The sequence below is a fragment of the Homalodisca vitripennis genome, chromosome 2 (assembly GCF_021130785.1).
Source record: "Homalodisca vitripennis isolate AUS2020 chromosome 2, UT_GWSS_2.1, whole genome shotgun sequence".
Taxonomy (NCBI): domain Eukaryota; kingdom Metazoa; phylum Arthropoda; class Insecta; order Hemiptera; family Cicadellidae; genus Homalodisca; species Homalodisca vitripennis.
The window spans coordinates 109841305-110103465 of NC_060208.1; the positions used below are offsets into that span (position 1 = coordinate 109841305).

At 33.1% G+C, this 262161-nt stretch overlaps 8 protein-coding genes and 1 long non-coding RNA gene across 17 annotated transcripts; 6 read left to right on the plus strand and 3 right to left on the minus strand.

Annotated features, from left to right (window-relative positions):
• The first annotated feature begins 1172 nt into the window (after positions 1 to 1172).
• Positions 1173 to 36770, plus strand: LOC124354575. Of its 3 annotated transcripts, none has more exons than XM_046805136.1 (6): positions 1173 to 1399; positions 20919 to 21148; positions 26567 to 26653; positions 28170 to 28218; positions 30312 to 30441; positions 34474 to 36770. In XM_046805136.1, exons 2-6 carry the CDS (start codon positions 20921 to 20923, stop codon positions 34865 to 34867), a joined length of 888 nt encoding a protein of 295 aa, XP_046661092.1. In that variant the 5' UTR covers positions 1173 to 1399; positions 20919 to 20920; the 3' UTR covers positions 34868 to 36770. The 3 variants fall into 3 exon arrangements, with proteins under 3 accessions (XP_046661092.1, XP_046661093.1, XP_046661091.1); XM_046805137.1 differs by lacking the exon at positions 1173 to 1399 and adding an exon at positions 8753 to 8904; XM_046805135.1 differs by lacking the exon at positions 1173 to 1399 and having other exon boundaries at positions 20897 to 21148.
• On the plus strand, positions 4246 to 5322 carry LOC124355764 (histone-lysine N-methyltransferase SETMAR-like). The gene has a single exon (XM_046806919.1). It carries the CDS (start codon positions 4246 to 4248, stop codon positions 5320 to 5322), a length of 1077 nt encoding a protein of 358 aa, XP_046662875.1.
• Positions 36771 to 40972: 4202 nt separating the features above from the next.
• On the plus strand, positions 40973 to 79667 carry LOC124354576 (spindle pole body component 110-like). 5 transcript variants are annotated; one of them, XM_046805139.1, is made up of 9 exons: positions 40973 to 41147; positions 45407 to 45521; positions 48258 to 48330; positions 51473 to 51658; positions 67200 to 67322; positions 69449 to 69713; positions 71879 to 72124; positions 76868 to 77010; positions 79425 to 79667. In XM_046805139.1, exons 2-9 carry the CDS (start codon positions 45442 to 45444, stop codon positions 79650 to 79652), a joined length of 1344 nt encoding a protein of 447 aa, XP_046661095.1. In that variant the 5' UTR covers positions 40973 to 41147; positions 45407 to 45441; the 3' UTR covers positions 79653 to 79667. The 5 variants fall into 5 exon arrangements, with proteins under 5 accessions (XP_046661095.1, XP_046661094.1, XP_046661097.1 ...); XM_046805138.1 differs by having other exon boundaries at positions 40973 to 41123; XM_046805141.1 differs by having other exon boundaries at positions 40973 to 41123; positions 48258 to 48325.
• Positions 79668 to 83990: 4323 nt separating this feature from the next.
• LOC124355765 (RNA polymerase II subunit A C-terminal domain phosphatase-like) lies at positions 83991 to 126342 on the plus strand. The gene is given in 9 exon segments (XM_046806920.1): positions 83991 to 84095; positions 87936 to 88063; positions 97057 to 97299; positions 100433 to 100629; positions 105646 to 105786; positions 105922 to 106406; positions 111866 to 112231; positions 112233 to 112269; positions 118151 to 126342. Coding segments are annotated over 9 exon segments (1929 nt in total). The 3' UTR covers positions 118378 to 126342.
• Positions 126343 to 136943: 10601 nt separating this feature from the next.
• On the plus strand, positions 136944 to 155265 carry LOC124354577 (zinc finger protein 454-like). 3 transcript variants are annotated; one of them, XM_046805143.1, is made up of 4 exons: positions 136944 to 137124; positions 149276 to 149370; positions 150090 to 150275; positions 151869 to 155265. In XM_046805143.1, the coding sequence occupies exons 2-4, from the start codon at positions 149290 to 149292 to the stop codon at positions 153399 to 153401; spliced, it is 1800 nt and encodes a 599-aa protein (XP_046661099.1). In that variant the 5' UTR covers positions 136944 to 137124; positions 149276 to 149289; the 3' UTR covers positions 153402 to 155265. The 3 variants fall into 3 exon arrangements, with proteins under 3 accessions (XP_046661099.1, XP_046661100.1, XP_046661101.1); XM_046805144.1 differs by having other exon boundaries at positions 136944 to 137120; XM_046805145.1 differs by lacking the exon at positions 136944 to 137124 and adding an exon at positions 137149 to 137256.
• LOC124355766 (tigger transposable element-derived protein 1-like) lies at positions 144467 to 145375 on the plus strand. Its single transcript, XM_046806921.1, has 2 exons — positions 144467 to 144713; positions 145146 to 145375. Exons 1-2 carry the CDS (start codon positions 144467 to 144469, stop codon positions 145373 to 145375), a joined length of 477 nt encoding a protein of 158 aa, XP_046662877.1.
• A 6104-nt stretch (positions 155266 to 161369) lies between the features above and the next one.
• LOC124354578 lies at positions 161370 to 166755 on the minus strand. Its single transcript, XR_006921694.1, has 3 exons — positions 166610 to 166755; positions 165434 to 165590; positions 161370 to 161538 (listed from the first exon to the last, which is right to left on the minus strand). It is a non-coding gene; the product is annotated as an uncharacterized LOC124354578 (long non-coding RNA).
• Positions 166756 to 174034: 7279 nt separating this feature from the next.
• On the minus strand, positions 174035 to 216757 carry LOC124354579 (RNA polymerase II subunit A C-terminal domain phosphatase). The gene is made up of 8 exons (XM_046805146.1): positions 216495 to 216757; positions 209283 to 209442; positions 205651 to 205776; positions 196553 to 196797; positions 192874 to 193070; positions 187043 to 187800; positions 181188 to 181590; positions 174035 to 175316 (listed from the first exon to the last, which is right to left on the minus strand). Exons 1-8 carry the CDS (start codon positions 216740 to 216742, stop codon positions 175090 to 175092), a joined length of 2364 nt encoding a protein of 787 aa, XP_046661102.1. The 5' UTR covers positions 216743 to 216757; the 3' UTR covers positions 174035 to 175089.
• A 13991-nt stretch (positions 216758 to 230748) lies between these two features.
• On the minus strand, positions 230749 to 260397 carry LOC124354580 (ras-related protein Rab-2). Its single transcript, XM_046805147.1, has 5 exons — positions 260179 to 260397; positions 253638 to 253709; positions 240182 to 240425; positions 234684 to 234864; positions 230749 to 232728 (listed from the first exon to the last, which is right to left on the minus strand). Exons 1-5 carry the CDS (start codon positions 260222 to 260224, stop codon positions 232633 to 232635), a joined length of 639 nt encoding a protein of 212 aa, XP_046661103.1. The 5' UTR covers positions 260225 to 260397; the 3' UTR covers positions 230749 to 232632.
• Between the last annotated feature and the right edge of the window lie 1764 nt (positions 260398 to 262161).

The following is a 262161-nucleotide window of genomic DNA, read 5'->3' on the forward strand; positions in this document are numbered from 1 at the left end:
TTCCATAGACATGCACTATGTATACCTTAATGCTTCAGAATGGCAGCACATATGGCCTCCAAACGGAGGTCATCCAGTAATATTTCTTAAAATTTTAAATTTGTTTTCATGCTCCCTTGGTAAGTAACAGGCAATGAAAGAAAACACCATGTGTGCACTCTGAACTATCTTGTTGCTCCAGGACAAACTAGTTGACAATAAAACACTTGTTTTTCTTACATTTTATATAGTACTGTGTAGGGCACACACTCAATTTCATAAAAACAAGCATATAATTTGTTTTTAGGATACAGATTATGAGGATCTGGTGTTAAGACAATGTAATGTTTATTCTGTTAAGTAAAATTGTCTGTGACATCCATACATACACACGCACACAACATTCCTCTACCTGGTGATTGCATTCCTTTATCCTGTTCCCTCATCAGTTATCACAAAATAGTTAATTTACATTCTAATATTGTTCAAACTATAAACATTACAAAAATGTTATGTTTAATATTATCTTATGAACTCAAATTAACCACTCTAAGTTAACATAATAACATAAAATATTTAAAAGGATTTGGAGGAAACATTAAATAGTCCAAAGCTAAACCAAATAAAACATCAAATCATATAACAATTAGATATTTTAATTGCTTAGCAGGAAATATTTGCAGTATTACTAATATATTGTAGAATAAAGTAGACAATAGACAATATTCTTTATTCATAAACGTTGAGTTTAGAATTTTTGTCAATACAATATTTCTAAGTAAACTTAGATAACTAAGTAAACATCTAAGTAAATTTAGGATGAGCAACAAACCTCTGCACAAATATAATTAGGTATTTAAAATATAAATTACAATAATGTTGGTTAGAAATAGTGTTAAATTAGGCAATAGTATATAAACTTTTTTACACCTATTGTATTTGGTTTAACACCATTCTGTATTTTATTGAATAAAGGATATTTTTAAGTAATATGACTAACTACACAGGAATTTTTTATGACTGTTAATATAAAACTTGTATGATCACACGACACCAGTAGTGAGGAGGACTCACTTTCTTGGAATGCCCTACTGAAAAACCACACTGAAACTGGTTTCTCTTGATGTGCTATATTTATAAATGGCACCAACTCATCAATAACTTGTCAACTGATGGAGAGGACGATGGGAGGGGGCAGTTTCATCACACAACTGAACCAGTTCTTATGACAAGTAGCAAGCAGATGCTTAGCTCTAGCCTTGACTTTATTTGCCCTCACTTTGTTTGTACTATTTTAATTGTTTCGTGTCACACTTATCTTCATCTCTAGTAATCCAGTGAGTCAGGTACTCTGCACTGTTCTGAGAAGTGCTAAACAGTTGTCAGATGTTTATGTGATTACAAATTATTTGTTGATAAGGTAAGTGTACTAATTTACTAAAATAATTTTTGTTTAAAAATGTGATGCAATTTTTAACATATTCTTGTCAGTTATCTAACTTATTTTAAAATAGCTTTTTTTGTATTTTGCGTTTCAATAGAATCTAAAATTAATCTCGTTGATATTTAAAATTCAAGAACAATAATGGTCAATTTGGATTCTGCACTAGTTTACTGTTAAGAGCTTCAAAACTGATACTTATCTCAATTTCTTAAAATATTAAGGACAAAAAGAAAATCTATAATGTTTTGTACATTTTTCACAAATGCAATTTAGTATGTTACTGAATTGTTTTATTACAGGTTATTATTACATTTTTAACCAGTATTCAAAATAATATCCTGTAATGTAAATGTAACATTATACTATCAGTTAATGGATATTTCTAACATATTTTGAAAATGTATTTTCTTAAGAAACTTAAAAGTCTGATTTAATTATACACATGTCATTTATTTGCCAACAGTTGTAAAATCTTATATTAAATAAAATACTCTTCACCCAAGTTCTATATCTTAAGTAGTTTTCTAATTCACTACTTAATAAATGACAAATTGATTACTGCCTTACTGATTACGTAACATGTTGACTGGCTGATGAAGAGACTCTTCTAGTCAGTGTGTGCATGGGCATATATAAACAGTGCTCAAGCCCCCTCTCCTCTGAAATTTGAAAAAACAACTATTAAAATTGCTCCTGGTAAATTTTCTGTCAATTAGCAAGCGTAGTGCTCTTGCTCTCACTTTGCAGAGTTTCTACTAAGGATTATGTCATTCCCTTTAAAGTATTTAAATAACATATAAATACTTAACATATGTATTTAATAACATATTTAAACTTAATTATTTATAATTTATTCTTGTAAAACCAAAAATCATAAAGCTCATTAAATCATAAAATTGTGCCACCCAAACACAAAGGCAATGATAAGGTCATCTTCTTCCTTAACTCCCACCCTTTTCGTTTATTGCCCAAAAAATAAACCAGGACGATTTATTAAAATAGATCCTTGATTGAATCGTCCAATTTTTATTATTGGATCACTAATTTGTATATTTAAATTACATTTTTCAAGAACACCATGTAGGATTTGAAGCTTCTTCTTGATACTATATATATATATCGTATGGGGGACAAAGGCAGCTATCCATAAATAAATAAATTAAAAATTACAATTATTAAAAAGTACGTAAGAACAAAGTTCTTGAGTCATAAATTAAAAATAATATTAAAATCTCCCGTCACAAAGCTAAATCCAAATTACTGAGCCAGTTTAGAGACCCATCCTCTAAACCACTCAGACCAGCCAGACCACCAGAAAACAATCGCAAAGGGCAGTCGTTTACAATGTGCTCAATTGTCTGAGAGTTTGCGCCACAATCACACGTCTGGTCGTCAGTAATACCCCACTTGAATTTCCAGTGATTGCTTCTCCCAACCCCAGTTCGAAAACGATTCAATAAAACCCATTCCTTTCGAGGAATTTCCAAGCCACCCGCTTCTTGATACTGATATTTTGTTGATGCAATCTTGCAAAAGGTGGAGTAATTGTGAATACACAGCTCACAAGTTACAGCCTCAATCTCTTGTCCATCACTTTAACCACCATTAAAATCTGCTCACAAGACATCATCACACTTTCTTGATACCCAACTCTTAAACACACCAAAACCTTAGAAAACATAGCACATTGTCAAATTCCAACCTGTATTTAATTAGATGTAAGTATATTACTGAAACTTGAATTACTTTACATGAAAAAAATGTAGAATAGTATTCAATATACTATACAACACATATATTAGATTTACTCTTAGATTTTATTATACTTGTAGAAATTTTAATAATTTTAAAGAATGAATTGTAAAACTTATTCTAAAAAAGTAAGTTTTATGCCTTTAACGTAAAAAGTATGAATTTTTAAAACTTTTACAGATTTTTTTAAATAACTCTATTTAACATAATAACAGTTTTCTGTTATGCACTCAAATTGTGAGAGATTTATGTTTTTTAAGGAATTTGTACTCAAAACTTTTTTCTCAAAACGTACAGTTTTAGCACTATAGCAAATATTTTAAAATTTCTTAATTTTATTGTATTTTGCCGAATACATATTTACACAAATTTTAAGCATATGTCAAAAGCACATTGCCTTTGAATTGTAGGATTTTTACTCCTCTTTATGAATGAAAAGTGGAACTTAGATACCTATAAACTCAAAGGACCAATTACAAAATACAAATTATTCACATTATTATATATATAGAGATGTAAAGGAACCAAAAAAAAAGTTGGAACTGTCCCAAAATTTGAATTGAAAATGCTAGTTCTGCCCAAGTTTTTCTCTATTTCAATAAGACGTAGCATGTGGAGAATGATCCCATTATACAGCAGAACTTGTACTACTACTTTTAAGCACATTATACAAATTTACAATTGACATTTTGTTTGTGAGGAGGAATTCATTTTTCAGACTGGCTCACGTCAGCTGTATAGTCTACCTCAAAAGTAGTGATTGAAAACTGCATTTAACTGTTAAATATTTATTTGGAAAAACATGCTATATTTAACTCATGTTTTTTTAAGCTGAATAGTACCATTACATAATTATTATATTGTTAAAATAAATTAATATATTTAATTCTTATTCTTACCCAAAACCAACGATATACGAGGGCAAATCAAATATAAACGGTAATTTTACTGTTGACTGTACCAAACACGTTCGGACGTGATGCGGCTGGGGGCGATTGTCGTTTTGCTTAATAGGAGTGGGGGGAACTGCTTGCTTCAAACTAGCGTTGTGTTCTGCCTTCAGTACAGCCATGACCGAGCAAGAGGTACATCCATCTGTTGCGCAACGCATCGTCATAAAATTTTTAACAAATGAAGGTGTTAAGCAGGCACCTTTTACTCGTTTTACTCGTTTGCAGGCACAGTTTGGGGACACTACTCTGTCTCAAAATCGAGTGTATACGTGGGCCAGAGAATTTAGGGATGGCCGAGAACGTGTTGAAAACGAAAGTCATGGTCGACGCCCAAGGTCAAGTCTTACAGATGACAACATTAGTGCGATTCGACAGCTTATTGAAGGTGATCGCCGGTTAACTGTTCAAGAAATCTCGTCGGAAATTGGTATCAGCTACGGGAGTGTTCAGTCTGCAATCACAGACCACCTTGGCTTCAGAAAAATTAGTGCTCGCTGGGTTCCGAGGTTGTTGACCGGAAATCAAAAACAGGTCAGGTCGGAGATTGCTGGGAGACTTCTGCAACGATTTCAAGAAGAAGGTGAAGATTTTTTGAGGCGCATCGTCACATGTGATGAGACGTGGGTCCACCAAAACACTCCCGAATCGAAAATGGCAAGTAAGGAGTGGCGAAGGAAGGATGAAGGCTGCCCAGTGAAAGCCAAAACTCGTCTCTCAGCCGGAAAAGTTCTTGCAACAATTTTTGTTGATTCAAGGGGAGTTCTACTCATTGATTTTCTTCACGATCAACGAACAGTGAATGCGGCTTACTACTGCCAGGTGCTACAGTCAGCAAAAACCAGTTACCGGAACAAAAGACGAGGTGTGCCCATTAGAGATGTCATCCTTCTCCATGACAACGCAAGGCCTCACACCGCATTGTTGACAAGGGATAAATTGGAAGAAATGGGCTGGGAAACTCTCGAACACCCTCCTTACAGTCCAGACCTGTCCCCTTGTGACTATTTTTTGTTTGCGCCCCTGAAAGAATCACTTGGAGGAAAACGATTTGAAAACAATGAAGACATCGAAAAGCACGTGCGCGATTGGTTAACAACTCGCCCTCAATCTTTTTATGAACAGGGAATATTCAAGCTTCCAAATCGGTGGCAGAAGTGCGTAGATAATGCAGGAGACTACATTGAAAAATGTTGAAAGTATAGTTTCTGTATAGTATTATTCAATAAATATAATTTTGAAAATTACCGTTTATATTTGATTTGCCCTCGTATAACAAGTTAGTACTTGGTAACCACTTCAATATGAAGAATTTAGTTCAATACATTCTTTATAAAATATAAAAAGTTAATATTACATATTTTCAAGCAGTTTAAGTCTGTATGTCCAGGTGTGTTGAATTAGGTTTGTAATGTACTGGGTTTATAATTACTAAGCACATCTGAAGCTACTGATACCATAATGGTGCTCTAGAATTTATGAACACTTAAACACAACTCTAGAACTTATTACGAGTCTTAATAGTCAACAATTTCCTAGGGGAGGATAATCAGACCTGGGTCTTTGAGGTATTCTACACTCCCCAAAATAATTTTCTATATACTTAACGTAATAAGCAATTGTTTATTTCGAAATTTATGACTTTTAATTAAAATTCTGCATAAAATTTAATTAAAATTCTTTATTCTTTGTTCTTTGTTTTATAGTACTTATTGCAACTTCTTGTTTTATAGCAACAAAGCATGTGTTGTAACTTTAAATCAATCTGATTTCTAAACATAGTACTATAAAGAATCATCAAGGATAATTCAAATTGTAATAAAATATACAGTTATGAAACTTGCTCGATAATACAATATTCACCAAAGGCTACATGGACAACATAACCTATGTTTGTGTCTGGAGGATATCCTGTTAGAGCTTATGTGCGAGACACGGATAACTGTTTAGCTTAGTTAAGATACATTTCAGTTAGGCTCAGGCATGACTCAAGCCTTATGAATATTCTTCGCCACATTTTCCTATTGTTCAAAAACATCTTTGTTCTCTCTAACAAGTGTTAATTACAGGAGACTGTCCTACATCAGTGCCAGTCTGTAGTATGGCACTACCTCAATAGTTTTAATAGTAGTAACAAAAAAAAATAGTCCCAACATATGACACTAACTTATCTGTTTATATACTAAAGTTTTTATTTGTAAAGAGGGTTCTGGAAGGTAAACGTATTAACCTTGTTGGAGCCCCTACAAACAACAATACAGTACATTTGAATATCCCAGATAGAACAACTACATACAACTAATTTCTTAGTCTTGTAAATCGATTTGTTTATTTGTTGCATTGGAATTGTAAAACATGTTATGAAGAAGCTAAACTCTGTGATTTATGCGTTCTGGCAAATGGAATTTCTCTGTAATCATTGAATGCTTAAGTCTGTGTATCATGTCCATATTCAATCACATATTTGTTTTGGTATAGGCTTATACACTTCTGTAACAAAAACAAACACAGATAAATTACTGAAGTTAAAAAAGCGGAATTAAAATAATATTTAATCTAAAACATGATGATTTTGTAAAAGAACACTTTATAAATTTGAAAATTTTAACTGTGTGCGGTATGCATACAGTATATCCTTGAAACTATTTAATTGCAAACCAAAATTTTCTTGAACCTAATAATGTAGGCTTTAATGTACATAGTTACAATATAAGGAAAATATGTTTATTTCAGAACACCACCCTTTACAGATTTACAAAAAACCCAAGTTACACTGGGAAAACATTGTTGTTAACTTTAGCCATTAATTTATAGATTAGATATTTTTCATTGTTGTGGATACAAATTTTGTAATGAAAAGAAAATTTAAAGTGTAAAATAATAATCACAAGTTGTGTTTTTTTTTTATATATTTAGAAGTATTTATACGTGTTGAGTTAGGTCATTATAGTTATGGCAGTATCCGTTTGCACTTGGTAGTACATATTGTTAATAAATAAAGAATATCTGAGTTGAACGGCATTTTAAATGTATGTTAGTACAATGTCAAGTATTTAATGTTTTATAAATCTATACAGATTTTGCTTATCAGACTTTTTTACTGTTTAATGTGTAGCTATACCTATTACCTATAAATGTTAGAAAAATAATCAAAAAATAATCAAAATATAAACATAAATATACAAATTGGAAATGTTTTTGTACTTTCTTACTTACTTTTTTTATATTACACTTCAAGTGATCTCATTTTAACAATATCTTTTTGAATCTCTTGTTAAAGAACTTTCATTGTTGACAGGATTTCATTCAATTGTTGACAATAATATTAGTAATAATCCCAAATATTTTGAAAGCTCTTTTAAACAAACCATGGTATCAACTCACTAAAACCCTTTCTTTGGTGTAACATAAAATAGTAACATATAGTCTAGTAGTAATAATAACTATTGTATATGTAAATTAAGTTGGGTAATTAATGTTCTATAACAAAACAGTTTTATTTATGAAGTTTTCTATAATTTGATAATCTCTTAATTATAAAAAATAACATGTAATGTCTTGGTGATATACAAATTGTTTTGATATTTTAAAATGTATCTTAAATTTAACTGTTTATATTATTTTATGTCACAAAAGGCTACAATTAGTACCATTTTATGACCATTGGTAAAATAGTACGTAAAAAATTGACTTTATTTAGGAAAAAATGTATATTTTTATTTAGATTACAATAATAATTAAACACAAACTGACCCAAATAATTCTTATGCTGGCGCCTGAAAGTGGTCTACTGTTTTATCATTTGATTCCTAAACCTGGATTTTGAGTAAAAAGTATCTATATTGTAGTAATTAATTTTTAAGCATAAAATTATCTTCATCATTTTATAATATAGTTAAAAGTAAAAAAGCAAAAAGAATTAAATGTGTATTTCAATGTATGCTGTAGTTGTTGTTTACATATTAAAATTGAATACACAATTTGATATCAACAACTGACATTTAAAAATAGTTTTAAAAAGTAAATTTTGGAATGGTTTATAAAACTTAGATTTATCACATATCTCTGATTTATTTACATACATTCCTAAAATCCAAAGTTAATATTAAGTACAATACTGTACAAAAACAATGAATTATGCTCTGTGTAAACAGATGCTATTTTGTTACTAATTGGCTGAATAGTATAATACGTTACTTTTAAAGTGGTGATTTTTTTGAGACTCTGGAGGCCCTCTGAGAGGGTGTATTTTTATAAAACGTGTAGAAATCTAGAAATATTTTATAAGTAGTGGTAGGGGTGCAGATACAATCTATTGCAGTTACATTGTTTCCAATGTAAACCACATCAATTTTCTTACAAATAGGGTATGAGTTTTCCTCAACATGAATATTGTAATTTTTGTATCTCTTCTAATCTTCAATTTGTGGACCCCTAATAACCAATAATGGAAAGTGTATTTAGACTCATTATGTGATTCAGTATATTTTATATTGACAATGAAAATCAGCTGAGAATAGTCACATACCAGTACGACGAATGGGTGGTGTTCATGATTTTAAGATCTAAGAAATAGTCAAGGTAACGTGGCAGTGCCAGTCTAATGCAGTTAAAATATTTACGACAGAGATATGTTGCTAAGTGAGATGACACACACACACACACAGACAGACACACAGTCAGGGTAACACCTGACTCAACACAGAGAGGTGGAGTTACCAGATTAGTGCTGTTCCCTTTGTATAGTCCACAGCTACCGCCACCGCCACGCTACAGCAGGTTTATTTCATTCTTCCTTTCAATTAGTTTATATTGCTTCAATCTTTTATTTATATCTTAGTAATTTCTGACCTTCATGTATATGTTATTGTATATTTCAGAATTGTGTTAATGCCTACCAGTAATAAACAGAATATTTATTTATTCTTTATGAGATATAATATATTTTTATTATCTATTGTAATATATATATATATATATATATATATATACCATATATATTGTGCATGTGCGTAGAGGCTTATATAGCAAGATAATTATAGCAATTTTAGAATGATATAATATGTACAATTATTATTATGTGATTGAAAATCTAAATTGTGACTTACTTCATTTTACACAGACAAAAAATAATGCACTAGTATAAAATGTTTTAAAAAGCATTATGAATATTAAAAACGAGATAAAATACTAAATCTCTATCTTTTAGTGTTTGAATTGATCTAAAACATGTTTTATCGCCATTACATCCTAAATAAGTCTAGTTGCAATGAAATAGGAATTTTGACAAACGAAAATTTATTCATTTTTTATAACTTCTCTGAATACTAGTTCTCCAGTTAGAAGTAACTGAACTTTATTAAGTTTACTGAACAGTTAATGCTTAAACTTAATTTCTTCCCACAGTTATAGAACTATGATCCCTAACATTCTTACAATATCTTTGCTGTGATAATAATACATCATTGTTTTCCAGTACTTCAAATTCCATTTGATTAACCATAAATAAACAATTGGATGGGTTTCATAACATCATAGTAATCAAATATTCAAATTTTATTTTTTAGAAAGACAAATCAGAATTTAAAGTTATAAGCAAGGTTATTAGTAAATCTGTGCTGGTTTTTCCAGTATGGCTTTTAGACATATTACTGTTAAGACTATACAGTCAATTTGAACAACCATGCCATATTAAATTATGTATGTTTTATCTGTATTCTGAATGTTTAAACAGCAATCACTCTACTTTAAAGTCTATTTATAATATATCTCTCTATTCATGTACTAAGGTGAGACTTTTTTAAGGAATCCTATTAATTTTGAAAAGTTTAAATTTAAGTAATATTTTGAAATTTTAATTTGAACCCATCATTCAAGCTTTTTTGAACCTCGATAAACTTTAACTGTACTTTATATTGCTATATACTTTTGTCACCACAGCAGAGTTCACTTTAATCCAGGAAACCCTGATGAATGTCCAGGAGTGGCATAACACTAACCAATGTTGAGATATTGGAGTGAAAAGGACTTGTCAATATGTCTAGTTTATTGTGGAGAATGAGTATTGGAGTAGGTTACAGGTGACCATCCCTTAATATTAAAGGCTCTTTTCAAGCTTAAACATGGGGGAATACTGCCATTCCCGTCTCCCCTGACTGTATGGACTGGAAGAGGTTCGAACAGAGCTAGCCTTCCCTTCTTCCAGAGTGACATGCTGAGATCCAACCTCATCATGATTATCCTGTCATTTGAAAGCAGCACAAAAGTCCTTTTAAAAAAGATCTTTATATACATTAATATATTCTAGCCCCATACTAATTACAAAAATTTGGTTAGGGCGTTGCAGACTAAAGTCACCAGGAAATAAAAATCTTAATCACATGTCATACAGCTGGGCCGAGATGTATGTACAGGACGATTTTAAAGTAGAGTACCAAACTTCAGGAAGTAGTTAAACCTATCCCATCAGAATAGAAGAAAGCCCACCCAAGAAAAATGTTATGTCCTAAACTGTTTAATTGTCTGTCTATCTGTGTGTTTACATTTTGTGCTTTTAGCTGGTTTTATACTTTTCTGTCATAACTATAAGGAAAGTTTTTGAACATATGATTTACTAATTTACTTATAAAAACATATCACTGGAAAAATCAATGCAAATTTTTCTCACCAAAATTCAAAATGAATTAAATTTAACAAAACCTCACTCGTTACAATAATGATAACAGTTTTTAAGTTTTATGACATAACCAACAGTAGTTGATTTATTAAAATTTCAAACAAATATTAATTGAAATTTGAAATTAAAAATTACCTTCTAATGATTGTAAAAACTGCCAATTGTTAAAAATAATTAGCTCTGATATGTTTGTGTATGCAATGCACGTGGTACAGCGGACAGGTAGTATTGCAGATATCGGATAGAAGGTGCTTGTAATAAATCTCGACACCTGTAGAGTTCTTCGATATTCTTTTGTATTGGTTTATTTTAATATGTTTAACTATTTACCGAAGTTTGAATTATATTCTAGAAACATCCTGTATATGAAAAGTGATGAGCCTTGTAGTACTAGAAATATACAGTTTCTCCATGAAAAAATGAATCTGCTTTATCAATCAATTGTATCCTATGAAGAAGCTAATCGTCTAGGAGTATAGAGCACAACCAGGGTTATCATGAAATAGACAAAGGGATTTCCCCTAGGAAACAAAAATTGATCTATGCAGTAAAAAAAAACCAGTTTTGATGGTGGTTAAAATGGGAGGGATATAAAAAATGCTATTTAAAAAAATGAAATTATAATTTGTTTTCAAATCATAACTTGATGCACTTAAAAATGTTAAATCAGCATTAGTTGACATTATACAGACCCTTTCAGTCTCTTTATTTGGTCGTCTGACAATGATATAATTATTATTTATGTGCCTTACAGTTGGTTTGAAGTGTATTAATATAATACCTGAGAAAATTATTATTGTTTCATATTTTAACCCTTTTGATGCTCATTTTGACCTTTAACAAAACAAGCTTGGATGAAATTCAATTTCTTAAAAGTTCTCTCTATCAATTTCAAGAAAAACCAGATGGGTGCTATTAAAATGTATTTTGCTTCAGTCTCCTAAACTAAGACAGTATATATAAAATGGAGGCTTTAGACGTATTGATTTCAAACTATCCACTATTTAGTATATATATAAACTATCCATTTTTATGCAGGGTGCAAACTACATTTCTACTGTTACGGTTCTGTCAAAAGCAAAATTTAACTGATGTAAACAAATTATTACTCTCAATATACTGATATATTTAGTCAATTTTTATTAAGCTCTCAAGTATTTTTGAGAAACGTTTGAAATTAATGTTTACTGTGTTTTTTTTCATCTGTTCCCCGAGGGAATTCATTTCTGTTGGAAAACATAATCACCTACTGGATGTAGAGAACACAACTGTCAAGATCCAAAGATCCTTGCCTTCACGACAGCTGTCCTTGAATCTCTTTTTTCTGGACCAGGAGAAGTGTTTTTAGGTTTTTTTTTCCTTCCTGAGGGAAAAGGACAGTTTATCCCCACGCTTAGTCCTAAAAGGACCTTTGCGCCTCCCTTACTTTAATTTTGTGCCCTCAAAGACCGAGGCTTTTGCAAAAACCAATCAGATTTAAGGGCTCCTGTTCTCTAATGTCGTTGGGGCTGAGGAGATATGCTCCCAGGTATCTTTTCCGAGTCTCTATGATGGCAGGACAATCTAACCAAATGTGCTCCGCTGACTCTTCCTCCTCTCCACAGAGTCTACATTCGTTACTCTGACTAAGTGCTCTTTCACACGATCCGGCGGACGCCGCGCCGTGCGGCGCCCGCCGCGCGGCGCTCGCCTGGGAAGCTGAATGTTTTCACACGAGGTCGGTTTCGTCCGGCGCGTGCCGTGCGGCGCTCCCATGTTTTGACTGTTCAGTACATGCTCAACTATTGAAATGTTAACACCGCGGAAGAATAAAGTGCTAGCATGTACTTACTGTGGAGACGGCGAAGAAGAAGAAAATAGGCGGTATTGGATTCACCCATTGCTTCAAAATCGACATACTTCTGGGTCCTTCAAAGTTTTATTCAATTCATTGCGGAACAGTGAGGAAAGATTCTTTTCTTACTTTCGTATGTCAATCAAATCATATGAATGAACTTTATGGCAAACTGAAAGACAAGCTGCAAAAACAAGATACAAACATGAGGAACTCCATCCAACCTATGGAAATGCTTGCCGTTACAATAAAGGTAAGTTTATAAATGTGTTAGTAATTTTGTATTTGTAAATATAGTCGATATGTCATTTAAGGTTAGTTATACAAAAACATTACAAATATGTACATGGATAACATTTATTGTATAAGAAATATACAAAAGAGTAATACTGCTACATAAGAAATTTTATATTTTTACTTTTATCAAATATTAAATTCATTTGAATCTCCTTCGAAATCCAAGGACAAGACACTTGATGATGGAGTAACTGTAGCACGATGCGGGGGGTGTCCGTGATGGTGTCGTTTGGCTGCTGGTTGCTTGCTTCTTGACTGGTTTGTTGGTTCATTGGATAGTACTGTTCACTGCTGGTTGAGGTATGTGGGTGAATCGGACGAATGTATGGGTTGATGTAGGTCTGGTTTGAAAATTGCGGAGCAAAACTGCGGTTGTTTGTTGAGGACAATACATGTTTTGAGGCTGACTCCCGGGATATGGGTAGTGGACTTGCTGGTTATTGCGAAGTAGGGACCTGGCTGGTTCCTTGACCCTGTCCTTGGGCCTTGACGTTTTTTTAAACCCCCTAGAACGCCTAGCTGAAATTCACAAACTGGTCAGTAGTAAAGGTCTTTAAAGTTGGAACCATACTTCTGAAGAAGCCAAAGTAAGTTTCTTCTTTGTCATACGGCTGTTCTAAAGATTTTCATCACCTTCATTTCGAACTCGTCTTCGTTTCTCTTCCTTTTTCTTGTTACTTTTGGTTTGTTTGGCTGCGCTGGAATACGAGTTCCTGTATTTGTCTATTATATCTTCCGTTGGTGATACAGGATTATTGCCTTCGGGTACGTTGATGGATGACTCTGTGTCATGTTGGTGAGCTATTTTCTTCAAAAATTGAAGTTGGTCGTGATATATGTATTTTTTTTTATTTTACTAGCTCCAGCTCCTGATCTTTTTGAATCCTTATCTTGTCGAATGTGCTTCATCCAGCTATCCCTTATATTTCGGCATTTCTTCAGTAAGTTGTCCCCTGAAATAAAAACCCACATTAATTATTTGATTATCTATTGAGCATGGCAGTTGGAAATAAATTGACAGTTTAAGGGGAGACGGTATCTTTTAGGGATAAACAATTAATATAAAAATCTTTTTACGTAATACCATGTTACTTGAAATATAGTTTGTTTTACTTCAGGTTTGTTGGCTGCCCTACTGTTCAGTGTCTATTTTCAGCAACTGGTGACAGTTGTAATATGTTTATATTGTATTCGTCCAAAAGAAAAATCAAACGCTGCCTTCATGGAAAATCCAAACCCAGAACGAAAGTTCAGTATGGTTTGGTTTCAATGAAGGAGTAGTAGGAAAGCTAAATGTTTTGGATAGGCTAGGCATTTGACCTGGAAAGTTTTAGATTTTAGGACTAAAGAGAATCGACTCCAAGAGAGATAAAAAAGCAAAAGAAGACAAAAAAAAGGTTATTGAAAAGGAAAGCAAAAGACATTAAAAGATGAAAGTACCTAGTTGGTTTTAAGAGTAAAAAACCTTGTGAAAACTTTAATTGTACAAGTTAGTTTTTTCATATTTAGGTACACATATTTAACAAACTATGATAAACTAACTATGAAAACTCGAACAAAGACAGTTATAACATCTGTTGTTCTTTGTTCTAGGTACTTGGCTTCTAGCAACACGTTTACTGACCTACACTTCTACTACAAACTTGGAATCTCTACAATAAGTAAAATTGTAGAAAACGTATGCAGCAGTTTATGGGACACGTCTTTGCGTTCGGAGTGTTTTCCAGAGCTGACGGCAGAGAATCTGAAGGAAATATCAGAAGGATTTTGTAATAAAACACAATTTCCCCATTGCGTTGGGGCTGTGGACGGAAAACACCTCAGAGTTGTCAAGCCTGAGCATAGCGGTTCTTTGTATTTCAATTACAAAGGTTATTTTTCTATTGTGCTAATGGCGGTGTGCGATGCAAATTATCGTTTTACCTTCGTTGACATTGGGCTTACGGATCAGAAGTAGATCCATCAGTTTTTCATAAATCAAGTCTATGGAAAAAAATTCAGGATCAAGCAATAGAATTTCCTAAATCTGAGCCTCTCCCAGGGAGTGAATTACCTAATATGCCTTATTTATTCCTAGGAGACGAAGCATTCCCCTTAAGTACTAAGCTTATGCGTCCTTTTGGAGGCCACAACTTAACTGTTGAGAAAAGAGTTTTCAACTATAGGTTAAGTAGAGGTAGAAGATTGATTGAATGCACATTTGGCATCATGAGCAATAAGTGGCGGATCTTCCATCGACCTATGAATGTGAACATTGATTTAGCTGTCAAGATAACGAAAGCCTGTGTAATTCTACACAACTTTTGTTAGAGTGAGGGATGGAAATAGGTTAGAAGATGCATCTACTGTTGTTGGATGGGAAGATTTGCCAGTACGTACCCATCAAGGGAACTAACCAGTCATTGCGAGATGGGAATCAAGTCCATCCAGGTTAGAAATGTTTTGGCTAAGTACTTCATGACAAACGTTTGGATCAGTGACATGGCAGTTAAAAAAAATCTAATCGCCACCCGTGGACAAAAATGTGAACTGTTTATGATATTAAGGCTAATAGTTTTATATATAGTTAAGTAAAAAAATAGTAATTACAAATTCATAACAACAATATCAGTGTCCTAAAACTTTGCATTAAAATTAGTTTTAGAAATATATTAGTGTTTCATATTTATGCAACTACTTTTTTCCCTCAAATTTGAAATAGCTTTTTAATTTAATTTTTCTCAGGTACTTTTTTGCTAGTTTCCCACAGACCTTCTTTTGACATTTTAACAGTTCTAGTCTTTTTTATTTCCCAGTACTTTTCAAATGTAAAATAATCCGGTTATTTCTGATGAACACGTTTATCACATGCTATGTGTTTAACTATCTAAACGGTACTTACCCAACTGTTTCTTTTCTGAAGCGGATTTGTCTTCAAATCCAGGAAATAGCGCATGACCAGATTTCTCTCCAGCTTCCCTGTTCTTGTTTCTGTCTTTATACTCCTATATCGACTTGTCCCCACAGCAGTGGTCTTTCTTCCACAAAACATAATTAATTTTTCCATGTCAATATCTTCATCAGTCTCGACTGCCACTACCTCTTGTGTTTCACTCATTTTTACTTAAAAAAAAAAAAAAAACACTTGAACAAAAACAATACCGAAGTATATACGTACGTCTTCACTTTCCAGTGGCAAACCCAAGACTAGAGGTTGGGCCGTGCGGCGCGCGCCGGACCGTGTGAAACCCCCAATATGATACAATAGCCCTTCGCAGAGTAGTCCGGCGTGGACGCCGCGTGTCAGGCGTAGGGGAGTCCGGCGGGAATTTGTGCGCCGCGCGGCGTCTGCGCCGTGCGGCGAGCGCCCTGAAGTCGTGTGGAAAGACTCATCTACTCCCATAGCCCAACGCCACATCAGGCTCGCGCCGCACGGCGCGCGCCGGATCGTGTGAAAGAGCACTAAGGCCTACCTTCATAAGGTGCTTCCTCAGAGGGCCATGTCCTGTAAACATTCCTAATATCAGTCTTATATCCTCCTTATTCTGGTCTAGGAGAGCTGTCCACCCTTTAACGTAAGGAGGGATAAACAATTTGGATAGTCTTAATCCTGTGACTCTACTCCAATAATTGTTGTGTCTTGTCCTCTTTTCCCAATCTTTGACCAGAGCTTTAATGTTGGAGAAGGCTATCCCACAACCTGGCTCAGGCCCCACCAATGTGGATTCCGCTCCATTTTTGACGAGGATGTCCGCTTTTTCATTCCCATGAATACCTTCATAACCCGGTACCCAACCAAGTGTTACTCTGTTATTCATTGCCAGCTCTGCTAAAGCATTCCTGCATTCCCAGACCGCTTTCGAATCAAATGAACAGGTATCAAGTGCCTTCAGTGCAGCCTGACTATCAGAAAGTATTAGGTATGATAATCCTTTTGTCCTCATTTGTATGAGTCTTCTGGAACATGAGTCTATTGCCATGACCTCCGCCAGAAAAACCGTGGCATGTCTTCCTAGGGGCACAGCCATGTCAACTCCAGGTCCATGTAAACCATCAATGAAAAAATTCAGGACTCCTTTTGGAGGGTAGACCTCCTTTTAAATCCATTTCTCCCTACTTCCGATAGATACCATATATGGTTTGTCAAATGAGTATTTCTTAACCATTGCATCTGACACTTTGGTTAGCATTTCAGCCTCAGGAAATTGTTGCAATATTTTCATGTGGCCTTCTAAGGAGGTAGCATTTATTACCTTTGTTCCTAGAAGCTTCATTGCGCTTATAGCGGCTGTTCTCATCACCTCCTGCTCAAGAGGAGTGTAACCCAGGACCATTTCAATTGCTAGTGTTGGGCAGGAGCTCATCGCTCCCGTGATGCTTAAGCAAGCTAATCTTTGAAGACTCTGTAGCCTTTTTGCAGCTGTTGTTTGTTCTACTTTCGGCCACAATACTAAGGCAGCATATGTGAACATTGGTTTTATTATGGTTTCGTAAATCCAATATATCATTTTGGGTTTAAGTCCCCACTTAAATCCTAAAAGTCTCCTACAGGCCCCAAGGGCCATTATTGCTTTGGATATCCTGTTTCCAATATAGGAGTTCCAAGTGAGCTTTTCATCCAGGATTAAACCCAGGTACTTCACTTCCATTGTTTGGTTGATGCTGATTCCCTCCAGAACAGGTTGTGTTAGCTGGAATTTTCTTTTCCTGGTAAAGGTAATCATATTGGTTTTTGATGGGTTGATACGTAGACCTTCCCCATGACACCAGTTGCTTATGAAGTTAAGTTCTGTTTGTATTAGGTGTTCCAGCATGCCTTTGTTTTTTCCTTTGATCATAAGCACTAGGTCGTCCGCATAACATAGTAGCCTAGTTCCCCTCTTCTCTGCTTTGCTTAGGAGATCATCCACTTTAGGTTAGTGACTGTAGTGCCTCCCCATATAGCAATACTGCACCTAAGATGAAATTGAAAAGGGGCATAATAAGTTGCCTTGACAGTGTTTAAATCATTGATATGGTGAATCTTTTGATGCCAAAGAGGCTGGTGTTTAATATTTTGCAAAGATCGTCAACATCCTGAGTCCATAAGAGTTTTGTCAATTGTCAAGGCAATAAATTTTGCCTTCAGTTGCGTGCCAACTTCTGGATGAGTTGCAATTTCATCTCGTCTTCTACTGAATGCCAGTTGTTTGTTCTTGGTCATATTAACTACTAGGTCATTTGAGTGGCAGTACTGGTACACACCATATTTAGTGCTGTATATGAGTCAGTTTCTAGTTCTTCTGTAGAGTTCCCAGTTAGCGGAAGAGTAATATTGTTGCCATACTTTAAAGTAGAGCAGTAGGTATTTTGAAGATAATACACGTCATTAGTAAATAAAATAAACAGAACAGAGCCTAAGATCATCGTGGCACTTTTCTACTTACAGGTACGGTTTGGATCTGACATTTTGTTTTGTTCCTTTGTTATGATACCTTATCTCCACCACTTGGGTATTTTCTTCTAAATAGCTTTTAAACCACATGTAAGCAGAGCCACTGATACCCAGGCTATAAAGCTTTTGTAGGATAGTCTTGAACTTTTGTAGCTTTTGAAGCTTTTGTAGATTGCGTCCCAGACAGCCAAAGGCCTTGCTGAAATCAAGCATTATACCAGTTACAAACTTTCTCGCTTCCAATTGATCGCAAATGAATTCAGTCAGTTCAGCAAATTGCAATTGTTGAGGATCTGCTTTTCACAAACCCATATTGACTATTAGTTAGCAAGTCTTGTTGTTCGAAGTAGTCCATCAGTCTCTTTTGTAAAACTTTTTATATTATTTTGGGAAAAGTGGAGATTAATCAAATTGTTGCTAGGTGTCTTTTAGCAGTTACTTTTATACTTAGGATATTGTTACAGTTTTGTTTTGAAAAGTTAATAGTTCATATTATTTTATGTTTGTGTATAAAAGATTAATAAATAACTTAGGAGTTTATAACACATAAGTACACACACACACAGGAATCCATACAAGAAGAATAACATACACCCATACAATTTTGATAACTTACAATAAACATATATAAATCAATAGATTTTAAAATTAAGAAAAACTAGCAACCTATTTTAGAGTTAAAATTAACATCAAACAAATTATCATACATATAACATAGAAATACATACATTATTGTAAAATTGAATCATCAGATAAGAAAAATAATTTATTTAGATCAAATACCACAGAATACAGTAAATCTTAATATCAAGGAGATTTTTATGCAAAGTAAGTTTACAACACCTGGAGTTATAAAGTGAATTTAGATCAGCTGGGGACTTTACAATAATGGAATTTTATTCTTTTGAATGATGGCTTAATAGGATACTGAGAAGAAGCATTTCTTATCAAAGTTAATAAACAATTGAGTTATTAAATACAGTAATACTTTTATTATTTGTATTAAATTGGTGAATCTCGATTTTTGAATCCAAGAACAGAAAAGGCATTTACTAGATGATGAACACTAGAATATTGGATGAAAACCAGAACTCTCAGATCTGCAAAGATTACTACTACCAATATTAAATCTACACTAAGCTGACAAGGATGATTGGAAGATGAATAAGTCATGAATAAGTCAATGGAACATACAAAGTAAAACTGGATTTGAACTCAAGCAAGATCTACCCAATTTATGATTCCAAATTTTTCAAAATTTAAACCTATTTTTGTATAAATTCAAATTTAACATGTACCACAATTTTTCCTATGTTGGATATAATTTTTTTTATGTGCCCATGGCAGTATAATCCACGAAACCCTGTATGTGACAAATAAACTCAATAGCAATTATTGTAAATCAAACGTTTATTTATTTATATCAATAGCTAGTTAAGCAAGGGCAAAGTACGGGTTAAATACATAAATAAAGCAAAAAGAAAAATTTAATAATATGCTTTTGCAACTTTCAAGACTGACGGAAAGACTCCTGATGATAGTGACTTCTTTACGATACTGACAAAAGGGGGTGTGAGAGCTTCACTGCAATGTAGTAACTTAAACTGTGTACTTCATCAAGCCCTGCTGAGGTTTGGATGTAATGCTTTTAATAATAACTTGTACTTCTTCAGTAGTGGTGTTGTGAAGCTGACTGAGCCTACAATTTGCTATATAGGTTATGATTTGTTTACCTTATTGGTGCTGATTATTGACGGCCAAAGTTTGCTGTGCAACTTTAGTGAAGAATTCATTGATATTTTCAACTATTTCATGTGGATTTGTTGTTTCCTTTCCGTTTATCTTCAGCTGCTCGTTGGCTTGTTCTGTATTCTTCCTTTCACTGTTTACTATTTGCCAGATTGCTTTTAATTTATTCTCAGTTCTGTTTATACGTTAAGCCTATCATTTTAACACTTTTAGTCTAAGGTCATAGTTTTCGTAGCAAAGGCTGTGTCCGTTTTATGCAGGTTACTTCCTGTAAAAGATAAAAGCCTACAATACAAGAGCAGTTGCAGTAGCCAATTATAATAGCTCATTATAATTCCTAAAATTTTGTATTATAATATTTAAATAAGAATTGTACAATATAGGTAATAATACATTTTAATATTAAAATTTTTACAAATAGACACAATCGTATTTAAAAAATGGATAACTAATTTGATTTTAAAAAAGCTTACAGAGTATACATTGAAATGATTTCCAATGGAATGTAGTTGTTCATTGGTAACCTCTATTTAGAGATAATTTGTAAGTCAACAATTTTATTTATATAAGTAGTACAACAAATTTATTTATATAAGTAGGTAGGCTATTAAATACTTTTCTTCTCATGTAATGTGATGATTTGTACGATGAAATATTATGAAACAGATCAAATATGTTATTTCTATATTTTCTTGTATCATGCCAATACACCACAGAAAATTGACAAATTGCCACAGTCCTTTGTTTGGGTCAAGTAAGTAAAAGGCGTACAATTTATTATCCACATTACAATTGTTGACAGTTGGATGCAAATATGCTCACAGGAATGCTGGTGCTGACCATAGGACTGGTTTTCTGCGCAGTTGGCGCACTTGGTCTCATACCGCCTAATAACGTCTGCTATAAACACGTGGACATCCACGATGCCTGTGTCTACGGGAATCTCTCTGTAGCTGTCATTGGCAAAACGTTGAGGCCTCGAGATTGCAACAGCCACATCAATGTAAAGGAAATAAATAACCCTCCCTATCTCTACATCAACTCCACAAATGCTGTGAGTTTCTATGTTGCTTAAGTTTTATTGTATATTTTCGTTTTTGTATAAACACTCGAAATTCTGGGAATCTTGTCTACATGAACAAATCATTGGTAAGATATTGGACAATAATGTGGAACTTGATTTTATAATTTATCCAGAAATTGTCCTTCTCTATAAGTACTGAACACGAAGATTTTTAAATTTTGATTTCTCTGTGAAATAATGAATTGACATTGTGAAAATTCATGAATACACCATTCTCAACTAATTATTGGCTATGAGGTTATATGTTGTATATGAGGCAATAGGAAATACATCAAAATTTAATCAATTTTGAGCAGGGAGGTATGAAGTGATTTCTGGTCAATTACCTTACTTACTCCTATAGTTCTTCTTAGTGTATCTTATTATTATATTTGTTTGTACATGATTCTATGTAGATAATATTTCCTTTGTTTGATACTATCTCTGCAAAAGAATGGTTTTTTTAACCAAACTAAATTTCCTACAATATAATTTTAGATGGCTTTAAATATTTAAACTTTGCAACTATTTAAAATAAATGTAGAGCCACAAATATATAATAATATTATTTAAGGGTTTCTGCACAACTCACAGAACTAGAGTTATACTAATTGTTTTAACTTCTTGAAATGAACGTTTTAAGAAAGCCCTCTCACCACGTATTTGATGACAAAATCCGAGTTTTTGTCTGTCCTGTACGACGATCACTGAATGAATGAAGTTTGACCATGAGAGTTGAACTTTTGAGTTCGAGCGATACAGTACTCTACCTCTACCACTTTGAAATTAACATCAGTTATTTCAAATGGTAAACCAGGTATTCATTGGGAGACCCGATTTATGTCTGTTTAAGGAAGTACCCCTGGTTACACTGGTCTTTATGTTGACATTGATAAAAACAAGAATAAACTAATTAAGTTATTGAACAAGTATAATTGTGATGACCAGTCCTTAACGACATTTGCAGTAATTTCCAACAAAATGTGATGAAGTTTACTCGTAATTTTGTTGCATTGGTTGATTTTATACAAAGATTGTGGCATTTTTAACACAACCGCGTACCGATGGTGTCTGTGCCGTCCAACATTAGACACTGCGCACTCGTAGTTAAAGTGGTTAACCCTGCAATACCATCAGCATAGCAGGCTTACAAAGGTAAGGAAGGTGTTTTTACCAGTATGAGTTAATTATGTGGTTAGAATATATAGTTTACAATAATTTACCCCCAAAGCGTACAGATAAAACGCTATAACGAAAAAGCATACACAACACATTCATAGTCTTTTTTTACAGATTTCGAAAGAATAAAGTTTTTAAAAACCATAATATTAACAATTTTGCCCTTTTTGGCACTTAAAATTATGAGCTAAGGAGTTTCACATGTAAATGTAGCGTAATTGTAAAAACGAATTTTTATACAAATATGTAAAATAATTAACCCAAAATTGTATAACGATATTTTTGAACTTAAAACTTTTTCTCCTTTCCCAGACTAATACACATAGTTAAAAATGCACATGTTCTAGCATGTTTAATTAAAATCAATAATGGGCTGGTAATTTTAAGCTGTGATAATGTAGTTCTCAGTTAATTACAAATTACCAAATAGTACAACGAATAATAACTGGATTGTAGATGTATTACTAAGATTGGAATAAACTGTTTTCTTAAGCCCAAGGGAGCCGAGAGACAATTGAATTGCATAAGAACCACAACCTGTTTATCTTGAAATCCGACAAACAGTAGGTCAAAGAAATTTCTCCTAATAATGAAGTAGAAATCATAGCCACACCTAGAGATGGTCGGTAGATATGTATTTAGTGTTCCAGTTAACATCGATATTTCAGTGGTAAACTATTACCGGGATAACGTGTTAGCCTACTAGTAACAACAGGGTCCGAAAATTGATTTGGTGTTATCATAACCTCTTTCTGGTTTAGGTTTACTCGGTAACCTGATTAACTGCGAGTAATAGCCGAGGGAGTATTAACTTGCAAACAATGGAGGCTACAAAACGGAACAGTTCTGGTTACATAAATAATAAATTAAATAAATAAAATATAATATTCTTCAAAGTAAAAAACATTAAGCTTGTTTCTCTGAAAAATTGAAAAGACAACCCAACTAATTCGTCATTTAATTATTTCGTTTCTCATTTATCATTCAATTATAAGTTAGTCTAATTTAAAATTAGTCTAACTTAATGAGATATTAAATTGTAGTGAATTAATTGAGTTCCTGCAAACTAAACAATACTTGCCTTTTATTACACTGAATAATGTTTTAATATCCAGCTTAATTATTAATAAAAATTTAAAAGTAAGTCGACCAGTATAAAATTATCATTGTATTGATATAACTAACTGGCATATGTCTAATTAGCCTCCAACACGTAGATTTTAGCCTTGACTCAGTTTAGTTGCAACTTTATATAAGGGTCTGTTCAGTAACAGCATCATGCCTAATATGTCCGAGCGAGCGGGGTTGGCTGTGTAACATGTTACCAAAAGAGTCACGTTATTTTTGGTTATAAGGTTTAATGTGACAAATAAACGGTATTTTACCATCGTCAAAGCCACACTAAGTTTGAGTCACAGATCAGATATGGGGAGGGCATCAAAAAGGTTAAAAGATATGAAAAAATTATTTTTTTCTCAAATCATATTTTTCTTATCTTGATACATCCTTACCAACCAACCACCAGGCAACGTAATAATATGACTCAATTTAAGCGGTCAGCTTGGACCAGGAACCACATACAGACCCTTATAAAGGCCGCGAACTTACAGTCTCGTTTCTTTAGTTGTCTATGGAAGAAAATCTAGACTATTATTATGCATCGTGAGGTAGAATTGATTATAAAGTTTAGAAGAATTAGAGCTGAGAACAAACGTAAATAGTAATCATATTTGTATCCCTTTTGATACCCCCAAATTTCTAGAATACAGTACAAAAAGATAGCAAGTTTAACAGTAAGATTTATTTTTTTAAGGGAAAATTCCTCTAATCGGTTTCAAAGAAATCTTAGGTTTTGTGTTTGTATTACAGAGCAAATTGGTTCTCGGCTCCTAGCCTATACCGCTTGATTATAGATCCTTCTAGATGTATTTATAATCAAGTCAAGGCCTTACACTGTAATAGTTTGCTTCTCATGCATCAGAATATTTGGTTGAGCATTGTGAACCAATAGGTTTAGGAATCATAAGAAATCAAAACGTCCAATACAACAGAGGAAATTGGTTCTCGGCTCCTAGCCTATACCCCATTCGATTATAGATCCTTCTGAGAAAGTATCAATATAAATCAAGGCCTACACTGTATTAGTTTCTTCTCACATGCATCAGGAATATTGTGAGCCGATTGGTGAAACAATAGGTTAGGATCAGAAGAAATCAGAACCTTCCAAAACACAGAGAAATTGGAGATTGGTTCTCGGTCTCCTAGCCTATTACCCTTGATTATATGATCCCTTTCTGAGAAGTATCTATAAATCAAGGCCTACACTGGTATTAAGTTTCATCTCATGCATCAGAATATTGTGGATAAAAAAACCATTGTGTAACAATTAGGTTAAGTATCCAGAAGAAATCAAACTTCCAATACACAGAGGACAATTGGGTTCTCGGCTCCTAGCCTATAACCCTTGATTATAGATCCTTCTGAGAAGATAATCTATAATCAATGCCTACAAACTAGTATTAGTTTCTTCATTCTCATGCATCAAAATATTGTGGAGCATATGGTGAACAATAGGTTAGGAATCAGAAGAGAATCAAACTTCCAATACACAGCAGTGAAATTTGGGTTCTCGGCTCCAAGCCTATACACCATGATTATAAATCCTTCTGAGAAGTATCTCTATAATCAAGGCCTACACTGTATTATTTACTTTCCTCATGCATCAGAATATTGTGGAGCATTGTGAAACAATAGTTTAGGATCAGAAAAATCAAACTTCCGAATATACCCAGGAGGAAATTTGTGTATCTCGGCATTCCATCCCTATACGCTTGATTATAAGATCCATCTGAGAAGTATTCTATAATCAAGGCCTACACTGTATTAGTTTCTTCTCATGCATCAGAATATAATGTGGAGCATGTGGTGAACAATAGGTTATGGAATCAGAAGGAAATCAAACTTTCCAATACACAGAAGGAAATTATATAATATCGTATTCAATGTAAAAGTCATACACGCGCGCGCGCTGCGTGTTTGTATTTGTGTGAGTAAAATTACGATTTGTGATAATTTTAATAGTTGAAGGAGAAGGAATCAATCTCAATATAACAATACATTAAATTTTATTATGTCTTGATATTTTAGTTTTTAAGAATCTCGACCGTCTGTTGCAATAAGAAAATTACATAGGTAGTTTAGTACAAACAAAAATTAATAGAATATCGTTCCACATGTAATATTTTTCTTTCCTTCGTTCGAGAAATCATATGATAATTTAGATTTTAAAACAAGATGTTTTAGGGTTTAATTATAAAGCTAATTCCTTCTTTTCACCTCTATATATGAAGTTGAGAAGGTTTTTACCATCTTTGCGTGATATATGTACGTTTAAATCCACGCTTTATCCTTCTCATTACATTTTAAAAAATTATTACTAAATCAAATAAGACCGATCATTTCTGGCCACTATTTTTAAATTTAAAAATACTCCCTTTGCGAAATCTTTACATGTATAAGGTACTGAAACTATTTTTCATAAGAAGCTTAAACTCGGCCCTCACACGTAATACTTGTATAATTTCAGAAGTTTGCTTGTTCCGGTTCCAAAGCCTAATCTGTTTTCCAACATGTTCGTTCTTTTAAAAAAAATGTTTTTATTTTCGTTGAATGATTGTGAGTGATTTCTGAGAATTGTTGAATGAAATAATGAATAACGTGTATATTTTCGTCCGTTTTTTATTACTTGTTATAAAATTTCAATTCATCTTTTTATTTTTACGTCCATGACTTTTTTTATAGATTTTTTATGGATTTCTTATTAATATATTGTTTATGTAGCGGATCAATCCTTCTTCGAGTTTTCTTTTACTAAGTTAGTTTTATCTTATGTGTATCCTTTATCGGACTTATGCCTATTGGATGTTCCAGTTTATTTCACAATTATTGAGTTTTGTTTGTGTAGTAGGATCCTTTTTATCGTTACGTTTACATTTAGTTTGTTTAAAGATTATATTATTATTAAATAATCTTTAAGTTTGTAAATATGTCATGATTGATGGTTTTATATTGTTTGATGTTTTTTGTATCAATCTCTTGTAAATGTTGTTAATGCTGTGAAATAAAATATTTTAGAAATATATATATATATATATATATATATATATATATACCTATTATATACCTGTAATATAATTACGTAGATTCCCATAACCATAATCATGTTTGCAGACTGACAGGTTCACTGTAATAATGGTGGATGCTGGTCCCCAAGGAAGAGGTCCTGACTATCTTCACTGGATGGTCACCAATGTATCGGTGAGTCACTACTTTCACCAATTACTGTGTTATTTTGTTAAATGTAATGTAATTTTTGCGTGTAAGTAAATTTATAGTAAAATTAACTTATAAGCATATTTCAGTCGATGTGTATCCGTTGTTTGCGGAAATCCACAGATTATTATTTAAATTTTTTGTGTTTTGGAGTGTTGAAATCTTATCCTTGGACTTTTAAGGATATTAAATAGATTTTCAACATTTATAACCTACTATACGATATGATTAACAGAATGTTACTAATAGTATATTTCTGAACATTCTTAATAAGAAGTTATAACACATTTGTTGTCGAGGTTAATATCAATAATAAGTTGCTAGGTTAAATTAACGGAATGGAAATTTTCTGTACACGTGATATGAATGACGATGTAGGATTAACTTGCGTTAGAATAATGCATTTGTTATATAACTTTGAGCCACAACTTTAGATAACAATGTTTCCAATTTAATGAACGAGAATGAATTACCCTATGCCTATCTAGACTGCCTACTTTATATTATATTATATTATCAAAGGCAGGGCCGTACTTACATTTGGCGGGCCCCGGAAAAGATGTTTGGCCGGGCCCCGTCATATCCCGCCACCGCGCTCCCGTCACTCCGTAGACGTGTGGCGGGGCTCCGTTAAAATTTTCCGAAAAAACGGGTCTGAGTACGGCCTGATCAAGGGGTGTTAATTAGGTGGATCAAATAAAAGAGTATTAAAAGAATAAGCTTCGTATTAAAAATAATCGTAGAAAATTGAAATATTTGTCAGCTGCCTGAAAATATACATAAGTTAATGTGTTATTCAAAATATAAATTTTTGGGCATAATATAACTAATTGGAATAACTTTACTAAATTGATATGTGATTAACTTAATAGAAATATAATTCTATGTCGATAAAAGTAATTTTGTTGGGAAGTGTTTCTCGAATGCTGAGTCTGTTAGACAGATTTAAAACGTTTTAAAATACATTTGGAATATAATACTAAAATATAGCAACCAATGAAAATATTAGAGGCAAGTGTAAGCGTAAGTGAAAATGCAAATAAGAGTTGTATAGGGGACAATCGCCACACATATGAACATGTCGCTCTAACGATGCATACTCCAAAAAGATTTCTCATATAATCATTCCGATAGAGGCATTTTAAATATAGTATTTAAGTTTCAAAAAGCTTTAACTGGAAGCCATATACACCATGGTTTCTTTATTCATTAAATTGTTAACTATCCAGACTAGCATTCTGTAAATGTGCTCTTGACAAATAACTTTGTACACAAATACAATGTTCAGTGATTTATTGTTTTGATATAATTAAGTAACATTTATCATCCTTGAATCGATTAATAGGCACAATTATATACTGGGCAAAAAACATGTATTAGGTTACAGATAATTTCAGCATGTCTCTAGTAATGGAAAACTACTACCAGACCAAAGTGTTTACAAGGCCAAAGTTTATGCCATAATTTGGAACTTTGTTTCATTGGTATTAAAATGTTTCAGATAAACACACCAAACTACCAACATCTATCACCAATTAATATTATTGTTGGTAAGTATGAATAAGTTTTAAAATTACTTCTTTTATCAATAATCAATAATCGTTTGTACATTATACTTATTATCTAAAATTATATTTATTGTTCGTCATAATCTTATGTGATATTAGTTGATTATTACAATTGTGAGTTTGCATGATAATTTGCAAAAGTTTTTTTATATTAAATTTTAATACGCAGGTTGTGTAAGAATATTGCTTCTCATTAACAGAAGTAATATTACTAATGAAAATGACTAAAGTAAACCTTACATGGGAGGACCCAAATATTTCCAGTATTATAGTAGACTATGCAGGGTAGAGTTTGCGAACTAAAATTCTTAAGGTCTCTTTTTTTAATATATTTAAATAGGCAGTTTGTGTAAGAATACTGCATTTCGTTATCAGAAGAAATATGAGACGAGAAAATGACTAATGTAATCATTACAAGAGAGAGGCCAAACATTTTCACTATATTGCTGTGCACACTAGAGTTTGCGTAATAAGTTTCAAAACTCACTGTTTATAATACATTTCTGCACGCAGTTTGTGTATTAACATTTATTCATATTAAATAAATTATGGTATACTGTATATTCCTGTTCAAACCTGTCGTTTGACTGACTCGACCACTGAGCCATGTATGCTCTTGTCCGTATACCTGTCCATTGGTCTGTGTGTCACCCTATATGTGCGCCTGTCTGTACCTTCTTCAATAGTGAGTGTTTATAACCTGTGTTGTCTACAAGAATGAGTATGTGTGATCTGAAAAAATGAGTGTGTGTGATCTGAAAGAATGAATGTGTGTGACCTGTTTGGTCTCGTGTACGCACTAACTTGCTGAGGTAGAGTAGACATCGAATAGTTCATATTATTACTATCAAACTGTATTTGATTCATAATTCATTAATGAAAATCCTTATTGAAATTAATAAAAATCAAACTCATTGGAAAATATTAATATAGTTTCACAGCCAAACAGTCAGGGCGTTGGTAAATAATGTATTAATATTTTTCTAAATGTGGAATAGACGATTTGATAGTCTAGCCCCACATTTGTAATAATATTTAACTAATGTTAATACACTAGTTAGTTATCGCTTTCATTTTATAAAATATTAAATGCATGCCTATCAAAGTTTATTTTATTGAAATATAAAAATGTTAAATTTATGATAAATTATTTTTTACCTTATTACGAGAAGTACACACGCTGGGACAATAACAATACTCGAATAGGTTACAAACAAAACTTTATTAGCATATGTTACTTAACTCAACACAAGAGAGATATCGTCTTATTCTACAAACTCGATTCATTTGCTGAACCCCCGATACAGTAAGGACATATCCGTTGTTGAACTCTTCGATGGTTGCGTCAGTGAGAATTTCTGGGATACGCCGCCGTGGTAAACATAATGTTCAACAGGTGTCGTCGCTGATCACGCCCTCAACTCGAAGGTGCCGACATCACCGTAACGGGATTGTGTTCTTTTACCAAATGTTACCTCAGGTGTATGAAATATTCTTTTTTTCTGTGTTAATGTAAATTTGTTTTATTAGTAATATATACAAACTGCAAATTATTTTCAGTTTCAACAACCCACTTAAATATTAAATAGGCTCTGCAATATATGATTTCATTCAATTAATGATTAATGGTTAATTTTTGAACTTATGTTACCACCAGTAGAAGATTTAATTTAAGTTCCGATAACAATTTCTTTTAATTTAGAACAGTAAGACCTGTAAAAGGATAAATATTGCATATATTACGAGCAGACAAATTTAGATGTGCATTCGAGAATCCGTTTATTCTCATACACTTGCATTCGCCATAAAACGAGGAACGAATGAAACTTATTTTGTAAAACAACTTTTTGCGACCGACATAATATACCCAGGTAATCCTCACACTGACTGAATTGTGGTTTCTTAACAATTCAAACTGGTTTGAAAAAGTTACATACAAGAAATGTGTACTAATTTCTTTAGAAACTCTCTAGAATCAAAAGTATTACATAAGTATTGCCCAGCGTAGTACCTACTATTACAATAGCTTTTGGGTTCACCTTGTACTTTTCACCTTGCACTTTTCATTGTTATAGATTATGAGAAACCGTTGTTGATGATGAGATCGCCAACACTGATACGTTTTCTTGTGTTCCGTCACGACAACGTGTTGAGAGTCCCATTCGGGGAACTCTGGGTCACCCGCAAGAGAGACTTCTCCCTCAGGTATTAATTTTGTTGCAATTGATAATAGATTATTAACATATATATATATATATATATATATATATATATATATATATATATATATATATAACACAATTGTAAGGTGTTTAGGTCCTATATATTGAGAAATAACAACTGGTTGAGGAAATGACACCATTTCAAGTTTTGTTAGTTTGCACAAAAGCGTGGTTTTAATTTAGACAGAATTTCAAAATAAAAACCAACCTTGAAGAAAAACATGGACAATGTATTCCGGTGTACCACCTTTTCTCTACACTTTAGTATAGCTTACATCTAAGATTTGCTTGCAAAACCTGTCATTTGGTAGTACAATTAAAAGTGTATGTTACAAACATATGGATACAGTAACGTAATGATTAAGGGGAGCCAGTCGCGAAGGCTCCTCCCATGCTATTTACATATATGGAGAAACATAACGACACATAGGTACCGTTTAATTGAAAAGTATTAAAGATACAGACTTGAAATTTTTGGTGGGTGATTGTTATTACTTAAGGCATAATTTCATGCAATTTGAGTGTTATTGCATAAATTGTTCAAATTATAAAACAAAACTAAACATTGCTTAAAAAATGAATGACCGGTGAAAAAGTTAATTTTTTTTATTATAGCCTATATTGGTTAAAATCTAACAAAAATGCATGGCATTACTCACCATATAATGGAGAAGGTATGTACAAAATTTTAAGATGATACGTTGAATCGTTTTTGAAATAATGGTACCTAAGTTTAAGAAAACATAGGTTTCGGGAAATTGAGTTTAAAGTAAAAAAATCTAAACACTACTTCTAAAATCCACCAGGATAGTAATCAGCACTTTCACTCTTTTCTCGTTTCTTCTTAAAATGCCTCCTTCTTACTCTCTTCTTCTTGTTTTCCTCTCTTACTTCTATATTGGCTCTTTTTATCCTTTCGCTAGCAGTGTTCCGTAGGCCTTCGACCATAAACTTTCCGGGTTGACACCATATTTCGCTATCATTAGGACACAGCTGGTGCTGAGGCTTCTCATCAGAACACAATTTATGGTAAAACGTGGCCCATATCACTTTTTGCATAGCCTCAACGCTTTCTGTATTTTTCCTAATGGCAAGGCCATAGTAACTTTGCAACTGGTCTATCTCTTCATCTGTTAGTCTTCCTTTTCCTGCCAATAACTTACCATCGCTCAATTTCACGCATTATTTTCATTCAACTTCCGCAATCTGGTGCCTACACGTTTCTGTACGTGTCCAACACATTATAACTTACATATACTAACATTATCACCATATGGCTTACTCTCCAGAACCGTTTCAAAACCCTTTGAGTCACCATCACCCAGGTATTGGGTGTAGCGTAGGCCTAGCTTCACTCCTAACGCAGGCCAGTCTTAGAGCGAGCTTCAAAATTGAGTGTAAGGGTTTACTAACAATTTTTTAAATCAATAACGAAATATAATAACTATAAAGTGTTATATATATTCTTAATCTGGAAGAAACATAGAATTAAAAAATATGATTTTTAAAATATCCATTTTTTGATATATTTTCGCGACTGGCTCCCCTTAACACTTATACACAAAGCATTAGTTTCCAAGTTTCTGTGTGTTTTGATGTATCTAACTTATTTCTAGAGGCAATGAAAGCTGTCGGTCAACATATTTGTAGCAGCTAGTATAAATTTACCCATAGGCTCTGATGATAGCTAGCTTTAAGTTAAGCATAAAAATTAATTCCCCATATTGTTCTGAAGCATAAAGTGCAGTGTCCTTCACGTCATTACACTCAATCTGGTAAAAACATTGGTGAACAGTGTGGCTAAATTCAACATTCTCATTGAATCATCCCTTTCCACCATAGCTTATATGTTAAGTGTAGAATCGAATTGGCTAACAGTTCGTAATCGCCACCCCTCCCCCACCAGGAAATTAAGGAAAAAAAGGATGCTGACCCAACTACTTGACCGATTTTAAAAGTAAACATTTCTAAATTCATACGAATTTATCGTTCACAAAATGGAATTTCTTTGCAATAATTTTGTTATAAATACAAAATTCTCTGAGTCCATTCGTAAGATTTTATGGTTGTCTATTTTACAAATAAGTTTTCAAAATTAATTATTTTAAAATGGTTAGTAACGAACCCTAATAGCGGTTGCGATTGTTCTTCTTGTTAAGTAATTTATCTCACTCAGTGTATTAAACACTTAAACTGTTACTCTAGCTACTAAGTAAATTTATGTTTGTTTGTCGTGGTTATAAAAGGCCATTTCCTTATTACGAGAGACGAATAAATTATTAGAGATTTCGTCGGAAAATAGTGGTATGGAGAGTAAGTGACTGAAAATGACTATTCTGGCAATCAGGATGATTCCAATGTTTTAATTGTTGACATGCGGGCCAACGGTTAGCTAAATGACTGCCAACTCATTTTGCCGCTTACTCCGATATGACGGAACACAGAATTTGTCGTAGGCTAGAACTACTAATGTTTTTACTTTTTATTGTAGCATGTAGGTAGGGAAGTTTTTCTGTTTACTTTTTAGCTGTACTGGAAATGTCGCTATACCAAAACTCTATTAGGTGCCGCTAGATAGATATATTTTATGTGTAAGAATTTGGTTCGCTTTAAGGTAACCGTGTAACCAAAAAATCGAAAAATTGTCAATTTTCAGGTTATAATTTAAAATAATTCTACTCTTTTATATTTTTCCTGTTTTTTAAATAATTCCTGTTTAAAATTATGTATAAATTATAAAAATATGATAAGTATTAATGCTTGAAATTTTTTTTTGAAGTTTGCTATACACGATAAACCAAGTCATGGGCTGTGTCCTAAAGGAGAATTATCATGGTGTAAATATCAGCAAAATAAAGAAAAATATGACCATACTTCACATTTTCATCTGCCTGAAGCTATCATGGAGGTTGTAAAGCCTATATACAAGGATCTAGCTGCACCTGATTTACTAAAAAATTGCTTGCATGGAAAAAGCCAGAACCCCAATGAATCCTTCAACAATGTAGTATGGAACCGAATTCCGAAGAATACATTTGTTCAACTAAAAACACTTCAACTGGGAGCTTATGATGCAGTTAGTGCCTTCAACAAAGGAAACATCAGCAAGTGCTTGGTTCTGAATAATTTGGGCCTTCAAGTTGGAAAACACTCTGCAAAAGTATTCAAAACCTTTGATGACCAGCGCATATGGAGAGCGGATCGACTAAATGCAGAAATTAAAAAAAAGCCAGACAGTCAAAACAACTATCTAAAAAGAAACTGGAGGAGTTGTATGCTGAGGAAGAGGGGCAAGACCAACCACCATCTGCATCTGGATCGTATTAAATAAATAGGCAATGTCAAAAATTCTCTTTGTTTTCTTTATTTTGCGTTTTCCGAAAGTTTACTTTGTTATTATGTATGTACCTTTTTCTCAGCAACCATACAAGATATCAAGATACAGTTTTTTTGTTGTGTTTTTCTTATAGCCTTCTACATTTTTATAACTTTTGGTTGTTGTAAATTATACCTAAGCATTTTTTACAAAATTAAAACATATTTTTTTTTAAATAATTTTGTTTACACTTACAAAAAAAATTAACAAAAACTCCTACTATGAACCAATTATTACAAAAAGTTATAAATGTGTACAAAAAGGTGTATAGTACATAGGGTAAAAATTTCAAGCACACATTTTTTTATAGTTTTTGAGAAAAAGGTACATAAAGTTGGCAACATTAACATGGGAAGGATAGAGGTTACGTGGTCCCCTTAACTAACAAATGGGAGTAAGAATATCCCAACCCGGCGTAATATATGGCATTAGACGCACGCTGTTCTTATACGCCCAAATATTACACACAGTTTAGTTCAGTATGGGGTTTTTAACATTAAAGTATTTGAATTTCTTTCTGTAAAACTACTACTAGAGCAATAAATATTAGAGGGAATATGATTGAAAAGGAATTGTTTTACATAAATGTACAACATGAATCAAATCAATTTGTTTCATGTAATATTATTCATGTTCCAGCTTGTTGTACAGCAACACATCGCCTACACTGCGACTTTGCGGTCCTGTGGCGGGAATTCAGTTCTGGGTCCACGACGACTCGGGCCAGACCGTATTCCCTCCCGGGGCCCCGCCAGGTCCTGTATACGTCCCTGTAGTACCTGTCCAGCCTGGCTACGTGCCAGTGGGAGTTGCTCCTGTCCCTGCCCAGTCCGGCTACGCCCCTGCTCTTGCCCAACCCGGTTACGCTCCCGCCCAACCCGGTTACGCTCCCGCACCACAACCTGGTGTTATACCCAGCAACCCTCAACACACATACACGAATTTTCCCAAGAAAAGTGCGGCGGTGATTTCGCATCCCCTTCAATGCCTTCTAGTACCTGTTCTTATGATTGCAGTATTTTGGATTATTTAATTGTTTTAGTTGATTTATATAATGCTGTTGTGTAATGTAATTTTTCATAATCCATTGTGGCTAGTATATGAGGTCAATTTAATTTGTGATTTGTATGTGATAATGTAGTATATTATGTATTTAATTTAACATATGTAACATCAAATATTGTTATAATTTATTTTAAAATTAATTACATTAGTTACATATACTATTCTATGAATGTGCATTATACCGACAGTTTTAAGGGTTAATTTTATGAAAGTTTGATTAAGCTGATAGCAGCTTTAGATTATTCAACAAAAAACTATCGTTGGTCTGAAAATTGTATGTTCAGCTATATGAGATTTTAGGTAAGTACGTGGTATGTTTTCTTATACCAAATAAAAATCGTCCTTAATTTTCTGTGTAGCACACATACTAGCACGTCAGGTGTTTACATTGCAATGTATCTAAGGTTTAAATTTTGGAGGACTCAAAATCCATATCATATTCCATGGGGTTGAGGCCAAATGGAAACTTCTTATTTTCATCATAATTCATTAAACATAAAGGGCGTTTGAAAATGTAAATGGAAACTCTGAGAAATGGGTAAATGGGTGGGACAAAAATGTGTTCTCTTTTATTGCCCAATCTCACTTTTGTTAACACCTACGTTAATATTTGAACATTTGTAACTCAAAAACAGTTGAAGTATTTATATTATTATTTCTTAACTCAGACTACAAAGTTATAACATATTGTTACTGCTTAAAAAGAAGGGTAATATTTAAATGTTGATATTAATTTCCATAAATTGCGACAATACAGCAAAAATATAATAAAACTACAAAATTATACAACATTTCAAATGTTTTCTTTGTTCTGATCTAATAAAAACTTAGCGTCAGATTAAAACTATAGGACACTATATATTTTATTCATCTTATGAAATTGAATTTAACAAAATTTAAATAGGCTTTACGTACATTATACTTAAAAAATAAAAATGTAGCCTATTTTGCAATTAAAAATTAATTTCTTGATAAATTATTATTTTTTGAATGTTTCTAAACATAATAAATATCTGTACTAAGGTATACAAATTTTCCCATTCGTTTTGTATTAGGCCTACTTCGGTTTAATTTTTTTTAAATTGATACTTTTTTGAAATCGGACTCACTTTGATCTAATATTGATCTAAAATGTTATAATTAAATGGGCTTTTCTACATAAAAGCTGTCTGCAATATGGTGGTAAAATAAAATTCGTAACTATTTCAGATAGTTGGTAATTCTGGATTTCGTTTCAATACTAGAACATATAAATAAAAGGAGTAGTTAAATTTGAATTTTCGTTTTGTAATTGTAGTGCCACTGAAAATCAATAGTTATTTTGAAATGTAGAAAGTTTTTTTCCAGAATATTAAGGAAAATTTTGTACCTATTACAAGTTACCTCTGTCTTCATTTCCTAGGCACCAGTAATCTAACTAAACTAACTAGCGAATTTAAACCTTCCTATTACACCCTTCAACACTTTTCCTCTTTCGTTTTCTCTTAGTAACTGTTTATTTAATCTCAATCATAAATACTAAATGAAAATATGTTTTTAGGGTACAAAGCATTTTGACACAAAAAATAGTTTTGTTTTTACCTCTTTAGGAATACAAAATATATCTGACCTAGTAAAATAATCATGTGCTTTTGTTTATTACAGACTTGTGAATTATTGGACAATGAGTCTTTCAATAAAGAATATTTTAAAGTGTGTTTTATATGGGTTTTTGTTTTGAATCGTTTTAAACGTTGCCTACTATTTTCGTAGTTTGTTCATACAAAAACTTTATGCTATCATATTTATAATACTGAAAGTTGACATAATTAATTATGGGAAATGAAAACATGTTGTTGTTATGTAACGCAATAAAATGTTGTTTAAACGAATTATTTTGTTTTGCTTTGTATCTGCCAATTTTTGACGCTAATTATTGTTTCAAATATGTACTAGCTGGCATAGGCTCAATAATGCGAAAATATTAAAATAATTTTGGAATTTGATAAGAAAGTGTTAATATAGTGTTTAAGTAAAATTAATACTGTGTCGAAGGTATTTACGCCTTATGCAACACTTTTCTGATGGTGAATTTCTTTCCATAGGATTGGGTTGAGTGTTAGTAAACACTTTTAGTTTCGTCTTGTGGGTAACCATGGTGGAAACAAGTAAATTTCAGAATAAATAAATGTATAAATAAACTACAAACAGTTGTACGGTTCATATAAATGTGCACAAAGAGATAACAGTACGTGTAGAGATTCCTGCAGTGCATCCCAGGCCTGACAAGAGGAAGTAGCTAGAGGGGGCAAAATCCTGGGACTCTTTAGAAACTCATCGCTACTTTAGAATGATATACACCATAATATAGAATAAAGAATTTAAAAATCAGATTTTTATGAATGCATTGATAGAGTTTTTATTGTTCGTTTAACGTCCACGGTGACATAAAAGTTATCATTGTGAAACAGAGGAAGTTATTCTCATCGGATGAGTCAATACCAATTGAGTCCAACCTTACTAGAGGTGTTAGTGTTGAGCTTCTAGTTCAAACATTACCCGAAAAAATGCAAAAAAAATCGTTGATTTAACTTAAAGTCTGATTGTGTTTTAATGATTTTTCCTTTAGTTAACATAGTAGCTACGAAATTGGGTTTTTTGTTTTTTCGCTTAGTATATTGCTAGACTAGCCATGACATACGTACCGGTAATAAAAAATACTATTCCTTGGACATATTTTGATCAGTTTACATCCACCAAACACAGCTACAAATTACAAAAACCTCTTGCATAACCGTCCTATTTCTTATTTCATAGGTGTAATGAAATAAAATTATGTCGATGAATTAAGAATTATGCTAACAAATGGCAATTTCATAAACGCAAAAGTTTGAAAAATGTTTACGGAAAATTCCTTAAATAAGATAAACGTTTACTCAAAGACTCAGATGAACTTAGATATTTTTAATGGGCCAGTTACATGGAGATGTTATAATAGTCCCGACTTCATGAGTTCTTCATTTTATTTACTACTGCCCAAATTGAAAGAAGAGTTGATTAAATATATTTGATTTAATAAATTGTCAAAGATGACCGATCATTGATGCTATCTTTGAATGCAGTTACAGGATGTAGGCTATAACGAAAACTAATAAAAATCGAGTAAAGTAGTGCTAAGCTAAAGGATGACCCATTTATTGGTAACTCTGGCAATTAAACAGATATAAATAATTATTGTGTTCTTTTAATACTCCTACATCAAACTTCAGTTTAGGACAACATATTATTTACGAACAATATCTTATAAACACTGCTCAACGCATCACAATTGTTCGATTATTCTCCAGAAATAAAAATCCTTTACTAATTGAGTATCGAAATTTAAGGGAAGATCATGACCGATTTACCAGTCCTAATTAGTGAATACTTCGCAACATAGTGAATACATTTGAGGAAACGTGAAGCATTGAATATAGACTAAGGGTTGTGTGCCTTCTTTAAGTACAATCAGCCAAGAGTGTTGTTACTGTAAATGATAGTGAGGCCAAAGACCTGCAGATATCAATTCTTCGTCGTTTGTAGACTTTAGGCATTTTTATGACTTCCTTAGGTGCCTTTTGCATAAATATTTGGCCTTAAACCTCTATAAAGTTCAGTTAATACAAGTAGCCTACTGTAACCAAGAGAGAAAGTGAATACTTATGCAGATTGGGTGTTAGAGCAGGAAGTTGATGTTGATTTTTTAAAACAACATATTCCTTGAAGAGGCACATTTCAATCTCTTTGGGTGTCAGTAACATAATTACCACATATGGGGCGTTGCAAATCCTCACGTCATGCACGCGATACCATTACATGCCCAAAAAGTAAATTTGTGTTGTGGATTATAGTCACGTGGCGTAACTGGACCCTACTTTTTCAACAATAAAGGCTAGGAAGTAACAGCAAATGGTGAGCGTACATTCCCCAGGTACTTGACAACCAAGTACTTTTGGAATGAAATTGAAGACATGAGCATACAAGATGACGGCACAAATTGACACACATCACGTGCAATTTTGGATGTTTTGGTAAAGTCAATTGGCCGTCAAGATTATGTAATTTAACACCTCTGAGTCTTTTTCTGAGAGGGTTTCTAAAAATACATAACTACTCTAACGAACCTGCAACGTTGGAGCATCTTAAATCAAACATTCGCCAAATTATAGCCCAGAAAATCCCCAAAACTTGTCGAAAACTCACAGAAAACTACCTTGAAAGAATCAACTGCTAGATGAGGTTAAAAGGTGGCCATTTCTTTAGTATAATTTTCCATTGTTAATAAAAAGTACCTAGTATTTAGTTAATAAGCAAAATTTTAAGAAGTGTAAAATTCTGTGAAATTTTTTCTTAAATAAAAAGTAGGAAACCGAAATTGGATTACTCTTTCTCTGAACAATTCCTTGTTTTAGTTCGTTTTTGACGATGAAAGAATTGAAGGTAATATAATTTTCAAAACATTTGTCATCGTTTGGTGATCTTCTGATTTATTGTATAAATGAACGATGAAAATTCTGGAAAAAATCCTATTTGAACAATATAGATTACCTATTTTTATTAATCAACCAAGCAAATTTACAAAATACAGTAAAAAATACGACATAAAATATGTTCTGCGATCTGAATGTATGTATAAGGGACTCCCGAAGATACAGAAAATATTTAAGGCATTCCACAACAGTTGTTGAGGAAACATTGTCAAGCATATACGAATGGAAACGAGATAATTAATTAATTATGGTCAGCAAATACAAATTTCTCAGTTTTGTCGTATGTAAGTAATACACATCCAAAATCTGCACAACCAAGTGAATCCAAATCTAACCAAGATGTCTTTGATAAGAATTAGTAATTTAAACAGCCTCTTTATAATTATTATGATGTACAGGTTGAGATTTGGACACTTTTGCAACGCACAACGATTACATTAAATGAAGATATTACCTATATATTCCTATTTGTAAAAAGTATATGAGTGATGTTAAGAAATCAATTGATCATATATACAATAAATGTATTGGATATAGTTAAGTAGAAACATAGACTTCAGACGCTGCACTAGGGGGAGGGTGGACTGGAGTTGAATTTAACATTCTTATTAAATCAACCCTTCCCACCATTGTTCTACGCTATGAGTGTAGAAAACTCGGTTGCTCCACCGTGGTTTGAGACCGTCTCAGAAACATCATAGTGCACTCAATTGTGCACCTGATGAGACAATGAAAACACCACTTGAACATCATTTGTTTGTAGTCCAGATGTCTCTGATGTCGAAACGATGTAGATTTCGTTTTGAGCTTCTTCGTCGCCGACTGTTTTGGATCTCTTCGGAATTCCAGTTTCCAGGAGTCAAATCTGTCACAGCGTTAAACTTCAGACGTTGCATTAGGCGGAGGATAAACTGAAGCTAAACTTAACATTCTTAACAAAAAATTGTTTTAAATTTTAAATAAAGCAAATTTTGACACACCTCTACATTTACCAACCCTTCTTCAAACTGATAATTACCATCTATCGGAATATATCTTGGCATTTCTAGCAGATAAAAAAATATAGGTAGGTTTAAATTTAATATATTCAATTTATAAATTGAAATGGTCTGAAAATAACACTTTTCTTTACCAATTCAATAACATTCAAATTGTAAAAATGTAGATACTAACTGGTATCAACAATTTAGAAGATAAAATTTGGGTAGCTTCATGGTGTAGATACCAAGTCCAAAAAATACTTACCGTACTCGTACTGTTGGGTGATAATGATAGTTCGTCCAAAATTTAGGCGACGAAAATAGTAAATACATTTGGATCAGAAAACACATAAGAATCTTAAAACTACTGATAGAATCCAAAAAAATAATTTTTAATCAGTCTATTGGTCTATAAATGAAATATTTACCATTAATGTTCACAGTAAAACAAATTATCAGCGCAGCATAAATACAGTAAATTACAGTACTACGTGTCATTGTATACCCCGAAACCTGTAAGGTCAATAACAGACCACTACACACAACAGTTGGTAGGCTAGCAGAATCAGATGGTGTGAGCTGTTACAACTCTCTGACATTTGGTTTGGAAAATAAACAAAATACAAAATTAGTTTTATTATTTAACTATTATTTTAATTTCTTAATATGATATGTTTTAGTGGGTTGTCTTGTCATGTTGTACATATTATAGCATTATTTTTCAACGTTATACACGGTAAATATCACTTAATAATATAAGGTAACTGCAGTAAATTATTTGTAAAATTAAATTATTTATCTCTTTTAACCTAACCCAAATTTAGTGGGGCTGAACATATTTTACACTTGATATCGTGGTAGGCCTAAGTCTATCTCATGTTAAACTTTTATTTATAACGGCAATAATTATTGTAAGATAGTAGGCTATACATATTAGTATATAACTTGGTAGCCTAGGTTATGCATATTTGAGAGGCTTTTTCATAGGGGTCAACTAAATAGTATTCTATGTGTTTAAAAATGGACATAACAAATTGGGTAGGGTACGATAAGCGGACCCGGTTTTTTATATCGAAATTGGCAAACGATATTACCATCATAACCATCGATATAATCAATCTATACTGATTAATTATTTTGAACAATTAACTTAAATAATCTATATCAACTATTCAAATAATACACGCAAGATAATATTTTAATTTTACATAAGTAACATTTGATTATTAAAAATGGCAGTTAAGTTAATTTTAGAAAACTACACGACATTGCTTTGAAAGATGATAAGAATGTTTTTCGTGTCTTCAATATGTTGGACTCGTACCGTAAATCCAATTATGTGAAATCTGTGGGGAAAAAATAACTGTAACTGTGAGAGGAAAAAATTTGGTCGTCTTTAGTTTTCCTAATTTTGGTTATAATATTTTTTTTTCGTCATTGTAAATATAAAATTCATATTTTAATTTGAAACATATGATTATTATTGAGGACTATAGATACTTTTATATCGGTTCATAATCTAGGATTTGAGATGCGAATATTAGGTATCGATGATTACATTCTTCGATATAAAAAACCGGGTCCGCTTATCGTACCCTACCCCTTAAATTAATCAGAGTCGCAATTTAATCTTATCAATGAAGTTAAGAGGTGGAGTTGCCAATCATAATTTTAATGATATTAACTCTCCAACTGGCCTTACACTAACTTCTGTTCTGGCAAGTGTAAAATTCGGTACCAGTAAGATTAAACGCCGGGGCGGCAAATCACGAATTTGACGTTACCAACGTATTCTGCTCACCCTCCTGAACAAAAAATATATATAGTACTAGGGGGTGCAAATGACAAATAACATGATTTTAGGGGGTATATTGATAAGTGGTAAAGTTTCTAATGTTTTAATGTTCAGTTTGTGTGCTGTGTCTGGATAATCTGTTTACTTGAATATTATCTGCGGCCAAGACTGATAGCAGCCTGATAGCATACCTGTTATCTGAGTTGTCCGGGGCATAGGTCAGTTCTACACAAGATATCGTGTTCAGTAGGTCGGATTGAGTGAGTGAGTTTACAATGATGAATCAACCATCCACTAGTTCAACCAACCCTAGTGAATTGTGTGTGTCGGAGTGTTTCGTAGGGCACGTAAAGAGCTTACGTTTTAACCGAAACGAAATTATCTCTTTTTTAATAGAACAGGGCATTTTTAAAAATGAGTGTATTTGTTCGTCGTGCGGTCGAGTGGTGGTGTTTTTAAACCGGGAGACTGTGTCGTTTCGTTGTGATAGACCACTTTTTTGTTGCTGCTGTTTAGCTATATCCGCCAACACACTAATGGTAAGTGTTCTCTGTTAATATCCATCTATATATTTGAGTTTTTTCATGATTTATTTAGTTTTTAAACTTTACATAATTGCCTTTGCATTACATTTCAATTTATATTATTGATCAGCCCCTCTAGAATTTTATATTTTACTGATAGGTACTATCTCGAGGGATGTTTTTCTTTTATTGACATCAGCGCGGGGCAGCACCAAAGGTGCTGCCGAAGCCCGCGCTGATGGCCGGAGGCACTCGTAATTAATTTTTTTCTCGAAATTAAGAAAAAACATTATTAATTTTGATCAAAATTCTGCTCATTTCTGTAATTTCTCATTTACGTTTGCAAAGATGGCGGCGCAACCGATGACGTCATCACGAGGTTCAATCATTGGCCACAAAAGGTCACGTGACGCTAGACGTGGATGTAGAACATGGAGATATTACTGGAAAGTTATTTAATTTTTTATTTTCTAGAACTTCGTTATTTCTCATTTCCACCCCATCAAACCTTATACTTTTTTTTATATAGGACGATTCCAATAGGTTAAGAACGCAAAACTCGTATTTTTCCGCCCCGGCGGTTAATATGATAATTACCTAAAATTCAAGCTCAGACCACATGAGTGCTTGTAAAGGTTATCTTTAACCATGGTACTACTAGTAACATATGATAACCTAATCTGAAGCTACTTATATCGCATAAAAACAAGTAGAGACGACAGTGGCCTCCTTCTCCACGATATCACTTCCTATCATCATACATGTCATTTTCACATAAGTTAAATAAAGTGTGATCTTTCTAAAAATGTAGATTGGCCTGTAGATTTATTAAGTCCCCGGTCAGTAAGAAAAACCCTTGCTAAAATAGTGGTCTCCGGATAATACTAAGTACCAAATTCAATTTCTAAATAATAGCAAACGTAGAAAAAAATTCCAAGTTAAATAACGTATGCTAAATATAAAACATTTCATAAAAACTTTGTTATGTTCATGTTTTCAAAATTTCTTTTGCAAATTCAATAATTTAGCTGCAATTCCATAAGAGGCCAGCAAAATAATCTATTGTAAATATCAGTGATATGAAATGAAAATATCAATATTATCGAATTATACCTAATATCGCTATGTCCATATGTTTTCATATACTTTGTCTACGAATTAAGTAATTTTTAAGATGGCGGAAAATTCAAATGCTATGAATTACTGTTTCCTTTGTTAAAAAATAAGTACAGAAGAAAAAAAACTGTTGAATTTTTACAACAAGGATTAATACTGAAAACAGCAAATTATTAAGTGTGCAATGATGAGATGAAGCTAGAAATTAAAGAATAAACTTTGTGGTTTATAGCTGCTGTCTTGATTAATTGTTCAGTTTGTTGATTTTGTTATATTTTTGTTTCTTGTCAAATTGTAAGTATAATTTTGTATAAATTATTTTTCATTTAAATTTTATAAACTATTATATTATAGATATTATATAATCAACAATGATTTTGTTTTTAGTCATGAATCCACTAGCGTTGGAAGGTGAATTGATTCGTAGTAGCCTTGAAGCCCGGCACTGCTTTTTCCATGTTCTTGAAAGCATCTTTTTTCAAAAGAACCCACTTTCATTGGCATTGAACACTTGTTCAGCACAGAACCCTCCCTCTTCTAAGACTGCTTTGAGCTTTGCTGGAAATTCTGTGGCTTCATGGTCTGCAGAGGCTGCCTTACATACGAGCTTCCATTTTGAAGGCTGAACCGAAGCTTAAACCTTTCACACCATCCCTTACTAGCCAGGAATATTGGCGGGAGAACTGATGTGGAATCTTGCTGCATTCTCCTAACACCTGTGAAAAATGGTTGTGCAATTGTTTAGCTTTTACTCTGATGGTATGAGAGCTTAGGGGAACTCCTAAGCTTCTCCTGGTTTAACCTTCTATCCATATGCTCAATGCCTTTTCAGTTTTTTGAACGCTCGACTCATTCAATCCAAATTTCCTAGCAACTGAAGCAACCATATTAATTTATACTGCATCAAGAATTTTTGATTTTTCAACTAAAGACAGCACAACACGTTTCATCTTCTCGATCTGAGACATAGTTGATTAATGGTGAGAAAACTTTTGTGCCAATTGACTTGCACTTATAATAAAACACAATCAAGTCAAGCAAAGTACTGTGTGCGTGCTACATGTGGAGTGACAATGGCGCATAGCAGTGGAGAGTAGGGGTGAGTGGAAGGGGAAGTGAGTCATTTGGCAGTGGCACTTTCAAGCAGTTCGTGAAAACAGCTATAATAATATAGCTGTCTTCTGTGCAGTGGCAAAGAAATGTCAACTTGTTGAGTCATGAGTAGTTGAGTTAATGCAATACAGTTATTATTTTCTTTTTATTTATTTATTTTAAGCAGTTAGGTTCTCAGGAAAAGTTTGCAGATAACCAAAACTCATGGATATGGAGGAATTACTGTATACTAAACTGTACATTACATTATTAGAGCCTGTAATGATGCAAGCTATTATGCAATTTGGTTGCAATATAAGCTGAAACCCCTCATGTCACCAATGGTTTAAAATTAAATAATAGACGTACAAGAAATAAATTCCTTTAATTTAATGTAAACCATTTCTGTAGATCATTTTTGACCTATACTTTAGAACTATAATGATTAAAAATTTTAGTTTATACAGATTTTTTATTTATTGCATGTTTTAGATACTCCGTGAAATGAGTTATGAATCAAAACCCTGATGGCACATCACATTAATAAGGTCCATGGCTTGATTCTTCATAAAATGGATAAAGGAGATCTAAATTTTGAATCTAAGGAGTAAGTGGTCTATAAAGATTATAGTGGTTAAAAAAATGTTGACATTTGGTAGGTATATTGTAATCATTATTGTTTTAAAATCATACCTTGGAGGCATTTAATAATTGGCACAAACAAGTCTAGGAAAACCACTGTCTAGTTTTACAATATTACAAAACTTTTACAATCTTGTCTTCATTAGTTTCTAATAATTCCCACTGATATTGATGAACTTATCCCAATTCTTAACTATGTCTTTGTACCACCTACAAAAAAGTGCTTAAGAACTTATTATGTAACAGCTCATTCAGTGGGGGAAACAAGTAAAATTTAAAAGGTGTCAAATCAGGGAATGAGGCAAAAAACCTCAGCCAATGTTTTTACATTATTTATATAGTATATTTTAAATTATAAAGAACTAGTTATCATGATGATTTAGTTAATTAAGTTATGATTGTCTATCATATTAGACTGTATTTATGATAACACAATCATAAGGAACGCTCCCAATATTATTTTTTCACATGGCTGAGCTAATCACCCACCCCGATAAAAATGAGGTATTATTTTAAGTAATAATAAATTCCTAAAGTTACCTGGTTTTATATATTTTATATATATATATATATATATATATATATTTAATAAAATATATATGTATATTTTAATAAATTACAAGAATAATTAATGTTCTCATATGCTTAACCCTTCTGGTGAGGCAGTTTTTATTTGATGTAATATTAATAAAATAATGTCTTTGCTACATTTCGTGGCAGTACCATATGTGGTGGTTCTTTTTGTAATAGCACAACTGTTACAATCTCATTCTTTGTGGCAACATTATTTCTCGTATCTTCAGATTCTTTGCTTCTGGATTTTGTGGTGGTACTTTTCAAGATAGAGTTTATCAATTACTCAGCAATTTTTAAATTGCCCTATCCACTGATAGAAATTTCTTTGGCTCATACAATGTTCACCATACATTTTTCTAATTCTAGAGAATTTGCTGACTTTTCGCCTTTGTGAAGTAGAAAATGAATTTTGTGGAATCAATTGAGTATTTAATTGAAATTTTAATTAGTATACTTAATTTTTATGTTATAACATAACAGGATTGATTCATCTGGTAATTGAAGCTCATCTCAGTGATGCTAACTAAAAATACAAAACATATGTTATCAACCATTTTTTTCTCTGTACCAGTTTGTCTTCAATTATTGAATAGGTTCTATATAAAGTTTGTTTGACCAATATTAAACCACTTTGTATTAAGCATTTCAGTAAACAAGGAAGTTTTTTATTTTTGACTAGGAACATTTTACTTATTGCAAAGTTTTAGACAAAGTTACAAGCTTTTTTTGTTTCTAACATATTTTTCTTCGTTTACTTACTCACCCCGGAAATGGATGCAAACCTAAATTATTATTGAAAGCACACACATGCTAAACAGCAAAGAATCTAATAGAATGTAATAGTTTACTTTCTACTATTTTTATGATCATTCTACTATAGTGGTATTGTAATCACAGTGAAGATAAAAAAATATTTTAAGTTTAATAAAATTAACTGTGCTTAAAGCAATAAGTTATTTTTGTCTTCCTTTGAAAAAATATTTTATATATAAAAAGAAAAGACTTACTGTAATAGTAATAAAAAGCGATACTGTTAAGTGTATATTTATTTTAAACAAGCGACATTCTTAGAACCTAATACATACATTGAAATTATTTGTTAGTCCATAGGTGATTTTATCATTTGGTGTTTCCAAGTCACTCGCTTTTTAATCATTGTCAATGTCACTGTCACTGTTTTCACTGTGTGATGAGTCATCTCTATGGTTTGTAACAAAAGGTTCCATTATGTCATCTCTAACAATTTCTTTTGCCCAATCGTGCGACTGCAGATTATCACTGTGCCTCACACAGTTTTCCTAGTCATAGCGGTGGGTGACATTATCTATGACTTCTGAACTGTTCCAAACTGACTCTATCAAGAGATCACACAGATGCACAGACAGATAGATGACATGATTTTAAGAAGAACCTATCAGGTCCTTAATAACATGGCTTCAAAACAAATATAAAAATATATTTCATTAAATATAATGTATTTGTCAAAAATGAAAGCAGAACATATTACAAATCGTAAATTGTACAAATATATTTAAAAAAATATATAGGAAGAAAGTAAAATTGATACATTTCATTTCTTGGCAAGTACACAAAATGTGTATATATAATTTATTACATCATAATAATAGTAAACAATGAAATTCATTTTAATAGTTAAATTTAAATAAACCCCTTCATGAAGAAAATGAAACTTTTGTAAATATTGTCATTTTTATGTGCAGTAATGAATTTGATATTTTAACTCGTTGTGTGTTATATAGTATATATATATATATATATATAGTATTTATGGCAAATTTTACCTATTGTAATAACTGAAGCAATCAGTGGAATGCAATAAACACAGATTTAAATAAAACAGTTACAAAAATATGATTGGGAAACCAACTAAAACCATAGAAAAAATTAAATATGCTAGACTAAAACATTTGGATTCTAACAATATCAGCTAGAGTGCTGGAAAATAAAAAGGAAAGACATACTATAACAAATTTGTAGAGTCGATGTCAGCAACTGTGGCTCTTTTTACATACAGAAATTCATAGTATTTATTATTCTAATGTAGTGTACATTTTTAAATATATTTGAAAAATGAAATTAAAATCATAATTGTTGTATTTTTCAGGGCGTTGAAAAGAGTTCTTGATGAGTATGAAATTCACATAAAGACAATAGAACAGCAGTTGGATTTGTGTAAGGTAACAATTAAAATATTAAGATTGAATTATTACACTTATTAATATAAATATAAATGTTACATTTAGCACTTAGGCCTATATGAAAAACATAGTTTACAATAATGGAAAGAACAAACAAGATTATTCACAGAAAAAATCAATTATATTTAATTTGAAAAATTAATTTTTAAAAACCCCACAGCATACTCTTTACCTTACTCAAGCAATATCAAGTAGTATTGATATATTTATGAGATCTTGTGATCATATAGATTTTTTTGTTTTGTTTTTACCTCATAAAGTATGAATATACACGTGTAGAAATTTTACTTCATTAAGTGTAGTATAAATAAAGGTTCCTATTCAAAATAAGTATTAGCTGACATACAACTGTAAAAGCATTTTTCTCAGTATTTTTTTCAAAGTAAATCTATTGTTATATCAGTAAGTTTTTCTTATAAAAATATAGTGAAATGTATAAAATAAATAAATACTTTAAAAACATATGCAAAATTCTTCATACCTATAACATAAATTGTATTATAATTTGTGATTTACATACCAGACCTTATTTGTAGTAATTTTTTAATTCTTGAGATGTCCTGTGGGCAGATAGACAGATGACCGTACAGAAAAAAATTGACACAAAAATTACGTTCCGCCAAATTTAATAGTTGGGCATGCACAGTCATAAAACATATTCTTGTCTATAGAAATGAAGTTTCATGCAAAATTTAAAGTCTACGGAAGTTCTAAACTTGCAACATGATACATTCAAATTTTTGTTCATAAGTTAGGTTTCATAGCAATGTTCAAATCATTGCTTACAAACAATAACTTAGAACCTATTAGATTCTTAACATAAAATGTTTCTACTGCAGAGGCGAATTAAGGGTGCCATTTAATTCTTTCATTTAACCTTCTTTTAAATTAGTAGCATTTCCTTTTTCTAATTTTAAGATTATAATTTACAATATGTTTGATCTAATTGTAAATTTTTGGCCAACTGGACAGTTTAACTTCCAATAATTGTGTGGCAATACAAGGTTTTCCTTCAACATTTATTTTGTTAGCATGATCAACCCGATAATGAGAGAGAACATTTTTAACTGCTGAAAAGGTGTGGACATGCATTATAATGGAAATTACAATTTTTTACGTTTATAGTAGAAGTCCAATTAACCGAGATAAATAGGACAAGGATTTCTTCAGATAATAAAAAAACTCAGATAATAAATATTATAATAAAATATCTTAAATAGAAGACAACTTATTTAAACAAAATATTATGTATTAAAAAAAATCTTTGGTCAATTGTTTCTAAAGCCCTTGTCTCTTTTCTTTGTCGATGTTGCTTTTATACTGAAGAAACATTTCATTGGGCTGTGCTCTCTTCTTTCTCTTTGATGTAACCTATAGCTGTTTATAAAATGAACCCATCAGAATTAGAAATTGTATCGCCTTTCTAAATTTGTTGATGATTAACTATCCTCAGCAATAACCTCTTCTGTCATCTGGTAATCTTGGTTGTCATTAAGTCACTCTTTGATGTCTTCATTAGATAGTAAGTAAATGTGACTTACTACCCAACTGCAAGCAATATGCACTTTATAACCCTGTATCTTTATGGCTGAAACTAACAATGGCTAATAGAACCATGCAAATGGTATAGTGCAGCATTGTTTTACACTCCAACACATCAATATAAACCTGGTATAGTGTAATTTTCTTTCCCCAAAATTAATTTTAACATTTTTTTAATTAACATCTCTGTTATCCTGGTGGCTCAGTTAATATGGCTTCTACTGTAATTCCATAAATTCAAAGGCCCTTAACCATTTGAAAATCCCAACTGTAATTAAATCCTTTATAAATAATCATTGTATTTTAAGTAATACTCCAAAAGTATTGTTTATTTCATTTACACTTATTATATAACATATACACGATATGTTATATAATATATATGTGTCTGTCCGCACGACATCTTAAAAATGAACTGATCTACTGTATAGATCTAAAAAAACTGTGTACAATCTTGTTAAATTTTAACAAGTTACATATAAACACACGTGTACCTTATTCACACAGTAAAAGAAGAAAATAATAAAGTGAAAAGTCAATGTTAAAAGTTGGTGACAAGGTATGATTTCAGCGTACTCTTGCATTGTATCCTACCTCACTGTAACTTTTATTATTTTAACACTGCTATGAAACTAACCAAATAAATAAAAAAGGATGTATGTGTGATGTACTCTTACATTGGCTATTTGTAGTGAAATACTATTTACAAACAATGCTGTACTGTAATAATATATCACAAGTTGAACATTTTGATCAGTCCCTCTTTGATGACTGAGATCTCATTATTTACGTAGTCTGAAGTATGATCTCCTAACATGCCAAATGTTTTTAAAATATATTAATTATTGGCTGAGCTTTAGCAATATCTATCACTCAAGAGGGTGGACAAATTTCATTTCTGTCTGTCTGCACAATATCTTAAAAATACTGATCTACAGACTTGAAATTTTGCATAAAGCTTCCTATTTATATGAGCAAAACTGAATTTGATAATGGTGGATTTTTCTTCATGGGATTTGGCTGAGCGTTAGTGAATTGGTATTATGGGTACCCATGATCGTAATGTAAAAATTGCAGAATAAATAAATTTGTAAAAAAAACTGCATACAATCATATGTAATTTGAGCAAGTGACATTTTAATAAAATGAAAATATATGAGTGGAAAGATATTGTTTGTAAGCAATGATTTGAACATTGATATGAAACCTAACTTAATGAACAAAAATTGTCATGTATCATGTGACTTTAAATTTTGCATGAATCTTCATTTTTACAGACAAGAATGTGTTTTATGATGGTGTATGCCCAACCATTGAATTTGGTGGAACGTAATTTTAGTGTCAATTTTTTTCAGTATGATTGTCTATCTACCTACAGGACATCTCAAGAATTAAATGAGTTATAGATTAGAAATTTCGCATGCAACCTCAGCAAAGCCTGTTATACAACACATGGTGTAACCTACTCCCACCTTGTATTAGTTAAGTTACTAATTTCAAAGGACTATATTCCCACAAAAGAATTTAGTTTTTATGTTTAACTTTTGCTACACTAAAATTTATTGTTTTTAATGAACAGAAGGATCATGAAGAACTAAGAATTGAAATCAGCCATTTAGTTGAAGAGAATAGAGACTTGTACGAAAAGCTGATGACTTGCCATAGACAGCAACAAAGTCCAACAAATAAATCAGATAAAAATATCCTATTCCATCACTCGGAAATGGTTGATAACCTTCAACAGCAGTTGGCTTTGGCAATGGAAGTAAGTAATTTTTTATTTCCATGTAATTAAGGAATAAAATGCAGTAACTTAAGTTAACCTATTTTGGCTTTGTATAAAAAATAATTCCACCAATAATCAAATCACTTTATTCCACATAATTAGAATATACAAGAAAAACAAAGCTTATTATTACTATGGAAATTCCCAGCAAGACTACAGGTCAGAGTGCTGAGAAGAGTTCTTTCTTATATTTACATATCATTACATAAAAGCTATATCAATAACAGAATAAAAATAAAATTTCTTTAAAAGTATAACCTAAAATACTAACAACTTTGAAAAGAAAGGATTACAACTAATACAAACAACTTGTCTAACAAACAAAAGCAGGTCCACCTATAAAAATTAATTACTACATTAATGAAATTGAAATTGACAGGTGCCAAGTTTTATGAAAAAAATTAAATTAATAACAAATAGTTATACAACAATTAATTAACAGAGCTTTGGTCCAGTAATTTAGGTATAAGGTGACAACAACAGCGCCTCTGCAGCCCGCCATCCAACACGGAGCAACCATGCTGTCACCTTCCGCTTATATACAATGACGCTGTCACTCTCTGCTTCCCTAATTTCGTTAGGTAAATTTCGATACAGTATTTAGGCCAGATAAAATGAATTACTAATTTCAGAACAATGAATTAATCTAGGAATGCAATAACCGTAATTATCTTTGAGCCTTGTTGCATAACGATGATGAGTTTCAGTAAAAATCGTTTCTTTATTACTTCTTATGAATAATAACAATGTTTTGATAAAAAGCTGTCTTATATTAAGCACAGGAAATTCCACAAAAAGTAATAAAGTAGGAAATCTATAGCTCTTTTTTAAAATAGTTTTTACTATTGCTCTCTGTGTGATCGCCAGTGGTTCCAAGATAGCAGCGGAAGCACCACCCCATGCCAGTATACCGTATTGTAACACCGACTGCACGTAGGCAAAGTACATAGTCCTGCACTGATCCACCGTCAAAACCTGACCAAGCTGTGAAAATGCATATATAAATTTCCTTAAGGTTTTATTCAAATACTGGGCATGTGGGCCTCAGGAGAGTTTATGATCAATGATAACACCCAAATATTTGTACTGGTCCACACGCGCAATTGCTTCACACCCACACACATTCGACAGCGGATCACCGCAGGAACGCATCCTCAAAGTTCGAAGGCCAGGGTCGGCTTGATTTCTAGTAACGATGGGCAAATATTTAGTTTTACTAACATTAAACTGTAAGAGAGTTATGGTCAAACCACATTTTAATTTTTGATAAATCTTCTGAAGCCTGTTCTAAAACTTCGTCCCACGTGCAGCCAGCAGAGACAACAGCCGTGTCATCAGCAAACAAAAATAATTTTCCTTTGTTTGACATTTAATTTCGAGACATTATTGATATAAATTAAGAAAAGTAGAGGCCCCAAAGTGTTTCCTTGGACAACTCCAAAATCAACACCAGCATTGTCACTCTTGATTCCATTTATAGAAACTACCTGAAGCCGATTCTGGAAGTAACTCCTGAACCACTCTAATTCTTTACTCCTTACACCAACTGCATCTAACTTTGCAATAATCTTTGACCTGTCAACAGAATCAAAGGCCTTTGCCAAATCTAAAAATGTAATCAGCACTCGTTTTTTCAACGCATTCTGACTTGAAATAAACTTTGTAATGTCAAACAGAGCATGTGATGTATTTATGTTATCTCTAAATCCATACTGAACATCAGCAATTATATTATGTTGTGAGAGATAATTTGACAGTTGCTGCTTAACACTTTTCTCTATAAGCTTGGAGAGGGTCGAAAGTAATGAGATGGGCCTGTAATTAGAAAAGGAGGCTTTTAAAACCAGACTTATATAAAGGAACAACTTTGGCAATTTTAAGTGCATTCGGAAACTGTCCAGTACGAATACTATGATTAATAATATGTAAGAGAGGAGGCGATAAGGAGTTAATATTGTCTTTAATTATTTTTGAAGAAATTGCGTCAAAACCAGGCGCCGATCTTCCCCTAATACCTTGAACTAAGTTACAAAGTTCTTCCTGAGTGACAAGACTGCATTTGAAAAACTGACTCCACTCTATAGTCAGCATCATTCACCTCCGCCTGTCCCCAAGGATGTATAGCATTTTTTAACTGTAACCCCACAGAGGCAAAATAGTTGTTAAATGAATTGCCAATTTCTTTTACTTTAGCAGGAGTAACAGCGTCACTGAAGTCAATGAACGCTTCTACCGGGAAAGGCTGCCCACATACCGGCCTGCAGGCTACCTCATTGACAACTGACCAAAATTGTTTAGCGTTACTAGCGTTAGATAATTTATTTTGATAATAACTGAATTTTGCTCGTTTGATTGTAGAACGAAGTATGTTCCTGTAGCACTGAAACTCGTTTCGCAGATTTACATTGAATGGTTGTTTTTTAAGTTTTCTGTACAATTTATCGCGATGCCGAATTGATTTAATAAGACCCGCGGAGATCCATGGTTTAAGTTTCGTATTTTTTGCGGAGAGTTTAATTTTTTTTAAATTTTTATTAACAATGTCTTGTAAAAGAGCAATGAACCTGTCTGTTGATAGGTCCACGTCGTTACAGTTAATAGCCATAGACCAATCTTGAGATTTAACTGAGTTATTGATTTCAACCCAATCGGTTTTAACAAAGAAATTTTGGGTTTCAATTGTTTTATTTTTACTACAAGATGATTCTATATTTAGAAAAATTGCACTGTGATCCGTTATAGCTGCATCATACACCGCGGCAGAAACATTAAGTGTTTTTGGTAGTTTAATAAAATAATGTTCTAAGCAGGTGTTACTCTCAGATCTTGTTACCTTGTCGATACAAGATACAAAACCAGCCTCACTCAAAACTTCTAAGTAACGTTGCTCTACAGAATTTAAAGCCACGTCTAGGATGTCGCAATTAATATCCCCTGCCACAATACGTAACCCATTACCGCTCATAGACTCGTTGCAGAATACGTTCATTGTGTCAATAAATATTGGCAAATTAGAACTGGGGCTACGATAAACAGCGAGTAAATGACAATCAAAACCAGCCCAGTTAAAAGTCAATGACAAAGCATTGGCCACACTGCCCAACAACAGCTGACTACAGGACACTGATAAGGAGATATCAATGTAGACAACCAGGCCATCGCACTGATTAAGACTATTGTACGATCGAAACGAGTTAAAGCCCTCAATATGCATGAGATCGCAATCATTTGTTAGCCAAGCCTCAGTTAAAATAATACAATTAAACTTAACTGGAAAATTGTCTAAAACTACTAAAAGTTCATCAAAATTTTTATTATAACTTCGAATGTTTTGATGAACTATGTAAAATTTATTATTCTTGTTTGTCAGACAACTATTTACACCAAAAAAATTACCATACTCATTGTCATTATTGCAATTAAAACATGAAATAATGGGAGTATCTTAAAACTCAATCTCATCCCTTTCAAACATTAAAAAAATAATAACTTAATAGCTAGCCGCCTGGCTTATACAATGAGCTAAAATACAAAACAAATGTTACAAATTTTTACTTTACTAAAGTTAATTTATTACCATGAAAAATGACTCATTAATGGGTTAGTGAGATTTTAATATATATGTATACATTTAGGTACGTAGGTTACATAGACTTAAGGACCAACAGCAATATGTAATTTTACAATTTATAAGCTCGATTGAAAGCCTATATACAAATAATTTCATATACATAAAGAGACTAAACTAGCTTAAAAATAATGCGAATTTAAATTTTGATTAAGAATAATCTATTTATCATAAATTGTAGGCTTTATTACGATACTCCATACTCGAATAAACTGCTAACAATAACTATGTTTACAAACAACGCCTAACATTTACTGGGTTGTAATCTGTACTAGCTATTATGTAGCTTGAGCATCATTCTGCACAGTAAACTGCTAACAATAACTATGTTTACAAACAACGCCTAACATTACTGGGTTGTAATCTGTACTAGCTATTATGTAGCTTGAGCATCATTCTGCACAGTAAACTGCTAACAATAACTATGTTTACAAACAACGCCTAACATTACTGGGTTGTAATCTGTACTAGCTATTATGTAGCTTGAGCATCATTCTGCACAGTAAACTGCTAACAATAACTATGTTTACAAACAACGCCTAACATTACTGGGTTATAATCTGTACTAGCTATTATGTAGCTTGAGCATCATTCTGCACAGTAAACTGCTAACAATAACTATGTTTACAAACAACGCCTAACATTACTGGGTTGTAATCTGTACTAGCTATTATGTAGCTTGAGCATCATTCTGCACAGTAAACTGCTAACAATAACTATGTTTACAAACAACGCCTAACATTACTGGGTTATAATCTGTACTAGCTATTATGTAGCTTGAGCATCATTCTGCACAGTAAACTGCTAACAATAACTATGTTTACAAACAACGCCTAACATTACTGGGTTGTAATCTGTACTAGCTATTATGTAGCTTGAGCATCATTCTGCACAGTAAACTGCTAACAATAACTATGTTTACAAACAACGCCTAACATTACTGGGTTGTAATCTGTACTAGCTATTATGTAGCTTGAGCATCATTCTGCACAGTAAACTGCTAACAATAACTATGTTTACAAACAACGCCTAACATTACTGGGTTGTAATCTGTACTAGCTATTATGTAGCTTGAGCATCATTCTGCACAGTAAACTGCTAACAATAACTATGTTTACAAACAACACCTAACATTACTGGGTTGTAATCTGTACTAGCTATTATGTAGCTTGAGCATCATTCTGCACAGTAAACTGCTAACAATAACTATGTTTACAAACAACACCTAACATTACTGGGTTGTAATCTGTACTAGCTATTATGTAGCTTGAGCATCATTCTGCACAGTAAACTGCTAACAATAACTATGTTTACAAACAACACCTAACATTACTGGGTTGTAAATCTGTACTAGCTATTATTTAGCTTGAGCATCATTCTGCACAGTAAACTGCTAACAATAACTATGTTTACAAACAACACCTAACATTACTGGGTTGTAATCTGTACTAGCTATTATTTAGCTTGAGCATCATTCTGCACAGTAAACTGCTAACAATAACTATGTTTACAAACAACACCTAACATTACTGGGTTGTAATCTGTACTAGCTATTATTTAGCTTGAGCATCATTCTGCACAGTAAACTGCTAACAATAACTATGTTTACAAACAACACCTAACATTACTGGGTTTTAATCTGTACTAGCTATTATGTAGCTTGAGCATCATTCTGCACAGTAAAATGCTAACAATAACTATGTTTACAAACAACGCCTAACATTACTGGGTTGTAATCTGTGTAGCTATTGTAGCTTGAGCATCATTCTGCACAGTAAACTGCTAACAATAACTATGTTTACAAACAACACCTAACATTACTGGGTTGTAATCTGTACTAGCTATTATGTAGCTTGAGCATCATTCTGCACAGTAAACTGCTAACAATAACTATGTTTACAAACAACGCCTAACATTACTGGGTTGTAATCTGTACTAGCTATTATGTAGCTTGAGCATCATTCTGCACAGTAAACTGCTAACAATAACTATGTTTACAAACAACGCCTAACATTACTGGGTTGTAATCTGTACTAGCTATTATGTAGCTTGAGCATCATTCTGCACAGTAAACTGCTAACAATAACTATGTTTACAAACAACGCCTAACATTACTGGGTTGTAATCTGTACTAGCTATTATGTAGCTTGAGCATCATTCTGCACAGTAAACTGCTAACAATAACTATGTTTACAAACAACGCCTAACATTACTGGGTTGTAATCTGTACTAGCTATTATGTAGCTTGAGCATCATTCTGCACAGTAAACTGCTAACAATAACTATGTTTACAAACAACACCTAACATTACTGGGTTGTAATCTGTACTAGCTATTATGTAGCTTGAGCATCATTCTGCACAGTAAACTGCTAACAATAACTATGTTTACAAACAACGCCTAACATTACTGGGTTGTAATCTGTACTAGCTATTATGTAGCTTGAGCATCATTCTGCACAGTAAACTGCTAACAATAACTATGTTTACAAACAACGCCTAACATTACTGGGTTGTAATCTGTACTAGCTATTATTTAGCTTGAGCATCATTCTGCACAGTAAACTGCTAACAATAACTATGTTTACAAACAACGCCTAACATTACTGGGTTATAATCTGTACTAGCTATTATGTAGCTTGAGCATCATTCTGCACAGTAAACTGCTAACAATAACTATGTTTACAAACAACGCCTAACATTACTGGGTTGTAATCTGTACTAGCTATTATGTAGCTTGAGCATCATTCTGCACAGTAAACTGCTAACAATAACTATGTTTACAAACAACGCCTAACATTACTGGGTTGTAATCTGTACTAGCTATTATGTAGCTTGAGCATCATTCTGCACAGTAAACTGCTAACAATAACAAACTATGTTTACAAACAACACCTAACATTACTGGGTTGTAATCTGTACTAGCTATTATGTAGCTTGAGCATCATTCTGCACAGTAAACTGCTAACAATAACTATGTTTACAAACAACACCTAACATTACTGGGTTGTAATCTGTACTAGCTATTATGTAGCTTGAGCATCATTCTGCACAGTAAACTGCTAACAATAACTATGTTTACAAACAACACCTAACATTACTGGGTTGTAATCTGTACTAGCTATTATGTAGCTTGAGCATCATTCTGCACAGTAAACTGCTAACAATAACTATGTTTACAAACAACGCCTAACATTACTGGGTTGTAATCTGTACTAGCTATTATGTAGCTTGAGCATCATTCTGCACAGTAAACTGCTAACAATAACTATGTTTACAAACAACGCCTAACATTACTGGGTTGTAATCTGTACTAGCTATTATGTAGCTTGAGCATCATTCTGCACAGTAAACTGCTAACAATAACTATGTTTACAAACAACGCCTAACATTACTGGGTTGTAATCTGTACTAGCTATTATGTAGCTTGAGCATCATTCTGCACAGTAAACTGCTAACAATAACTATGTTTACAAACAACACCTAACATTACTGGGTTGTAATCTGTACTAGCTATTATGTAGCTTGAGCATCATTCTGCACAGTAAACTGCTAACAATAACTATGTTTACAAACAACGCCTAACATTACTGGGTTGTAATCTGTACTAGCTATTATGTAGCTTGAGCATCATTCTGCACAGTAAACAAGATATCATTAATGAAAAAAAACACATGTTAATATTCATTTTATATAAACCGATTAACTATCCTTTAAAATAATATCTAAATCTAAATTTAATGATGACAAATTTTAATTAAAAGCTGACATTAGAGCCATTTATACATCCTATAAAAATAGTCATAATAGAATATTTATTTAGAATATCTTACGTTGAAACAAACTATCATTTTTAATTCCAAAGTTATGCCTTAATGTAAGTAAACATTTTAGCTTGTTTTCATAATGTCCAGTCTATTGCTGGTCAAATTTTTACTTATAGTAACTATGTAAGTAGTACTATGTACCTACATTTTCAACTACATAATTAAAATTCTAAACCACGAAATTTTTAGTGTAGATCTTTTTAACACGCACTCATACTTATGTAGATTTAAATAACGGTGTAGTTTAATAAGGGTTTTTTTAAAAACACTTAGTGGTTATTTACAATATTAACAAACGCAAGGCTCATGTACAATTCCTAGCATATTGTTTATGCAACTGTATATAATATATATATATATACAGATTATATTATAATAATTAATTTTCCTACAGTAACTAACCATATTAACTAAAAAAAAAAAACTGTATAACACAGACCTAAATAACCAAAATACATACAAAATACTTTTAAATGGTTTGTACAATTATATGAAGAAAAGAAGAGTAACTATAAAAATTTAACTATTTACCGCATCAAGTCCATGAAGAAGATCTAGGCCAGAGGCAAGAGCGGGAGGTGGTGAGACATTCGGTACTAGATGTTGGGCTGCTGTTGACTGTTCTAGCTGGGCGACATGCTGGAGGTCCCTGACACGGAAGGGGCGATGATCAGGTGTCAGCTTTGCCATCACCTTGCTGTCGGAAGTCCAGACAGTAGACAGTTTCCCTTGCTTGATGAGAGCTCTGGCTCCATTGAAGATGGCTCTTGACTGAGGCGTCAGATGTTCATTGAGGTAGATTGGGGTGTTGGGGAAGGAACTTACTAGCTCTTGTGCCGTCATAGAACCCTTCTTTCTCCTCGCCGATAGCCAGGACGTTTTCACATCTCGTGAGATAAAGCACACTACAATGGACGGTGGTCCTCGGTCCCCTTTCCTGCCCTGGAGTCGATGTACAGTAGAGATGTCCACGTCCCTGCAGCTCACATTAAGTAGTTGTGCGATACTACCTAGAATGTCGTACAAGTTTTCCCTAGGTGTCACTGGTACACCGGAGATCAAAAGATTGTTCTTCCTAGTATGCTGCTCTAAGTCAAGCACTTGTTGCTTCACGGTAGCGAGCTCTTCACAGTCAGTTTCTTCTTCTCACTTCTTAGAGTGTCAATATTTTCACCAGCTTCCCTACACTGAGCCTTGACTTCTAAAAATTCAGCTTTTAAAGAGCTAATGTCTGACTTAACACTTTTAACCTCTGCTTGCACTTCGTCTAACTTAATATTGTTACTGTCCCACTTGTCGTTATTTTCCTTCCTGAAAGCCGCTATAGCGTCCAGTATAGTTGAACTGGCAGTCCCGGTCTCGCTTGTCTTGCTGCTGTTAGATGCACACTCAACCGCACAACTTTCACACTTCCATTTCTTGTTGCGCGTCACAACTCCTACACACTTGAGATGACATACAGTAGTACAGTCTGAACACTTTATACCATCCTTAGCAGTTGCGCTGATATCCTCACAACACTTACTGCACTTTTCAACCATGTTCTCGTCAAAATAAGTTAGCAGGAGTAACACAGTTATAAATCTACTGACGAATAAAATAAGTGAAATATTTTCGTACACAGCTATAACTGATTTCAATCAGCACAACAACTCAAATCAAATCAAATCAAAGCATTTATTGTCAGGATACAAAGAATGTATATAACAACGTCAATAATGATACATTAAACTAGCTTGTGAGATTTTGCACTACAAGAAAAAACTCATCGACACTGTAAATAGCAGATTTTAACAACCAACATTTTATGGTATTTTTGAAATTAGTCCTGCTCATGATCTTTACTTGCATGGGTAGAGCATTGAAAAGCTTGATACCCTGGTATTGAAAGCTGCATTGAGTACTAGTATAGTTACATCTAGGAGTTATTAAGTTATTTCTATTGCGTGTAAAATGATTATGTACATCTCTTTGGTTGCTAAGTATAAATAAATTATCTTTAACATACAACAATACATTTAAAACATAGATGGACGGCAGGGTCAAAATATTAAAATTTACAAAAAGAGGTTTACAATGTTCTCTACTATGTACATTGCCAATTATCCTAATTGCCTTCTTCTGAAGTACAAACAGCTTATTTGCTAAATGAGAATGGCCCCACAAAGCAACTCCATAGGTCAAAAAACTATTTATATAAGCATAATATACACACAGCATGTGATCAATAGAAATTACTCCATTTAGAGCCCTAATCAAAAAGATGCCCCTTGCAGTCTGAGCAGCCACATAATCAATGTGAGTTTGCCACTTTAGGTTTGACTGCAAATAGACACCTAAAAATTTAAGACTCAAGTCATCATTATCACTTGACCTACAAGACAAGGTGAGTTGTAAATCCTGGATTTTATTTTCATTTAGACACAATTTGTTGGCTGCACACCAGTCGTTTACAATTGAAGTTTTAATACTAAGCATCTCCCTACAATCATCAACTGATTCTGTACAGACTTTGAGGCCCAGATCATCAGCAAACATGTAGGTGCTTACACGGTTGTCATTAAGATTAGAGGGCAGGTCATTTACATAAATAATAAATAAAGTAGGCCCCAAAATTGAACCTTGGGGAACACCTAACTGAACAAGACGTGTATCAGACAAAGAGCCATTGAAATAAACATATTGGAACCTATTTGTAAGGTAAGAAACAAAGAAATTTACAACAGTATTACTAAAACCATAAAACTTAAGCTTATTTACTAAAATGGCATGATTTACTGTGTCAAAGGCCTTGGAAAGGTCATAAGACCTAAAATTTACTAAATTTTTCGATTCCAGGCCCTCATAACAATCATTAATAAGAGATTGGACTGCACCAACAGTGCTGCGCTTGGCCCGAAAACCAAACTGACAGCTGCTAAGCAAATTATAGGTTTCAAGATAATGAACTAATAATTTCATTTCACTAGCCGTTCCAAGACCTTTGACACAATTGAAACAATCGATATAGGCCTATAATTACACACTTGATCCTTGGGACCCTTCTTATGCACAGGAATTACTTTGTTGGTATTTAAAACATCAGGGAAAATACCTAACATTATACATTCATTAAACAAAAAAGTTAAAACCTCACAAACAAAACTAGCAGCTAATTTTAAAATAGGGGCATTAACACCAAAACAGTCAAGACAAGAACTATTACTTAAACTAATGATAGCAGCATAGACTTCTTCCACTTTAAAAACTTTAAAACTAAAATTGTCAGCTGGGAGCCATGAAACAGAGTAGTTATTTAAATAGAAGGAGTAGTCATTATTGCTAGGTGGTATCCCGTCACAAGTCTCGGAAACTGAGTTTACAAAAAATTCATTAAAACTATTTGGATTTATTTTGATAGATGAACCTATAGGCCTAGACTGGCTATTTAATCTAGCTGATTGGTTTATTATCTTCCAAGCAGCCTTGCTTTTATTTTTTGCTTTGTCAATTAGGCCATTATTAAAATTAAGTTTAGCCTTCTTTATCTCATTCCTATAGACTATTTTTAGTTTTTTGTAATTACTTCTTATTTCTAAGTTTAGCTCAGATCTTGTGTTCTTTATTATGAAATAAAGTCTGTCTAACTCTAACTTGATTTGAGTTAGGCCATCATGGTACCAGGAAACATCTTTACGCCTAGTTTTAATTGGTTTTCTTTTAAGAGGCATAGAACTATTTAGAGCCCACAGAAAATTATCTAAAAATAACTTAAACTTACAATTTACATCTGAATCCATACTGTAAATTTCATTCCAATTAACCAGAGCAAGATAAGATAGAAACTGTGATGTACCACGATCAGACATAGGCCTAGAGATGGATATCTTAGTGACAGCCTCTGATGTTTCATGTTCCAATTTAGCCTCAAAAAAGAGAGCACAATGATCTGAGACAGCAGTATGAATAACAGAGGATTGTCCCCTATCTTGATGCACAGTCGTAAGCAGATTGTCGATGCAGCTACCCGTGTTATCATTTATGCCAGGTCTTGTTACCTCATAAACAGTAGTGTTAAGTCCAAAACTATCAAACAAGTTTAGCAGCTCTTTGGTATCACCACTTTGCTTGAGAAAGTCCACATTGAAGTCACCAACAATAATTAGATTAAATTTATTGCCACACAAGATAGAAAACATTTCACTCAATTTCTCATGGAATAGATTTAAATTTCCGGCTGGAGACCTGTAGAAAGCTACCACTATAGTCTTCCAGGCAGGCAGCAAAATCGCCGCTAACTCAAAAGTAATCTCTTCTGAGAGACAAGCAATTTTATCTAGAAGAACAAATTCAGATCCCTCCTTGACGCAAATTAGTACACCCCCATGGGAATGTTTTTCTCTGGCAAAACAATCCGCCATAACATATCCTGGCACTCCTAAGTTCTTAATATCGGATTTGGACAACCAATGTTCAGCAATACACAATACATCACAATTGTATTGGCAATTTAGTAATTCAATGTTTAAAAGTTTATTAGTTATGCTTTGCACGTTCCAAAACAGCAACTTAAAGTTAGGCCTAAGATCGGACGACCCAGATTTATCAGAATGCCACTTGATGGGATTGGGCGAACTAGGCCCAGCCTCACTACACTGAGACACATTTGTATTAAGACCCAAGTTTAGCTCCTTGGATCTGTTTGATCGCCTTGTTCCAAAAAAGAATGCGAGAAGTCACTTCCAGAAGAAAAGTTTTTACGGTTGTATCGAAATCGATTCACAAAGGCTCCCGAAGGCCAGAAGTCAGGAGAGAAGATCTTCTCCCACAGAGATATAGGCACACCTACCTTATAAGAGCTGTAGCCAGGCCGCTTACTTCTCAACTTTGTTATTTCGAAATTACCCTCCACTTGCTTGTTAATATATTGTTTCAATGAGTCACTGTCCACTTGTTCCGCTATTCTTGAAACAAACAGATATCTAAGCTTATCAACCACCTTCAGTTTATCGTCACTGTTTGCTCTCCCAATGATGAAACCAGATAGTCTAGGTTGTTTTCGCTTTTTGTACCTAACCTCAACAAATCCAGCACTGTCCATTTCATTTTGCCGTGGTTTGCCTTTAACATCAGTCGAACCAGTCTCTGAGCTGAACCGAGATTTTTTTCCTTCCAAAACCAGTGCGGAGGAGGCAGGTTTCTGCTGAGGGGTTGACTTCTTTTTTGTAGTAGATTTTTTGTTCACCGATCTCTTGGTAAATTTACTATCTGACATCAAATGTACTGCAGTTGTCTTGGGAATTTGACAGTCACCTTCACTTCCATTGTTACCATCAGAAGGAAGATTGGAAACTGCAGAAGTCAAAACTAGGCTGTTGTCAGGCCTAAGTCTACCATTTGATAGGTTAGACCCAATTGAGTCATTAAGACTCATAGACTGGGAATGTATATTTTGTTTTAATTTGTCAGCGCATGAGACCTGGTTTCTTTCAAAGGTTACAAGTGCTTCCTCTAATATACCTGCCTCATTGAGCTTTTCAATTAGGATCGCATTCTCATTTTGAAGTTGCGTTAATTGATTTCTCATATCACACTGATTTTTAGAAATTTCATAAATTTGATCTGTTAAGATTTTAATATGGAGACTACACTGACTACAATCGTCATTGTCACTATTTCCTATATGGCAAGCCTTACTCTCAGTTACTGCTATAACCTCTTCAGGGTCCTTGTCACACTTACTACAAGTAAAGTTTGATTTTTCACCAGTATTAAAGCGATATTCACTTTTAGATTTACCGGCACACTCAAAATGAAACCAAAAACCACAATTTCCTTGGCACTGAATGCCACCAGTTTTATTTGTAACGTATTTAGAACACTCATTACATTTACTACTGTTCCTACTAGGCGCCATGTTAGATTTTTTCTAATAAAGCTACCTCTATGCAAATAATACTTTATAAGAGGCTTATATATGATCTAGTAGTGGGAAAGAAGAAACAGTGATAGCAATGTTTATAAACATTGAATTGTTATTATATCCTTCAGAGCAGCTTGCTGTTATCTGCTGGTACAAAGGTCAGAAACTTGCACCCTGATCTAGTCCCTTCTTATCTGATCTCAACTGGACCTAATCACTTCATTCCTGAATTCTCAAAAAGTTTTATATCTTTAGTTTTAGTTTACTTCTTTGATAACAGTTTTTCACACCCAACGATTTACTCATTCATATAGATAACATTTATCTCTTCACTTACCTATCAAAAAATTTCTTAAACAACTATATATTACCACTGATATTTGTAACATACAGGGAAGCACAAAAAGCACATGCTCTCTACAAACATGATCTATAAGAGCCTAGTTACTCAACAGAGTAACTCGCAAACAGGTAAGGACAGCCAGGCGGCAGGCTAAAACAAACTACTTAGCCTAAGAAGAGAGAGCTGATAAGCGATGTGAACGCATCGGCTGACTGATAAGAACTGATAATTCATTAATTCATTCATAATTCATTATTAGCTGAAAATTTGTAATAATTCAAATATTTGTGTTGGCTAGCTCTACAAGTAGCCTAATAATTGTGTGTGTAATTTGGAAATAATTTTGTGTGCAAAGTATCGATCAACTCTTATAAAAAAACTTACTTTTCCTAATTAAGGAACCATAATATGCCCTTGCAACCCTTTATGGTAATCATATTCCTCTATGCACAATTCTTGAAACTTCAGTTCAACTATCGTCTAATATGAATAAACCATCTAAAACAAACTTAAGCAGTGCAAAAAATCTCTGAACGTGTTGAAAATGTTAGGTGACTAGTTATGTGGAATTTTGGGGGGATTTTTGCTTCACTATTCCATTCTACTTGCAGGAAACGAATAACACTTCTCAGTTTACATGTGGCAGGAGAATCAATAGAGGTGGCCATTGACTTGTTTATGTAACTGCAGCTCTGAGCAAACTAGCTACTTGAACTCGGCACTGACAAATGTTGTAGCGGGGAAGATGCACAATTGACTACCATGCACATTGCTAACCTGCCACGTGTCTTGTGTAATGACCCTCGTACTTGTACTGTACTTGCTGGTTGTTTAAATTTATATTATATGAATAATTCAGAAATTTTCAAATAATTTAGTACTATGTTGTTTTGGTGTAGCAATAACATTCTCTCTGATATTACAGATATCTTTATTATTTAAAATGATTTCTTCATTGTGGAAGTAAAAGCTTTCAATCCTGAGTATGTTTAAAAAAAGCCATAGACTTTCAGTATCTTTGAAAATATAAATAGAGATCTGCAGGTTTCAATGTAATGTAATCCATAATGATTCTAATAATTTTTTTTTTTTTAATTTTGAATATGTAGCTAAAACATAACACCTCATTGAAAACTGCAATCAGTTTGTCTTGTACACATTATCACAAGATGAAATTTCTTTTTATAAACAATTTTTAGCAAAAATTTTTAATTGAAATTAAGAATAAGAAACCTTTTTACAGTTAACATACGTATATATCTATGCAAGAAACAAAGACACATACCAGCAAAAATTATAGAAGCAGACTTTAATATTCATTAGTAGCCTACTATCTATATTGTATAAAGTTTATGTATCATGTCTATAAAACTGCCATTATTCAATGACCACTTGACACATAATCTACTAAATTAGTTCTTTTGGACAACACAATGTTTGAGTATGGAGGTATGATAGTGTATATTATGTGTAAATGATTAAGCGGTTTTATCAGTTTTGCTATGGTATTACAGTTTTATAAAGTATCAACATCCATACATTTAACCTTTTGAGTTATTCAGTTAATTAAACAAATTATTCATGAAATGTTGCAGTATCACTTTAGAAAGTGGCCACACTACTCTAATAGTTAAAGAAATACAAAAAGCAGAACAAGCTGAAAATTCAATTAAATACAACAATGATTGCTGAATAAAACATAATAAGAAAATGCACCAATAGCATCCAAGTTTTTAAAAAAGTAAGAAGTATTTTAATACTTATTCAGTTCATAGAGACTATGTCTAGAAATCAAACTCTGTAACTTGACTGTATTGTGCAGGAGAAAAGAACAGTAGAGGCGATGTGGAAGGCCAGCTTGAGAGAGGTAGACACTTTGCAAGAACAATTGCAGCAGTATCAGTCTGGACACCAGTTGACAGTGGCTCACAACAGACTTAATGATGTGAGTTATTCTTGCCCACTTCATATTATTTTGCTGTTTTGATCCATTACATGCCATTTGTGGAGTTTTGTTTCCAGTTTTTACGTAAAAATAGTATAGTGTTTATAAATGATTTTTTAATATGATTTTTGTGCCTTAAAATCATGCTGTAAATGCAAGGGGTGTAAAAATGGACATTATTGTCCAACTCTGTGCCATACAACAATTTGCCATTAATTATTTTTTAAATCACATCCCATATTGTTTTAATAATGTTACTTTGTGAACATTGTAATTAATTATGATTAAACAAAATTAACAGGACAAGAGTTGGAACATTAGCTGGTGACATTACGCTAGCACATGATGAATTGGTTCACAACCAAACACATTGCACATAGTTTGTTCTGTTTGGCCACATTCTTTGTAAAGTTTTGTTACAAAAATGAGGTAACGAAAAGTTCCACTGTGTGAAGAAGGTTGCCATGATTTGTGGTTCCTAAAAACTAATGAAACTTAATTGTGTGTGGGGTTATACACCTGTTTATAAATATTGTATTTAAACCTTAGGGAAGTAAAGGTATAAAGAGTTTAAGAAATGTACAGACTACATTTTGGACTGCAAAAGTAAGAGAAATACAACATTTTATTTGGTTTAGTGTTTTTTACGACAGGTGCATAAATGTTTATGTGGATAATGTACTAATCCTAAAAACTATTTTATAACTAATAGGCTATACTTTTCCCAAAAAAATTATTACAGTTAATATTTTTATAGTACATGAGAGGTGTTTGTCTCATTACTCTTGTAGATCAGGCGAGTGCTGCAGTGAGTATATTCACCATCTTCCAGCATCCCTTGGAAGAAGCACACATCATTTGAAGTTCTGTAGCAAACCTTTATGCTTCACTGTGCATCTTTAAAATTTTCAAGATTGTTTCTTCTCTTGCTGCTTGTACGATATTCGCTAAATCAGTAATAAAGTTTATGAACATGTCGGCTTCAAACGTTCATCAGCTTTGTAAAGTTAATGGTAAGAATGTAATAGGCAAAGGAATATAGTGTGAAAATCAGTCAGAGAGTTAAATAGTAATGGTTATGAAAATGTTGATGAGGAAGAATGTTAAGTTGAACCATATCTATGACCACTAAAGATTTGGTGAGTGCAATTGATATGAACATTCATGAGGACAAAAGAATATTCATAAAACAACTCTCACCAAGGCCTCAGTCCATTTACAGTATGTTTTTTTTTATATATTTCATAAGGTTTCAAGATAGTGGCCATAAAATGTTTTAAGAATTACAAAAATATTAATTTATTACTAGTAAATATGTTTAAATTATATATTTATTACTTTTCATTGATTGCAACCAAACTAAAACCACATTAAAAAAAAACACATAACATGAGCTTAACCTTGTTTCAAAGATTTAAGATGGTGATTTTCCTACATTAAAAAAAATTTTATTTATTTGTTATCATACCAGTCGTTACAGTCAACTTACCACCAGTGTTTTAAAGTGTGCTTCAAAAATAAAAATGTATATTAAATTTAGCATATTAAATTTTGAGATGGCAGTCACTCGTGAAATATACCTTTATTTCATCTTTGCAGGAAGGGATATTATTATTTTTTATGTTTTCAACACTTGGTTTATATGCTAAATAGTCTAAAATGTGGTGGGTTTGAATAAAATCTGTAACGGTTTATATGCTAAATAGTCTAAAATGTGGTGGGTTTGAATAAAATCTGTAACATGATAAAAAAAAACAATGTAAGTTGTGATGACGCTAACTCTTTGCCATTTTATCCCTAACTTTATTTAGTTGTGTTGCGATTTACAATTAAGTGTTTAATTTATTTTTTCTTGAAAGTGACTTTTATTTTTAATTTTTCAAGAATTATGAAATTGCTTTGTATTTATGAGTAATGTGTAAAATGAATATAGCATCCCTAAAAAGTCTATAATTAAAGTGGTAACTGTAACTCATTTTAAGTGTATTCTTTGCCATTGTGGTAAATGAATGGCCTTTTGTGTATTTAGAGGTTATGGGTGTGTCTAATTTTATTATTGTTTTAAATATTGTATGTCAATTATTTTCTTTTTGCTGTTCACATTGTTTAATCGTGTTATGTTTCAGGTACAAAAAGACTACACTGAAGCAATAAAACTGTTGGAATCAAAATTGGTGAGTTTAAAGGCAGAAAATAATCAGCTGACAGTAAAAACACAGTTGCTAGAGGACCAGTTGATGCAGGTCACTTCACAGATGGCTCTTATGACCGAGAAAAACCTCTCTTTGAGCAACGCATTGAAAGAATCAAGAAATCATGAACAGGAGTTAAAGTCTGGTTATTTGACTCTAGAAGCTAAATACATAGAGCTGGACAAGTCATATGAGATTGGTAACTTTTTGTAACAAGTCCTTACTATAAGTACAAAATTAATATTGTTTTTAAATGTTTAAATCTTTAAGTTTATTTATTGCCGTGTTGTATAACAACTCTAGTTTTTAAGATATGATTTTTGGGTGAATGTAAAAGTTAATACCTTAATTTATATAAATTTTGAGTGTTGTTGAGACTGTATTCATAGTATGTAAGACATATTGTTTTATTCTTTCTTTCTACTAAATGTTTATCATATTGTTTCTTTTTAGACAACACGTGAACAAGCTACATTCATGGGTACTACTGAAAATGAATTGTATAAATATCATGGCTTAGTTTTTTTTTTTTTTTTTTGAAGTGAATTCCTTTCAAGTGCCAGGAAATATTTCCTAGTGATTAGAAGCCTGTAGAGTAGCAGGAAGCATTCATTTGATGTGTTAACCACTTTTCATGTCTACAAAGTCAAACCTTTTACTTACATCTTTGTAATCTATATTCATTTGCTAATCATTTTTAACCATTAACTAACTCTTTCGATCCTGGCCACTTTTTTACTGTGGTGTGAAAAAATTGTGAAGTAAACGTAGTTTTACTACTCTCATATTTAAAAATAAATTCAAGCATGTTGCAATTTTTTTTTAATATGCAAGCTTTTTATTGTAATAAAAATACTTGTTTTATGACCAAATATAATTAATTTACAGAATATATTTATGCAAACATTTTATGCCAAACCATTAATACAATCTATGCTTGAACATTCTTAAAATTTAAAGCAAAAATATTGATTACTCGAGAATAAAAGTCCCTTGTACAGGTAAATACAATTGACTTATACTGCAATTTAAACTGTCTACTTGTTGAACGGTACAGTTACAAACTGCTAAATAAAAAAATTAGATTAGCAAAGAGTATTTATTTTTGATCTCCTCACTTTCTAATGTCTTTGTGCTGAAATAAAGTCTTTTGTTCGATTATGAAGGCAATGACTAACAGAAATTCGTGTCCACACATGAAATTGACATCAGTAATATAGTATATATCCTCTCTGATAGCCAGGCTGCACTAAATGCACTTGACGCCTGCTCGTTTCTCGAAAGCAGTTTGGGGATGCAAGAATGTTCTAGATGAACTGGCAAAGAAGAACAGAGTTACATTGTTAGGTGCTGGGCCATGAGGGCATTCATAGAAACAAAAAGCAGATACCCTTGCCAAAATAGTGCCATAGTTGAGTTTGTCTTATTGCCCCAATTAAGTAAATATGTACATACTTAGGTCTTAGAAGCCTTTTTCAGTCAAAAAGTATATACTTATGGCCATTACAATCTACTCCTTTCTAAGATTATCTGGTCAGTATAAGAAATTCATAATTGTTCATTCAGTCACAAATTTAATTCAAATAATTGTTAACATTTAAATAATTCAAAGTAAAAATATCTCCTGTTAATAAATTTTTAAATGTATTATGTTCTTTAAAATAACAATCTAATTCAGTAACTCACGACCCTGTATGTCCTGACTACATCACCACATGGTCAGTTCACTCCATCACTGAACAGCGAACAGCGGCACAAAGAACTGCATTCTCTCCTCACTCTCTCACGTCTCTGTTAACCAGTCAGATACTACCTTGGTCACCATGACCTTATATGGTGGCTCTCCTTTTGGCCTGTCTTTTCAATCACTTTACTGTATTTTTAACTACCTTTTATTTTTATGTTTCAAAACATAGCATTTATTTAATGCATACCAATTTAAAAATGTGTTATTCCCTAATTTGTTAATAGAAAACCAATATTAAATTACGATCTGTTGCAATATTTGCATAGGCTTGAGAAACCTAATTAGGTCAAAAAAATCTACATATTATATATGAAATGAATTTCTCCTCGGATGACCCATAGCTCAGCTCTGTAGCAGTGTGACAGAGACGATCTATACTTATAGTCATTATATTTAAAAATCAAAACAACCAATATTTCAAACTTTTTTCATGGGGTTGTTCTACAAGTAACAAATTGTTATGATTTTCAAATATAAAGTTTACAATAGAATATCAATTTAAGTTTAAACTTCAACATTATAGTTATACTTTATACTTATCTATTTTTCTGTATTTCAACATATACTACAAAGGTTTAACAAAATTTATTACGAATCAAGACTGTTTTATGATGCAGATAAAAGAAAATTTGCACGTGCCTATGAGCATGACAAGGTGGAGGCTCAGTTACATGATAAGGTGGAGGCAGCAGTGAGGCAGCGAGACGAGTTGCAGGCAGCATTGGAGCGGTGTCATGAACGGATGGCAGAGTTGCTGCGTAATGCAGCTAGTGACCGCAACCGTGTAGAGGAGGCTGTGGCATTAGCTGAGAGTGTTATTGTTCTCCGAGATGACACCATTGCTCAGCAGAATGCTTTGGCAGGTTAGTTAACTTACATTCCACCATGGTGTTATATTTCCAATTTTATATGCCTATATCACATTTCTGTTACATTTTAAATATAAATAATACTAGTAAGAAATTATCATTAACAATAAATTTAGTAGAGAGGTCTTATACCAAAAGGGCAAAAATCTGGTTTTTTTTTTAAGGAGAAGCCGATCTCCTTTTATGCCTTATCCTGCCCGTCCTCATGGGCCACTGGCCTGTGCGAGGATCTTATCAAACAGAATAAGGGGGAGAGTCGATACAGTACAAGGTCGATGGTACTGATAAAAAGTCCAACGGTCACAGACAGGATTCGAACCTGCGTTATCGCTAACTCAGACTCAAAGTCCAACGTCTTAGACCACTCGGCCATCGGCACTCCCACGGAGTTAAGTGTATTGAAGGAGTTAAGTGTAGTACGTTTTATAATAATTAATTTCATACCTAATTTTGTTGTTATTTAATTATAATCTCAACAATCAACACAGTTTTGATAGTTTACAGTACGATATAAGATTGTTTCTGTTAAAGGTGGGGTTTGAAAAGGTAAAATAGATGCTGGTTGCGAAAATTTTGAAATTTGACATCTTACAGGCATTTGTGTAGGGTAAATTGCAATAGACAATAGACAGTGAGCTTTATTAATGAACATCAAGTTTAGTGTGTAGTGTTCCATTGTTCATAGATGTAATGTCTACCAGCTGCTTTCTGTCACTCGAGTAGCATTAGAAACACTCAACCTCTTTACCATTGGTCTTAACCAGTCGTCTTAATTTTTGTATTATTAAGAAATGCCGGGTGGGTCCAATAGGATCGAATCCACCAAGTCCGATAGCACCGAAAATAATCCACCAGGGTCGAAAAAAAGGACTTTCTGTCAACTTTGAAAGCAAAAACATTCCTGTAACCCAAATTCTAATGCATACAGTCTGCCAGCTTCAAAATAAGATATGGTCTGTGAGGTCCGAATATGTGATATTCTGTTAGCACAGAATCCTGCTGGCTCGAAAGCAATTACAGTCCAGTAAGGTCGATAAAATTAAATCGTCTAATAGGACAGAAACTGAATCGTTCCGCCAGCTCCGAATTATTAAGGAGCAGTCCGGTAACTCTGAATAAATATTCATCAATCCGCCAACTCTGAATTGAGATTTGTCCGCCAAGTCTGAATCTGAGTCTGTCTGTGAACCTCGAATATTGGTGGACTCGCCCCCAAGTGGAGGGGTATATGTGCAGCCAATGAAATGGGAGGAACTTAGCGGAGAGTCCGCCCAGGCCGGTGGAAATCACAGGTTCACGTCAGACAGCGGCGAGTGCTGCAACAGGAAGGTTCACAGCTACTTCGCTCACTCTTAGAGATGCATGTTTTGATACATATAAATAACTCGGAGTACAATTTGAGCAGTATCTTTTCTCTGTCATAATTATTATGAGAAAGTGAATGACATTGTAAGAAATAATTTAAAATCTCACTTGGAGCTAGAATATTGTATATAAATTTATTAACATATCAAGTGTAGTCATATTTTCCTTCATCAATAAGTATAATCCATATTATCATAATGTTTCCATTACAATTATTCTACGTAAATTTCATTAAATTTAATTTTAGAAATTCGTCTTGAGTCTACATTGCCGATCCTAGGTGATATATGCATTATCTTTTCATTAGTAATGTCATCTTTATAGGCCTATTAATAGTGAATTGTTTACATCTGGCCTATAGTTATTAGTTAATTAATATCACTGTATAAATTCAAGTCAGGGCTTAGTATTTAATAAATATTGATGTTTATTGTAAAATTATATAAACTAGATAAATTCATTTCTTAAATTGATATGTAATTAGTCCCAAATAACAATTCCATTGAATTTATATAAGTATTAAGTACACAATACATGTTATATTTCACCAAATGGCGAAAGGTGTTATTTTAATGGTTTAAAAAAGTACACATTCTGCACTTAGGTAGTAACAAAAAAGAGTAAAATTTAAAGAAATAATGGTGTGATTTTCTTTAATATTAACAAAATAGCGAACACAAGATAAGTAATAAAACACCATTATAGATATAAAAAATTTACCAGATACATTCTATTTAGTAAGTAACTATAGCAGTTCTAATAGCACTTTCTTATACGGAATCCATTAACACATAAGTGTACACGATAACTTTAAAGGGATATGCTTGCATAAGCCAGGAGCAACAAATAATTTGTCAGTTGGAAGGTATCAGCTGTTTTGTATCAGTTATAAAACATTTACAAGATGCTATCTCTATTTTATAAATTTTATAGCAATTCCAATGTTACTTTTTCAATGAAATCCATCTACGTACAAAAAGTAGTACGCGAGCAATACTACTTTAAAGATACCCTTGCACAAAGCGGGATTAACAAACAGCTTTGTTGCTGATATTATTGATTATTATTATATATTGATATGACTAGCTGATACTTCTCAAGTGTAACAGTATCTTAATAATAATAATAAAAAATTTGTTGTCGTAAAACATGTTACATGCATTGACAAAGTCTAATCCAGCTATAGACTAAATAGCATTGTCTCTAAATAATATTTAATAAGTATAATACAAAAATATTAAATATATAATAATATAATACATTAATTGTCTAGTTGAGAATAACACTGATTATATCATGAGTTTATCTTAAAACAATCATTAAGTCTATTTTGTTAATTAAAAAAAACTCATCAATATTATGGAAAGGGTTTTTTAACAGCCATTCATAAAGTTTATTTTTATAAATTTTAACAGGGTATTTTTCAATCAGATGTTTCAATTTGTTATGCACTTTTAAGCCAATTACAACATGACTATTTAAATATTTGCTCAGTCGACAATATTAATTTAAAATGTTATTTCTGTTTCTTGTGTTGTAACTATGTGTTTGTTTATGGTTTATTGTCCTTATTATTTAAAATGTAAACAGATTGTCAAACAAATATAAATTAACTATTGTAAGTATTCCTTGGTTAATGAAAACAGGTTTACAATGATCAAGATATTCAGCTTTACCAACAATTCTAACAGCTTTCTTTTGAACCACCAGTATTTCCTGAACTCTAGCACTATTTCCGCACAGTATTAATCCGTATCTCAAAATTGACTGAAAGTATCCAAAATATGCAGTCCGAACATAATTTTCACTTATGCAGCAAGATAGACGTCTCAATAAAAAAAATAATTCTAGATAATTTAGTAGACAGAAAATCAATGTGAGGTCCCCATGAAAGATTATTATCATTATGAATTCCTAAAATTTTGATTACACTACTTGATTCAAGATTAAAATTATTTTCAGGAATTGATTTTAAAGTAAACAAAATGTTTTGAGTTTTAGTTTCATTTATTAAAAAACCGTTTTCTTTAAACCATATTGATGCTTTGTTTATTGTGGTGTTGGTTAATTTCTTTAGTTCATTCAGGTTATTACTACTATTGAAAAAGTTGTGCCATCAGCGTAGAGAAGTGTATTAGCATCAACAGCCAATGTTATGTCGTTGATATATATGATAAAATGTAAGGGTCCAAGTACTGATCCCTGACGGACACCATACTCCATTTTGACTTCCTGTGACCAATTTCCTTTGATATATAATTTTTGTGTTGTATTGATGAGGTATGATTTTATAAAATCAAGGGCACATCCATGAATTCCATAATGCTTCAATTTGGCTAAAAGAGTACTGTGTTCTACACAATCAAAGGCCTTACTCAGGTCATAGTGCCCAGAGCAAAGGACTTATTTTCAAAAGTTGACAGTATATTTTGTATTAACTTGTCAATGGCATCAATAATGGATTTACCTCTTCTGAAACCAAATTGTGATGATGTACAAATTCGGAACACTTTCAGTTGCTCTGGAAAAATACTCTGACTCATACACATATTGAAGCAAAGTGTCAGTGGGTCAACAAAAGTATAAATCAATCTCTTTAACAGATTATTAGATATATTGTAGATGTCATTACTATCTGAATTGTTTAGTCTTTTAGCTGCATCAATTGTGTCAGATGGCTTGATTGATTTGTACGATAAAAATAATGAATTAATACAATTAGCTTTTAATGAATTTAAACTACTATTAATAACTGTACAAGTGTTCACTTTAATATTTTTTATTGAGTCAATAAAAAAATTACTAAAGTCTTCTGAAGTAATATCAGTTTGAAGCCTGTAAGTAATGGGGTGTTAACCATGGATACTGAAATTATATGTACCTGATATGTCTATTCCTGTTTGAAAAATGTTGTAAGGCTCCATGATATTACATCATAAATACTTCCACTATCAAGGCTATGCCTGTAGATTTTGATAATGGTGTGTTAAACTGCGGGTTAAGGAAGAGAAAAATTGTATAATTTTCCCAGAACTGTTTAGAATTTGGACAAATAATTATAATTTATATGTTTTACAATACAACCCAATGATAATATTATAAAACTTTTGAAACCTTTAAACCTTCTTTGATGTTTCAGCTGATGTTCATCAAAGAGGCTAAAAGATTTTTTATCCTTTAAATTTTATAAAATATTTACTTTATTTAAAATCAGGGAATTGGGAAAATATAAATAAAAATAAATCTGGCCTTAACAGTTTTATTTCTTAGGTTGTGAGCAAGGCCTATAATTCATAATGTGTTAATTATGTATATGATTTGTTTGTTTACCATGTGGACTAATCTTTACAGTCTGAATGTTTAACGGTACAGAAGAGATAAAGAGGCTGAAGGCTGAGCTGGAGCGAGTGAATGGGGAGGCAGATAAACGTGCAGGGCAAGAGACTTCAACAATGCGCAGACAGTACGACTTGGAGTTGATCACTTTGAGAGACCAGCTAAGAGTCTCTCAACAGGTAGAGCTTAGGGTAGTTAGAAATTATAAAAAATATTGGTTAAGGAATGGGCTGTGAAGATTTCAAGCTGTGGAATATAGAATATGTACATTTTCTGAAGCCTTACATATTGGCTTATTATAACGAGGGGTATCCAATTACAAAGTAAGTTTCCCTGTTCTGTAAAAAGACGCGTACGTAACACAGCGTGCAGCTGTGGGCGGGGATATGTAGCACGGTTCGGTTGGCAATAGGTGCGCCGGTCACTGGCCCATTGTCACGCTTCTCAGTCAGTTGCTGCCCAAACATCATGGAGACTCCACTGCGTTCTGCCGCCAGTTGCGAAGTCCGTAGTGTTATTCGTTTCTTGACCGCCAAAAACGAAACTGCCGTTGAAATTCATCGTCAGTTGTGTCAAGTGTATGGTGAACATGTTATGTCCGTTCAGATGGTCCGTCGTTGGCGTGCAATGTTTTTGGAAGGAAGAGAAAATGTTCATGACGATGAGCGTAGTGGCCGACCGGCCAATTCTCGGCAACCTGACGTCATTAATGCTGTACGAGCAGTTATTGACAATGATAAGCGAGTGACTCTCGATGAAATTATGGATAAACTGCCGTCAAGTGTTGAAGTTAGCCGGTCATCTGTGCACAATATCATGACAGAAGATCTTTAGCTTGCAAAAGTGTGTGCAAGATGGGTGCCTCGCTTATTGAGCAATGCCCATAAACAACAACGAATGGCTGCTGCCCAGTCTTTCTTGCGATTGTTTGACGATGAAGATGAAAACCTTTTCAGTAGAATAGTCACTGGTGATGAAACATGGATTCACCACTCAACTCCAGAGACCAAACGCCAGAGTATGGTGTGGCAAAAAAAAAGGAGAGGCAGCTCCTCAAAAAGCCAAAGTTTTTGAGTCGGCAGGAAAGGTAATGGCTACAGTTTTTTGGGACTGCCGTGGAGTGTTATTGATTGACTATCTTCCTCGTGGCGAAACCATAAATGCAGAAAGGTATTGTGAAGTTCTCACCAGACTTCGGCGGGCAATACAGAATAAACGGCGCGGACTTTTGTCGCGCACGGTTCTGCTTATTCAAGATAACGCCCGACCACACGCTGCTCGTGCAACAATGGAACTTTTGAGGAAATTTAAGTGGGATGTTTTTGGTCATCCTCCATACTCACCAGATCTTGCGTCTAGCGATTTTCATCTGTTTCCGGAGCTGAAAAGACACCTTGGCGGTCGGTGATTTGCCAACAGCGATGACCTTCAAAATGAGGTGGATACTTGGCTTAAAAATTTGGTGGGTGAATTTTGTGGTGCTGGAATAAAAAAACTACTTCCTAGATACCAAGAGTGCTTAGAAAGGGATGGTAACTATGTAGAAAAATAAGGTATGATGTAAAAAGTTGAATAAATGTGTTTCAGTTATTTTTTGAGTCTTTTTAACTTTTTCATAATTAATGGAAACTTACTTTTTGGATACCCCTCGTAACACTACCATTACCCAATTACAAATTCATTTTTTTCTACTAGCAGTTGAAGACAAAATTCTGTTCTGTGCTGCTTAAGACACATAAATAAAAGTAATAAAATTTAATATTTCATGACGACCATATTAATGAATTATGCTTTGTAAAGAAAGTTTAAATAAAATAAATGCGAGGGCCATTTTTTCAACCTCCGATCTCATTCTCTGATGGCCAGACATGTGGCAGGTCTGCAGTGTGAACAGTAGTCAATAATGCATCTACCCCACTTCAACATTTCACTGCCGAGTTCAAGTAGTTAGTTTACTCAGAGTTGCAGTCACGTAAACATGGCTACCCTTAATGATTCTACTGCCAAATGTAAATTGAGGGATGTTATTCATTTCCTGCAAGCAGATGGGATGTATTTATAGAGAAAACACTGTAAGTAATGGTGTTGCACATGAATGGTGTAGAAAGTTTAAAGATGACCGAACTGACATATGCTCGATGAAGGAGGTCAAGAGCACAACAGTCTGTTGTGTTATGGAAAAAATTGACAAAGTGCTTAGAGACAAGATTTGGTTAAAAAAGATTTGTGCTCCCTGGATACAAAAAATGTTGACTGACACCCACTAAATTAGAGGCAATAGAAACACCCAATACAGGCACAATAGAGGCACCCATGTTTATGCAAAAGCAGCTCAGCACATTGAAAAAACCGACTACTTGAACTTGGCAGTGACAAATGTTGTAGCAGGGAAGATTGTGTGATCAACTTCTAATTCACAACGTGCAACCTGCCATGTGTCTGGCCGTCATGGCATGAGATTGGAGATTGAAAAAAACGCCTTTGTAGAACAGTTTTTCTTTTGTAAGTTTGGTATTAAATTAGTGTCTAGACTTTTATAGACAATTTTAAACATATTAAATCTGTATGATGATAAGATTTATAATGACTGTAGGAGCGCGACAGGAAGTATGCAGAGGTTAGCCAACTACAGAGGGAATGTGAGCGACTGCAAGCTCTGGTAGACCAGGGCAGACTGCCGGCAGGTACAGACAATTACCGGCGTGACCAACGGTTTGAGCAGGCTTACCAGGAGTTACAGCGGATGGATACAGACTGCCAGCAGCTGCAGAAGGAGAATCATTCATTGCGTGACAGCCTCATCAGACTGGAGGAGAGGTAGTGTCTCTGTACTTTGTGAGGGGATAGGGTCAGTAATTATTGACTCTTTTTAATTAGAAACTTTGATGTTTTAACTGCTTTGTAGTAATTTCAGTATCTCGTTTAAAAATTTTAAAGTTTTTGTTAGAATATGTTAAAATGTGTGATATATAAAAAATAAAGTGACATCAAAAATAATCTCAGAATCAATAAAAGAGTAATTTAATAAATACAGTAAAATCTTGATCAACCATGAGCAAATAGGGAGTTTAATAGAAACATTATTATACCTCCAAAACATAACCTCAATCAATGAATTATAGACAGATATCAATCTAACAGTAATGTATTTTGCAGCAAAAATAAATTAAACACAATTGTAATATCAAATAAAACTATTTATAATATGATAAAAACATCAATACAATAGTTACAAATGTTGCAAAATAGTGTACAGTAACATAAACTTACAGGTGAAATAGTTCATGTAGCTTGGTCAGTCATTTTCCTCTGGCTCTTTGATGCTCAAGCTTACACCGCGGAAATATTTAGCATTTTTCGGAGTAGTAGTGTCTGCGTTGCATTGGCCTCTTCTTGACTTATAAACCATTCTATACACTTGGATTCGGACAGCACCTTTTTCAGCCTCTGAGTGGCTAATAGTTTGTTTTTTACAATAGTTTGAACATTTGTCTTCATCAGTTCCTTCTTCTCTTGGTGGCACTTGCGCTGGCAACAGTTTCATCATCACTCAAAATTTGAAATCTCTGTCCTCTCTGTCACACTCTTAACAACTCTGATACTGCTTCTGATGTCAAATTTGTACTGATTTGTAAATTATTGTATAAACTGACCATCTCGTCAACTGTAACACTCTCAGGTTCCTCATATTCTTCACCGTCAGATTTAGGCCAAAGTTTATTCCAGCCGTTCTTTAGATTTTACATTGACAAATCACTCCATGCTTGGTTTAATATTCATGAGTGATAGGCCTATCAAATGCTGTTTCTCGTACTATTTATTTATTCGTTGTGTTTGTAATGTGTTCGTGAATTTTAAACTATGACGACTCCAGATGGATAATCCTCGCTTTAAATATTTATTGACACCGACACCAGAAGATGACTTATTAAAAGTTGAAACTATATTAGTGTATGATAACAGTTTTGACAAAGGTACGTAGTTATTTTTATTAGTTAATCCGCAGTTCAGGGCTATTATATAATATGGAACTTAATAAAAATATTGTAAGACCTTTAAACTGTTTTACAGACGTTGATTCATCACATGAAAACAAACTTTCGATAAACATTTTTCTATAACGACATTTTTTGTTTTCGATGATACTTAATCCATGGACTGTAAAAGTGAATTTGTGCTACTGGGAGGAAGAGGCATATTATGTTGCCATCATCACTTTTTATTTCACAAGTAGTGTGCATTGGGGTGTTGTCTAATAGCAATAGCACTTTCTGGGTCAACTTTTTTGGCCAAATCAGCTCTACCCCACCCCCCCCCCCCCCCACCCCCCCCCCCCCCCACCCCCCCCCCCCCCCACCCCCCCCCCCCCCCACCCCCCCCCCCCCCCACCCCCCCCCCCCCCCATTCACTTACATTTTTAATTTTGTGTCTAAAAGAATAAGTTAATTTATACGCTGGGAAAAATCTAAGAACCATTAAGAATGCTTGGCTCCTGTTGTTCAATATAAAGCTCAAGAATATAAGCCAGAGAAATAAGCCCAAAGCCTATCTTCCAATATTCCCAGGTTTTAGAGGTATAGGTTCCTAGTGACAAAATTTGTGCTTACCTGAAAAGCATACAATCTTCTATTAAATGGACGCTGAAAGAACATAAATTAATTGGGTTTCGGATTGGTTTATGTGTAGTAGAGAAATAAATCTACTATATTCTATTCTACCTTGGACATACTGGTTAGGGATCATTGTTTCAAGTTTTGGAAGAATTATGGTTTATGCCCATGCCACATTTTGTGTGGCACATGACTGCAATGTATTAAGTCTAAGAGGTGTAAGAAAGTCAAGGGAATAGTGGAGAGCGACCGTGAAACGGATGTTCTGTCATTAGGGAAAATCTAATAAGTTAGCAAACGACAACCGGATGTCGTAATTAGTTAAGTCAAAGTAAAGGACCCTGAAACTCACGGGACAGCCACCTTACGCCTAAGAAAAAATGTAAATAGGTATTAAAATTAGTAATTAGAGATCCTCTATAACAATAAATAAGGAGTAGTCCCAATGTTGTAAATTTAATTAATAATTAATATGGTAATAATACCGTCCTAACCTTGAAAAATAAGTTGCCCTGGTTATTGGGGAATCTACGTTACTAAGATTTTCCAAGTAAATCAATGTGTATATATTGGGGATCTACTGTTGATGTAAATCCTGGTGCAAGAAAATTTTTAAATCATAAAAGGAGAAAACTTAAAGATTATGTTCTAAGTCTCAGCCACCGGTTATTTATATTCATGTCGGCACAAATGATGTGTGTCTATGGTTTATAAATGGTGGGGCTGGGATCATGATGGTGGTTGTGGTCAAGAAAGAGGGTTTTGCCACAGGGCATGGCTGAGCTGCTGTATACTTGTAAAGACTGAATTTCCTATATGCTAAGATAAATTTTAAAAATAGCATCTTAGAGGCGTCGGGATATCAATGACCATAGCTCTAGATTAATCTTAACGAGCAGTTTAGTTTTTGATGATGTAACAACTTTTAGATGTTGAATTTTTATTGATTCTGTACAATTGTATTCGTAGGCACTCCACCTTGCTATAATAGACGGAACGGCACCGCTAAGATAGTAGTCGGGTCATAACTTTGAATTGGGTCCACATTTAATGCTCTTCTCACGTTACTAAAATATCTACTTCTAAACAAACGCTCACTTTCCGATTCGGTGGCTCCCATCCTCTCTAGCAATGCCCTGCAGCCCTTCCCTGTCGCTCCTAATCCTTTTGTGCCTTCCTGTGGGCCCACTACTGGGTTTCCTTCCCCGTGATCCTTCACCAAGATTTCCCGTGAGCCCTCTCCTGTGCGTTCAATAGCTTCTTCGGGAAACGGGTCGTACGGGGATGAAGGCGATCACCTAGACACTCTTAGGCTGGTACATCAAAATGTCCAGGGTATTATGCCTAAACTGGCCCAGATTGAGGTTTATTGGTGGATCTGCTCTCGCCTCAAATCCTATGTTTTCTCAGAACACTTTCTGAGAGAATCAGAGATGAATATTTTTTTTTGTCTGGGTTTAGGGTCGTGTCCAGTTATTGTCGGTCCGTTAAGGGGCGAGGTGGCGTGTGCATCTTGGTTCACGAGGGTCTGAGGCATTGTCATGCTGTTGACGTTTTCGAGATTTTGCAAGGAGGGTTCTTGTGAGCTGGCCAGTGTTTCAGTGGATTTAAGCGGTTCTCAATATTTAGTTATCTCTGTTTACAGACCTCCACATTCAGATTTCAGTAACATTGAATTGTTCTTTAATTCTTTAACTGATTGTCTTAGTTCTATTTTGAAATCTGGCGTAAGGGTTCTTATTGCTGGTGATTTTAATATTGACATGTGTTCTGATAATGAAACTGCCAGACAACTGTCTCATCTCATTACTTCTTTTGGGCTTAGAGATACAGTAAAATCGTATACCAGGGAGTTTAATGGGTCTACGTCACTAATTGACAACATCTTTACGAACATCAATCCAAGTGAGCTGGTCACTCCAAGTTGTCATAACGGCAGTATCGGACCACCATGCTCAGGTTGGTGAATCTCAAGGTTAATGTGTCTCCTATGATAAATACTCCTAAGTTCAAACTCAAACGTCAAATTTCAGATAACAGCATCCATGTTTTAAGACACTTGTTGGCAAATGAAATGTGGGCTAATGTTCTTAGTGCACAAGATGTGAACTCCAAGTTCTCACTTTTCCTATCTACTTTTTCATATTATTTTAATTTAATTGCTCCTATAAAGAAGGTAAAATAACCAGAAAACCAAATCTTTTACGAAGTGTGGTTTTCAATAAAGATTTGCTTCAGCTCCAAGAGAAGGTGATCACTATGTATTCTCTGACGAAACACCTTGGTTCTGGACATCCCTTGCGAAAATCTTACCGTGATCTTAAGAAACAGTTTCGGACTAGAGTTTCGCTCTGCTAAGGCTGGGTTGGTTTATAAACACATCACGAAGGCCAAGAACAAAAACAGGGCCGTTTGGAACATCATTAAGGACATTCAGCCCAACAAAAAGTCTAAGGATTTTACCTGTTTACTCCATTAAGAATGAAAGTGGTTCCTTAGTGGTCGATCCGACTGTTATCTCATGTCAGTTTAATTCTTTCTTCACCCAGATGGGCCGAACGTCCTTGGAGGCGGTTCTTGGAATGTTGACCGACCCACAACGAGTGTGTCATGCGATGCGGACAGTTGTACCTTCACTTTTCCTGTGGCCAACAGTATGTTCGGGAAGTAATCGCAGTAGTAAAATCCTTAAAAGCCCGGCCACACCTCAGGGGCTGATGGGATGTCTTCTAGCCTTCTGAAGGATGTTGCTGAGCAGCTGGCTTGGCCTTTGGCCCACATTGCGAATGCTACCTTCGAAAGTGGTGTATTTCCCATGTATTCTAAAGCAAGCAATAGTTAAACCACTACTGAAAAAAGGGAAGCCCATATGACATCGAAAACTATAGGGCCCATATCTAATCCTATCAACGTTTTCAAAAGTCTTGGAAAAGCTGTATCTTGTTCGTTTAACTGTCGTTTTTATCGCATAATAATGTCATTTTTGAAAAGCAATTTGGCTTCAGACGTGGCTTCCTCGACACTTGATGCCGTTTTTGGACTTCATCAATCATGTTTCTATTGCCTTGGATGAACGTCAGCATTCGTTTGGTGTTTTCTTGGATCTCCGAAAAAGCGTTCGATGTTTGTCAATCATGGGCTCTTGTTATGCAAACTACAAAACCTTGGAATTAGGGGTACGCATTTGACTGGTGTCTTCATATTTGATGGGGCGTAGCCAGGTAGTTGAAATTCCCTTTGTTGACCACTCTGGTTGCTTGAGTCATCGAGTATCCTCTGTGAAAACAGTGAAGTCAGGGGTACCCCAAGGCTCTGTCCTTGGCCCAGTCTTATTCCTATTATTTGTTAATGACATCTCATCTAGTGTGGGCGGAGGAAATCTGTGCTTATTTGCTGACGGACATGTCTTTCAATATGTCACATAAAAATAGGGAAAACCTGGAATATTGATATTTTTGTACAAGGCAGCTGTCTTCTTCAATGGATGGAAGAAAGATGACCTTACTGTGAACACTGCAAAGACGACATTCCTGGATTTTAATATTAGAGCACCCATGAATGGTGATAGTGGAAGTTCATCCATTATTTTAGGCGATTCCGTTTATTAACTCGTCACAATTTACAAACTTCTTGGGTGTGATTTTGGACTCAAGCCTGAACTTTCACCTTCACATGGACAAGGTGTGTGGGAAATTATGCAGCGGCATATTTTTATTACGTAGACTCTCCCAGTTTTTCTAGTACTGAAATTCTTCTGGCTGGCTATTATGGGTGCATTTACCCACATCTTGCTTATGGACTTCCAATATGGGGCTCTGAAAACACAAAGACCCTATACATCTTTCGTTTGCAGGAAGAAATCTCTAAGGATTGTATTAGGGCTGGGCAAGAAGTCAATCATGCAGGGGTTTTTTCCGATCAAACAAAATTCTTACATTCCCAAGCCTATACATACTCGAAAACCTTAACCTTCTTTAAGAAAAATATGCACATTTTTACCTCTGATTCTCCTACTCATTACAACTTAAGAAACTCCATCTGTATACCTGTACCAAAACACCGTACCTCATTTTTTGAAAACCAGTTATATTTTTCAGCAATCAAAATTATTTAATAGTCTCCCACTGGAAATAAAAGCAGAAACTGTTGTTAGCAAATTTAGAAAAAGACTTAAGTGTTTTTTGATTGATGGAGAGTTTTTACTCTGTAAGAGATTATCTAATGTACAAATAAGATGTTTAGTTATTTTATCTTTTGTTTTTATTATTATTGTAAATTATTGACCATTGTCATGCAATGTTAATTGTTAATTGACAAATAAACACTTTGACTTTGACTTTGACTTTGTGAACTAAAGAGGGATTTTGGTTGTGGAATGTTCTGGAGGGAGACGTGGATGTTCCTCACTATGAAAATTGTCTATTTTTCGTTTCGGCAATAGATCAATTTTATTTCTCAAATCTTACTTTAAATAGTTGAAACAAAATGTATGTAAGTAATGGTATAACATATATAGTATAACAAAGCAGTGAAATATGGAATACTACAGGACTCCATACTTGATCCACTGCTGAGTATTTCATATGTGTTAATGACCGGTCTCAGTTATGCCAGTCATAAATGCTGATGACCACAACTTTTTTATGTATTGAAAAATATTTTTAGTGGACTTAATTTTATACTTTCCTACTGAGTGGCGCAGTGTCTATTAATATTAGCACATATACCACACAATTCTCTTGTGACTATTGGTTTTGGTGGTGAGCATGTTAAATGTGGACATTACTCTAGCTATAATATAGAATGTTAACACTTTTCTAGTACATTGTCTACTAATGTTAGCACATACAAGAAACTGTTAAAAAAAATATGGTGATTTTTTTTAGTTTCCAGAGGTAGTGTATATTTGTTGTATAATTTTTGTTGGTGTTATAATGTGCATGTCTCTGACGTATGCCAATAAATTCGGCGATTTTAAATGTTCAGTTAATTTGTTGACTGTCAAAGTATACTTGAATCATGAAATATTAAAAGTCATCCGCATTTTAGTCATTCTCTTGCTCTTCATTGCTCACAGAACCGATCAAAATCGAGTCATACAACTTTCTTTTTCTGCTTTATTGGCAACTTTACCTTCTAGGTAGGCTTTTTTTTATCAGGTGGCATCATTTGACCAGGCTGAACGGCCAAGCAGAAAAATGTCTGGCAATTCAGTCCACAGTTTATTGTGGACCTTATATGTAACCTTTACACTCCGAGCTGAACACAAAATTGAAAAAAAGTGCTTATGGCAAATGAAAGTCTTTCATTGCATGACTTTCTTTTACTTTCTTCAGATACTGTTTGTCCTTATATAAAAAAGTGGCCACCACTTTTTAAAGTCCAACATATCAGCTTGTGCTTGAGTCACAATACATTTTCCAACTTTAAGCACTTTCCAAAGTTCAGTTATCTCATGAATGCTAAAAATTCTGTCAATTTGTTTGGATCATCCTCTTCATCAGACTGAAATCTCAGTCACAGGGCAAGTAACTGTGTCCCCTGACTAGAAAAAAAGTACTGAATCTTCTGACATTTTTTCAAATCAAGTTAAAAATAAAAGAAATCTTGTTAGAGCCTATTTTTTTTATTTTGCCCACACGGCAATTGTCCGAAAAAGTACCTAGATCTGTGATGTTGTTTTGGACATGTATTTAAAAATCTTATAAAAAGGAGCACATTTCATCGGGACATTTTCACCCTTCAACCTTCATAGTTACACATAAATACTGCTGGTTTTTAGTTTTAATATTTTTGATACAAAACTCATTGACTGTTAGTTGTCGAAGGTCTTGTTCTTCAAAAGAGACATATTCTGCATGACATCAAAAGCTATGAAAAGGACATTCGTTTCAGCCTAACCTTCATCAGAGGCTTAATGTTGTAATGCTTCATAAAATGTACGACTATGTCGTCTCTGTTCACTATGACCTCTGCCCCCGCTACTCTTTTACCAGTTTCAGTTATGCGGGGGATTTAATTTTTAAAATTAACCTTCAATTCAAGAAGCATCCTCAAGCTTTGGCAAGATAAAACCTCTCTGATATACAGAGGAGCACAAACCTCTCTGATATACAGAGGAGCACAATGGTTCACTCTAGTTGGGCTTATACAACTGTTAGTTGCTTTGGAATATTAATCTTCCATGGGAACTACTGACTTCTACATCAACACATTATCAATGAAAGAAAAGCAGTAAAAATTAATTAATAGCCAAGCATGGTAAAATTTTATGATGGCTGCCAGGATGTTAGTCCAGTCCTTTTTCTTCTCAATAAAGGAAAACAAAATAAGCTCTTGGATACTTAGTTTTCACTTACCTAACAAAATGTAAACGTTATAAATTATTGTATAATTATATACAAGTAGTCTAAGTAGTTTTTTTGTGTGATACAAGTTATCTAATTTAATAACATTGAAAAAGTTTCATTTCTTTAACTTTTTTTTATTTCTAGCAAGCTCAAATATTGGGAAAAGCAGATGAAGAAAGACTTCTCAAGGACAGAAAACTTGTTCTGTTGGTTGACTTGGATCAAACATTAATACACACGACAAATGATAACATTCCAAACAAACTTAAGGGTGAGTTTAGAGATTTAAATTTATTTTGTTAGAAGTTAATGAATAGCAGACTAATATTATTTTGTTGACTAACTAATGCCATTCAAATAAGTGAATCATGAAATGTTAAAACCGGCATCAGTCATTTCCTAGGCTAAAATCACTTTTGGCAATTTTAAAAACTACATTACAAGACACACATTTTGGTGTTATAAAGACATCAGTCAAGAGTTCTGAAAGTGTGCTTTAATTTGATTGGAAAATTGCATATTCTTTTTTGAAAGGCTATAAGTTGTTGAACCCATGCTCCTTTAACCGAACTACTCTATTAATAAAAACAGCTGACTGCTTCCTTGATCTCACACTGTCATTCACTTCACTAACTGTCAGTGGAGTTTATGTTTTCAGCCATTTGTGTAAAGACTTAAGTTTCTCTTAGTTTTTGTTTAATTAAAACTATTTTAGCTAAGAGTGAAAGCGAAGAACATGAACACTGTGCACCAAAACAATCCTTCTAAAAGAGTATAAAGATGCAAGTGAATAAAAAAAAAAATAAAATAAAAGAAGTGATTTTAAAAAGAAAGGCCTATGAAAAAAACCATAAGGAAACTAAGTGCTTGAAAAAAAAGGATTGTAAGTAAGTGTGTATTTTACTTTTGTAAATTTTTGTTGCTGTGTTGTTATTTTTTATTATACCTTTTTGAAAACGCAAAGCCGAAATATTAAAGGAACTTATATCAAGAAGTCTAATAATTGATGTGTGTGGTGTGTGTGTGTGTGTGGTGTGTGTGTGTGTGTTGTGTGTGTGTGTGTGTGTGTGTGTGTTGTGTGTGTTTAGTCATAACATGGAAAAACACAAAATCTAAGTAAACTAAATCCTATACTAAAGAATCTTTTTGAAAACATAATCATTTTAATTTTGGGAAACATGCAATTGAATTTTTGATGAAGATTATTCCAATGTTTTATTGTTATGAAATTGTGATAAATGTTAATTTTAATTTAATACTTCCAATGTGTTATATTTCAAGATTTAACAAACTAAAATTTATCAGTGGTTTAAAAATCAACAACAATTTACTTGGAACTCCCATTGTTTTTTGGGTCCAGTATTTTGCACTCTGTAACAACTGGACAGACTAGAACTGGAGACCATCACTGCTACAACACACAAGAAATAGACATCACTTTGCTCTTGAAAACACACCACCTAAGTTTTATATGAGAGGAAACCATCATACAAAGGAGCAATCTAATTTCAACCATTCTACCAGACTCACTGAAGAAAACACCAGTCAAACAACCTGAAGAACTCACTCAAAAGTTGGTTTCTCCAGCAACCCTTCTACACTATTCAAGAGTTCATAAACTGGAAATCAATTGCATCATGAACTGATATTTTAAATTTTTATGTTCTGTATGTCCTTTATTGTATTGACAAAAATTCTAAACTCAACGTTTATGAATAAAGAATAATTGTCTATTGTCTATTGTAAAGAATAAATAAAAACTGTTGTTTTAACATGTTGACTACAGCAGAATCCTTATGGGGCACAGTGCAAGTAGTTGGCCTTAGTCATGATACCGCAGCAATGAAGGTGTTTAAATTTTGAAAAAGATACACTTAATTAAATAATTTTTAATTGTAATTTATTATGTATTTGTTTTGATACTTTTTAAAGTATGGTGTTGAACTATAAGAAATGTCCGTTAAAATTAAACCAATCTCTTATCACCAGATTGCCGCACAATTTTAGAAAATACACTATTTTATCAATTGGCAAAATAAATGCATATTAAGCTACGTATAAATGTATAAAATAATGAATGAAGAAAATTTTCAAAAACTATTGAATGAAAAAATGTTTTTTTAACAAAAGTGTAGGAAATTTTATGAGCATTCCAGACCACTATTACTTTCTTATCTAGCTTCATATATAAATTAGCTGTGAGACATATACTTTTGTTAATCTATTTTATCCATAATTTATTTTATAATGATAAAGGAGGATATTTGGTAATCTTTTGAGATAGAGAACTCCCACGTTACAAATTGAATATAAAAATTAAAATTTCTTCCAAAACCAAAGAGAAACTGGAACAAAACTACAATTAAATAAAATGAATAACTGCTAGTTGTTATCACTTCTCATGAAGTCAGCTTAAGAAGTCACATAGATGACTTAGTGCTACTACTTATCATAATCTATCAAAAATTTTATCTAGAATGTTCTGTATTACTACACTGATTTGACATCTTGCACCAGGATCATACAAAATATATAATATTCCACTTTTTTGTAAATCTAATTTAAAATTTTAAATCTGACACCATTCACTTAAAGGTATGTACAGTGTATGAGTAAAGGACTTTTTAACCTGTTGACGAGTGCGCACGGCATTTTGCCGTGCAAAAAAAAAACGTGCGCCACGTAGAACACAAAAAACAAAAAACTGTTAAATGTTAATAAACTTGTTTATTATAGTTTAAATGTATAAAAAAAATACATTGTAGATTGTTAAAACCAATAACCCACGTTTTAAAACTTTGCTAGTGTGTGATACTGCTCAAAACAAGGATATATACAAGGGCAACCTCACATGTTGAACATTCATAGTTGGTTTCTTTTCTTCTTCTTTCCAGTTCGAGTGGTGTGTTTACATGCACACATACACTGCCTAGATTTTGTGTAGTTTTACGCTTCTTTGTGTCATTCTGGGGAAAGTGGCCTTATAAAATGGCGACCTTGGAGGCGTAGCGTGGGTCTTGTGTCCTGCCTCTGTAAAATAGTTTTTAAAATTATCACCAGGTGCCACCACGATACAGGACTAGCAACACTGTTACAGCGACACTATTAGGAACAACTGAAAAGTTCCAAAAATCTCCGCTAGATGCCACAATAAGTCAGTGAGAAACGAACTTACAGTCATTAGTCTGCAACGGAAAATGCCGTGCTCCCCTCATAATAACTCTATATGAAGAGGGAGGTTCACACTGGAGCTTCCTACTCTTCAGTAGAGGAGGACAATAATTTCTTTTACTATGACTCTTTTAAGGGGAAAAATTATCCCTCTACTGAACTTATTGCAAATAAGCTATGTGCACATCTGAGCGGTAACCATTAAACCTGTGATCAAGATGACCAAACGACCCAACAAACAAACTGTTATGATTGTGGTTTTTTTACCTGCTATGTGATAGACTGGATTGTATACAATATTATTAACGATGGAACCCAAGTCTTAAACAAATCAAAGAAAACAAGTTTAAGCGAGGCTGATCTTATACAAAAACGCTCTATATGGCTTATATAATAAAAAACAATGTCATTAATTGAAAAACAAGAACTTTGGTCAATTATTTTTAAAGTATATGAACATGTGAAACCATCAGTTTCCTCCCACTGCCAATCCCAGTTCACACAAAGCATTACCACATTTAAACACAGGAGAAACTGAATCAACAGGACTGATGGTAGTGTTCTAAATAACAACGAGTGGACTCAAGTTAAACATAGTAAAACCACGCCTAGAAGTAAACATATCAATGATAAATACACTATTCAAGAGAGGTTGGGCATGTCAAACAAAATATATTCTGGGTCAAAGTAATAACGTTCCAAAAATATTTTTAAAATGAAAATAAAACTCCAAGCAAGATTAATAATGGAAAAAAGATAACAAATAAATAACAAAACATCAAGAAATAGGAATATTTATACTAAAGTGAATAAACTCAAGAACAGAATAAATGCAGAATTCTACTCAGATAGTCAAGGAAGAGGTATAATCGAAATAATTAATAATTTTAGTAAAGGAAAAATAAACTTGGATGGATTAGTTACTCCAGGAGCTACTATCAAAACTGTTCTGAATAATGCTGCCAAAATCTCATTGTAAGCCACTTATAATAATAGCAGGAACTAATGACATGTTGCAGAAATCTACTACAACATTCTACAACAAACTAGAAAATGAACTACGCATTCTTAGTAAGATAGAGCCGTGTGCATCACAACGATCCCTCAGCGACTACGATGCACACAAGAATAACCCTATTACATGATGACATTGCCTTGGTAAACAATTATATAAGAGAAATAACAATACGAATGAAGAATGTACACCTTATTGATCTGGACGTATTGAGGGACAATGTCATTTTACAACGCATGGACTGCATTTAAATTATCAGGGAAGAAAAAGCTGTCCTATATGATTATTGATGCACTCGAGAATATTAATGAAACACTTGTCACTTGGAACCCGCTGATACAACTACTCAACCTATTTCAAAAACCTGCTGATCACCTTCCCCAACTACACTTCAGTTAAATCACAGACAGGTAACTCTTACAGGGGAAAATATACTAATTAATTGAAGGACAATTTTAAAAATGTGATATCACAGTTCTTGTATAATGAGCAGGTTGCTTTTGCTCACTGCATTTCTGCGGATCTTGACAGTAAGAGTAATATGAGTGCAGGTGTGGCAACGATTTTTAAGGAACAGTTTTGGAAAGCCTTTGTGCTGCCTTTCCCATCCTACTTATCACGTCAAAAGTTTACAAAATGGTGCTACAATATATGGACTGATCACTAAACCTAAGTATTACAATAAACCTACTATAGAAGACTATAGTTTAGCATTTCAAACATCTGACAGAAGACTTCATCAGAAGAGGATTGAAATACCTTTATATGCCCACCTGTGGGTTGTACTAGAGACAAAATTTTCGCCAAGTGTTTTTGCTGCAAACATAATAAAATTTCAACAACTTTCTGGAGCTTCATATTCGAATAATCACATATAATGAACATTCTAAACAAGAACTAAAGAAACGGACTTCCATACCTTGACTTTGTGAAGACTCTGAACAATTTCATTCCTCACAACTTACAGTTAAGATACCTGCTGGCATTGTTGACCAGCCAGCCAAACTTCTCATCCATGATGGAGTTTCCCACCCTTACTTCCCTCGAAGGAAATGTCTACCAGCTACAACCAGAGTTGTGAAATCAAGTTTCAGTGATGAGAGTGTCAATGTGAGTGAGGTGGTTAATCAGAGCCAGAGTGAAGTTTGTGCCTCATTTTTTATTCCAAATCCTCCGCCAAAGGGAATCATGTATAGACTTAACAAACAACCCAAGAATCGTTTCCAGAGAGGCATTTTGCACAATGCTACATGTTGTAATAAGCTAAACAATGTTACTGGTACTGAGATCAGTGTTAAGAATACTCCTATTGCCTTAAAATTATTCCACCAACAACATAAATTTTTTATCCGCAAAAATTGACCCATTGGAAGTTACTCTAGATGATATAAAACAGGGCATACTAATCGTTACAGAACATAAAATGAAAAAAGATGAAATTACCAGGCTTAATATTCTAAATTATAGCACTCACTCCTACTATGCTAGGTGCAGTATGAATGGTGGAGGTGTAATTATTTTGGCAAAAAACACCATTAAAATTAAAGAAATAATGTTTCCTGCAATAAAAAATTTATTATGTGATCAAATTTTTGAGCTATGTTTTGGTTTGAGGTTTATTGGGGTAAATTTAAAAATATTATTAGGTGGTATCTACAGGTCTCCAATCAATGTAAATGTGAATATATTCCTGGAAAATCTGAATTCGGTTTTTTAGCATTCTAAACCAATAGGTACAAGTATATAGTGATATGTGGAGATATTAACATCAACACCTTGACAAATTAATTCTTATGTGAAAAATCTAAAACACATATTAATAAAACAATACAATATGAAATACTTAATAGACTTCCCCACTAGATCAAACCGGCACTACTCAGTCAGCAATAGGACAATATTATAACCAATCTCAAACAATCACAGATTCAAGTTGAGTGTGTGAATGCAATGTTGTCAGATCATGATGGCCAGTTAGTTACAATATTCGATATATGTATCTAACTCAGTGCAACAACAAAATTATTCATTCAAGTATTCCAGGGTATTTTCTGATGAAAATATGAGAGATTTTAATCTAGCATTAAGTTTAGAAACATGGAGACAGCTTTATAAAGCTCCAGATCATTTAAAATATGACACCTTTATCCCAAATCTTTTTTAATATTACTTTAATACTTATTTTCCAATTGTAAAGGTCAGAAATTACTTAGGTAAAAAACCTTGGGTTAGCAAAGATCTAAAACTAGAAAAAAAGAAACTAATTACTGAAAGTAATGCTGCCCGAAGAACAAAATCGCAAAGAGACATTGACAACGTAAAACTTAAATATAATTACTTTTTAAAAATAAAATTATTCAAGAAAAACAAAATTACTATGCTAACAAAATTAAAAGATCTAAAAAATTGTCAAAGAGTCACTTGGAAAATCATTAACTATGAAACAGGTATTACTAAACCAAATACAAAAAAATATATACATCAGGCACAATAATAAAATAGTATCAGATCCTGGTAAAGTTAGTGACATTTTTAATAATTACTATGTAACTTCAAATTGAGGATAAAGCAAAATTTAACAACATCTCAAAAATCTTAGTTTTAATGCTTTTTAATAATTTTTGCAGATATTAATTTTTCAATGCAAACTAATTGATAGAGATGATATTTATTAGAATCACCAGAAGTCTAAAAAGTAGTTATAGCACTGGATATGATGACATACCAGTGCTCCAATATTAAAATATGCAATGGAATTTAATAACTGACCCACTGCTTCATATAGTTAATTCATCTTTCCTCTCTGGGCAATTCCCTGAAAAACTAAAAATTACAAAAATAAAACCTCTATTTAAAAAAGGCGATCAGTTTGATGCAGCACAATTATCGGCCACTTGCATTGCTCCCCAGTTATATCCAAAATATATGAACGTGCAATGTTTAACCAGCTGGTTGGACTATTTAGAAAGAAACAAATTACTTGATTAGCATACAACATGGGTTTAGAAAAAGTAAATCTGTAGTTTACAGCTGCCACTGATTTCATTGAGTCAGTGATTGATTCTGTGGATAGAGTGGAAAAGGGTTATAGGAGTATTTATGGATCTCCATAAAGCATTTGACAGTGTTAGTCATGCTAAGTTACTAACTAAGTTATCGCAGTTTGGTATCCATGGGAAGGAGTACAACTGGCTTAAAATCATATATACAAAACAGACAGCAGTTTGTGGAAATACATAATCTGAATAACAAGAACAAATTTAACTAGGTAAATATAATTCTAATTTAAAACAAACTTCTTATGGTGTTCCTCAAGGATCCATTTTGGGGCCACTTCTATTCCTCTGCTACCTAAAAGGAATTCCAGAGCTAAATAAATTATGCTTATACGCTGAATGATGCCACTCTAAAGAATTACTGCTTCATCTAAAGAGGAAATAGAGGAGTTTGCTTTTCTCAGCGTCTCAAAAGTAAATCAGTTTTTCAAAGAAAACAACTTAATTTTAAATCCGACAAAAACAAGCTATATGGAATTTGGTACCAACCAATGCAGAAATAAAAATTAATCCTCATATAGAAATAGATGAAGTGGCTATAGTTAAAGAAGAAGAAGTAAAGTTTTTGGGTTTAACGTTAGACAGTTCGCTGACATGGAATAAACATTCAGAAAAAATAGTTTCAAAAATTAACTCTTATATTTGGTATCTCATTATATGGATCCACATCAATAAAAAATTTAAATTCAATTTTAGTGATACAAAAAAAAAGCAATTCGTGTCATTTTAAAACTTAAATGGAATTGAAAAGTGTGAAGGATCACTTTCCTCAAACTGGGTATCATGACGGTTTACAGTGCAGATAATTATATATATTTATATATATATATATATGAAACTATAATGTCAGTGATGAACCGTTACTCATAGCTTAGGCAAGAGTGTGGTGAGGACCCATAATTATAATACAAGAAATAGAAATAATATGGCAGTAGCTCAACATAACTTACACTTTTTCTGTAAAAAAATAACCATATACATAGGAGCTAAATTTTTTAAATTTGCTGCCAAGCAATATATAAATTAATAGAAAATAATAAATTATTTAAAAGTAAACTTAAAAGCTATCTGACTGAAATGCCGTTGTACTCCTTTTTCTGAATTTTATACAATTCACAATAGTTTTTTACAATCATTAAAATTACATTGTATTATATTTAGTTAGATACTAATGTAAATCATATTTAGTAAACTTAACCATTTTACTTTCTTAATCATGTGACGCCATTCATGTACACCATGTGTAACGATCGAATAAAGATTTTTCTGATTCTGATTCATACGGGACCAAACGGCAAATGCTGTGCGCACTCATTTGGGTATGTTTTGCTGTACTCGTCAACAGGTTAATTTGAATAAATCCGTGATACCAATGCATGCAGTGTACTGTGTTCTCATGGATGTGTCACTAAATACAGAAATAGGTAGTCCACATTATCATTTCCTCTACTATTTTATTGAATGTTTGCTAAATATAAATACCACCAAACCCAACCCTCCTTTCTAAGAGAGTGTTTTTGAACTGATCATAATTAGCCTGTCTTCCCTATGCCTAAATGTATGTGATTTCAATGTGTGATTATTCTCAGTATTTTTGAAAGGTAAGCTAGCAAGTAGTAACAGTTCACTATCAACTTTTACTCTGACTGAGTAGGCCTAATGTGTTGTATAACAGTTAACCTATAATTCTCATCCTAGCTGTCACTTTTTCCCTGTGAATGTAGGTCATGTTTGTACCAGTCAATGCCAGCAAGTATTATTAGTTCACTCTAATCTGTGACTTGTAACTTTTAAGAGTAGATCCGTTTCTATACCACTTGGATATGCCTGTCAGTTTATGGTATGATGGGTATTATTGCATATTTGAAGATATTATCTAACATATCACTCTTATGAAGAGATAGTGATCTGAATCATATAAAAACTGTTTAAAAACGTTTCCTACCCTGTGTATTATTAATCTTGTATTTGGATCTCTTTTGCAAGGAGCTCAATAATGATTCTTTTCCTTGATTTGGCAGGACGTGTACCATTTTCAGCTGTACGGTCCAAGGTCACCCTGGTACCACACAAGGCTTCGGCCTGGTACTCAACAGTTCCTGTCCAAAGTGAGTCGCCAGTACGAGCTGCATATATGTACGTTCGGCGCACGCAACTATGCTCACATGATCGCTCACTTCTTAGATCCTGATGGCAAGTTCTTTTCACACAGGATACTCTCACGTGATGAATGCTTCAACCCTAACTCAAAGATGGCCAATTTAAAGTAAGTTATCTTGAGTTAAAAAATAAACACTAGGCTAGGTACTATTTCTTACTAAGATTATACTTCATCTACATTTTTTTATCTTTTTAGAATTATTTGGTGTAAATATTTTAAAACATAAAAAATACTGTACACTTACAAAGCAGGTGCCGCCTTCATCAGGTGTCTAATGGAACTATCTTTACTTCTTTTACTGTTCTTCCTCAAAAGCTTTCCAATCATTAGACACCACACTCAGTTAAATAAAACTGCAGTAGGGTTCATCAGAAAGTGCAGTTGAGGGAGGAGTCTATTTGTCATGTGACCTTGGAGCAGTAAAAATGTAAAATTTACATTTGAAGTTAGTAAAAAAAATTACTACTCAGTGGCTTATTTACGTGTTGAGATAAATGGGATGAAAGGAAATATTGTTTTGTATTAGCCTTTAACATGTAACTTAAAACTTTTTGTAGTAACTTAGTTTTAATATAAATTAAAAAATTCATATAAATAACACATAAACATTAATTTCCCATATTTTTAATAGTTAGAAAATACAAGTATCTTTGATACATATATATAATATATATATATATATATATATATATAATATACATATATATAAATAAAGGAATTAATATAATTTGCATAGTAGAATCATGTTATGTTCAATAAACATTAAATTTGGTAAGAACTTTATCAAATACATCTGAGAACTACATTCCTTTTCAAAGATATACTTCAGTACATAAAGGTGGGGATTTGTTACCTCAACGGTTTGGTTACACACTTTGGTTGTACTCAGTGTGTTTTTGAAATTTATTTATTCTAAAACAAATGGTTAACCCTTTTATTGCTACAGCTTCACTGAAAGCGACTCAGCTGTTTAGTCTCAAAGTGCTGGATCGTTGTCAGCAATTCTACATATTTTATGTAATAGATGCCTTAGTTATGTAATGTTTCTGGTCGCTAGAAGCAATTTCCTGTTCCAAAGGGTTCAGCCTTTTAATTTTTTCACTGTAAGTTGTCATGAGCTGTTTTATGTCTAAGATATATGAGCAAAAAAAGCAAGTCATTTGATTTTCTTGGTTCAGCTGGTTTGTTTTCTTGCCAATTTGCTGCCAAGCAATCTGTTTTGTTGTAATATTTCAGTGTTTATTTAGTGTAATACATTTTGTATTGTGAATTAGTATTTTTGTAATATGACTCACACCTATTATGATCGTGTTTATGTAATGGGATTGTGGTGTGAATCATGGAGCATGGAAACTTAATTGATGATGACTTGCTTCTGAAGGATATAATTTATTGAAGATGCTATGATATTTGTAGGAGTTATTGAAGGCGTTTATTTTGTAAGTAACCTTTTTCGTTTTATGAAGGTAATCTTTTTTAATCTTTGTCTCTGTATCACTAGTTCACTCACTGTGTTATAGTACAAGGTAGGAGTACAATATGTGTCATGTAATAGCCTTCGCTGAGGTTTTGTGAAATTTTCTCAATTCTATAGCTCATTTTATTATCAAGATCATGCAGAAAAGGAATGTTTACATCCCTTGGGAAGGCAAAAGAAACATTTTGTCTGTCTAATGATTAATAAGTTTGTACAGATTTTTTGTCATGTTTCATGTTTCAGATGAAATCTTTCTTGAAATATCTTGCCACATGGTATAATTTTTTTCATTAAGTTGGGTTTCATAAACAATGTTAAAATAATAAAAGTGTACTTACCAAAAGATGATGCTGTATGTGGTGGAATACTTAGGCTACATGTGTTAATGTCATATTTTAAAATCACATATGATTGTAGTCAGTTTGCTTACAAATTTATTGATTCTGCTATCTTCTTATTCCTATCATTGTTAGACATAAATTTAGTTTTTAAAATGTTCGCTAATGCTCAGCCCAAATCCTATGAAGTGACTTCATCGAATTCAGTGATATCTATACAGGGTGATTGATATTAATGGGTCAGCCATTTTGCTTGAAAAACTACTAGATATAATAAAAAGTTAAATAAACACTTCCCTAGATATTTTATTATAAACAATTTTTAGTGGTTTAAAACTTTTATTTCAGTAATTTTGTTCAAAAATGTTGTTGTTGACAGTTCCCATTTAAAAATTGTCCAATTCAATAAAATTTAAAAACCACTGAATACAAGAACAAGAACACAAGAATAAAAATGTCTTAAAATTGCATTTTATACTTGAAATCAACACTAAAAGTGATGTTTGTATTGAAAATGTTTGAGTTAACCGTCATTTTGGGAAAATGACTGACATAACAAAAATTTTAAAACCATAAATATTGCTTGTAATAAAATTCCCAGGGAAGTGTCTATTTAACTTACAATATCTCCTTGTAGTTTTCAAGTGAAATGGCTGGAACACTTAAATCAATCACCCTGTATAGAAATGTAGCTTCATGTAAAATTTCAAGGCTATAGGTTAGACAAACAGACAAATAGACGGACATAAATGAAATTCAGCTCCTCGAGTGATAGGCTTTGCTAATGCTCAGCCATTCATCTGTTTTGTTAAAGAACCAGCTGAATAAAACAAACAAATCGTATTAATAAAGACAGAATGATTTGTTCTCTATTTAGTGAATCAAATAACTGCTTGAAATAGCTCTGACTGCTGCTGACGGATTATAGAGAAATACTGTGTACACTAAAATGTGGTACTCATGTAAAACTACTGCATTACAATATACACAAGTGAAGACATGTGCAGCTCTCTTTGAAGTCACTGGAAGTCACCTTCCTCTCCCAATTTATCAAACACAGATAAAAAATATACAAAACCCAATTAATATGTAGATTGGTTTTACTTCTTTGCTTGTTCCCAAATAATGTTTAAAGTGATAAAAAAATGTTATTTACTCTATCACGAATCATATATACATGTACATACAAATCAGATATTCAGCAATGCAATTCCTTTATAGGACTATAAATATATTATTCTTAAAGGTACACAACTTTTGTTAATTCTTGCAAAAGTATAGTGGGTCACATGATGCAACTTTATAACAATCAAGCGCATTTATATTGAGTTAATTTGTGTGAGCTTTTGACATTCAAAAGGGTTAAGAGAAGTTTATTCTTAAAATAAAATAATCTGTAGGTCTGTTTTTTTTATGTTGGTAGGGCCTTATTTCCTTGTGGAGATGAGATGGTTTGTATAATAGATGACAGAGAAGATGTCTGGAACTTTGCTCCGAACCTGATACACGTTAAGCCCTACCACTTCTTCCAGCACACAGGAGACATTAACGCCCCACCCGGCCTTGCCAAGGATGAAAACGATGAGAAAGAAGGTTTTGATTTCTCACAGTTTGCTCAAGGTGGGTTTTCATAATTCCATTAAGAATGTAATGAAATCTGTTGAAATAACATTAAATGTATTATTCTTGATTTTACTCAAGATATACTGCACATATTTTAACCAAATATGTGCAGCAAAAAAACCTTAGTAAGTAACAACCTGTGTCAGCCTGAGTTATTTATAGTGGCAGACAGTGCGGCACAGCTGAGCTGTGCGGCAACTTTTAGATTGATTAGGATCAAGTCCTGGTGTAGCAGTTAAAGAATGTCATTGTAGTATTATGTATCAGTTTTAAATGGATTCATTTTTAGTTTTAGATTCATATTTTATGAGGTTTGCAAATGTTTTTGGCTTTACACATTTTATATTTTTACTAAAATTATTTTTATTTCCTTTTTTTACCTTGTTATAAGTTACAAAATGCAAATCTAAGTTAAAATCGAAAAATAAATTATTATCAGAAGAGACCAATTAAGTATCAGAGCTGGTACAATCCAAATGCAGGTTTTTGATAGTGTTTTTGTTCTACAATATCATTAAGAAAATCAAATTAGGTTATTGTCAGTAGTAATACTGGATTAATTTTACGAACCTAGATGAGGTTCTTCATTGTCAGAAAGGTAAAACTGGTTGTAAATAGTAATAAGAACAAATACACTTATCACCTTAGTATTAGTATTTCTATTTCAGTGACCAGATCCGCATTTAAGCACGTGCTGTTCTGTGCTCACGCACAGGGGAGGGAGAGGTGGCAAAATTTAATAATAATTAATTCATATTCATTATAAAATATTTTCAAAGCATAAACATAACTAATATGTAATGTTATATTACTCATGAATCATGCTATAAGTTAGTCTGGATGATGGCAGCGCACTATAATGTACATACATTTTTTAATTTATCAACACATACTGTTCTAGAGGGAAATCTGCTACCACGCTGCCTACCGTTCTACTATTCCCAGATAAAAAAAGTAATCACATTACCCAAATTTGAATATAACCACGATCTAATTAGTATTAGAGTAACATTTAAGAATAGCTTGTTTATTTTTTTCTATTATGCGTAACGAAACATACTATCTGGTTGAGACCAGTTTTTTATAAAAGATAGATTTATAATTTGTTTTAGTATTTAATTTTAGAATGTTATATGAATAAAAGTTGTTATCAAATTACCATCTTAACTTTTATTCTTGGCTGGGTGGTTAAAAAAAAACTCGGGATTGGTGATTGCTACTGAGCTTTTAAAGTTATTATCTTTGGTGTGTAATTTTGTAAACTACTATTCAAAACTTTAGTTTTAATACTGGTTTTATTGAATAAATTTTGTTAATTTATTGGTGCCTATGCATGCTAACCGCCAGACTGCCGAGGGCGATGTTGCCATAATTGTGTGCGACCCACTTGTGCCCTGGACTGCATTACTCGTGGAAACTTTGGACCTACAGCAGTATTTAATTGCTTGTTATGAAGCATTTTTCAAATATTTATCAGAATGTGCTTCATGAACTCACTAACTGAGTAAAAACCACAAGACATCAAGTAGTGTTTTAATGGGGTTTTAAATTTTTTTGAATTGGTTTCTAAATTTAGAGTTTCAGAGAGATTGTTAATGAGTTTTTGATCCCAGCTTGAGAAGGGAGGCGTTCAAACGCTGCTGTTCTATGCTGTCTGGTTCGAAAGCGCTTGTCTCATATCTTTGTATATCACTGCCCTGTGTCTATATACACATCGTTAGTAAAATAGTCTTTAAAATATACAAGCTGGGTATATTTTCCCATATGAGGCTGACACGTGGATATTATTCACATAAATCAATAAAAGGACAGGACCCAAGATAGATCCCTGTGGGACTCCTTGGGATACTATAATACTACTTGATACTGCATTCTGGACCTGAATATATTGACTTCTGCTGCTGAAGTATGAGTGGAGCCATTGATGTGCTATCACCTGTACACCACAGCCTTCCAGCTTGTGTAGCAGTAACCATGATTAACAGTATCAAATGCTTTTAAGAGATCAAGAAAGAGACTGTGTCCTTTGATTAGTCTGAAAGCATTCTACAATCTACAAGTTGTGTGATTGCTTTAACAGTTGATTTTTTCTTGATCTGAAACAAAATTGTTGATCAGACAAAACTTTTTGTTTTTGAAAAAATTAAGAAGTTGGTCCAGGAACAGTTTTTCAAAAATTTTACCAGAAGCAGCTAAAATTGAAAATTGGTTGATAGTTACCAGCTATCTTTGGATCACCTCTTTTTGAAATGGGCACCACTTTTTCCAATTGGAATGTGGATGGAAAGGTGCCAGTTTCGAAAGAAACTTGTATGATTTTTGTCAATAGACTTAAAATGTGTTGATAACATTGTTTTATAAGTCAAATTGATATACCATTTATGTCATTGGAAGTTATAGCTGAAATAATTCGTACAATACGTTCCATTTTGTTCTTACATACAGAGCCATATTTTGGCCTTTTTTATACTCATTTGAATTATGGAATAAGACTATGGGGTAATTCAAGTTCTGAAAAATAAGTCTTTCTATGGCAGAAAAATGCAGTAAGAATTATAGCTGGACTTGGTTATAATGATTCCTGTCGGGCCTGTTTCACAAACTTGAATATTATGACCCTTGCTCCTCTATATATTTATAACAATTTAATTCATATTAGAGAAAATATAAATACATTTGACAGTCAGAGTTCAATAAATGAATATGACACTAGGTATAAGTCTAACTTGGTCTTGCCTAGAATAAGACTTAAAAAAAAGCCATAAGAGCTTTAGCTACCAACAGTTTAAAATGTTTAACAAGTTACCAATGTTAGTTAGGAATCAGTCTATTAATAAGTTCAAAATTACTATTTCTAAGTGGCTTATTTCTAAAGCCTTTTACACTACTGATGAATTTTTAAATTCTGATTGTTTAGATATTTTAACCTAGTTTTAGTACTTTTATGTACCAATGACGAAATCTATTGTAATAGAGATATTATTTAATGGTGAATAAAATCTGATTCTGATTTTAGCCCAGAATCATAGATGAAGCAGGGGTATGTGTGGCGATTGCTTCCAGTTGCAATTTATAGTCAGCATTAAAAAAACTAGGTACTGAGGAGAAAAATTGCAAAGCTATTACTTTTGGATCAATTAATTTTTTCCATCAGAATCAAACTGAATGGATTTAAAAAATGCTTTATTTGTTGAATTTTTTGTAATCTTCCAGGCTTTTTTAGAAAAGTGTGATTACTATTTTTATCTATTGTTTATTTCATATGATTTTGCATCAGTTACTACTTTTTCATAATTTTGTTGTAATTTCTATAGAAAGCTTTGAATTTATAATCATTAGTGTTCCTGAATGTTTCGTTATAGAATTTTAGTTTACTTCTTGAACTCAGAATTTCAGGTATTATCCAAGAATTCTTCTTAATTTTATTTTTTGTTTTTATTTTTTAAGGGAACAGTAAACATTTAAGAGGAACATGAAACAACTGTTGATGGAGTTGAATATTGTGTTCACAGAAGTAAAGAGTTTAAGAAAAACCAATTTTCATTTTCCAGACATTTATTTAAAATATTTATACTATGGAGGTGGACAGTTTTGTTTAAAACAATGTTGTGAGATTATTGGCTCACTGAACATCCATGGATCACATCCTCCTGTGCGTATTGGTTGGATATAGCAGTGTTCAGCACTGACACAGAACTATTGAGTACGTTTTGAGTACAACATTATCAATGGCAGGCAGTACTCGATGTTGCTGTTACACGAGTCGGTAAGCTCACAAACTAGCTGAAACTAAAAGATTTGAGCAAATCTCTAAGTTGTTGAGTTTGCTTATCATTCATGTTTAAAAACATTAATATTGATGTCCCCCATTAGAACAAAATATTTAAAATTGTGAAGGAGATAGTTTTAAGCTGCTCAAGCCTCTCAAAAAACACCAAATTGGCTATTTGGTGATTTTTACAAACCAACTACGACAATTCTCCCGAGAGAACTCACACAGACTTCAACTCAAGCCATCTCAAAATCTAATTCCTCAGTGTCTCAAACTTAATTCGGTTTTGAATCAAAACTGTTCATTCATCCCCCTTGTAAAATAGATGCTGAAAAGATTGTTCCAGATCAGAGTTTATTTTGAAAAATGTAATGGTTTTGTTTGTAAAACTATGAAGATGTCTGGTTTTAGCTATTCACATAGAAGAGCAAGTTCATCTAACTTATTTGTTGCAGTTTTTTTGAGTATTTTGGTAGACGCTTAATGTAGAATTTGTTGCTGAAGTTTTGTGTCTGTGTTTTATTTTTTGGAAGAGGTTTAAGTTTTGTGTTGTAATTATTAAGAACCTTTGTCCCTTAAACATCATCTATACAAGTATTTTTGTCAAGTCTTGTTATAATTGATAGACAGGCACTGGTTCTCTGCTGTGACTGTCTCTTTCTTGATGTAACTGCAGCAGATTCTTTTTTCCACCCCCAAATCATGCTGCCCTGTGTGTAGGCACAGAACAGCACATGCTTAAATACGGATCTGGTCACTGAAATAGAAATACTAATACTAAGGTGATAAGTGCATTTGTAAGCACAGAACAGCACATGCTTAAAATTCAGATCTGGTCACTGAAATAGAAATACTAATACTAAGGTGATAAGTGCATTTGTAAGCACAGAACAGCACATGCTAAAATTCAGATCTGGTCACTGAAATACAAATACTATACTAAGGTGATAAGTGCATTTGTAAGCACAGAACAACACATGCTTAAATACAGATTTGGTCACTGAAATAGAAATACTAATACTAAGGTGATAAGTGCATTTGTTCTTATTACTATTTACAACCAGTTTTACTTTCTAACGGTGAAGAACTTTATATAGATCTGTAAAATTATTCCAGTATGCCTACTGATAATAATTAGTACTGTATTAAAATTAATATTGAACATTTTTTTTCGATATCTTAAAGTTTCTTACAATTGAACAACTTAAGAGTAAATTTACTTAGTATAATTTGTTTTACAGGTACGTCGATTAGGCCTAAGGAGCCAGACCCTGATAAAGAGAAAATAAAGAAAAAGAAAAAAGAAGACTCCAGTGAAAGTGAATTGGAAGAAGGAGAATTGGCTTCGAAAAGTGGAAGTCAAAATCAAGCTGCTGAAAAAAACCAATAAAGTACAGGAAGTGGAAATAAAATCACCTGAATTGAAATCTGGAGTTGATGTATCAGTAAATGGGAATACAGTAAGTACTTGTAGTGTTGCTGAGGAAGATTCTGCAATGGCTATGGATGACAACAAGGGAAAATGCTGGTGAAGAAAAACAGTGTAAAAAATGAAAAGGATAAAGATGCGGATAAAGAAGAAAGTGAAAATAAACCGACAATATCAAGCAGTGAAGAAAAAGAAAATCAGGCGAAGGGAGGTAAAAATGGTGAAATAAAATTGGTAGAACAAGCGAAACTAGTGAATGACGTGATTGAAATTGAAGAGTCCGATGACTATCTCATGTACTTGGAGGAGATTCTTAGCAAAATTCACAGTTTCTTTTATGACATCCATGACGGCAAACGTGATGGAGATAGAGACATGAAGAAAGTGATTCCAGCAGTGAGGGGTGAAGTATTGGCTGGTACCAAACTGGTATTTAGTGGTTTAGTGCCCACAAACCAGAGCTTGGAGCAAAGTAGAGCATACAACATAGCCCGTAGTCTGGGAGCTGAGGTTTCTAAGGACTTAACAAAGGACTGCACTCACCTTGTAGCGGTTCGTACTGGGACTGCTAAGGTATGTAAGATATATTATTATGTTATGTATATTTTATGTAAAGTGGTCTAATGCCGACAAACCAGAGCCTAGAGCAGAGTAGATTGTACAACATAGCATGTAGTCTGGGAGCTGAGATGTCTAAGGATCTGACAAACTAAAGCCCTCACCTTTTAGCTATTTGTACTGGAACTACTAAAGTATCAGTCACTCAATCTTTATTTACATTTTATTAAGGAAATGTAGTGATATCCATTACATAATATGTTATAATACAATGTTATTGTATCAAAACAATTATTCAGATTATTCTCTGTCAAGTGTGTAGAATGCTTTAACATGTTAGCTGCCACGCCGACCCGATCGGGTCGGCACAGTTTGTCGCGGCAGAAACATCGGGCCGACCCGATCGGGTCGGTGGCGGGATTTTACAGGACTTTAGTAAATCGATCTGTGACGTTTATCAGTGGTCGTTAGCGACTATTTTAAGAGTCATACTATAAGAAAACAATAGTATAAATGTTATAGAATATTAGTTTTGTAAATAAAAAATTTGTATTCTACATAAATACTGTCGGATAATAGACGATATTTTGCCAACCGATCGGGTCAGCACATTTAATCTTTTAGGTTGTACACTGTTATTTTGCTGAAATATCAATAAAATTTGAACCCAATTGTAATATTTTTTTGCGGAACATAATAAATATAAAACTGTATATGTGTCAGAATATTTTTTTAATGTTACATGTTATACGTTAAAAGCTACTTTCACAAAGATCCTTCCTATTTATGTAAGTTCTTAAAACACTCTTTACAAAGAAATGGTTTTGCAGGACATTTTTCACAAAATGTAGTAATCTTCTTGAGATTCTTGGTTGCTTTTCGGTCTCCAGTTCGTGAAGCTCTGGCATAACAAACTTTGCAGTTTTTCCGGGCTCTCCTCTTGTTCTTCCCCTCGCCTACAAATATTACTGTTTCGGATAAGTGGTGATGTCCAACTTGTTTGACTGGCTCGAGTTGTCCCATTTTGCAACCCTAGAAGTGCATACACAATTTTCTCCCTGAAGGTCGTAATGGAGTAGAGATGTTTGTTTTTACTTTGAGAGTTGACCCCCACAGCATCCTTGTAGGCGAGCCAGGCATTGACGACCGCTGTACCCAGCAGGAACTCTTCTGCGACTTTATGATACCATCGCATAGATTTTCTGATGGCTGTGCTATACGATGACATCTGGTCAGAAACATCAATTCCCATCTTCGCCTTGTTGTATTCGACGACCACAAGAGGTTTGAGAATGGGTTCGCCCTGTCTGGTTTTTTTCCCAGTGTCAACATAATCAACAGGATGTTTGGTCGACGTCATTTTCACCTCTCTTTTATCAAACCATTTGGTGTAAACAATACCACTTGGGTGTTCAAGACAGCTCATTTGACCCTTCTTCAGATTCAACTGGTCATCAGAATTACCAGGAATGGTTTTTTTTGTGAGGGAACCAGGACCTGTTGCTGATTACACTTCCGACGAGGTGAGTGTTCCTTGCTAAAAGCATGTGGGCAAGATCGACAGAGGTGTAAAAAATTATCGACATACAGGGTATGCCCTTTATCTAGATAATCTCTCATGAGATCCATGACCACTGATGCCGCTAATGTCAGGTTATCTTCAGTTCCTGTCCCGGCGCCCATATAAACTTTCATCTTGTATGTGTAGCCTTGTACAACTTTCATCTTGTAAGTAGTGTCACATATTTTGAATACCTTAATCCCGTACTTGTGGGTTAATTTATTGGGTAGGTACTGGCGAAAAAGAAGTCTTCCTCTGAACGGGATCATGCTTTCGTCAATCACTACATCTTCACCGGGAGTTTTCTTCATCTTGAAAGAGTCGTTTAGACGATCAATAAGTGGAGATATTTTACCTATACAAGGAACCACCAGAGAGTGCAGTTGGCGGCGACCAATAGAATGGACTGGCCTGCGCGACGTTGCCACACAACTGCCGCTGCCGCCCGGCACGGCTGGCGCATTGTGGCTGATAAACTGCTGCGCTATCACAACTAACACTGATACTGAACATTTAAAACTTATCAGTATAATTGAAAAACAATATTTAAAATGCGTTGACAGTTTGCTATATTATATTTAAATTACTTGTATAGTTTATTAATGTTATTACAAACTAACTATCGATTAAAACAAACAAATCGTCCCGTCAGTTAGTCAGAGTAAAGTACTTGCTTATTTCCATACGATACAACAATCTTTTCAGTGATTTTAAACGATTACTAAACACACACAAACTTAGTATACATGTTGCTTATATTGGACACTGCATGACGTGTTGCTTGATTAAAAATAATTTAAAAAATTTAACAATACAATCAATTTTAAAATGATCGAACAATTATATTTTTAAATTATGAAATAACCAAATTTTTCACTAAATAACTTTTAGGGCCTACTATTTTAAAACTTACTTTAGAATTTTATAAGAAAGTGCATTCATATTATAAAAATACTTGTGCTGAATGATTTTTTCCACTATGGCCAATTTAAATATTTAAATCACCCACGTGTGAAAACAATTTTACATAACACAGATTCAAGACTATTAATAGCCAGGTTGGAAAAATGCTTTCAAATGGTTATAAATTTATGAGAACCGAAGTGCGTAACAAAACCGTTGCGGCAACAATTCCCACCGTTATGTACTGAATAAGTATATTTATGGAAAAGAACATAATATGTTCTTTATGAATATATTATACATTTTTAAATAAATATGAAATATATTATATTTCAGTTGTATTTGATAACTTTCTTACCAAATTGAAAATCCATTTAACATAACATGATTATACTATGCAAACATGTAATGCCTTATTATATATCAGTGATAATGGCATTATCTAACTGTTAAATACGGGAAATTAACGTTTTTTGCGGTATTTTTATGTTTTTCTTTTTAATTTATATTTCGGCTAAAGATTTTAAATCCTACGATCTTCGTATATGAGTAATATAATACAATAATTTATTTCAATCCATTTAACTCAACATGGAAATAAGCTACAGAAATGTACTTTTTTTTAAAATGACCTTAAAATTACATTTTGTAATACGTAGTTAATTAATTCAAGACAGCTCTAACATTTCTTTCGAGCGTAACGGTTAAGTATTTTAAGAACGCTGGACTCGCGCGGCTTGTGGTTACAGCGGGGAACAAGTTTGGCAACGTCGCTCAGTTCTCGTTGGCCGCTCCAAGGTCACGGGCAAAATAGGCTCCTCCCTCAACTGCACTCTCTTGTGGTTTTTTGTATAGACGGTCATCTTGTCTTATGTTCAAGTTATCATTAGAATGCCAGAATCTTAAAAGCAATTGAAAGCGGTTTCTGCTCATTACTTTACCAGCAACAGAATTATTATACAGCAAGTTTTTCGACCAGTAGTCAGTCAGCCGTGGCATTGGCACTAGCCCCATCCATAATAAAAGGCCAAGAAATTTTTTCATTTCATTCGGATTAGTAGGCCGCCACTTGCGGAGTCTGCTACTACGATTCAATCTCAGTGTACTTAACACCTGAGCAGCATTCCGATTAGTTTCGTCTACCATCATTTGTATCAGATCATCAGATAAGTATTCATAAAAATATTATTCTGGTTTCGCATTTTGGGGCAGGCCAAAAGCAAAGTTTGATGTTTCGTCAAAAACAATGTGGTTTCTGTTTACCTTCAAACAGCTGCCATTTTTCAAGTTCATCTTTTGTCATTTGCAACCTTTCCTTCTTTGTTTTCAAACTTTTAAATTTTTTCTCCTAAATTAACAGTGAAATCTTCTCTATCTATACCTTCAATATTTACAACTTCTCTTTCGACATTTTCAATATTTACATTTTCACTTTCACTCGATACAATTACATCTTCAATAACAGAATCAATAATTTCATCTGAACAATCCATACTCTCTATAATACCAACTTCATTGTCATCGGATTCACTGCCTGGCACTGAGTCATCACTAGGGAGGAAGTCGGGGTCTTTGTCCGTATCATCCATCTCACTATTTACATTACTGCCCCAACCATCATCACTTACACCATCCATATTTGGGTCAAATTCACTTAATATGTATTCACAAATTCGATTGCTCGTAATATGTCATCACTGTCTAGATCGTCACTCATGATTAACTAATCAAACTTCAGCAGAAAGAATAACAGCTCGAAGTAGACTGCGAAAAAAGCGCCAAACTGACAATAGAAACAAGAAAACAAACTCACGTTTGGCTAAAAGGCGCGAAACAGCTGGCGGGATACTCGAGAGTCGTTGCGTAAGAATAGTTGACGTGCTACCAACCTCTCAAACGAAATATACGCCAGTATACACGGGCGACCGATTGGGTCGGCAAGTTTGTTTTTCAATCAATATTCGTTAAAAAATATTGATGCCGACCCGATCGGTCCAGAATTTTAAACGATTTATTTTAACAGTTTTAAAGTATATTTTATTGTCATAGTGTATAATGAACACAACTAAAGTAAAAATATCTAAAAATAACTAACAGTTAAATTTGGCATTACGCCGAAAATTTGAAAATATGCCGCCGGCAGCTAACGTGTTAACAGATTACATGGGGTGATCTATTAGCCTGGTCTTCTGGAGTTAAGATAATTCCTGTTAGTGCTCTGGTGTCATCCAGCAGAAGTTTATGAAGTTTTCACCTGATGTAGGTTGTTTTCTTTTCAAATACTGTAATGCTGTTCCATATATTGGAAGAGGGATTCTTGATATTTCTTTTATAACATGTTATTTTTTTATGGAGGTCAAATAAGGGAGAGATTTTTTAATTTAAAGTGAAACTTTTTTAGTTTAAATAACATGTTAAGGATTTCATTTGTGTTACATACAACCTCCCTCCCTATCTGAAACTCTATGGTTATTTACAATCTAAGTCTTTATAATATGACATTGCTATAATAGTCACCCATTTGTCTAACTAATCAGCACTCTACTCTTGCCCTATACCATGTTTAAGTGTATCCAAACAATCACTTATATTATTCATTTGGATTTACTATTTAAAGTATTAAGTTGATTTAGTAAATCTGAAGTGATAGTAAATCTCAATATGTAAAATTACTTACTTCATTTTTTGTTCATAGTTGAAATTATGACAAAATTTTATTCATGCCAGATTACAATGCTCAAGTTAAAAATATGTTTTATAAAAACTAAAATAAAATGCACTACTATAGGTTAGTGATTAAATAGGTAAAAAGCTAAAAGGTATTCCAATCAGGCCGTAAGAGAGAGAGCTTCAAATCTATAAGAAATGTTTCAAGAAAGGATAGGATAACATATTACCTTCTGTTGTTAATAAAGCTTCATGATATGCCATTAAAACATTTTCTATTAGAATAATAGGTTAACCTTACATTGTATTTTGTAAGGTTAATTGAAATATTGTACTTTGATAGGTGAATGCGGCACGGCGTATGAAAGATGTCAGGTTAGTGACGCCTGACTGGCTATGGACATGCGCAGAACGCTGGGAACGTGTAGAGGAGATGTTATTTCCTGTTGGTTGTGAGAAGACGGGGTCCCGTCATCCCCCACCACACTGTACCAGTCCACCTCATGGTACACCTGCACCCCGCCTGCGCTCCCCTTCTGGCAGATTTATGGACACCATCAACCCATTGATGACCTTCAGTTCAGAGGACATTGCCGACATGGATGCAGAAGTGGAGGATATGTGCAATGATGAATCAGACGACAGTGATGTGGAGGAGAAGCTGACAACATTAAAGAAGAAACGACGGAAATCTCCTGAAGGTTTTTTGGTGGGAGTCAAGTTCTAGCTCAGCTGATTCTTTAGCAGGTGATGTATGCAAAACCCTAGTATTTTTTTCTTAATTCTTTGAAATTCTGGGTTCACTATTAATTTTTGAGTTATTTAATAATTTGACTTCGTCAGTATTTCTAAGATACTCAACTGAAACAAGTAAATTTCTTTAATTACTTTTAGTAAGAACCATTTGATTTGACATACTATTTTAATGATAGTTATGTAAAAGTTAAAATATCAATATATTTCATGTTTTGTACAACGGTAACTACATGCATCAGTTGTTTTGAACTGTCCGTAGTTAATCTCATGAGACAACTGACATTAGTTCAGTTTAGTTGGTCATGCTAGTTTTAGGGGAAACAGTGATAACTGTTATTACAGTTAAGTGAGTTGAATAATAAAGTTATTATAAAACTGAACCAAGTAAATGTAGTTGGGCAATTCCACTAAAAGTAAAATAATCTGTTTAGTATGAATAAGGTGTTTAATGAAATTAGAATGTATACAGATATTTTCCTAGTGTACAATATCATAACAAATATAAATTTAAAAATAAATGAATACATAAAATTACAATGGTTAACAATATTTAAAAATCTGAATTAAAATACTTTAAAATCAAAGTTTAAAACGAAAGCGTGAGTAAGATACAGTTCTGTTTTACATTCTAACCTGAATGTAACAAGGAAGGATTTGTGACTGTGTAACAAGTGTCCACTTTTATTTTGTGTAGAAAAGGGCAACTGATAGACAAGAATTTACGCTTTGTCTAATACGTGAGTTGATAGCTTAGTGACGGCTGCGTCTTCGGTCTAGTGGGCCACAATTCGAAACCTGGCGGGTGGAGTAATATTTTTTTGCGTCTTGTCAACTACAAGAACATTTTATTGTACTATCAAATAATTATTATTAATTATTGATTTATCACTCTTGTAGTTGAAGTTTTTGTTGGAATAAATTATTCTTCAGAGTTTTAGACTTATAATTTATTTATTTATTACGTATTTATTTATTTGTGTTTGTGTATAAATATTTTTATTTATTGGAACTTATTTACTTATCCAATACATTACTTTTTGTTCCTCTCACCTAGTCTTGATCGCTTGAATTTATTTTTTTTATTTTTTCTGTTCCTTTTTTAATGAATGTTTGACTGTTATTTTAATTGTAAGCTAACTTTACAATTAGATTATGTTAGTTGGTAGTTTCAGGATTTGTTAAAAATTGACAAAAGAATGCCTCTTACTAGATCTAGTGAACTTTTAAATGTCCTGGAAAGTTTGTATTTTATAGACCAAAATGTAATAGATCTGGCAGCCAAACTCTATAATTCTCCTGTGATGAGTACACTGAATGTACTCTGTAAAGATAACAGGGATCTTAAGAAAGAGGTTGAATCACTTAATGATAATCTCATGTCAGCTCACTTTGACAACAACTACAAGGGATAGACTCTGGAGTCTTGTGAACTGGAGGATCAGTACGAGAGTGAGATTCGAAGGCTCAATACCCAGCTGACACAGTGCCGGGAGGAGAGTGCACGTCTACTTCAGGCTCCCTGCAGCGATGTTGACACTGGCAGACTCATTGCTGTGAGCCAAGACAAGATTGCTGTACTGACTGTGGAGCGTCTTGGCCTTTTGATAACAATCAAGGTACTAGAGGCTGATGTAAAGTATTTACATGCTGAGGTGAGACGGATTGAGACCAGAATAAGGCAGAGGTGAAACTCAGCACCTGATGACCTGCTTGCTGAGCTAATTGCTGCTGAAATGACTGCTGCTAGCACCACTACTCCATCACGACAATATCCCCTCACCCCACCAACACGTGACACGAACACCACAACCCTGTCACCCCTCTGACAGTCGGCATGGGGTGTTTAAAGACATCTTATTGACCAACGATTCTCACCTTAGATATGCCCCAAAGAGTGTGTGAACCGTGGTACGTACCTCGGTCCAGGAAGGAGAATAAGTGACATTAAAAATAGAGTTTTGAGCTATATAGATGTAAGACTCTCTATTATTTGTATACATGTAGGCTGTATCAATTTAATATGTATATATATATATATATGTATGTATATATACTTGGGTTGTATATATATATATATATATTTGTTTAAATATAACAGCTTTCACAGTCAATACATTTAATTTTTTATACTTCAGATTATTTGTATTATTTCTTGTTTGGTAACTGATGTTTTAAAATTTTAAACAACTATTTATTATATATATATATAAATAAAATTGGGACGGATGATGAGACGTATGATGATCCCACGTACTGCCGGATGCCCGTCACGTGCTCCACGTAAATGTCCCGGCTCCATTTGATGGCCTCGGAGACGCAGCGCCTGGCCAGGGCAGCACCCCTGCGGCGGTCAACTCCCAGGCGGCTGAGGGTGGTCCAGTTGGCGGAATCCCAGGTGCCTAGGGACCCCACCACGAAGGCGTCTACGGTTGTCCGGTATCCCCCAGCCGAGAGCAGTCGCGCCACAGGAGCGTACTTCTCCATCTTCTTCTCCCTGGCCGTCGTCACCGACTGCCAACCGTCTTCATAGGGCACCGTGACGTCGACTACACGTACAATCTTGTTTCTCTCCGGTCGATCGTCACGATGTCCGGTCGGCAGCTGGCCACCTCCTCCGGGACCTCCACGTCTGGTACCAGCTCCTGGAACGGCACCCTCTTGTCCAGACGAGTCTCCTCCTGAGGGTGCCCACGGATCTCCGATGTCAGAAGTTCCAGGATGGCGTCGTGTCGTCTTGTTATGACAGGCATCATAGGCAGGCAGTGACATAGCACGTGGGCAGTCGTCTCATCAAATCTTCCACATATATACTTGGGTTGTATAATTGCATAAATGCTCGCATATAAACATAATGTAGACTTTAAAGAAGAAATTCCTTTAATATTTTGGCATTTCCATTCTCAAAAAGGACTTGGTACATTTAAAAAAATTTGGTCGAGCACTGGGTTTGTTTAACAGAGTTTAATATTATGAACTCCAATTATTATCCATTCAATTATTTAACACATGTTTATATTATCAGGTGACTTCTCTCAATATATATTAGTATAATAAATAGTCGATTAAAACCATAAAGAAACCATTAACTTTAACATTAACCTTTTTTAAAACATTTAACCCTTTAAGCGTCATGAAAAGTTAGACCTGATCTTTGATAAAGTTACAATTTTTTAAAAATTTCCAATGTGTAAAGTTAAATTTATTTTCGTTTCTGTATGTCAAAATAGAGTTATTTAACGGTAAATAAAATTTGTTTAGCCCTTTTTGGATTTCCTAGGCTAATTGTTAACTTTTGAGAATATCGTAGAATAGCAGTGTAGTTGTCACTAATATTTTTATCATTTATTCATTAAGTATGGGAATGAAACACAGTTTTATAGATAAACATATACTATATTACAAACCAATAAAATTAGAAAAATACAAAAGTAGACAAAGAGTGTTTATTTGGTGGCGGGCTGTCACAACTGACATTCCGCGCGTCTCCCGCAAACCACTGTTATCGCTTGGACTTTGAACCTTCTTATCGCTCGGCAAACTGTAGGACAGCCTTGCGGGGCTTGAATTATGTTTCTTGCTTTCTGATAACATCCTTATGACCGTAAAAAAAATATGAAAAAGTTTGGGGTTGGCCAAGTAATTGCTCAGAATTACCAAATCTTCAAATTCCGTATCGTCTGGATTCGCCATTCACACGAATAATGGTAAAAAACACTAAATAAATACTGGAAACTGCTGTATATAATATGAATAATTGACTTTAAAAAGAATAGGACACAACAGAAAATAAGCGATAACCGAAATACATATGCGTGTACCGGACGCTTCTCACTAACTAACTGGCTAGATGCCTTGACGGGAGCTCCCGTCAATGACTTTGTGAAAGGCGCGGGGCCACGCCCGCTAGACAGTGTTTGGCCAATTACAAGCAACTGCCACTCCCATTGTAACAGAATTCGAGGCAGGGCAACCCGTCTGTATGTCGCATGACTACTAGAACCATCTAGCAGCAAAATATTCAACTAACTTAGCAGTAAGAAAATAAAGAATGCAAAAAACGCGGATCCACGGCAATAACGTTTTGAGCTTGTAGTGGCCCTCCGCGGATCCGCGTCAATAACGCTGGAAAGGTTAATTGTTACACGTGCAACAATTCCATCTCAGTATACATTCCGCCATCTTCAGTATACATTAACCTGTAAATAAATATTAAATATACTCTTATGCACTGTCTAAACAGATGGTAAATTTTTATTACAAAGTTGTAATTTTGATTAGTATTCTTTATTTAATATTTTTTCTAAAATTGGGTTTGACTTATTTTTCATATTGCTATTTAGAATATTATGAGGATCTTTATTATAATTTAGTTAGATATGTAATTCTTCTTTTGTGTTTAATTTTTCTACTTTCCTTTCGATAAATAAAATGTCCATGTTCTTTCCAATATTTGTATAATTATAAATTATAGTCCGTTTCTAATAGATGTTCAGCAAAATTTGATTTGATTGTATACATGTTATTTATTTTCAAAGCTTTTATATGTTCTTTAAACCTTTTATTAAAATTTCTGACATTTGTTTAAATATAACAGCTTTCACAGTCAATACATTTAATTTTTTATACTTCAGATTATTTGTATTATGTCTTGTTTGGTAACTGATGTTTTAAAATTCAAACAACTATTTATTATACTAATATAAAGATATCTCTGTAATGTGGAGATAATAACATTTTATACATATTTTCACACACTACACTATGGCAATTTAGTATGAATTAAGGAAATCACTACGATATCCCAATAATTTCATACAATCTTACATTTTAATTAAGAACTGAAAATTTAATTATTTACAACTTGATAAAATATTTTTTGTAAACAATAACTTTCTACACCTAAACTTTCAAATTATAGCAATTACGGTCATTTACTGTTGTACATTTAACTAGACACATGGGCCCATGTGGTGCAACCGACACTATAATATAATTATAACAGACATTCCAGATTCTCAGCTCAACTGAAAGTGTGTCGGACCCAGTGGAAGCCTACTTAACCAATCAACGCACTGTCTAACAACAAGCCCATATTTGGTACTCATTGAGATCAAATGCACCGCCAGCAGATAATCCGTCACCTCACACTCAGGTTCTCCCTCAACTTTCAAATATTATTCATTGAAATAATTCCAATTAAATTGTTTAAATTTAATCTGTTTATAAATATTACAGATCGCAGAGACCTCTTTAAAATAATTATGTTTAATTAAGAAATTGAAAAATTTTGTAACCTGACAACTACATTTATTACGGTGTAATATGTTAATATGTAAAGTCATATTTCTCAGTTTTCAGTTGGCATTTTAAAATGAAAAAAGATAATTAAATTTCATATGTACCAAGGGTTTGGCATGCCAAGACCTTTGAAATGACGTTCTGTAACGTTACATATGTTAACATTGAAACTCTGGAATAAATATCCAGATTCACAGGTTTTGTTTCACCCTGTTCTTAAAAGTTCATGAAAACATTTTTAAGGAGTTCCCTAGAGGTGATTTGTTAGTAAAACCCTTCACATTACTATTCTATTACAATCCATTATCTCACAATGAATGTGAGACACCTTTTATGAAACACTGTATAATCTTGCCTGAAAAATAAATCTGACTGTGAAATGATCCCTACATAGTGTTTTTGAACTCAGGAAAATATTCTGATATAAGGAATATCACTGATTGTATTTGTCCTCTTCTTTCATTGATATTTACAATATAGAACATATTACATATATAGAATAAAATCGCAATGTTGACATTCAGTACTTTACAAAATTGAACAAAATATGAGATGGTCATTTCTGTTGTTTTAGGGGACCACATCAAGGGATGGGGGAGAAAGCGGCCACGTGAGGATGGTGGAGGGGAGTCAGATAATGAATCACTGGGTGACAAGTTCCGTCGAGGTGGAGAGTTGCCAAGCGATGTGGAGATTAACGACGACAGTGTTGGCAGTGAAGAACCTCCTGACGAAATCAGTGATGGCGACTGGAATATGATGGGTGCAGCTCTGGAGCGGGAGTTCCTGGAGGGTGACTAGATTCCTGTCCTGGAATCTCTCCGTCTGTGATAGTCCCTCTGCCTCTTCCCTCTCATGTTTCACTTGCTCTGTAGCCTCTCTAAGTGTACCCCTCTATAGTGACACTTGAGATGAAAATTTAAGGTCAACTGTTGAACATAGTTCATTTGGATTTTTTTTTATATGAAATTCATAGATAATATTAGGTATCTCCCATTTGATTCCAGAGTATAACAATTCCTTCTCTTTACAATGAATGTATAATTGAGGCATTCTACCCTTGGTTTGCCATTACCCATACTGAGGTTAACTACATACTTTGATGTTTTTATTTATTTCGCTATCTGCAATAAGATGCAGTTTCCTAGTTGTTATTTTTTTTAAATCTAAATATAAATTATATGGCAAGTTAGAATATAAATTTATCCTAGCCCTTTTTATTTAGTTAACTTCTAGAAAATGTTCTGAAAAATGTTCAGGTTAATTTTTAACAGGATGATTAGTTATAGGTGATTTAGTTTTTATTATAGTCAACTCAAACAAAACTGGTGGGTTGAGGTCAAGCTTTGAAACATGTCATTTGAATGTAAAATTGACTTCATTAACCTGAAACTTAATTTTTGATATTTCTGTTTTCAATTCATATTTAGTTGTATTTTATGTTGATTATTTTCTGTATTTACCAATTATTTAAATCAATTACATATGTTACTTATAACAAACATACACAAAATTAAAATGTATAACACAAAGTAAGGATAGTAAACATTTACATATAGTACTGTTATTACTGAATAAAATACAAGAATGCAGTACAATTAATTTTATATTTCATTTTGAATCTGTGCTGAATTTACTGTCTTCCAGCAATTCTATGGTCATGTTGGATAGCAACATCAAATTCCTTCGGTCACAAAGTCCTGTTCCTGTTCATCATTTATATACTTTATCCAATCATCAGCAGTTTAATTCTGCAATGCTTCCTTCATTAATATTTAAATCGCTTATCTTGAATATTTTGTTTGTGTTCGCTAATTCTCATTTACTTTAGTCCATATCAATTCAAGGGGATTGTACTGACAAAGATAAGATGACAATTGGTAACTTCATATCCCATCCGTGATGCTACAATATATATCTTTTTTATCTACCTTAATGAAATCCAACAGCTCAGTTAACAAGAGATCTGGTTTGTGAGGAATGTGTTTACCTTAACATGTCCGTTATGGAGATATTGCTGGTGTGTCTTAGGACCTCCGAGCACAATATGCATGTTGCTCTAGTCCTGTAGATATTTTGCACATGTATCGGTTAGATGTTCCCACAGTGTGGAGTAAACCTTCTGAAACAATATGCATGAACTGTCAGTGTGTCCCATTGTCTAGCAATATAACACTCCTCAGTGTGGCTCAGTCTCTGGTGGTAAATGATTTGGTTTTGTTACATGTTGCTTTGGGTCTGTAGGTATTTCAAACGCGTGTCGGTTTGCTGTTCCCATAGTGCAGAGTGGACCTCCTGTGATTCGTGTGAAATGTTCTAATTATCTGCATCTGGTTTTATGCATTATTTCGTATGTTACACATACTGGGTTTACAGGGGATTTAATCCACTTCTACGTTTGCACAGCCAGTTTTAGGCAATGATGAAGAAGAAGTTGATGTTTACACTGCAATCCGGTCCCGTGCAGCAAATGGTTGGTGACGCTGACACAGATGATTCCAAACAGTAAGGAAGTGAAGGTGACTCGGATGTGGACAACCACATCGTGTATTTACACTGCATGTATGAGACCCATACAGATTGAGTGGATTGACACTCTTCTAGTGCCCATAGAAGGAGATGGGCCAAACAAGTAGGTGCGCGGGGACAGTGGTCCAATGTTGTACCATACGGCTGATTACCATCTGTCCTCAAAATGATACGTCACAATTTTATGGAAATACACCTTCAAATTCAGATTTGGATATCAATCCCCAGGCTCATAGACATAAAATCTTAAGTTTTATCACATTAAAATTTCTTTAGTATTCTGTGATCCCTATAAGCAAAAATTTTGCAGTGAATGTGTTAAACCAAATGATTACGCCAGCTTTCATAGTTTGATTGTGGGCAGTATATGTAGAATGATAACTTACTTATCCATTACTATTACTTTGATCATAATTCTTCCAGTTCTTTCAGCATGCCAATAAATTGCTGTTCATTTCCTAATAGTTGTCAGTTAAGGTTTTGCCTTTCTTACCATAAAACACCAGCTTTGCTGTAGATAGAGCTTATATTGGTCACTGTTAAATTACATTAAAATACAAAACCAATTCCAAAATTCCATATTTTTCCAATCCAGCATGACATAATATTAGTCCTGGTCCCTCACCTAAAGACACCTTGAATTTGAATCCTACCAGATTTTATTTTGAATTTGAGTTGTTCATGTTTTATCAAGGTATAACTGATCTTCCCAATTTGTCTTTTCTTTCATTGTGTATCTACCATAGATTTAGTTCTTAAAACCAGTTTTCTCCCCTAAAACGTCTTTTAACTGTGCAATAGTTAAATATTTTCCTTTTTATAAAGAACTTGTTCTTGAACTGTTCTTCAAAATGATTAATGTTGATTACACTTTTTTCAGTTCTGAAAATTTATTTCTCCAACACTTTTCCCATGAAAGGCTTTGAAACAAAATCTTTGGGCACTTTGTAATGATACTTATACACTGCAGCAATACATTCTTGAGTTTTCTTCAAAATATCACCAACACAGTAATTAGGTCTATTTGTAACAATATCTTTTAAAAACAGTAAACACTATGATATATGATATAATTCAAAAGACCAGACAAGTCATGTCGACTAATCTGATTTATAATGATATTTTAAATATTCCCACAAAACAAAACCAGTAATAAGTAAAATAGAAATAAATAATAAAGAAAAAAGAATCTAATCTTAGATCTCAACAAATAAATCCTAACTTAGTCATACAGGGTTGGTTCTACTAATTCACTTGCATTGTGCACTATTTACAATTGTCACCCCATCCCTTTTTTCCTTTTCCCCATAGTTTAGATATTTCTTTTGTACAATCTGAGTTGATCTGAAAAAATTTTCAACTTTCCCAAACTTTGTTACATGAACACAGGATTAGATAACACTCAAGTGCAAACTTTTCTGTGCTACTCGGCTATTTTCACACTGATTTCCACAAGTGTCAATCACCTCACAGTGAGATTACATACATGTAGTACAGGATTAGGAGTCACTCAACTGCTAGCCTTTCTATGATGTAGTAATAATTCTACATTTATCACTCCAATGATTACAAACAGCAGTTAAATTAAGTTGAGTGATTTAATATCTTTCATTTGTGATAAAATCTCTTAATACTCTAGTGCAACTTTAACCTCCTTACTGGCCATTACCTATAATTTAGTTGGAGTGTCACATTTGTTTTTATTATGTATTAAACCACCAGTTAAAACATTAACACCCATAATTAGTTGCTTGCATGTTCATAAGGAAACTAATTAACAAAAACTTATAATTCAAAGAAAGTTTCCTGGTTTAATGTAATAAAATAGTAGTTGGTGCCAACGACTATAATGGCACTATATTTCAGTATTTTAAATATTGATACAAATAAAAATGAATGTGTTCAACAGTATTGCATATCAATCAAAAGCTTAAATTATCAGCTATTAGATAGTGTTAATTCAGTAAAAAGGGATTATTTTTCAAAAAATAGTTACATGTTTTTTTTTTTTAAAGTTTTTATGAATGAATTTATAGATTTATAGATAGACCTCAGTAGTACCTTAAGAGAGAGTCAGTAGTCTCATGATCTTATGTGTTGGACTTAGGATCTGAGTTGAAAATAGCATAGGTTCAAATCCTGTCTGTGACTGTTGCACTTTTTGTCAGTACTATCGAACTTGTAATGTACTGACTCTCCTTATTCTGTTTGATAAGATTCTCTCCCAGGCTAGTGGCCCTTAAGGACAGGTAGAATAAGGCTGAAAAGGATCAGCTCTTACCTTAAATTACTAAAAAATATATATACCCATCCAGTAAAACATAGATTTGTAAGACTTTTATCATAACAAATGTTGAAGTAACATGTAAAATATTATTTTATTGCTCATGTATTTTTGTCAGTTTACAGTTTTTATAAGTTGTAGCATATTTTTTATTTTCTTATAAATACGTTATTTTACAATTCCTAACTTATTTATATATGCAGTTTTTTGGATTTATTGATTGTTTAAAATATTTTTGTAGGTGCCAGTTTTACAGAAATGAAGGTACAACAATAGCTAATTTTTTTTCTTTCTTTAATAATAACCAAATTCTTCATCCCATGTGAAAACCACTTTAACAACTATACTTTTTAGTAAACATGCTTCAAAACAGTTAAAACATCTTTGTAGGCAAAATAGGGCTGCCATCACAGGAAAAATATATGGCAAGTTTGGGACATGGATGAACCGATACATTTTATTCTCAATTTGATTAGTTCTGTGTAAACATATTTATACAAAAATATTACATTAAAATAGTATTGAATTTTCAATATTTATGGAACTAAGATATCACATACTCCAGTGCAAAATAATACAAGACTAGACTGAATTTATTTGGCAATCGAAACAAGGTTACTTCCCTGGATCTCTTCAAGGTTGTAAACACCTGGAAAGTTCTCAAAGTCTCATATTGTGGTGCTTGCAGACCCTGTCCATCTTCATTAGAAACTCTATGGTACAGTAGCAGCTTTTGATGTGTGGAGACTAACTTTTATTAGTTAATGACAAAATTCATCCCAATTTACAAACCAAGTAATTGTTAATGATTTTATTGATTTCTAATAAGAAAAAGAAAATAATAATATCTGTCCCTTTATTTCAACATTCAAAAATCTGCTAACTTCTAAATTTATTTACATGCAGTTATAATATTTGAATCCCCTCTGCTTTCACTTCTTTGGAGCCACCCTGAACTTAGGAAATTCAAAATCTACAACATTTTCTGTATTACAGTATTTGAAAATGTAGATTGTTGAGCATACTTAAGATCTTAAGTTTTGGGTTCATCTTAAATAAACTAGTTGTAACTTAAAATACATATAAGTGAACTTGATATGGGAAATTGTCAGTGTTAAATAATAACTTAGTTAATTTATTTTTGAATATTTTCCACTACTATTTTGAGGTAACTTATGTTATTTTTGTTCATAGGTTATTGTTTATATTTTAAACTTAAGACAAGGATACCAGTAGACCTATATTAGTACTTAAAGAGTAGACTTAACTTTGATTTCTACATTATTGTTTACTCTCTTGACTTAAGAACCTTGTATTATATAAAATGTATTGTAAATTATGTATATTTGAAGAAAGTCATAATGGATGATTTCACAGTTTGTAGCTGTCAGTCAGGTATGGTGGATTGTTCTCTACTTTATGTTGCTGTATTGATATTTGGGCCCTTTGCACTCCATTTGGAAACAACATAGCAGTCATATTTTCATTAGATCAAAAGCTACAGATAAGGTTCACCACAGTTAACACTTTTTAAGTACATTACAAATCTATGACTTCTCCAGAGCCACATTTTATGGAAAAAAAACTATACCATAGCTTTAAACCTTTTTTTATTTTGAATTCTGTGAGGAATTAATTGAATTTTTTATCTGTTTATTAAGTTTCATCAACAAATCAAAATGCATATTTGTAAATAAAAAATCATTTCCAAATAAAAAATCCTACGAAAAGTATTTTTTTTTAATGTAATCCAAATATAATTCTAATATATGCAAACAAAAATACAAAATAGGGTAAATTACTTAAAAGCAAAATAGGAACATCTTAAATACTTAGTTAATAAAGAAGAGAATAGTTTGGCTCTCTGAAAACTTCTATCTCAGACAAATATGTGAGAAATATTCAAACAAACAAAAATGTGGCTGCTGATTATAAAACATCATGGAAACATTAGTTACAGCCAGTGGATTCCATAGGCTCTGGCTAGCATGACTAAAGTCTTCTTGTCACCGGTTTATTACTGTATCTACATAGTTTTTCAAAGAAATAAAAAAGTATTGTAGTTTTGTGTCCCTTGGTTTTACGAGATCTTAAGACTATTTGGTTTGTGTTTCAGTTAGATGTAATATTGCAGACATGTAAAAGTCTAGAGAACATATACTTAGTGTATGTTGTCTATGGTATAGTCTTGATCCCAACAGAGTGTTAGTGACTGTCAGTAGGTTAGCCTAGGAACTATTGGCAGTTGAATAACACCAATTAAATACCAGAATTTGGTAGTAAGTTGATGTCATGCCCGTACACAAGAGTATTCTGTAAGATAGAGTAACAAAATCTTACACTTAAACTAACTTAAAGCATGGTATAACTATTTTTTCAAAGCTAATTATTTGTTTCTCATAAGTAAAAAAATGTTAATTACATTTAAAGTTGTTTTGAAGAGTATTCTTCATTAGTTTTGGAAATATAATGCCTATAATATAAAATATAAAGACACAGAAAACAAAAATTGATGGAGAATTGTTTAACAGTTTTAAACATTTGTTGTTAACATAGGTATATGTAACTCAAAATAAAAATGTATACATTATAAAACGTAATATCATATCAATCTTTTTTAATGGCTGAACTAGCTGCAATTACCTATAGCATTTATTCCACCATTATAATACAATCCTGTGATAAAATATGTGAATTATAGCACAAGTTAGGACAAAACAAGGTAGTTTTATAATTTGTCTGATTACTAATGTGTTTTATCAATGTACCAAGTACGATTTAAGGTGTTACGTACATGAAGAATTAATAAGACATAGCTTTGTTATACCAGGAACACACAGTTATGCAAAGCACATTATAAGAATTAGACTTAGTTCTCTGTGTACTATTGTGCTATTAGCCTGTTTTCCATTAAGAATGTATTACATTCTAAGGCTATATGTAAAGAACGCCAACCTCACTGTAGATGAATATTATGTGTGTATAGAATGCCACTGCTCAGTTTTTGTATATCAATACCAACAGAAAGCAAATTTTAAATAGCAATTCGACTTTTCTAAATTTTGACTACCCGAAATAGCCTTCATCCCACCAACTTCAAATAATCGCATCCATAGTGTATTAGCAAAAAATCAGCTGTTTCTCACCAACTGTTAGTAATTCATTGCCCAAAAATAAATTCCAAATACGTTTTATGGGGACCGAATTGTATGAATTTTCATCTAAGTTAAACCTAAGCATTAAGATACATGGGTTTTGGTTTCTCACTGTAATGGTTGAATACAGCTGAATCTCAGTTTCTAATGACAAATTCCATCCCTTTAGTATCCAATGGTGACTGATCTGCACAAATCAGGAGGCTCCATATCTTAGTAAGTCAACAAAGTCATCCCAATGTTAAGTAATATATTTATTTGTAGAACAAAACTCTATGTACACAACAACATTTAAAAAAAATTATAGTTGGGAGTTGTGTAGTGAAAAATCTTAAAAGTTATTCTCATTAGAATTTTGAAATGCAAAGGGTTACAAGATTAATGACCAATTGTATGCAATTGTAGAGCAACATATTATCTTCTAACAACCCTGCACACTAATAAATGCTTAGATATTCTGAAGGAATTGGTATGAACTAGTCAGTTATAAAGAATGTTTAGTTTGTACAGTAGTTTGCAGATAAAAATGTTTAATTGTTGCCGTCATGAACTTTCTTCTTGTAAAAATGTTGTTGACCCATATACAAACTAATGTAAATATATTTGTAACCAATAGTTGTAAAAAGTTGTGTTTGTGTTATTGAAACATACAAATTGTATACAAATAATGATGTTCTGCTCCAAATGTTATTTGAATTTTCTGTTAGAGATATCTATCTTTTAAGTCCCATCCATTGAATGTATTTTAAATGTTTTTAAGATAATAATTTCTCAATAAACTGTTTATTTTCTACATTACTTGAATTGTTCTTTGAAATACATAGCCACCATATTTAAGGCAATTTTGATTAGTCTATACAGAGTATGATTGAGGAGAGGACTGTTGCGTATCCCAAGCGAATTTTCAACTAGTGCTATATCTTGGAAGAACTGTGAATAATATTGAACTATAACGCAGTGTTTAGCACTGTTTGAATTATCTGATTGAAAAATGTTGTGGCCAGTCTTTTCTTATTAGAGGAAGAAAAGTAATCAAAGAAGGCAAAATCTGTGTGTTGGGTTGAGTAGAATCACTTCTCTTAAAATTTGGTAGTCATTTTTCCAGAGAGATGAGCTGGTATTTTAGTGTGATGGAAAACAATTCTTTTTTATGGACTGACTCTTACAACCTAAAATCATGTATAATGTATAGAGAATTGTCCATAACAAGTAACCAATCTGTCATAAATTGGTTCAGGGCATGAAAATCAGAAAACATCAAATGGGAAATTTTTTTGAAAATGCTTTGTTTTGTGTCTGTCTTTTTATGTGTTTTATGAATAGATGGCTTTTATTGCACTAAAGTTTAGAACACATTGGAGTATTTATGTTTATAAATTGAATTCATTGTAGTGCCCCTTTTTGGATCAAATTAACAATTAATTAGGTATTCTTACTTCCATCAAATCAAAAAGCAATAGTAAGGTGTTTCAAGAGTTACATGTTTCATAAATCATCCATCATCAAACTACATAATATATGATCTGACGAAAGGCTTTATTCTGAGAGTTACAATCTTACAACACACATTACAAAACAAAGAAACGTTAATTTCACAAAAATGTATTAAAAGTTTGTAGACGTACATATACAGTAATGGAATTACCATAAATGTACGCCTACATTATGGATATTACACATACAGCAGACCGCGACATGATCTATTTGACGAGCATATTTGAACCTGTAGTGTGATTGTGGAAAAATTTCCGATACATATAACTTTTGATAACACCTCACGGTTGTTTTTGGATTTGATGGGGGTAAGAATACCTAATAAATTGCCTTTATTGTATCCATAAGTAAAAATATGCGATTTATAGTTTCATAATTACAACGGTTTTTTACTGTTGTACTATACCAAATTTCATGAAAACTGAAACATTTAAACTCTTCACTGGATACTAATTATTATTTACTATGATTTGATGGAAGTGTCGACCTAACACCGCTATTTAAAAGTGAGAATACTATTGAAAATGTAACTCTCTGGCCAATATACACAACACCTCATAATAAAAGAATGTTATCCTGTTGGGCATCACAAATATTTCATGTGCTTTTGTTCTTCAGCTGCTGCAGATACATTAGCTACAATATCACTCTTAAAGCTTTATTGGCACTTGTACTGGAATCACATGCTCTCCCCATCCCATAGATCTGAATATGTTGTTAAAACACTGTATGTTAAGCTTTGTACTCTCAAATAGTTTTTGTAATACCATAAGATAAAACCAATTGCACAAAAGAACAGTAATTTATGGAGATTGACTAATCTGATACTTAAGGTAGTGTAATCAGTTTGTAGTATATATTTTTTATTTGGAAGTTATTGGCATTTAAGATAATTTTTCTGAAGGCAAAAACCTTTTTTAATACCCTACGAGGAATTTCAGGCATTAGAGGTAGGAAATGTTTGTTGTAACAAGACTGAAATAAAAACAACAAGATAAAAATGTGAATTTTTGTAGTGTGTTATCATTAAATGACATGTTTTAACCATTTAAGAGAGAAATTATATTTCATTCAGAAATATAAATTAAGAAAATTACATCAGCCAGCATCGGGAATCTGATGCTGTCAGACGTGACTTCTTGAATCTGGAATCATGTTCGTCTAAAGAGATTCAAAAAATATCAGTGGCGAAGAAGCTCAAAATGAACTCTGGATCGTTTCGACTCTTTATACACCTAGACTACAAAATATAATGTAATCTAGGTGAAGAGGTATTCTCATTGTCTCATCAGATGTACAGTTGAGTGCACTACCATGTTTTAGCCACAATCTCTAAGCAACATTGAATCACCTTTTTTCCCACCATAGCTACGTATATTACATGTAATAAGTTTTTCTGAAAGGACCTAATTAATTTTTTTTTATAAAAATTATGCCATTTCCTCCAGTTAGACAACATTTCCTCATATGTCTACACTGCTAGCAGTTACCTGCCGCTTTACACACAATTTAGTAGGCGACACACGTGTATGACCATTGCTGGTTCAAGTGAATTATATTTCCGACGCCAATGTTGAGTTTGACTTGTTGCCACGTTCAAGAAAATATGTCAAAAGGTTTATATTTATGGCCATTATAATTTACTTTGTTAGATACTAATATTGTCTTTTAGATCTAATACTTAATATTTGATAAAAATGTATAGCTAAAAGTACATTGACAATGACTCTACGCATTTGTTTATTTATAAACTGAAAAATATTTTAATACTTAAGAACATTTAGAGCTGGAATTTTGTAACATATATGAGTACTTATCTAATCGCTGAAATATTAAACAGCATTAAAAATATTTGTACTCACTATAAATGTAAACAAATTGAAAATAATAGTGTTTACACTAGATATTTGATAACATTAGAACTGCTCTTTTAATTAATATTTCACAACTCTAGAGACCAAGATGGAATTTTGTTGCTACTTTAAAGACCAGTGAGCATAGCCGGAGGGATTTTTAAAATAAGAATAAGCCTATATACATCCCAGGGAAATTTCAGCGCAATCAGTTGAATAGTTTATGCATGAAAGCAAAACAAACAAAATTACATTTGCATTTACAATATTATTGGGATTAGGATTTGTAGATACAGTTTTGAGTAATTGTAACAAAAATAAAATCATCTGTTGCAACAGTTCTAAATGTAAGATATAACAAAACAAATCAGGTTAATTTTACAAATATATCATAATTCAAGTAATATTGAATAAATAATGAAAATTACTTCATGATGGTACTAATATTTATAAATTGAATTATGGACAATTTAAAAATGTTTGTAGGCTCAGGTGTCTTGCGAACCACAACAAAATTATGAAAAGACGCATGCTACACGTACATGTTCTATATTATAAAGTGGTCTAACATTCAAGCCTTAAGTTCAATTAGAAATTTATTTTAAAGACAAATATACATCATAACTTAGTGCCTTCAAGTATTGTTTGGCTAATTAATGTAGTAAGTGTCACTAATTACAGTTTATAATGTGCAGATGCTTTGAAAACTTCTAGTTTCTAAATTTAAGTTGTAACTGCTTAAATTTGTAAATCTAAACCATTCTCGAATCCACCTGAAAATAAAAATTTCATTAATATCGATCTAGCCGTTTAGGAGGAGTTCAGTGACATACAGTTGGAGGAATTTAGCTGTGCTCGTAGGGTCCTAGTACTACCCTTTCAACAAATAAACGCTATCTGTGTGGCGGGTTGCGTTTAGGTGCTAGCCACTGAGATGAAGGCGCAACAATCTCTTTAACGACTTTAAACTCACAATTTCGATTTGCAGATTAGTATTGACAAATACGTTATTTTTAAAAACACGTTAAACAACACTATAATAACTGAAAAACAGGGATAAGTCCTATTATTGCTATTATTTGGTATTCTCTTATTATTTAATTCCACCAAAATCAGCACTGTCACAAAACAGACTGATTGTAGTAAGTGTGATGAGTTATTTGGGCCAATACGATTCCTGAAAGGAGGGTTTTACCCATAAGTCACAGGAAATGTTTTCGGGACGCAGCGCATAATGCTACCCCGCCACCCCTCCCGCCTATCACCACCAACTCAAGGTCACGCGCACAGCTAGTCCTCGAACTGTACACATGCACACAAAGATAATTACAATGTTTTGCAATAAATACAGTTTAAATGAAGTGTATTTAATTTTAACAAAATGAACCATAACATTAACAAAATCTTTGTAGATTCTCAAGTTTTCCAATGAGAAGAAAGTTGTTAATACAAAGTTTCAGTTCGATGGAGTGAAATGGCATTGTTGACGGAGATCAGAATTGCTAAACATTGATTGGTGTTAAGTCATTGATAAAGATTTGATTAATGCTATTGATTGGTGTCGTCGACAATTTATTGTAAGTTTAAATCATAAATTAAGACAAAGCTAAATCTTCATAGCTACTCTTGGATCGAAAAGAATCCGAGATTGAAAGTTGACCATAAACTAACAAATAGAATTACAATAACGGGAGTTATATAACAATTTAGTTTATTTCTGCGTTTTAACACATAAAACAGTTTACTAACAATAACTTCCCGTTTTATATCAATAATAACTAAAAACACTAGTTTTGGCGCTGTAATATACGAGGGTTAAAAAACCACACAACCCAGTCTGATATAGATAACAGTCAGTTTTGTGTTTGATGAGTCTATGCAAAAATAAAAACTGCTTAATTTTGTAATCCACTTTTTATTTTTCAAGGTAGGGTTTTTATTTTTTCCTTGTAAGCTTGTACACTTCGTCCAATGCTGTTCAGCTTGTTGAACCCTTCCGAATAATAGGATTTGTCCAAGACTGGAAAATAGCCATTCGTTTCTGTTATCATATAGTCGTTTGAATTAAATCTTCTTCCCGCCTGCCTTTTTTCATATTAGGAAGCAAATAATGGTCTGACGGAGCCAGGTCTGGAGAATAGGGGGAATGTGGAATGATTTAGAGTCCTAATTCCAATAGTTGTTCTGCTAAGTGTTGCTAAGGGTCAGTTCCCTAAATCTAAGATCATCTTGAGTGGAGTCCTGAAGCGAGGAGACATCAGCAACTCATCCATTTATCTTTTTAACGAGCAATTAGATCTCATCTGCAATAACTTCGGTGTGGTTTTTGTTGACGCCAATGACTCAATAAAAAGATATCACTTGGCTCGTGATGGTCGTCATCTTAACAGAACAGGGAACCATCTTCTCGGCAAGTTCATTTCCTCTCATATTCAGGGGGGAGTGGATGTAGTGCCTTCGGCGATTAGCTCTTTACCTCTTCCTCTAGCGCCTACTTCTTCGGAGACCGCAGCCTTGGACGGTCACCCCTCTTTGAATGTTTTGCTCTCAGTGGCCAGCTCTGTACAACCACCTCTATCTCCCCCTTTGTCGGGAAACGCAGTCATAGGCCGCCATCTCTCTGCAGATTAGCCCATGTGAACATTCGTTCAATTAACACGGGGTTCGGTGAGCTCTGCTTTATAGTTGAGGATTTCGACTTTGATTTCTTGGGTATCTCAGAAACCTGGCTTACTCCTGATATGTCTTTGGACTGTTACAGTTTGAAGGGCGTTTTCATTTTGGCGTTTTGATAGGACGTGCGGCACTGGCTTGCCTTCAAATGGCGGCGGTGTCGCCGTCTACTTCAGGGAAAGATTCGATATGAAGCGGATCTATCTTGATCATATTGATGGCCGGCTAGAATACATATGCGTGTTGGGAAAAGTTCAGGGATTACGCTTGTGTGTCTGTGTGGTCTACAAGCCTCCGAATATCTCTTACTCATGCTTTACTTCTCTGTTCCACGCCCTCTTCATTGACATGCTCTCTCAAGTTGATGAGGTGATTTTGATGGGCGACTTTAATGTTGATCTTCTTGGGAACAATAAGCCGGAGTTCAAGTATTTCAGGAATCTCTTGGCATCGATGAACCTTGCTCAGATCGCCAATGAGCCAACCCGTGAAACAGACAATACCACAGCCTTGATTGATCATATCATCGTTAGGAATTCCCTGAGCAACATGATTGTTGGTGTGGTTGACACGTCTAAGATCTTGGATGGTCGAGGCAAGCGTATCACTGACCACAAGTTGGTTTTCTGTGACTGTCATTGCAAGACTAAGGAATGGATGAAGGAAAAATTCATTTCCTACAGAGAACTGTTACAGGTGGATCTGCAGATGTTTTCCTCAGAGCTTTCCTCCATTGAATGGCATAGGGTTGAACTTCAGAGTGATGTTGACGATGATGTGGATATGTTAACCGCGGGAATTACACACGTATTTGATGCATGTGCTCCATTGGTAAAAAGCGTGTGACCAAAAGGAAGGCGCCCTGACGAAATTCAGAAATAATGCTTCTGACACGCACAAAAAACCAATTAAAAAAGATTTACTTTGTCGTAATGATGCACGTGCGAAAGCGACATACTGTAGCGCACGCAATAAACTCAATTACGCCGTTTGAAAGGCAAAAAAAGATTATTTTGCGGCAAAGTGATAGTGCAGTGACTCAAAATTTTTCCTGGGCAACCTTGCGCGTAGGAGATCTAAAGGTAGGCACTGCTGGCGGTTCTGTATCGGTTAATATTTCCCCGGATGAAATTAACCGCTACTTTGCTGGCTTGGGCGGCGATAACAGTGTGAACCCGGAAAGACTCGCTTTTTATAAGCACGCTACTTGCGAAAAGGTGCAAGATAAATTTCAGTTTCGGCAGGTGAGCGAGAGTGAGGTAAAAAACATTATCAACAGTATCTCCACAGCGGCCTTTGGCATTGACGGAATTTCAATCAACATGGTCAGAGCAGTTAGTCCTTTCTGTATCGGGGCTATCACCCCTATCATTAATGTCTCTCTCTCCTCTGGCCAATTCCCCTCTGGATGGAAAAAAGCCTAGTCATCCTTCTTCCCAAAAATAGTAATCCTACAAGTGTGTCCGAGCTTAGGCCCATTTCTATTTTACCAGTTCTGTCTAAGGTATTGGAAAGAATTGTGACAAATCAGTTGGTTTCCTTCCTGGAGTGCAGCGGTGTTTTGCCCGATAGTCAGTCTGGTTTCAGTACGACATCTGCTCTACTAAGTTTGACAAACCAACTGTTTTCCGCCAGGGATAAGAATTTCTGTAGTAGTTTAGCTGCTCTTGATTTCTCACATGCATTCGATTCAGTGAATTTTGATATGTTTTTGGCTAAGCTGCATTACTACGGTTTTGATCAGGTTTCAACAATGTGGTTTCGCTCTTATCTGATCGACAGAACCCAGGTAACCAGGGTGAATGATCGTTTTCGGGGATTGCTCTCAAGGAGTCAGGGGTTACTCAGGGTAGCTGCTTAGGTCCTATTATGTTTCTATTGTATACTGCGGATCTTAATCCTGAGTTATCATTCTGTTCCCTTTACTCCTACGCTGATGACACTCAGCTTGTGTTGTCATATCCTCCATTGCAGTCTTCCTTGGCAATGCAGCAGATTAATGCTGATTTTTTGAGGGTCAGGCTCTGGGCTGACGGTCACGGGCTTCAGTTGAATCCAAGAAAGTGTTCACTTGTTAATTTTTACCCCTCTTCAAATGCAGTCTTTCTTGGTAATGGACCCTTGGGAGTTTCCTTGGGAGGTGTTCCTTTGCAGGTTTCGGACACAGTAAAAATCCTTGGCGTTACTTTTGACAAGCAGTTAACCTTCTTGAACCATGTTCAAAATATCAATCGTGGTGTAATGAATAGGTTAAGAGTATTGATTAGGTTTAAGGGGTTACTCCAGGAGGAAGTGAAACTTAAGATTGTCAAAGCTGTGGTTTTCCCAGTTATTGTTTATGCTCTTCCTGCATTTGGGGGAAGATTGACCCTTGAGGGTACGGTCCTGATTGATGGGTTACAGAACTCTGCTGTAAGATTTGTGTGCGGCCTGATCACGTTAGCTAGTATCGCCGTACAGCAGGGATCCTTCCGATAAAGTGCATTTTCAAACTTCAAGTGGCTTGCCTTGTTCACAAGGTCTTGCTGACGGGAAAACCCTCTTACCTCAGGGGGATGCTACAGACCCGGGCTGAGATTAGGGACTGTCACACTCGGCAGGACGTCATGCTGGAGGTGCCCAAGGTCAGGCTGGAGATGGGGAGGAATGGATTTAGATACTTTGGCCCCCAGATATACAACAGTGTCCCTCACAGTCTAAAGGATTATGGATATTCCTCGTTTAAAAACAATCTCAGACTGGCCTTGGAGGAGGAGTGTTTCACCCCTAAATAGCTGTTTAATGTAATGTATTATCGGTTTGATTAGTTTAATTTTGTATTTCTCGGATGATGATAGATAGATTTGTATGTGCCTTGATTGAAAATGTATGACTTGAGTTATTTTGAAAAACAACAATGTAATGTTGAAAATCGCTTCAAATAAAAACGTTATTATTATATTAGGCCAAGGTTTCAGGCAGCCTTGGGAGTTCCAAGATAAATAAATAAAATAATAATAAATAAAATGTCCTTATTTAAGAGCGTTTCTCCTTTACACACGTTTTTCAGAATAACTCGTGTCATAAATTACAAAAGGTACAAGTAACATAAAACCAACGTAGCTAGCTATATTGAAACCAATAAATAACAGTTACAACAGCCAAATAATATTAAACTACTATAATCGTGTAAAACCTGTTTTATTTCGGCTTTAAAAGCTTTACAAGAGGCAACATATTAAAAGTCTTCGGGAAGGTCATTATAAAGGGTAGGCCCAAATTAATTAAAAGCTTTTCCGGCCAGTCTCTAGCCTAACTCTAGGAAAGTGCAGCCTGCCACGCTGACAGACTCATCGTTCAGTAACCTATTCCCGAGAACGAAGTATCTCACTCAGGCATTGCGGCTCTTTAAGACACAAGACTGTGGGCCATGCAGCATGTCAGCATCCTGCAGAAGACTTACATAGGAAGCACGTGGACAGCCTCGCTATAGGGGGACACGTGGTCAAAAAGCGTAAAATATGTGTCACACTCTCCCAGCCCACTTCTGCCAATTTAATACAGCTTCTTTTATATTAAATTTGGAGTAATCACGGTAACAGATAGGCCGTGGCCCTAATTTTTCTTTCCTGCATGTCACTGTGCAGTGTATAAGCTTGTCATATGCTATACAGCCAAACTAATGGCAATTATAAATGTATTGAATATATAATTTAGTTAGACTTTACTGATTTTGTAATAACAGATTCGCAGGCAGTAATAAGCGATATAGAAAATTATTGTATATTTTAATTTATTGAATGACGATTTGAGGTACATAATACGGTCGTAGTATATCTTCATAAATGATATGGGATGCAATCAATTAAGTCAAAAATAAATGTTCTTTCAGGAAAGTTGGCAAATGCAATGTCAAAACACAAATCTATTCTATAAAACGTTTTGAGAAATTATCCCCTTTGTAAAAACATATATATTTTATGTTTTCACGCATTCAGTGGTTGTGATATTACTTCTAGGCTGTTTAAAAAAGGGGGGCTTTCATCAAATCACGAAGAAAGCTTTCCAATTTTGATTGATTAGTTAAGTTTTCTACACTGCCCTGTCCAAAAATTACAAGAAAATAGAATTCAAATCTTACTAACGATATACAGGACTCTAAATTCGGAGCGTAATCATCTTTGATAAACTCAGTTCATTAAATCTACAAATCTGCACAACCTATCATGAGTATAATTATCCAATCTTCCACCAACAAGTGCAGCGGTTCATCAGCACATAAGCTGTGTCTGTTACCATGTTCATAAATGGGTAAGGCATGGTTTTGAACCCCAGAAAAGGTGATGAATGTTTAAAAAAATCCTGGAGCCAATGACAACAATATTACTACCAGCTCTCAATGAATTGTACTTTACTCAGTAATAATAAGAATGAATGTGATTCGCGGTAGAAAATCGGAGTTGCAACGCACTTTAACTTGTGGTCTGTGTAATGAGCAAGCATTCTTCAATGTTGTTTCATTTTCAGAGTGACTGTGAGGAAGAGAGTACATTTGACCTTGAAATTTTGGAAGATCTGGAAATAACAAAATTAGGGCAATAGAATGATGATAAAACTGAAATTCCCGAACGTCAAGATGATGACGATGAAGAAGAAGAAATTAATACTTTTGTTCTTTAAATTATTAAAAGTGTATAGGTTGAAATTTAATATAAATCGTAATAAATGTAAATCTGCAACATAAACATAAATTTAAAATATATTAACTCGTTTTACTTCCCTAAAAAACGTTCTACTAAATATCTACTTTTTATACATTAGGTTATACAGTAAGTATTTCATATAAAGAGTTTATAATTACACAAATTAGGTAAATATTATTAAAAGAATATATTGAAAATATGTAAATACTATATATTAACCGATAAATATTACAAATTATTCAATATGCAAAGCAACCTTTTTCAGATATTCACGATTGACACTACAATACGGTACGTATGACAGCGCTGCGTATTCACTGCCTTCTATCTCAAAAACGATTGAGCAAATACAAATGTTTAAAATAAATTTTATCCCAAATGTTATACTCTACAACATCACTGGAGCAATATAAACCGAGATACTAATGGCGAAAAACTGAGGTTTTCTACCTTTGACCTTGAATAACGACAGGAGATTATATGTGACTTTGAGATAATGAAAACAACAAAATGATTGAACTTCAGTAAATAACAATGCGTTGCGTTGCGACTTTGATTATGTATCAATCTCTAGAATAAGTCAAAGGTTGCGAATAATCCAATAACAATTTTATGATAATTGATAACTAAGAAAAAATAGCTATGTAGTTGCATGGTATTTGTAACTAGCCGGGCAATATGTCAAACTAGAAAAAATAATATTAGATGTCTCAATGTCTGTTCTCACTATGCAATGTTTATTGTTTTTAAGGTTGGAAACTTATAAACATAATGGTTGAATATGATGTTATCAAAGGGTTTTGTCTGAATTGTTTAAAATTTAATCGTTTAAAATTAAACAAATATCCAGATTAAAAAGTTCAAAATTTATTGTGTAGGTAAGTTTGCCATTTCCGAATTGTGAGTTGTTTTCATAAGACTGTGACTAAATAGCGTTGTGTGTACTGTCTTAAGAAGATTATGTTGTAAATGTTTATTAGTGCACTACGCATTTTTTTATTTTAGAAATGGTATGTACTTAAGAAGTGATATGATAGGAATATTAATTAGATAACACTGAGGAAACGCATCCTACCATAAACCTTATTGTAGGCAATAAACAAATTGCTAACTTAGTACTAACTTTAAGTTAAAGAGTAAAAATATATGTATAGAGGAAAAACTAAGACACATTACTAGTGTACCTGATTGTTATAGACATACTCAACCCTACTTGACCAATTGGGCTACCTGAGGGCCTGTCCCCTAACCAAGAGCAAACCAACTTACCCAAGAGGGATTTTCTTCCTTTTTGGGAGAACGATTTGTAGGTTTTTAGAACTTTTATAGCATTGTTCAGATAATGTTTACTTTAGCCACTTTACCTAAAACGAAAGAACATATTTCCGTAAAAAGAAAGTATAAATTTCGTAAAATAGTATAGGTACTGTCATTTCCAGAAAAAAATGTTAGGTGGGGTCGTAAATCATATATTGCACAAAAGTGTATTAATTTTATTGGTAATTGTCACATTAACGGCCGGGGCGGCAAGATACAAGTTTCGCGTTATTAACTTATTAGAATTGTCCTACAGAACAAAACAATATAAGGTTTGATGGGGTGGAAATGAAAAATAATGAAGTTCTAGAACATAAAAAATGGAAAAACTGTTCAAGTGCGGAGCAATATTTCCATGTTCTACATCCACATAGGGCATCACGTGACCTTTTGTGACCATGATACAACCTCGTGGTGACGTCATCAGATGCGGTGCCATCTTTGCAAACGTAAATGAAAAATAATACTGAAATGAGCAGAATTTTGATCCAAATGAACAATGTTTTTCTTACATTTCGAGCTACAAATTAATTAGTTGTTATCGAGTTGAGACGAGTGCCTCCGGCCATCAGCGCGGGCTTCGGCAGCACCGAAGCCTATAGACTGTAACTGGTGCTGCCGAAGCCCGCGCTGATGTCAACGACAGAAAAACATCCCTCGAGATAGTACCTATCAGTAAAATATCAAATTCTAGAGGGGCTGATCAGAAATATAAATTGAATTGTGATGGAAAGGCAATTATTTATCATGTAAAAAACTTAATAAATCATGAATACCCCTAATATGAATATGTATATAAATGGACATTAATAGAGAACGCTTACCATTAGTGTGTTCCACAGAATGTACAGAAACTAAATAATCTCGTTTCGGTCGAAGCGTAACCTCTTAACATGTCCGACAAAACACTCCGACATCACCAATTCACTACGATTGGTCGAACTATTGGATGGTTGATCCATGATCGTCACGCACTCACTCGATTCAAACTACAGTACACGATATCTAGTGAAGCACTGACTTTTGCCCCGGAGCGTTCAGATAACAGATACACTATCAGTCCCAGCCGCAGATAATATTTACGACACACCAGTTCACTACGATTGGTCGAACTAGTGGATGGTTGTTCCATGATTGTCACGCACTCACTCGATGCAAGCTACAGTACACGTTATCTGACTTCTGCCCCAGAGCGCTCAGATAACAAATATGCTATCAGTCCCACCCGCAGATTTTACAGATATCCAGACACAGCACACAAACAGAACATTAAAACATTAAGAACTTAACTATTTTTGTATATACCCTCTAAAATAATGTTGTTTGTCATTTGCACCCCCTAAAACCATATATATGTTTTGTTCAGGAGGATGAGCAGAATACGTTGATAACGTCAAATTCTTGATTTGCCACCTAGACCTTTAATCTTATAATTTCCATTTTATTTTTATATTTATTAGTTTTTTTAAAATCTCATTTAAGCCTCAGCGTCAGCTATGCCGGCTTCGAAGTGCACTGGTTTTTTATTAAAGTACAGTAGAAGTAAAAAGTACATGATTGGACCTTCCCAGGATTTGAACCCGTGGGGAGGTTTAAATCCTGTTCAATTCGAACATAGTCTGAATCTTCCATAATAGCCTAATTACCTCCTTAAATGGTAAACCAGTTTGTTTATATCTGTTGGTGTCTAGCATTTTGGCTGAGTAAAATCTCTCGGTTAGAGAGCCGGACTATAACTATTAGTCTACGGAGGAGGACATTTTATTAGTTCATCAATTAGGGGAAGGGAGAGATTGTGGTTTCTGGGTGAGGGAGGATAACAAACTAAGGAGGGGTAATTTTAAGGGAAGGGAATATTAAGTGTACCAAATGCACCTTCATGGTGAAGAATATTGACAATTTTCCTTTATTTCAGTTTGCCAACTATTGCACAAATTCTTTGGGCATCTTGACATTGCTTTTCCTGTTTAGTTGATTTTGTTTGTTGTCATTTGTAGAAATAGTCACTGTTATTCTTGTTTGCATATTAGTGAGTGATACTTTTTTGCATATTCATTGTATAAAATTATAGACGTGAGTGCTCTATAAAGTATAGCCTGTTACTAGTTATTGTGTCTGAATGGACAGAAAATACTTTGTGTTATTTTCTTTTACTTCTTAATACAAATTTAAATTCTTTGTGTCCTTCTGTAGTTTAGCTGGTAGCTGTTTTTGGTGGCCATTGCCCTGTTACGTAGAATAATATGGTTAGATGAATTTGTAATATTTTAAAAACTCCAGCATTAATGATTAGTCTCTTTGAATTTTATATTTTACTGATCGGTACTCAAGAGTTGTTTTTCATTTGTTGCCACCAGCAGGGGACAGCCTGTGCTGATGTCTGGAGGCATTACTGTCAACACGTCTAACTATTAGTTTCTTTTACGAGATAAGAAGAAGTTCAACCTTTCTTAAATTTAATTATTTTATTGTGTATTAAATTACTTATTAAGCATTTTCTCTTTGAAAAAAATATTGTGAAGTGGCTAAAGTAAACATTTATCTACTTTACATTAAAAATTGAACAAAAATTGGGAAGTGTGTCTTATAAACTAATATTATCTGATACGCTTAAGCCTAATGGTATGCAAATAGGAAATGGATTGCTTTTCATAATTATTTATGTAAAGAGCATATTGGGATAGTTTAATATCTTCTTGCACTCGTACTCAGTAGGTGCGTACTCTATAGCCTATATAAGGTTCAAGGTAATATATATTATGTCAAAGTAGATAGTTATAGGACTAAATTCATAAGGAGATCAATACTTTATTCAATGAATACAAACCTTATAAGAAGCGCAAAGCCAATGTTAAAAAGTCTGCCAACTTTTATTTGAATTTGGCAAGCTTAGTGCGTCCACCGCTAGGCAGTGTGAAGGGCACTCGTGGCGTGGCCAGCTAGAGTGAGACAGAAGACAGAGCGGGAGCGAGGGAGAAGACAGTGTGCGGCCAGTTAGAGAGAGAGAGAGAGAGAACAAGCTAGAGTGAGAGGGAAAGAGGGGGGAAATAAGCGCTCCTAGCGGCGGACACGCTAAGCTCGTTTTGGCGGGAAACCAACTTGGCAGAGTATTCTCCATAAGCTTTGCGCTTCTTATAAGGTTTGTATTCATTGCTTTATTCCTCTAAATATCTGTGCTGTGTGTCACTGTAAGCAAAAAGGAAATTTGAAAATAATGAAAAAAATCTGTAATATAACTTTTTACAATCTGAATAGGAAATTACTATAAGAAATTTACTATAAACCGTTAGTTTAATAAATTAAATATAATTATATACTAATTTTTATGTACAAACTACCTAGAGGCCATCTCTAAACTTTTGCACTTGGGTATCTTTCCTCAATGTCTGAAGACAAGCTTTATTACACCCATTTTCAAGAGTGGAGCTGTCTCCGATATAAAAAATTTCAGGCCAATTTCTATACAATCAACTTTGGCTAAGGTGTTTGAATCTCTGGTTCTTGCTAGACTATCTTTTTTCTTTAAGAGTCACATATCTAGGGCCCAGCATGGCTTCTGTAGTGGTAGATCAGCTTTAACAAATCTGGTAATTTATCAGGATGATATTATATCAGCCTTTGCAAGAGGTCATCAAGTTGACAGTATATATATCGACTTCGCTAAGGCTTTTGACAGGATGAGCCATGTACATCTCTTGGCTAAGCTTAGCAATATGGGTGTCGCTGGACCCATGCTGCGGTGGTTTGAAAGCTATGTTAGTGGTCGTCACCAGAAGGTCAGATATAATGGGGCAACCTCTCGGGCCTTCCCTGTGCTTTCTGGAGTCCCTCAGGGTTCTCTGTTGGGCCCTGTATTGTTTACCATATTTATAAACGATTTGACTTATGTTATCAAACACTCAAAAATATTACTTTTTGCAGATGATGCTAAAATATATAATGAAGTAGCCTCAGAACTTGATTGCAGATTGCTCCAGGACGATTTGAATAACGTACTATTGTGGTGTTCTGAGAATGAAATGGAATTGAATGTATCAAATGTGCAGTACTATCCTTCTCTCGAAGAACTGACACTCTGATCTTCAATTTTTCTCTTGGAGAAGAGCCACTTACAAGATCTTCTGTGGTCAAGGACCTTGGAGTTACAATGACATCTACATTGAGTCCCAACATTCATTTAGACTGTATTAGTAGGAAGGCAAGTTCGGCCCTTGGATTTATTATCAGAGTGTCCAAGGATGGTTTTTCTCCTGGAACGTTAAGGACACTTTATATTCATCTAGTTCGCCCCATCCTGGAGTACTGTTCTCCTGTCTGGTCACCATATCAACTAGGCCACATTGATCTTCTTGAGGGTGTTCAGAGAAAATTTCTTCGGGTCATTGGTGTACAACTTGGATTTCGTTATGCGGATGTTCCTTTGGATGACCTAAGCCACCATCTTGGACTTCAATCCTTGGATTTCAGACGTAAAGTCCTTGATCTAATGCTCCTAAAGGGGATCATCTCAGCCACTGTGGACTCAACTGATCTGCTTGGGAGAATCGACATTCGTGCCCACCAGTCTCTTAGAACCAGACAACTTTTTGAAAGAAGATTCTGTCCAACCCAATATTCTTTCTTCAGTACCATACCACGTCTCCACCGTCTGGGAAACAGCCTTCCTGTTGACTTTGATTTTTTCGCTATGTCTGATGATGCTTTTAGGAGAAAACTCAGGAAACTCAGTGCTTTGTGAGCTGGCATGTCCTGCTGCAGTAACTTATGCATGTTGTATTTATTTATGTAGTAATTGTTGGTTTGTTGAATTTTTTTTTGTACATATTTTCGCTCACCTAAATTTTGTATATCTTGTAATTATTATCTGATAGCATGTATCTGTTTACTTTTCTGTCCTCACTATAAATGAATTAAGTTTTTTGTTGAAGCTGATATGCATTTGGTGTATGTTGTAGCTTTTGTGTGTTAATTATTCGTTGTAATTACATACTTTTACCTCTTGTTATGATCATTGTCAATATTTGTTACAAGCCATGTATATTTATCTATTGCTATGGCTTTTGCTAAAGTCATTATTATAAATTATATTGGTTCATTTTTTGCTATTTATGTGTAAGATTATATATATAAAGTCCAGTTGCATGTTTGGCTTGACCCATAGCTTGTAAGTAGTAGTTTGGTTTGAGTGATGTTGCATGTTTGGCTTGACCCTTTGTAACTGAGTTTGGATTTAGCCGTCTTTGTAGAATTATATTTGTAATATTGTTGTATATTGGTCCTTGACCATTGGAAGTTGAAACAGAATATGTTAAGTTCTCATACATATATATATATATATATATATATATATATATCTATCTTTTGAATTTGTTATAATATTGATTCATACTTTGCATGTTATGTTACAGGTTACCGTATTTAATATCATAAATTATTCTTTTATACTGAATATATTGTTGTTCATCTTGATGTTGGCTGCAAGTAAAATTATTGTATATTGTAAAATGGTGTTAACCGTATATGAATAAATAAATAAATAAATAAACTAAATAACGCCACAGGGGAGAGGGGTTTTCAGCAGCATTACACACCGTTACATGGTATGGTAGGGTGTTTTGACACAGAATTACATAAATATTAAACCTCAACAATTAATTGCATGAATTCATTCACAAAATTCACCCATTTCCACACCAAAGATTGGTATTTTATTCGTCCCCTTGATAAGAAAACGAACATAGTCTGAATCTTCCATAATAGCCTAATTACCTCCTTAAATGGTAAACCAGTTTGTTTATATCTGTTGGTGTCTAGCATTTTGGCTGAGTAAGAATTTTTGACATTTAAACCAATTGTTGACAGAAATATTAAACTAATAATAATAATATAGTTGGTAAATATTGTCTCTTATCATAAATCCAAATACAGTAGAGTCCCGCCAATCCGAACTAATTGGGACCGAACCTTGTTTGGATTGACGGGAAATTCGGACTAGGCGGATTTTTGTTAAATACTGTAGTACCATTTATCAACTTTCAAGTGCAATTTACGTGGTTTTAAAACAATTAAATGCATACAATAATCAAATGCAATAAACAATAGTAAGTAACGTATTAAACGTAATAATAATATTACAGCTTCCTGTCTTTGTACGGTAACAACATCGCGTGGTCGAAACTGAGTGCCATTGTTTGTGCGTAATGAATCTAGTAGAAGCCACTTGTCTGTGGTGGGGCGGGGCGAGTTGTCGGTGACCTTGAAACAGTGTGGCGCGCCAAAACTATTGGACTGCCACTACCTCACCCCTATCCCCTCCACCACCCACCCCGGTGACGAGTGGCGAGACGACAGTTTAGTGCAATCTTCCATACGCGCAGCACGTGCTCTTACTGTGTATTCTGTAGTTTGTTGGTGGTTTGCAGTTTTGTTTGTTTTCTTTGCTCTGCTCTGTGCGTATATCCGATATCATTATGGCTAGTAAAACGTAAACACAACTCGTGTACGTTAAAAGAAAAACTCGAAGTTCTCAAAAGACTAGACAATGGTGAAAGTGCTACTCAACTTTCAATTGAATTTGGTGTCGGTAAAGCGACGATCAGTGACTGGAAAAAGAAGCGGGCAAAAATCGAACAATTTTGCTCTGTTACAAGTGAAACACACTCTAGAAAAACGTCAAACTACTACTGTGTCATCGTATGACAAACTCGATGAAGCACTTTACTTGTGGTTTTTCTCAAGAGAGACAAAAAAGGCATTCCCATTACCGGCCCTCTTATTAAAGAAAAGGCGCTTCTACTAAACATCCTTATGGGAGGCGATCCGTCATTTTCGGCTAGTTGCGGTTTTTTAGATCGGTGGAAAAAAAGGCACGGTATCAGGCAACTGACTGTAACTGGCGAAAAGATGTCTGCAGACAGCATCGCAGCCGCAGAGTATCTTCAGGAGTTCAAAGAAATTACATCCTCCTACTCACCCCAGCAAGTGTACAACGCTGATGAAACAGGGCTAAATTTCAAAGCGTTGCCAACAAAGAGCCTAGCTTCAAGAGAAGAAAAGTCCGCTCCAGGATTTAAAATGGATAAGCAACGACTAACCGTATTAGCATGCAGCAACGCTTCCGCCACCAATAAGATACCTTTGATGGTTATCGGTAAATCCAAAAAACCTCGATGTTTTTAAAAACATGAATATGAACGCTCTGCCGGTTTACTATAAAAACCAAAAGAAAGCTTGGATGGATCGTGCTTTGTTTCAAGAATGGTTTGAGAAACAATTTGTGCCCAACGTGAGAGCCTACAATGAAGAAAATGGACTGCCTGATAGAGCGTTGTTACTCATAGATAACGCTCCGATCCGTCCATCCGGATGACTTAGAGCTGGTTATTGGTGATATAAAAGCCATTTTTCTACCACCGAACGTTACTTCGATCATACAACCAATGGACCAAGGAGTTCTACAAGCGTTGAAGCAAAATTATCGGAAAAAGCTGCTCCGAAGCCTGCTTGAGGAAAATGAAGACCTCACAATTCTCCAAAAGCTTAAGAAAATCACGATCAAAGATGTAATTTTCTGGGTGGGCAGAGGCTTGGGAGAACACAAGCGTAGGAGCTCTGCAGAAATCTTGGAAAAATCTTTGGCCTGATCTGCAGTTTGTTGAAGAGGTTGTTCCACCGGTAAATGAATGCGAACTTCTTCCTCTTGTAAAAAAAATACCGGGATGCGAAAATGTAGAGAAGGAGTGTGTTGATGAGTGGACGGCTGTAGATGACAAAGGCTTCGAGGAGTACACAGACGAAGACATCGTGGCATAGGTGCAAGGAGTCCCAGCTGATGACTCATGTAGCATTGAGGATGAGGGAGACGCCCAAACTACCGATATTGTTCCACACAGCGCAGCTGCAAGTGCCTTTGACCTCGCTCTACGCTACGTCGAGCAACATGCCGCTGCTACTACCCCAATGACGTAATGTTCATTCGGCGTTGGCGAAACATTGCATCGTCCAGTCGTTTTAGTGTGTTGCGTCAAAAGAAGATCACTGACTTTAGGTCTTAAGAAAGTGTTGGGTTTTTGCAGTGTTTTGTTTTATGTTTTTATCCCTTATTGTGTCCAAGTTAAAGTACAAATTATTTGCTAAGCCTTGCGTAGGGGGTTTGTACATTATAAATACAGTACAGTACAGTACTATGTTTCATTTATTAACAGTATAAATTCCGTACAATGTATGTATCATCTAACGTTTCAAAATGTAATTTCAGTTTCTATATGTCAGTAAGTAAATGCTTTGAGAAATAAAACTTACGTTTTACTATAATAACTGGTTTTAATTTATTTTCCTGCCTTTTTAGCAATTTTATATTTTCTCCTAGCCGTGTTCGGATTAGGCGGATTTTCGGATTGGCGGGGTTCGGATCGGCGGGACTCTACTGTATGCAAGTTGGTAAAAAAGAATGATTCAGCAGTGCCCCATGGTAGGAGACAGAATATGTGTTGCTTTATGTCTGGTGACATGCACAGACAGGCATACAGGATTGGCACGACAATCAAGCAGACTCCGGATCATCTGTCAGTTGTGCATGTGCACTACAATCAAGTGTAACAGTACAGTGAGTGCTGTGCCAAGCAATGGTGTAGTGATTTTCTTGTTATGTTGCATTTAGATCTAAACAAGTATACTGGTTAAAACGGTTTGAAATAACAAAAATACACATCCCGAGAAGAGACAGCAAATAGTTAACAATGTTCAGTTGTGGAATGTTAGTTATTAGTATTAATAAATTATGTTTTGCTTGGTGTTTGAAATGATTTTATTATATTAAATATTTTAGAATAATGTAACATTTGGGGAGGGATTGGTGACAGAGCTACTTAATTTTTGTGGGGTTTAGACCTACCATTATGTCCATTACAAGAGAAGGAGGGGGAATCAGTAAAGTTTGATTTTAGTGTTACATAATTAAGGGACAGCCCCCTACTCGCAAATGAATTGGTGGCAGCCTCTTGATCACACTTAAAACACAAGTTCCTTAATTTAATAACAACACATAAAAACGCTAAAATACATTCTAACTTGTAAAATAACCATGTTTAATTAACAAATGATCACTTTTTTTCTACTCACGTAACTCATAGTTCAGGTATACATATGTGTACGCGGTAAACAAATAAATTTTGAAACTCTGTTAGAAAAAGTTGATGGCATTGAAGGTGAAATTGCAATAGTTGATTTGAATGATTGTCCAGCAAGAAACAATATTGCTGTTCATGATGCTGGTTGATGTAGCACTGACTATGGATATAACATAAGCTATCGAAGCAGATAACACTCAAATAGAACAAACAAAATTCCATTTTCAATTAAAAAATATATTTGCGATCATCACTCTTTCTGTATTGGTATGTTTGAGTAGGACTTAAGTAGAGTAATCGAAGCTCAGAGAATCGTCTAAGGAAATAATGTGAGTGTAGGCTTTTAAGCTAAGTAAGTCAATACAATAAATAGATCAACTCTAGTTAACTTCACTCATTGTCGTGATTACCATAATTAACATCTTGTACAAGTTTTCTGGTTCATACTGTATTAAAACATTGCTAACACAGTCAGACTATTGACATATTTCACACTTACTATGGAAAGGCATCTTCAGTCAACAAATATTATACCAAAACTGTCAAAATACAATTATGACTGTTGTTTTAGTAACTTGAGTTGAGTAAAGTTGAGTGTATGAATATCTAGTATGCTCACTAACTTGCGTATATATTATACATTTAGTTTCCACAAGATATAGACTTGAGTAACAACTGTATGCAATTTCATAGTTTCCTATTCTTGGAGCAGTTAAATCAGAAATTCTTTATTACAAAATTTCTTAGAGAAATGTATATCGTCAGTTTACAGTGGATACAATTCAAATTGTATACAAAAATAATGTCACTCTTGAATGTCTTTCCAGTGCACATATTCATCTAGGGTGTAGAAATGTTTTACATAGTTTTTAATATTGTGTTTCCTCAATATTCCCCCTTCTCTCTGATCCTCCCAATTTTATCAATTTATTCTTATTATAGGAAAGATGTGTCAGTTTGTTTTCATTTTGATTTTAATCTAAATGTAGCATATTCTCTTACTAAACTTTTTTAATTGTTAATCTGTGTTGTAACCACTCTCCTGCCTATAAAATACTCCTTGAATTCCAGCTTTTTTTTCTGATTTGTAGACAACACACAATTCATTAATTTATTCAATAACCTGAACGATATCTATTGATGGTGTGTGTTGGTTTTCTGTATATTACATCCTGCATTCCTGTCTTGACTGTTATCATTATGTATCTGACTATGCCATTATTATGTTAAAAAATGCTAAACACTTGTTGTTTTCATATTCTTTTAGGATCTATAACATAAGTATGTTGTAGGAATCCATTTAAACTGGCTTTACTGTGAGGCCAAACTGACCATACATCGTCAAACATACTAAACCCATAAATTTAGCTTTTTTTGTGTGTTCCTTCTAGTGTTACTACTATTTATGACTGTTGACCAGTTTTCCACTTTACATCGCATCAAAACACAATTAAAATTTTGAAATACGAGGGCAATCCAGAAAGTAGATTACGTTTCGCTCTATAGCCGCTAGGGGCTGGACTATTGTGGCTATTTTGAAGTCAGTGTGTTTCTGCATTCAGTGGCTATCCAGCCATGATAGTGAAAGGTTACTGTTGGTCCTTGTTGTTTTACAATGGCAGTGTAAAATGTGTTACGCAATTGAAAATTCCACGAGTTGTGAAGTGTGGTCAGTAGTATGGTTTTTGTTGACTAAAGCAATTAAACCAAATTGAAATTTATTGCCAACTCTGTGAAGTTTATGGGAACTATGTGATTACTGAAGGTGGAGTGCGTCAATGCATTAGGTTTATAAATGGACGAACCAATGTGCATGGTGACCAACGAAATTATCTCTAAAGTCGATGAGAAAATTAAAGAAGAGATCAAGGAGTTTGTTACATGAAATTGTTTTGCAGAAGTTATGTTACTATAAATTTTGTGCAAAATCTTAAAAGGAACGCATAAAAATCAGCTTACGCCTGCTTCATTGACATTTTTGGACACTTAAGAAAAAGATGGTGACTCACTGCGCAATCGAGTCATTTCAAGAGACAACCTTGAGAAAAAACACATGAATTGTGAAATAAAATTACAGTCTATGGATTTGGGACTTGATGACATCATGGAACTATAGAAGGGCGTGACTACCTGGTTTAAGTCTCAGTTGGCTGAATTTTATAACACTGGAATTTCAAAACTAGTTCACCATTATGATAACTGCCAATATGTATATTGACTATGTTGAAAATAGTATTTTAGAGTGACTTTCAAATGTATATAATACAAGTTTTTTCTTGTACTTCGGTTTTTGTTTATATCAAAATGTAATCTATTTTCTGGATAGTCTTCATATTTCAGAATATTGTTATGGAGAGCCATCTTCAGTTATCAGATGTTAAATCAAAACAAAAGTAAGGTAATGTGTAATGTGTTATTTCTGTTTTATTTAATTGAATTCAGTTTGAGTGATAATGAGAAAACAGTTTGTGCTATGTAACAAAAATATCCTAAATATAACATTAAACAAAGTATAAAATAACAATCATATATTCCTTTCTGCTGTTTAGTTATGTTGCGATTACAGTTACAATTTATTTCTTAGGGAAATACTTAAAGATGCCCAGAACTAAGAAGCAATTTCGCAAAAGATTGAAATCAACAACATCCAGTTCAGAAATTAAAATCTCTGTGTTAAATGTAAGTAATATTTTAAGTAGCTCATGTTACTGAAATGTAAAAATCTAATGATTAGAGGTGTGTAAACCCAGTATTTTAGTTCTAGTCAACGGTTGCTTACACTTTTAAGTATCATATTCAAAATTTATTGCACTTTCCTCTGACATTTGGCTGATTCTTGCACTTTTATGGAGTCTGTATGCCGCAATTTATAATCTAGCATCAAGTACTTTGCTTGAGGTAAATCCTTGTTCTTATTATGGGTGTAAACAGCCAAAATAATTATACTCAAAGCTAATGAAATATATATATATATATATATATATATATATATATATATATACACACACTTATACCTACATATTTTATCAGCTTTTTTAAATAAAGATTATAGCCATTTAAATACAAATTTGATACATTTGATCATGTCATATATGACGTTTGACATACCTATTAGATACCAACAACATTTATTTGGTCCAAAATAAGATTCATATTGCATATTCTAGGTAGTTATTTGGCATATAACTGTTCCAAATTGTTTGACCTCAACCACTTTTATGAGTGCATGGCAATTTTAATTCATTGCTTAAAGTTAAATTTTTGTAAATACAGTATATCAAATTTATTATGAACAAATAAAAGAAATATCAACTGCAGTTCTCTGGCAGTTTTTCTATTCTTTCATTTTATTGTATTTTAATAATGTTTTATTGACTATTTACTTTTTGGTTTCTCAGGGTGAACCTTATCAGCCAACATTCAATGGATGGGCCACTGAAAGTATTACATTTGATAAGCTGTTGAGATTTAAAAAGCAGGTAAAACGTATTGAAATTGAAGTGGAGACAGCTGAAGATGTTATAAATGAAGTTAAATCATGTTTTGAACTCTTTGAGAAGGCTGCATTAGAAATGAAGTTGAAGGTGATTAATTTTAATGTATTTAAAAACAAAATAAGCTTGAAAATATTTGTTATTTTTAATAATCTATTTTTTAACTGATATTTGCGACACAAGGAGATGTAGGCCCAACTTAAACAGTTCGATATCTAAGTCCTACATCTATAAATAATTTTCAGACACTGGAAATTTTATTCAAATGTGTAACAAGGTAAAACATTATAAGAAACACACAAACATAACACATTTGAAGTTTTATTCAAATGTATATATCAGAACAGATTAAATATAACATCTGTTTTTAAAATAAAAACCCATTAAAACAGATTGTTGGTGTAATTTATGAAGAAGTGTACATTGACTTATATTTCCATATACACTAAATCTGTTGTCCTGATTTTTTTTTTTGTATAACTCTCTCTTACCTACATTGCAGTAATTTAAAAGTCCATTCTGAAATGATTTCTTGATTATGTATGTTAGAGGAACAGTCAGTCCTTTTTTTAAGTTATTTTGTGATTTTGGCAAATTGCATGTATACATAATGACATATTGGGTTTAAAATGTCTTTAGATTTTTTAAAATTTCTTTTTTATTCAAAAGTAAAATTTATTACCTATACTGATATTGCAAGGTGGTGACCACATTGGAGTAATTGAGTCGTTATTTTCCAGTAACCTTTCTGCTGTTGCAGTATACATCTCTTATGTGCATGTTATGAATGATGAGCTAATTCATATATAGTGGGAGGGAAGAGGAGTTTATCATGTATCTTTTAGAAGATGTGACAGTGTAAGAGTCATGTGTGGATTTAAAATATAAAAAATGTTTGAGTTATGTATACATTACCTATAAATAAATAATAAAAATTTAATAGAGCATCAATAATCCGTATAAATTGGGACACGTTTCCTTCTGGATTTTTTAAATGTTCCTAGTAAAGAGGTAATGAATGACAAAGAGCTGATGAAAAGTTATGTGAATCAAGCATAAATGATGTGTAATAAAAGCTTTAAATGTTTAAATTACAGAACAATACAGTGTACATGTTGTGTGTAAAGTACATCTAGGCTGTATTTTCATAGACATGAAATCTCTTGAAAGATATCTTGAATTAATGGATGGATGTGCAAATTCCTTTAAATTTGTGGTTTGGTTTTTTTATTTACAGCTAGCACTGAGATTCAAATCAAATGGAGTTAGAATTTGCCTAGAAATAAATTTAAAGCTTGTAGAAAAGCAAAATTAAATTCCATTTTTACTATAACATGTAAAAATTAATATGCACCCTTATGATTTAATGTCTACAATTTTTAGAAGACTTTCATATAGTGATAAAGTCAACTTTTATTTGATAAGGCAGAAGAATGTATAAATTTATAAACTCATTGGTCATCACTTCTGTGTTAGTACTTCCATTGAACATGACTCTTATGTTGCATTTGACAATCTTCCATAGTGCATTAGTTGTATTTTAATTTTGGTAAAGTTTGTATTTGGAAATTGTGTGCTATTTCAGAAAATATATTCGATTAATAGTATCTGTTGTTGAAATTGATTATGTAGTCTGTAAATTAGAAACTGTTCAGTTTACTAATGGATGATTATTTTTTTCAGGACATGATTAATAGTTTCCCAAGTTTCACAGAGGATTTAATTGAAGCAGCGATTTTTATCTCTGAATTCAGTTATGATTCAGATGATGAGATGTTAGATACAAGCATAGACGATATAGCAAACAGAAGCACTGGTAAAAATGATTTAGAATTCAATAAAAATAACTTTGGTGATTGTGAGAGTATTCATAGTAATGGGTCGTGGAGTCATGAACCATGTGAGATCTTAGAAGAAAGACATGATGGGTCATTTGTTGAGGAATTGGAATCTATTGCATCTTCAGTTCATGATTTAATAAAAACGAATTATGATGATGAAAAACTCAATCAATGGCCAGTGGTTGTTCTTTCAAGCTTGAATGTTTTAAACACAATCAAGAACAGTGAAGATGAGACAAACATAACACAAAATAGCTGTTACGTGGAGGAAGAGTTAGAGAAAAGTTCTGTACATACACAGTCTCCAGATAACTTCAGTGAAAATAATATGAAATCAGAGGAGGAAGAAAATTTAACTCTTGTTTGTGAAAAAAGCGATGAGGAACAGCACTGTAAAAATGAGGTTGAATGCAGGTCAAGAATCAATAATGATATAATGCATAATACACCAATTGTTAGAAGGAAGAGAACAAAATTAAAACCAAACTTAAAAGATGACATAAAAAATCACTCTAAAAATGTTAAAAACAGATCATTGAAAGAAAGAAAAATAAACTCAAGAAAAACGCTTGATTGTGTAAAACAAAGTGTTACTATAGTGAAAAAATTAAACAGTGAAATAAGAGTGTTAGAGAACTCAGAGACCAAGAAGCATGAAGAAACTATTGATACATTTCTGGATGCAGTAAGCGAAGTAACAAATGTTTCCCAGATCCTCTCATTAGTAAAAAGGAAATTTACCTGTATGTATTGCAAATTGTCATTTATACAAAAAGGAACTTTAGCCAAACACTTAAAAATTTGTTCAATGAGAGATGATAGGTTGAATTGTAGGAAAAAGAAAAAAAAAACAGAAGGAGACGAATCATGTATATGTAAGTTATGTGGTGCCTGGTTGAAATTTAAAAAGAGTATACCAAGACATAATGAAATGGTTCATAATCTAGTGAGGTCTCACATATGTGTGGTTTGTAATTGGGGTTTCTACAACGAACGATCTCTACAGCATCATGTCATGTCGAGACACGGTCTGAGTTTAACTGAGCATATGAAGTGTCCCTACTGTGATTGTGCATTCAGACGAAGAGATGATTTAAGGACACACTGTCGGAAACACAAGGCACCATATTTTCTGTGTTCTATATGTTTTAAGACCTTTTCAGATGAGTCTTTGTGGAAAGCTCATGAGCAGGATCATGGGTTTATGTGTGATGTTTGTGATTTCTTCACTCGGGACAAAGAGGAAATTGCCACGCATAAGTTGACTCACTTACAGTTAATAACCTACAAGTGTGATGTGTGTTCAAAGTTGTTCAACAAAAAACGGTTTGTTACTAGACATATGAAGCAAGTCCATATGAAACGACAATGTTAACTGTAAATCAAGATTGTTGTTACTTGTAAAAATTATTGGTTGTTACATTAACCCTTCAATGTGAGTAATTTCACAAGCCCACCTAGTCTGTTGCAGGAACTTTCCACCTTGCGGTCACTGCAACAGCCATTCAACTATTTGGCTATCTAAAGGGTTTTTCATATTGGGGGGTAGATCAGCCATCAGCCTGTGGCAGCCATGTTTTGGTGTCAGCTGTTTTATTAGTGTATTGTGCCATTTCATGACAATTCATTTCATCATGACAAGTTACACGATTGAGCAGCACGTCAGATGATTAAACTGTATTATCAAAATGAGTGTTCACTAGTTAAAACGTTACGTGCATTGCGACCATTTTACAGCAGACGCATTTCAATGTCAACTCTTCAACGTTTGGTAACTAAATTCGAAAAGACACAGACGTCAAAGGAACAGCAGATCTGTCGAGAACGTCACCGCTGTCCATGAAAGTATACAGAGGAACCCAAGGCATTCAATTCCTCGCCGTGCACAAGAACTCAGCCTTTCGCAAACTTCAGCTTGGAGAATTTTGCATATGGATTTAGGCCTGAATCGGTACAAAATCAGCTACGAAGCACATTTCTGGATGAATGGCTATGTTAACAAGCATAATTGCCGTATTTGGGACAGCGCCAACCCATATGAGTTTCACCAGGTAGCGCGATGCATGCACAAAAAGTTATTTTTTGGTGCGGATTTTGGGCTGGCGGTGTAATTAGTCCTTATTAAAAAAAAAAACGGTGATGCCATCACTGTCAACAGCGAACACTGCAGAACAATGATAACGGGTTTCTTTTGGCCCAAATTGAACGATATGGACGTAAACAACATATAGTTTCAGCAGGACAGCGCTAGGTGCCACACAACGAACGACACCATGAATGATTTGAGAGTATGGTTATCTCTCGCAGAGGTGACGTGAATTGGCCACCAATATCATGCGATTTTACACCTCTAAAATTTTTAGTGGGATATCTGAAGTCGTTGGTCTATGCCAATAGGCCTCAATCAACCGATGAACTTAAAATCAACATAACCCAGGTCATTGCTCAAATTCAACCGGATTTATGCGGCAGAGTAATTGAAAATTGGACCACTAGAATCCGTACCATTGTGAGAAACCGCGGTGGACATTTGAACGATGTCATATTCCATACAAAATGGCATTCATGGGCCTTTCATATGAAAAATCAATTTTGTTAATATATCATAGAAAGCTTGTTTTATTTCATCAAAACATGTACCTGCCCAAAATGAAAAACCCTTTACTAGTTTATTTTTTTAAATATAGCACAAAAATAGGTAAATGTTAAAAGTAATAAGATTTATCCTTAATTTGATCACATCATTCAAAATAACAAATCTTTGATAACAAGCACTACAGCACATCGAACTGTGTCTAATGTGGCTCACTATTACGCACTTATTTTACAGTAAAGTTTTTAGCTGTAAAACTGACTACAGTGTGTACGAGTTGGTAATAAATAGCTAACACCACAATGGAATGATCAGCTTATGAAGTTATTTGTTTAGATTAGTAAAATAACTTAATAACAAAACTTGTTGAATACCCTCATGCGTAACTGTGAGTTCATACATCATAAATTCTGTGGAGGGTGGGTTGAATGCTACTGTATTGTGAACTTTATTTCAAGAGTTTTAAGTAATGTATATAAATATGTATCAAAATAAATAAATATATATGTTTTATACATATCTTGAAAAGTAGTTTAAATAATTTGTACATAACGAAATAAAAAAAAAATTATTTAAATGTATTTTTGTTACATTTGTCATTACAATTCTGTTTATGGTTCAGTAAATTATTTATCTTAAAAGTTAATTACGTCAGATTTTTTTCTTTCCTTTTAATTAAGACAATTGGGACAAAAATGGCCATTTAAATTTGTTTGAGACTCAAAATATGTAATTTATTATCTTAATATAAATATTTGATTACTGTCAGTTACCCGTAGCTTCACACATAATTTTGCTTCACACCTATATTATGAGCACTTCTGATTCAAGTGAATTATATTTCTGATGCCAAAGTTGAGTTTGCCTTCTTGGCACAATCAAGAAAATATGTAAAAAAGTGTATATTTATGATGGGCTGTTGCTAGTGCGCAGAACCGTATGGTTAAAATCGGGTAGTAAAGTGGAGAGAGAGACTAGGTGACGTTGCACAGTGGGGCGAAACATAAATTTATGGTTTTATTGATAGATAATAAAATGAAAACCTGTTTAAACACAATAGTTGCGCTATATTTATACTTTTAAAAAACGGTATAATAATATGTGTTGTATAAGTAGGCCTATAATATATGTGATATTAGAACAGGGTTCCCACTCAATCTAAATACTCAAATTCACGGCTAATTCATGGTTTTCACGGTTAAAAAAATTAAAATTCAAGGTCGGAAAGTTTTCATAAACAACGTTACCGGTACAAACAAAATCGTGTTGGAGAGGGGCGAAGTTGAGACGTAAAACACTACTGACGCGGCAGAGCGGTAAAATACAATATAAAACTTCTTCCCATTTGACTAACGATGTCATTGGTCGTGCAGGAATTGACGGAAACGTCTAAAAGAACGAAATAACAATAGGCTTCGGTTACGACGCAAGCAATGAGCGGCGAGCGCCCGATTTTATGTGCGATTTGCTACATAATGAAATATAACAAGGCATATTATTTTTTACAAAAACATCATCATAACAGTCATCAAAGCAATGACAAAGACAAATTTCAATATAATTAGCATGCACATAGCTCATAATTTTCTTTAACTTAACAAGTTTGTTGAAATCTGAAGAGAACTTTGTTGACACAGGTTAGACAAGATGCAGGGTGACAGGATTCGTACGTTGGCTAAGGCTAACTCGTTTGAGTCCATGAAGTACACTTGCGTGATTATTAAATTATTTTTCTTGTTTTAACAACATTATTATTATTATTTCGATCAAATTTCTTCCACAGGAAAATTTTCACATAATCACACGTTCACATTTTAATTAGTACATAAGAAAAGGCAATTTTATTGAAATTAAAATAACATATAAACGTTAAATGTATAAAAAAATTATATACAACTTGTTATAAGAAAAGTTATTTGGTACCAGTTTATACAAAAAAAAAATTATATTTATACACATAAATAAAGAAATTGATAAAAATGTCTAGAATAAAAGTGAATTACGATTTTGCACTTTTTTGCTAAGTTCCTGTATCTTTCGTCTAACTCAGCTGCCCTTTTCCTGGCGTCGGACAAAACCTGGAATTTTTTGTGCTTCCAATTCTTTTTTTTTCTATTGCAGCTTGCTTCCTCTCTTTCTCAGAATTAATTTTGTCTTTCATTTCTTCTCGTTGTTTTGCCAAGTGCTCCGAGTAGTGGCGTGGGAATTTTTGGCAGCATGAACTAATTCATTAGTGATTTCCATTGCCTCCAATCCTCCTGCTGCTGATACGCCGTCACAAACTTTTCTCAACGCGACTAAACTCTCCTCCTTCAAGTTTTCAACTATACACTGTTTGTTGACAGAGAAGCCTCTTTCAACAGAAGAATTTCCGTGAGAAAGTGTCAGAATGAGTTGAATGAAAAGCTTTAAATATTTATATCAATTCTCACAATAAGAATAAGATTGGAGTGTCCGAGCTGGGGAAACAAATCTTTCATGTTGAGACATGAAACCAGCTGTTGTCCGAGGATGGGGGGAGTGGAGTACACGATATACCCCTCCCCTTCCCACTCTCATTGACAGTAGACAACAAAGGTTAATTTTTACCATAACATCGCTGCACCACATTACAATAAATGAACCTTGTACGATATATTTTTCATCTGCATGAAATGATTAATAGCGTTTAACGTAGTCGTATGGAACCCGACAAAATTATACTTGGACGACTTCCTCGATTTGTAGTTTTGTAGTAATAAAGCTTAAACACTACAAAGTTACTTGACGTTTGTTGTTTCCTGGTTAGAAAAAATGCAATGGTTTTTTTCTAACATTTTTATAACATGACGTTTCATTTGTAATATTTTACTAATACATTATACAATTTAAACACACATTCACCATAAAAGATTTAAACCGTGTACACTCGTAATATCCATGCAGCTTAGGAATCATAAAAATATTATTGATAAAGGAAAACGCATATATCACTACCGTTTAATATCTAAAGAGATGAAAAATAAAATTGTTTTCTCAAACGACCTTACTGGTAATTAAAACAGTTATATAGGCCTATAAAGTTATGGTCTCGCTGCGTTAATTGATATGTGTCGTGTAGGTTCTGCTCCGTCACATTATTATACTATTTATTTACGCAAGACCCTAAAATTAATTCAATTTATTGTCCACCATAAATTAAAAATTTTTTATAATTATTACATTGTGTTAACAGTCATTACACACAACGATATAGATATCGTACTGAATAGCATTTTTCTCATTAATATTTAAATAAAATAAGGGATTTAACAGAATGAAATTAAGTTAAAATGTAATTTAAATTCCTTACATTAGATTAAGGATTTGTATACTTTTTTATTTTATGAAAACAATAATAGACTATATCTGATACAATAAAACTCCAATACGAAAAGTGTTTACATTAAACGACAATCTATCAAGTAATTAAATTGTGTTATTAATCTCGCGTTCAATCAGAGAATGCCTTGTTTACAGCCGCGTAGCGTAGCCAAGGCCCGGAAACCTGGCGACAGACAAACACAGGGCCTCACGTGATTTGAGCCGGAAGCGTCATCTCCCACCGGCCCTTCCTTTTCCTCATTTGTTTATAAACCATATTATCAGTACAATCGCTCAGATAGCAGCACCTGTCAAACTTCGTGGTCTATCCCCTACATTGCGTGCTACTTTTTACTTTGCAATAGCGAAGGTTTTTTCACGGTGAACGAAATTCACGGCTTATTCCCGGTTTCACGGTTTTCACGGTCGGGTGGGGACCCTGTAGAACACTTACAAAGCATATCAAATAAGAACTTCTGCTACAGACAAAGCATTGGTTTCATTGCCTTCTAAGTTCTGAACCATCACTAGGCTATCATCAATATTTTCATCAGGTTAAATTACCAATTTCTTTAGGTTTTCTGTAAAGCTAAATTTTTCTACAACAAGTTGATGGTACTATCAGTCCAGTGATTACAGGATCGAATGATATATCAGAATTGTAAAAAAATATCAGTATATGTTGATATGCGTGATTCTTTTTTCTTAAAAATCCATTTTGAACTGTTTTCAACTCTTATGTCATGTTTCTTGGACATCTTAAGATAGTTGTGCTATAGAAGAATAAAGTGTTTTATTGTCTGTGCTCCATGTGTAAGTACTTTATCTACAGTCACTGGCATTGAATACCACTTTACAAAGTTAAGTTCATATCTAGTGCTTGAATTATTGTACTAAACCTGTAGCAGCTCCTTAATTATTACTGCTGGAAATGGTTGAATCCCTGAAAAACCTAGTAGTATTACCGTTAAGTGTTTCTACAGCCTTTTGGAGTATGAACTACAGGGAATGGTTTTATAATCTAAATTCATCATTTATGTTTTTTTAAATTAATATAAATTAATTGTCAGAAATAAGTAAATTCCTTTAGAATAAGAAGTAAAGAAAAGTATCATTAATTGAAACTTGGCTAACCATTTATGATGAATAATCTTTCTTGGGCGACATACAAAGTACAAGCTAAACATCATGATAGAGAAACAAACAAATTCATCAATTCTAAGTTAAACGGATCGCAATTACAGTTTGGTATATAATGCTAATCCTCTTTTACTACAACAGGACAACTACTTTGAATGCAAAAACTGAAAGGACGACATTAACACCAAGTCAAATCTAGGAGAAACCGAGTTGTATACAAAAAATAAACAAGGTGTTGAATCGTTACTTACAGGATGGATTTTTAACATTGCTAATATTTAACAAATAAGCAAACATGTTAAAATCCTGCATTTAATTGGTATAAGATGCTCCAATCTGATTGAGTATTTTACTTAACTGGTGTTCTTTTTCTGACCTTCAAATGAATGGTGAAAACAATGTTTAAAAAAATAAAGTTATATTTTAAGCATATTTGTCTCTTAAAAGTTACAGATTACATGGGTGGACTTCCATGTTAAAAATATGGCATGTTACTTGTATGTTGATAACTCATTTTAAATCCAGAGTGAGTAATGTTAACCATGAGTACTTCATTACAGGGTGTAAAAATCCTTCAATTCTCTACCCATAGAAAATGGTTTCTTCCTTTTGAAAAAAGTTGTATATGTAATGTTTTACACATTATAACAATCAATCAATCAATCAACATTTTTTATTGCCATAAAATAAAGATCATAAACAAAGTCTCATTACAGCTTTCATTATGAATATAGCCAAGTCAATTATAAAACTTAGATATCTTGTTACGTAAACATAAACCACAATACTCAAATCTGTGACATTCACGGGACAAAAGGCAGGTAGAGACTCACATACTGAGGAGGGTGATTTTGTTAAAACATCCTGTTTATACTTATCAAATGAATTATTTAATGAACATGTCAATTAGGTATATTTTTTATAACTTTCTGACATGATTTCTAACATTAATTATAAAATTTGAAAGTGAAATGTTTTTTCTGCGTTTTTAGTCTAAAGAAAGAAATACTCAAACCATTTAATGACCCAAGATAATGGTACAAAATTAAAAATTGTTCAATCTTTAAAACTAGCTGAAGTGCAATTGATTATGTGGACATGTGTAAAATGAACAAACTGCTGTGGCGGTAGAGCAACACACGACCTAATACCTGGGGGTTTATGTACCTACCCCCGCCAATAGCTCTAGTGGCCAGCACACCAACTTATGGCTTACAGCCTGGCAGTAAAAGGGTTAAAGCAAAAGTACTCACCCTGCCTTGTCTATTAAATATTTTAACTTGGACTGATATTTTACCAAGAGATTTGACTTATTGCTATGTTACTGTAGCTTAGAAGAAATTGAATTAATTTTAGATCAAAACTTTTATTAACCAGAGCCCCATTTTCTCTTCATAACACCTATTTAACATGATTCACCTTTTGAAGTCTTACATCAAGTATCTGATGTATTTCATTTATTATAGGTCTGGCCTGTGCTTTCTGTAATTGTGACTGATTATTGTCTTTTAAGATACACACTTCTTCTCAACACCATAAACAATGCTTCACCAGCACATATACATATAAACCCACCTTAGCATAGTAAGGGTTTATAATGAGTTTTACTGCTTGATACTACTCAGTAGTGAAGATTTAATAGGGATAGTAATATTTTGTAATAACTTGTCAAATAGTGTCTTGTTGATTATTTTAGGCTCCATGCACATGTTTTTAGGAGGAAAGATCAACAATGTAAAGCGTTCATTGTAGCTTCTTCGTTGGTGTCATTTTTTGGATCTCTTCTGACGAACATGATTCCAGATCCCAGGAGTCATGCAATAAGAGGAGGATGAACTGGAGCTGAACTCAACATTCACATTGAATCAATCCTTCTTATCACAGCTACGTTATGTGTAGAAAACTCGGTTGCTCCACTGTGCTTAAAGGTTGTGTCATAAACATAGTGTACTCAATTGTGTAGCTGATGAGACAATGGGAATACCTATTCATCTATATTACACTATAATTTATAGTCTAGGTATCTTTGATGTCGAAACGATGTAAGCATTAGTTTTGAGGTTCTTTGTTGCCAACTTTTTTTGGATCACCACACAAACATGACTACATCGAGTCCAGGAATAAAGGCTGTGATAGCATTAAATTCCAGATGCTGCATGAAGAAGACGGTGAACTGGAGCTGAACTGAACATTCACACACCAGACAGGTTAAATTATATCATGCTAGATAATCAAGGAGGGTAATATAATCTTACACAAAAAAAGGAATGATAGTTCTTATTTTTTTTTAATCAGAAACAGTACTTTCATACAAAAATGTAATAAAACAATAACACACCACTTGGATTCTTTGGTAAATTTTTTCTTAGTTCATCAATGGCAGTGCATGTAGTGAATGAGAAACAGCATTATCAAATATCGTAACCAAATTTCCCATCTGAAACAATAATAAATTGTATTATTATGTTGAAGTAAAAGAGGTTTCATAATTATTCATAAATTAGGCCCTATCACTAGATAAATATGCAATACAATTAATTTTATTGTAACAAGTTTCTATATAAAGGTGATTTTTTTCATGTAATGACAAAAGATGTACTCTATGCTAGGAAAGTTAAAATAAATAAAGTAAGAAATAATACACAGACAAATTTATCAGCATTTTTAAATACCAATTTTCCCTGGCTTATGCATTTATATAAACAAGGTGAGATATCTCAAAATCTCTCTCGAGGCAACTGACATTGGTATCATTTGTTTAAATAAACATTGGTTTATGTCTGATGAAATTACATTTCAAAATAGTATAACTAGATTTAGAACAGAAACATATTATAGAAAATATGGTCAAGAAGGTGATACCTGTATTTTATTGATGGGTAATTTAAATTTAGTTAAAAAAAGAAATCAGAGTGTTTATTTTGAGGATTGAATTATTGAAGGATCAAGTATAGAACTAGCTGAATAAAATACAATTATTATTTCAACTTATAGAGTGCCTAATTCTGTTAAGGGGATTTTCCAACAATTTTTAATAAACTAAAATCTATGTTTGTTTTGTTAGAAAAGGAAACTAGAAATAAAACTATTTACATTGCAATGGTTTTCAATATAGGTTTAATTGAAAGCAGTAGAGCGCCTAACCTCTGAGATATGTTTTAAATTTTTATTAGGTTTCATGGTTATATGGTGCTGAATGTTTTCTTGATCCCACAAGAATAAATACTTTTTCTAAAAGAGTATTGATAAAATCCTCAGCAATAAAACTGAATTAAAAAACTTAATTGTGATCAAGAGATATTATATCATCAGGCTCTCTTTCTTGAAATGATTGATATTAACAAATCTTGTAAAAACGAGAAAGGGAATCAAGCCCCTAATGTTAAAAGAATTTTTTTCAAAACAAAATGATTAAGTTCTCTTAATGAGGTCCATTGGAACGTTCTTAAGTAAATGCACCCTCAAGATCGTTTTAATAGTTTCTTTTTACAATTTAAGTTGATCTTTGAACATTTTATATACTAGGCATGTTTTTAAAGTAAGTACCGTTTTTAAATTACGCCGCCGCAGCGCTGTAGTTGCCGTTTAGCGCATGCGTGTAGTGTAACTACATCAGTTGGGAAGCCACAGTCACCATTACGACGCCGTTTATCGAGTCTTCGTTTGTTTACGTGATTTTAAAATCCCGTCGACTGTGAAGGCTTAAAAGCAATTGATATTCATCGTCAAATCAGTGAAGTTTATGGTGAAAACATTATGAGTGAAGGAATGGTGTGGAAATGTGTTAAGGCCTTCAAAGATGGCCGCACAAACGTTCATGATTAGGAACGAAGTGGGCGACCTTCAGTCATTACCAATGATCTCATTCAAAAAGTGGGCTGTAAAGTGAAAGAGAACAGACGGTTCACAATTTCGTCCTTAGCTGAAAAAAGTTCCTGCTATATCAAGAAGTGTTTTCTACGAAATTATGTCCGAACGTTTAAATTATCGGAAACTGTGTTCACGGTGGGTACCGAAAATGTTGAATGATGAGCACAAAACCAAACGATTGGGCAGTGCATTGAGCTTTCTCGAGCGTTACAGTAATGAGGGCGATGATTTTTAAGCCATATCGTTACAGGCGATGAAACGTGGGTAGCCTACGTTACACCAGAATCAAAACAACAGTCAATGGAATGGCGACATTCAACATCCCCTTAGGAAAGTCAAATTCAAGCAATCAATTTCTGCCCAGAAAATCAGGTTTGGGACAGACAGGGTGTGTTGTTGGTCAATTTTCTGCCTCACGGTGAAACGATTAAGGCAGCCGTGTACTGTGAAACTTTAAAAAAAACTGAGCCGTGCAATTCAAAAGAAAAGGTGTGGCATGCTGAGTGCAGGCGTCGTTTTGCTCCACGACAATGCTCGTCCACATTCAGCAAATCGAACGCAAGAGCTCATTACTTCATTTGGCTGGGAACAATTGGACCATCTACAGATACAGTCCCGATCTAGCACCTAGCGACTAACATTTGTTTCTGCACTTAAAGACACATTTCGTGGGGAAGCGTCATTCCAATGATGAAGTAAAAACGTCTGTGCAACAGTGGTTGTCCAGTCTGGCGGCAAACTTCTTTGACGACGGCATACAAAAGCTGGTCTCAAGATACAAGTGCCTTAATAATAATGGATATTATGTAGAGAAGTAGAGGAAAGAATGATCTTTCAGGTAAATAAAGTTTTGTGTGAAAAATTTACTTGTTGATTTTTTTAAATATTAAAACGGTACTTACTTTCTTGTTGCTTTTTACAATTATTGATGCCTAGTTGTGACTAGTTTTAATACAGCCTGCTTAAAAGAACAAAAAGTACTAGAAAAACTGTCTCAAACCACTGAGTTTATATAATGTTACTGTAAATGATAGTATTGGACCTCTGTATGATTTTTATTCTATTTAGTTTGTAGAATAGTACCTTGTTACATGTACTTTTGACTTGGTCATCTGGTGGCAAATAGACATTATCAATACTTGTAGAAGTCTTACGGCAATCAACATGATTTGATTTGAAAATTCTTTTCCTTTAAAACACATTCTAAATAGATTAACAACAACAACAAAAAACATGGATAATTTTAGCAAGTAGCCATAAGCTAACAGAAACTTTCTCTGAACTTAATTGTAGTAATGACATAATATACGAGGGATAGCCAATATCTGACTATTTTAATAACAAGTCCGTCAACATTTCTAAAGAGATTAATCTGAATCCAGATGTAAACCAATCACTTAAGAATTTGTTTGATTTAAAAATTCATAATGATGTCTAATTAAACATTAAGACTGTTTCAGTTCACATAGTACGTAATACAATTAAAAACTGAAAAACGAAAAGTGAACTGTTATGAACGTAGCATGATAAATCATAAGTTTTGTTTTTAAGTCAACACATTTCTTAAGATTAACATATGGAAACAAGCAGAGCTTCTAACAAAAATTTGAAAATATTTTGTTCATGACAGATTTGAGTCTACATGAATTCTTAAAAAAACTGCTGATTTAAAAACTAATGCGTTGACTCTCTAACTTGATTAAAATTGAGTTAAAGTCAAGATGGTTCTGGCTTTGAAGATTTTGGAAACCAACTAATTGAGTTTTAGTGGAACTCAATTTCAAACCATTTGCTGTGAACCATATTGATAATTCATTGAGCCTTGAATCAACTTGTGCAAGCCAATATTAGAAGTGTATTTGAGAATTGCTGCAGCATATAATAAAAAATTGTATTTGCTGGGAGTTTTTAAAACATATATTAAAAAGAGAATAGCCCATAATTGATTTTTGTGGGATGCAACAGTTAAATTACTTCCATTTTAACTTAAACAACATATGTTTTAATACAACTGTATGACAGAATCAACACAAAAGATAATAGTTTGTCTTGTACCAACTAGTAAAAGAGGAATTTTAATGGAGTTTTATCCAAGAGGATTTCTTGCATCACACAGTCATCAAAGGTGAAAGACATTTTCTAAATCCAACAGAAATATTGAAGGTTCATGACATTTTCCAAAAGAAAAACTTCATGTAAAGGAATAATTACAGATTTAAATCTGTTAACCTGTCCATCAATTAATGTGCTGATATTTTTATTGTTTATAAGGTAGAAGCTCCATGAAATAATAGTGAAATGTTCATAAGAATGGGAAATGTAAGAAGTAAAAACATAATCTGTATCCATGTTGGACATGTCTCTAAATGCAACCTGAGATAAAACCATCTAAAGGCAGCATATAATAATAATTGATCAATTATTTATTGATCAGTATAGACGAATAAAACAAAATATCTTACCTTTTGTTCTTACAGTCTGGTAAACTATCTGTGTTTTGATTTAAAATCACCAATTTTAACTTCATCTTCTTTTTGAACCACATTCTTTGTTTGAGATTTTATCTTCTTTATTTTTGCTTCAAATTTGTCTGTAAAGGCTTTCATTTCATTTTTCCACCTTGAATCATATTGAGATAGTCAACAAAAATATAGATACTTTAACACCCCATCAGGTACATGCGACCTTTCACAACTGCACCCCATCGGGTACACACCAGGCTTTCATCAAGCACGTTGTGAGCCCAAAAGTTGCTATGCATTTCCTTATTGTGTTTTTGTTTGCCTGTCTTGATGGTTTTTTAAATGTGATTCCATGCTTAAATAAATACCTTATCTTGTCGGACACACAAATGCTTCAATTTTAAGTTATATTACTTTTTTAGGTACTCCTTGGGGTACACAGAGAAACATTGAAACAATTGACAAATAATTTGTTTTGCTGAATTGCAAAGCCTATATTCATTTCTTGTTATACTTAGAAGATAACATAAACAAGGTTACAGTTTTTCACCACTATTATTATTGAAATATTCAAGGACAAATAAAAAAGTCCAAAAATTAGCCATTGTTGTGAACATATTGATAAAATCTATAATGCTAACACATTTGACACATAATTTCTTTTTAAGTCCCTGACAAGTAAATAAGGCATGAACCTGAAATGACTTTCTTAATTAATATTACCAGAATACTCCCATGAATGTAAACTGCTAAAAATAAAAGTAGTAAATAAGATGCTAAAAATACACTAAGAAATAAACCCCAGCAAAATATAACTCTAAACAAGAGTAACCATATCAAAATATCAAGTAATAGTTGTTTACTATATATCCAACACAACATCAAAACATTACCAATCGGTCTGATGACAATTAACTTAATGAACAAACATGTTTGAAAAGGATCTTCAGTTAAATAAGGACTTTGAATTCATGTATATATTGGTATTTCTGCACAGTTTACTATTGAACAATATTTTTACATAATTATCAAACCGGCTTGAGGTCTGAATTATACTTGTCAAATCAGATTTCTCTGTTGATGCTAATATTGATTGATTAGGATTACCCAGTTCATATTCAGCCAACATCACAATGCTTTAGTAAAACTTAATCACTGAAATTGTAGATTACTTACTTGTCATTCATGTGACCATAAGACTCATCGAGTTGTTTATACAGTTCTAGCGTGTTGGCCACACTGACTCTAGCTTGCACATTAGCTGCATTGTCTCTGTGTAAAATCGTCTCACTGCAAACAACAATTTAAAATTATGTTTGTGGCATTTAAGATTGGATCCTTGTTCTCTAATCTAAAATCATCTAATTTTTAATAATAGCATTGATGTGTAGATGATTTTTTATTTCTGTGTTTTTTCTTGAATCTGATTTTTATTTATGAGATAGGTTTTTAGGTTTTGGTCCTATTAGTTCTAGAGATATGTACTGAGAATATAATACATTTAAAACAACAATCTTATGTTATGTACACAGCTTGAGCAATCCAGTTTATTCTTAGCGTGACATGTTTCGCTCGATCACGGCAATGTCATAATCACACTAAAATAAGTAAAACCACAGTGTAAGCCTACACACACTAACACAGGCATAAAATAGATTAATTAAAAGGACAGTGAAAACCATGACTGTACGACCGAGTTGAGCGTCACACACGGACTGGTTGGTAGTTCGCGTACAAGACACCTGGTTAAGGCATCTTCTAAGTTATCTGTTATATCTCATTCGAGTCGACCGCTTTGTATGTATTCCTATTATTGAGGTTCTGTCATAAATGGGATGGTTTCTCCTGCTGATTCTTTCACTTAAAATATTGTTCTCACTTGAACAATGACCTTTATACAGGCTGACCTGTAACTCTCTGGATGTATATGTATATGTCCAGAGAGTTGCGGGACACCCCGTATATATGTATGTATGTTTGCCCTTTAAACCCTCATTTGCCAGAAATAACAAACAGAGTAGGTAGTTCACTCCTCCTCTGTAGCAGCTGTATGTGAATAATCCAAAACAGCACATTAATTATAACTGTTTAGTATCTAAGTTATACTTGACTATAAAAAGCTATTTACTGTAAAAGTAGCTAAATCAAATCAAATCATTTATTGTCAGGACACTACAATAGTGTATAACAACGTCAACAAGTTATAACATGTGAAACTAGTTAAAGAAGCATACTATTACTAGCATTGTAAAATTCATTTACACTATATATACACTTCTTAAGCAACATGTTTTTTATAGAGGTTTCAAACCTAGGCCTAGATAATATTTTTATATGTTCAGGTAAAGCATTGTACAATTTGATTCCCAGATACCTAAAGCTACTTTGCGTGCTTGTGTATTTACACTTCATCAGCAACAGATCATTCCTATTTCTCGTAAAATAGTTATGGTTATCACTAAGGCTAACAAGGTCATTCAAGTTATCTTTAACATACATCAAAACACTTAATACATAAACGGATGGCAGGGTTAAAATATTAAACTTTGCAAACCAAGCTTTACAGTGATCTCTGTTAGATACACCAGCAATCAATCTAACAGCCCTTTTTTGCAGAATAAAAAGTTTTGTTGCATACTGTGTATTGCCCCATAAGGTGATTCCATAAGTGATAAAGCTATGAACATAAGCATAGTATACAAACAATAAATAATCAGTTGAAATTGTGCCCTTTAATGCCCTAATTAAGAAAACACCTTTAGCAACTCGAGAGGCTATATAGTTAATATGATCATGCCACTTGAGATTCGACTGAACATATATTCCAAGAAACTTAATACTATTTTCGCTACTTTTACTGTACAAATTAAGAGGTAGGTCTTGAACTTTTCCAATGTTTATGCAAAGTTTATTTGCAGAACACCAATCCAAGACAGTAGAATTTTTATCGCTAAGTTTATTTACACTGTCCAAGGCTGATTCAGTACTAACCAATAGCCCCAAGTCATCTGCAAAGAGATAAGTATTTACACAGCTGTCATTTAGATTTCCTGGGAGGTCATTTATATAAAGAATAAATAATGTTGGCCCCAGTATTGAGCCTTGCGGCACTCCAAAGTTAACAGGTTTAGTTACTGAATATGAACCATTTAAATATACACATTGTGACCTATTTGTCAGATAAGAGTTAAAAAAATCAAAACTAATTGATTAAAACCACAAAATTTCAATTTATTGACTAGAATACTATGTTCAACAGTATCAAAGGCCTTTGAAAGGTCATAACTTCTAAGATTAACAACATTTTTTTGTTCAAGGCCATCAAAACAAGCACTTACAAGAGCCTGTACCGCTTTTATGGTACTGCGATTAGAACGGAAACCAAACTGACAGTCTTATTTGACTCTAAATAAGCCACAATCTGCCCATGTACCAACCGCTCAAAGACCTTCGACACAGCTGGAATAATAGAAATAGGTCTATAGTTGCAATGCTTGTCCCTAGGACCTTTCTTATGAACAGGAATAACCTTACTAATCTTAAATATATCAGGAGAAGTTCCACTATTAATACATTTATTAAACAAGTAAGTCAAGACCTCACAAATATGTTCGGCAGCAGCTTTTAGTACATGTGCATTGATACCAAAAACATCCAAACATGTGCTATTGCTTAGGCTAAGAATAGCTCCATAGGTTTCCTCCACCTTAATTTCCTTAAAACTAAAGTTAAAATTTATAGTCTCTGAATTACAGGACTTGTCAAGATAATAAAAATAATCATAGGTACTATTACCAATGTTTTTACAAGTATCTTCCACAGAAGAGACCAAAAAATCATTAAAAGTGTCAGGACTGAGAAAATGAGACTTGGGAACTGGCCTGCTGTTGACTTTGGCTGACTTTTTTATTATGCCCCAAGCAGCTTTGCTTTTATTTTTGGATCTATCTATTACACTATTGTTATGACAAAGTTTAGCTCTGTTTATCTCACGTTTGTACACTGCTTTGAGACTTCTATATTTTGCCATTACATCCTTCTTATCCTTAATTGTATTTTAAGTAATAAAATATAACCTATCCAGCTCAGACTTAGTTTAACAAAACCCTCATGATACCATCTAGTACATGAACTTTTAGCTTTTAATTTCAATTTTTTAATTGGAGCAGCACAATTTAAGGCCCATAAAAAAAGGTCAAGAAACATTTTAAACTTTACATTGATACTTAAATTAAGGCTATATACATCTAACCAGTTAATTTGGCTAAGATAATGCTCAAAAAAGGATACCCCAGACAAGCTCAAAGGTCTAGTTAAGTGTTTTAATATGAGACTGCTTCCCGTCGATCCATCAGTCTCGATATCCGCAACAAAGAAGATGATGTTGTGATCAGAAGCAGGATTATGGAGCACCGACGATTGTCCTCTATCAGGATGTAGGGAAGTTAGTAGGTTATCAATGCAGCTACCCGCAGTTCCACAAGAGTTAGTATTTGGCCTCGTGATATCCGACACAGTCACATTCAATCCAAAACTATCAATTAAGTTTAATAGTTCATGGGTCTCTTCATTGTCTGCCATAAAGTTTACATTGAAGTCCCCAACTACAATAATGTTCCCCCCCCCCCACCCCCCCCCCCCCCCACCCCCCCCCCCCCCCACCCCCCCCCCCCCCCACCCCCCCCCCCCCCCACCCCCCCCCCCCCCCACCCCCCCCATAAAAAAATTTTTGGGAAGGGTTAGCAGATTTTTGAATGTTGAAATAAAGGGGACAGATATTTATTATTTTTCTTTTTCTTATTAGAAATCAATAAAATCATTAACAATTACTTGGTTTGTAAATTGGGATGAATTTTTGTCATTAACTAATAAAAGTTTAGTGCTCCACACATCAAAAGCCTGCTACTGTTACCATAAGAGTTTCTACATGAAGATGGACAGGGGTCTGCAAGCAACCACAATATGAGACTTTGAGAAACTTTCCAGGTGTTTACAACCTTGAAGAGATCCAGGGGAAGTAAACCATTGTTTCGATTGCCAAATAAATTCAGTCTAGTCTTGTATTATTTTGCACTGGAGTATGTGATATCTTAGTTCCATAAAATATTGAAAATTCAATACTATTTTAATGTAATATTTTTGTATAAATATGTTTACACAGAACTAATCAAATTGAGAATAAAATGTATCGGTTCATCCATGTCCCAAACTTGCCATATATTTTTCCTGTGATGGCAGCCCTATTTTGCCTACAAAGATGTTTTAACTGTTTTGAAGCATGTTTTACTAAAAAGTATAGTTGTTAAAGTGGTTTTCACATGGGATGAAGAATTTTGGTTATTATTAAAGAAAGAAAAAAAATTTAGCTATTGTTGTACCTTCATTTCTGTAAAACTGGCACCTACAAAAATATTTTTAAACAATCAATAAATCCAAAAAACTGCATATATAAATAAGTTAGGAATTTGTAAAATAACGTATTTATAAGAAAATAAAAAATATGCTACAACTTATAAAAACTGTAAACTGACAAAAATACATGAGCAATAAAATAATATTTTACATGTTACTTCAACATTTGTTATGATAAAAGTCTTACAAATCTATGTTTTACTGGATGGGTATATATATTTTTTAGTAATTTAAGGTAAGAGCTGATCCTTTTCAGCCTTATTCTACCTGTCCTTAAGGGCCACTAGCCTGGGAGAGAATCTTATCAAACAGAATAAGGAGAGTCAGTACATTACAAGTTCGATAGTACTGACAAAAAGTGCAACAGTCACAGACAGGATTTGAACCTATGCTATTTTCAACTCAGATCCTAAGTCCAACACATAAGATCATGAGACTACTGACTCTCTCTTAAGGTACTACTGAGGTCTATCTATAAATCTATAAATTCATTCATAAAAACTTTAAAAAAAAAAACATGTAACTATTTTTTGAAAAATAATCCCTTTTTACTGAATTAACACTATCTAATAGCTGATAATTTAAGCTTTTGATTGATATGCAATACTGTTGAACACATTCATTTTTATTTGTATCAATATTTAAAATACTGAAATATAGTGCCATTATAGTCGTTGGCACCAACTACTATTTTATTACATTAAACCAGGAAACTTTCTTTGAATTATAAGTTTTTGTTAATTAGTTTCCTTATGAACATGCAAGCAACTAATTATGGGTGTTAATGTTTTAACTGGTGGTTTAATACATAATAAAAACAAATGTGACACTCCAACTAAATTATAGGTAATGGCCAGTAAGGAGGTTAAAGTTGCACTAGAGTATTAAGAGATTTTATCACAAATGAAAGATATTAAATCACTCAACTTAATTTAACTGCTGTTTGTAATCATTGGAGTGATAAATGTAGAATTATTACTACATCATAGAAAGGCTAGCAGTTGAGTGACTCCTAATCCTGTACTACATGTATGTAATCTCACTGTGAGGTGATTGACACTTGTGGAAATCAGTGTGAAAATAGCCGAGTAGCACAGAAAAGTTTGCACTTGAGTGTTATCTAATCCTGTGTTCATGTAACAAAGTTTGGGAAAGTTGAAAATTTTTTCAGATCAAACTCAGATTGTACAAAAGAAATATCTAAACTATGGGGAAAAGGAAAAAAGGGATGGGGTGACAATTGTAAATAGTGCACAATGCAAGTGAATTAGTAGAACCAACCCTGTATGACTAAGTTAGGATTTATTTGTTGAGATCTAAGATTAGATTCTTTTTTCTTTATTATTTATTTCTATTTTACTTATTACTGGTTTTGTTTTGTGGGAATATTTAAAATATCATTATAAATCAGATTAGTCGACATGACTTGTCTGGTCTTTTGAATTATATCATATATCATAGTGTTTACTGTTTTTAAAAGATATTGTTACAAATAGACCTAATTACTGTGTTGGTGATATTTTGAAGAAAACTCAAGAATGTATTGCTGCAGTGTATAAGTATCATTACAAAGTGCCCAAAGATTTTGTTTCAAAGCCTTTCATGGGAAAAGTGTTGGAGAAATAAATTTTCAGAACTGAAAAAAGTGTAATCAACATTAATCATTTTGAAGAACAGTTCAAGAACAAGTTCTTTATAAAAAGGAAAATATTTAACTATTGCACAGTTAAAAGACGTTTTAGGGGAGAAAACTGGTTTTAAGAACTAAATCTATGGTAGATACACAATGAAAGAAAAGACAAATTGGGAAGATCAGTTATACCTTGATAAAACATGAACAACTCAAATTCAAAATAAAATCTGGTAGGATTCAAATTCAAGGTGTCTTTAGGTGAGGGACCAGGACTAATATTATGTCATGCTGGATTGGAAAAATATGGAATTTTGGAATTGGTTTTTGTATTTTAATGTAATTTAACAGTGACCAATATAAGCTCTATCTACAGCAAAGCTGGTGTTTTATGGTAAGAAAGGCAAAACCTTAACTGACAACTATTAGGAAATGAACAGCAATTTATTGGCATGCTGAAAGAACTGGAAGAATTATGATCAAAGTAATAGTAATGGATAAGTAAGTTATCATTCTACATATACTGCCCACAATCAAACTATGAAAGCTGGCGTAATCATTTGGTTTAACACATTCACTGCAAAATTTTTGCTTATAGGGATCACAGAATACTAAAGAAATTTTAATGTGATAAAACTTAAGATTTTATGTCTATGAGCCTGGGGATTGATATCCAAATCTGAATTTGAAGGTGTATTTCCACAAAATTGTGACGTATCATTTTGAGGACAGATGGTAATCAGCCGTATGGTACAACATTGGACCACTGTCCCCGCGCACCTACTTGTTTGGCCCATCTCCTTCTATGGGCACTAGAAGAGTGTCAATCCACTCAATCTGTATGGGTCTCATACATGCAGTGTAAATACACGATGTGGTTGTCCACATCCGAGTCACCTTCACTTCCTTACTGTTTGGAATCATCTGTGTCAGCGTCACCAACCATTTGCTGCACGGGACCGGATTGCAGTGTAAACATCAACTTCTTCTTCATCATTGCCTAAAACTGGCTGTGCAAACGTAGAAGTGGATTAAATCCCCTGTAAACCCAGTATGTGTAACATACGAAATAATGCATAAAACCAGATGCAGATAATTAGAACATTTCACACGAATCACAGGAGGTCCACTCTGCACTATGGGAACAGCAAACCGACACGCGTTTGAAATACCTACAGACCCAAAGCAACATGTAACAAAACCAAATCATTTACCACCAGAGACTGAGCCACACTGAGGAGTGTTATATTGCTAGACAATGGGACACACTGACAGTTCATGCATATTGTTTCAGAAGGTTTACTCCACACTGTGGGAACATCTAACCGATACATGTGCAAAATATCTACAGGACTAGAGCAACATGCATATTGTGCTCGGAGGTCCTAAGACACACCAGCAATATCTCCATAACGGACATGTTAAGGTAAACACATTCCTCACAAACCAGATCTCTTGTTAACTGAGCTGTTGGATTTCATTAAGGTAGATAAAAAAGATATATATTGTAGCATCACGGATGGGATATGAAGTTACCAATTGTCATCTTATCTTTGTCAGTACAATCCCCTTGAATTGATATGGACTAAAGTAAATGAGAATTAGCGAACACAAACAAAATATTCAAGATAAGCGATTTAAATATTAATGAAGGAAGCATTGCAGAATTAAACTGCTGATGATTGGATAAAGTATATAAATGATGAACAGGAACAGGACTTTGTGACCGAAGGAATTTGATGTTGCTATCCAACATGACCATAGAATTGCTGGAAGACAGTAAATTCAGCACAGATTCAAAATGAAATATAAAATTAATTGTACTGCATTCTTGTATTTTATTCAGTAATAACAGTACTATATGTAAATGTTTACTATCCTTACTTTGTGTTATACATTTTAATTTTGTGTATGTTTGTTATAAGTAACATATGTAATTGATTTAAATAATTGGTAAATACAGAAAATAATCAACATAAAATACAACTAAATATGAATTGAAAACAGAAATATCAAAAATTAAGTTTCAGGTTAATGAAGTCAATTTTACATTCAAATGACATGTTTCAAAGCTTGACCTCAACCCACCAGTTTTGTTTGAGTTGACTATAATAAAAACTAAATCACCTATAACTAATCATCCTGTTAAAAATTAACCTGAACATTTTTCAGAACATTTTCTAGAAGTTAACTAAATAAAAAGGGCTAGGATAAATTTATATTCTAACTTGCCATATAATTTATATTTAGATTTAAAAAAAATAACAACTAGGAAACTGCATCTTATTGCAGATAGCGAAATAAATAAAAACATCAAAGTATGTAGTTAACCTCAGTATGGGTAATGGCAAACCAAGGGTAGAATGCCTCAATTATACATTCATTGTAAAGAGAAGGAATTGTTATACTCTGGAATCAAATGGGAGATACCTAATATTATCTATGAATTTCATATAAAAAAAATCCAAATGAACTATGTTCAACAGTTGACCTTAAATTTTCATCTCAAGTGTCACTATAGAGGGGTACACTTAGAGAGGCTACAGAGCAAGTGAAACATGAGAGGGAAGAGGCAGAGGGACTATCACAGACGGAGAGATTCCAGGACAGGAATCTAGTCACCCTCCAGGAACTCCCGCTCCAGAGCTGCACCCATCATATTCCAGTCGCCATCACTGATTTCGTCAGGAGGTTCTTCACTGCCAACACTGTCGTCGTTAATCTCCACATCGCTTGGCAACTCTCCACCTCGACGGAACTTGTCACCCAGTGATTCATTATCTGACTCCCCTCCACCATCCTCACGTGGCCGCTTTCTCCCCCATCCCTTGATGTGGTCCCCTAAAACAACAGAAATGACCATCTCATATTTTGTTCAATTTTGTAAAGTACTGAATGTCAACATTGCGATTTTATTCTATATATGTAATATGTTCTATATTGTAAATATCAATGAAAGAAGAGGACAAATACAATCAGTGATATTCCTTATATCAGAATATTTTCCTGAGTTCAAAAACACTATGTAGGGATCATTTCACAGTCAGATTTATTTTTCAGGCAAGATTATACAGTGTTTCATAAAAGGTGTCTCACATTCATTGTGAGATAATGGATTGTAATAGAATAGTAATGTGAAGGGTTTTACTAACAAATCACCTCTAGGGAACTCCTTAAAAATGTTTTCATGAACTTTTAAGAACAGGGTGAAACAAAACCTGTGAATCTGGATATTTATTCCAGAGTTTCAATGTTAACATATGTAACGTTACAGAACGTCATTTCAAAGGTCTTGGCATGCCAAACCCTTGGTACATATGAAATTTAATTATCTTTTTTCATTTTAAAATGCCAACTGAAAACTGAGAAATATGACTTTACATATTAACATATTACACCGTAATAAATGTAGTTGTCAGGTTACAAAATTTTCAATTTCTTAATTAAACATAATTATTTTAAAGAGGTCTCTGCGATCTGTAATATTTATAAACAGATTAAATTTAAACAATTTAATTGGAATTATTTCAATGAATAATATTTGAAAGTTGAGGGAGAACCTGAGTGTGAGGTGACGGATTATCTGCTGGCGGTGCATTTGATCTCAATGAGTACCAAATATGGGCTTGTTGTTAGACAGTGCGTTGATTGGTTAAGTAGGCTTCCACTGGGTCCGACACACTTTCAGTTGAGCTGAGAATCTGGAATGTCTGTTATAATTATATTATAGTGTCGGTTGCACCACATGGGCCCATGTGTCTAGTTAAATGTACAACAGTAAATGACCGTAATTGCTATAATTTGAAAGTTTAGGTGTAGAAAGTTATTGTTTACAAAAAATATTTTATCAAGTTGTAAATAATTAAATTTTCAGTTCTTAATTAAAATGTAAGATTGTATGAAATTATTGGGATATCGTAGTGATTTCCTTAATTCATACTAAATTGCCATAGTGTAGTGTGTGAAAATATGTATAAAATGTTATTATCTCCACATTACAGAGATATCTTTATATTAGTATAATAAATAGTTGTTTGAATTTTAAAACATCAGTTACCAAACAAGACATAATACAAATAATCTGAAGTATAAAAAATTAAATGTATTGACTGTGAAAGCTGTTATATTTAAACAAATGTCAGAAATTTTAATAAAAGGTTTAAAGAACATATAAAAGCTTTGAAAATAAATAACATGTATACAATCAAATCAAATTTTGCTGAACATCTATTAGAAACGGACTATAATTTATAATTATACAAATATTGGAAAGAACATGGACATTTTATTTATCGAAAGGAAAGTAGAAAAATTAAACACAAAAGAAGAATTACATATCTAACTAAATTATAATAAAGATCCTCATAATATTCTAAATAGCAATATGAAAAATAAGTCAAACCCAATTTTAGAAAAAATATTAAATAAAGAATACTAATCAAAATTACAACTTTGTAATAAAAATTTACCATCTGTTTAGACAGTGCATAAGAGTATATTTAATATTTATTTACAGGTTAATGTATACTGAAGATGGCGGAATGTATACTGAGATGGAATTGTTGCACGTGTAACAATTAACCTTTCCAGCGTTATTGACGCGGATCCGCGGAGGGCCACTACAAGCTCAAAACGTTATTGCCGTGGATCCGCGTTTTTTGCATTCTTTATTTTCTTACTGCTAAGTTAGTTGAATATTTTGCTGCTAGATGGTTCTAGTAGTCATGCGACATACAGACGGGTTGCCCTGCCTCGAATTCTGTTACAATGGGAGTGGCAGTTGCTTGTAATTGGCCAAACACTGTCTAGCGGGCGTGGCCCCGCGCCTTTCACAAAGTCATTGACGGGAGCTCCCGTCAAGGCATCTAGCCAGTTAGTTAGTGAGAAGCGTCCGGTACACGCATATGTATTTCGGTTATCGCTTATTTTCTGTTGTGTCCTATTCTTTTTAAAGTCAATTATTCATATTATATACAGCAGTTTCCAGTATTTATTTAGTGTTTTTTACCATTATTCGTGTGAATGGCGAATCCAGACGATACGGAATTTGAAGATTTGGTAATTCTGAGCAATTACTTGGCCAACCCCAAACTTTTTCATATTTTTTTACGGTCATAAGGATGTTATCAGAAAGCAAGAAACATAATTCAAGCCCCGCAAGGCTGTCCTACAGTTTGCCGAGCGATAAGAAGGTTCAAAGTCCAAGCGATAACAGTGGTTTGCGGGAGACGCGCGGAATGTCAGTTGTGACAGCCCGCCACCAAATAAACACTCTTTGTCTACTTTTGTATTTTTCTAATTTTATTGGTTTGTAATATAGTATATGTTTATCTATAAAACTGTGTTTCATTCCCATACTTAATGAATAAATGATAAAAATATTAGTGACAACTACACTGCTATTCTACGATATTCTCAAAAGTTAACAATTAGCCTAGGAAATCCAAAAAGGGCTAAACAAATTTTATTTACCGTTAAATAACTCTATTTTGACATACAGAAACGAAAATAAATTTAACTTTACACATTGGAAATTTTAAAAAATTGTAACTTTATCAAAGATCAGGTCTAACTTTTCATGACGCTTAAAGGGTTAAATGTTTTAAAAAAGGTTAATGTTAAAGTTAATGGTTTCTTTATGGTTTTAATCGACTATTTATTATACTAATATATATTGAGAGAAGTCACCTGATAATATAAACATGTGTTAAATAATTGAATGGATAATAATTGGAGTTCATAATATTAAACTCTGTTAAACAAACCCAGTGCTCGACCAAATTTTTTAAATGTACCAAGTCCTTTTTGAGAATGGAAATGCCAAAATATTAAAGGAATTTCTTCTTTAAAGTCTACATTATGTTTATATGCGAGCATTTATGCAATTATACAACCCAAGTATATATGTGGAAGATTTGATGAGACGACTGCCCACGTGCTATGTCACTGCCTGCCTATGATGCCTGTCATAACAAGACGACACGACGCCATCCTGGAACTTCTGACATCGGAGATCCGTGGGCACCCTCAGGAGGAGACTCGTCTGGACAAGAGGGTGCCGTTCCAGGAGCTGGTACCAGACGTGGAGGTCCCGGAGGAGGTGGCCAGCTGCCGACCGGACATCGTGACGATCGACCGGAGAAACAAGATTGTACGTGTAGTCGACGTCACGGTGCCCTATGAAGACGGTTGGCAGTCGGTGACGACGGCCAGGGAGAAGAAGATGGAGAAGTACGCTCCTGTGGCGCGACTGCTCTCGGCTGGGGGATACCGGACAACCGTAGACGCCTTCGTGGTGGGGTCCCTAGGCACCTGGGATTCCGCCAACTGGACCACCCTCAGCCGCCTAGGAGTTGACCGCCGCAGGGGTGCTGCCCTGGCCAGGCGCTGCGTCTCCGAGGCCATCAAATGGAGCCGGGACATTTACGTGGAGCACGTGACGGGCATCCGGCAGTACGTGGGATCATCATACGTCTCATCATCCGTCCCAATTTTATTTATATATATATATATAATAAATAGTTGTTTAAATTTTAAAACATCAGTTACCAAACAAGAAATAATACAAATAATCTGAAGTATAAAAAATTAAATGTATTGACTGTGAAAGCTGTTATATTTAAACAAATATATATATATATATATACAACCCAAGTATATATACATACATATATATATATATATACATATTAAATTGATACAGCCTACATGTATACAAATAATAGAGAGTCTTACATCTATATAGCTCAAAACTCTATTTTTAATGTCACTTATTCTCCTTCCTGGACCGAGGTACGTACCACGGTTCACACACTCTTTGGGGCATATCTAAGGTGAGAATCGTTGGTCAATAAGATGTCTTTAAACACCCCATGCCGACTGTCAGAGGGGTGACAGGGTTGTGGTGTTCGTGTCACGTGTTGGTGGGGTGAGGGGATATTGTCGTGATGGAGTAGTGGGGCTAGCAGCAGTCATTTCAGCAGCAATTAGCTCAGCAAGCAGGTCATCAGGTGCTGAGTTTCACCTCTGCCTTATTCTGGTCTCAATCCGTCTCACCTCAGCATGTAAATACTTTACATCAGCCTCTAGTACCTTGATTGTTATCAAAAGGCCAAGACGCTCCACAGTCAGTACAGCAATCTTGTCTTGGCTCACAGCAATGAGTCTGCCAGTGTCAACATCGCTGCAGGGAGCCTGAAGTAGACGTGCACTCTCCTCCCGGCACTGTGTCAGCTGGGTATTGAGCCTTCGAATCTCACTCTCGTACTGATCCTCCAGTTCACAAGACTCCAGAGTCTATCCCTTGTAGTTGTTGTCAAAGTGAGCTGACATGAGATTATCATTAAGTGATTCAACCTCTTTCTTAAGATCCCTGTTATCTTTACAGAGTACATTCAGTGTACTCATCACAGGAGAATTATAGAGTTTGGCTGCCAGATCTATTACATTTTGGTCTATAAAATACAAACTTTCCAGGACATTTAAAAGTTCACTAGATCTAGTAAGAGGCATTCTTTTGTCAATTTTTAACAAATCCTGAAACTACCAACTAACATAATCTAATTGTAAAGTTAGCTTACAATTAAAATAACAGTCAAACATTCATTAAAAAAGGAACAGAAAAAATAAAAAAATAAATTCAAGCGATCAAGACTAGGTGAGAGGAACAAAAAGTAATGTATTGGATAAGTAAATAAGTTCCAATAAATAAAAATATTTATACACAAACACAAATAAATAAATACGTAATAAATAAATAAATTATAAGTCTAAAACTCTGAAGAATAATTTATTCCAACAAAAACTTCAACTACAAGAGTGATAAATCAATAATTAATAATAATTATTTGATAGTACAATAAAATGTTCTTGTAGTTGACAAGACGCAAAAATATTACTCCACCCGCCAGGTTTCGAATTGTGGCCCACTAGACCGAAGACGCAGCCGTCACTAAGCTATCAACTCACGTATTAGACAAAGCGTAAATTCTTGTCTATCAGTTGCCCTTTTCTACACAAAATAAAAGTGGACACTTGTTACACAGTCACAAATCCTTCCTTGTTACATTCAGGTTAGAATGTAAAACAGAACTGTATCTTACTCACGCTTTCGTTTTAAACTTTGATTTTAAAGTATTTTAATTCAGATTTTTAAATATTGTTAACCATTGTAATTTTATGTATTCATTTATTTTTAAATTTATATTTGTTATGATATTGTACACTAGGAAAATATCTGTATACATTCTAATTTCATTAACACCTTATTCATACTAAACAGATTATTTTACTTTTAGTGGAATTGCCCAACTACATTTACTTGGTTCAGTTTTATAATAACTTTATTATTCAACTCACTTAACTGTAATAACAGTTATCATTGTTTCCCCTAAAACTAGCATGACCAACTAAACTGAACTAATGTCAGTTGTCTCATGAGATTAACTACGGACAGTTCAAAACAACTGATGCATGTAGTTACCGTTGTACAAAACATGAAATATATTGATATTTTAACTTTTACATAACTATCATTAAAATAGTATGTCAAATCAAATGGTTCTTACTAAAAGTAATTAAAGAAATTTACTTGTTTCAGTTGAGTATCTTAGAAATACTGACGAAGTCAAATTATTAAATAACTCAAAAATTAATAGTGAACCCAGAATTTCAAAGAATTAAGAAAAAATACTAGGGTTTTGCATACATCACCTGCTAAAGAATCAGCTGAGCTAGAACTTGACTCCCCACCAAAACCTTCAGGAGATTTCCGTCGTTTCTTCTTTAATGTTGTCAGCTTCTCCTCCACATCACTGTCGTCTGATTCATCATTGCACATATCCTCCACTTCTGCATCCATGTCGGCAATGTCCTCTGAACTGAAGGTCATCAATGGGTTGATGGTGTCCATAAATCTGCCAGAAGGGGAGCGCAGGCGGGGTGCAGGTGTACCATGAGGTGGACTGGTACAGTGTGGTGGGGGATGACGGGACCCCGTCTTCTCACAACCAACAGGAAATAACATCTCCTCTACACGTTCCCAGCGTTCTGCGCATGTCCATAGCCAGTCAGGCGTCACTAACCTGACATCTTTCATACGCCGTGCCGCATTCACCTATCAAAGTACAATATTTCAATTAACCTTACAAAATACAATGTAAGGTTAACCTATTATTCTAATAGAAAATGTTTTAATGGCATATCATGAAGCTTTATTAACAACAGAAGGTAATATGTTATCCTATCCTTTCTTGAAACATTTCTTATAGATTTGAAGCTCTCTCTCTTACGGCCTGATTGGAATACCTTTTAGCTTTTTACCTATTTAATCACTAACCTATAGTAGTGCATTTTATTTTACAGTTTATAAAACATATTTTTAACTTGAGCATTGTAATCTGGCATGAATAAAATTTTGTCATAATTTCAACTATGAACAAAAAATGAAGTAAGTAATTTTACATATTGAGATTTACTATCACTTCAGATTTACTAAATCAACTTAATACTTTAAATAGTAAATCCAAATGAATAATATAAGTGATTGTTTGGATACACTTAAACATGGTATAGGGCAAGAGTAGAGTGCTGATTAGTTAGACAAATGGGTGACTATTATAGCAATGTCATATTATAAAGACTTAGATTGTAAATAACCATAGAGTTTCAGATAGGGAGGGAGGTTGTATGTAACACAAATGAAATCCTTAACATGTTATTTAAACTAAAAAAGTTTCACTTTAAATTAAAAAATCTCTCCCTTATTTGACCTCCATAAAAAAATAACATGTTATAAAAGAAATATCAAGAATCCCTCTTCCAATATATGGAACAGCATTACAGTATTTGAAAAGAAAACAACCTACATCAGGTGAAAACTTCATAAACTTCTGCTGGATGACACCAGAGCACTAACAGGAATTATCTTAACTCCAGAAGACCAGGCTAATAGATCACCCCATGTAATCTGTTAACACGTTAGCTGCCGGCGGCATATTTTCAAATTTTCGGCGTAATGCCAAATTTAACTGTTAGTTATTTTTAGATATTTTTACTTTAGTTGTGTTCATTATACACTATGACAATAAAATATACTTTAAAACTGTTAAAATAAATCGTTTAAAATTCTGGACCGATCGGGTCGGCATCAATATTTTTTAACGAATATTGATTGAAAAACAAACTTGCCGACCCAATCGGTCGCCCGTGTATACTGGCGTATATTTCGTTTGAGAGGTTGGTAGCACGTCAACTATTCTTACGCAACGACTCTCGAGTATCCCGCCAGCTGTTTCGCGCCTTTTAGCCAAACGTGAGTTTGTTTTCTTGTTTCTATTGTCAGTTTGGCGCTTTTTCGCAGTCTACTTCGAGCTGTTATTCTTTCTGCTGAAGTTTGATTAGTTAATCATGAGTGACGATCTAGACAGTGATGACATATTACGAGCAATCGAATTTGTGAATACATATTAAGTGAATTTGACCCAAATATGGATGGTGTAAGTGATGATGGTTGGGGCAGTAATGTAAATAGTGAGATGGATGATACGGACAAAGACCCCGACTTCCTCCCTAGTGATGACTCAGTGCCAGGCAGTGAATCCGATGACAATGAAGTTGGTATTATAGAGAGTATGGATTGTTCAGATGAAATTATTGATTCTGTTATTGAAGATGTAATTGTATCGAGTGAAAGTGAAAATGTAAATATTGAAAATGTCGAAAGAGAAGTTGTAAATATTGAAGGTATAGATAGAGAAGATTTCACTGTTAATTTAGGAGAAAAATTTAAAAGTTTGAAAACAAAGAAGGAAAGGTTGCAAATGACAAAAGATGAACTTGAAAAATGGCAGCTGTTTGAAGGTAAACAGAAACACATTGTTTTTGACGAAACATCAAACTTTGCTTTTGGCCTGCCCCAAAATGCGAAACCAGAATAATATTTTTATGAATACTTATCTGATGATCTGATACAAATGATGGTAGACGAAACTAATCGGAATGCTGCTCAGGTGTTAAGTACACTGAGATTGAATCGTAGTAGCAGACTCCGCAAGTGGCGGCCTACTAATCCGAATGAAATGAAAAAATTTCTTGGCCTTTTATTATGGATGGGGCTAGTGCCAATGCCACGGCTGACTGACTACTGGTCGAAAAACTTGCTGTATAATAATTCTGTTGCTGGTAAAGTAATGAGCAGAAACCGCTTTCAATTGCTTTTAAGATTCTGGCATTCTAATGATAACTTGAACATAAGACAAGATGACCGTCTATACAAAAAACCACAAGAGAGTGCAGTTGAGGGAGGAGCCTATTTTGCCCGTGACCTTGGAGCGGCCAACGAGAACTGAGCGACGTTGCCAAACTTGTTCCCCGCTGTAACCACAAGCCGCGCGAGTCCAGCGTTCTTAAAATACTTAACCGTTACGCTCGAAAGAAATGTTAGAGCTGTCTTGAATTAATTAACTACGTATTACAAAATGTAATTTTAAGGTCATTTTAAAAAAAAGTACATTTCTGTAGCTTATTTCCATGTTGAGTTAAATGGATTGAAATAAATTATTGTATTATATTACTCATATACGAAGATCGTAGGATTAAAATCTTTAGCCGAAATATAAATTAAAAAGAAAACATAAAAAATACCGCAAAAAAACGTTAATTTCCCGTATTTAACAGTTAGATAATGCCATTATCACTGATATATAATAAGGCATTACATGTTTGCATAGTATAATCATGTTATGTTAAATGGATTTTCAATTTGGTAAGAAAGTTATCAAATACAACTGAAATATAATATATTTCATATTTATTTAAAATGTATAATATATTCATAAAGAACATATTATGTTCTTTTCCATAAATATACTTATTCAGTACATAACGGTGGGAATTGTTGCCGCAACGGTTTTGTTACGCACTTCGGTTCTCATAAATTTATAACCATTTGAAAGCATTTTTCCAACCTGCCTATTAATAGTCTTGAATCTGTGTTATGTAAAATTGTTTTCACACGTGGGTGATTTAAATATTTAAATTGGCCATAGTGGAAAAATCATTCAGCACAAGTATTTTTTATAATATGAATGCACTTTCTTATAAAATTCTAAAGTAAGTTTTAAAATAGTAGGCCCTAAAAGTTATTTAGTGAAAAATTTGGTTATTTCATAATTTAAAAATATAATTGTTCGATCATTTTAAAATTGATTGTATTGTTAAATTTTTTAAATTATTTTTAATCAAGCAACACGTCATGCAGTGTCCAATATAAGCAACATGTATACTAAGTTTGTGTGTGTTTAGTAATCGTTTAAAATCACTGAAAAGATTGTTGTATCGTATGGAAATAAGCAAGTACTTTACTCTGACTAACTGACGGGACGATTTGTTTGTTTTAATCGATAGTTAGTTTGTAATAACATTAATAAACTATACAAGTAATTTAAATATAATATAGCAAACTGTCAACGCATTTTAAATATTGTTTTTCAATTATACTGATAAGTTTTAAATGTTCAGTATCAGTGTTAGTTGTGATAGCGCGCAGCAGTTTATCAGCCACAATGCGCCAGCCGTGCCGGGCGGCAGCGGCAGTTGTGTGGCAACGTCGCGCAGGCCAGTCCATTCTATTGGTCGCCGCCAACTGCACTCTCTGGTGGTTCCTTGTATAGGTAAAATATCTCCACTTATTGATCGTCTAAACGACTCTTTCAAGATGAAGAAAACTCCCGGTGAAGATGTAGTGATTGACGAAAGCATGATCCCGTTCAGAGGAAGACTTCTTTTTCGCCAGTACCTACCCAATAAATTAACCCACAAGTACGGGATTAAGGTATTCAAAATATGTGACACTACTTACAAGATGAAAGTTGTACAAGGCTACACATACAAGATGAAAGTTTATATGGGCGCCGGGACAGGAACTGAAGATAACCTGACATTAGCGGCATCAGTGGTCATGGATCTCATGAGAGATTATCTAGATAAAGGGCATACCCTGTATGTCGATAATTTTTACACCTCTGTCGATCTTGCCCACATGCTTTTAGCAAGGAACACTCACCTCGTCGGAAGTGTAATCAGCAACAGGTCCTGGTTCCCTCACAAAAAAACCATTCCTGGTAATTCTGATGACCAGTTGAATCTGAAGAAGGGTCAAATGAGCTGTCTTGAACACCCAAGTGGTATTGTTTACACCAAATGGTTTGATAAAAGAGAGGTGAAAATGACGTCGACCAAACATCCTGTTGATTATGTTGACACTGGGAAAAAAACCAGACAGGGCGAACCCATTCTCAAACCTCTTGTGGTCGTCGAATACAACAAGGCGAAGATGGGAATTGATGTTTCTGACCAGATGTCATCGTATAGCACAGCCATCAGAAAATCTATGCGATGGTATCATAAAGTCGCAGAAGAGTTCCTGCTGGGTACAGCGGTCGTCAATGCCTGGCTCGCCTACAAGGATGCTGTGGGGGTCAACTCTCAAAGTAAAAACAAACATCTCTACTCCATTACGACCTTCAGGGAGAAAATTGTGTATGCACTTCTAGGGTTGCAAAATGGACAACTCGAGCCAGTCAAACAAGTTGGACATCACCACTTATCCGAAACAGTAATATTTGTAGGCGAGGGGAAGAACAAGAGGAGAGCCCGGAAAAACTGCAAAGTTTGTTATGCCAGAGCTTCACGAACTGGAGACCGAAAAGCAACCAAGAATCTCAAGAAGATTACTACATTTTGTGAAAAATGTCCTGCAAAACCATTTCTTTGTAAAGAGTGTTTTAAGAACTTACATAAATAGGAAGGATCTTTGTGAAAGTAGCTTTTAACGTATAACATGTAACATTAAAAAAATATTCTGACACATATACAGTTTTATATTTATTATGTTCCGCAAAAAATATTACAATTGGGTTCAAATTTTATTGATATTTCAGCAAAATAACAGTGTACAACCTAAAAGATTAAATGTGCTGACCCGATCGGTTGGCAAAATATCGTCTATTATCCGACAGTATTTATGTAGAATACAAATTTTTTATTTACAAAACTAATATTCTATAACATTTATACTATTGTTTTCTTATAGTATGACTCTTAAAATAGTCGCTAACGACCACTGATAAACGTCACAGATCGATTTACTAAAGTCCTGTAAAATCCCGCCACCGACCCGATCGGGTCGGCCGATGTTTCTGCCGCGACAAACTGTGCCGACCCGATCGGGTCGGCGTGGCAGCTAACATGTTAAAGCATTCTACACACTTGACAGAGAATAATCTGAATAATTGTTTTGATACAATAACATTGTATTATAACATATTATGTAATGGATATCACTACATTTCCTTAATAAAATGTAAATAAAGATTGAGTGACTGATACTTTAGTAGTTCCAGTACAAATAGCTAAAAGGTGAGGGCTTTAGTTTGTCAGATCCTTAGACATCTCAGCTCCCAGACTACATGCTATGTTGTACACTCTACTCTGCTCTAGGCTCTGGTTTGTCGGCATTAGACCACTTTACATAAAATATACATAACATAATAATATATCTTACATACCTTAGCAGTCCCAGTACGAACCGCTACAAGGTGAGTGCAGTCCTTTGTTAAGTCCTTAGAAACCTCAGCTCCCAGACTACGGGCTATGTTGTATGCTCTACTTTGCTCCAAGCTCTGGTTTGTGGGCACTAAACCACTAAATACCAGTTTGGTACCAGCCAATACTTCACCCCTCACTGCTGGAATCACTTTCTTCATGTCTCTATCTCCATCACGTTTGCCGTCATGGATGTCATAAAAGAAACTGTGAATTTTGCTAAGAATCTCCTCCAAGTACATGAGATAGTCATCGGACTCTTCAATTTCAATCACGTCATTCACTAGTTTCGCTTGTTCTACCAATTTTATTTCACCATTTTTACCTCCCTTCGCCTGATTTTCTTTTTCTTCACTGCTTGATATTGTCGGTTTATTTTCACTTTCTTCTTTATCCGCATCTTTATCCTTTTCATTTTTTACACTGTTTTCTTCACCAGCATTTTCCTTGTTGTCATCCATAGCCATTGCAGAATCTTCCTCAGCAACACTACAAGTACTTACTGTATTCCCATTTACTGATACATCAACTCCAGATTTCAATTCAGGTGATTTTATTTCCACTTCCTGTACTTTATTGGTTTTTTCAGCAGCTTGATTTTGACTTCCACTTTTCGAAGCCAATTCTCCTTCTTCCAATTCACTTTCACTGGAGTCTTCTTTTTTCTTTTTCTTTATTTTCTCTTTATCAGGGTCTGGCTCCTTAGGCCTAATCGACGTACCTGTAAAACAAATTATACTAAGTAAATTTACTCTTAAGTTGTTCAATTGTAAGAAACTTTAAGATATCGAAAAAAAAAATGTTCAATATTAATTTTAATACAGTACTAATTATTATCAGTAGGCATACTGGAATAATTTTACAGATCTATATAAAGTTCTTCACCGTTAGAAAGTAAAACTGGTTGTAAATAGTAATAAGAACAAATGCACTTATCACCTTAGTATTAGTATTTCTATTTCAGTGACCAAATCTGTATTTAAGCATGTGTTGTTCTGTGCTTACAAATGCACTTATCACCTTAGTATAGTATTTGTATTTCAGTGACCAGATCTGAATTTTAGCATGTGCTGTTCTGTGCTTACAAATGCACTTATCACCTTAGTATAGTATTTGTATTTCAGTGACCAGATCTGTATTTAAGCAGTGTTGTTCTGTGCTTACAAATGCACTTATCACCTAGTATTTGTATTTCAGTGACCAGATCTGAATTTTAGCATGTGCTGTTCTGTGCTTACAAATGCACTTATCACCTTAGTATTAGTATTTCTATTTCAGTGACCAGATCCGTATTTAAGCATGTGCTGTTCTGTGCCTACACACAGGGCAGCATGATTTGGGGGTGGAAAAAAGAATCTGCTGCAGTTACATCAAGAAAGAGACAGTCACAGCAGAGAACCAGTGCCTGTCTATCAATTATAACAAGACTTGACAAAAATACTTGTATAGATGATGTTTAAGGGACAAAGGTTCTTCTTAATTACAACACAAAACTTAAACCTCTTCCAAAAAATAAAACACAGACACAAAACTTCAGCAACAAATTCTACATTAAGCGTCTACCAAAATACTCAAAAAAACTGCAACAAATAAGTTAGATGAACTTGCTCTTCTATGTGAATAGCTAAAACCAGACATCTTCATAGTTTTACAAACAAAACCATTACATTTTTCAAAATAAACTCTGATCTGGAACAATCTTTTCAGCATCTATTTTACAAGGGGGATGAATGAACAGTTTTGATTCAAAACCGAATTAAGTTTGAGACACTGAGGAATTAGATTTTGAGATGGCTTGAGTTGAAGTCTGTGTGAGTTCTCTCGGGAGAATTGTCGTAGTTGGTTTGTAAAAATCACCAAATAGCCAATTTGGTGTTTTTTGAGAGGCTTGAGCAGCTTAAACTATCTCCTTCACAATTTTAAATATTTTGTTCTAATGGGGGACATCAATATTAATGTTTTAAACATGAATGATAAGCAAACTCAACAACTTAGAGATTTGCTCAAATCTTTTAGTTTCAGCTAGTTTGTGAGCTTACCGACTCGTGTAACAGCAACATCGAGTACTGCCTGCCATTGATAATGTTGTACTCAAAACGTACTCAATAGTTCTGTGTCAGTGCTGAACACTGCTATATCCAACCAATACGCACAGGAGGATGTGATCCATGGATGTTCAGTGAGCCAATAATCTCACAACATTGTTTTAAACAAAACTGTCCACCTCCATAGTATAAATATTTTAAATAAATGTCTGGAAAATGAAAATTGGTTTTTCTTAAACTCTTTACTTCTGTGAACACAATATTCAACTCCATCAACAGTTGTTTCATGTTCCTCTTAAATGTTTACTGTTCCCTTAAAAAATAAAAACAAAAAATAAAATTAAGAAGAATTCTTGGATAATACCTGAAATTCTGAGTTCAAGAAGTAAACTAAAATTCTATAACGAAACATTCAGGAACACTAATGATTATAAATTCAAAGCTTTCTATAGAAATTACAACAAAATTATGAAAAAGTAGTAACTGATGCAAAATCATATGAAATAAACAATAGATAAAAATAGTAATCACACTTTTCTAAAAAAGCCTGGAAGATTACAAAAAATTCAACAAATAAAGCATTTTTTAAATCCATTCAGTTTGATTCTGATGGAAAAAATTAATTGATCCAAAAGTAATAGCTTTGCAATTTTTCTCCTCAGTACCTAGTTTTTTTAATGCTGACTATAAATTGCAACTGGAAGCAATCGCCACACATACCCCTGCTTCATCTATGATTCTGGGCTAAAATCAGAATCAGATTTTATTCACCATTAAATAATATCTCTATTACAATAGATTTCGTCATTGGTACATAAAAGTACTAAAACTAGGTTAAAATATCTAAACAATCAGAATTTAAAAATTCATCAGTAGTGTAAAAGGCTTTAGAAATAAGCCACTTAGAAATAGTAATTTTGAACTTATTAATAGACTGATTCCTAACTAACATTGGTAACTTGTTAAACATTTTAAACTGTTGGTAGCTAAAGCTCTTATGGCTTTTTTTAAGTCTTATTCTAGGCAAGACCAAGTTAGACTTATACCTAGTGTCATATTCATTTATTGAACTCTGACTGTCAAATGTATTTATATTTTCTCTAATATGAATTAAATTGTTATAAATATATAGAGGAGCAAGGGTCATAATATTCAAGTTTGTGAAACAGGCCCGACAGGAATCATTATAACCAAGTCCAGCTATAATTCTTACTGCATTTTTCTGCCATAGAAAGACTTATTTTTCAGAACTTGAATTACCCCATAGTCTTATTCCATAATTCAAATGAGTATAAAAAAGGCCAAAATATGGCTCTGTATGTAAGAACAAAATGGAACGTATTGTACGAATTATTTCAGCTATAACTTCCAATGACATAAATGGTATATCAATTTGACTTATAAAACAATGTTATCAACACATTTTAAGTCTATTGACAAAAATCATACAAGTTTCTTTCGAAACTGGCACCTTTCCATCCACATTCCAATTGGAAAAAGTGGTGCCCATTTCAAAAAGAGGTGATCCAAAGATAGCTGGTAACTATCAACCAATTTCAATTTTAGCTGCTTCTGGTAAAATTTTTGAAAAACTGTTCCTGGACCAACTTCTTAATTTTTTCAAAAACAAAAAGTTTTGTCTGATCAACAATTTTGTTTCAGATCAAGAAAATCAACTGTTAAAGCAATCACACAACTTGTAGATTGTAGAATGCTTTCAGACTAATCAAAGGACACAGTCTCTTTCTTGATCTCTTAAAAGCATTTGATACTGTTAATCATGGTTACTGCTACACAAGCTGGAAGGCTGTGGTGTACAGGTGATAGCACATCAATGGCTCCACTCATACTTCAGCAGCAGAAGTCAATATATTCAGGTCCAGAATGCAGTATCAAGTAGTATTATAGTATCCCAAGGAGTCCCACAGGGATCTATCTTGGGTCCTGTCCTTTTATTGATTTATGTGAATAATATCCACGTGTCAGCCTCATATGGGAAAATATACCCAGCTTGTATATTTTAAAGACTATTTTACTAACGATGTGTATATAGACACAGGGCAGTGATATACAAAGATATGAGACAAGCGCTTTCGAACCAGACAGCATAGAACAGCAGCGTTTGAACGCCTCCCTTCTCAAGCTGGGATCAAACTCATTAACAATCTCTCTGAAACTCTAAATTTAGAAACCAATTCAAAAAAATTTAAAACCCCATTAAAACACTACTTGATGTCTTGTGGTTTTTACTCAGTTAGTGAGTTCATGAAGCACATTCTGATAAATATTTGAAAAATGCTTCATAACAAGCAATTAAATACTGCTGTAGGTCCAAAGTTTCCACGAGTAATGCAGTCCAGGGCACAAGTGGGTCGCACACAATTATGGCAACATCGCCCTCGGCAGTCTGGCGGTTAGCATGCATAGGCACCAATAAATTAACAAAATTTATTCAATAAAACCAGTATTAAAACTAAAGTTTTGAATAGTAGTTTACAAAATTACACACCAAAGATAATAACTTTAAAAGCTCAGTAGCATCACCAATCCCGAGTTTTTTTTTAACCACCCAGCCAAGAATAAAAGTTAAGATGGTAATTTGATAACAACTTTTATTCATATAACATTCTAAAATTAAATACTAAAACAAATTATAAATCTATCTTTTATAAAAAACTGGTCTCAACCAGATAGTATGTTTCGTTACGCATAATAGAAAAAAATAAACAAGCTATTCTTAAATGTTACTCTAATACTAATTAGATCGTGGTTATATTCAAATTTGGGTAATGTGATTACTTTTTTTATCTGGGAATAGTAGAACGGTAGGCAGCGTGGTAGCAGATTCCCTCTAGAACAGTATGTGTTGATAAATTAAAAAATGTATGTACATTATAGTGCGCTGCCATCATCCAGACTAACTTATAGCATGATTCATGAGTAATATAACATTACATATTAGTTATGTTTATGCTTTGAAAATATTTTATAATAAATATGAATTAATTATTATTAAATTTTGCCACCTCTCCCTCCCCTGTGCGTGAGCACAGAACAGCACGTGCTTAAATGCGGATCTGGTCACTGAAATAGAAATACTAATACTAAGGTGATAAGTGTATTTGTTCTTATTACTATTTACAACCAGTTTTACTTTCTGACAATGAAGAACCTCATCTAGGTTCGTAAAATTAATCCAGTATTACTACTGACAATAACCTAATTTGATTTTCTTAATGATATTGTAGAACAAAACACTATCAAAAACCTGCATTTGGATTGTACCAGCTCTGATACTTAATTGGTCTCTTCTGATAATAATTTATTTTTCGATTTTAACTTAGATTTGCATTTTGTAACTTATAACAAGGTAAAAAAGGAAATAAAAATAATTTTAGTAAAAATATAAAATGTGTAAAGCCAAAAACATTTGCAAACCTCATAAAATATGAATCTAAAACTAAAAATGAATCCATTTAAAACTGATACATAATACTACAATGACATTCTTTAACTGCTACACCAGGACTTGATCCTAATCAATCTAAAAGTTGCCGCACAGCTCAGCTGTGCCGCACTGTCTGCCACTATAAATAACTCAGGCTGACACAGGTTGTTACTTACTAAGGTTTTTTTGCTGCACATATTTGGTTAAAATATGTGCAGTATATCTTGAGTAAAATCAAGAATAATACATTAATGTTATTTCAACAGATTCATTACATTCTTAATGGAATTATGAAACCCACCTTGAGCAAACTGTGAGAAATCAAAACCTTCTTTCTCATCGTTTTCATCCTTGGCAAGGCCGGGTGGGGCGTTAATGTCTCCTGTGTGCTGGAAGAAGTGGTAGGGCTTAACGTGTATCAGGTTCGGAGCAAAGTTCCAGACATCTTCTCTGTCATCTATTATACAAACCATCTCATCTCCACAAGGAAATAAGGCCCTACCAACATAAAAAAAACAGACCTACAGATTATTTTATTTTAAGAATAAACTTCTCTTAACCCTTTGAATGTCAAAAGCTCACACAAATTAACTCAATATAAATGCGCTTGATTGTTATAAGTTGCATCATGTGACCCACTATACTTTTGCAAGAATTACAAAAGTTGTGTACCTTTAAGAATAATATATTTATAGTCCTATAAAGGAATTGCATTGCTGAATATCTGATTTGTATGTACATGTATATATGATTCGTGATAGAGTAAATAACATTTTTTTATCACTTTAAACATTATTTGGGAACAAGCAAAGAAGTAAAACCAATCTACATATTAATTGGGTTTTGTATATTTTATTTTATCTGTGTTTGATAAATTGGGAGAGGAAGGTGACTTCCAGTGACTTCAAAGAGAGCTGCACATGTCTTCACTTGTGTATATTGTAATGCAGTAGTTTTACATGAGTACCACATTTTAGTGTACACAGTATTTCTCTATAATCCGTCAGCAGCAGTCAGAGCTATTTCAAGCAGTTATTTGATTCACTAAATAGAGAACAAATCATTCTGTCTTTATTAATACGATTTGTTTGTTTTATTCAGCTGGTTCTTTAACAAAACAGATGAATGGCTGAGCATTAGCAAAGCCTATCACTCGAGGAGCTGAATTTCATTTATGTCCGTCTATTTGTCTGTTTGTCTAACCTATAGCCTTGAAATTTTACATGAAGCTACATTTCTATACAGGGTGATTGATTTAAGTGTTCCAGCCATTTCACTTGAAAACTACAGGAGATATTGTAAGTTAAATAGACACTTCCCTGGGAATTTTATTACAAGCAATATTATGGTTTTAAAATTTTTGTTATGTCAGTCATTTTCCAAAATGACGGTTAACTCAAACATTTTCAATACAAACATCACTTTTAGTGTTGATTTCAAGTATAAAATGCAATTTTAAGACATTTTTATTCTTGTGTTCTTGTTCTTGTATTCAGTGGTTTTTAAATTTTATTGAATTGGACAATTTTTAAATGGGACTGTCAACAACAACATTTTGAACAAATTACTGAAATAAAAGTTTTAAACCACTAAAAATTGTTTATAATAAAATATCTAGGGAAGTGTTTATTTAACTTTTTATTATATCTAGTAGTTTTCAAGCAAAATGGCTGACCCATTAATATCAATCACCCTGTATAGATATCACTGAATTCGATGAAGTCACTTCATAGGATTTGGCTGAGCATTAGCGAACATTTTAAAACTAATTTATGTCTAACAATGATAGGAATAAGAAGATAGCAGAATCAATAAATTTGTAAGCAAACTGACTACAATCATATGTGATTTTAAAATATGACATTAACACATGTAGCCTAAGTATTCCACCACATACAGCATCATCTTTTGGTAAGTACACTTTTATTATTTTAACATTGTTATGAAACCCAACTTAATGAAAAAAATTATACCATGTGGCAAGATATTTCAAGAAAGATTTCATCTGAAACATGAAACATGACAAAAATCTGTACAAACTTATTAATCATTAGACAGACAAAATGTTTCTTTTGCCTTCCAAGGGGATGTAAACATTCCTTTTCTGCATGATCTTGATAATAAAATGAGCTATAGAATTGAAAATTTCACAAAACCTCAGCGAAGGCTATTACATGACACATATTGTACTCCTACCTTGTACTATAACACAGTGAGTGAACTAGTGATACAGAGACAAAGATTAAAAAAGATTACCTTCATAAAACGAAAAAGGTTACTTACAAAATAAACGCCTTCAATAACTCTACAAATATCAATAGCATCTTCAATAAATTATATCCTTCAGAAGCAAGTCATCATCAATTAAGTTTCCATGCTCCATGATTCACACCACAATCCCATTACATAAACACGATCATAATAGGTGAGTCATATTACAAAATACTAATTCACAATACAAAATGTATTACACTAAATAAACACTGAAATATTACAACAAAACAGATTGCTTGGCAGCAAATTGGCAAGAAAACAAACCAGCTGAACCAAGAAAATCAAATGACTTGCTTTTTTGCTCATATATCTTAGACATAAACAGCTCATGACAACTACAGTGAAAAAATTAAAAGGCTGAACCCTTTGGAACAGGAAATTGCTTCTAGCGACCAGAAACATTACATAACTAAGGCATCTATTACATAAAATATGTAGAATTGCTGACAACGATCCAGCACTTTGAGACTAAACAGCTGAGTCGCTTTCAGTGAAGCTGTAGCAATAAAAGGGTTAACCATTTGTTTAGAATAAATAAATTTCAAAACACACTGAGTACAACCAAAGTGTGTAACCAAACCGTTGAGGTAACAAATCCCCACCTTTATGTACTGAAGTATATCTTTGAAAAGGAATGTAGTTCTCAGATGTATTTGATAAAGTTCTTACCAAATTTAATGTTTATTGAACATAACATGATTCTACTACAGTAGAACCCCTCATATCCGGCCTCGGTTTTACCGCACCTCGGTTTATCCGGCCACTTCCCGGAAGCCAATATCGAAATTTATTTACCACGGCTTGCAGTCGCGCGCAGTTGCACGCACTAGTCTCCCACGACTCGTGCGTTATTTTGGTGTATCTATTTGTTTACATTTTCCTGTGTTGTCCTCAGTTCAGCTAGTAGGTTTAACCTCTAAACAGTTCGTTGATTATTTCCAGTGCGGTTACTACAGTACAGTACAATTGTTTTGTTTCGTCAAGTGTTGTGTACTGTAGGTTGGTTTATCCGGCCGAATCGTTATCCGGCCAGAGGCTCGGTCCCTTGGTGGCCGGATATGAGGGGTTCTACTGTATGCAAATTATATTAATTCCTTTATTATATATATGTATATATATATATATATATATATATATATATATATATATATATATGTATCAAAGATACTTGTATTTTCTAACTATTAAAAATATGGGAAATTAATGTTTATGTGTTATTTATATGAATTTTTAATTTATATTAAAAACTAAGTTACTACAAAAGTTTTAAGTTACATGTTAAAGGCTAATACAAAACAATATTTCCTTTCATCCCATTTATCTCAACACGTAAATAAGCCACTGAGTAGTAATTTTTTTTACTAACTTCAAATGTAAATTTTACATTTTTACTGCTCCAAGGTCACATGACAAATAGACTCCTCCCTCAACTGCACTTTCTGATGAACCCTACTGCAGTTTTATTTAACTGAGTGTGGTGTCTAATGATTGGAAAGCTTTTGAGGAAGAACAGTAAAAGAAGTAAAGATAGTTCCATTAGACACCTGATGAAGGCGGCACCTGCTTTGTAAGTGTACAGTATTTTTTATGTTTTAAAATATTTACACCAAATAATTCTAAAAAGATAAAAAAATGTAGATGAAGTATAATCTTAGTAAGAAATAGTACCTAGCCTAGTGTTTATTTTTTAACTCAAGATAACTTACTTTAAATTGGCCATCTTTGAGTTAGGGTTGAAGCATTCATCACGTGAGAGTATCCTGTGTGAAAAGAACTTGCCATCAGGATCTAAGAAGTGAGCGATCATGTGAGCATAGTTGCGTGCGCCGAACGTACATATATGCAGCTCGTACTGGCGACTCACTTTGGACAGGAACTGTTGAGTACCAGGCCGAAGCCTTGTGTGGTACCAGGGTGACCTTGGACCGTACAGCTGAAAATGGTACACGTCCTGCCAAATCAAGGAAAAGAATCATTATTGAGCTCCTTGCAAAAGATCCAAATACAAGATTAATAATACACAGGGTAGGAAACGTTTTTAACAGTTTTTATATGATTCAGATCACTATCTCTTCATAAGAGTGATATGTTAGATAATATCTTCAATATGCAATAATACCCATCATACCATAAACTGACAGGCATATCCAAGTGGTATAGAAACGGATCTACTCTTAAAAGTTACAAGTCACAGATTAGAGTGAACTAATAATACTTGCTGGCATTGACTGGTACAAACATGACCTACATTCACAGGGAAAAAGTGACAGCTAGGATGAGAATTATAGGTTAACTGTTATACAACACATTAGGCCTACTCAGTCAGAGTAAAAGTTGATAGTGAACTGTTACTACTTGCTAGCTTACCTTTCAAAAATACTGAGAATAATCACACATTGAAATCACATACATTTAGGCATAGGGAAGACAGGCTAATTATGATCAGTTCAAAAACACTCTCTTAGAAAGGAGGGTTGGGTTTGGTGGTATTTATATTTAGCAAACATTCAATAAAATAGTAGAGGAAATGATAATGTGGACTACCTATTTCTGTATTTAGTGACACATCCATGAGAACACAGTACACTGCATGCATTGGTATCACGGATTTATTCAAATTAACCTGTTGACGAGTACAGCAAAACATACCCAAATGAGTGCGCACAGCATTTGCCGTTTGGTCCCGTATGAATCAGAATCAGAAAAATCTTTATTCGATCGTTACACATGGTGTACATGAATGGCGTCACATGATTAAGAAAGTAAATGGTTAAGTTTACTAAATATGATTTACATTAGTATCTAACTAAATATAATACAATGTAATTTTAATGATTGTAAAAACTATTGTGAATTGTATAAAATTCAGAAAAGGAGTACAACGGCATTTCAGTCAGATAGCTTTTAAGTTTACTTTTAAATAATTTATTATTTTCTATTAATTTTATATTGCTTGGCAGCAAATTAAAAAATTTAGCTCCTATGTATATTGGTTTTTTACAGAAAAAGTGTAAGTTATGTTGAGCTACTGCCATATTATTTCTATTTCTTGTATTATAATTATGGGTCTCACCACTCTTGCCTAAGCTATGAGTACGGTTCATCACTGACATTATAGTTTCATATATATATATATATATATATATATATATATATATATATATATATATGCACTGTAAACCGTCATGATACCCAGTTGAGGAAAGTGATCCTTCACACTTTCATTCCATTTAAGTTTTAAAATGACACGAATTGCTTTTTTTTGTATCACTAAAATTGAATTTAAATTTTTTATTGATGTGGATCCATATAATGAGATACCAAATATAAGAGTTAATTTTTGAAACTATTTTTTCTGAATGTTTATTCCATGTCAGCGAACTGTCTAACGTTAAACCCAAAAACTTTACTTCTTCTTCTTTAACTATAGCCACTTCATCTATTTCTATATGAGGATTAATTTTATTTCTGCATTGGTTGGTACCAAATTCCATATAGCTTGTTTTTGTCGGATTTAAAATTAAGTTGTTTTCTTTGAAAAACTGATTTACTTTTGAGACGCTGAGAAAAGCAAACTCCTCTATTTCCTCTTTAGATGAAGCAGTAATTCTTAGAGTGGCATCATCAGCGTATAAGCATAATTTATTTAGCTCTGGAATTCCTTTTAGGTAGCAGAGGAATAGAAGTGGCCCCAAAATGGATCCTTGAGGAACACCATAAGAAGTTTGTTTTAAATTAGAATTATATTTACTAGTTAAATTGTTCTTGTTATTCAGATTATGTATTTCCACAAACTGCTGTCTGTTTTGTATATATGATTTTAGCCAGTTGTACTCCTTCCCATGGATACCAAACTGCGATAACTTAGTTAGTAACTTAGCATGACTAACACTGTCAAATGCTTTATGGAGATCCATAAATACTCCTATTACCTTTTCCACTCTATCCACAGAATCAATCACTGACTCAATGAAATCAGTGGCAGCTGTAACTACAGATTTACTTTTTCTAAACCCATGTTGTATGCTATCAAGTAATTTGTTTCTTTCTAAATAGTCAACCAGCTGGTTAGACATTGCACGTTCATATATTTTGGATATAACTGGGAGCAATGCAAGTGGCCGATAATTTGCTGCATCAAACTGATCGCCTTTTTTAAATAGAGGTTTTATTTTTGTAATTTTTAGTTTTTCAGGGAATTGCCCAGAGAGGAAAGATGAATTAACTATATGAAGCAGTGGGTCAGTTATAAATTCCATTGCATATTTTAATATTGGCACTGGTATGTCATCATATCCAGTGCTATAACTACTTTTTAGACTTCTGGTGATTCTAATAATATCATCTCTATCAATTAGTTTGCATTGAAAATTAATATCTGAAAAATTATTAAAAGCATTAAAACTAAGATTTTTGAGATGTGTTAAATTTTGGCTTTATCCTCAATTGAAGTTACATAGTAATTATTAAAAATGTCACTAACTTTACCAGGATCTGATACTATTTTATTATTGTGCCTGATGTATATATTTTTTGTATTTGGTTTAGTAATACCTGTTTCATAGTTAATGATTTTCCAAGTGACTCTTTGACAATTTTTAGATCTTTTAATTTTGTTAGCATAGTAATTTTGTTTTTCTTGAATAATTTTATTTTTAAAAGTATTATATTTAAGTTTTACGTTGTCAATGTCTCTTTGCGATTTTGTTCTTCGGGCAGCATTACTTTCAGTAATTAGTTTCTTTTTTTCTAGTTTTAGATCTTTGCTAACCCAAGGTTTTTTACCTAAGTAATTTCTGACCTTTACAATTGGAAAATAAGTATTAAAGTAATATAAAAAGATTTGGATAAAGGTGTCATATTTTAAATGATCTGGAGCTTTATAAAGCTGTCTCCATGTTTCTAAACTTAATGCTAGATTAAAATCTCTCATATTTTCATCAGAAAATACCCTGGAATACTTGAATGAATAATTTTGTTGTTGCACTGAGTTAGATACATAATCGAATATTGTAACTAACTGGCCATCATGATCTGACAACATTGCATTCACACACTCAACTTGAATCTGTGATTGTTTGAGATTGGTTATAATATTGTCTATTGCTGACTGAGTAGTGCCGGTTGATCTAGTGGGGAAGTCTATTAAGTATTTCATATTGTATTGTTTTAATAGGTGTTTTAGATTTTTCACATAAGAATTATTTGTCAAGGTGTTGATGTTAATATCTCCACATATCACTATATACTTGTACCTATTGGTTAGAATGCTAAAAACCGAATTCAGATTTTCCAGGAATATATTCACATTTACATTGATTGGAGACCTGTAGATACCACCTAATAATATTTTTAAATTACCCCAATAAACCTCAACCAAACATAGCTCAAAAATTTGATCACATAATAAATTTTTTATTGCAGGAAACATTATTTCTTTAATTTTAATGGTGTTTTTTGCCAAAATAATTACACCTCCACCATTCATACTGCACCTAGCATAGTAGGAGTGAGTGCTATAATTTAGAATATTAAGCCTGGTAATTTCATCTTTTTTCATTTTATGTTCTGTAACGATTAGTATGTCTGGTTTTATATCATCTAGAGTAACTTCCAATGGGTCAATTTTTGCGGATAAAAAATTTATGTTTTGGTGGAATAATTTTAAGGCAATAGGAGTATTCTTAACACTGATCTCAGTACCAGTAACATTGTTTAGCTTATTACAACATGTAGCATTGTGCAAAATGCTCTCTGGAAACGATTCTTGGGTTGTTGTTAAGTCTATACATGATTCCTTTGCGGAGGGGTTTGGAATAAAAAATGAGGCACAACTTCACTCTGGCTCTGATTAACCACCTCACTCACATTGACACTCTCACTGAAACTTGATTTCACACTCTGGTTGTAGCTGGTAGACATTTCCTTCGAGGGAAGTAAGGGTGGAAACTCCATCATGGATGAGAAGTTGGCTGGCTGGTCAACAATGCCAGCAGGTATCTTACTCTGTAAGTTGTGAGGAATGAAATTGTTCAGAGTCTTCACAAAGTCAAGGTATGGAAGTCCGTTTCTTAGTTCTTGTTTAGAATGTTCATTATATGTGATTATTCGAATAGAAGCTCCAGTAAGTTGTTGAAATTTTATTATGTTTGCAGCAAAAACACTTGGCGAAATTTTGTCTCTAGTACAACCCACAGGTGGGCATATAAGGTATTTCAATCCTCTTCTGATGAAGTCTTCTGTCAGATGTTGAAATGCTAAACTATAGTCTTCTATAGTAGGTTTATTGTAATACTTAGGTTTAGTGATCAGTCCATATATTGTAGCACCATTTTGTAACTTTTGACGTGATAAGTGATGGGAAAGGCAGCACAAAGGCTTTCCAAACTGTTCCTTAAAAATCGTTGCCACACCTGCACTCATATTACTCTTACTGTCAAGATCCGCTGAAATGCAGTGAGCAAAAGCAACCTGCTCATTATACAAGAACTGTGATATCACATTTTTAAAATTGTCTTCAATAATTAGTATATTTCCCTCTGAAGAGTTACCTGTCTGTGATTTAACTGAAGTGTAGTTGGGAAGGTGATCAGCAGGTTTTGAAATAGGTTGAGTAGTTGTATCAGCGGATTCCAAGTGACAAGTGCTTTCATTAATATTCTCGAGTGCATCAATAATCATATAGGACAGCTTTTTCTTCCCTCGATAATTTAAATGCAGTCCATGCGTTGTAAAATGACATTGTCTCAATACGTCCAGATCAATAAGGTGTACATTCTTCATTCGTATTGTTATTTCTCTTATATAATTGTTTACCAAGGCTATGTCATCATGTATAGGGTTATTCTTGTGTGCATCGTAGCGCTGAGGGATCGTTGTGATGCACACGGCTCTCATCTTACTAAGAATGCGTAGTTCATTTTCTAGTTTGTTGTAGAATGTTGTAGTAGATTTCTGCAACATGTCATTAGTTCCTGCTATTATTATAAGTGGCTTACAATGAGATTTTGCAGCATTATTCAGAACAGTTTTGATAGTAGCTCCTGGAGTAACTAATCCATCCAAGTTTATTTTTCCTTTACTAAAATTATTAATTATTTCGATTATACCTCTTCCTTGACTATCTGAGTAGAATTCTGCATTTATTCTGTTCTTGAGTTTATTCACTTTAGTATAAATATTCCTATTTCTTGATGTTTTGTTATTTAATTTGTTATCTTTTCCATTATTAATCTTGCTTGGAGTTTTATTTTCATTCTTAAAATATTTTGGAACGTTATTACTTTGACCCAGAATATATTTGTTTGACATGCCAACCTCTCTCTGAATAGTGTATTTATCATTGATATGTTTACTTCTAGGCGTGGTTTTACTATGTTTAACTTGAGTCCACTCGTTGTTATTTAGAACACTACCTTCAGTCTGTTGATTCAGTTTCTCCTGTGTTAAATGTGGTAATGCTTTGTGTGAACTGGGATTGGCAGTGGGAGGAACTGATGGTTTCACATGTTCATATACTTTAAAAATAATTGACCAAAGTGTTCTGTTTTCAATTATGACATTGTTTTTTATTATATAAGCCATGATAGAGCGTTTTTGTATAAGATCAGCCTCGCTTAACATGTTTTCTTTGATTTTGTTAAGACTTGGGGTTCCATCGTTAATAATATTGTATACAATCCAGTCTATCACATAGCAGGTAAAAATACCACAATCATAACAGTTTGTTTGTTGGGGTCCATTGATCATCTTGATCACAGGTTTATGGTTACCGCTCAGATGTGCACATAGCTTATTTGCAATAAGTTCAGTAGAGGGATAATTTTTCCCCTTAAAAGAGTCATAGTAAAAGAAATTATTGTCCTCTCTACTGAAGAGTAGGAAGCTCCAGTGTGAACCTCCCTCTTCATATAGAGTTATTATGAGGGAGCACGGCATTTTCCGTTGCAGACTAATGACTGTAAGTTCGTTCTCACTGACTTATTGTGGCATCTAGCGGAGATTTTTGGAACTTTTCAGTTGTTCCTAATAGTGTCGCTGTACAGTGTTGCTAGTCCTGTATCGTGGTGGCACCTGGTGATAATTTAAAAAAATATTTTACAGAGGCAGGACACAAGACCCGCTACGCCTCCAAGGTCGCCATTTTATAAGGCCACTTCCCCAGAATGACACAAAGAAGCGTAAACTACACAAAATCTAGGCAGTGCTATGTGTGCATGTAAACACACCACTCGAACTGGACAAAGAAGAAAAGAAACCAACTATGAATGTTCAACATGTGAGGTTGCCCTTTGTATATATCCTTGTTTTGAGCAGTATCACACACTAGCAAAGTTTTAAAACGAGGTTATTGGTTTTAACAATCTACAATGTATTTTTATATACATTTAAACTATAATAAACAAGTTTATTAACATTTAACAGTTTTTTTTGTTTTGTGTTCTACGTGGCGCACGTTTTTTTGCACGGCAAATGCCGTGCGCACTCGTCAACAGGTTAAAAAGTCCTTTACTCATACACTGTACATACATATAAGTGAATGGTGTCAGATTTAAATTTAAATTAGATTTACAAAAAAGTGAATATTATATTTTGTATGATCCTGGTGCAAGATGTCAAATCAGTGTAGTAATACAGAACATTCTAGATAAATTTTTGATCCAGATTATGTTAAGTAGTAGCACTAAGTCATCTATGTGACTTCTTAAGCTGACTTCATGAGAAGTGATAACAACTAGCAGTTATTCATTTTATTTAATTGTAGTTTTGTTCCAGTTTCTCCTTTGGTTTTGGAAGAAATTTTAATTTTATATTCAATTTGTAAGTGGGAGTTCTCTATCTCAAAAGATTACCAAATATCCTCCTTTATCATTATAAAATAAATTATGGATAAATAGATTAACAAAAGTATATGTCTCACAGCTATATTATATATGAAGCTAGATAAGAAAGTAATAGTGGTCTGGAATGCTCATAAAATTTCCTACACTTTTGTTAAAAAAACATTTTTTCATTCAATAGTTTTGAAATTTTCTTCATTATTTTATACATTTATACGTAGCTTAATATGCATTTATTTTGCCAATTATAAAATAGTGTATTTTCTAAAATTGTGCGGCAATGGTGATAAGAGATTGGTTAATTTTAACGGACATTTCTTATAGTTCAACACCATACTTTAAAAAGTATCAAAACAATACATAATAAATTACAATTAAAATTATTTAATTAAGTGTATCTTTTTCAAAATTTTAACACCTTCATTGCTGCGGTATCATGACTAAGGCCAACTACTTGCACTGTGCCCCATAAGGATTCTGCTGTAGTCAACATGTTAAAACAACAGTTTTTATTTATTCTTACAATAGACAATAGACAATATTCTTTATTCATAAACGTTGAGTTTAGAATTTTTGTCAATACAATAAAGGACATACAGAACATAAAATTTAAAATATCAGTTCATGATGCAATTGATTTCCAGTTTATGAACTCTTGAATAGTGTAGAAGGGTTGCTGGAGAAACCAACTTTTGAGTGAGTTCTTCAGGTGTTTGACTGGTGTTTTCTTCAGTGAGTCTGGTAGAATGTTGAAATAGATTGCTCCTTTGTATGATGGTTTCCTCTCATATAAACTTAGGTGGTGTGTTTCAAGAGCAAAGTGATGTCTATTTCTTGTGTTGTAGCAGTGATGGTCTCCAGTTCTAGTCTGTCCAGTTGTTACAGAGTGCAAAATACTGGACCCAAAAACAATGGGAGTTCCAAGTAAATTGTTGTTGATTTTTAAACCACTGATAAATTTTAGTTTGTTAAATCTTGAAATATAACACATTGGAAGTATTAAATTAAAATTAACATTTATCACAATTTCATAACAATAAAACATTGGAATAATCTTCATCAAAAATTCAATTGCATGTTTCCCAAAATTAAAATGATTATGTTTTCAAAAAGATTCTTTAGTAGGATTTAGTTTACTTTAGATTTTGTGTGTTTCATGTTATGACTAACACACACACACACACACACACACACACACACACACACACACACACACACACACACACACACACACACACATCAATTATTAGACTTCTTGATATAAAGTTCCTTTAATATTTCGGCTTTGCCGTTTTCAAAAAGGTATAATAAAAAATAACAACACAGCAACAAAATTTACAAAAGTAAATACACACTTACTTACAATCTCTTTTTTCAAGCACTTAGTTTCCTTATGGTTTTTCATAGGCCTTTCTTTTTAAAATCACTTCTTTTATTTTATTTTTGTTGTATTCACTTGCATCTTTATACTTCCTTTTAGAAGGATTGTTTGGTGCACAGTGTTCATGTTCTTCACTTTCACTCTTAGCTAAAATAGTTTTAATTAAACAAAAACTAAGAGAACTAAGTCTTACACAAATGGCTGAAACATAAACTCCACTGACAGTTAGTGAAGTGAATGACAGTGTGAGATCAAGGAAGCAGTCAGCTGTTTTTATATAGAGTAGTTCGTTAAAGGAGCATGGGTCAACAACTTATAGCCTTTCAAAAAAGAATATGCAATTTTCCAATCAAATTAAAGCACACTTTCAGAACTCTTGACTGATGTCTTTATAACACCAAAATGTGTGTCTTGTAATGTAGTTTTTAAAATTGCCAAAAAGTGAATTTAGCCTAGGAAATGACTGATGCCGGTTTAACATTTCATGATTCACTTATTTGAATGGCATTAGTTAGTCAACAAAATAATATTAGTCTGCTATTCATTAACTTCTAACAAAATAAATTTAAATCTCTAAACTCACCCTTAAGTTGTTTGGAATGTTATCATTTGTCGTGTGTATTAATGTTTGATCCAAGTCAACCAACAGAACAAGTTTTCTGTCCTTGAGAAGTCTTTCTTCATCTGCTTTTCCCAATATTTGAGCTTGCTAGAAATAAAAAAAAGTTAAAGAAATGAAACTTTTTCAATGTTATTAAATTAGATAACTTGTATCACACAAAAAACTACTTAGACTACTTGTATAATTATACAATAATTTATAACGTTTACATTTTGTTAGGTAAGTGAAACTAAGTATCCAAGAGCTTATTTTGTTTCCTTTATTGAGAAGAAAAAGGACTGGACTACATCCTGGCAGCCATCATAAAATTTTACCATGCTTGGCTATTAATTATTTTTACTGCTTTTCTTTCATTGATAATGTGTTGATGTAGAAGTCAGTAGTTCCATGGAAGATTAATATTCCAAAGCAACTAACAGTTGTATAAGCCCAACTAGAGTGAACCATTGTGCTCCTCTGTATATCAGAGAGGTTTGTGCTCCTCTGTATATCAGAGAGGTTTATCTTGCCAAAGCTTAAGGATGCTTCTTGAATTGAAGGTTAATTTAAAAATTAAATCCCCGCATAACTGAAACTGGTAAAAGAGTAGCGGTGGCAGAGGTCATAGTGAACAGAGACGACATAGTCGTACATTTTATGAAGCATTACAACATTAAGCCTCTGATGAAGGTTAGGCTGAAACGAATGTCCTTTTCATAGCTTTTGATGTCATGCAGAATATGTCTCTTTTGAAGAACAAGACCTTCGACAACTAACAGTCAATGAGTTTTGTATCAAAAATATTAAACTAAAAACCAGCAGTATTTATGTGTACTATGAAGGTGAAGGGTGAAAATGTCCCGATGAAATGTGCTCCTTTTTATAAGATTTTTAAATACATGTCCAAAACAACATCACAGATCTAGGTATTTTTTTCGGACAATTGCCGTGGGCAAAATAAAAAATAGGCTCTAACAAGATTTCTTTTATTTTTAACTGATTTGAAAAAATGTCAGAAGATTCAGTACTTTTTTTCTACTCAGGGGACACAGTTACTTGCCCTGTGACTGAGATTTCAGTCTGATGAAGAGGATGATCCAAACAAATGACAGAATTTTTAGCATTCATGAGATAACTGAACTTTGGAAAGTGCTAAAGTTGGAAAATGTATTGTGACTCAAGCACAAGCTGATATGTTGGACTTTAAAAAGTGGTGGCCACTTTTTTATATAAGGACAACAGTATCTGAAGAAAGTAAAAGAAAGTCATGCAATGAAAGACTTTCATTTGCCATAAGCACTTTTTTCAATTTTGTGTTCAGCTCGGAGTGTAAAGGTTACATATAAGGTCCACAATAAACTGTGGACTGAATTGCCAGACATTTTTCTTGGCCGTTCAGCCTGGTCAAATGATGCCACCTGATAAAAAAAGCCTACCTAGAAGGTAAAGTGCCAATAAAGCAGAAAAAGAAGTTGTATGACTCGATTTTGATCGGTTCTGTGAGCAATGAAGAGCAAGAGAATGACTAAAATGGGATGACTTTTAATATTTCATGATTCAAGTATACTTTGACAGTCAACAAATTAACTGAACATTTAAAATCGCCGAATTTATTGGCATACGTCAGAGACATGCACATTATAACACCAACAAAAATTATACAACAAATATACACTACCTCTGGAAACTAAAAAAAATCACCATATTTTTTTAACAGTTCTTGTATGTGCTAACATTAGTAGACAATGTACTAGAAAAGTGTTAACATTCTATATTATAGCTAGAGTAATGTCCACATTTAACATGCTCACCACCAAAACCAATAGTCACAAGAGAATTGTGTGGTATATGTGCTAATATTAATAGACACTGCGCCACTCAGTAGGAAAGTATAAAATTAAGTCCACTAAAATATTTTGCAATACATAAAAAAGTTGTGTCATCAGCATTTATGACTGGCATAACTGAGACCGGTCATTAACACATATGAAACACTCAGCAGTGGATCAAGTATGGAGTCCTGTAGTATTCCATATTTCACTGCTTTGTTATACCATATATGTTATACCATTACTACATACATTTTGTTTCAACTATTTAAGTAAGATTTGAGAAATAAAATTGATCTATTGCCGAAACGAAAAATAGACAATTTCATAGTGAGAACATCCACGTCTCCCTCCAGAACATCCACAACCAAAATCCCTCTTTAGTTCACACAATGTGGCATGGGCATAACCATATTCTTCCAAAACTTGAAAAATGTCCCTAACCAGTATGTCCAAGGCTAGAAATAGTAGATTTATTTCTCTCTACACATAAACCAATCCGAAACCCAATTAATTTATGTTCTTCAGGTCATTTAAAAGATTGTATGTTTTCAGGTAAGCACAAATTTGTCACTAGACCAATACCTCTAAAACCTGGAATATTGGAGATAGGTTGGCTTATTTCTCTGGCTTATTTCTTGAGCTTTATTTGAAAACAGGGCAAGCATTCTTATGGTTCTTATGATTTTTCCCAGGTAAATAACTATTCTTTAGACACAAATTAAAAAAGTAAGTGAGAGAGACGATTACATAAGCGATATTTTTTCATAACACTATTAGACAGGTAATAACTATCAGAATTATTTAGATTTTTAAGCCATAAAGAATGTTTCCTACTGTGATTTCAAATCATTTAGATGGATCGGATGCTTGCTGATTATTATTTTCCTTTCACTATTAGAAGTATTGCCTAGACTTTCTTTTATTTCTGTAACAGAGTCAATGACATGCCATTTAAAAATATCTGGGCTGATACTTGATGTACAGTGTTTGAAATTAGAAGTTCGATAATTTGTTTCCAAGCTGCCTTGCAGTTGTTCTAACTTTTATTGATATTTGATTTCATTATATAAAAGCTTAGCCGAAGTATTAATTTTTTAGTTTTTGTAAATATGGAAATTTTGTGGTGATTAATAAGGTTAATCTGTACTTAATTTTAACCAAATCTGAGTTATAAAAATCATATTTTACTTTACATGATATTAGAGTGATTTTTTTGACAATGAGGTAGTTAGGTTTAGTCATTTTTTCCCAAGACAAATAAATTTGCCCTAGATAGGATAGATTAAAGATATGACAAGTTACAATATGGATTGGGTAGGTTAAATGTGGGTAAGAAAGGTTAATACAAATGTAGTATTCAACAGAACATAACACTGTCACCAAGCCGACTGCTGTGCTGAGGCGATGTGTTGCCCGACTGACCTTTACCTATTGAAATAAGATAAACCAACACAATACAACAATAAGGGAATGTTTATCCTTGTTCAATATGTGTTTATTCTTATTCTATAGGTCTAAATGTTTCTTTAATTTTCCTAATTCAAAAAGTAAGTGTGGTCGGTGCGATGAACGAGTACCATATAATAGTGTTTTGAAACGTGTAAGTTACAATTTTGTAATGTTGTTTAAAATGTTTCCACATCTACTCTATCTGTGTTAATTTGTTACAAATTCCATCAATATATTAAACAACCAGAATTGTACACAGTAGCCTTGCTATAATGAGATGTGGTGGTGTAAATCTTTAATTACAAAGAAGGTGACATATTTATACTAGCCTACCTCCTCGCTGACTTTGAGATCTGGTACACTATGTACCATTGGGACAGAAGCATGAGCATTTATCACACTTTCTCTGCGTAGATCAGCACCACATTCTGCGCAAAGGTCATTCATCACTGTAGGATGTGAACACCCTCGCTCCAACTCCAACAATGGAGCCCTAACACAGACATCAATGTTAGCCTATTGAATATATGTTTTGCAATTCTTAAACAATTTATTTTAATTTGGCATAAAGCTAAATCTACTTCACATTGGTTTTAACTGCAAGATTGATAGGATGCACCACAGTGCTTTAATTCAGGTACAATTTTTGGATCTCTTGCGTATAGGATTAGTATTATTTTGACTTTGAAGGAAACAGGATTTTTCCGGACATTTGCCATCGTTCAGTGAAACAAGAAATCGTTTTGACTTTATACTTATTTTCCATAACCAATATATTTTAAATAAAATATAAAAATTCAGTGTAGTAGATTTTTTGGGTTTTCACTGAAAATTTGCATTTTTTTAAATTATTCACTTACTCTAAGGTATACAAAAACATACTTAGCCTAATGTTTAAAACTTTTGTAATTTTTGAGTTACAAAAAATGTTTTTTTTACAAAAGTTATTACATAAATTTTAATTTTATTTCTACTGAACACCTAAGCTCACTTTACAACCCACTTTTTACCACTGCTAAAAGGCTGCCAAGTTAATATTTCTGTAAAAAATGCTTTTCCAGTTCTCATTCTTCTTGTGACAACATATTATACTAACACATAATATTTATTAACTATAGTAAATGTTTTAAAAACTATTTCATAAGAAAAAATGTATTCCTTAACTTACAATGTATTATTAAACAGGTTTTGTATTTTTTCAAATTGCTTAAAAAAATGCTTGCAACATGCACAAAGCCAGAGTCACATTTAAGAGACTGGCTTTGAATAATAACAGGCCACAATCACAATCATCAAAATTCATGATTATCCAAACTGCCAAAACCAAAATGTTGAACTGTATTATGTTGTAAGTATTTCAAATTACAGTATACTTAGTTCAGCTTTTTATATCTAAAGAATTAATAGTTTAAGATGAACAAAAAGCTATCTATGCTAACTTATACATATTTACAAAATATAACAAACAAAACATTTAGTTACTTTTTTCTATTTTGAGGGATACTCGCCATTGTACTTGCAGCCATTACTTAAATGTCATACAAATTACTTTATTTTGGATTTTACAATGGCGATTTGGAACAATAGCGGATTTGGAACAATATTGTTATTTAACAAAACTTATAATTTCAACTTAATGTTACATTAGTTTTTAATGTAAACAATAAACAGTAAGAAATGGCCTAACAAATATTTTTGAGAATTTGAAAATGACAACGAATATGAGGAAATTATATGTGAGCCTATTTCTAGATATAACCATGGGTTTGCCTTTATATATGAATTCTTTCCTCCATTGGGTATACTTTAACCCTTTAAGGAGTATGGACGTCATATCACGTCTTCCTTTGATAGTCTAAAATGAGTAACGGATGAAATCCAAAAAATACCAAAAGGAGTAAAAAATTAAAATCTTTAAAATCTCTTAAAAAATTTGAAAGCTTCATAAAAAACGACTACGTGTTCTACAAGTCAATATTTCAGTACTTTTTCAAAATCAAATGTCTTATTTCCTCACTACGGCAGACTCAATCAGTATTGTCTGCCATTTGGACAACAGCAACAAACTAGATGGTTGTTTAACAAATATGTCACTCTCACAAGATAAATATGGCCACAGTATGCAGTATACAAGGAATGGCTAGTATAATGTGGCGGCATATTCCGACAACAATGCGATGCACGCGTGACGAGACCTTGAGTCGGTGGCTTCTACCGGGTGTCTACTGCGATCTGGTGGTAAAATCAGATTACAAGTGAATGGGAGCACTAACATGGAAGTTAAGTATGTTGCCGATAGATGGAACCACTTTACAGACTAATCTACCTAAAGGCAATCAGTAATAGCAATGCATTTACGATAATACAAAAATACAGAGGCTAAACGTAATATGGCGTCCATACTCCTTTGGGCCACTATAAGAATATACGTCATATGACGTCCTTACTCATTATGTAGCGTTTACACGCACTCCTTGGAGGGTTAATAAGCGGCCTACACTCGTTATTCGATTGCTATTATCGAATGGTTCGACTGTTTATATCTGAAGGAATAATTCAATATTACAATTTATTTAACTTAGCATATGATTTCAACTAATTAGTTATAGTAATTTTAATGTAAACAATAAACATCAAGAAGTAACTAATATTTCTAAACTTTGAAAACAGCGATGAATATGAGGAAAATATGTGAGATATTTCTCACAAGTGACTGTTTAAGTGGCTTCAACATGTGGAATTGGCTCCTGGGGATTCAAGATTCAAGATTCAAGATATTTTATTGTCATTAAGCACAATACATATTATGCAATAGACAAAGTCAACATATTATATAGCCTACTTTAATCTAATCTTTAATCTAGGCACAGTTATAGGACAAAATACAGTATTGCCAGCTAGAACTAAATAACAATAATATAAATGTGAATAAAAACAATAAAATTACAATTAAATAATTTAAAAATCTATACAATATGTGCTAACAATCCTAAATCTTAAATTAACAATGGATTAAAAACTTAATGAGCTAATATCACAGGCTAGGTAATCTTCAACAGTGTAAAAAGCTTTATTTTTCAGCCACTTTGCAATGGTAACTTTAAAATTATTAAGTGTAACATTCCATGCTTTCTCTGGTAATTTATTAAATCATTTTATACTGAAAAATATCTGGCTGTTTCTGGTCTTTTCGAGTCTGACTGGGGGTAGATCGAGTAAATACTTTTTTCTCTTGTGCAGTGTGTATGAACATCTTGTCTATTTATGAAACTATTCAAATTTTCTTTTACATCAAGTAATGAGCAGTAGATGTATAAACTTGGCAAGGTCATAATTTGAAGTTCTTTTGAAAAAAGGTGAACAAGATTCTTGTTTAGAAAACATTTTTTAAAATCCTAATAGCTTTTTTTTTGCCATAAAAAAATATTTTTTTGGCACTGGAACTGTTTTCCCCAAAGAGTCACACCATACCTCAAGTGTGAGTGGAAAAATGCATAATAAGCAGTTATCAACATCTCCTGAGTAACAGTATTCCTTAGTTTACATAATAGGTATATAACTCTAGATAGTTTAGTACATAAATAATTTAACATGATGTTGCCAGCTTAATTTACTATCTAGGATAACACCCAATAACTTAACAGAATCATTACTGTATTTAGTATTATTGTGTAGAGATAATGTTAAATATTCAGTTTTATTATGATTCACTGCCAACCCATTTGCTTTAAACCATTCTAGAGCTAATTTAAATGAACGTTCTTGATCAGATTTTAAGGTTTGTGAGTCTTTATTACAGTTTTAAAAGAGTAGTATCATCCGCGTACAAAACAGAATTACAAGGTAGGCTAGATGAAAAATCATTGATTGCAACAAATAAACAGAAAAGGTCCAAAACAGAGCCTTGCGGAACTCCCAATTTCACTGTTCTGAAACCGGACTTGTTCTCCCCTTGGACAACCATCTGTTTCCTGTCAGATAAATAAGATGACAATAATTGTAAATGCTTTATGTTTTTATGCCATAACTAAACAACTTTTTTAAACAACAACTCATGATTAATACAGTCAAACGCTTTACTTAAATCTATCAATGTTGCAGATGAATATAATCTTTTTCTCAAAATTATTTAAAATGTTTTCCACAATTTTTTCCTATTGCTTTCACAGTGTTTGATTTTTTTATAAATCCATATTGTTCTTTACAGTGCAAATTGTTTTGAGAAAAGAAATCATACAATTGGTCTTTTAAAACAACACTCAAAAATCTTACTCAGTATGGGAACCAAAGAAATGGGACGGTAACTAGCAGGATCTGCCTTGCTGCCCTTCTTATATACTGGTACTACTTTGGAACATTTCAGTGCTTTAGGAAAAATCCCCTCAGATAACATCCAGTTGAATAGAAATGTCAATGGTTTTACTATGTAGGGTATAATATCCTTGATGATTTTATTAGAAAACCCAAAATAATCTTCGCTTTTTGATCCACTCAACTTAGATACATATTTATAAATTTCAAATTCAGTTATTACATTTAATTGGGAATGTTTTTACTAGCATTATTAAATCTAGATAAATAATTACTCAAAAGCTCAATAGCAGTGTCAAAATTATTTTGCTTCAAATGTGTAGTACTAACTATATTTATAAAATAATCATTAAAGTCATCAGGCTTTATTAATTCTTCAACGCTTTCTTTCTTAACAATGAATTTCCTTTTTTATTATACTCCAAGCAGCTTTACATTTATTTGGAGCTCTCATAATATATCTGTCAGTGGCTAATCGTTTTTCTTCCTTAATTCTATTTTTATACATCTTTTTTATTTCTATATACATTTTTTTGTGTTCAGCTTCATTTTCTGTGCCCTTACTTATCTTGAATCTATCATAAAACACTGTTACTATATTTCTAAGTTTATATAGTTCAGGTGTAAACCAGTCAACCTTTGTCTATTTCTACTTTGATTTTGACATCTTTAACAGGACAGCATTCTTTAAGTGAACTTGTTAATATTTTTATAAAAAAAATCAAAAGCATCGTCAACAGTTTGAAAAAAAGTAAGCTGCCACCAGTCAGTCTGATTCAGTCTATATTTCAAACCTTCAATGGCACCAAAAGACAGATCTCTCACTTTTCTTTTAAGAATATTTTTGTCTGGTACTGTATTTGAAAAATTGCAACTCATAAAACTCTGTGTATATACCAGCATGATCAGATACATTTGGTTCGATAACTTGACATTTTACTTTGTTTTTTGCTTAAATTACTAACAACATTGTCAAGACAAGCATCTTCTCTAGTTGTATCAAAATTTATGACAATACATATTAAATGATCTTAATAAATTCAAAAAAGTAAATTTTTCAGAAGAATCTTTTCTTACATCTACATTAAAATCACCTGTTAGTATCACAGTTGCAAAATTTTTATTTAAAAAATATCATTAAAGACTCCAAATAGTCAAAGAAACTAAAAATATTACTCTTTGGAGTACGGTAGATGGTAACTATAAACAACATCAATCTCCTTTAAATATATAGCTGTTGCTTCCAAAACAAAGACAACACAAAAATTACTAATATCTACAGTTTTATATTGGATTTTGGACTTTACAAAGATTGAGCTGCCGCCCCTACAGAGTGGTTTCTCTCTACAGTAAATACTTGCTAATTGATAACCATTTGGTATATACAAATCAGATTCTTCATAAAATAACCAGTGTTCATTAAGAGTTAGGATTATCACAGTCATAGCTATCTAAAAATAAGTCTAAAACATCTACCTTATTTTTTATAGATTGAATGTTAAGATGAAAAAGAGTTTAGGGGTTTGGATGAGTGCTTTGGGAATTTGGAATGGGAGAATTCTTTCCTCCATTTCAAAAGCAGTTACTTGTTAATATCAAACTGGGCAAGTGGTAATATTGTAAGGTTTCTTTGATGTATCTAATTCTAGGCCATAGTTGGTTTTCTTACTACTTTATAACTTAATATTATTACTAAATTTATGTTTTAAAAATTGTAAGGTACGAGATTCTTCTTGTTACAGTTATTTGTTACTCTTACTGTGTATGATTTGTACATATCGAAGTTGGATAGTATATCGAACTGTTCAACAATAGCAATTGAATAACGAGCATAGGCTGCTTATTAAAGTCTCCCCCTTCCATTTCACAAAAGCAGTTGCTCACTTCTATCTGAGTAAGCTATAAATATTATAAAGTTTGGATAGAGTACCATAAGCGGACCCAGTTTTTTATATAGAAATTATCAAACAATATTTAATCATTATACCCATTAATATAATCAACCACCAGTAATTAATTTGAACAATAACTACATCATATGTACTAACTGTGCACACATTTTTATATTCTAAACACAATTTTTTCTATAAGTAACTTCTTGTACTAAGTATATAAAAAAACTGTTAAATTTAGAAAACTATACAAAGTAACCCAAATATTTATTTACTGTACCTTTTTCGTTTTCAAGATGTTAACTTAGTTAATTGTTGTTACTTTTTCTTTATTATTTAAACAACATTTTCCCTATCATCTGTCTTAACTTTTTGTTTGATTAATGGTTAAGGTTTTTACTATCATTTATGACATTATATTGTTTAAACTATTTCTATTTATTTGAGACATGTGACTTTAATTAAGTATTTTATATACATTGGTACAGGTTAAAAGTTATGTTATTCAATATATAAAGTATCAATGATTGTAATATGCAATATAAAAACCAGGTTCGCTTATCATACTCTGCCCCAAAGTTTTTCTGAAATGTAGGTCTAGGCCATGGTTGGTTTTGTTATTTTGCATTTTTATTGTTAAATTTATATTATTAAACATTGAATGAATAATGATTTGAATAAATTTTTTAGCCTTAGATCTGTAAATTTTATCCTTGTTAACTTTGATAATTTTTAAATCTTTATAACTTTTAGTAAATGTTTTAATTTTTAATCAAAATACTGTACTGTTTTGTATCTCATCAATCTATATGTTGATGGCCATTGACTTTGTCTATTGCATGTACTCTATGTGTTTTGCTTACAGATAATAAAGGTTTATGACTTATTGTAAAGTATTATTCTTGTTGCATACTATTTATTATCCAAATATAATATCGAATTGGATAATATACTGAATTGCTTGGTAATAACAATTGAATAAAAAGTGTAGAATACTTGTTAAAGTATCCCCTACAACTAAAACATTCTAGTGCTGATTTTTTTTTTAACTATTAGCCTAAGATACATAAGGTAAACATTATGTAGCTCATATATAAATATTTTTTAATTATGCAATAAGCCTAAAATTGTTAGGCCTAAGAACCTATTTATTTTAGTAATGTAGCAATGAAATAGGAAATAATCTATTATTACTTATGTATTTAATTTCATTACAAAAATAAATAGCCTAAAATTGTTTGAAACGTGATTTGAAAAGTTAACTAAAAAAAAGTATGAACTTAAAATGAGGAAAAATGTTAAGATGTGTTTAAAATTTGGCGCTTTTTTGTCACCCACTTACCCTCCATCTACTAGTTCCCCTTCTTTGGCCAGTAATTTGCGAACAGTTCCAACCTCTGTAGCCTTTAATTTCTTCAGTTCGGCTGTTCCATTGTTTGATTTAAGATCATAAAGTAATAACACTCTCCCTTCATACACTATTGTTCCTTCTTCGACTTTCCATTTCACTATTTTTGCAGAATTTTGGCTTGGAAGAGAAACGATCACATCCTTAGCGCCCATATTGACCGGAAACTGTTTCCTCAGCATCTTTGGAACGCGACTTACAATTGGATCAAAAGTAGGAAACATCATTTTCTGGCCAATGACATTTCAGTTCCTAAAACATACAAAGTGAGTACTTCATTGATTAAAATACTACGTCTGTCTTACTATATAACCTCAAAACTATGTAAACTCTTCAACATAATCAAAAATGAGCTTCGTTGTAATGATCTTTCAGTTATTTTAAACATCAACATATTGTAGACAATTTAACTAACTATGAAATAACTATATAATAACATTTAAATTATCTAACCTTAAAGCGAGATACATTTATTTTAAAGAGTCAAGGTTTGTAGTTTTTGTACTTTGTGTATTTTTAATAGTTCAAGAACTAAGTTAGCCTTTGAATCCTTTGAATTGGTGCTGCACTTGTAGGTCTGTTAGAAAATCAAAATTGGCGTTCAGGTATAGCGTAGTTTAATTATTTTTACTCATCCAAATCCAGTAATCAAACCATATCCAACGTTTGGCAGATGGAAGTAAACGAGACTGCCAGTTAACCACACCACTCATATCTTGCATAGGCTATATTATTTTATCAGTATATTCCTCAAACCATTATTTAAGTATCCAAATATTAAAGCTTCAGTTTTTTAGTGTGTTTAGAAATATAATAGACATTAATTTGGCATAGGCTAGGCCTTATATTGGGTACACACTTTAATAAGCGGCCTAATCTCGTTATTCAGTTGTATTTATTGAATGAAGAATTAAAATTTATTTAAAATAATATATAAGTATATCTTATTAATTATATTTAATGTAAACAATATACAACAAAAATAGCTTAACTTATATTTGGCTTAGCCTAACTAATTTGTAAATGGCGATGAATATAAGGAAATTGTGTGAGATTAACTGATGAGTTTCTTGGCGAACAGTCAAGAGAAGTTTGAGGAGTTAAAAAGAGATGAACAATTTTAATATATTATATTTGTTGTTATTAAATTATAATGCATGTAGTGTACTGTACGATTATTTTGTAACATCAAAGTTAGATATTATATTCAATCGTTCGATAATAACAATCGACTAATAAGTTTAGTCCGCTTATTAAAAATCTCCACCTAATCACATATAATTGTATATATAATAATATCACAATTATGTGTATTATTTGAAAGTGTTTACAGCTGTTGATATAGATTAAGTTAATTGTTCAAAATAATCAGTATCGATGGTTATGATAAGTAATATCGTTTGCCAATTTCGATATAGAAAACCGGCTCCGCTTATCGTACCCTACCCCAAACCAAGTACCAAGAAAGTTCTTGGCGGGAGTTAATTAACAATTTGATGTTACTTAATAAAACTCAGTTAGGGTAGACATTATTAAGCGCCCTACACTTGTTACTTGGTTGTTTTTATTGAATGTTTTGATTTTTTTTATCCATTGAACAATTCGATATGGTAACAATTTATTTAACTTAGCAAATGATTTCAACTTATTAATTAGAATAATTGATGCAAAAAATAAATGACAAGAAGTAACAGATTTTTGGAAAATTTGAAAATGGCGATGAAATAATATAAGGGAAATATGTGAAATATCTTAACAGTGACGAGATTTCTTTGAAGTGTCTTTAATATATGGATTTAACTCCTAGTAAAACCTATGGGGAAAATCCTTAACATCATTTCATAAAATTGGTTGCTCACTGCTGCTATCTGGGAAAGCTGTAAATATTGTACAGTTTTTCTGATACTTAGGACTAGAACAAATTTGATGTTATTTTTTATGTTATAGTTAAATTTATTTAATTAAAAATTGTTATATATTATTTTGTTATTAATGTGTTATAATTCTTGTTGCGTATGATTATGATATAATATTGAATAATATTGATAATATAACAAATAGTTCAATAATAACAATTGAATAACGAGTTAGGCCACTTATCTAATCCCTCATCTAATCTGAACACCTTGATTGTTAGACCTATTACAGATACAACCGGTCTACGCAAAAGAGTATAATTTATAATTCAACTTTTGTTATTTGAGGTATAGGAATGAAATCCCACCTAACATAACTAGTTGACTATCGGACATACCTGAAGAAACCACCCAATCTGAGAGCTGACTGGTCTATCCGAGTCAAGAACAACCTTAGGTATACTATACTATAGAAGGAGTTCTAATAAATTTTCAATGCAATAAATTGGGTGTCCATAAACCGAATTAATATCTTGTTACATTTGGGATGATAAATTCAAATTTCAACTTAGAAAGTTACATTTTTAAGACCTGAAAAATTAAAATTCGTATACACTGGTAAGCTTAGTTTAGCTTATAAAGTTAAAACTATAACTATTGATTAATTTGTAACTTCTGTTATTAGAGTAACTTTCTAAGTTATGTTGAAATTTGAATTTATCATCCCAAATGTAACAAGATATTAATTCGGTTTATGGACACCCAATTTATTACATTTAAAATTTATTAGAACTCCTATAGTATAGTATACCTAAGGTTCCTTGGGTAGACTGGTTGGTTCTCGAACAGGAATTTTTTTAGTAAAATGTTAAATGATATGTATTTATGGTACAACAGAATTTTTTTTGCATGTATCATTTGTGTAGGCGTAATTTTGATGAGAAAATACCTATTTTATATATTTTTGGCCTTTATCATGGTCTATCCAAGATGTTGAATATTATATTACATTTGGCTAAGGTGGGCACATAGCTTACAGTATTGTGTCCTGTATGAGCGGTTACTAATTGCACAAGCTATATGCAAATAATCCCTTGTAATACTTGTAATGGTAATCACACTTAAATGTTGTAATTTTACTAGTAAAAATTTAAAAACTTGGTAACTTACTATGGTATCTGTAGGCCACTATTTTTGGAAAAATTTTGTAACTGGAGACCTAAAACAACTACATACTTAGAAAGACTAGACTTTATTTGACTTATTGTATAAGTTACATGTTATTATGATGATTGGATCTTGTGTTCTGCTTTGCAAAAGGAAGCCATGTCGGTGAGAAGTTAGCCACTCTGTCCCTATCTACTATTTGTTATTAGACTTAATAAGTAAGTAAATACATACGTACGTGTTATAAATATACAATTTAACAAGCGCTCACGTGATCTGATCGTGAATGTAGGTATTAACTCGAGGGCTGTTTTTCTTATTTTGCCAGAAGTGTGGGGCACCACCAAAGCCCGTACTGATGACCAGGGGCATTTCCGATTGGTACTTTCCTGACTTCAGATCGTCCAACGTGATTTAACGTTGGGAAAGGTAGACAATCTGGGATTTGATTTGAGTTCGGGAAATTACCAATCAGAAATGCCCCTGGTCATCAGTGCAGTCTTCGGTGGCGTCTTCAACGCCACCCCACACTTCTGGCGGAAAAAAACATTCCTCGAGATAGTACCCAAATTCTAGCTCAGATCATTTATGAGCACTTGTAAAAGTTATCTTTAACTTTGGTGCTACTAGTAACATTTATAACCTAATCTAATCTACTTTTATATTCCATAACAGGTAGTAAACAGGAACAGAGTGGCCTTCTTCCTGCTGACATTATTTTTCTTTGAGAAGCAGAAAACAAGAACCAATCATCATGTAATTTTCACAATCAGCTGAATGAAGTATGTTCTCTTCAACAATGCTGTTTTTCAGGCCCTCTGTGCGAAAAACTTCCAAAAATAGTGGCACTAAAGCACCAAAACATACCTAAACATAATAGCTAACCTAAACAAGGTTAATACACTGTTCTTCACGTGGATTAACCTAATCTACCGACTCAGTATTTTAATTCTGTTCTATCCAAAATAAAAAATTGGCCTTGAAACTAAAGAACAAAAACTTACTAGGACAAATTATCTGCCCAAGGTCCTATCCAAGAACAAACCACCCTGCTGCGCCTAACTGACTGCCTCTCTGATGGTCACCTGTTTAAATAAGTTAAACCAACATAACAATAAGGAAATGTTTATTATACTTTAGTATTTCTTTCTTCAATTTTCCCTCGGTACAGTAACATCATCGGTCAGGTTTGTTTTAATTCATCACAGATTTCCTTATTTGGAATTTTTATTATTAATGTTCAACTGGTGCTATATGATCATTAAACACAATTATGTTTTCAATTATGCTTTCTAGTTCCTCTAAATTATTTTTTGGTTTGGTGTTAACTTGTTTTCCTTTAAATTAACAATATTAGGCTATAGTAAGTCTTTTGTAAAGATCTAGCTAATATTGTATTTTTAAACTTGACATTTAGGCTAAACTAATATTTTGATTTTTTTCCCTAAATAAAAGTTGTTTTAAAAGCTATATATTATTTCCCAAAATTGTTTAATACTTTAAACAATATAACTAAATGCTGATACACACAAAGAAATATAATAAAACTATGTATTGTTTATAGATCAGAGCGGTCATTAATAGCTCAATCATGCCCACGTATTAATGGTTCTGAATTTTACGAATTCTACAAAATAATTAGTAAAATAAACAAAAATTTAATTGTTTCTATATCTATTTTGTATTCTTTATTTATGTTGCCAAGATGTACAAGTTTATTCTACAACTAATCATAAGTTACTTGTTTCGATATCACATTATGTTCTGAACTCCTATTAAACTATTTAAATAATGATTTTTCCTGTACCAATAATTTGAAAAAGTTTGTCTGTGATTCAACTTTTAATCAAATAATTTTTATTCCTATGATTATGTTTATAAATTAGGAAGTATATCTAAAATGTAACTAAATTTATTCCAAAGTCAGAAATAGATTAAATCTCCTTCTATTTAATTTGCAAAGAGCAGAAATTAATTTTGTAGTACTCTGTCAATCCAGGTAATATCAGTAAGTTACCATTTTCAAACGTGTTGTTCTGCAGAATTTGATCAATAAGTTGGTTACAGATTACATTGCCTTCAGGAAGAGTGGGTTAGAGATTATTATTCAAAGATTGAAAGAAAACCTTGATTCACATTATACACAAGTTCCATTAAGAACCCTAAATATTGTTTACTATATTTAAAACAAATTTCTCTCTATTCCAATCCATGTTCTCTTATTTGTATTGATTTTGTAATAGTTAAAGAGGGGTATTACTGAAAAAAAAAATTCAAACTGTGCAAAGGGGACTCAAAATCTACTTCGAAAATGATTAAATATTTGGGTGTCATTTCAGATAGCACAGCCTGATATAAAAGTTATTTGTTAAAATTAAATAAATAGTGTTTAAATATATTTGTATTTGTTAAGAAGTTTAGCTGATAGGGACACTTTACTTTGTATTTTACTTTAATACAAAGTAAAATTGAATAGGTATAGTAGTTTGACAAATTACTTATAACATTGTGTTAAATTCAATTTTAAGTATAAGTAAATTTTAAATATTCACATTTTCTATTCATATCATTAAAAGTGTAATCTCTTAAATGTGTGTGTTTGTGCACGTGCACATATGTGTTTAAATAAACAAACTAACATATGACTGGAAGGCAAAATACCTGTCAAACGAATTTTAACATTTATATTATAAGAGGCAATAGCCTGTTTTATTTTCAATAAACATTGAATCACAAAAAGTAATAAACAGGCTATTGCCACTTATAAAAATGTAATACAGGGTGTCCAAAAAGTCCCGGGTCGGTTAAATATTTTTCAAAATATTTAAAATAGAGCTACAAAACCTTACACAAAGTTACTGGACATAAAAATCTATTTTATCACATATTCAGTGATCCGCTACTTTCAGGGGGGCGGCCCACCAGGAGTCAGAAGAAAATCTTAAATGTAAGCATAGGTTGATATGCATATCAAATAAAAGGTCTTTATTAGTAGAGTACAGAGCCGGAAACCCGATCTCAAACGGATAACCGAGTCAAAAATGACAGCCGTTCAAAGATGGCTTGAGTTTGCAACTTAGGTTAATGTAAAAAATAAACTGATGAGCTTTTTGATTTTAACTTTACTAACTCAAAACTCCGGTCCCTCTCAGAAATAACGAAAATTATTATTCTACAACAACAATTAATTGTAAACAGTTTTGGGTTAATTAAGTTAAAATCAAAAAGCTCATCAGTTTATTTTTTACATTAACCTAAGTTACAAACTCAAGCCATCTTTGAACGGCTGTCATTTTTGACTCTGTTATCCGTTTGAGATCGGGTTTCCGGCTCTGTACTCTACTAATAAAGACCTTTTATTTGATATGCATATCAACCTATGCTTACATTTAAGATTTTCTTCTGACTCCTGGCGGGCCGCCCTCCTGTGGAAGTAGCGGATCACTGAATATGTGATAAAATATATTTTTATGTCCAGTAACTTTGTGTAAGGTTTTGTAGCTCCATTTTAAATATTTTGAAAAATATTTAACCGACCTGGGACTTTTTGGACCCAAACTCTAGCCATCTTTGAACGGCTGTCATTTTTGACTAGATTATCCGTTTGAGATCGGGTTTGCGGCTCTATACTCTACTAATAAAGACCTTTTATTTGATATGCATATCAACCTATGCTTCCATTTAAGATTTTCTTCTGACTCCTGGCGGGCCGCCCCCCCTGAAGAAGTAGCGGATCACTGAATATGTGATAAAATAGATTTTTATGTCCAGTAACTTTTTGTAAGGTTTTGTAGCTCTATTTTAAATATTTTGAAAAATATTTAACCGACCCGGGACTTTTTGGACACCCTGTATATACAAATTCATTTAATTTTAACGGATGACACAGCATATTTCGCACTTGGTGAAAGATTGACATTTTTCGTGAAACGTATTGACCTCAAACAGATCTTGTTGTGGAAGGAAGACTCAAGACTACACAGCAGTGTAGCCACCACGTCAAAAAAATCCCTCTGGCTGTCAGAGGCTCAATACACTCACTTTATGGATATGTCTGTATTTAAAAAATGGGGGATTTTATAAAAGTCTTTTCATCTTTTAGCATATGATCTTGAATCTAGACTTTTTGAAGTATTTATTTAATTTTTTAGTCTATTAGTTTTATATGATTATTGATTTTATTCACTGTCTCTCAGGTGAGATCTGCTTTGTACTCACCTCCAAGCTTTTTCACTTGAGGGAAATTTCAGCTGATTTTATAAATGATGAATAATTCAGTACATGAGATATAATTTGTAAACTACAAAGGACATTATTCCACCTGGTAAACTACCTCTGATCGTAAGTATTGAAGGTGCTTATGGGTGATCCGCAATCCACATCTTAATGACATCACATCTGGGTAAAAGGACTACTCTATCTCAATTTTTAGTTGGATATCATATCAATTTATAAGTGAAAAGATTTTTCATGACGTGAATTGACATTATATGTACCACTTAAAGTGTGGAAACTGTTGTTTTTAAGCACACACTTACAATTTTTGTTTTAATATGGACAATAATTCAGTAATATAAGGTTGCCAAGTACAATGTATTTTTGTACATGTATAATAAGTTGCTAAATTATTTAAATTTCCTTAGCCAATTTAAAACTAGATATATGGAATTAAATTTTCCTCCTTGTTAGTCTTTGCAGGAAGAAACTTTGTACCATTTACAAAGCTAAAAATATCAAACAATTCCATCTGTATCATTATAATGATTTTTCTTGTTTCATAATAAGTAATTTTAGAGTAATAATGAGATTATAAATTAAGCTCATTAATATTGTTTTTGTTAATAGTTTAGAATTTTATATTTTTAAAATTTTGTAATATCATGTATTTTGACACTTTTCATTGTATGGAATGTGCAATATGAATAAAAAATGTATTGACGTGACTTGACTTAACTACAGCTGTGTGGTTATATTAAAAAATGTGAAACATATATTTCAGTTTTTATTTAATGTAATGTAACTTTTTTCTTACAGTTGATTATCAAGAGATTTTTTATTCAGTGGACATGTCTTTGGTGCTCAAGAGTGATACTGAGACAATGGTAGACTCTTCTTTTGTGAAAAAAATCCTGTCAAACACAAATGAAGAAATTGGACAAGGGGAGAAGTCTGCAGCAATATGGTTAAATGAAGCAATAATTTATCAACCCATTACCGAACAAATTGTATTGCCAGACAAGGCAGGCTGTTTATGCCTTGAAGCTTTTATGAGGATGTGTAACTTAAATTACAGAATAGTTTGTAGAAAAAATGTTGAAAATATGTCTCCATCTGGTAAATTACCCCTTTTGAAGATTGATATATTTTTACTGTCTGAATTTCATACAATTGTGCAGTTTGCTGAAGAAAAAGGACAATCTTTGTCAAAAAATCTTCAGGAGTGGGAAAAGGCTGAATTAAAATCTTACATTTCTCTTGTCAATATGGTTTTAGTAAATGCAGAAAACTACATAACCTGGGTAGATGAAGAAAACTTCAATAAGGTGACCAGGATCAAACATGGTTTTGTTCATCCCTGGCCTTTGGATATACTCCTTATAAGGCAGAAAAGACAAACAGTTTTAAATAATTTGAGTGCATTAGGATGGCAGGATAAAACAATGGAAGAGGTGTGTGGAGAGGTTTACTTGTGTTGTGAAGCATTATCTGAGAGATTAGATGAAGACTATTTTTTCAAGAACACCCCAACTGAGCTGGATGCTGTCTTGTTTGGTCATGTATATACAATTGTGACTACAAACTTACCAAATAATCGACTCAGTTGTGCTATTCGTTCTTTTCCCAAAATTATCAAACATTGTAACAGAATAGTTGACCAGTTCTTTCCTGAATTTAACTCATGCTAATTTCAAGATGATAGAGAAATGATGATTTGTTAACTTTATACAAAATTTCAAGAGTTGTGAATGATTGTTCTTTGTATTAAAAAACCATTTGTTAATATTAAATTATAATAGATACATATTTCATTATTACTTCAATTTCAATTAAAGATTTTCATTATTTCTTATGATTAAACTTATGATAAAACTGAAATGTAAAAAATTCTGGTAAACCAATACAGACTATTCACAGGACACTAAGATTTACATCCAGAAACATTAACACTGTATACCACCAGGCCAAATGCTATAGTATACAGGTGTATACATAATATTTCACACATATTATACAGATTTACCGTATAGTTATATGTTTATACTGGCACTTACTTGAGGCATTGCACACAATTTCCTGCCGAATAACAAATTAAACCGAACTTAAACTCAACAAATTAGATAACCAATAATAGTAGATAAATATAAACAAATTCGTTATTAGCTGTTATACAGAATATTTATAAGTTTTGACAAATTAATAAAATTTTAGATGGAGAAATAGAGATTTGTTTTATAATTAGACCATCTGATTGTCTAGATTTAAAAATTAAATGATTTGTGATTTAAACATTCCTTAAATTTATTAGATCTATCTGTATATATATATATATATATATATATATATATATATATATATATATATATGTGTGTGTATATTAGATTCAGAATTTGGTTTTAATTCTGTACAAACAATCTTTCACAACTGCCATCATGTACCCTACCTTCATAAAGCGTGTTGTGTGGGGTTACTTTTTATGCATTTTTATTTACCTTGTCTTAGTCTTTTATTTGATGCCGTGCTTAAATAAATACCGCAGACTATTGAGTACCCCGTCTGTCGCATGATTGCTTAATTTTTGAGGTAAATTGATTATTTAGGTACCCCTTTGGAGTGTGCGGAGAAACATTGAATAAGGCCTACATACTGCTCTCTTTATACTTAGACGTTCAACCGTTACGGTTTTTTGCCATCATTATTGAAAAATTTGACACAAATAAAAAAGTTCAGAAATAAGCTGTTATCTAATAAACATATATAAATTGTATATACATACATGTTAGATTGAGAAACCTACTACAGTAAAAAAGTGTGGACTTTCAGTACTTGTATTTTCTTTATATTAGGTATAAGGAATACAGAGAAAAATCCTAACTTCTGGTTGTATCTTCTTCAATGCTAAATCTCTTCAATGTAAATCAAACATTTTTCAAGATAATGTGTGGACAAACCTATGCAGGCACACACACAAAAACACGAGTTTTTCAAACTGTCCCAAATTACTAATAACATTTAGTTATTTAATCCCCTAAACGAAATGTATGTCTATGTACGGGCCTCTCAGATTGCTGCTTATTGTCTGTACCCTCAGTTTTAGTTCTTAAAATATATGAATAGCTGTAAACCTAATACAGTATATGCTCTTGCTTTCCAATCCTTTTTCTTTGATTCTGTCTAGGAATCATATCAATAGTTTTATATCTATATATCCTATATAGTAACGTATATATCCCTCATCAGTGAAAAACAGACACGATGTCCCTTCGTCAATTTTTTGTCACAAAAAATTGCATTTAATGTCTGGTACATTGCTGTGTAATTCCATTTACTATAGTCATGGGCTCACTTGTTTCCTAAAATTGTACTCAGGGAGCGAATGGTTCACTCTATCATGTTAGTGCATAGTCCCTCCATTTTTGTCCCTTGTTGTAAATATCACACATTATGAAAGCTGATATTTATTCAAGGAAAAAGACAAAGTACTGGGTTACTACATGGCACATTGCGATTTGTAACTCAATCAGCAATAAAAAGTATCACACCAAGTTTGTGTCGTGCTCTCACTGACTTTATTCAAAAGGAACGTCGAATTGAAGCCTGCCGTGATTTGAAGCAGCAACTTGAAAGCCAATCCAGATTTCTTGTCAAAAATAATTACAGGTGGTGAATCTTGATGCTATGGGTACGACCCAGAAACCAAACAATCCAGCCAATGGAAGACGGCATCATCACCCAGACCAAAAAAATGCCGTCAAGTCAGATCGAGTGTCAAAACAATGCTCATTTGTTTTTTTTTATGTAAAGGGGATTGTCCATTCAGAATTCGTTTCACCAGGCCACACAGTAAATCAAGTTTTTTTACCTTGAAGTCTTAAGAAGACTACTGAACAGCATTTGTTGCAAAAGACCTGATTTGTGGCAAACAGGGGACTGGTTTTTTCACCACGACAACGCGCCTGCGCACACAGCAATCTCTGTCACCCAGTTTTTGGCCAAAAATGGCATGGTTTTACTACCACACACACCTTACTCACCAGATCTGGCTCCGTGTGACTTCTTTTTATTCCCACGAATTAAAAGGGGCATGAAAGGTCTCCGATTGACAGTGTGGATGACGTCAAGAAAAAAACAACGGAGGAACTGGCAGCCATCACTGACGAGGAGTACAAAACATGTTTCGAACAGTGGAAACAACGATGGGATAAGTGTATAAAGTGCAATGGAGAATACTTTGAAGGTGATAAGTTTGTTTTGTAAAAGAAATAAACATATGTATATATTTTTAAACAGAATTCCGGTTTTTTTGGGGTACCCCCTCGTATATGAAGCCAGATTGGTGGTTACCTCAAACAGTACCATCTCCTCTCTTTAAGACAACATGGTTTTATAAATGACAGATTGACAGCAACTGCAATAGCCCAACTAGTTTAAACCATTTCTCTCAGACCAGTCTCTTATGTACCCTTTAACTTCCCAGAATACCTTCAGAACGACTGTGAAATGTTGGCATTTGCTGATGATACAGCCCTTATTTCTAGCAAACAAAAACAAAGACCAACTAGACATTGACTCTTTTGTTGTTTTCAACTTGCACCCATTGGTGGACTAAACCTTTACTCACGTTTCACATGTACTCAGTCATTAACTGCACAAACTTTATGATTAACCTCAGCTGCTGAGTGATTTTTCACTAAAATACATATTATAACACTGTGTACATCACACTCTGTAGGATTTTCTATTACAGCACTCATATTTTGAGGTTATAAACTGGACGTGTATGTATAATGCTCCGTCTTGAACAGTTAGAAGCATACTCAACCACTGTATGCACAGACAGCAACATGGTGGTGCTACCCTCACTATGAATAAACGGTGGTTACTTCTGTACAACCTCATATAATAACTTCTATCTTTTAACAACATATTTAATCCTCTAGAGTGTTTCAGTGTCGCCAATGTTGTGGTAGTACAATAAGTGAAAGTTGCCAAATTTTACTATACATATTTTGGTAATATTTAATACAGTACAGCGTCGTTTCAGGTATCAAACCAAATTCCAGTATTCATTAGGTTTTAAATTATTATTATCGGTACATAAAGGGTGAAACAAAAGTAAATAATCAAGTGGCAGACCCTTTTAAGATCACTCAGTATAGAGCTGCAATGAAGGTAAGATAGGTTTGTAATATTTCTTCCAACCCTATTAATTATGTCCAAGAGGGTTCAATTCTGGCTGGTTTATACCTTCTAGATGAACCTAGAAAAAAAAACGATGTTTCACTTAGTGGACAACCCCATGGGCGTCACTAATTGCAAATGTCGAGATATTGGGGTAAAAGGGTTAATCAATACGTCTAGTTTACCGCAGAGGAGTCTATTGGCACTCCAACCCACTGGTGGAACTCTAATGTTAAAGGCTGTTGCTAGCCAAAACATGAGAGAGTGCTACGCATTTTGACTAGAAGAGGAACAAATCTAGCCTCCCCTTCTTCCAAGATGACATGATTAGATTCTAAATAAAAGTTACTCAGTTTATTTGAGTGCAACTAAAACCAACTATTAATCCAGGAAATAAAAGAAAGTATAACAATTATTCTCTATCAATATAATGAAGGAAAATAAAAACTCACTTTAGTTATTTACAAAATATGTCACAAATATAAATACTCTTTATTTTCAAATATGTTCAATTTATTTTTATAAATATATTTATATGTGTATTTTTAATTTTTGTACAGCAAGTTTATTTTAAAATGATCTAATTGAAATAAAAAGAAAAATGGTTTGAAAACCAAATAGGGTTTAGTAGGTGCTATGAATATTGTTACAATTTTCTGAAGGCAATCTTATAAAATATTCTGAAATCTAAAGTTTATTATTTGACAAAAGGAAAACAACTTCAAGTCATTTAATAATCAATTCTTATCCATAGAGTTGATAGGTAAGTGAATATTCTTTGTAACTGTACTTGTCTTCCATTTGGGTGTATTTTATATTCTGATCCACCTTTCTCAAAACAGTTTTCTCATCCGTATAATCAACCACTGAGAAAATACCGAACTATTAAACTGGATTTTAATTTATTGCACTCCACAAGTTTCACTGATTTTTCTCCCCATTCAATAAGTTTATGAAGTACAGTAGAGTCCAAGGTAGACCTAATGACAAATCTGTCTTTTTTTAATTTTTTTACTATTGTTATTCTTAATAAATAACATTTTATTACTAGATTATAAGTAGTATTGTATAAGACATTACATAGTTCTATATTTGTTCATGTCTCTCCACAGATTAAAAGCAATAGGAGTAATATACCCGGGGATGGAAAGAGTGACTTAAGTGTATTTGGATATGCGTTTGATCCTTGTAGTACTCTTTATTGGCTTTTTTTTACTTATTATTTGTTTTTATAATAAGATAAACTAACTCATGACACAGTATAAATAACCTGTATGTAATTAATGGAAATAATTTAATGATATGCTATTAAAACGTTGTCATATTTTGTACAGCCAATTAACACAATGCATCCATCAGTAAATGTAGTATTGTTATCTTTTTTGTGAACAGTTGCCTCTGTATATTGACTTGTGAAGTTTATAGTAATATTTTCGGTTTTTCATGTTTTATTATTTTTCCATCCTTCTCTCTTCACTAAGTAACTATTATGTTTTGATTACCGATTCCACAAAAGTGAATACTGTTGCTATTTCTTACTGTGACAAGAGGCCATACAAAGCCGACGGTTATAGCAGGCTTTCACTGCTGAGAAAATTATTGTATGACGACTGCATTTGAACAAGACATGTTGAAAAAATATTGATACACTTGTACAAAAATATTGTGAGTTCTTGCTTTGTTGTACAGTAAATCACATTTTCATTTCACATCTGTCTTTGGTGTTCATGCCCATATAAAGATTGAGGTTTAAATAAATACGCTAATTTGAAAATACACAATTTAATATATAAGTAAAATCTTGCACATTGTATTTACCATATTTTATTATGTATTACAGCTGTGAAAAGCACTTATTTTTCTACAAAAGAGTGGAAGCAGAGTGAAACATAAGGGCTATTCCAGTTCAAGGAATTAAAGACAGTACAAAGATGGAAATTGAAACAAATAAATCCTTCAACACTTAAGATTAACTTCAATCACACAAATGGTTTTTTTAATAGCTATTTATTTAACCTTGATAAAATGTTATTTTAAACCCAATCTAATAACTGCTGTATTATATTTTTTTCCAAATGCTTTAGTAACTGTACTTATCTGGTAACTTAAAACCTTAAAGCAGACCAGCAAGCAACCAACTCTAACTCAAAACCACACTGTAAAACTAGGAGACTCATACTGTAATAAAATATTCCTAGCATCAATATCTTATGAATATTTTTTAGATATATGTAAGTTAAACATATCAATGTGAAAGGCCCTCCAATTTAAATGTGCTATTTAGATGTGACTTTAAGAAGAAAACCGTTTACAGCTATATTCTAAAGGTTAGATCAATCTTTTAGGAGTATGTAAACAGATTTCTGGATTCACAGCTACAATTAAATATAGAAAATTGAAGGGCATTTTAGGAGTATGTTAAAAAAAATGTCTGGGTTTACAGCTACAATTATAGAAAATTGAAGGGTTGCACAACTATGCAACTGTTTTTAAAAACAAAACTGTATTTAAGTTATCATTACTAAAAGCTTTGGTTACTACCATCAAAAAAGTGTTACAATCGTGACTAAAGGATAATCCCATAGGCCTTAAAAGAGAAAAGGAATTGCTGTTACTGCAATAGAAGAGATGTGTCAACAACCTCAAATTATAAATGTTGATTTTTCTTCCATAAACTAACAATGAAACCGTTATAAAACACTACCCTGTAAAACAAGATCCTTGGAACATGCACTCCGATAACTTAGACACAAAATCACACATTTTACATACATCACATATTGTGTATATTTATATACCGTATATATGACTTTTACAATGACAAATTTGAGGGGATGTGTTAAGCATTTGAAAAAGCCAATGTCCTAAGTTATGTTGATTTTTGTTGAACTAATTGTTTTCCTATTTTTCTTTCTGTAGTAATATTGATTCTTTATTTTGGAAAAAGAAAATAAAGTAAAAATAACAACAGTTATTAAACAACTGGAATTTATGAAGCAATCTATTTTCTAATAATAATTATAAATTCTAAGTGATAAAAAATTATTTGCAGTCAACATATACGCATATTTCTATTGCAACTATTTAAATATATTTCTTTGAAATATTTTTATATGATTATTAGTTTATTCTGCTCTCTTGAAGTCTTCAAACTATTTGAAAATCCTTTAAATGTGTTATACACAAATATTTGAATTTATAGATTTGATAACACCAAGTATTATTGACCATACATAAAATGTTTTGAGCAATTTACAAAGGCATTATCTTATATTTTCTTCATTTGTACATTCACAATCTAAGTGAAACACCATTATGTATTGTCTAAGGTCTCCATTTGTATTGATTCTACTGTTATAATTCTTTTTATTTGAAACACAAACAACATATTTCTATTGTCCAACAGGCCTACAGGATTGACTGAAAGACAAAGTACAAATACAATAGCTTACATGAATTACTTATACTCATTGGTTCTTTAATCAAATAATACTAACTACAATATAATAAAAATGATCACGTGTATATACATTTACAATGAAAGTGGTTGGCACACTCCCCTCAAATTTGAAAAATTAAAATATTAAACCGATTACTTTAATATATTACAGTTTAATAGTAAATCATAAAATAGCAAGTTCGGGAGAGATCTAGCAGCAGCCACCACTCTGCATGGAGCCTGGGCTGCCAGGGGGGAGACTGGGGTTGCTGGGCGAGTGTTGGGGCCCGATCTTGATTCCATTGGCCTGAAACAGTGAAATCATAAAATAGGTAGTTCGTGAGAGAAATAGCAGGAACCACCACTCTGCATGGAGCCAGGAGGACTTGATCTTGATTCCATTGGCATGAAACAGTGAAATCAGTCTACAATCACCCATTTGCAGAATGTGCACTACAGTAGTAAGTACACAGGCTAATCTACATTAGTAAATTGTAAATGATAACACAACCTTTATAACACCTGACTATGCACATTAAATCATCTTTCCCATCAGAAAATTACTTGCCACACTAAGTAACTCTAGTTTTTTTTTTTTTTTTTTTAAGAAAAGAGTAGGTCACTGTGATGGACTTTCCAAGTTTTGGTAAAAATTTTACATTAATTTGTAGATTTATTCACAACTTTAATTTATAGTCATGGCTTTACTCAGTGTTCCTTACATACAAGCTTCATGACACATCTTGTTCACCCTTTAAATATCCTTCAAGCAATTCACAATTCAGTCAAACCAGTGCACTTTCACATTTTTTTGTGAAACAGTTAATCCAATATCTAACATATCAATGATTTTAAACATACTTCTCAATAAAATATGAACAGGGATTTCAAATATGCAGTGCAGGTAGACTAAATAAATTCGATCCTGCAGTTTTATTGTACTTGAACATATTTTTTAATTATTCTTTTGATGAGGAACTTTTAATAAAAATCTCTTAGTTAACCCTTTTAAGGCCTGGTGCACCATTAACATTTCAAAATGCCCAAACACCATCTATCAATCTACATTTTTATTCCTCAGCCACCTGAAATTAGATTTCTATATAAAAAAGATACAGATACAGTTTGTATTCCTTGTATTGAAATTATTGAGAGTTTTTTTATCTTATATATTGCCTAGACTTTTATATGGCAGTCTTTTATGCCACATTATGTGGGTTGTGCTAGTTGTCTTGTTGTTTTTGTATACCTTATGTATGTATATATATATATATATATATATATATATATATATATATATATATATATATATATAAAATGTTACATTATTTATATACAGTGTACAATTAATGTGATATATAAACTACAGATTGTATTTTTTCTTTGTAACTGTAATTGCAAAGTTTTGTAAGTACAAACTGTAAATTTACAACAGAATATAAAATAGACCAGGTCTATGTGAAAATTTCCCCAGCTATTACGGTTGGTGCTATTAAAATATGTTCTCTACATGTAGGTTTTCTTGTTTTTATAAGTTAAAGTATAAATTTTATGAGTTATACACAATTATGTACCTGAGCATAAAATCCTTTGAAAAACGTGTTCAGAAGAATTATTTGAAAAATGGCATAAAATAATTGTTTATCATCAAAATCTTTTCAAATGTTTAGTGCGTTACAAAACATAATAGAAAATGGTAATAAAAATACTCTGAAATATTTTAATCTCACTTAATCTTAATAAAATATTTAAAACTTCACTAGATTTTTGAAAAGTTGCAATTTTTTAATAAATACATGTAAAATCAGTTGGCTCTGAGCATTAGCATTTTCTTAAGTTTTCAACATTATTCCATAATGTACTTGGCCTCAAGAGGGTTAAGATCATAAAAAATTAGGTAACAACCTCATTTTCAGATTACTTTAAAGTTGTATTTTTCTTTTATACAATAAATTGTTCAAGCTGAATTGCTTATTAGTATCTGTTCCTGGTAGCTGAGTGGATGATAATAAGTATCTCAGCTTATTGCCCAACAAAATTCCTGTGTTGGTACGGCACTAACACACTTTAATAAGGGGTAATATAAGCCTAGTCTAAATAAAGTAATTACCAGATCTGGGCTAGAAATTCTTTTTTTTTCAGCCATCTACAACATATTGATTACATAAACAGCAATGAATATGTTCTTTCAGATAGGAAACTGAGGATTTGAAATCAACATGATAGGGCTAACAAAAGCAAAGAAGTACATTGAAAACGAACCTCATTGTTGATATCAAACACGCCTTCTTGTATTTTTTCATAGATTTCTTTGGCTGTGTTGATAAAAGCCTCCTCTACATTGGCTGATGTTTTTGCTGATGTCTCCATGAAGATCAATCCATGTTCCCGAGCAAATGCTTCACCTTCTTCTTTTTTGATCTCCCTCCTTGACTCAAGATCACTGAAATCAAGTTTATTACTACTTTTAAGAATACATTGTGAAAAACAAGCTGATTTTAATCCTAATATACAAACGTATCAATTTCAATTCCAATCTATTTATGTCACAGTTTGTGAGTAGACCACCCGATGTTATAAGTTTAATTCTGCACATGTGATGAACTGGGGAAAAGCTATCATGAGATTTATAATATAAATAACAACATTTCCCAGTTTCTTCCCTTTATAAATAGGTTTTTTATTCATGTGCAAAGAGTTCCAATAATTTAGCTAAACATCCCGCTATCAAAAACAAAAAGTACACCAGAAAGTAAATTTACAACAAATACAAATCAGTATGTAACAGTTAATAATAAAGCTGTGAATTTTCGAGAGATTAGTTTTGATCCCCCTCCTTAAGTCAAGAAAAGTAGTTCTTTTTTAGATTTCCATCCATTTATGTACAATTGTGCATGTGATCATCCTGTACCCAAGCAGATTAATAATTTCAATTAAATTTAGCATACTGGTATAATAGTTTTTCTACAGATGTTTATTTCAAAATTAAAATGTTTGGTATATTTTGTAGCAAAAGTAACATTTTCTTACAAATCCTCTAATGATTTTAAATTTACTTTATTTAAATTTATATTACTAACACCATTACACGCTATGTCAATTGTTTCATATTAAAACAATATTACATTTTTATGATAGCCCTCATATATTATAATTATACATCATGAATCTAGTGTTACTATATCAAATAAAGGAGTAATAGCAACACAAGCAGCAGATTATTGAAATACACAATGAAAGTAAACAATGAGTTCACTACGCAGCGACAAATCTTGGTTGATAAGTTAACAACAAAAACATGTTCTGTTATTTTTAAATGGAACACACATTATATTTTTGTCCCTATTACAATATTTTACTTACTGATACTACTCATTATTTGTATTTGGAGTTGGTTGAGAAGATTGCTTGTTTTATTAATCTTGTAATACCAGTATTACAACCATGTTATGGTAGTTTCTGATGTGTGTGTGTGTGTGTGTGTGTTTGTCATTGCATGAACATGAAAAATTTTTGTGTTAAGGCTCTTTTTGGCAAATAAATAAATAGGAATATCAATGGGATAGAGCCCATGATTTCAAAACATAAACAGGCCTAAATCTTACTTCAGTGATCTACATTCGGATTAAAAGTAGGATAAATCTTTTTAGTGGAATTACTAGTTGAGCTTTCATTCTGAACTGATCGTTCTTAAAAATACTCTCTTTCTAATTTTAAATCCCACCGGATTGGTAAAAATTCGTTTACCTAGTTGAGGTTCTGTTAATTAAAAAGAAACATTGTCAAAATTAGTTAATTTAACTATCAAAATAAAACTAAAAAGAATGGTTCAAAAATATTTTCAATTAAACATTTTGGAAGATTTGAACTTTTTCATAGTCCCACGTCACTATTATATATAGTTCAATCTGCCTAATTTAAAATTTTGGATAGTTCAAATGGTTTTTTATTACTCTCTTGAGTTTTGAATTATCCACTGAATCATTTTATGCTGTCACAAGATGACAATGCTGCAAATATAAACAAGAGAGAAAAATGTATTTAATAATTTTTTCAACCACATCATTTTGTATCATTCAAACATTAGTTTTGAGTTCTGTATCAGTCAATATGCATAACAATAGGTTTTCTGTCTTAATATCAACTAGCCAACACCGATTGAGTCTACTGCCACATTGGCAGTAGCTCTTCAATTTAACCACGTCTTTCATATTTATGGAAATAAAAATATGTAATTATCTGCACACCATATATTATGGTCTACAGTGTTTTCTGATTTCCACCACACCAGCAATAATCTCATCATGTTGTATAAACAACAAATGATTTGACCATCTTTGTATCTAATTGGCTGAGCGTCAGATGAAGCCTAGCACTAATTTAAGAAAATGTAATTTCTATCTGTCTGTCCACACGATACCTGGAGAACAAACTGACCTATTAGACTTGAAATTTTACATGAAGCTTTATTTCTATATAAGCAACATCAAGTTCGATGATGGTGCATATCATTCCATGGAATTTGGCATAGCGTAAGCAAACATTTTTACATTGGTCTTATGGATAACCATGATGGTAAAGAGAAAATCACAAAATAAATAAATTTGAAACAAAATGAGAACAATTAATTATAACATTTTAACACGAGATATAGTTACACATATTCCCTAATAATATGAGCTAGAGTTGAAATTTTGCATGCAACCTCAGCGATGTCTGTTACATGATACATGGTTTGGCGTACTCCTAAACTTGTAATTTATACCAGGCCTACTAAATTTTAGCATGTGTATTATTTTGAACAACTGGCATATTGTGGTGGTTTCCAAGTAAAAATATTTTAATAACTAGCAGTTGCCCGCGGCTTCGCACGCAATTTCCTGTTGAAAAACCGTACACTATATTCACGTATTCTTTTTTTATCACATTCTAAACATTGCTGAGATAATTGATAGTCGTTCCTTCATGAGCCTCTTGGGTGCATTATGAAGGTATGTACCATATTTCCTGCCTCTATCTTCCTTAGTTTTTGCTAGGTGTTGATAAGTTATTCAGAACAATTAATTTATATGGATGAATCTCAATAAACTAATTAGGTTATAAAGAATCAAATTCAGTCTGTTAAAATTAATTTTCTGTCTAAGATATTTCCAGTATTATTGTGGTGTTTGCCTTGTGCTCTGATCAAGAAAATGTATCAACGAAAACCAATTTTGATCATAAAGTGTCTTCTTTTGGCTCTTTTCATTTACCTTTGATCTAACCAAATTCTATATGCAGACATTTACGGCTTTTTGAAGTGGTTTTTATTACAACATTTAAGAGTATTTTCATTGCATTAGATAGTTTATTGATCATTGGTGTAATCTAAATTTGAAATTAGGCAATAACTTCTTCTATGCAATCTGCATTACATTACTGATCAAGCAGGTTACAATAATAATTTTCTAAATTTTAAATGTAAACAAATGTTTCTGACTCTTTGATGAACTTCAGCTGAAAGTATTAACAGCTGTTAAGTATCAGTTTACTTTGTATTACGTGTGGTAGCGCAGTCTGCCGGATCGAAGGTAAAACATTCCAAAATCATTAACAGTTTATAAATTAAATATTGATTAAATAAACAGTTTAAATTGGACCAAATTGTGACTCTAAACCATTCTTGAATTCCATTGAAAACACACACAAAATTTCATCAAAATCGGCCCAGTCATTTAGGAGGAGTTCCGTTACATACACACGAACACAAGAAATATATATATATATATAAAGATATATTGTAGATTTGACATTGTTATTTTTACATTACGATTTTTCTAGTTACTATTACACTGACTTTAACACTATTTAAACATTTATTTTTACTTTTTAAAATTAGAACATTTTGTCAGATTTTTTCTGAAAATTTAGAGATATCAGAAGGAAACTCCCCTACGGTAACAACATAACTGGAATTCTATAAAATTAAAACAAATCATAGCATTGTCTATTTTGAAAAGATATTAAAGAATGTTTTTTTTTATACAACAATTGCGCAAGAACCATTTTGCCTAACAGTTGTACTGACATACAATATTCTAAAATATAACTATCTTTACAAATTTTTATAAAATATTTCAAATATGATTTAGTTGACAAGACATTGTACTCTTTTGTTGATTATATAACACTGTTGATGTCCAGTAAATAATTTGTTTTGAAATAAGCAATCAACTATGTGAAAAAAGACCTTCTGTTATATTATATGTATAAGCTACATTTTTGGGTTATTTTTCTAAATAGTCCCTGTTCAAATTGAGGCATTAATAGCAGTTCAAATTGAGGCACTCAAAGCATGACAAGTTATTTGATTCCAACATTGAAGAAATCCGCTGAGATCTTAACGTCTGAGTAATGCCGGTAAGAAGTTTGATGTCACTATCGAACCACTACATTGTGAACCAGGTCTTCACTGTTTCAGAGAGGTGGTAGTCACTTGACACTCGATCTGGACTGTATGTTTTGCAATAGAGAAACAACATATTTGAGCTCAGTTTTCTCCAACGCTTGTTTTGTATCACCCGCTGTGTTTCACATTACCTTTCTTCATTGGTTGCCGAGCCTCATTCAAGGAAATCAACCAGAATAACAACCTTATTGTCTCATAAAACAATCCATCTTCCATACAATAATGATCTTTCTGGCTGAAAGAATTTTGAGACATTTTTTTTTTTTTAAACGTGTAACCCCAATTCCATAGACTGGATTTTTCTCACATTTAACATGTTTCACCAGTTATAATAAACTGAGAAGTTCATTACCATGTTTATTAAATTCCTCAAGAAAATTTAGTGATGCAGCAACATTTTTATTTTTACGGTCTATTGAATTTTTGAACCCACCTGGCCAAAATTTATGTAGTCAAGCTTGTCTACAACAACTTCATTACCTAAATAAACTTTGTGAAATTTAGGGGAATGAACTGAAAATTCAGTGATCCTGAAATAATGGAATTCATTAAATTTCTAATTGATTGTCAACAAGGTTTCAGTTACCAGGATAGACTGACTACTGCGATCCTCATCATGAACATTGGTGCGGCCACTTTAAAAATCATACACGACTGTCTTACTTTGCTTTCTGTTACGATTTCACTCCCGTAAACATTACAAAGTTGTTGAATGGTTTCAATTGGTTTTTAGTTTTTATCCTACAAAAACTTAATCACTGGACACATTAACAAGTGACAGGGGATTTTCAATTGTAGCACACATTTTAACTAATCATAGTGAGAAAAGTAGGAGAGATAATCTGGCCGTAACCACAGCTCAATATGTACAGAGTGGGGGAATCTTTAAACACCAAAATGGTGAATCTAGCCACCCACTGACGAGCTAATCCCAAATGTGTTACTTATGGTGATAAAAAAGAATACCTTTTGTTATCTACTGAATTGAAAAATAATTTTATATTTAAACTACAGTTATTATTTGAATACAATTAATTATACCATTTATGTTATTAGATACTATTTTAATATCATTCCATATTTGTATTATTTAAACAAATCATTAATTGAATATTACTTGAAGGAGCCTATTTATAAATAACTTACTTCGGAAAATTAAAACACCTTCTTTTGGATGACATCATACAAGTTGACCAACACTGCTAAAGTTGAACTTTAATCTATGAATTTATCAAATTTGTATCATCTTTATAAAATTACTATTTCACAACTAATCATGTGAATGATCAATGAGACAAAAGTGTCTACTTACCTCTTGTTTCCAATGAGCATGATAACCATGTTAGAGTTGGAATGCTGGCGAGCATCCTCCAGCCAGGTGGTCAGGTGGTTGAACGTCTCACGCCGTGTGATGTCATACACTAGCAGGGCACCTGCCGCACCACGGTAGTATGATCTTGTGATGGACCGGAACGCCTCCTGGCCCGCCGTGTCCCAGATCTGCAACTTGATCTGTTTCCCATCTATCGTGATCATCCTAGCTCCAAACTCCACACCTAATTAAAAAAACATTTACATTGCATAACTTTTAACACTGAAGATTCAGTTTGTGCTGTAGCATTAAGTATCAACAGTGAACTCTAAGATCTTAGGGCCACACAGCCAGTGATGTTATGTTGTTATCATCTACTTTCTCTGATTTAGCAGCCTCGCTGTGCAGTAATATTTCAGTCAACAGATGTTAAACCCAAACTACTAAATAATACATATTACAGATAGGTTGAAATGGGCGTAGATTTGTTGAGATTGGCTGAATCATGACAAAAAGATTAATAAAGCTTCTTTATTTCAGGCTGCCTGCTTTTTAAAAGAATTTAATGCTACCCTCTGTGTCTAATGTATTGAAGTATGTCTCTTATTATCTCCGGATAATAGTATGAAATTTACACGAGTATTTAAAAAAAAAAATTCTATTACATGTTTGGTTTCTTAATGGTACTTTGCAATTGCTGATTTCCCATATCCTGATGTTTCATGTGTCTAATAAGTTCAACTCTTGTAGGTAATAAACATATTGTTTTCCCAATGTACTTGTAGCCAGAACTAGATAGCACTTCTTCGATTCCAGGCTTAAACGGTGGAATTGTCGACCTTAACTGATCTCAAAAAAAGTTCTTTATTTATTAGCCAGCTTGAATTAACTTTAATGGTGTGTTTATTTAATATACTATCTATTTATCAGTTGTTCATTGGATGTACATGTACAAAAAGTAGGTCAGTTTTGGACATTCTTCATTACAATTTAGATCTAATTGTAATATACCCATTCTCCTGTATTTCTTGTGTAATGTGATCTCTGCATTTCATTTATCTTTATATATATATATATATATATATATATATATATATATATATATATATATATATATAGCACAGTTAATCAATGTATTGAGTGAGATTTATTGATCATATAGCTTGTTTTGTATTCTTGTACACCAAATGTTGTACACTTTTATATAATTTCCTTTAATGTCATCACATAAAAATTGTAAGTGCCTACTACTTTCAATTTCTTTTATTAAAAAAGTAATAATGTTTGACTTGCTAAATTTAGAACATTTTTACTTTATTATCAGATGTAATTGCTACACATACACGCAACAGTACTGTTTGGAGTAACAGTGTCTAGGAGCAGTCTGTCTAGTGTACAGTCAACAGCTTTTAGGTCAACACCGGCATGCAGTGGTATTATACTTGTCTACTTAGCAGAATTGGTGTTGTGTTGGATGGTTTAGATACAAACTATGAGCTGGCTGCGACATTCAGATCCAAGTTATCAAGTGAGTCAACTCTTTGGTACCTTTACGCTTTCAAACACATGTTTTGGAACATCACTGCTGCCCAACCAAAGTGATAAAGCAATTGAACATGAAGCTTAATTTATCAGTTATAGTGAAAATGGATGTACTACACATTTTGTTTGTAAATCAACAAATTATAAATGTTAAAATATTAAGCCTTAAAAAAGTGACATACTCTGGCCATCATCACAAAAGTTCTTGTCATAGTTTTCTCATATTAAAAAAAATAGTTGGTAACAAAATTAATTTGATGCCTATGCAAAAAAGTTAACAGATAATTTATTAAGAATCAAAAATAATTTTACAAGCTTGCACATTTATTTCTTTTTATTAAACTACTGTCTACACAGTGACACTGTTTTTTTCAAGAAAGTCTAGGATATCGGAGACTACTGTTTAATCTGGTATATAATAAAATTATGATATGCTATTTAGACAGCATATTCTTCAAATTGTTTTTAACATAACTAGTGGTTTTAGTGCACAATACCCAGGCATAATAATCTAAAATTCTTAGAAAAATTGTTTATATGGAGTCCTTACTTTTGAAAACAGGTTTTCTAATGTTATGAAATACAATAAATGTCACTACTCCAAAACTATTTCAATTTATTTATTCCTGTACATAATAGTTCATTCAAGACATACAAATAAAATCCAAGTTTAAGTATTAAATGTCTGATTCCATCTAGCAATCCAACTCTAAAGACAAATTCATTCATGCCAATTCAATGGAACAATTCAACTAAAAACAGGTTCTTAGCTTATTTGAATTGACACCAGTAAGAACCTAACTTTAACTAACAAATCCAGGGGAATTGAACTAAGTCATTGTACTGAACATATACTAAGACATATACCTCTTTTACATTGAACTATTTAAATTATGGATCAGAAAATAAACCATAGAATTCATGATATGTTATCCAGAAAACTAACCGTCTCTAATAACTATATATACATTGATTGAGGACTTTTGTTTCTTGATTTACTGTTGTTCATTGTGGTTACTTTGTCTATGGAGCTGTTATCAGTGTAAAGATAAAACAAATATCAACCTAAATTGTATTTATGAAGCCATTCATTATTTTTACTGGTTTACTTATCAAAACCAGTCAACAAGAGTATCTGAAAGGCTTAATTGTCAGTTGCATTTGTTTATAGTTTCATAACAGAAATCTTGTATTACCAATTTTAAGCCAAACCTTTGAATGTTGAATGTTCAGCTATAATTTGTATCATTAAATATTAATTTCAAGATATTTAAAAATTACAATATGGAACTCAAATATAGTAGTCTTAAAGGCTTGCTAATATATATATATATATATATATATATATATATATATATATATATATATATATATATAGAAACAGGTTATTCTCTTCCAATAAACAAACCATGGTATATTGGTTCAAAATATTTATGAATTTTCATGTATCTAAGTACACTTCTTCAGATAAATATAAATTGTATAAATATTTACATAAATTGTTACATAAAAAGTTGGTAAGAAATCAAACAAGAAAAACAAACATTACAAATAAATACAGTAGATCAGCAGCTGATGGTCCATGACATGACGTGTTTGAATTAGTAGACAAAAAATAAATTTATCTTAAATTAAGACCCCTTGGATGGCTTGTCTGAAGTACCAAATTAATTGGTGTGCAGTTCCACTTTTTTTCAATTTTAATCTATTTAGGTTTTCGTTTGAATTTTCATGGATCTTATTTATGCCTATGATGGTGTAACAATTTTCTATATGATTTTGTTTATGAACACTGATAGCGTGACTGGCTGGAAAGGTTTTTTGATGTCGCTATGGACAATGTCAAATCGATGGCCAGTTTCTCGTATATGTACAGGATTTGATGTTTGGCCGAAATATATATTGCAATGTGCATTACACTACTGATCAAGCACTTTGCAATAATTTAATATTTACTATAATTTAAATGTAAACAAATGTACTGCCTCTTTTATGAACTTCAGCTAAAAGTATTAAAAGCTGTTCAGTTAGTATCAGTTCACTTTGTATTACGTGTCATAGCACAGTCTGCCAGATCCAATGTAAAATATTCCAACATCAACAACAATTTATAAATGAAAAATTAATTAAATACACTATTTAAATTGGACCAAATTGTAAATCTTAACCATTCTCGAATCTACCTGAAGACAGACAACAAATTTCATTCAAACAGATCCAGCCATTTAGGAGGAGGAGTTCAGTGACATACACACACAAGAAAAAAAAAATATATAAAGATATATATGTAAAGATATATAGTATTCCCTATAATATTGTTGAAACATTGTATATTAATCACAGCTAGAAAAGCCAACCATTATTTAAAAATGAAACTTAACCTTTCCAGCGTTATTGATGCGGATCCGCGGAGGGCCACTACAAGCTCAAAACGTTATTGCCGTGGATCCGCGTTTTTGCATTCTTTATTTTCTTACTGCTATGTTAGTTGAATATTTTGCTGCTATATGGTTATAGTAGTCATGCGACATACAGACGGGTTGCCCTGCCTCGAATTCTATTACAGTGGGAGTGGCAGTGGCTTCTAATTGGCCAAACACTGTCTAGCGGGCGTAGCCCCGCGCCTTTCACAAAGGCATTGACGGGAGCTCCCGTCAAGGCATCTAGTCAGTTAGTTAGTGAGAAGCGTCCAGTACACGTACATGTATTTCGGTTATCGCTAATTTACTGTTGTGTCCTATTCTTTTTAAAGTAAATTATTAATATTATATACAGCAGTTGTAACATTTTTTTTTGTGAACCTTAAATTTTATAACAGAGAGTAAGAGTTAGATTTTATTAACTTTGGCAGACAGGCCTGATCAACCTGGAAAATCCATATCAGCTGGCTATTAAACAGCTGCAGCTCCAGCTGGCCAAACAACAATTGACTCCTACTTCCTGTTGGACTTTGTTACTGACTGAACAATCTTCAAACTATCGCCATGAGAGAGAGAGGATAAGCCTCGTGAAGCCTGACAGTCAGTAACAAAGTCCAACAGGAAGTAGGAGTCAATTGTTGTTTGGCCAGCTGGAGCTGCAGCTGTTTAATAGCCAGCTGATATGGATTTTCCAGGTTGATCAGGCCTGTCTGCCAAAGTTAATAAAATCTAACTCTTACTCTCTGTTATAAAATTTAAGGTTCACAAAAAAAAATTGTTACACCCCAAATGTAGCGGTCCCAGTTTGCTCAGTCTAGGGGGTGGGAAGAGTAGGTGTGGTTTTCACAAGTTAACGGCGTAGTAGAGTTAACTGTTAACGGTACTATCCGAGGGCGCCACCTTGTTTCCAGTAGTAGTGTGGTAGGAGAACGGAGTCAGAACAAGGAAAAGACCCGTTACAAGATACAAGATACAGATCGTTTATTTTCCATTAAGTAATACAGTGATTACAATAGGCATCGTCAGTTACATTTTGTTATTATCTACAAACAAGATTGTTCATTATCATAAATAAACATATAGATACACACAAAAATAAATAGCACATATAACACAGACATTATAAAATATTACATAAAATAAATTAACAGTTATTATCAAGTTTGTAAAATTGATCCTGCTAAAGCGTTCGTGTCACATGTCATGTACTCCTCAATATTATAAAAATGGATTTTCTGCCAACCAACCCTTGAGTAATAATTTAAATTTATTTAGTTCAAAGGTACCAACATTCCTTTGGCAGTTTATTAAAAAGTGCAATGTTCATGCAATAATGGCTGACCTGGGCTTTCTTGAGCCTTACAAATGGTAATTCTAGCTTATAATTAGATCTCGTATTATAATTGTGTATGTCCTGTCTTAGCTGGTAATTATCAATATTTTCCCTAACATTTGACTAGAGCAGAGAAAATATACATGTTTATAACAGTCATTATTTTATATTCTTTAAAAAATAGGACGACAGTGTTCTCTACTACCAGTATTTTTGATAACCCTTAGTGCCATTTTATTTGCCATATCAAAACTCTCTGAACCCCACAGCTGTTCCCCCATAGATTTATACCATACGATAATATAGAATGAAAAAAAGCATAATATGACATAATTAACATTTTTTTTTTCTAACACAGAGACTTAATTTACGTAACAAATATATAACTCTAGATAACTTAACACATAATTGACTAGTATGATTATCCCAGCTTAGTTTGCTATCCAAGTGAATTCCTAAAAGTTTAACAGAACTCTTTATGCTGTTGTTGTCCAAAGAGAAAAATATTTCTTCGGTTTTACCAGCATTTACAGTCAACATATTGTTTTTGAACCATTCAAGCGCTATTTGTAAAGATTGATTTTGCAATGTAACTAAGTCATTAAGGTGTTTGCTTGAATTGAATAAAGTTGTGTCGTCCGCATATAAAACTGATGCACAGGGCATACTATTGGCAAAATCATTAATGGCTATAATAAACAAAAAAGGACCAAGTACCGATCCTTGTGGTACACCAACTTGCACATTTTGTAATCTGAGAAATCAGAACCCTGAATCACAATTTGACTTCTGTTTGTTAAATATGATGATAACAAGAAAAGTTCTTTACCCCTAACTCCGTAGCTGTGTAATTTTTTAACAAGAAGCTTGTGTGGTATACTATCAAATGCTTTTGACAAGTCAATTAGAGTAGCAGAGCATGGATTTCTGTTTTCAAAACTTATGAGGACCTTTTCAACAATTGATTGAACTGCTTTTGATGTGTTTTTTTCCTGGTAAAAATCCCAAACTGTTCTACACACAAAAGCGAGCTACTGTCAAAAAAAATTATACAGCTGATCTTTAACACAAACACTCAAATATTTTACTCACTATAGGGGACTATGATATTGGCCTGTAGCTAGAGGGACTGTTTCTATCACCTTTCTTGAATATTGGTGTAATCCTCACTACCTTAAGTTTGCTAGGAAAATCCCTTGATCCAAAATCATATTAAATATATATACTAAAAGGCTCAGCTATTGTGTCTATTATTTCTTTAAATATCTTATTAGAAAACCCATAGAAATCTTCACTTTGTGATGAGCTAAATTTAGATACACACAACAAGACATCCTTGACAGTAATGGGTTTCCAAGTAAAGTACTTTCTTTCAAAGGATCTACAAGAGATAAAAACTGTTTACATTTTGAATAGCTAAATCAAAGTTATCATTTGGATGTAGGTTATTCATTTGGCTAACACAATTTACAAAATAATTATTAAAAGTATCAGAATCAATAGTAGTCTTTTGATATTCCTTGTTACAGTTTGATTCAGACTTAATAACATTCCAAGCAGCCTTTACACTTATTTTTTGGATGATAGAATGTAATTTTCAAAAGCAATTTGTGTTTGGCCCGTCTTATTTCAGCCTCTTTTTTTGCTTTCTGATTGTAATGTATGCAGTTTTGTGAACATTTCCATCAGTAAGATCTTTGTGATTTTTATATCTATCATAAAATACCATAACAGAATCCCTGTAGGATTTAAGTTGAGGTGTAAACCACTTATTTTTTTATTTTATTTTTACTTTTGGACTCATTTACCTTTACATTTTTTACAGGGGCAACATTCATCATAATTAACACTTAATATGCTCAAAAAAATAAGTCAAAAGCTTCGGTTTACATTAGCATACCGATACAAGTAATTCCAACTAAAGTTATTTAAATTTTCTTTAAGATAATATACAGCCTGGGGGAGTCTAAAGATCTAGCCTGTTTAGTGATTACGTTAGCTCTACTTTTGAGATTGTCAAGGCTACTAAAGTTTGCTCTAAAACACCAAAATGGTCTGACATACAAGCATCTACAACTTTGCACTGCACTTCGTCATTGCTTATGTTAGTTATTATATTATCAATGCAAGCTTGGCCTCTAGTTGCTTCCATGTTGACACAATACATATTTATATGATCGTAATAAGTTAAGAAAAGATTTTGTTGTTTGGTCATTTTTAAAAACATTAATATTAAAATCCCCTGTTAAAATAAAATTAGATGAGTATTTTTTACTTAAATACTCCAGAAAAATATCAAGACATTGAAAAAAAGATTTCCACATTAGACTGTGGTGTCCTATAAATTGAAACAATTACAGTGTTTAACTTTGTTATGTAGGCAGCTGAGACTTCAAAGATGCTATTTATAGAAAATTTACTGACATTTATGACTGAAAACTCCAGGTGAGACTTGATAAAAATAGATGAACCCCCATTCCTAAGCGGTGGTTGCCTGCAGTAAACTCCAGCAAGACTGAAACCCTCTGGAATGTACAGAGGAATTTCTTCTGAGCATAGCCAGTGCTCATTTATTGTAACAACATTGCAGTCAATATAATTCAAAAATAACTCTAACATATCTAATTTGTTTCTAATGGATTGAATATTGATATGAAATACCTTGAAACCATTAAGACCTAGGTTGTTTCTATTATTAACTAAGGGTGAGGTGTTCTAATACATTAGTTCTAAGTTATGGTTATAGGTAATAGGTTCTATGGTAATAGGTTCTAAGTTAATACATAGTTCTATTATTAACTTTTCTATTATTACTGAATGATGTTGTGTAAAATTAATGACCTTATAACCAACCAAAGTAAGAGTGAGTTAGATACAAGGTAAATTTAAGAAAAGGAAATACATGTAAGAAAGCTAAACTCATTCAATGTAATCATTAAGTTTAGAAAAATTCTAAGAGCCTGTTTTTTTTTTATTGCACAAGAAACATTTATCAAATGAAATATTTATTAAAATTATGTAATTTTACATTTCATATCATGGAAAAAGGTTTGATTACCATTTCTGTATTTGGATCTCAACAGTCTGAGGGTACAGGTAACCCTTAGATTTATCAATACAATATACCCTAAACACCAGTAATTATACACTAAACAACATTACCTTGGCCGGCCACTAGTACTTCTAGTTGGAAATTGAGTCTCCACGAGGTTATCTATAATGTCTTTACCTACATTGCTCCCTTCCTGGCCCATTACTGGATTGTTGCCAAGGTGAGGTATTTTAATATTCTTTTAAGTCAAATAATGTGTGCTACCAAGAAATTATAAATACTTTTGAATACAGATACTTGGAATTAATTTTTCTTTTCTCAACCAACCAGAGTAAATATATTAGTGAAATTAAGAAGCAGAAATTACTTGAGCCTTTATTAATTTGTAAGTTGTACTCATAAATATAAATCCTTTCAGATTGTAAATATTATCATAGTGTTTTAATGGTTCATATTTTCTTAGATCCAAACATATGTTGTTGCAATGGTTAGAACTTTTATTTTAAATAATGCATTTGAAATAACAACAAAATGTACTTTAGGTAATAAATAGTGTTGTGTGGCCTATAAGTTAAAAAATTATCTGTTAGTCTGTTTTATTTTTGCTGTTGTTTGTAAATTCAGGATAATAAATGTTGGTAATTTATGCTACGTGCTTTGTCAAAATGTAAGTAAGAAAAGGCATTTGTAGAATAGGAAACAAATATGAAAAGATGTTTTCAAGTGAATTCTATTTAAAGCTTATTTTAGTTAATAATTTATTTTTGGAATTTAATTAACTATATCTCATTATATTGACTACTGTAGATTGAGTAATTGACTAATAGTTAATTTTTGGGGTTATTTACATTACAAACCGATTATATATCTCTCAAAATACTTCATGTTAAGATTATTTCACGGAATATTTAGGTTTCATTGTTATTATTGTTAACATAAAATTTTACGTGCTATTCTGAAGCAACTATTATACATCTTTTAGTGTCAAATATTTTTGTAGATTCTATTGTCTGAATTGTGCTCAGGGATTTGTTCGGGAGCGGTTTGTGTGCCTCCACATAGGTCTGCGTACCACTACCCACCCAGTGCCCGTGCTATACCTGCTACTGTGCCTTCCTCCCTGACCGTGAGCCCTTACGGAGGCGTATGGTTGTGATCTACGTAGTTGAATAATTACTTATAAATATCTTTCTTTATTGGATACATATTGATGTTTAATGTGCTTTGTGTAAATATGTGTCTAGTTTATGTAAGTATTGTTTGATTGATATCAATGGGTAAAATACCAGAAGTACTAGTGGCCGGCCAAGGTAATGTTGTTTAGTGTATAATTACTGGTGTTTAGGGTATATTGTATTGATAAATCTAAGGGTTACCTGTACCCTCAGACTGTTGAGATCCAAATACAGAAATGGTAATCAAACCTTTTTCCATGATATGAAATGTAAAATTACATAATTTTAATAAATATTTCATTTGATAAATGTTTCTTGTGCAATAAAAAAAAAACAGGCTCTTAGAATTTTTCTAAACTTAATGATTACATTGAATGAGTTTAGCTTTCTTACATGTATTTCCTTTTCTTAAATTTACCTTGTATTTAACTCACTCTTACTTTGGTTGGTTATAAGGTCATTAATTTTACAACATCATTCAGTAACGGGTCTTTTCCTTGTTCTGACTCCGTTCTCCTACCACACTACTACTGGAAACAAGGTGGCGCCCTCGGATAGTACCGTTAACAGTTAACTCTACTACGCCGTTAACTTGTGAAAACCACACCTACCCTTCCCACCCCCTAGACTGAGCAAACTGGGACCGCTACACAGTGTCCAGTGTTTATTTATTTTTTTTACAATTATTAGTGTGAATGGCGAATCCAGACTTTTCGGAATTTGAAGATTTGGTAATTCTGAGCAATTACTTGGTCAACCCCAAACTTTTCCATATTTTACTACGGTCATAAGGATGTTCTCAGAAAGCAAGAAACACAATTCAAGCCCCACAAGGCCGTCCTAGAGGTTGCCGAGTGATAAGAAGGTTCAAAGTCCACGCGATAACAGTGGCTTGCAGGAGACGCGCGGAATGCCAGTTGTGACAGCCCGCCACCAAATAAACACTCTTTGTCTACTTTTGTATTTTTCTAATTTTATTAGTTTGTAATATAGTATATGTTTATCTGTAAAACTGTGCTTCATTCCTCTATTTACTGAATAAATGATAAAAAAAATAGTTAAAACTACACTGCTATTCTACGATATTTTCAAAAGTTAAAAATTAGCCTAGGAAATCCAAAAAGGGTTAAACAAATTTTATTTACTGTTAAATAACTCTATTTTGACATACAGAAACAAAAATAAATTTAACTTTACACATTGGAAATTTAAAAAAATTGTAACTTAATCAAGGATCAGGTCCAATTTTTCATGACGCTTAAACGGTTAACTTTATGGAAAGTAAAGATACGAGGTGTGTCCAAAAAGTATCCGACCTTGACGTCTGGCATGAACTAACGTTACTCGGCGGGCAACGGCAATCTGGTCCCCTTCAAAGTACTCCCCTCCACAAGCCACTACCTTATTCCAACGCTCCTCCCACTTCCAGAAACATTCCTTAAATTCATTTTGCAGAATGGCTAACAGGTCCTTCATCGCATTTTTTTTATTTGTTCAACATCATCAAATCTTCTTCCTTTCAAAGGAATTTTTAATTTCGGAAATAGCCAGAAGTCACAAGGAGCTATGTCAGGACTGTAGGGAGGCTGTCGTAGTTGGTTGATGTTGTGTTTGACCAAAAAATGCTGAATAAGATTTGAGGAATGAGCTGGGGCGTTGTCGTGGTGCAGGATCCAGTCACGGCTTGTCCTCAGTTCAGGTCGTTTCCTTCGCACTGCATCTCGTAGCCACCTTAGGACCTCAAGATAATACTTCTTATTCACTGTCTGGCCTCTAGGAGCATATTCGTGATGAACAACGCCGTCCTAGTAAAAAAAACTGTCAGCATTGTCTTGACATTGCTTCGACTTTGTCTTGCTTTTTTCGGCCGTTGCTCTTCGCGAGTTTTCCACTGTGAAGATTGAGCCTTTGTTTCAGGGTCGTAGCCATAAACCCATGACTCATCACCAGTAATAACTTTTTTAAATAGCCCTGGGTCACTTTTTATCAAATCCAGATTGTCTTGTGCGATTTCAAGTCGACAGTTCTTTTGTTCTTCTATCAGCAGCCAAGGAACAAATTTTGCCAAAACACGGTGCATTTTTAAATCTTTGTGTAAAATGTTACAAACTGACGATTTTGGAATTCCTAAATCTTCTTCCAGCTCTCGGACAGTCAATCGACGGTTTTCATTAATTGCTGATAGAACACGTTTTAACACGTTCAACATTTTCAGCGTTTCTGGCCGTTGAAGGCCTGCCAGATCGGTCATCACTCTCCACTGATATGCGGCCATTTTTAAACCTAAACCACTCTTTTATTTGTGTATCGCCCATAGACACGTCACCATAAATTTTCTATATCATAGTGATCGTCTCTGATGCTGAATGGCCAAGTTTTTGGCAAAATTTAATGCAAATGCGCCGTTTAACACGTTCAGTCATATTGAAATGCGATGCACACACACGGCAGTACTGTACAGAACAGAGCGCTGCGACTCACTGAGTGACCGGATCGTATTCAATGCCTAATATGGGAAGGAGTAGGCTCGCCTCTCCCCTCCAATAACCGGTTCAAGCCGGTCGGTTACGCTGCGGCCGCCTACTGGTCGGCGGTCAGATACTTTTTTTACAGACCTCGTATGAACATTATTTTAGGACATTGAGGAAAGTAATAAAAATGTTCCATCAACGTTCAGTTTCAAGGGAGTAAGTTCTAGTGTGGTACTAAAATAATACTGTAACATTAATTTCCATAAAGATAAACTACCACATTTCTTTTAGTACCAATGTCTTAGATGCCTTTTATAATCACAAATCATATTTTTTTTGTACATGTCGTTATTAAGACTCAAAAACGTCATAAAAATATTGTTTGGACATTACTTTAATATCTCTTATACTTGTGTCAATAATTAAAAGAAAATAAAAATTGATAATCTTCACATGCTAAGTCCAACTCCTTTTGCCAATTTAGGGCTACCACACTAACACCAGACCATGGTGACTCACAATCATACAAATACACACAGAGTAAGGTTGCCATAATACCTGATTTCTCTACAGATTACCAGATTTCAAGAGTAAAAATATAGCTCCAAGGAATATTCAGTATAATAACTCTTGAATTAAAATGTGTTAATAATATATTATACATGTTATAAAATCGTACTTTACAATAAAAGTATTTATTATATGTTTGTAACTATATTACATTGTGTTATGATTGCCAAAATTAAACTCACTCTCCCTTTACCTTTAGCCTATTACTGTATAACTCTGTGGTTTTGTTTTGGCAGAAAACATCTTTAGCTCTCACCTATATTAAAATGTCATTGATAGCTAGTATACCAAAGCTTACAGCTTTGGCCTAAGTAACATAAGTGAACCTCACAAAAATATTACACCAACGGAACAGAACCGAATCTAGCGTTTTGGTATCTGTTCTGTAATTTGCATTGTAAAAGATGCGGCTAAAGCATAAGCTATTATAAGCTATTTACAATGACAATTTAGATGATTTGGATTCTATTATGGACGTTTTATGTTAAAGTGCATTATAAAGCTGATTTCTGACCTAAGTTACACAACATTTTCGGGAGATCATCCTCCCCTCCTACTATACCATATGACAACTCTAACACAGAGGACTGTGATTCTCATTGATTGGAATTCGCTCCCGCAATAACACACTACGTAAAAACATGCCATCACTTGGCTTTCTAAATAAAGCATCTACCCATGTTGGAGCTACAACTATACAATTTTTCATAGAAAGATCCGTACCACTTATCATAATTATTGAATGGGGTATCAAAATATGATTTTCCACTTCATAAACCTCACCCATGGATTTAGCTAAAGCTGTTATGGGTGATGATGTTTCCAGTCATAAGTGATTCAAATCATCATCCAACTAAAATATTTATATTCAGAAAAATTACAAGTAAACTCACCTATTGTCAAGTCATGGACCGGCTGGAATCTCTTATCGGTGAACTGGAGAAGAAGACATGACTTGCCAACACCTGTAAATAAGATTCAGTTAATCGTTTATTTTAAATAGTGATTCACTGGCCATGAGCTGAATTGAGAAACTGAGACAGTAGGCAGGTAATGTGCAAGCGTGGTTGAGAAACTTAACATCCATCTGAAGCTATAGTAAAAGGGTTACAGGTTGCAGCATGAAAATTGGCACTATCAGAAGATACAAACCCACACATTGTTACATGGAACATGGTAACATGGTTACTGACAAAACGTTATTCACACATGCAGAAGTGGATTTAAGAGTTCCGATTCAGTTTCATGGTTTGAAATAGGTAATAACACTCAAGCAGAATACTGTGCCAATAAAAATTCTCTCCTCCGTATTAATTACCTCCTTCCTTGTGTGCATTTCCAGTGTCTGATTCAACTCTTATCTTATACACAAAATATAAATTTGTTCTGTTAAAAAAGTCTAGTGGGGTGTATTAACACAATATAAGCACGCTATTTTTGAACTGTTCGCGAAAGTGCAAATTAACATCATTTTGCGGTTTTCTATGTCAAACACTTACTTTTAAATTTGAATATTTTGCTCAGAAAAACTATTTCACTATTATTCTCGTAGAAAAACTACATTATGTAATTAGTTTTTAGATAATAATTGTTCTTTTAGAAGAAATCCATTCTAAAGTATAAAAAGTTTTATTTGCAAAAACATCTAACATGGTTCTACAAAAGAGCTCAAGACTTATTTCTGTCACTGGACAACTTATATATCAGTGAAAAGGGAACAGTAAGGGCTATAAAACGGTGAAATAAATATCAGGTTGGCTTTAAAATGATCAAATAAATCTTTCACAATCATCATATGAAGGGTTCAAATTAATTTAATAACACCAAATGTAATAAAATTCAGTTTATTAGAAATGAATTACAATTTTTTAATGTTTGGAATAAAATTTTGAATGTTTTAATTGTTTCTTTGGTCAATTTTTTAATGTTTGGAATAAAATTCTGAATTTGTTTTAATTGTTTCTTTGGTCAATTTTGAACCCAAGTTCTATCTGCATTGTTGTTTGTGGAGCTTTAACCAAACAGAGAATGTGTCCAAGAGGAACAAGACATCTGTCAGCTATTTGAGGCCAAAAGAAGGATTCATATGGACCATGTGGACCCATCAATATGAAGTCATGGTAGTCTCTTTCATCATCTTTGACCTTTTGGAGGAAATTAATGTTACTGAATACACTGTTGGAAAATTGCAGAGAAAGAAATTTTAGCTATTCTTTTTCCAAAAGGAGGTAACAAATTTGTACCTCAAATAATTGATATAGTGAAAGCTTTTATCAAGATGATGAATTATCAACAATTATGTCTGATGCCAAAGACCGGATATTTATCAAGGAAATATATCAAACAACAGAATTTACTTCTAATCTTGATGAGCTTTACACAGCTTTTAAAACCACACATAAAAACACACATAAAAATAGGCTTCTAAAATTGTGTAGTTTAAGACTGAAATGGTACATATTAGCAGGAGCTCCTGGAGATGCTATATGTGTGTGTACAATAGTCCAAAATGTTAATCTACTTGAATCTGAACAATCTGTTCATTCTGTGATAGATAAACTTCTTTCCAACAGAGAGGCACGTGCATGTCCTTTGCACAGTTGTGATAAGTGTACATCTGACCCAGAAACATATTTCAGAAGATTTTGAAAAGAAACATGAAATAAAATTTTGTCGTTATATTCTAGAGGATCACATAAAACTCCAAACAATGCTTCTCTCTGTTGATGAATTTAATTGAACACACAACAAAAAGTTAAGGCACTTATTCCACACTCATTTATTACTAAAACACTACACAACTACTTGAAAACAGAAAAGAAAGAACTCTATCTTGACGAAACAGCTCTTGGAACTTTACTAAAAACTACAGTTTTATATTGCAAAATGAAGCACAGTTTTATCACTGGACACACACCAGCTGTACATTACACCCAGTAGTCATATACAGCACAGTGATTAAGTAATGTTTTAAATGGTGGAAAGACAAAGAGCTTGCTACATTAGAAATAAACGCTAATATAGACAATCTCCAAAAGTAAGAGAAGAGGTGGTAGATTCTGTTTGGAAATTTGCCCAGAATATAAACGAAGTGCTGATTAACTTATCCCGTTAATTGAGAAACATATAAAACCAGGAACAATGGTCATTACAGATTTGGATCAATCTTATTTTGGCCTATAAAAGGTTAGACCATTTTACTGTAAACCACAGTACAAACTTTGTTGATCCACTAACTTCTGCAAACACCCAGATCTGCAAACAGAATCTGATTGTAGACCTACAAAGAAATCCTTAATGGTCTAAAACTGGTCTAAGGAGTGACTGCATTGCCGATCACGTTGCATAACATATGTATAGATGAGAAGTAATGATTATTGGTGGTGATCCATTTGAACATTTTTAAATGCTATTACGCATGTTTACCCTGTGTACTACTTGTAAGTACTACAATGCTCAAAAATTGTTTAAATAAACTTTAGTTATTCTATATAATTTAAAACAAATACATTTCTTTTACATATAAAAGTATAACTTGTCTATATTACAATTTTAAAAGTCTAAAACTGAATTCACTTCGACATTATGATTCAAAAGTAATTCAAAGTAAAATCGTATTTGAAAATAAATTCAAAGTGAAATAATGTGTTTGGTTACTGACTAATGGCAGCAAGAACAATAACAATGTAAATGTGTTCTTTGTTTCAGCAGTCAGACACGTTTATCCTTGAAATTAGTTAAAGGTAAGGAAATTTTATTGTATTGTTTGTAACATTTTACAAATATTGATAGCAAAGATAGTTGTTTTATTTATCATTAATATACCAGCAGACCTATATTGTTCTATGAAAAATTGTATACGTTATTTGGTCCGACATTTTGTTTTCTGTATTTTTAGATGGTCATTATTATTGAAGATTCAATATCATTTGATAATCATGATTCGATTGTGTTGATGGCTGCTTATTAACCTGCAACCCAAAGTTTTGATTAAAAAATGTTAATCCTTTAAATAGTTTCCAAAAATGTTTTCTATAATGTATGGAGTGAGTACTTACTTAATTTGTATTCATCTATATGTTCTTTATAAAGATTTAGAGTTATGTTAATTGCACAAAACTAAAAATGTTATAAATCATATTTGATAGTACATAACCTTCCTCTACACTCAGAAGTCCTTTGATATTTTTTTCACGATTATAAAGCCTCTACTGTTTTCTTTTAACTGATAAATACTTTTAATACGTTATCCACTCAGAGAAAACAGTCATAAGCTCTTTTGTAGAACCATATCAGGTTTTTTCGGACAGAGTATGATAAGTGAACATGGTTTTTATATCGATATTGACAAATTATATTAATTAATTATAACTATCAATATAACCAACCAAAACGGATTTTTTAATAACTAACTTGAATAATCTCTAAATACTTTTTCATATAATAAATGTATTGTCTTATAGACAATAACAGACAAGTCGAAAGCTCTTGTTGGACTGTGAAACGAAATTTAAAAAGTGACATATCAGGTGACCTGCTTGCAGATCATCTCTGTGAGTGTTTGTACAGAAGAGAAGAATGGTTTTCTGGAGAGAATGCTTTCAAAAACTTCTTGAAAGCGCCATTGCTACCCAGGAGAAAACATAAATAGTTAGGTATATTTCTTGTTTATTGTATAGATGTTTGTTATATTCTTATTATTTCTTTATTATTTATGAGTTTTTCATATTTCCAGTTCTAGCTGTTTATTTGATCGTTATAGCTCCCTTATTATTTATGAGATTGTCACTATGTGTAATATATTAATTATTTTAATTTAAAATATGATTATTGTTGACTAGAGATATATTAATATGATTGATACACTTGTATTCAATATATGCATATTAAGTATCAATGATTATACTACATATAAAAACTGGGTTCGCTTATTGTACTCTACACGTTTTTTCTTACAAGAACTAAAAACTACTTAAGTACTACATGAAATCCTGAGCAAAATAATCAAATTTAAAAGTAATTGTACAAATAATAAGTTTATGAAACGAAAACTGTCAACACATTTGCAAACAGATCAAATTTCAATTAACTTCAAAAACCCATATCTCAAGAACTAAATAATAAAACACTGTTAAATGTTGGGCATCATCATATCAACACAGTAAATAGAACAAACAGATAGAACAAATAAAATTTCATTGAAATCTGTCATGGTGGGTTATAGGGTAGGCCCTAGACTTTAATAAGCGGCCTACACTCGTTATTCGATTGCTATTATCAAATGGTTTGACTGTTTTTATCCTTAAAATAATTCAATATTACGTTTATTTAACTTAGCGTATGATTTCACTTATTAGTTATAGCAATTGGTGATGAATATGAAGAAAATATGTAAGATATTTCTCACAAGTGACGAGATTTGTTTAAGTGGCTTCAACATGTGGGTTTGGATTCTGGTAACATAAGGGGAGAATTCTTTCCTCCATTTCACAAAAGCAGTTACTTATGGAAATCAAGATGGGCAAGTTATAAATAATGTAAGGTTTATTTGATATATCCAAGTCTAGGCAGTTGGTTTTGTCGTTTTGTAATGCTATTGTAAAAATTGTTATGTACAAAATTCTTCTTGCTACAGTAATTTATTATCTCTTATTGTGTACGATTTTTTAGTTGGATAATATATCGAATTGTTCGATAATGCAATAGAAAATAACGAGTGTAGGCCACTTATTAAAGTCTCCCCTGGGTTATACTCTATCGATAACAGAGAGAGGGTTTTAAAAGCCCGAAAAAGTAAGTCGGGGAATACAAATTTTCAGTTGGTTTTCCTTAAAAATAGACACTAAAATACATTTTAGGAAAAAATTTGGGCAACTTTAATAAAAGGTCCAAAAGGGGTCTTGGTAACCCCATAAGACAGGAGAGTCTGGGAGTAAAATGTACATCAAATATTTACTATTGGTCATAGGAACACACCTTAGAAATAAAAAAAATTGAAACTGGATCTTTAAAATGAGTAACCCTACAGCCTAAGGGTCATAATTAAGGCACTGAGAATAATTAATTAAAAGTTAACTCTCCAACTGTTAATCCACAAAATTTTGTCGGTCATTGCCGCTTCTGTAGTGTTAACCAACAAAATGTTGTTGGTCAACCATTCCCTCGTATAATTACTTTTTACAATATACTCCGGCAACGTATCGATTTAATTCATGCACCATTGGATTCGGAAAGGAAAATGCTAGGGAACGGATAAGTTTTATGGTATTAAAACAAAGATAACCTAATTTAGTAACACTGTGTATTTTATTGTAGATATGCATTTTTTCTGACTGGTGTGCTTTATTACACTTTATTTTATAAACTTTGTATTTTTCATGTATTTAGTTATATTTATGGTTTTCTAAAACTACATCAAATTTCCCATTACTTATAAAACATAAATGTATAAATTTTGATATAGTACAAGCTTTCAAACCCATTTTAACTTACTTATATTTTGCTTAATGAAAATTTTTTTGCAACATTTTAATTATGGTAAAATGTAACTTTCTTACTTTTCAAAAAATAATTTATGGAAATTATTTCATTGGTAATGTACAGTTTATTTCATTCTGAGTAAGAAAATATGCAATAGCCTATAACATGTATTCATGGACAATTGTATTAGCAAAACTTGTTTTACCAAAGTTTAAGTACATGTATATATACCTGATTTTCAGAATTAATGCGCATTGCTGCTTTTTGTTGTATAGCTTTATGATGCTTTCATAAATTTAATGTGTATAATGTTTATGTTTTTCTGAAATCAGATAAAATTTTACACAGAATGGCTATCTCACTTTTAAATATTTCTCACTATGACTTCATTTGCTAGGTATAGTCCCCCCCAAATTTAAGAAATATTTTTTGTAAATTTTATATTTGATTTAATAAAGTTTTTTGTACAAATTTTTTTAAACCCTTGCGTGAAGCAACAGCCCAACACTACAGGATGAAATGACCGCCAATTCTAGGGTTAAACATTGAAAGCTAATAAGACCTGTAGTCATTCTTCCCACATTCTATAATAAACTGTAAAATTGACCATTATGTTACAGCCAAAAACAACTTCTCTTCAAATTATTCACAAAATCCATTTAAAAAGGTTTTTAGAAATCACTACTTAAAAAGTTCAATATTTTTCCTTTGTCATCTAGATAATAAGATTATCAGTAAGCCTATGTTATCTATCCCTCCCAGAGAATCAATAGATGTATTCATTAGATTTTTCAAATCAATTTTTCGTTTTCATATAACACAATAAATTTATAAAATATAAACATACAAGCCATTTTATTCAGATACTTTACTTGGAACTATACTTTCATCTTCGCTTTGTGTCGAGTTCAAGTGTGACTAACAATCTAGTAAAGTATGGCAAAATATACTAACCTGTGTCTCCTATAATGATATACTTAAATAGATAAGCATATGACATGATTTATTTTCACTGTACTAACTCCAGCAATCAGGACTTTAAATTATATACAGAGAAGTTGTCTTTACAATAGATAATATTCAATGAAAAATTCTAGATTTATTGTTTGCAAAACCAAGAACTGAATCGTAATCGTAATACTTGACAGAACTTCAGTAGTAAGCAGCTGTTTGTTTCCAACTCCTTTCCTTTATTTTATTTTCATTTTGGGTTAGAGGGAGGTGAAATAGTCAATAAATCTCTGCCTTTTAGATAAGACGTTTCCTTAACATACATTCATATTAAAATTTGTTACATTATAGAATTGCCTAAAAAAATGATCATGAAACATAAAATAAAATTTGATATAATTCAAAGAATATTTATATAGTGCATATTCGAACACTTCAATAATGTTCAAATTTTCATTAAAATTATAATCCCATTTTCTATGTAAGGGGATATATTCATGCTATTTAAGAAATATATGAATCCAAACCTGGCAGTAAGTTTTTTGTCCTGCTACCTTGCAACAATAAGAAATCCCTGCAGTATTACACACAACGTTATAGTTAGTAAAACTTAACACCAATAATAAAATAATATAAGTAATAACTATTTATTAAAACCAGTATATGTATTACCAACAAATTATTTACAACCTATTTATTGGATGTATTAATCATGTGAATTAAATGATTAAAGAACCAAATTGTTATTTAAGTACAGGCAACACTAACATAGCGTATTGTGACACTAGCATATTCTACTATGTATGCCAAAATGACTAAAGATGGGAACCATTAATTGGGAGGGTAGTCATTAGTTGGGTATATGGAAGAGTGTGGTTTACAGGGTAGAGAATTTTAACACTTGAGGCCAATCAAGTGACTTCATATAAAGACTATATATAGTCCAATATCCTTTGGGGGGTAGTTATATAATGACAAATGATGATATTTGCGCTACATGAGAACTTAGCCCCTCAACCCAAAATGAAGGGTTGGGGGGTCAAGTCAAAATGTTTAAATGCAATCCCCCATCAAATGACACTTCATTTTAAAGGTCTTTGTAAAAGAAGAACAATGCCACAGACTAGAGGTCTCTATCTCAATCCAGTACGAAACAACGGCTTGTCAAAGTTTTATTGAAAAGTTACGCTTAAAAACACTATTTTTTTCTTAAATCATCTGTTCAGACTTATTCTTAATACTAAGTAGTGCTAAATTAAACTTAAAATAATTAAACTTAATATTGAAATCTTACCTCAACCTTTTTTAAGCTCAAAGTAAATGCTCTAAAGGGCCCCCATTTACTTCTTGGCAAAAATAAAGTCTTGATTCAAATGAATGCCTTACGTTTTCCAACATTTCTGGTGTGATAAGTCGGTAAGCGTTTTCAATCTGCATCCTTAACTCATCAAGGTTCTGAGGTTTGGTCTCGTACACTTTTATTTTCAAAAATCCCCAAAAGTAAAAGTCTAGGGTAGTAAGATCGGGTGAGCGAGCTGGCTACTCTACAGCACCCCGTCGACCTATCCATCTCTCAGGAAACACCTGGTCCAAGAATGTTCTAACGTTTATATCATAGTAAGGAGGGGCGCCGTCGTGTTGGAAAAAAGGATCGTAAATGCCTTGCGTTATGTTGTATATGGCAGGAACAATGTTACGTTGCAACATTCCTAAGTATTGTGGGCCGTTCAAATTCCCGTCAATAAAGAATGGTCCTACAACAGAATTCTCTAAAATTCCTGCCCAGACACTTAACTTCTGAGGATGTTGGGTGTGGTGAATCCTTCAGTCAAAATCATCTTCATTCAACTCCTGATGAAGTTCAACTTTGTAAGGTTGAAATTTATGTTTTTTCAACACTCTTTGAATGGTACTTTTTGAAATATTAACTTCAGACGCGGCCATTAGAAGTATCGAATGAGGATTTACAGTGAACTGTACCAATAT

What these genes read in the sequence shown, in the direction of transcription:
- LOC124355764 (XM_046806919.1), top strand. Translation starts at nt 4,246, where the DNA reads ATGACCGAGCAAGAGGTACATCCATCTGTTGCGCAACGCATCGTCATA.
- LOC124355766 (XM_046806921.1), top strand. Translation starts at nt 144,467, where the DNA reads ATGTCTGCAGACAGCATCGCAGCCGCAGAGTATCTTCAGGAGTTCAAA. An exon ending in GATACCTTTGATGGTTATCG is followed by an intron (nt 144,714 to 145,145) that starts GTAAATCCAAAA and finishes CTGGGTGGGCAG; the next exon opens with AGGCTTGGGAGAACACAAGC.
- LOC124354577 (XM_046805143.1), top strand. Translation starts at nt 149,290, where the DNA reads ATGCCCAGAACTAAGAAGCAATTTCGCAAAAGATTGAAATCAACAACA. An exon ending in TTAAAATCTCTGTGTTAAAT is followed by an intron (nt 149,371 to 150,089) that starts GTAAGTAATATT and finishes TTGGTTTCTCAG; the next exon opens with GGTGAACCTTATCAGCCAAC. An exon ending in CATTAGAAATGAAGTTGAAG is followed by an intron (nt 150,276 to 151,868) that starts GTGATTAATTTT and finishes TATTTTTTTCAG; the next exon opens with GACATGATTAATAGTTTCCC.
- LOC124354579 (XM_046805146.1), bottom strand. Translation starts at nt 216,742, where the DNA reads ATGCTGAGGAAACAGTTTCCGGTCAATATGGGCGCTAAGGATGTGATC. An exon ending in TTTCTCACAGTTTGCTCAAG is followed by an intron (nt 187,801 to 192,873) that starts GTGGGTTTCATA and finishes TTTGTTTTACAG; the next exon opens with GTACGTCGATTAGGCCTAAG. An exon ending in TTCGTACTGGGACTGCTAAG is followed by an intron (nt 181,591 to 187,042) that starts GTATGTAAGATA and finishes GTACTTTGATAG; the next exon opens with GTGAATGCGGCACGGCGTAT.
- LOC124354575 (XM_046805135.1), top strand. Translation starts at nt 20,909, where the DNA reads ATGCTCACAGGAATGCTGGTGCTGACCATAGGACTGGTTTTCTGCGCA. An exon ending in ACATCAACTCCACAAATGCT is followed by an intron (nt 21,149 to 26,566) that starts GTGAGTTTCTAT and finishes TCATGTTTGCAG; the next exon opens with ACTGACAGGTTCACTGTAAT. An exon ending in ACCAATTAATATTATTGTTG is followed by an intron (nt 28,219 to 30,311) that starts GTAAGTATGAAT and finishes TCATTGTTATAG; the next exon opens with ATTATGAGAAACCGTTGTTG.
- LOC124354576 (XM_046805139.1), top strand. Translation starts at nt 45,442, where the DNA reads ATGGCACATCACATTAATAAGGTCCATGGCTTGATTCTTCATAAAATG. An exon ending in GGACAAGTCATATGAGATTG is followed by an intron (nt 69,714 to 71,878) that starts GTAACTTTTTGT and finishes TTTATGATGCAG; the next exon opens with ATAAAAGAAAATTTGCACGT. An exon ending in AGCTAAGAGTCTCTCAACAG is followed by an intron (nt 77,011 to 79,424) that starts GTAGAGCTTAGG and finishes TAATGACTGTAG; the next exon opens with GAGCGCGACAGGAAGTATGC.
- LOC124354580 (XM_046805147.1), bottom strand. Translation starts at nt 260,224, where the DNA reads ATGTCATATGCTTATCTATTTAAGTATATCATTATAGGAGACACAG. An exon ending in GGTCCATGACTTGACAATAG is followed by an intron (nt 240,426 to 253,637) that starts GTGAGTTTACTT and finishes TTTTTTAATTAG; the next exon opens with GTGTGGAGTTTGGAGCTAGG. An exon ending in ATGCTCATTGGAAACAAGAG is followed by an intron (nt 234,865 to 240,181) that starts GTAAGTAGACAC and finishes ACTTGATTTCAG; the next exon opens with TGATCTTGAGTCAAGGAGGG.